Raw genomic sequence first — 263,570 nt, 5'->3', positions numbered from 1 at the left:
ACTTGGATAATTGAGTTATTTCAACAAGATCCAGGGCAGTTATTTTAACTTTACATTTTAAGTTATGATAACTGAAAGGCAAAATCATTTCGCTGCAAGACGACTCCTTTCACTGCTGCCTATGTTGCCAACTTGAGGAGCTATGTTCAATGAGCCCATTTTTATGGAGTTTTTTGGATTGAGTGAACTCTTCTAAAAAAAATTTAAACCACTCCGTGAACATTTGACATTGGCAAAAATGAGAGGGAAGCGATTCTTGAACATACACTGGCAGCCAAAAGTTTGGAATAATGTACAGATTTTGCTCTTATGGAAAGAAATTGGTACTTTTATTCACCAAAGTGGTATTCAACTGATCACAATGTATAGTCAGGACATTAATAATGTGAAAAATGTTCAGAACTTCTTAAACTACTACAAAGAGTTCTCATCAAATTATCCTCCACGTGCAGCAATGACAGCTTTGCAGATCCTTGGCATTCTAGCTGTCAGTTTGTCCAGATACTCAGGTGACATTTCACCCCACACTTCCTGTAGCACTCGCCACAGATGTGGCTGTCTTGTCGGGCACTTCTCACGCACCTTACAGTCTAGCTGATCCCACAAAAGCTCAATGGGTTTAAGATCCATAACACTCTTTTCCAATTATCTGTTGTCCAATGTCTGTTTCTTTGCCCACTCTAACGTTTTCTTTTTGTTTTTCTGTTTCAAAAGTGGCTTTTTCTTTGCAATTCTTCCCATAAGGCCTGCACCCCTGAGTCTTCTCTTTACTGTTGTACATGAAACTGGTGTTGAGCTGCTAGAATTCAATGAAGCTGTCAGCTGAGGATATGTGAGGTGTCTATTTCTCAAACTAGAGACTCTGATGTACTTATCCTCTTGTTTAGTTGTACATCTGGCGTTCCACATCTCTTTCTGTCCTTGTTAGAGTCGGTTGTCCTGTCTTTGAAGACTGTAGTGTACACCTTTGTATGAAATCTTCAGTTTTTTGGCAATTTCAAGCATTGTATAGCCTTCATTCCTCAAAGCAATGATTGACTGACGAGTTTCTAGAGAAAGCTGTTTCTTTTTTGCCATTTTGACCTAATATTGACCTTAAGACATGCCAGTCTATTGCATACAGTGACAAAGACAATGTAAAGCTTCATTTAATGAACCAAATAGCTTTCAACTGTGTTTGATATAATGGCAAGTGATTTTCTAGTACCAAATTAGCAATTTAGCATGATTACTCAAGGATAAGGTGTTGGAGTGATGGCTGCTGGAAATGGGTCCGGTCTAGATTTGATCAAAAATGACTTTTTTCAAATAGTGATGGTGCTGTTTTTTACATCAGTAATGTCCTGACTATACATTGTGATCAGTTGAATGCCACTTTGGTGAATTAAAGTTACCCATCCCCCCTGGAATCTACGCCCTTGGGTGAAAATAATATCTGCCACTATTTGGACTGGGCTGTAAATGGCATCTACCTTATTATTTAGGCTAAAAATACAGACATGTCATGCCCACAATTTGAAAGCAACTAGGTTAAAAAATCGTGTTTGTATGAAACGCATTTGCAGAAGTCGTATTTATGCTTAGAGCTATTGTGTTGCTTAAATAAAGTGTTTTCTGGTCATGTCTTACTTTCCCGATCACTGTAAAAAAATTACAGATTCTCAAAGCACCATTTAAGGTTGCTCAGATGTCACAATGGTGGAACCCTCTGGAGATCCTCCAGACAACCTTTAGAGGCCTATTTCTCAAGGAAATTATATTTTAAGTGCATTAAAGCTTTGTCCTTATGATGGGGTTACTGAAGGAACAGTTGATAGTTTTTAGAGTACATTAAAAGTTCTTGTAGGAACAAAGAGTAGGTTTCTCAGAAAATTAAATGGTGCATGAATGATCTTCAGAAGGTTTCAATGTGGCAGCTGAGGAACCCCAAATGGTGCCTTAAGTATCTTTTACTTTTTACAGTGTCAAGTGAGCCATGAGTGCCACTGGTGCCCCCTCAAAATAAATAAATAAGACTTTGACAAGGGCCAAATTGTGATGGCTAGACAACTGGGTCAGAGCATCTCCAAAACGGCAGGCCTTGTGGAGTGTTCCCGGTATGCAGTGGTTAGTACCTACCAAGGCAGGCTGGCAGAGGCAGTGTGATGCTCTGGGCAATGTTCTGCTGGGAAACCTTGGGTCCTGGCATTCATGTGGATATTACTTTGACACATACCACCTACCTAAAGATTGTTGCAGACCACATACACCCCTTCATGACAACGGTATTCCCTGACGGCAGTGACATCTTTCAGCAGGAGAATGCACCCTGCCACACAGCAAAAATGTTCAGGAATGGTTTGAGGAACATGACAAAGAGTTCAAGGTGTTGACTTGGCCTCCAAATTCCCCAGATCTCAATCCGATTGAGCATCTATGGGATGTGCTGGACCAACAAGTCCAATCCATGGAGGCCATCCCTTGCAACTTACAGGACTTAAAGGATCTGCTGCTAACGTCTTAGTGCCAGATACCACAGAACACCTTCAGAGGTCTTGTGGAGTCCATACCTCGATGGGTCAGAGCTGTTTTGGCACCACGAGGGGGACCTACACGATATTAGGCAGGTGGTTTTAATGTTGTGGCTGATCGGTGTATAACTAAATAATAAATAGTATATCTAAAAGTATACACTATCTGGTAACACTTTACAAAAAGGTTCCATTTGTTAACATTAGCTAACAACATTAGTGAACATGAACTAACAACTAACAAAGCATTTATTAATCTTAGTTAATGTTAATTTCAACATATAGTAATACATTTTTAAAATCAAAAGTTGTATTTGTTAATATTAGTTAATACACTATGAACTAACAATGAACAATTGTATTTTTATTAACAGATCAAATATGTTGTTTTTAAAATAATAATAAAATAGATTTCTGTGGCATGAGAGAGGTTATGTAAATACAATAGCAAGTGTAAAGAAAACAATGTATTTAGTGTATTTGTAAAATCTATTAATTAAAACAATAAGTGGAGAGCAGGATTAGAGGAACTCATGCACCGATGGCCGCCAAAACCCTGGCACAACAACATTTACGAAGTACCTCAGAACAACAGAGGCTACACATCTTTCAGAAGACAAGTGGACTGGCACCAGTGTTTCTCTTCTGGCATTGCTGGTGCTGTTGATGGTGTTTGTTGGTTTTCCTGTGAAGTAGCGTTCCACTTGGAATGAGTGAGCATGTGAATGTGAATTCTTCAGAAAGGATGAGCAGCAGAGGGTTTTCCTAAAAAACCTTCCCTCATTGTGTGTGTTTGCATGTGCAGTTGAATGTAAGGAGCTCTAATATCAAGATATTAAAAAGAGATGAAGACTAGATTTAAATGGAACACAAAACTGATTTTCAATCTTATCAAACATGGCTTCAATTCGTATTAAGATGCGAGAATCTGGAATAAACACACTTGTCCTGAGCCCGACCCGATCCCTTCATTCAAAGCAAATCAAAGAGAGCAACTAAATGAAACAACTCCTCAAGTCCTTTCATGCAGCATTCATTTTCATTATTTGCAGTAATCACACTTTTATTAGGTTTTGCACTGTATTTATATTATGTTGTAAGAATGTTTGATGCATATTTGTTACTGCATTTAAGATTATGCAGATTGCAGTAAAATGAAAGGGACTATACAGGGTTATGCAACAGGCCTTACAAGAAAAAGAGGAGGATAGAGGAGCGTAAATGTGTGTGCGTGGTGGAGTGGGGGGGTTCTTTGTTATGCTGTTGCATCTCCCAGCACAACATGAAGGGGTTCCATAGAGGTGAACTCCACTTTATGCCAGGACTACTTAAGAGGCTTGTGGGAATGTGCCCAATAGTGTACGCTGCCCAGTGTTCTGGTGAGATTTATTATTCATGTACTCTACAGTTCTTCCTTGCCCCAGGTGCCCCCACAAACTCTTTCAGTTATAACTGCCAAAAGTGAAAGACCTTGTTTGACATGGACTTAAAACACCTTTGACCTAATGCCAGTGAGCACCAGCATAAGACTTGGCCAAGGACAGATTATGGTCCTGTGAGGCCCAAACACACACGTACTTGAAAAGGATGGACATAAAATACACTTATAAACTTTTTGGGGGGGTGTCAGGCCCTTCCAGGCCTCTCAGCTTGAGACCCCTGGCAGTCAGGGACCCCAAGACACCAGCCATAATCGATTCTTAGACTTCGCATAGTAAAGTGTGCCTTAATACATTTGGCAAGTTTGCGTTCATTTGCTATTGAATGATATTACTCTCAAATGCAATTATACACGTTCATTGTGTAAATCCCTACATGCTAAATAGAACAACCAACAATCACAATAACCTGTCACACACATATATTAGATACATAATAATTATGTTGTATTGTTGTAATAGTTGTCAGATGGATAGACTTAGGCTAGATGGGGAACAATTCAATTTCCTCACAATTTAGAGCAACGTATGTACAGGTGTGAATTCATCATTGTACACTACACAGTGCTGTAATCTCCTTGTCTTTCAGTATTGACAAGTACAACCTGTATATGCAGAATATGTTACACAATGTGGGATATGTGTAACTGTATGATTTACAATATCTACTGTAAATTATTTCCTAAATTGCTTTACTATCTTTTATAGAGAGTGATGGAGCTGGAGGCTGATGAATCCCCACACATTTTTGTGTATTTTGATGAGGCAGGATTCAACTTGACCAAAGTCAGGAGACGTGACCGTAATATTATTGGTCACCGAGCCACCGTTGATGTGCCAGGCCAGCGTGGAGGGAACATTACAATGTGTGCTGCCATATGTGGGATTGGTGTACTCCGCCACATTCCCATCATTGGGCCCTATAACACACAATGTCTCCTCAGTTTCCTGGAAACTCTGTTTCCTGAGAATGAGAGGGGGTTGGTAAGAAATGACTTGCCACCATACTCCCCATTCCTAAATCCCATTGAGGAGTTCTTTTCTGCATGGAGATGGAAGGTCTCCCGCTCTCACGACCAGTTGTCCTTACTGGGTGCAGTGGATGCTGGTTGTGAGGATATCACGGCAGATTGTTGTAGGGGGTGGCTGCGTCATGGCAAAAGATTTTTCTCTCGCTGCATTGCAAGGGAGGATATCAGGTGTGATGTAAATGAAATGTTGTGGCCAGACAGAGAGGAGAGATTGGAAGACCAATGAGGTTGATGAACTTGCAGCATAGTTTATTTTTTCTTGCACATATTGTAGTTCCTGAATTTTGCTGTTGTATATACACTATATTGCCAAAAGTATTCGCTCACCCATCCAAATAATTGAATTCAGGTGTTCCAATCACTTCCATGGCCACAGGTGTATTAAATGAAGCATCTAGGCATGCAGACTGCTTCTACAAACATTTGTGAAAGAATGGGCCACTCTCAGGAGCTCAGTGAATTCCAGCGTGGTACTGTGATAGGATGCCACCTGTGCAACAAGTCCAGCTGTGAAATTTCCTTGCTACTAAATATTCCACAGTCAACTGTCAGTGGTATTATAACAAAGTGGAAGCGATTGGGAATGACAGCAACTCAGCCACGAAATGGTAGGCCACGTAAAATGACAGAGCGGGGTCAGCGGATGCTGAGGCGCATAGTGCGCAGAGGTCGCCAACTTTCTGCAGAGTCAATCGCTACAGACCTCCAAAGTTCATGTGGCCTTCAGATTACCTCAAGAACAGTGCATAGAGAGCTTCATGGAATGGGTTTCCATGGCCGAGCAGCTGCATCCAAGCCATACATCACCAAGTGCAATGCAAAGCGTTGGATGCAGTGGTGTAAAGCACGCCGCCACTGGACTCTAGAGCAGTGGAGACGCGTTGTCTGGAGTGACGAATCACGCTTCTCCATCTGGCAATCTGATGGATGAGTCTGGGTTTGGCAGTTGCCAGGAGAACGGTACTTGTCTGACTGCATTGTGCCAACTGTGAAGTTTGGTGGAGGGGGGATTATGGTGTGGGGTTGTTTTTCAGGAGCTGGGCTTGGCCCCTTAGTTCCAGTGAAAGGAACTCTGAATGCTTCAGCATACCAAGAGATTTTGGACAATTCCATGCTCCCAACTTTGTAGGAACAGTTTGGGGATGGCCCGTTCCTGTTCCAACATGACTGCGCACCAGTGCACAAAGCAAGGTCCATAAAGACATGGATGAGCGAGTTTGGTGTGGAAGAACTTGACTGGCCTGCACAGAGTCCTGACCTCAACCCGATAGAGCACCTTTGGGATGAATTAGAGCGAAGACTGCGAGCCAGGCCTTCTCGTCCAACATCAGTGTCTGACCTCACAAATGCGCTTCTGGAAGAATGGTCAAAAATTCCCATAAACACACTCCTAAACCTTGTGGAAAGCCTTCCCAGAAGAGTTGAAGCTGTTATAGCTGCAAAGGGTGGGCCGACGTCATATTAAACCCTATGGATTAAGAATGGGATGTCACTTAAGTTCATATGCGTCTAAAGGCAGATGAGCGAATACTTTTGGCAATATAGTGTATTTTCTCTGTTCAAGCTTTCATTACGGATTTTTGGTTGGCTGTAAAGTGTGTACATACAATGATGAGAAATGTTTGAATAAATGTTTTGTTGAAAGTATAGTGTGTGCCATGACTTTTGGACATCAGTACTATTCAGCTGCCTACATATACAGTCTTAGCAATTGGACAATATTACATAGTGGGTAACTATCACACTTTCAGAGTACACTGTCATTTGACGAGATGTCTTTGCATTTTGACTGTCTTGGTCTAAGCCATGATAAAGGAACCTTTTGTTCTGATGACAATGATTTATTCATTGATGGATTTATTTACATTTGAAACATGAGGTAATTCTTTTGATTGAGTAATCACCATTTGCAGGTCACAGAGCGGTGTGCTGAATGTACCACGTGATGTGAGGATTGTACTTGTAAGTTTGTTTCAGTAAATGTGCCAAATCGATTGAGGAAAAACTGTAAATGAGGACTACGAAGTCTTGCGGTTAAAGCGGGTGAATTCAAGAACTTCCAGACACAATCGAGGTAAACCAGCCAAGTGCGTGATATAATCCCCCAATTTCTTTTGCAACAAAAGAAAATCCCCACACTCAGTGTTTCATCCGACACGCCCACTCCCTCGTTGGGTGTGACTAAGGACCACTATTCATCCCAGTGCCAAATTCCAGTGTCCAATCCCCTTCCCTAATGCTGCACTTCTCCCGTGAATCGTTTAAAAGCCGCTGCGCTCCACACATCCAGCACGCATTCGCTTCTGTCTTCAAGCGGTGTCTCACCTCAGCTGCAGTAAACGCATAACTTTAGAGATGGCACTTCAGAGCACTGTTCTTCACCTGGGCCGCAAGAGTCTGCTCCAGAAGACTTGCAAGCAGTTTTTCCAGCAAGCCCAAGGGCTGCACAAGTCCGTGGCGAGCGGCTCTCTGGAGATCGCGGCGCACAGTCCGGCGGCTCTCAAGGAGGAGAACATGGAGGAGGCGCAGAAGGTGGAGAGAGTAAAGACCCTCCAGGAGATGCCCGGACCCAGCACTATCTCCAACCTCATGGAGTTCTTCTACCGGGATGGCTTCAGCCGCATCCATGAGATCCAGGTGAGTGGAGATCAAAGTCAAGAGACTTTTGTGCATTCACATTTGCATTGAACTTCTTTGGTGCATTTTAAGCGCACAGTTCACACGTTCAATACACATTGAAAAAAATGTTACCATAAAATGTGCTTTACGTGGTAACTAAATAAACTGGGTTTATTCAAGTCAAAATATTATTTCATATCAATGAATGTATTCATTTGGTTACACCAACAAAACTTACTGTAAGGGTTCAATCAGGTTAAAAATGCGGGGTAACGATAGCAGTTTACCGCTTTTTACAGTGCACGATCAGTGGAAAAGATATATAAAAAAATGCAAAATACATTAGCCAGTCAGACTCGTATGCTTTTGTCCTCCTCATTTGCTCTTTGCACTGGAACTTTACCTTCCAAGTAACTTTATTTTCTTTTTTCTCTGCTAGTAATCACTGTTACATGCAGCATTGTTGCGCGTTTGATTAATAAACTTTGATTTTAGTGGATTGGAATACAATAAAAATGTTGCCTGGTACTCTACAGTGCGGACACGTGAGGGGTGTTGAATTACTTTTGGAGTTGCATAAACTGGCGAGTCTCCACCCCATCCTGGGGGTGAGTTGCAAAACCTTATTTTGTCCTAGGCACAGTCTGGCGAGGGGGATCAAATTAAAATGATATAGCAGGCAATAAGGTGTCCCTGCCAAACATATTGAAACAGTTAACTAACAGTCATACAGTCTTTGTGGAGATGTAGATAATGTCAGTAAGGAAATGACTGATGTGATTTGGGGTAAAAGACACTTTAGTGCTGTATCAGCATTGTTTTAACATAAACTCTCTTATTTCAATAAAGCTTTCACCGTTTTAAGAAGGTTTGACGGTGTTGGCAAAAGTCAAGATTAGATAAACTTCGAGAGGATATCATGGAATGCTGGTCTAGACTGTATACACTACCAGTGAAAACATTAAACACGCCTATGTCTCATTCTTACATATCTGTGAAGTCTTCGGAAATATGAAATAACACAAATAGAAGTATGGGAAATATGAGTGACTGAAAATGTTAAACAAATCAAACCATCTTATATTTTAAAGGTTCCCCATTTAAAAAAAAAAAAAAAGATTAGCACTCACATAAGATGAAGACTCCTGTCATAAAAGTAACCTTATAAAAGCTGTTTTGTTGTACATGGAGAGGGTCCCCTCATGGGGGCTGCCATGTTGAGATCACATGATCAGCCGAATTACTACTGGCTTAAAGGAATATTCCAGGTTCAATACAAGTTAAGCTCAACCAGCAGCATTTGTGGCATAATGTTGATTACCACAAAAAAATATTTGGTCCCTCCTTTTCTTTAATGAAAAAAAGAAGCAAAAATCGAGTTACAGTGAGGCACTTACAATGGAAGTAAAAGTGGCCAATTTTTGGAGGGTTTAAAGGCAGAATTGTGACGCGTATAATTTCATAAAAGCACTTACATTAACTCTTCTGTTAAAACTCATGTATTATTTGAGCCATAAAGTTGTTTAAATTGTCATTTTATGGTTTGTTGACATTACATCGTCATGGCAATGAAGTTGTAAAATTGGCTATAACTTTACACATAAAAGGTTAGTAAGTGATTTTATCACACTAAAATCATGTTTACCTACATATTGTTTGTCTTGTGGCTATACATTTGAAACAGTGAATATTTTAATGTTCAAAATTGGCCCCCATTCACTTCCATTGTAAGTGCCTCACTGTTATCCAGATTTTTGCATTTTTTTAAAGAAAACAAGGGGCAAGTCAAAATGGATTTTTGTGGTAATGAATATTATGCCACAAATGCTGTCGATTGAGCTTAACTTGTCTTGAACCCGGAATATTCCTTTAATCTCAGTAACCTCAACAGAGCACAACTGTGCCCGTCCACTGTTTCGGCTGCCTGAGAAATATTTCTTCCATAGACTTTTCATAAAAGAGTTCTAAAGCATGAACCAAACCAACCAGCTCCGACTTGAATCACAACATTACAAGCTTTGTTTTGAATCAAAAAAGTATTCAAAAATCGGACAAAAAGACAAAGGTACAAGACTGTGTACTTACAGTCTTTCACAAAGGCATGAACTACAGTCCCATGAAGCACTGCGAATGACGTAATCGAATATAAAACGATGGAAATATATAAAACTGTTGATTTTAGGTAATTGATTATACGTATAGAAGCAATATAGTTTAAGTTTATTTGCGAAATATTCCGATCTATACAAATATATGAGTAGTTTGAGCGTGAAGGGAGACAGACTCTTGAGTCATTCGCAGTACTTCATGGGAGTGGTCGGTCTTTTCTAGGCTTGTTTGGTGGGCTTTCTTGGCCACAGTTCTCTGATTGGTGGATTTTTCTCTGCTGGACCATGGGTGGCGCATTAATGCACAGGCTTATAGAGGCTGAAGCCCAGGGGCCTACAACTCCCATGGGGACCAGCTCGTGGCCATGGGGCCCATTTTCCCCTATTCATGTTCGCGGGAGGAGCGCGAATAAACGCTTTCATCGGGAGACATGGTTGCTGACGTGGAGACAGTGCGCAACCGTTGACGGCTCTGTGTAGTGCTTGTTCAATGCACAGCAGTACCCCCCCCCCCACACACACACACGTGATAATGAAGTTGAAATAACGTGGACAGATAGCTTCAACAAAAAGCATATATCATCAATGAACAACCTCGGAGCTCACTGTAGCACTGTCTTTAAAGGTTTGCAAGTTATTGGTAAAAATCAATTAGTCTATGGAAAAAAATATAGGGCATTTTTACTTCCGGAACCCGACTGTTGCGCTCTCATACATACATTTCTGCAATGGCATCAGTCACTGAAAGCTATTGCGTTTAAGAATAATGCTGCACCCATGCCCCTAGGTGTCAGTGTAAGTCCAAGACGACAAAAATACTGAGTGCACCTTTAAATTCTTTATAGAAGCCACTTAGAATTTTAGATTTGTAAAGAAATTCATATATAGGCACAATTTAAATTTGTCTACAAAACTAATTTAAAGCATTTAAACGTATGCTTTTAGATCTAAAGGCTTTTATGATGATGAGAAACAAAACTCCAGTCAAGTGTATCCAAACGTTTGACTGGCAGTGTATACAGTATATTTGAGGTTTATACAGTATATATTCATATATATTCATAGTAATTAGTGATGATGACCCTAATGCAGATTAGCAGGAGCTCAGCTTCAGAAATCCAGACTTTGTTAAGCTTTAAATCCGAAGTATACTTGACTTATTATCAGTAATCCACTTAACAACACCGAGAGTGAATGAGTGGGCAATTTTTCCACCTGCAAGAAAAGCAATCTGTTTAAAGTAAAGTACAAGGAGGTTTAGGTGAGAGGTTTAAATGATTAGATTACATTCGCGAGACCCACGTAAATCAAGTCCCCGAAATAACGTATCATAACGTTCCCTGCTCTGCCCTCTCTGGTAGATGGAGCACTCTCAGAAGTATGGCAAGATCTTCAAGTCTCGATTTGGACCTCAGCTGGTGGTGTCTATCGCTGACAGAGACATGGTGGCTCAGGTTCTTAGGGCTGAAGGTGTGGCTCCTCAGAGAGGCAACATGGAGTCCTGGAAGGAGTACAGAGACTTGAGGGGGAGATCCACTGGACTCATTTCAGCGTAAGAACCTACTGATGTGCTTTCTGGATGAGTGGTGTTGTTGAGAGGTTAAAGAACTCGGCTGGTAACTGAAAGGTTGTAGGTTCAAACTTTACAAGGGGTTATTCATAAATGACAAATTAGAAACGCGCCTGCTGAAAAGACTAGCTTAGGCCAGCATGAATTTCCATGCTGGTCCAGGCTGATTTATGCTGGTTTGGTTGCTGTCCAGCAAACATTGCTTGTCAACCAGAATGATCTTTCTGGTGAAGCTGGTTGACCAAGGAAGTCTTGCTGGCTATGCTAGATTGAAACCTGGTGGAAACACCAGCATACCAGCATTCCATGCTGGAGACCAGCATTCAAAGCATAACATATACTGCATAGCAGCAATGCTGGTATTTTTAAGGGGTGTGAATATGTGTGCAAATATTCCATTGTTAGATGCCATTTTTATGCTGGTTTCTCAGTCTCTGCTAAAAAAGATGTACAATGTACGACGTTTTCTTTCTCCAGCGAGGGTGACGAGTGGTTGAAGATGCGCAGTGTTCTTCGTCAGCTCGTCATGCGCCCAAAAGACGTGGCCGTTTTCTCCCCTGATGTTAACGCTGTGGTGGCTGACCTGGTGGACAGAGTCATGACACTTCGAAGCCAACAGACAGATGGCCGTACTGTCCTCAACATCAATGACCTGTTCTTCAAATATGCCATGGAAGGTGAGGCAGATGGTTTTTTTTTTGGCTAAGTATATTTAGCTCTTGCTTTGATCACCGGACATGGTTTTTCCTTCATTGTGTTCTGATTTTCACTACCGTTATGCTAGAGAAGAAAATCAGGTAGCACTGTATAATGGTCTTTCTGAATTAATCTGGAAGGGAATTTTAGGGCTTTTTATAAATGAAATTAGATCCAGCTACCTGGGTAGTCTGAGTAATCCTCCTTGGCTATCATTCATAAAATTAAATAGAATTAATCAGGTGTTCCACAGACAGAAAAGCCCAAGTGACCAGATGGAATTTATTCACAATGCAGCATTGAATAGGATAATCTTCCAAAACCTAATAATTCTGAGTAAACCCTTTTTGTTTAGGGGGGATTTTTTTGGATTTGGCCTGCAAACGTTCTAGCAAACTCTTTGACTGTTGAAGAAGATTGCCTAATAAATCGATAAATAGAAGTCCAATTGAAAATATGATTTGTAATGATGTATTGAAAGCCTTCAAAGTAGGATATTTTGTGGAATCTCACAACACCCTAATTAGAAAAGCAAAACAGTATTACGAGATTCACATCAGATCTGTGGCGAAGTACATAAATGTAAAGAGACACACATTGTTTAAATGTTAACTATTTTCTAGGTGTCGCAACCATTTTGTACGAGACCCGCCTGGGCTGCTTGGAAGACAAAATTCCCAAGATGAGTCAGGAGTACATTGCTGCACTGCACCTCATGTTCAGCTCTTTTAAGACCACCATGTATGCCGGTGCCATTCCCAAATGGCTGCGTCCTATCATTCCCAAACCCTGGGAGGAATTCTGCAGCTCATGGGATGGCCTCTTTAAATTCAGTAAGAGCAGAGGGAACTGTGATGGGGTTTAGTGCCATTGTTAGTCTTCTATTTACTGTGTTGTTTTTTTTTGTGGTTCTGTTTAAAGTTTGTATATATCTGTTTTTTTTAGGCCAGATCCATGTGGACAAGAGGCTTTCAGAGATCAAAAAGAAGATGGAGAAAGGTGAAGCGATTAAGGGAGGGTTGTTGACTCACATGCTCGTCACCAGAGAGATGAATTTGGAGGAGATCTATGCAAACATGACAGAAATGCTCCTGGCTGGGGTGGACACGGTAAGCTCAAGGGCTTCTGGGAAGATTTTATTGCTTTAGGTTGCTATTTCATAGCTCACGAGACTTAATGGAGATCTCAGCTTCATTTTAGTATAAACTTTGTCTCAGATGTTTCTCCTAAAGTTACTGCGGAATTGAAGTAGACTCAAATGAGACAATTGTTGACATCAGACTGTTAACACTGTGAATTCGGCGACAGGAGGTCGAAAGTTCTGCTGCAGAAATTGGTCTGTTTACCGAAATACAAACCACTGCCCCCAGTGGACGAAGCTGAAAGTGTTATTAAAGGGATAGTTCACCCAAAAATGAAAATGTAAAAAAAGTGTACTCACCCTCATGCCATCTCAGGTGTGTTTGACTTTCTTTCTTCTGCAAAACACAAATTATGACTTTTAGAGGAATATTTCAGCTCTGTAGCAAGTGAATGGGTGCCAAAATTTTGACTCTCCAAAAAGCACATAAAGGCATCATAAAAGTAATCCATACGACTCCAGTGTTTTAATCCATATCTTCAGAAGTGATGACAGGTGTGGGTGAGAAACCTTTTTTGCTAGAAATTCTTCTCCCTGCCCAGTAGGGGGCTATATGCAGGAATGTGAGTCGCCATAAACACAAGAAGAAGAGTAGAGATTGACTGAACAGGGAGGAGAATTTGTAGTCAAAAAGGACTTAAATATTGATCTGTTTCTCACCCACACCTATCGTATCACTTCTGAAGATATGGATTACTTTTATTCTGACTTATGTGATTTTTGGAGCTTCAAAATTTTGGCACCAGTTCATTTGTATTGTATGGAACAAAAGGGCTGAGAAATTCTTCTAAAAATCTTCAATTGAGTTCAGCAAGTGATACACATCTGGGATGGCATGAGGGTGAGTCAATGATGAGGGAATTTTCATTTTTGGGTGAACTATTCCTTTAAGGTGAAATGTCCACCGGGTGGCGCCAAAAGCGACTTGTATTATAAATTGTTATACAGATTGTTAATTGTTATACAGATTAATTGTTATAAAATGTAGTACAGTAAAAAAGAATCCATATTTTATTAACCCTGCTCCCTAATCCAAACCTCAACCCTGAACCTAACCGTCAGTGAAGTAGAGTAAATATTCTTGTCTATGTCTCGAAGGTTGCTTGCACATCAGTAACACCACAGGAAAAATGGTTTGAAAGTTTGAATCGATAGAGCTATCAAATTAACATGGATAGCACAGAATAGATAATTTGGTCTTGTAAGGATTTGATGACAAATGTTTGATTTCATATAGAATCTCTGACTTTTGATTGCAGACTTTATGTTGGTAAATCTGAGCACAGTTTGAGGCATTTTTGAGATCTCTTCTGAAACACTAGAGGAGACAAATATGAGATTGTTTGCAGCCTTTTTCTTAGGAGAAACATCTTAGCAGCAGGAGATTTAAGCAAAGCTCTCCATTTAATCTCACCGCTGTCTAGGAGAAACCGTGAAGAATTACAGAGATGTAATTTGCGACTTTTATGTTACACAGTGTGAAATATGACCTGTTAGCAATGCCTGCACTGACTTGATGCATAGTTTTAATTATACAATGCATCCAAGCTGCGAGTGTGTGTGCGTGTTGATGCAAGAAGCCAAGACACACTTTGCTGGAGAAGCAGTTGCCTCTAATGTTGATGACAAACAAATCTTCCCATCAGGATGGTGTCACCGGGTGCCTTTTTCTCTTCCCATGAACTCTTTTCAAATGGTCCGATCGTGACGGGTGTCCGAGGTCTCCATGGAGAATTCTGTGTTCACCTGACCTCGCACTGACCTCTCCCATACGTCTCACCACCAGCCACCCACAAAAAACTAGATGTGCCTAGACTCTCTCGTTTTGTTGATGTGTCTGTTGGCGTCTCCTTCCCTTTGATCTGTCCCTCTCGTTTTGTTTCAACTGTAGGATCGCATTAGCAATCACGAGCCAAAGCTGGTCACGTCATCTTTGTCTTTCTTTCCATCTCGATTTCCCTTCATCTCTGGGAGCCAAGGTGCATGTTTTGGGTTATTGTTCCAAAAAGGAATTAGTCACCCAAAAATGAAAGAGGAGGGTATAAAAAGGCTTTGTTCACACTGCACACAAATCTCATTTGGTCTTAAATCCGATCTTTAGGACTAACCATTCGCACCATCATTTTGCAAATTGTGAAATCTAATCCATTTGTTCCAGTATATCTACATCATTTGCTATAGTAATGAAGTAAGAATCATCACGATGCCAAGAGACTTTCTCATACAACAGCTGCAAGTGAGGACAGAAAACTATAAATTATGTCTCTGCTACACATTCAGACATATTCTTTGTCCAAAATATTTGAACTTCAAACCACTTATGGATGAGTAACCTTAATGGGTTTGCAAACATTGGACTTCATGTGGAATTTTGCTGTTCAGATTACAAAAAAGCAAAACAGATTTGGGTCAAATATGGCCAGAAATGAGATTCTGCACAAAGCCAAAGAGTTAGCGAAGGGCTGTGTGATCACTGGAGCTGAACACACATGGTATATGCATTTTGGGTTTTGGTTGATGATGAATTGGTGTTAGCGTGGCAGGTGTTTGATTACAGGATAATGGGGCCAAAAAAGGAGAAAGACCCCAACAAGCGGTAGAGAGTGAATGATGTCAGCTGGGCGATCTTTGAAAGAAAACTGGAAAGAGCACCATGGGGGGGAGTGTTTTTCATCCACGGACCTATAGAAAATCAGTGGTTATGTAATGGACCATCTTATGTAACGCTGCATGACATAGTGGTTAAACATTCTTGAACAGGCTGAGGAATTAGATCATGTAAATATTGCTAATCTGCTTGAAATCTTCAACCTTCTCTTCACCTCCCCTCTACAGACCTCTTTCACACTGTCATGGAGCACATACCTTCTGGCAAGACATCCCATGGTACAGCAGGAGATCTTTGAGGAAGTGGACCGTGTGCTGGGTGGGCGGGTCCCAACTGGAGAGGATGTTGCTAATTTACCCCTGATTAGAGGGCTTGTCAAAGAGACCCTCAGGTAAGCTCCACCCAACAACAGTCAACAGGCATGTTCTTGTACAGAAGACATCTTAAATGATCAAACATCAGAACATCAGATACATCAGTAAAGTTAGTTAAGATGGATTGACAAAGCCTTGACAGAAAGTTCAGAGTAGTTTTAATAGCTTGAAAGTATAATGGTTATAATTTAAAGGTTAAACAGGCCTTAGGGTGGTTGCTAGGACATTGCTATGGGGTTGCTAGGGTGTTCTGGGTGGTTACTTGGGCATTGCAAGGTGGTTGCTAGATAGAGGAAACATTTTATTCACTTACATTCTGAGACGAAGGTCGGTCTATGGGACTTTCGGATTTTTTTTAGAGGCCAGTAAGTCTATGTCTAAATCTAAGTCTTTGGACCCGCTTTATATTAGGTGTCTTTAACTACTAGGTACTTAAAGGGATAGTTCACCCAAAAATGAAAATTCTCTCATCATTTACTCACCCCAATGCCATGAATCTTTTTCTTCTGCTGAACACACTATGATTTTTAGAAGAATATTTCAGCTCTGTAGGTCCATACAAAGCAAGTGAATGGGTGCCAAAATTTTGCCAAAAAACTCATAAGGGCATCATAAAAGTAATCCATATGAGGGTTTTAATCCATATCTTTAAAAGTGATATGATAGCTGTGGGTGAGAAACAGAGTCCTTTTTTGCTAGAAATTCTTCTCCCTCCCCAGTAGAGGGCGATATGTATGAAGAATGTAAATCACCAAAACACAAGAAGAAGAATGTGAAAGTTAAAGTGGAGATTGACTGAGCAGGGAGGAGAATTTATAATAAAAATGACTTAGATATTGATCTGTTTCGCACCCACACATCGTATCGCTTCTAAAGACATTGATTTAACCACTGGAGTTGTATGGATTACTTTAATGCTGACTTATGAGATTTTTGGAGCTTCAAAATGTTAGCACCCATTCATTTGCATTGTATGGACCAAAATAGCTGAGACATTCTTCTAAAAGTTCAGCAGATAAAAGAAAGTCATACACATCTGAGATGGCATGAGGGTGAGTAAATGAGAGAAATTTCATTTTTGGGTGAACTATCCCTTTAAGTATTTGATACAATGTACTTATTATGTACCTGCATGTCATTACATCTGTAGTTACACTGTTAAACTTATCCCTAAACCTAACTCTAACCTAGACCCTAACCCCTAATCCTACCTGTACCTCAACATCAAGAGCAGCAAATGCCCAATTCCCAGTGCGCTTTTTAAGTCCTCGTGGTCGCGTAGTGATTCGCCTCAAACTGGGTGGCGGAGGACGAATCCCAGTTCCCTCCGCGTCTGAGACCATCAGACCCACGCATCTTATCACGTGGCTTGTTGAGCGCGTTGCCACGGAGACAGCGCGTGTGGAGGCTTCACGCCATCCACCGCGGCATCCACACACAACTCATCACGCACCCCACCGAGAACGAACCACATTATAGCGACCACGAGGAGGTTACCCCATGTGACTCTACCCTCCCTAGCAACCGGGCCAATTTGGTTGCTTAGGAGACCTGGCTGGAGTCACTCAGCACGCCTTGGGATTCGAGCTAGTGAACTAGCAAACTCCAGGGGTGGTAGCCAGCGTATTTTACCACTGAGCTACCCAGGCCCCCGACCAAGTCGTTTTCTAAGTCTGTTAGAAATAATAAAGCCTTCTATGTCAGAGGCTGAAGTCTACAGAAACAGACTGAAGGACTGAGTTTGGTGGATATAGCTTTTCAAAGGATTACAGTGAGAAACGTTCATCGGAAGTCTTTGAGTTTTTTGAGCGTTTGCTGTGGAAAAACTGTTAGTCTGATCAGAACAGGCTGTAGGACTGTGCTGAGTTTGAAGGATATGTCTCGAAAGCTTTAGGAGGAATAACAGTCAGAAGTGTTCAGTGAAAGTGTATAGGATTTTTGATTGTTTGCTATGGGAAAACTGTTAAAAAGATATATACTGTGACGAGTTTGGTGGATGTAGAAAGCTCTAGGAAGAGTTAAGGTTCAGGTTAAGAGTTGAGGTTAAGGTTAAGAGTCGGTTAAGATTCTGTCAAGCCAACATATTATACAGAATTGCATCGTTTATTCAGTTGATGTGCTCTTTCAATAAACAAGCAGTATTGATTTACGATTTAGCTCCTTTCTAATGCCTGCAGGCTTTTCCCTGTTCTCCCTGGAAACGGCCGTGTTACACAGGATGATCTGATCATTGGAGGTTATTTCATTCCTAAAGGGGTAAGAGCAGATATTGTGTGATTGTGTGTGCATGCAAACTTATTAATATGCCTTTTGGTTTAATATGTATTAATAGAACTAATACATTCGTTTTGTATTAATAGTATTAAAATGCAATAATATGTAAATACCTTTGTCATACACATTTCGATGCTGACCTGTGTAGTCAGTGCATTAATCAAGTTAAAAAGTCCATTGTCCTGCAATTAGAGAACAGCCTAAATCAAACACTCGCCAATGAGTCTCGGTGAGAAAAACGAACAACCTCCTGTATTCGCAGACTCAGCTGGCTCTGTGTCATTACTCAACCTCCATGGATGAGGAGAACTTCCCCCGCGCTGATGAGTTCCGTCCGGACCGCTGGATCCGCAAGGATGCCTCTGACCGCGTCGATAACTTTGGCTCCATCCCGTTTGGCTATGGTATCCGCAGCTGCATCGGGAGAAGAATAGCCGAATTGGAGATGCATCTGGCTCTTACACAGGTGTGTGTGTGTGTGTGTGTGTGTGTGCATGTACATGTACAGCTCAATAAATGCAGCATATTTATACAATATAAGCACAGTGTTTGAATTCATTTGTTTAATGGTATGTTGGTGTTCTTCTCTTTCACAGCTCCTTCAGAAGTTCTGCATCGAGGTGTCTCCCCAGACCACTGATGTGCGTGCTAAAACTCATGGCCTCCTCTGTCCGGGAGCACACATCAACCTGAGATTTGTGGACCGAATGTAGACTGCCATTACACTGTGTAAATACAGTATAAACCTTAATCCACCTTGTGCTTTTAGAAGTCCAAAGATGGATAGTTTCATTATGTACAATAGTGCCTTTTGCTTTGTGTCTTTTTTAAATAGAGGTTTTTTTTTTTTTATTATTAATAATTATTGCTGCTTTGTAAGAATGTACATATCCAAACAGAAGACCAAATGTTTTGAAAATGTTTCGAACTGGCGCTCTTTTCTGATGTCCAATCAATACCGATTATTTTTAGAATTGTGTTTGAAAATGCTAATCTTTTAAAAAAAAAAAAAAAAAAATTCAATTACATTTCTTCTTAGCTTGAAATATGAATTGACATGAAATATGGTCAAGAAGACTTTGTATATAGAGGTTTTACTGTTGCATTAGCTTTAGTGATAAGCTCATTATTTATTTAACATGGCTACTTACACCTACTCGTACACATGCAAGTATGCTCATATGCGCTTAATGACTTCTAGCTTACAAGTAAGACTTTCTTAAGCAAACATCAGTAAGTAAATCCTACCACAGCTGCAAAGCTACTTCAGAGAATTAGGAGTTGTGTTCATATCCTGTCCTGTGGACACTAATGTCATAAAATATTGTGCACATGAAACACTTCTTATCAGAAAGATGTCCATCTTGATTTCAGAGTGACTGTGTTTTTCTTATGAATATTAAATATCATGTCATTGTCGTATAAGAGCAGTGATTTTGTAAGTGGTTCCTCTGAGGAAAACATTTAAATGCAAACTACAAATGTGTGCTTCTTTGTTAGTGCACTTGCCTTGTAAGCAAAAGATGGATATTGAGACAAGTTGAGAATGAACTACTTGAAGATAAAATTAAGGTAGTTTTTGGGGGTCAAATTTGAAAGGGTTTGATATGTTGACACTGTTGAATGAGTTACTGAATTTTGTAAGAGAACAAATAAATGAATGAATTGCATTTTATTGTGTCTGTTGTATTATTAATTAATAATAGGCTACCATTAATTATAAATATGTTCCCAATATCATAAATGTCTTTATTAGCAGGCTTACCTAAGCTAATTCAACTGAAATATGACTGAGAATTTTCTGAAATAGACAGTAATGTTACTAATGTTTGGAAGTGTAATGCTTTTTTTTCTACAATGCCAAAAAAGAGAAAGAAATGATATTTTGCGCAAAGAAAATTAAGCCTACATTTAGGACCATTAAGTTTTTTTGTTTTTTTAATCAATTCTCATAACCATAATTCATCAAGACATTTTACTTTTATTATTCTTATTTCATAATACAGTCATTTTTTATCATTTTACAATAAAAAAAAGATTTTTTTATTTTTTATTTAAATCGCATGCATTAAAGACACTAACACAAAAATGACATGATACTTAATTAGTAAGTAACTAGTACTTAAGTAGTACCCAAATTAAAATTCTCTCATTATTTACACACCCTCATGACACCTAGATGTGAATGTCTTCTTTAGCTAAACACAAATGAAGATTTTTTTTTTTTTAAATATCTCAGCTCTGTTTGTCCATACAATGCAAGTGAATGGTGGCCAGAAATGTAAAGGTCCAAAAAGGACATAAAGGTAGCATAAAGTAATCCAGACTCTAGGTAGTTAAATCCATGTCTTTAGAAGTGATATGATAGGCGTGGTTGAGAAACAGATACATTTTTATGTCCTTTTGTACCATAAATTCTCCTCCCTGCCCAGTAGGTGGCATTGTGCACATAGAATGCAAATCATCAAAAACAAAAGAAGAAAAATGTGAAGGTGAAAGTGTAGATTTATAGGTTAAAAAAAAAAAGACTTCTGTAATGATCTGTTTCTCATCCACACCTATCATATCACTTCTGAAGGCATGGATTTAACCACTGGAGTCATATGGATTACTTTTATGCTGCCTTCAAAGTTCTGGCCATGATTCACTTGCAATGTATGGACCTACGGAGCTGATATTTTCTTCAAAAAAATATTCATTTGTGTTCTGCAGAAGATAGAAAATCATAAACATCTTGGATGGCATTAGGTCGTGTAAATTAGAAAGTAAATGCATTTGTCCAATAGTCAATACATGCCATATCGATCTCTCTATGATGTAATCCTTATCTCTCTCCACCAGATGGCAGGATGGTATGATTAAGCAAAGGGAGGGGCAAATTATTAAATTATTCCAACTAACTCAAGTCACGTTTGCCGCTTAGTGGCATAGAGTGAATTATCTAAAACATCAATACCTATAACCAAATGAATAAATATTAAGAAATGCCAATACCAAGTGCGGTTCTATGTTCATTGCTTGTGAGACGTAGAAAATAGGATATGGAGCTAAATTCATGTCTAAAGTCTTTGAAACGTAAAAGCATGTTGAATTGCTCTAATTGAAAAAAAAATGCATTGTATTATTAGTGCTTGCATTTAAATGTTTTGCATTTACAGTGCTTGCATTTTGGGAGGCTGAAATTTAAAGGTGCAGTATGCAAGATTTAGAAACCATTGTTATTAATTTTTTTTTTTTTTTTTTTGGGGGGGGGGGGGGGGGATTTTTCCCCTTTTTCTCCCAATTTGGAATGCCCAATTCCCAATGCGCTCTAAGTCCTCGTGGTCGCATAGTGATTCGCCTCAGTCCGGGTGGCGGAGGACGAATCCCAGTTGCCTCCGTGTCTGAGAGTCAACCCGCGCATCTTATCTTGTGGCTTGTTGAGCGCGTTGCCACGGAGACATAGCGCATGTGGAGGCTTCACGCCATCCACCGCGGCAACCACGCTCAATTCACCATGCGCCCCACCGAGAACAAACCACATTATAGCGACCATGAGGAGGTTACCCCATGTGACTCTACCCTCCCTAGCAACCGGGCCAATTTGGTTGCTTAGGAGACCTGGCTGGAGTCACTCAGCACGCCCTGGGATTTGAACTAGCGAACTCCAGGGGTGGTAGCCAGCGTATTTTACCACTGAGCTACCCAGGCCCCCAACCATTGTTATTAATGACACCTGTGGCCGCTAAGTGAACTGCAGCCTGTTGCTTGTGATCTCGCACACACACTCCAGAGGGACGCGAGCGAGCATCGACCAAAACAAAGAGATGTTTGCGTCATGATGACAGATGAGGTAACATAATTAAAATTACACAGTTATGATTGTTTTACTACAAACTTTGAGACTGTATATTATATTTGAATCTCCAGTGCTGGAACAGGGCTAAAACAAAGTGAGGATATAGGTCTGACTATGCGAGACTGTAGTTTGAAATAATCACTTTTCTTTGCATGATACATTGACTGCATTTATACGATAGCCTATGTCGGCATTAGCTAGCTAGCCAGCTTTATCAATAGCTGTTAGCTAAATTTGGTGGATGATGACAGTATCTGTTTATAAAATAGACTGTACATTATATATATGTTGACACAATTCAGTATTGATGTGATTCCATCACAACTGTCATTTAGATATATTGATGCGCTATTGTTTTATAATAATAGAATGTATATATTTTCTGTATAACCAAGTTATGTTACACTAATGAATGGGTCATTTTGCATTATCTTGAACATTGTCTAGCATTCATTTCAAGTGTTATTGTAGTTTACCTTACTGAATAATTACAGATTATCATTATGTCAGTTACTGTGAATCAGCATACCTGACTTTTAGCATAAAGAGAAGATCGTTGAAATGATTTGAAAGTTACGAAGCAAGGTAGCTTCCAATTCATCAGCATTAGCAGGCAAGATCAAGTTAGCTAAAATTACACAGATCAATCCTTATGGCACTATATTTCACATGCTTTGCAGTTATGTAAGCTTACCTGTCCAATAAAAAGAACACCAATTTAGGGTCGGTTTTGATCCCCAAAACCAAACGAAGGACCATCCAGGAATCAAATGCCCTGCCGATGGTCACTTTAGTTTTCGCTCGACCACGATCACATTCCCGCTTAGCCAGATGGATTCAGTAGATAAATGTTTTTTTATTTTTTATTTTGGCTTATTCTGAGTTTGTGTAGGAGTCGGTGTTGTGCTGGGAGCCGGACATTTGCTGGATTCCATCTCTAAGATAACGTTACCTAGTGTTGCAGTTTGTTGTCGCTGAAAAGCGACCTGCTCCCCTCGCATGAAAATCAGTCTACAGGCTTTAATAGGCAACCTAGGAAGTCTGGGAAGGGCTCATTTTTTAAGTTGCGTTACAAGCCGTTCACACATTGGCAAAAAATGAAGGTGAATATTACATGAAAAATTTACATATTGCACCTTTAACATGGTTGTATTTTTAAGTATTGAATATTTCATTTGGAAACATTACACAACTCATTTCATTACTAAAAATTAAACAATAGATATTCACCTTCCAAAGTTTGTTTCCAAAATATTCAGTTCATTTGAAAATACTATCTAGATTTTTCGACAGGTAAAATTCAGCCCGTTTTATTTCGCTTAACAAGATTTGCTTCCTCAAATTCAGTGGTTCAGATTCAGTTGGAAATTTAACCTTCCACATCCGGGAGCTGCAGGAAAAGCAGCAGAGTACCGATGCACAATCTCGACCTGGTACTATTTGTTCTCACCAGTAGGTGGTGCAATGCGATCGGGTGTGGACTGCTGAAGACCAAAGCTACAGGTAGAGAGAATAGCCGTGTATGTTTTGACAGTTTGTTTTTCAAAATTGTTCATGGGTAGAAAATAGATAAATATTTGATTTGCACATATGGGTGAGCATAAAACGCACCTTTCCACTGATTGGTCAACCCGCGTCATCACCAGTTCCTCAGTGCCGTGCAACAGAATAATTATCCACCACTGCTCAACTTTTATTGCAGCTACATATTATTTATGTAGCTGCAATAAAATCACAATTCTAATTACATATTTAATGTAATTAAAATTCCCGAACTAGGACTACATGCTCCTTTGAAAATCTCATAAAGAGACACAGTTGAAGTCAGAAGTTTACATACACTTAGGTTGAGGTCATTAAAACTCATTTTTTAACCACTCCACAGATTTCATATTAGCAAACTATAGTTTTGGCAAGACGTTTAGGACATCTGCTTTGTTCATGACAAGTCATTTTTCCAACAGTTATTTACAGATGGATTGTTTCACTTTTTATTGACTATATCACAATTCCAGTGGGTCAGAAGTTTACATACACTAAGTTAACTGTGCTTTTAAGCAGATTGGAAAATGACAGAAAATGATGTCAAGCCTTTAGACAATTAGCTTCTGATAGGAGGTGTACTGAATTGGAGGTGTACCTGTGGATGTATTTTAAGGCCTACCTTCAAACTCAGTGCCTCTTTGCTTGACATCATGGGAAAATCAAAAGAAATCAGCCAAGAATTGTGGACCTCCACAAGTCTGGTTCATCCTTGGAAGCAATTTCTGAATGCCTGAATGTACCACGTTTATCTGTACAAACAATAGTACGCAAGTATAAACACCATGGGACCACGCAGCCATCATACTGCTCAGGAAGGAGACACATTCTGTCTCCTAGAGATGAATGTAGTTTGGTGGGAAAAGTGCAAATCAATCCCAGAACAACAGCAAAGGACCTTGTGAAGATGCTGGAGAAAACAGGTAGACAAGTATCTATATCCACAGTAAAATGAGTCCTATATTGAAATAACCTGAAAGGCTGCTCAGCAAGGAAATGCTCCAAAACCACCATAAAAAAGCCAGACTACAGATTGCAAGTGCACATGAGGACAAAGATCTTACTTTTTGGAGAAATGTTCTCTGGTCTGATGAAACTAAAATGTTACTGCTTGGCCATAATGACCATTGTTATGTTTGGAGGAAAAGGGGTGAGGCTTGCAAGCCGAAGAACACCATCCCAACCGTGAAGCATGGGGGTGGAAGCATCATGTTGTGGGGGTGCTTTGCTGCAGGAGGGACTGGTGCACTTCACAAAATAGATGGCATCATGAGGAAGGAAAGTGATGTGGATATATTGAAGCAACATCACAAGACATCAGCCAGGAAGTTAAAGCTTGGTCGCAAATGGGTCTTCCAAATGGACAATGACCCCAAGCATACCTCCAGAGCTGTGGCAAAATGGCTTAAGGACAACAAAGTCAAGGTATTGGAGGCCTACAAACCTGACTCAGTTACACCAGTTCTGTCTGGAGGAACGGGCCACAATTCCAGCAACTTATTGTGAGAAGCTTGTGGAAGGCTACACAAAATGTTTGACCCAAGTTAAACAATTTAAAGGCAATGCTACCAAATACAAACAAAGTGTATGTAAACTTCTGACCCACTAGGAATGTGATGAAAGACATAAAAGCTGAAATAAATAATTCTCTCTACTATTATTCTGACATTTCACATTCTTAAAATAAAGTATTTATCTTAACTGACCTAAGACATGGAATGTTTTCTAAGATTAAATGTCAGGAATTGTGAAAAACTGAGTTTAAATGCATTTGGCAAAGGTGTATGTAAACTCCTGACTCCAACTGTATTATTTGAAAGCCAGGGCTTGGGAGCATATGAGTGCACAAATAGATTTGCCAGGTTAAAATAAACTACAAAATGAAACCTAATTTTAAAATGAACTGATTACAGCGGGTGACATACCGTCAATGCTAATCATAAACCATACCCCAAAAATATTTCACTTAGGCTAATTCTAATGAAATTATAATAAATAAAAATAAATGCTGCACTAAATTTGCATCAGATTTTCTCGTAGGCAAATCAAAGACAGACAAATCAACAATAAACACAAGTGCTGTTTTTATTTTATCATTTGTTTATCTCATGTAACAACCGATTATGATTCAATTGATTTCTATTATTTAACTTACTATCTGCTGATTTTATTTAACAACTATATGAAGTGCAACAGTAAAAAAAAATAAAAAATGAGCCCAGTTTAAAATCTGTGGTCAACTGCATCTTAATTAAAGAGTGTTGACAGGGCACTTCTCCTTCAGGTAAGGTAAAACAGACCCAAAACGACTTTGGATAATGAAATTTGTGTTTAATTAAGTTGCTTTTAGTAAATACAAATATGTGTGTGTATGTACCTTTGCGCAATGGAGTTCTTGTTCATTGTAAATATGGCAAAGGCCGCCCCTGAAACCGTGACACGAGCACCGCCTACACTGCACAAAACGCATGTGTAATGAAGGAGCGAGAGCTTTATATCTCTTGATATTTCTCTTAATTTATGTACGTTGTTTTGCACTATTTTCTTTGCATGCCATTTCTTTCTAAGCTGCCATTGCTTATAAGCACTTAAAACTGAAATGGAGAGCGCTCCCAGCCAAGTGCATTGATCCTGAGAAAAAAGGCTGTGTGCTTTTCCGATAACTATGGGTCTTTTCCAATAACTATGGGTCTTAGCTCTTAAGAGCATTCTCTACATGCAGTTTTGTAATTATTTTTGTGCTGGAGGCTACAGTCTACTGTTTTTACACAATCACTGCTTTGTTCATCAAATGTGCATTTGCAATGTTTCATATATCATCTGTGGGTCGACCCTCGGGGTGCAAGCTTCTAGGGTCTGTGAAGACTATATAAAAAGTATAAAGAGGTAAATGTGTCAGCAGTCCTATTTCATGTGCACAATAGGGTGGTGAAAGCACTAACATAGGATAAATGTACAAACATTAACTGATTAAGCCCAAACTGATCATCAGTGCATAACAATGTGCGCGTGACAGTGCTCTTTGGTGTCAGAGAGGAAGATGAGAGTTTGTAAAGAGAAGGAATGTGGGAAGGCATGCCAAGATGGAAAATTTCCCCATAGATACAGTATAACATCAACATCATTCCTTCTCAATTTAATACTATGTCATGCAGCCACTTTGTACCAACTCATGCACAAAGGTAGGCCTATTGTTTATTGATTTAGGCATAATTAATTTTTCATTCATTCATATATTATATTTATTGTAATATTATTTTATTAAATTTTCTTGTTTCTGCTTATTTCTTTTCATATTGAAAAACAAACTATCAAAATGTACACGGCTGTTCTCTCTACCTGTAGCTTTGGTCTTCAGCAGTCCACACCCGATCGCATAGCACCACCTACTGGTGAGAACGAATAGCACCAGGTTGAGATTGTGCATCGGTACTCTGCTGCTTTTCCTGCAGCTCCTGGATGTGGAAGGTTGAATTTCCAACTGAATCTGAACCACTGAATTTGAGGAAGCAAATCTTGTTAAGTGAAATAGAACGGGCTGAATTTTACCTTTCGAAAAATCTAGATAGTATTTTCAAATGAACTGAATATTTTGGAAACAAACTTTGGAAGGTGAATGTTTATTGTTTAATTTTGAATAATTAAATGAGTTGTGAAATGTTTCCAAATGAAATATTCAATGCTTAAAAATACAACCATGTTAAATTTCAGCCTCCCAAAATGCAAGCACTGTAAATGCAACACATTTAAATGCAAGCACTGATAATACAATGCATTTATTTTTTCGATTAGAGCAATTCAACATGCTTTTACGCGTCAAAGACTTTAGTCATGAATTTAGCTCCATAATAGGAGAGCACTCAAGTACTCATTGGTTCAGACAAAGCACACCACGTTTTCTGATTGGCTAGAATTCGCTGTCGAGTGTCTGGCCATCCGATCCGAGAGATATTATTATTCTTTTAGAGCCGGTAGATGACGCTGTGGAGCTACTCGAGTTTTTGAGCGAATGGTCGCATCACTCACTCTGTTCACTAAACTGAAGTCTGTGTGTACAATGTTTTTCAAACAAGTGTACTTAATTCCCGACATTTTTCGCTCTGTGTGTAGTTATGCTCTCTTGGATTAATTTCCTGTCCGGACCACCTCTGTTTTCTCGCTGTTATCGTCCAAGTGCGGGGATTTTAATATTATTCTCTCAGTTGAAATTGACAGCAGTTGCGCGCGTTGAGCCTAATGTAAACATACCTCGATCGGCAGTCGCAGATTAAGTGTTTTTTTTTTTTTATTCCACTGATTCACCAGGAATCACCGTCAGCGGCTGCCAAAGGCTTGCAAAGTGTGTTAGAGTCCGTGGGAAATGTTTCGGTCTATTGTTTAGGTCCTGAACTGAAGTTAACCCGTTTATTTGAGTCTGCCAGAGTGTGTCTGGTTTGTCCCGAGGCCTCAGATCTGTGGATGAGGAAGTGAACGGACCGAGCTCGCCCAGGTCATTAAATGCTATTTATTTTGTGTCGGTTTTATCATATGCATGCTTGATAAAAACATCGTAACCGTTTAAGTCTGTCACGAATCGGTCTATTTGCTAGTAAAGCGGGAAGTGGCTCTTTAGCATGTTAGCACGACGCTCATTTTGGCCTAGAGTACCAGGCGGCTAAATGAAAATAGGATTTTAACCTGAAAACTGATACGAAAGATTGATTCAATGTGCCATAGAAAATGCATGCTTTTATGGTCTTAATTATGTGTTAACATCTAAACACAGTTGCTGAATTGAATTGGCAGTACTTTTGACAGGTATGTATGCTAACGAGCTAAATGATTAGCTTCATGAACCAAGAGTAAGAAAATTGTTATCGGTTTTTTTATTCAGCTCTTAGTTTCTTTAATTGATTACATGTTATGTATATTATACGTTTTGGAGTTGTTATTCTGTTGTACTCTTCAGACGGTCACACATAGACATAACAGTGTCTTTTATGATCCGATAAGCTATTTTATCTGTATTTTTATATTTACGTGTATTTGAGTTGTCATGTGATTTGGGCAATTTTAAGTAGATCTTTAAATGTTTGTATACACTTAACTGATGTCAAACTAGCTACTGTTGTTATCTAACCTCATTCACTTCGGATTTTGAAAGTTGAACTAACTAGCCTATTTCTTGTGATTGTGAAACTTTATTATTCTGATGTCATGAGATGATACTGTTTCTTTACAATTGTCTTCTTAACCCTTGTGCGTCAATAAAAAAAAAAAAGTTACTCAGAGGTCATTCGAGGGCAAAAATGTCCGCGTCAAAAAACTGCCATTAAAATATTATATATTAATATTATTTTCCACTTTCAATGAGTTAATTTTTTAACCAACATCAGTCCTGATCATAACTACTAAATATTCATTCATTTTCAGGATTTTAACCCTTTAAATGCCAGTTTGTTTATATAATGCCACTGTTTTTTTTATATACACACACACACACACACACACATTTCTCAATAGAAAACTCACTCACAAAACACACCCACACAAGTTTAGCTGCATTTATTCAATTGGCCTGCAGTGCTCTATAATACAACAAACAGAAAATTGGAAAAAAGTATGTATATGCTCCATAGGCTAAACATGAGAAAAAATTGTGCCATCTGGTGGAAAATATAAAAAATTTAAATTTTGAACCCAGGGCTCCGGAATGAAAGCATAATATAATAGAATTCATGATTTTATGTTTTAATGGCACTGGGATCATATATTGCAGATTTAATGGGTTTCAATGGGGACATTTTTGACCTTAAGGTCCTGAGTGTAACTGTTTTGTGTACACAGTGTATCATAGATGTATTTTAGGAACTGAGGTTGAAATATCAAAATTCCCCCAAAAATACACATCTTTGGCAAAATGTATGCCTTTGACATTAACAGCTAAAATGACCGAAAAAGTCTCGAAGGTCGCACAGGGGTTAAGATAAACATTTACTGTTCTAAAACAAGAAAGAATTAATTCCCAGTGTAATTGATCGTCTATAGTTTATGATCACATAGCAGAAATATTTGCACACATATGTTTATGGTTGGTTTATGCAGTAAAATGGTGGTATTCTTGTCTAGGAGAAAGGATCCCATTTCATGGGAGAGTCCTCTGTCCTTTGCTCCTGGGTGAATCGGTGATCTGTCAAAATGGGTATGTTGTCAATCAAAAGACCTTAGTAAAGAATTGTAAGATAAAATATACTGAATGTAACTTTTATCTGTATATTATAATAATTATGCAAATTGACACTGAAGAGGCAAATGCTGTCATGTTTAATTTAATTGGTCATAATGATTTTACCCTACAGATGAGCAGGAGGCCCTGAATTCCATTATGCAGGACCTGGTGGTATTGCACCGATCCAGCCGACCATCTGGTCTGTCTGACCTGGGCAAACCCAAGGCCTCCTCCCCCAAGAACCAGGTCTGACTCAGCACTCTTTTGTAATCCACTTCAGCACCCATCGCTCAAACATGCCTCTTCAAAAACATGCTTGACACCCTAAATATGGTGATCTAACCAGTATTGTGTAGCTGAGATCGAAGCTGCTATCTCACTGTAAAATATAGTTCTTATTTGACAGTGAAATAGCAGCTTCGATCTCAGCTACACATTATTTACAACTGTGGTTGAATAAGAATGATGACATCATTTAGCAGTTCGGGCTCTGGTTCGTACTGTTTTGATTACACACAACTGTGCTTTATTATATGTTTGTGAGTTTGTGTAAAAATGTGTGTGTTTGTCCACAGAATGATGTAAGGGTGAAGTTTGAGTACAGAGGAGAGAAGAGGTAATGACCACAAGTGCTGCTTCTGTTGTACAGCACTTCCTATATTTAGCACTTCCCTCTCGAGGTTTCTCTTAATTAAACCTGTCCAACTGAGCACTGTGCTCTCTTTGCAATGATGTTGTGCTGGTTTCTCTAAACCTGTGATTTTATTCCCAGTTCTTGAGGATGACTTCACACAAGATGTTTTGATCTGAGCCTAATGAATTAAGTAGCTTTATTTAAACTGAATTCTACTTGAAATGTGTGTATACAAAGGCTTGAGACTAAACACTGCCAGAGGAGATGTTAGGACTGGGAATATTAATGATATTCTTAATTTTTTCCTTGTCATTTTTATGTGATCACTTACTATAACAGAGAAAAGCTCACATGGAGCTATGTATCAAAGAATTAGTTTGGAGGAACTTTTTGGTTGATTCTGTTGAAGAACCAGATGATGGTGTGATTAATAATGCATTGTCTGTTGCTTTAGGATCCTACAGTTCCCACGACCTGTCAGTCTGGAAGATCTGAGCACCAAAGCTAAAGTAGCCTTTGGGCAAAGCATGGACCTGCATTACACCAATAATGAAGTAACAGATATGCCACCTCTATCACATTTATGATATATGTATTTGAAAATATTGAGAGGTTGGAGAATTTACTATGCAGTCACATCTCTGCCTCCCCTTACTCTTGTTTTTTTCTATTCATTTTTTTAATCTTCTCTTTCTTGTAGCTTGTGATTCCGTTGAGTACTCAGGATGATCTGGATAAAGCTGTGGAGCTACTAGATCGCTCCGTGCACATGAAAAGCCTGAAAATCCTACTGGTGCTCCCCTCCTGCACTCAGGTCAGTGAGCGATTGAGATGTTCTGCGTTATAAACCGTCCTCAGAGTGGGTGAGCTGATCTGAAAGCTGTTATTGTGACCAATATCAAAAAAAGTCTGAGATAACTCATGAAAACATTGCTAGATTACTAAACTCAGCAAAAAAAAAAAAAAAAAGAAACTTCCCTTTTTCAGGACACTGTATTTTAAAGATAATTTTGTAAAAATTAAAATAACTTTACAGATCTTTATTGTAAAGTGTTTAAACAATGTTTTCCATGCTTGTTCAATGAACCATAAACAATTAATGAACATGCACCTGTGGAACGGTCATTAAGACACTAACAGCTTACAGATGGTAGGCAATTAAGTTCACAGTTATAAAAACTTAGGACACTAAAGAGACCTTTCTACTGACTCTGAAAAACACCAAAAGAAAGATGCTCAGGGTCCCTGCTCATCTGCGTGAACGTGCCTTAGGCATGCTGCATGGAGGCATGAGGACTGCAGATGTGGCCAGGGTAATAAATTGCAATGTCCGTACTGTGAGACACCTAAGACAGCGCTACAGGGAGACAGGAAGGACAGCCGATCGTCCTCGCTGTGGCAGACCACGTGTAACAACACCTGCACAGGATCGGTACATCTGAATATCACACCTGTGGGATAGGTACAGGATGGCAACAGCAACTGCGCGAGTTACACCAGGAATGCACAATCCCTCCATCAGTGCTCAGACTGTCCGCAATAGGTTGAGAGAGGCTGGACTGAGGACTTGTAGGCCTGTTGTAAGGCAGGTCCTTACCAGACATCACTGGCAACAACATCGCCTATGGGCACAAACCCACCTTCGCTGGACCAGACAGGACTGACAAAAAGTGCTCTTCAATGATAAGTCGCGGTTTTATCTCACCAGGGGTGATGGTCGAAGGAATGAGTGTTACACTGAGGCCTGTACTCTGGAGCGGGATTGATTTGGAGGTGGAGGGTCCGTCATGGTCTGGGGGGGTGTGTCACAGCATCATCGGACTGAGCTTGTTGTCATTGCAGGCAATCTCAATGCTGTGCATTACAGGGAAGACATCCTCCTCCCTCATGTGGTACCCTTCCTGCAGGCTTATCCTGACATGATCCTCCAGCATGACAATGCCACCAGCCTTACTGCTAGTTCTGTGCATGATTTCCTGCAAGACAGGAATGTCAGTGTTCTGACATGGCCAGCGAAGAGCCCATATCTCAATCCCATTGAGCACGTCTGGGACCTGTTGGATCGGAGGGTGAGGGCTAGGGCCATTCCCCCCCAGAAATGTCCAGGAACTTGCAAGTGCCTTGGTGGAAGAGTGGGGTAACATCTTACAGCAAGAACTGGCAAATCTGGTGCAGTCCATGAGGAGGAGATGCACTGCAGTATTAATGCAGCTGGTGGCCACACCAGATACTGACTGTTACTTTTGATTTTGACCCCCCCCCCCCCCCCTTTGTGCAGGGACACATTATTCCATTTCTGTTGAATCTTTATGTTCATAGAAATATTTACACATGTTAAGTTTGCTGAAAATAAAAGCAGTTGAAAGTGAGAGGACGTTTCTTTTTTTGCTGAGTTTATATAAGTTGTGATATTAAATGGCTGTGGATTTTGGGACTGACTTTGAAGGCCTGATTCAGTTCGTATTAAAGGAATAGTTCACCCAAAAATGAACATTTGCTGATAATTTACTCACCCTCAGGCCATCCAAGATGTATCTGAGTTTCTTTCTCATCAAAACGGAATTTAAGACTTTTAGGATTTCATTTCAGGCCTCCTCCTCTAAACAATGCAAGTGAATGTACTCCATTTTTCTTCACTGTTTTAAAAGTATCAACATGCATGTTAACATGATTTTAGTGTGATAAAATCGCTTACTAACCTCTTCTGTGTCAAGTTTTATCCATTTGTACAACTTTGTTGCCATGATGACTTTATGCCACAAATCCTAAAACAACCAAAAACAAACGATTTAAACAACTTAACAACTCTAAATATACACAAGTTTTAACAGAATAATTAATCAATTAATTAATCATTAATTAATAATTAAATAACTAAGTGCTTTTATAAAATAAAAGCTTCCAATTTCTGCCTTTTTAAACCTTTCAGAATTGGGCCCATTCACTCCCATTGTAAGTGCCTCACTGTTTCAGCTTTTTATTTTTTAAAGAAAAGGATGGTTGTCAAAAAAAAACAAAAAAAACAACAAATATATATATATATATATATATATATATATATAGATAGATAGATTGAGCTTAACTAACCAGAATATTTCAGAATCCTTAACAGAATCTTGCCTTACAGTACAGAACTGAATTCCTCTCACATGGTGGCCTAACAGAAATAAAAATTTTTAATGCTGTATTGTAACTGCTGCACTTTATGTTGAATGTTTTTATTGTCTTGGTTTTCTCAATGTATTGTTTATTGTTTTTTTTACTATGTTCTGCCATTTGTCTGTGAAGCACTTTTGTAGCCCAACATTGGGATTAATAATGCTCTAAACTCTCAAATGCTAAAAGCCATAAATGTAAATGTAATTTAGACTGGGTTTTTGCTCTTTCAGAACTCCAGTAAGGACCTGTTGCCTACTCATGAGAACTTGGACAACACAGACTTCAGAGCTCCAGATAAAAAGAGCATGCTGGCACTCATAGGTGTGTTGCAGTGTCTTTAAAGTATTCTGCCACCTAATATGTGAACAATACTCATTTAAAAAAAAATGTTTTACACATTGGCATTTTTGCAATTTAGGATCAAGTGAAATGGATCGGAGAGACGTTTATCATTACAGCCACATGGCCATGTATACCTTTGACAGCTTAAACAATTTTATTCTTGTACTGTGTTAAGTTAAACAGTGATTTTAAACCGCTTTCTGGCCATGTCCCCTCTCTCTTCTGCTCTCTTTCTAGGTTCACAGTCAACAGATCGCAGTTCTCCTCCTCCAGGCTATATTCCTGACGTCCTACAGCAGGTGGCCAGAAATGGCTCATTCACCAGCATCAATAGTGAGGGCGAGTTCATACCAGAGAGCATGGACCAGGTACAGACAATGATAACACACACAGACATGTCCTGGCTGCAGCAATATTATCTGTATATTATCAAAAAGTTGGTGGAAAAAGCAGATGAATCGGACGATAGTTTTTAAAACTGATTTGTGGAATGTCAAAAAAAATTCTTATTCTTTTCTTACTATGGTGGGCACAGACAAAGAGTCCTAAATTAACAAAATCCCAGATGTAGTTTATTGTTCAACCAAAATCCCCAAAATAACCAGAAAAAATGAAGATTTGGTTCATAACATGGGACTTTAAGTATAAACAAGACACCGGGGACTCTTATTTTGAAATGATACTATTGCCATAGCTTTTTGCCGATAACGATAGTTTCAAAAAGCAACTATCGGCACTGATTAATCAGTAAAACTGATATATTGGTCTACCTTTAATTATCAGCCTGTGTCCTGATCGCTCAGTTATGTTTTCCTGTCTCTCTCTCTAGATGCTGGACCCTTTATCAATGAGCAGTCCTGAGAATTCCGCATCAGGCAGCTGTCCTTCCCTAGACAGTCCACTCGATAGGTGAACTAACACACAATTACTACCTCTTACTCATACACGCACAGATCTACACAAGTTCGCAGACTATATTGAAGGTGAAATGTGTAATGTCTGTGCTACTAGTGGCATTAAACAGAATTACAAAAATAAAGTATGTTTTTTTTTTTAAACAAGCTTTGGCAACACCCCTTAGACTCATCACGCCTTAGACTTTCGCACTTTTGGATTCCCTATGAACAAATAGGCCATAGTAAATAAAAGGTGATAAATGTGTAACGTCAGAATGAACAAGACTACTATAACATATACACACTGGTCAGAAAGCGTGGCTGAGGGATCGGGTCGTCCGATAATATCGCCGGATTGAATGGCAGCTGGGTGTGCAGGGATACAGCGCATGAGGTAGAATGGTTCTTCTGGTAACTAGTAAGCGTAATGTCAGCGGCATTTCTGACCATTTTGATGCCCTAGGTGAGATCGCTGTTGTTGATGGGGGGAGGGGGCGATGTATTATCAACTTGCATGGCAATCTCGTTATTGCCGCTTCCATTTGCCCATTTGTGTGTGTCCTCCACCTTGTAAATGCGACGGCAATGTTCACTCTGGTTTTACTCCGTTCTCTGTCTTTGTGTCTTTTAAGAAAATCTATGAAATTTTGCAAAGCTAAATTTATTTTCCCCTGTACAAGTCTGCCATGGTTCATATTCCCCCAGCTGAACAGCTAGTTGAAGTAGCCACGCCCCAAATGCTATTGGTTGAGCTAGAAAGGGATGGGTGGAGCTGAGCGGGCCGTTCAAAATATAAGCATCAATGTTTTGAAAGTGTCTGGGAGGCACAGAGTGTTACACTTTTAGGTGAGGTAAACCCACAAATTGCTTACTTATAGTTGCCAATGAACAAGGAATGTAGAATGTATTTTGACAAAAAAAAAAGTTACATACTTCACTTTAATTTCCCAGTATGAGGTTGGTGCTTTTGATTGCACAGTGTCCATCATAATATGTGGACTTCTATATTGTTAGATTGTGAGATTGACTTTGCATTGGTCTTTCGCCCTGCAGTGATACCTATCCCAAATCACGTATGCCACGAGCCCTGAGCTACCCGGATAACCATCAGGAGTTCCCTGGTAAGCCCTCGCTCACCTTGCTACTTTGATATAACATGAAACTCTGCATTAGTTAAACATTTCTCTATCTCATGATTTGTGGTTAATATGGATTTTTTTTTAATGGCTGATGTCATTACTAATACCTAGTGAGCAGGGTGATCAATGGCTGATAAAATGCTAATATATTTATATTACAATTTAATGATAGCAGAAGGTATGTACACAGAATTGCTAAATATAAACGAGAACTTATTTTTTTAACAATATTTGCTCAAAATTCAATTAAAAATATTTGAAAACAGAAAACATGAACTCTCCATTGACAAGGTTGTCGGTAGATTTTTAATCTGACACTGTGTAAAGACTAGAGATCGACCGATAGTGGATTTTATCGAACTAAGGTGGTGTAAAAGGCTGATATCTGATTAATCGGCCGAAAGTTTTAAAAAACGATTTATAGAATGTTAATACATTTTATTCGGCTATGATGGGCACAGACATAGAGGCTACAAGAGTTCAAAATTAATAAAATCTCAGATGAAGTTTATTGTTCAACCAAAATCCCAATAATAACAAGAAAGAAAATTTTACATTTGGTGCGTAATGTGGGACTTTTAACTAAAAAGAAGCTGGGTCCCCACGAGGTGTCAGTGACTGTTTTTATTTAACCTCCAGAGGCTGCTGTTATACTGTAGAACCAAGCTGCTCTAACTGTTGACTCCTCCAGCGCTCTGCACAGAGGAACTATCTTAAAAAAAAAAAAAAAAAAATATCTGCAACTATCAGCATAGATTTTGGCCGATAACAATAATTCCAACTATCGGCACCGATTAATTGGTAAAACCGATATATCTGTCTACCTCTAGTAATGACCACTCGATTAGCCAAGCAGGCAGTGTTATAGGGCTACATCGATTACATTTATTCATTTAGCAGACACCATTATCCGAAGCGACTTGAAGGATACAACATAAGCAATTCATCTTAAAGGGTTAGTTCACCCAAAAATGAAAATTCTCTCATCATTTTCTCACCCTCATGATATCCCAGGTGTATATGACTTTTTCTTCACCAGAACACATTTGAAGAAAAATATCTTAGCTCAGTAGGTCCTTAAAATGCAAGTGGATGGTGATCACACTTTTGAAGCTCTAAAAAGAACAGACAGTCAGCATAAACGTCATCCATACTGACTCTGGTGGTTAAATTAATGTCTTCTAAAGTGACACTATCTCTTTTGGTGCGAAAAAGATCAATATTTAAGTACTTTTGTAACTCTAAATCATCGCTTCCGATCAGCAGTGGTATGCGCGTGTGACATAATCACATTGGCACGTGAGAACTAACGCATGTGCGACACACCCGGAAGAGCAGCGCTGTTTACGATTGAGTAGGAGGAATGCTGTACAGGAACTTATTCGGTTTTGGTTTAGATCTGTATTTATCTGTTTCTTTACTCACAATTATGCATTTGTGTGCTTACCCTGGATGTCTCAACCGAGAGGAGAATGTCAAATTACGTCCATAACATAGCAACATGAATTCGTCACACGAGAGACCACGTGAACTCCACCCCCAAGAAGCTTACTGGAAGCGATGGTTTACTGTATAGTTAAAAAGTACTTAAATATTGATCTTTTTCGGACCAAAAGCGATCGGATCACTTTAGAAGACGTTAATCGCTGGATTCGTATCGTTGAAGTTTATGCTGACTGTCTGTGATTTTTGGAGCTTCAAAAGTCTGATCACCATCCACTTGCATTTTAAGGACCTACTAAGCTGAGATATTTTTCTATTTTTCTTTAAATGTGTTCTGGTGAAGAAAGTAAGTCACACACCTGGGATATCATGAGGGTGAGTAAATGATGAGAATTTTCAGTTTTGGGTGAACTATCCCTTTAAGGAGACCATAAGACAAAAAATGCTGCATTACGAAGTTTGAATTGTATTAGAAAAGTACATCATTAGTGTAGGGTCAAGTGCTTACGAAAGATGAGCCTTTAGTCGTTTTTTTGAAGACAGAGAGGGAGTCTGCTTCATGGATGGAGTTTGGAAGGTTGTTCCACCATCGAGGTAAAGTGAAGCTAAAAGTCCGGGAAAGTGATTTGGTGCCTCTGTGTTGGTACGACAAAGTGCCAGTCATTTGCAGACCACAGCCTTCTGGTGGGATTGTGCAGGAATGCTTGTAGGTAAGATGGCGCAAACCCAGTGACTTCTGTATGCCAGCATCAGAGCCTTGAACTTGATATGTGCAGCAACCGGCAGCCAGTGAAGAGAGACAAGCTCTTGGGTGTAACATGCGCTCTCTTGGGTTCGTTGAAAACCAGATGTGCTGATACATTCTGGATCATTTGCAGAGGTCTGATTGTGCATGCAGGAAGTCCGGCAAAAAGAGCATTACATTAATCCAGCCTAGATATGACCAGAGACTGAACAAGGAATTGTGTGGTGTGTTTAGAGTATTTTCCTAATGTTGTGCAAATTCACATGATCGGGCTGTTTTTTTATATGTGATTGACAAAGTTGAGTTGGTTGTCAATGGTTACCCTAAGGTTTCTGAACGATTATATCGATAATCTCAAAATGGAAAGATTTCGTATCATTATGCAGCCTGGTAGACTGTCATTACTCATGATTGTTCCCCCATTGCAAATGTTAAAGTGTTTCTGCTGTTTCTCAGAGTACGATATTCCAGTGTTTGAGAAAACCGGGAAGGGAGGCACTTACCCGAGGCGATATCACATCTCGTTTGGTCTGCAGGACTACAGCGATGGTGAGATTTGGACCGTGATCATGAACAGATGTTTTGCCCACATTTCCAACAGGCAGACTATTTTATGTCTGAAATAGTTTCTGCTGTTCCTACATTGGGTCTCCTCACTCTTGTGTTCTTACTCCTCTCAGGGCGGAAGACGTTTCCCAGGGCACGACGGACACAGGCTCATGGTTTTCGTTCTCCGGTGAGTTTTAGTCCGACAGAACAGCAGAGCCCCAGCACCAGCAGTGGAAGCAGTATCTTTACGCCTGAGCTAGAGGAACCTGGACGCAGACGACGCGGCAGCGATATAGAGCCCAGCCCCAACCCCACTCTATCAGTGATGGACATCAGCCCTCCCAGCCGCTGTAAGTGGATTTACAGTTGAGCAGAGGACATGCTCTGCTGTAATTGTATCTATAGTTCTTTGGGATCTCTGTTGTTAGGGTTCCCATGTTTTTGACAATTACTGTTGGTGACCTAACATTACCTTGGTATTGACATGCTTCTGGGCCTATGATCACTGATGGATGATTTCCCAGAAACTGATTGAGCTCAGTCTAGTCCTGAATTGCAGTGTCAAAGTTGACTGTACTAAATGTCCTTAGAGTTTAGAAAATCAACATATTATTATTTTACACTCAGAGCTTCAGCTGCAAAAATGTGTTGCTTTTTAGTAACCCAGTATTCAAAGACAATGCTATTTATTTTATTAGTCATGCTTGCTGAGGAAAAAATCGCTATTACTGTTGCTTATACTTGGGATTATTAGTGGTCCTTGCTCATTTTCGTGCTTTTCTTAACCTCTGAACTTACAGTGCTGTGAAAAAGTAATTGCCTTTTTTGATTTCTTCTGTTTGTGTGTATATCTCATAGTAAATTGTTTCAAAAATTCAAACAAAATCTAACATAAAACAAAGGCAATCTGAGTAAACACAAAAATGTGCCCGCTTAATGACTAAATCCCCAAATCTATGAAACTGCATTCATAATGGGGTTCAGCTGGACTAGACACACCCAGGCCTGATTACTGTCAGCCCTGTTCAATCAAATCTACACCAGAGTAGAACTTTTTCAGCAGCATGAAGTTGGCTAAAATGTCTCACCCAGTAGCACACTATGCCAAGGTCAAAAGAAATTCCAGAAATTATGAGGAAAAAGGTGATTGAAATACATCAGTCAGGGAAGGGTTACAAAGCTATTTCAAAGGCTCTGGGACTCCAAAGCACCACAGTGAGAGCCATTATCTCCAAATGGAAAAAAACTTGGCACAGTAGTGAACCTTCCTAGAAGTGGCCGACCTTCCAAAATTCCTCCAAGAGCACAGTGACGACTTATCCAGAAAGTCACAAAAAAAGACTAGGACAACATCCAAGGAACTGCAGGACTCTCTCGCATCAATAAAGGTCACTGTTCATGACTCCTCTATCAGAAAGACACTGGCCAAAACATGACATCCATGGAAGAGTGGCGAGTTGAAAACCACTGCTAACCAAGAAGAACATTAAGGATCATCTGAATTTTGCCAAAACACCTTGATGATCCTCAAACATTTGGGAGAATGTTCTGTGGACTGATTCAAAAGTGGAACTGTTTGGAAGACAGGGGTCCTGTTACATCTGGCATAAATCAAACACAAAATTCCACAAAAAGAACATCATAAGCATGGTGGTCGGAGTGTGATGGTGCGGGGATGCTTTGTTGCTTCAGGGCCAGGGTGACTTGCAATAATTAAGGGAAACATGAATTCTGCTCTCTACCAGAAAATCCTAAAGGAGAACGTCCGGTCATTAATCCTTGAGTTGAAGCTCAAGCACTACTGGATTATGCAGCAAGACAATGATCCAAAGCATAGGAGTAAGTCCATCTCTGAATGGCTTAAAGAAGCTAAATTAAAGTTTTGGAGTGGCCTAGTCAAAGCCCTGACTTGAACCCGATTGAGATGCTGTGGCAGGACCTTAAATGGGCAGTTCATGCTCGAAAACCCTCCAATTTGGCTGAACTAAAGCAGTTCTGCAAAGAAGAATGGGCCAAAATTCCACCGCAGCGTTGTGAAAGACTGATCTCCAGTTATTGGAAGCATTTGGTTGCAGTTGGTGCTGCTAAAGGTGGCATAACCAGCTATTAAGTTTAAGGGGGCAGTTCGTTTCTCATATGGGTGATATACGTTATGGATAACTTCTTTGCTTCAGTAAAAAATATATATACACTATCGGCCAAAAGTTTGGAATAATGTACAGATTTTGTTCTTATGGAAAGAAATTTTTACTTTTATTCACCTAAGTGCCATTAAGCTGATCACAATGTATAGTCAGGACATTAATAATGTGAAAAATTACTATTACAATTTGAAGAGTTCTCATCAAATTATCCTCCACGTGCAGCAATGACAGCTTTGCAGATCCTTGGCATTCTAGCTGTCAGTTTGTCCCGATACATTTCACCCCACACTTCCTGTAGTTTGTCGGGCACTTCTCACGCACCTTACAGTCTAGCTGATCCCACAAAAGCTCAATGGGGTTAAGATCCATAACACTCTTTTCCAATTATCTGCTGTCCAATGTCAGTGTTTCTTGCCCACTCTTCAAAAGTGGCTTTTTTGTTGTTGTAATTCTTCCCATAAGGCCTGCACCCCCGCATCAAGCATTGTATAGCCTTCATTCCTCAAAACAATTATTGACTGATGAGTTTCTAGAGAAAGCTGTTTCTTTTTTGCCATTTTTGACCTAATATTGACCTTAAGACATGCCAGTCTATTGCATACTGTGGCAACTCAAAAACAAACACAAAGACAATGTTAAGCTTCATTTAATGAACCAAATAGCTTTCAACTGTGTTTGATATAATGGCAAGTGATTTTCTAGTATCAAATTAGCAATTTAGCATGATTACTCAAGGATAAGGTGTTGGAGTGATGGCTGCTGGAAATGGGGCCTGTCTAGATTTGATCAAAAATGACTTTTTTCAAATAGTGATGGTGCTGTTTTTTACTTCAGTAATGTCCTGACTATACTTTGTGATCAGTTGAATGCCTTTTTGGTGAATTAATGTACCAATTTCCTTCCGAAACAGCAAAATTTGTACATTATTCCAAACTTTTGGCCACCAGTGTATATTTGAAAACTGTATTTTGTTTACTCAGTTTGCCTTTGTTTTATGTTAAATCTCGTTTGAAGATCTAAAATAATTTAGTATGAAAAATACACAAAAATAGAAGAAATCAGAAAAGGGGCAAATAATTTTTCACAGAATTGTAAGTATTAAACATTGCCGTCCCACCCTTATAACACCCTGACAACAAAGAACCTTAGCATTGTGGTAGCGAGTAATTGCTAGCATAATCTTCAAAAAATGACAAAATCAGTTTATAAATATCCCTGGTTTTATTGTGAGTGATACATTTTTAAGCCTCTAAAACAACTTTTCAAACTTACAGTACATGAATTGGGGAAATACAATTACTAATAATATTTTTGCCTACTTTGTCACCATCCAATTAAATCCGGATTGATAAAATCAAGTGCCGCTCTACCGGAGGTTGCATGAAATTGCAAATGCAATTTTATGTTAACTTTAAGTAAAAAAGACTTTTTGAAACACTTTTAACCTATAACTTTCCAGCCTCTCATCTTCATCTACAGCTCCTCGGGCTCCAACAAACTGGCGTTTGGGGAAACATTTGGGGCAAGGAGCATTTGGACGAGTGTTTCTCTGCTACGATGCAGACACTGGCCGAGAGCTCGCCGTTAAACAGGTCCAGTTTGACCCGGATAGCCCTGAGACAAGCAAGGTAAATCAGGTTTTTCAGTGTTCGGAAAACAGATTTACATGGCTTTACATGGTCGATGTCTAGAGAAGGAGTATGGTGAACCTTTGCAGTTATTGTGGTGTGTGTGTGTGTGTGTGTGTTTAGGAGGTGAGTGCCCTAGAGTGTGAGATCCAGCTACTGAAGAATCTCTTCCATGAACGCATCGTTCAGTACTACGGTTGCTTGCGGGACACACATGAAAGAACGCTCTCTATCTTCATGGAGTACATGCCTGGGGTGAGTATGTGTGAATGAACAGACTTGAGCACACATGTTCTCATGCACTGATTGTGGTTCAGTCAGCCTGCCTGTGCAATCATATAAAGAACTTAAGTATTTATCTCTATAGGGGTCCTGGGTAGCTCAGCGAGTATTGACGCTGACTACCACTCCTGGAGTCGCGAGTTCGAATCCAGGGTGTGCTGAGTGACTCCAGCCAGGTCTCCTAAGCAACCAAGTTGGCCCAGTTGCTAGGGAGGGTAGAGTCACATGGGGTAACCTCCTCGTGGTCGCGATTAGTGGTTCTCGCTCTCAATGGGGCGCGTGGTAAGTTGTGCGTGGATCGCTGAGAGTAGCATGAGTCTCCATATGCTGGGGTCTCCGTGGTGTCATGCACAACGAGCCACGTGATAAAATGCGTGGATTGACGGTCTCAGAAGTGGAGGCAACTGAGACTTGTCCTCCGCCACCCGGATTGAGGTAAGTAACCGCACCACCACGAGGACCTACTAAGTGGTGGGTGTTGGGCATTCCAATTTGGGAGAAAAAGGGATAAAAATAAAAAAAAAGTATTTATCTCTATAACTACTGAAAAATGCTGTCTAATCCAATTTATTTTAAGAGATTCAGTCAGGACACAAGTAAATGCTTTGTGCTTTATTTGCATTTTTAAATTTTATTTTCCACAGGGCTCCATTAAAGACCAGCTGAAGTCATACGGTGCTCTAACGGAGAACGTCACACGGAAATACACACGGCAGATATTGGAAGGCGTGTGCTACCTGCACAGTAACATGATCGTCCACAGAGACATCAAAGGTGAGATCCAGGTGCCTTTCCTGATGTTGTTTTTTTGTTACAATGTGAATTGTTTTTTGACTACATTGGCATGTAGTCTTCAACCCAGACTACTTCATTTGTGGCTGTCAGCCGCAACAGCAGCAGTCTACATTTCACTGTTGTCAATTGTGAGCATTCCCAAGATCAGTCAGACAGAACCCAGTTACACATATTAAGAATCCTTTTATTGTGAAGGCTTGACTCACAAGTATTGGTACTAGACACTTCAAGAACATTCATGAGCAAGCTAGGCCTTTGCCACTGTAGGATTTTAGATTTTGCTAACTTCCATCCAAATTGAATTGACACTCGTTACACAACCCTCTACGGACACGTTGGAGAAAGAATCGCCAATGGCTAGCAAATTGTTTTTTTTACTTGCCATACTTTTGACAACATGTAAGCATAATGCAACTGAAGACTTATATATATATACACACACACACAGTTGAAGACCGAAGTTTACATACACTTAAGTTGAAATCATTAAAACTAATTTAACCACTGCACAGATTTAATATTAGCAAACTATAATTTTGGCAAGTCGTTTAGGACATTTACTTTGTGCATGGAGAGAGTAATTTTTCCATCAGTTGTTTACAGACAGATTGTTTCACTTTTAATTTACTATATCACAATTACAGTGGGTCAGACGTTTACATACACTAAGTTAACTGTGCCTTTAAGCAGCATATAAATTGATGTGAAATTTGTACACAAGCTAAAATGTGATTTAAAAGGATCAAAAGTGAAATATGAAAATAAAACGTACAATCTCGTGTACTATATTGCACCAAATCATATACAGTATATAATACTGTATCACTATTTTTAATAATGAAAATAATGTTGTCATTTTGAAATTTCATACACATTTTTAACAAAATATTCACAAGGCTGGAACCTAATAATTACAATAGAATTAATAATTATATTCTAAAAATAAGTGATAAATTAAGTGATACTATATCAAAACTACTATGCAAAAAAAAAAAAAAAAAATCAAACCCTTGCATAGATGCGGCATAAGCCTATATTTTAAATTCTTTCATATTTACAGTGTTTTCTGAAGTTAGAATATTTCACAATGTATGAATGTTCCTTTTTAAATATATGTATTTACACATTTACTACACTTACTACATTTTGTAACATGTTTGTTTACATGCACTTGTGTGATTTACAGAGAGTTTACATTGATATGTATAACAAGCGCTGAATTGGTACTGCCTCTTTAAGAGAACCATGAACTCCGCAAGCGTTTACGGTTGAATGAGCACAGCGCAAATTGAAGAGAGAGAAGTTGCACGGTGGTTCTTCCCTCATTCGTGCAGTGTATGATTAGAAATAATGTTTCTTTTTATCTTTTTGATCACCAACTGACTGTAAATAACAGAAAGGAAATTAAAAGAGACATGAAATGAAAATGGGGTGCCTGGGTCTCGTCTTTGGATACAAAATACACGGAACAAAGCAAAAGGAAACTTAAACTCGTATAATGTGTATAACTTGCTTGTACAAATATTTATTGTACACGTTCTCAAATTCAAATCTGCAAGCTCTAGAGTTTTGAACCACTTTTACCTGCTAACTGAAGTCCAACAGGCACGTAACTGGTCTGTAGGCTTGCTTTAAAACAGAAAATGTTGAGAATGAACAGTCCGTGGAACAGTTTAACCAAAATCAGAGCAGCCAAATAAGGTAAATTTCCTTCAGGGCGCACGCTCACGAGACACAACACGCTGTAAAAGTTGAGGATGAATCTAGCTTCCTAATCGCCGCTTTCTTGTTCAGTAAAAGGATTGCGCCACTCAAGTTCTTCTTCACCACTACACAACTCAATCTCTGGTGAGTAAAATCTGAATATATACTTGCCAGTGGCTAATAAAATACTTATTTTAGTCGCATAGTGTGAAATATGTTTGCATATACCAATTATTTACTCGCAATGAAGAGGGCTGTTACCAAAGAAATTATATTACTGGACTTTCAACTTCCTAATGCAATTTATAATCCTGTATGGCTGTTGTAGATGTCTTCACATTTCAAGTTTCCGAAATTGTTTTCTCAGGTGATAAAACCCCACCTCCCCCCACCCTACTTTTTTTTTTTTTTTATCTGCGGTTTTTAATCTTGATGTCTGCAAACCTACAAATCCTCTTCTCTCCTTTCCTGTTCTCATTCATGTAGGTGCCAATATCCTCCGGGACTCTGCAGGTAATGTGAAGCTGGGTGACTTTGGAGCGAGTCGGCGGCTTCAGACCATTTGCCTATCCGGAACAGGCATCAAGTCTGTGACGGGAACACCCTACTGGATGAGCCCTGAGGTCATTAGTGGAGAGGGCTATGGAAGGAAAGCTGACATCTGGTAAGGCAGAGAGCCCTTAATCATACATACTTCTCTAGTTAACTTGCAAGTATGTGCCTCAAACAAAATTCTGAATAGCTTTCAAAGATTGTATTTCCAAAATAAGCTTGATTAGAAAGGATTGGTTTTGTGTGTCCCACGATAATAATCATAGTAATTTTGCCACGGTTCAAGGAGCATCGGCTGCACCGTGGTGGAGATGCTGAATCAGCAGCCACCCTGGGCAGAGTACGAAGCAATGGCAGCCATTTTTAAAATCGCCACACAGCCCACCAACCCCACTCTGCCACCTCATGTGTCGGACCACTGCCGTGATTTCCTTAAACGGATTTTTGTGGAGACAAAACAGCGACCTGCTGCTGAGGACCTATTACGGCACACTTTTGTCCACTAGACACTCCCCCTTCTATCTCTGACCAATCAGAGACTTCCTTAAGTGTCTGTAGGATCATCCCCTTTTGAGACTCTTCCCAGCAGGCTTCAGCGCCACCACTGGACAAGAGCGCATAGGGGTGACAAACAAGGCGGCAACGTCCTAAATCTCAGTGATTTGGAGAAGCTTGATTCTGTATGAAAACATTGCACCTTAATTTCACTCAGGGGTAAGTACCCCTAAAGACAAATGGATAATGGTACCGTGAAAGACTAAAGGTTTTCTTTTATGTGTTTGAAATATTCTGATATTCCCGTTGATTGTGGAGAGAGAGCCTGAGCTCTGGGGAGTCCAGTTGGGTTCTGGATGCACTGTGTTAATGCAGGAAGATCTTGGAATGTCAACGCCAGAACAAGGCAAGTACGCCAATACGCTGCTAACGGTTAAATGGAAAAAAAATGAAACGAAAAAGAAGAGATGACAGGATGCGTGGGACTCTCCAGCCCAGCTGTCATGGCACTTCTATAAGTTCTCGTTTTCTTGCACAGTCCTCGTAGAACATACACACTTGTACAGTGGAGTCCAACAGTCTGAGACCACATTAAAAAGTATGATTAAACAGGAATAAACCTGGATATAAACAATGTTTGGGGTTTTGTACATTTTAAAACAAAGCAAAGTAAAATGAAGAAGAAATATTTAAGATTCTGCACCATTTCTAGGTCACTAATCAAATGTAAGCAAATTTGTGACATTGACCTTCAAGTTCAGAAGTTCAGATTTCCTTGCTTCCATTTGAGGCACACAGGATTTGACAATTCTAATAACAGCTGTTATACAGATAATACAATTCATAATGAAAAAGACTGTATTAAATTAGAAGAGTGCAAAATAGAATCATTTTCACTAGTAGTCTCAGACATTTGGATCCTATTGTACAAACACTGATCAAAGGTCTTACTATAGAATATTTATTTACTATGCTGTACAAACATTACGTTTGCTGGACTTTTCCGTCACCTTCTGATTGCCGCCACATACCAGAGTGTACTCACTCTCTAGCTCTAGAATCGTCAGGGTCTGTCGTACCTCTGTTCTTTTCTACTGTCTGATTCATTTCTGTCTTTACTGTGTGCCTTTTAAAAAAAAAAAAAAGAAAAAGAAAAAAACGCCCTTCCTCGTTTTTCTATTCTGCTCTGTCATCAGTATCCACTCACTTTTCTAGAATTCAAGTCTTTCTGACTTTGGTCTGTACAGGATTTAGGAACACTCAGCTCTTCATACTGTTTCTAGAATAGCATAAGCAGCTCTGCTCTGCCTTCTTTCCACTCGGTCCCACTCATGGTAAACTGACCTCAGGTCAGATTCACCTGTGCATTCTTTCAACACAGTGCCGTACACTTCAATCTGATCAAATGCAGGTTGAATATAGACATACACTCACCAAAGCGAAAAACCCAGATCTCACAGACAAGGTTTAGTGCCTTGACAGAACTGCCATACAAAGTCAAAACGCAGTAACTACGCTAACAATGAGACTAAAAAAATGGCTTCAAAATATAAAATGGTTTCACTCCATTTTTTTCTGAAACGGAGCAAATTTGAGCCAAACCTGTCTGTTTCAGGACAGATAATAGTCTAAGAGACCAGATTTTGGCCGTAGCTCATAAGGTAACTTACAAATGGCCATAAGAGGGGGAACAGAATTGAAAAAGGACCATGAGCCGGGACACAAACTCAGGTAGCCCGTGTTGCTACCAAACCTTACGTCGAAGCACTGCACATGAACACGACTCTTAACATGGTCAAATTCAGTTTTAGCAAAATGTGTAGTTACTGCTTTTTGCCTTTGCAGGACAGAGTAGATCATCATATTAAAGTAAGAATCGCTCAATTCTAGAATAAATCAAGATCATAGAGCAATAGATTGGACTGGAGAAATTGACTGCTCTCTTTATGAGATCATGAAAAGTAAAATGTCACTGTAAGTGCACTTTTTGTGAAGACTACAAAATCTGGAGTTTGCCAGAAGTCTTGTAAGATTCCTACTGATGTTCCAATTCATCAGTTGAAGTTGCAGTGTTCTCGTCAGAGGTTCACACTCTAATGTATTTCAGTAGAATTAAGCATATGCAGAATTTCACAAAACATAACGGTACTCTGTACTTGACCGTACTTAACGGTTTACCTACAAATGAACCTCACTATCTCACGATGCCTTGGGACAGGACGTTTCACCAGTTCACACACTAGATTACACGCACTCTCTGCTGCAGTGTGCACACTCCGTGATATTTGAGTGAGCTGTCTTTCACATTGCTGTTTAAAATACATTCAGAGATCTCATTGACTGTCCTCCATGTAGTGCTGTTGTGCCTGCCTTGAGACGTAGGTGAATACGTATCTTTTGGCGTTACCTTTATTCATTCCCATAAGCCAGGGGTTAATTATTTATATTCTTGTTTTCTGTTTTGTTTTATTGCTAATTTTCTCATGCACTGCCATTCTTAATTAGAAAGTTATTCATTTTACCCCCTCCAATAAAGATGATGGTATGGTACTTGTAGTATACGTCCCCATAAGCATATGTTGTTATGTAGTCACAGACATTTAAATTTCAATCCAAGCAGGAAACTAATATGTTGCTTGCTTGTTGCCATAGTTACCTAACTGTATTAAAACAATAAAGCTCAATGTTGTAAGGGTGAATCTCATGAAAACCGTCCAGGTCAACACCATTTTTAGATTTTTTTGCCTTGTGATGTTATTTTCATTACAGTTAAACACATTAATTGTGCACATTAACCCCCCCACCCATTCTTGATAGCTTACTGTAATGTAATCCTATTTTTGTTAATGCAGTGCAAATAAATATGTAAAACTGCAATTGTAAAGTACAGTTGAAAGTATAGATCATAGTAGTATTTGATAAACTGCATTTAATTTATGCTGATTTAAAATGAAATAATGACGAAAACAAAAAACTAAGCCTGTCAATTTAACACGTTAATTCAGTACTTAAAAAAATAAATAATGCATTAACCAATTTACCCTTCGCTAAGCAGTTTAATCCATGACATTCTTCTTGAGGATTATTTCAAGATTTTAAAAAGAAAATATACTGCGTGTATCCTCTCTACGTACCTCGTGTCACTATTACAAGTGACCCAGCAACAACGTTTTTTACGTTTTTTTTTTTTTTTGGATAAAATTCTGCTTAAAACTGCTCAAACACACATTACTCCCGTAAATTTTCATCGTAAAAAAAGCAAACACTTGTCAGAGAAATGGTGGACAGCAACAGTTGCTAAGATACTATTGGTCAGAAACACTTAAGGCGTGGCTTAGCGAAGGGGCAATTGATCATTCCCCCTGACCGTATGTAAATTCAAATTCAAGCTTGAGGTACCACCTTTGTTTTTTTGAGTCACAGTCAGCAGGTGGCAGTTGGTGCAACTCCAGCTATACAGGCAACTAAACCGACAGCTGTTCAATGACAGCTGAACTAAGTACAGCAGAATGCAGGTGTCTCAAGACATGTTGTTTTAAAGTTTTATGTAATGTTAAATATAGTAAAATATTTTATATTTAACCTGAAATGTGCCATCTATGACTAAAGATACTGAAAACCAATGAAACGCGACGCAACTACTGTGAGATGCTCAAAGTGTCCGTCTGATTAAAGCGTACGGTTGCTTAAAGGTGCACTCGGTAACTTTTTGCTCGTGTCATCTTGAACTTACAGTGACACCTAGTGGTGTGGATGCAGCATCATTCAAAATCAGTAGTTTTCAGTTACAGATGTCATTGTAGAAATTCACTATTCACAATCAGCCATGATTAATCCAAGAGTGAAAGTGTCCAATAACAAGACGGTTACTGAGTTTAAGCGAGCAGTATTCAGCTGGTCATGTGATTCTAAAATGGCAGCCCCCATGAGGGCTCTCCTGCCCCATGTAGAATAAAACAGCTTTTCTAAGGTTACTGATATGACTAGAGACCTCATCTCATGTGAGTGCTCATGATTTTATATATATGTTTCAAAATTACAATTCATTTCTTTAAGAGTAAAACTTTTAATGGGGAAAAATTACTGAGTGCACCTTTAATTGTCATGAAAATGTCACGGTGCAAAAATTCTTTAATGGTCCTAAAAATACACGTACTTTTTTTTAATATATTTTAAATATGACCCAGACAATTTTTCATGAGATTTGCGTTACAACAATGTCACTATTGCAGCATAAACTACCCCAAGACAATAGAATGTGGTCACATGAGTAAAACTACTTTTGATGTTGGTAGGGGTAACTATAGCAACGTCGCGATTAAACTGCATCATCACATATGCTACTAACCTGTCAGATGGTATAATTGCACTCCAAGCAAACGTTTACAGTTTTGTTTACTGATGGTGACTAAAAAAAGTCTACCTCCATTGTGTTGTTAATTTGGAATAATTTCATGGGATATGGAAGACCCACTCACAAATAATAGACCTATTGTATTATCAGTTGTCTTTGCAAGTCACCTTTGAGTCGTGACGTCACTTTCTTGACTTGGCCTACAGTCATTTAAACATGGGCAGCCCCACTTTGTAAGCCCCTTCCAGCTCTTTCTTTAATGTCTTTATTTTATGTCGCTCTTGCCAACCCTGGGTTGCATTGGCAGTATTTGAAGGAGTTTCTCAGCACCCAGTGTAATGAGCTAAATTTCTGGTCCGTAGAGGTTTTAAAGTGCCAGTTCGTCGAATGAAAAGCATTACCCGTTCAGATGGTGAACAAACATATTTTGTGTGTTTGAAATGTATGTACTGTTTTGATTTTCTTTTGAGGCTGAAATGTTTGCACATTTTGAGACCATGATTTTTTCACTGATTTTAGTACTTGTCAGTCATTCTGTTTGTTTGTACGTGTCATGTTCTTGCGTTAGGATCTGAGATAAAATGGTTGCCCTGGATACCAGCTTTGTTGGCCAAGTTGGTCACGTGGGCACTCACTGATATAAATTCTGCTCTCGTTTGTCAGGTCTATTCATGGTAAATGTATTGCTGGTTGTAGGCAGTGTCATTGCCATGCCAGCTTTTACATTATCTTGGTAGGTGCACAGTCAAACAGACTAGTGAAATGAACATTTAAAAGATGGCAGGTTTTATCAGTTCTGATTACAATATTTAGACATTTTAGAGCCAGACATCCTATTGCTGGCTGGTGCCAAAGAATCTGACTTGATCAACATAACTGGTACCCCGGCTAGAGGATGTCATAACGTGTGAATTGGAAAACTTCCTATATGAATGTAATGCCAAATTAGAATTGTTTTTTTTTTGGCACCACTAAGTGTCATCATTCAACTGCTTGCCTGTATATACAGTACATTCTAGGACCTTTCCAGTGTAACAGAGCTCTGTAGCTGCAAAATTCACCATGTTTAATGTGTGAGTCACATCTTTTGATAAGTTCTCCCTAAGCTCAACAAACAGGTTGAATTTGTCAGTGAAGCCCAACACGCCACTGCTGCCACTCCAGGGTCATGAATGCACTTTGTATATGTGTGGGTGAGTATATTGTCTGATATAATTGAGTGTGTCTGTGTGTGTTTGTCTGTGTTTCAAGCAAAGAGACTTCTTTTCTGTGTGATGATTGAGTGAGTATTGCCGGCGCACTCTGGCCAAAATGCCTTGCGCCTCATACAACCGATGACAGAAAAGTAAGAGAAAAGAGAAAAACAAAAGAAGTTTAGGACTCTGAAATGAATTGTATGTTTGTTTGTTTTTTTTAGACAGTCCACTTATCTGGTACCGAACTTGTATCTGTTGTTTGTCCACTTTGTCTATTGTATAAGAAAAGCCATGTTTATAATTGAATTTGGTTTGTGACCAATAAGCCTGTTTATATCAAATCTGTATATCAGTGGTATGCATATTTTTTTTATATATATATATTTTTATTTTTTCTCTTTTTTTTTTTAAACTCCAAATTGTACGCATGATTGGCATCTGAAAGGCCCATTGAGGCGGTACTGATTGGACTATGTGCAGGAGGACATCATGAGTTTGCCTATGACGGCTGGCGCTTCGAAAGTGTTGCTAATGATAATGAAAAGAATAATAAAAGATATTTATTTCACATTTCATGGTGTTACGCTGAATGTTTTATCTTAAGTTTGTACTTCAGTGTTATGTAATGTACATTTAATAGTTACAGGGCTGGGGCCTGGGTAGCTCAGTGGTAAAATACGCTGGCTACCACCCCTGGAGTTCGCTAGTTCGAATCCCAGGGCGTGCTGAGTGACTCCAGCCAGGTCTCCTAAGCAACCAAATTGGCCCGGTTGCTAGGGAGGGTAGAGTCACATGGGGTAACCTCCTCGTGGTCGCTATAATGTGGTTCGTTCTCGGTGGGGCACGTGGTGAGTTGAGCGTGGTTGCCGCGGTGGATGGTGTGAAGCCTCTACACACGCTATGTCTCCGTGGCAACACGCTCAACAAGCCACGTGATAAGATGCGCGGGTTGACGGTCTCGGATGCAGAGGCAACTGGGATTCGTCCTCCGCCACCCGGACTGAGGCGAATCACTACGCGACCACAAGGACTTAGGGCGCATTGGGAATTGGGCATTCCAAATTGGGATGCAAAAAAATACAATAAAATAGTTACAGGACTACCACATTCATGGAAAACCTGGAAGTTTAGGAAATGTAAAAAGAGTGATTTCCTGGTTAGGAAAAGTCATGCAAATTTCTATAGTGTTAAATATAATTGGAGGAGAAATACATTTCTTGTAATGTACTGTTCTTAATTAAATTAGAAATAACTGTAAATAAATCAAATGAACAGTTTTTGTTCCCAGTAATGGTTTTGCTATACAGATTTGCTTTTTTCCATTTTAGCTGAGCACAACAATTATGTTTTTTTGTTTCATATTTGGAACATAAAATGATAGAAGAGACCTGAACTTACAAATAAAGAGCTGTCTAGATAACAGACAAAACTTCATGGATTAAGGAGCATTAAAGGAATGTTCTGGGTTCAATACAAGTTAAGCTCAATCAACAGCATTTGTGGTGTAATATTGACTACCACAAAATTTTATTTTGTCTCCCTCCTTTTCTTTAAAAAAAAAAAAAAAAGCTAAAATCTGGGATACAGTGATGCACTCACAATGGAAGTGAATGTGTGCAAAAACAATTTTTATTAAAATACTCGCTGTTTCAAAAGTATAACCCAAAGACAGGATATGTTGTGTGTACAAATGATTTTAGTGTGATAAAATCACTTACTAACCTTATCTGTGTAAAGTTAGCCAATTTTACAACTTCATTGCCATGACGATGTAGTGTCAACAAACCCTGAAACAACAGTAAAAATGTCAATTTAAACAATTTTACAGCTCAAATAATACACTAGTTTTAACAGAAGAATTAATGCAGGTGCTTTTATAAAATTCCAAGCTTCACATTTCTGCCTTTAACCGCTCTGACAATTGGCCCCCATTCACTTCCATTGTAAGTGCCTCACTGTAACTTCCATTTTTGCTTTTTTTAAAGAAAAGAAGAGACTTGATGAAATTAATTTTTGTGGTAATCAATATTATGCCAGAAATGCTGTCGATTGAGCTTAACTTGTGTTGAACCCGGAATATTTCTTTAAGAGTGGGAAATTACGATTTTTTGCAAAGACTTCAAGGTATGTGCCTATACAAAAAATGACAAATGCATAAGTATCACGGAACATGTTATTGCACTGCTTCTGAAATATTTGAATTTAGTGCAAAGAGTGCTAAACGGTAAAGCCTGTATACAGTGCCGCTCCTCCCTATATACGTAAGTTGCATAGGGCCCCCGATCCGCCAGAGGGCCCCATGCTGTCAAAGACATTAAAAGCAGTCTAGTACTGATAGGCTATGTTTTTGCAAACAGCAGAGCTCCATGATGCAAACATAACCATAACGGTAAAAATATATATTTAACATGCAAAAATAAATTGAATGTCAACTGTAGAGGAGGGGGTTTGGGGGATATTGTAATGATCACAATTACTATTTTGTTTCCATTTCGGACATGCGCAATCATAACGAGATGCGTATAGACAGACATGGCTATTGTTAGCTACTACACGTCAGGAGCTGAAAAATGAGAATGAGAAAATCACAGCATGTAAAATCAAAACGCCACATGTGTTTCAGAATGTAATAAAGTAATGTACATACCTATTTAATCATGCAAATTCTGCTGAATAGGCCACATGTCAGTGCTTCAATAAACAATATTCATTAGAACTTTTAGTCCAGAGTGTGCACATTTAGAGAAATATGCTCATATGTTTAGATTTCTTAAAAAAAAAAAAAAAAAAAATACTTTCATATTTCCAGGTACATTTTGCGACAAATAAAGCAATTAACGGTGATCATTTTTAAAGAACGCTACATGGCGCTAGAGCGTTATTTTTGGCCAGCATTTAGCAGTCAATCATTATTTGATTTCATTTATCTCATTCATTATTCGTTTACACTTGCTCATTGTTTTATTGTTTCTTTTTTGTAAAAACTTTGCCATTACTAGTCTGTAAACTTAGCTGATACCATTTACTTTGCACTATTACTGTGTTAGGCCATTTTGAATGAAGTATCACATTTATTTATTTATTTATTTTGTTTGCCTTCTGGGACAATTCTCAAGTTCATCAGTACAGTCCAGTTGTCACAATAAAAAGTAATAAGTCGTTTTGCGGTTTACGGACACACTGATCGGGGCCCCCCCACACAAAGCATTGCTAAGGGCCCCCAAAAGACTAGGACCGGCACTGCCTGCAAGTTTTTCCGTTTCGGCAGATAAACAAATATTGGGCATGTTCCGTCTAATCCCCCGATCCGAAGGCTGTGCCTCAAAACCTAGTGAGCTGCAGACCTAGACAGCATTTTTGGACATCACAGGCTCTGGAGCGCAGTAGCATTTTCGGGCGTTATGCCTAAGTAGGCAGCTCACCAGATTTTGAGACACATCCGAAGAATCCCGCCCAGTGTTTGACATAAAACAACTGTGATGTGACAGTGCGCAGAACGAAAGCAACAGATCCCGCTAATCATGTTCTCCTCCGCTCTTGTAAGAGCCGATCACGTCGCAGCTCGTGGCGCTAGAAATTTTGCGCCAATTCATGAAGTCGTCGCGCGAACCCTGAAGTCGCAAACTAGCGATTTAAACTGGCAGAGCACATCAGCAGTGACAGGTAAACGCAAAACCATAGATGACCTACCGGGACCCAGTCTGGCCGCCACAGCGTACTGGCTTTTCGTGAAAGGATATGCGGATAAAAGTCACGCAATGCAGGTAAAACGTCTTTTTATGCATTTATTTCCAACGTTTAAAACAGCTATGAAGTTGGTTCAATATCAACACATGTTTGAGAGGTCAAGTGCTTTTTATGCCACCTCAGGGTAGAGTTTGGTTGCACTTTATAACTGTTATTAATACGTCACTACCAAATCAATAGTTTGTACATGATGCATATTTTACATACATAATAATTAAGTAGCCTAATTATCATGAACAAACATATCACAAACATAAACCATTTCGATTTTTATTGTGTGAAAATGATTTCTATACATTTTTTAAAAATAATTTCTGATATCCTGCAGTTGTGGCATCATTTTCATCACACCATAAAAATTTCCCCATAATAAAGTTTATTTATTTTTTATTTTTTTTCCAGAATCAGAATAATGAGCTTTATTGCCAAGTACACAAAAAAATTATTTTGAGGTGAAGTGAATATAGCAGAAAAGTGAATGGATTTTCTACATTGACCAAGTTTAAGCGTGAACTTGAAAATATTAAGTCAGTTTTACATTTGTTTTTTATTCAAACGTCTATGCTTTAGCTTGGAAGTAAATATTATTTATGATTATTTGTTATTTTTACAATTCGTCAACTTGTATCATTCCTAAAGTAGAAAGCCTTGTCGTATTTATTCACTAATTTGAGTAAATGTTCCTTAACTTTTTGAAGCTGTTGTTCCCAGCATGCATTGGGCTTGAATAATGAAAGAGTTTCTAATTACATCATCATCATCATAAAAAATCAAATAAAATAAAAAATCTGTTAATTATTACCATCATTCTGTTTCGTGCACTAAGTGTTGAGGTCTGCATTCGAATTGTGATCCAATTGCCAGTTGTTTCCTGTGGAAATCTTCCATATATCATGTGGTACATTATTTAATAAGTAATGAGAGTTCAAAATGTGTAATGTTGTTGTAAAATGTCCATTTAAATGGTACTAAACTTATTTAAATACTATTTACGTCAGATTTGTTAGTATAAGATACTGAAGTGTTTAAGTTAAAGTGAGTCTCTCACATCAGTCTGTTCAATCTTCAAACCTTTATTACTCTGGAGGTGTACAATTCTCTCAGCAATCCGGACTGTCCTTTAGAATGCCCGATTTAGTAGCCGAACCAGACCAAACCAGAGCTGAGTAGAACAGTATCAGCAGCGACTGTGGCAGGTTGAAATTCTTCAGCAGCTGAAGCACAACCTCTGCTGGGTCTTTTTTATGTGAGTCTATGTGGGTCTCCCACTTCAGGTCCTGTGAGATGATAGAGCCCAAAAGAGCTCAAAACAAATTAGTGTGCTTGTTCACCATGTCTACAAAAGTGTCAAGGAAAAGCATTCTTGAGAGGAAATTTGAGGGAAAAAAATAAAAAAATCGACGTAAATATTACTTGTAAGCAAAATATGTTTATTGGTCGTCATTTCCAATCAAGCTGTAATTTTGCCAAATTATGCAAAAATTGTGAAAGTATTATTTAATAATGTTTATTTAGGATACATAAAAAGAGTGCTGTAACATAAGCCATAGCAAGACAAAGGAATCAGACTTTACTTTCTGGAATTAAACAGTGCTAAAATTGCCCAAAGTTTAAGAAACAACCATAAATGTTCTAATCTCAAAGATTTAGGAAATGCTGGTGCTGAGAGCTGATAACCCCTTGTGGAATGAAGATATAGAGCTTTTACTCCGGATCACGTTAGATCAGTGTGGTGGCGGGGGCGTGGTTGAGTGTTTGTCTGGAGAGAGAGAAAGCAGTAAGGGTACACACACCTGAGTGCTATAATGTCTAACACCTGTTTCTGATTGCAGTAAGCACTTGGGAGAGTGATAAAAAGGGACCACGCCAGAGACGAAAAGAGAGAGAGCTACCAGACAGAAAAAGACTGTTGAATTGTGACTGTGATCTGCTGAGTGTTGTGCTGAAAAGCCATTTTTAGTTTGTCTAATTGAAGTTCTACATTTGAGTTAAAATCCCAAGTTTTCCGTTTCCTCCTTTCCCACCCAACGAACCTCTCACACTGGTGCCAAAACCAGGTCTTGGAGGAAGTATGCCAGCATGGAGTCCTCACAGTTGAAGGAAGTCATCAAGTCCCTCGCCAGTATGCACCATGCGCAACATCGGGCCCTGCTTGAGCGACGCCAGGACCAGGATCGTCAATTCCAGGAGGTGCTCCAAGCTCAAGCAGAGGACCGGTACGCGATCCGGAGCCCGGGCGGTCTTCGTCAGCTCCACGTCAGGATGACGTAAGGGAGGGGGAGGCTTTGGCCCTTCCCGTCCTTAGAGGATTTTCCGAAGGGGATTTCCCTCTAGAGCAGTCAAGAGACGAAACACTTAGACATGTCCTTGAGCAAGTGAAAGTTATTGATGGTCAACAGCTCCGGCCAAACATCGCACTTTCATATCCATATTTCGCTATTATAAAAGAGCTGTTGTATCGAGTGACGCAGGACGCTTAGACAAAAGAGGATACAACCCAATTGTTAATACCGCGGAGCCGTCGGGAAATGTTATTCCAGACGGCTCATTATAATCCGATGGCGGTTCACTTAGGGCAGGAAAAGACACTGAACCGACTAATGGCCTGATTCTATTGGCCGGGCATTCACGGGGATATTTGCAGGTGGTGTGTGGCATGCTGTGAATGTCAGCTACACCAAGAGCGCCATTGTGCCCCCTTCCGTTAATCGAGGTCCCTTTTGAAAGAATTGGCATGGACCTCGTTGGGCCATTAGAGCGGACAGCATGCAGACATCGATTTGTATTAGTTCTGGTGGACAATGCAACGCGATATCCAGAAACAGTGCCTCTGCGCAACATCTCAGCACGTAGTGTTGCGGAGGCACTCTTCAGAATAATCTCCCGAGTGGGGATTCCAAAAGAAATCCTCACTGATCAAGGCACTACATTTATGTCACGAACACTATGCAAACTGTACGAATTATTGGGCATTAAATCGATTCGCACTAGTGTTTACCATCTACAAACAGAAGGGTTGGTGGAATGATTTAATAAAACTCTGAAAAATAAGTTTGTGCACGAGGATGCTAGAAATTGGTATAAATGGCTCGAACCTCTGTTATTTGCAGTTCAAGAGGTCCCACAAGCCTCCACAGGGTTTTCTCCATTTGAGCTGCTGTATGGGTGGTGGCCGCGCGGCATGCTCAAAGTCATATGGGCTTGGGAGTAGGGACCTTCAAACAGTAAAAATGAAATTCAATACGTTCTTGATCTTAGAGCAAAACTCCACAGTTTGGGTCAACTAACACAGGAGAATTTGCTCCAAGCTCAGGAACGTCAAAGCCGACTGTATAACGGGTACTTGGCTAAGGGAATTTGTACTGGGAGATAAAGTGCTCGGATTACTCCCCACATTGAGCTCCAGATTACTCACCAAGCGGCGTGGGCCCTTTGAGGTCACACGACGAGTGGGAGATCTCGATTATGAGGTAAAACGAACAGATAGAGGTGATGCACGTCAAATATACCATCTCAACCTCCTGAAATTATGGTGGGAGGTGGTCCCTGTGATGTTGGCAACGGTAGTTCTGGAGAGGGCGGGGCTCGGACCGGAGGTGAACAGAAAAGCCAATCATGTCGCCCCGGTCACATGTAGAGTCCACCTCTCACCGTATCAAGTCACAGAGGTTGCCAAGTTGCAGAAAGAATTTGCAGATGTGTTTTCTCCTCTGCTGGGTCGTACAAACCTCATCCAGCACCACATCGAGACTGCGCCCGTGTTAGTGGTACGTAGCTGTCCCTACCGACTGCCTGAGCACAAAAAGAAAATAGTTCGGGAAGAATTAGATGCAATGCTGGATATGGGAGTAATAGAGGAATCCCACAGCAATTGGTCCAGCCTGGTTGTTCTAGTTCCTAAGAGTGAAGAGTCTGTATGGTTCTGTGTGGATTATAGGAAAGTCAATGCAGTGTCTACATTTTATGCATACCCAATGCCTCGTATTGATGAGTTACTCAATCGGTTGGGCATAGCTCGCTTTTACTCGACACTGGATTTGACAAAAGGTTATTGGCAGATCCCCTTAACGCCAATGTCCTGCGAAAAAAGGTTTTCTCCACACCGTTTGGCTTACACCAATTTGTGACACTTCTTTTCGGTTTGTTTGGGGCCCCGGCTATGTTTCAGCGCCTTATGGACCGAGTCCCCAGACCACCCTCTGCTTATGCCACTGCCTATCTGGATGACATCATTATATACAGTAATGTATTGGCACCGGCACATGCAGCATCTGAGGGCTGTTCTGAGGTCGCTGCGACAGGCGGGACTCACGGCAAACCCCAAGAAGTGCGCAGTTGGATGGGTGGAGGTATGGTATCTGGTTTTCCACTTGGGCCACGGGCAGGTCTGTCCCCAAATTGATAAAACTGCGGCGATTGCGACCTGCCCTAGACCTAAGACCCCAGTTCCTGGGGCTGGCTGGCTATTATAAAAAGTTTGTGCCTAATTATTCGGATGTCACCAGCCCGCTGACTGATCTCACTAGAAAAGGAGCTCCAGACCCGGTCCGGTGGACAGAGCAGTGTCAACAGGCGTTTGTGGCAGACCGCTTCTACATTCACCCAGTTTCTCTCTCCCTTTCATTTTACAGGTAGACGTTTCAGACAGGGGGTTGGGGGCAGTGCTCTCGCAGGTGGTGGAGGGGGAGGAACGCCCGGTGCTGTACAATAGTCGCAAGCTTTCACTGAGGGAGACTAAGTACAGCATCATTGAAAAAGTGTGTCTTGCCATCAAGTGGGCCATCCTCACTCTCCGGTACTACCTGTTGGGGCGGGCCTTCAGCCTCTGTTCAGATCATGCCCCACTCCAATGGCTCCACCGCATGAAAGATACCAACGCGCGGATCACCCGTTGGTATCTGGCTCTTAAGCCATTTAGGTTCGAGGTGGTCCACAGACGGGGCCGCAGATGGCTGTCGCGGACTTCCTTTCCAGAAATGGGGAGTGGTGGGCAGACCGGATGACTCCCCGGCCTGAGTCGGGCGGTGGGGATATGTGGCAGCGGGGTGTGGTCGAGCGTTCGTCCGGAGTGAGATAAAGTGGTAAGGGTGCACACACCTGAGCGCTGTAATTTCTAACACCTGTTTCTGATTGCAGTAAGCACTGGGGAGAATGCCAGAGACGAAAGGAGAGAGAGCTACCAGACAGAAAAAGACTGTGTTGAGTTGTGACTGTGATCTGCTGAGTGTTGTGCTGAAAAGCCATTTTTAGTTTGTTTAATTGAAGTTCTACCTTTGAGTTGAAATCCCAAGTTTCCTGTTTCTCCTTTCCCACCCAACGAACCTCTCACAATCAGATCTCGGGGCACATTTAGAAGGGGGTGGTCTCAAGATGAGCTATAAAGCACCATTATGTCCCAGACCTAGAGCAAGGCACTTAAAGAAATGTTCCAGGTTCAATACAAGTAAAGCTCAATCAACAGCATTTGTGGCATAATATTGAAAACCACAAACATTTAGCTGTTGATTAAGCTTAGCTTGTACTGAACCTGGAACATTCCTTTAAAGGGGTTATATTATTACCTTTTCATTGATCTTTCAAGTCTATTGTTCTATTAATCCACATTTTAAATTTCAGAACTCAAAACTTCCTCCCCATTAAAAAAAAAAAAAAACATTTAGTGAAACTAGGGTACAACACAGCCCTAGACTCTGTAAACAGCAAAACAGTATCTGAGTGTGGCCTGTGCATGTTAGTTCCTCTGTTTGTTTGAACTTCTGGCTCAACTGAAATTTGGTGTTTGGCCAAATGTTATAAGTGTCCCTTTGAGTAAAGGTGTAAGCTAAATTACAAATTACCAATATACAGTGATTTTTTTTCTCCATTTTGTAGGTGGAGCACAAACGCCTGTATGGTCCAATCTGGCGCTCCCGGTTTGGGCCATTTGATTTGGTGAATGTAGCGACAGCAGAACTGATCGCACAGGTCATCAGACAGGAGGGCCGGTACCCGGTGCGGACGGACCTGTCACACTGGAGAGAGTACAGAGACATGAGGGGACAAGCGTATGGACTTAATGTGGAGTATGCATGTCTCTCTTACCCACACATTTACACAATGGACTATCACACTGCTTAGTGCCAAAGAGAATAAATGTGTCAACATGCTCAAAATCAAGACTTTTTGTTCATTTGATCAGCTTTTCTGCCCCAGCTTACTACAGTTTATGGATTACCTTCACTTTAAAGCAATAGTTCACCCAATAATAAAAAATGATGTCATTTTTTACCCACCCTCATGTCGTTCCAAACCCGGGCTTGCGGTCGTTTCAATCGTACTCTTTCGGTTGGCCGTTGCAGGCCCCCCTCTCTCCCCAGAGGCCCCATTGCGGATATATAGAAAAGAGTTTGGTTGTTTTCATTTTTGCGACTATTTTAACGACACATTTAATACCTTACACTACTATTCAGTGGCATTTTTTTTTCTCCCATTTGCTTAGAGTGTGTTATATTTTTTGATTTTGATGGTATTTTGTTATCATTTCTTTCAAGTGTTTTGCATTCCTTTGTAATTGACCCATCTGGAATCTTTCTATCTGCATCTCTCAGCACAGGCCCTGAGTGGTATCGCATGCGCAGTGCTCTGAACCCAAAGATGCTCATTCTGAAGGAAGTATCAGCGTATGCGCCCATCATTCACGAGGTGGTGTCTGATCTGTTAAAGCGCTTGGAGCTTCTGCGTCTGCGCAGTCAGGACCAGGTCACCATCAACGACCTGGCCGCTGAGCTCTACAAATTTGGCTTTGAGGGTGTGTATGGCCCTGTATACATCTGGTATTTCCATCCTTCTCAATATGATCCAATCATGCCTCCTGGTAAAAATGTCTGCATTCGTTTTGTGATGCACGTGTCTTTTTGCTGTGAAATCTTTCCTGATTTTGCTAAAGTGCTTTTATAAAATTATAAACTTCACATTTGTGTTTAAACCCTCCAAAAATTGGCCCCCATTCACTTCTAATGTAAGTGCCTCACCGTAACCTCGATATTTGCTTTTTTAAAGAAAAGGAGCGACGAGTTGAAATTAATTTTTGTGGTAATCGACATTATGCAACAAATGCTGTTGATTGAGCTTAACTTGCATTGAACCCAAAATATTCCTTTGATAGAAAGGGGGTCGGTTTGCGGTTTACGGACACATTAATGGGGGCCCCCCACACAAAGTATTGCTAAGGGCCCCCAAAAGGCTAGGACCGGCACTGCCTGCAGGTTTTTCCGTTTCGGCAGATAAACAAACACTGGGCGAGTTCTAATCAGAGGTGATCCTAGGGACTCTGGGGGCCCTAGGCAAAAAGAAAAAAAGTGGGCCCTTCTGAATGCCCAAATATGATACAACAGGCTTTTGAGATATATCTCTCATTTATTATTCCATTCCATTCCATTCATGCCCACCACAATAAAAAAACACAGCTTTGAAAAGACTGACATTTAATTTTTATAAGATATATTTCAAGTGGGAACTGATATGTATTTTTATATATATATATATATATATATATATACTGATACATTTTTGTTTCCAGTTAAGGAAAATGTTTTCAATAAGCTTTTTCTGTAGATTTTGTTGACGATACAATAGCACTGGATATAGAAGGGCTGCAATATCCCAGAGCTGTTTGCATTGATGTTGGAAACAAATCTAACTGAGCCTAATCTGCTTTTTACATCGACTCTCTTTGTTTCTCTGTTCAGGAATCTCCTCTGTCCTGTTTGAAACACGGTTAGGTTGTTTACAGGAGGATATTCCCACAGACACTCTTCGCTTCATATCTGCTGTTAACGACATGTTGACGCTCTCTGAGACTGTTCTATTCTTCCCGCGCTGGACACGTCGCATCCTCCCCTTCTGGAAACGGTTTGTCCAGGCGTGGGATGACTTGTATGACGTAGGTATGCTGAGGTGAAGAGCGACTGTGTATGTGAATGAATGAATCAAGTACATCTTAGGGATGAGCAAGACTACATGTTTTCATAATCGACTAGTCGTCGTTGTCTGAACGAGTCATTTAGGGAACCCCTGTATAATTAGGCAGGTTGGATGTCATGTTCTCCAATCTCCAGACACCAATCTGATGCATTTCTTATGGGGCGTTCACACAGGATGTGTTCCTGTGTTCAAAGACAGCGCGACGGAGTGCAACAGAACACAGGGGTATCGAGAGTCATTTTTAAAAGAGCTATTTTTTACTTGACATGTCTTTAAGGTGCACTCAGTAATGTTTCAAAAAAAAAATGTACTCAAGAAATTAATAGTAATTTTGAAACACATCTCACTCACATGAGATGAGGGCTAGTTCGAATCACAGGGTGTGCTGAGTGACTCCAGCCAGGTCTCCTAAGCAACCAAATTGGCCCAGTTGCTAGGGAGGGTAGAGTCACATGGGGTAACCTCCTCGTGGTTGCTATAATGTGGTTCGTTCTCGGTGGGGTGCATGGTGAGTTGAACGCGGATGCCCCGGTGGATGGCGTGAAGCCTCCACACGCACTATGTCTCCGTGGCAACGCGCTTAACAAGCCACGTGATAAGATGCGCGGGTTGATGGTCTTAGACGCGGAGGCAACTGGGATTCATCCTCCGCCACCCGGACTGAGGTGAATCTCTACGCGACCACGAGGACTTAAAAGCGCACTGGGAAATGGGCATTCCAAATTGGGTGAAAAAAACAAAAAAGGAAAAAAAAACAAAAGCTGTTTTATTCTACATGGGGCAGGGGCACCCTCATGGGGGCTGCCATTTTAGAATCACATGACCAGCTGAATACTACTAGCTTAAACTCAGTAATCGTCTTGTTATTGGACACTTTCTCACTTGGATTAAATTGATCATGGCTGATTGTGAACAGTGAATTTCTACAATGGCATCTGTGACTGAAAACTATTGATTTTAAATGATGCTGCATCCACACCACTAGGTGTCACTGTAAGTTCAAGATGACACGAGCAAAAAGTTACTGAGTGCACCTTTAAATTTTAACACTTATAGTGCAAGACAGTGTTATGAAATGCAATTTAAAAACCAAAGACATCTGCATATGTTCATCAATAATACAGACTGAATCCAAAAAACACACAGCCCTTCAATACGGTAATTGACTGATTTTCAGCACCTTTTACAACACACTGTCGACGTGTTGAATCATTGTCTTTGGTAATCGAACACATGTCGCAAGCGCTTACAAAAGAGCTTAAACTGTATTGAACCCAGAAGTTGGTTAGGATAATAAAAAATGTCACCTAAATGACTGCATGTGTGACACATCTGATATGGTGGAGTTGAAGGACAAATCAGATTGGGAAACAGCAGCATAACCCATTGCTGATTCTATCTGTCTGTGTGTTTGTGTGTGTGACTTCTACTGTTGTTCAGCCCGACATCTGATTGACAAGAAGGTGAAGCAGATACAAGCTCAGATTGATCGTGGAGAGCAGGTGGAGGGCATGTATCTCACATACCTGTTGTCCAGCAACAAACTCAGCTTAGCCGAGGTGTATATCAGCATCACAGAGCTTCTGCTGGGTGGTGTGGATACGGTAAGAACAAAGAAGTACAGTAGATCAAACAGTGTGTGTTTCTGTTACTCAGAAGTTAGTCATGTTACAGATGTAATTTAATTGATGTAATTAGTTGGTGTTTCCCAACTATACGTGCAGAAACCAAGAAAGAAATTAGCTACCTGTGATAGGGAAGCGCAAACACAAATAGGCCCTGTTCCAAAACCTAGAGCAAAGTGCATTGGAAAATCAACTTACCATTGATTTTGCTAGAATATGATGTTAAAGGGGTCTCGACAGGCCTTCTTTAAGTTATTTTAATATGTTCCTTGCGGTTCACTTATAATAGTAGTAAAGTTTTTTGCTTAAAACACAGTCATATATTTGTAAAACATGATCATTTTCCACCCATATTCTGACCCTCTGTCAGAAATGCTCAATTTTGGTGCTGCTTCTCCTTTAAGACTTGACAGTAAACGCCCACTATTATGATTGGCTCTCTGCTCTTGATTGACCTGCTCTCTCTACTTGCCATCTCACTGTTCACCGCTACTGGGCGGGGCTACGGAAGTGATAAGGTGAAGTAGGCGTTGATGTGGAGGAGGACAAATCCAACTGTCTACCACAGTGTGACATAATATTGTGGAGTAATTCGAGAACTAATTGCTTTGGTGGCTTGGTTTCAAAAAATGCTCTTTTTGCAGTGAGGAGGAAGTTTTGAGTTCTGCAACTTGCAGTATGTTTTTATAGTGCAATGACCTCTTATATGTTTAAAGATCAAGGAAAATGTTATTCTTCACATCATGACCCCCTTAGCCTGTTGCTGAACTAACAAAATGGTCCTGTAAGCATACAAATACATAGCACAAACAAATATTGAGTGAATTTTTTTTTATCTGTGTATTTTATAAAACGGCACGCTATTTCTCCCAGATGCAGCTGCAATTTAATCTAAGCACAAACGCAACATTTTGAGCAGATTTGTCCATTATTTTAGTGGATTACCTATATTAATCTGAGCTGCAGATGTCAGACACACTGAAGAAGATCCGTGAATTTCTCATGCTTGTGAATATATCCGCTTTTTTAATTTTTCCAATTGGACGGTTTTTCCTTTTAAAGCCGATTTGATCCGATCACAAAACATTTTAGACCCCGTTGAAATCACCAAAAATGCATCTTAATACCAGGTTTAAACGGGGTCTTAGGCCATATCCACACATTTTCAGTTTCTTAATGTCTTCGTTTTCCAAAGTATGCGGTTATGGAGAGCGTTTTCTAAATGCTCCGTTTTCCATGGAGGAAAATGCCATTCTAGTGTGGATGAGAGGGCGTAAACTTAATGAAATTAATGCGTTTCCAGGTGTAACCGTATCCAATGCTGGGCGGATTACTTGTGAATTGTAATCAGGTACCGATTACAAATTGCATGACAAAAAATTCAATCAGTAACGTAAGCTTGTAGATTACATTTTTGGAGTAATCTAATCTGATTACTTTTGGATTAATTTTGGATTACTTTCAACTGACGCATGGTTTAATCGTTCGAGGGGTGCTTATATCCTCAAATTCAGATAAATGATTGCAAATGCAAAAGTATGAATGTTATATTCATGTTTTCCCTCGTGATGCTAATTGAGGTCTAGGCCCTCTATCAACGACAGACTCAAATATGTTTGAGTTTAACAGGCGTTTCTTACTGGAGTTTATAAAATTATGGACAGGCACATTAACATAAATGTGGTCATGCAATTTCACCATTTCACAAACGCCATCCATGTGGAGTAAGATATCAGACCACTTATATTTGTGAGTCAGCGTCACAAAAAAGTCTCAAAGTTTTCATTACACATGAAGTGGATCATATACACTACCGGTCAAAAGTTTTGAAACACTTACTCATTCTTTATTATAATTTTTTTTTTACATTTTAGAATAATAGTAAAGTCATCAAAACTATGGAATAACATAAATGGAACTATGGGAATTATGTTGTGACTAAACAAAATCCAAAATAAATCAAAACTGTGTTATATTTCAGCATCTTCAAAGTAGATTTGCAGACATGTACTCTTGACATTTTCTCAACCAACTTCTTGAGGTATCACCCTGGGATGCTTTTTAAACAGTATTGAAGGAGTTCCCATCTATGTTGGGCACTTATTGGCTGCTTTTCTCTATTATTTGGTCCAAGTCATCAATTTCAAAAACTTTTTTTTTTTAAATTAAATTTTAGTTTTGTAATGAAACAAATTAATATGGTGGCACAATTATATTTTTGTCTACAAAACTAATTTCAAACATTTAAGCATACGCCTTCAGATCAAAAGATTTTTAAGATCATGTGAAACATTTCAGTCAAGTGTTTCAAAACTTTTGACCGGTAGTGGTACATTTTTCGAGCCAGCCCATTTGGCACCAACAATCATGCAACGGTCCAAATCACTGAGATCACATTTTTTCCGCATTCTGATGGTTGATGTGAACATTAACTGAAGCTCCTGACCCGTATCTGCATGATTTTATGCACTTCACTGCTGCCACACGATTGGCTGATTAGATAATCGCATGGATGATTGTTGATGTCAGATGGGCTGGTTTGAGTATTTCTGTAACTGCTGATCTCCTGGGATTTTCACACACAACAGTCTCTAGAATTTACTCCGAATGGTGCCAAAAACACCACAGTTCTGTGGACGGAAACGCCTTGTTGATGAGAGAGGTCAACAGAGAATGGCCAGACTGGTTCGAACTGACAAAGTCTACAGTTACTCAGATAACCGCTCTGTACAATTGTGGTGATGGACAAAAACCTTCCAAAGACATTGCGACATGGATATATCACACAGAGTGATAATTCAAGTAATAATTGAAAAAAATGTGTTTGAGTTGGTTAGAAAACATGCAAACATGCCTCCAAATGCTTTAGATTTGATGTAGAATCCTTCGCAGTTGACAGGATATTAACTTATGGAAGGCAGAGTTTGCATTGCACAGTGATGTTTTTGCCCCGTGTCTTCTTAAAAATGAAGTTATCTCTATAGATCCAGTGGTTAAATGCTGAGGTAGACCGCTCCTTCACTTGATTGGCTAGTAGCGAGTATCAGTTCTGAGTGCAATACCACAACCCTCCCCCTCTTTTCCGAAAACACTCGAAGACTTACTGAACTTTTATCAGAGGTATGCTGATGTAGAATATAAAATGTAAAAGATTAAAAAAAAGAGAATGATTAGGATGGTCAATAAATTATTAACATTTTACTGCTATTCCCTTGTTAATATATAATCATGTAATCTATAAAAAGTAACTGTAATCCAATTAGGAGTATTTTAAATTGTAATGTAATCCAATTACATGTACTTGATTTTTGTAATCTGATTACTTAATCCAGATTACATGTAATCTGTTACTGCCCAGCACCAACCGTATCATGGTAAAAAAATCCAGCTTCAGTTTTGTAAGATAAACTCAATTTTAAAAGTTGATAAAACTATCTAGAGAGTACTTAATCAATAGTCAACTTTTATGCCAAGTCAGAGAAACTTAAAATTTTAAACAGTGAGCATATACAATGTCACGTTTGGTGGTGAAGATAGAACCTACAGGCTTTTGAGCATGCAAAGTTTGATCACTGATGCCCCCACCCCCCAATGTATTTATGATATGTTAATATTTATAAGTAATCTTTTCATCTGGATGTTGGATTGTATATTGTTAAATAGTAACCTTACGCTACTAGTTGAAAAAACTGCATAGGATTGTCCTTGACCCTCTGTGAAACTGAAACTTCAGTATTACAGTTGTATGTCTATAAAGCCAGCGATACTGCAGTTTCGACTACTGGATAACATCTGTGGGAACCATATAAGGCTAAGCCCTATGAACTTCACATTGTTGCATCTGCTACTGAGCATCCCCACTGGAAAAGCACTGTGGCTGAAGGCAATACCCACAATCCCTTGCGCTTTAATTTATTTAATGGATAAAGTTATTATAAGTGCGTTGAGGACATGTAAATCATTTGTAAATAATGTGTTTTGAATTAATAGATGTTTTAGCTTTATGTGTGTTTTTAATGTTGTTTTGCTGTAAAAAGTTACATATTATCTTGGTATGGCTGACACGTGATCTTATAAAAAATGTGGATCTGCTTAATAAAGAATACCTTTCATTTTCAAGAATATAGAACATTATATAGAAAATGGACAGCCGTTCTTTAAAATGCAAGTATATGGAACTTCATAATAAAGTTGGCTAAACTTATTGTATTGAGTTTATGGAACTTACAATCCAACTTGAATGGTTAAGTTAGTATAACTAATTTGCCTGAAGCTGAGTAAACTTAAAATGTGTTGCAGCTGGTTGCTTTACTTTTTTTAAGGGTACTCAAATTTGTATTTATTTATTTTTTACAGTAGGGTGGATGTGGCCTTAGAATTTCATCCCCAAAAGTAGGTATCTTAGAAGCCAAAATAACCATCTCTACCTTTCAGAATAGTTTCGGGAGCATCCCTAAAATACCTTAAAATGCTACCTAGGCAGCTCACTAGTTTTTGGAACAGAGCCATACACACACACACACACACATCAAAGAAAGCCATTACTCTCAACCTTGATATTTGTGGATAAGTAATAAAACTTATACTGATGCTATAATGGATTGGTTGTTTATGACCTTGAGTCTGTCAATGTGAATTGCTTCAGTTTAATTGTGTCCCACATTCACCGATACAGACAGGTATGATAACCTGCTATGCAGCATTCCTTGTTGTCTTGACCTGTTTCTGTGCACGTTATGATAGCTTTGTGTTGATAATGAGAAAGAGAGTACAACGAACATTGCTGCCCCACCCCCTCACCACTTGGGCATAATTCACTTAACCAATCAAATGTCTGTATCGTTAAATCAGCCGAGTTTCACGCCTCCACCGGGCTCTCCCTTGCCCCAGTCACTCTCCCCGAGCTTCTAATCACCTGCACACAGTTTCACTAGCAGTCAACAACAGCTCAAGTACCCGTCACAGCCACACAATCACTGTCTAGTCTCCCTTAGGATCACACAGACCTCACTACTCTTCCACAGCAGTGTCATCTGTCTTCGTGCTCTCATCATCATTGTTATTTATCATCAGTGTCTGTCTACAGCGAACTGTATTATTCTAAAAATCATCATTCTTCTCACCTGTTCTCTTACCTGTGTGTCAAAGTTCCCGCATCTGGGTTCACCATCCATCTGCGTGTGTTGCCTTCCTAACACTGAGGTCTATAAAGAGATTATTTGATAATATGTTTTACAGTCTTTTCTTTGTGCTCGACAGACCTCGAACACACTATCATGGACCTTATACCACCTTGCGCGTGAATCAGAGGTACAAAAACGCCTCTATGACGAGATTGTGTCGGTGTGTCCTAATAAAGAGCCGCCCACCACAGAACACCTGACCAGGATGCTCTACATGAAGGCGATTATCAAAGAAACTCTCAGGTAGGGGTACATACACTTACTTATTTTGAAATGACAGAGACTTGGCTCTGTTACAATCCTCTAAATTTAAGTATTTTCCAAATTAAGCTTTTTATAGCCTACATTCACTAGATTAAAACTATTGGAAACTATGAGCAAAGATTTTTGCAGATAACCGATAATTCCAAAAAGCAACTATCGGCTCCGATTAATCAGTAAAACCGATATACCGGTCTATCTCTAGAGGGTTTTATGTGTGTATGAGAGTGACAGATTGTTAGGATACAGCTTGGGTGCAAGATTCTTTAATTTAACACCATCCAATAGAAGATGTTGTGGTATCTTAATGGTGTTTTAATGTTTGATCAATATTTTATGATTCATCACCCATGAATAATTAAGTCTAAGGTCAGTGAGCTAAATTGAGGGTAACATTTCTAAATCTGTGAGTATTGATTGCTAAATGAAAAGTACAGTTTCTAAATCAGTGATTACTGATTGATAAAAGGAGGATGTCGTTTTTTAAATATGTGAGTACTGATTGCTGAATGGAGGGTGCAGTGTACGAAGTACCGCTTGATTAATTGAGGGTAGAGTTTTAAGTCACTGGACATAAAAAATGTTTAAATGTTTTTTCGCATTTGTTTTTTTTGGGGGGGATTTTTCCCCTTTTTCTCCCAATTTGGAATGCCCAATTCCCAATGTGCTTTTAAGTCCTTGTGGTCGTGTAGTGATTCGCCTCAATCCGGGTGGCGGAGGATGAATCCCAGTTTCCTCCGCATCTGAGAACATCAAACCGCGCATCTTATCACGTGGCTTGTTGAGCGCTTTGCCATGGAGACATAACGCGTGTGGAGGCTTCACGCCATCCACCGCGGCAACCACACTCAACTCACCATGCGCCCCACTGAGAACGAACCACATTATAGCGACCACGAGGAGGTTACCCCATGTGACTCTACCCTCCCTAGCAACTGGGCCAATTTGGTTGCTTAGGAGACCTGGCTGGAGTCACTCAGCACGCCCTGGATTTGAACTAGCGAACTCCAGGGTTGGTAGCCAGTGTATTTTACCACTGAGCTACCCAGGCCCCGACTGGACATTAATTGTTAAACTGAGGGAATAGTTTACAAATCCACAAGTACAGTTTATAAAATGAGAGCATAGATTTCATAATTGTGGGCAGAGATTATTAGTTCTCAATTTATTTATTTATTTATTTATTTGTAATCGTACGGCGCCCTGGAGCTACATATTTATATGCACAATAATTCAGCAAGTACGAGTTATGGAATTAATTCAAGTGGTGAAGTTTTATGAAGCTGATTGTGCAAATGTGTGGATTAATTTTGGTTAGATGTTGAATTTCATTGGGTCCCCTGAGTCACAACATTGAAAATATCTCTGAAGCATTTGGAAAGCAGATGAGAGTTTCCCTTGGAAAGACCCCTTTAAGAGAGAAATTAACTCTGGAACGATTTTGGTTTGTAATTGCAATGGCATGTATAATCTTGTAACAGCTTGAATGTTTTGTTAAAAATAGTGAGTCAGTATGGTTTAAATAATTGTACTGTATAAAGAGGGTGATTTCCTTTTTCCTTGATTTCCACTAACAATATTTGTCAAAGTTTTTTTTTATATTTTATAATTAATTTTTTTTCATGACTATTTTCCACACTCTCTCTGATCCTTATAAGTAAACAGCCATTGATTTTGTGCTGTGCCTGGAAGACTTCTATGTAAATGCCCTTTTCACATGTGAAATGAGTAACAGTGCTTTGCTGTGGTCACATGCAAGCTGCAGGTTTGCTGTCAGTTTCAATTTAATAAAAATAATAATAATAATACATTTTATTTGTATAGCACCTTTCATGCATCAAGTGCAGCTCAAAGTACTTCACATATCAGAAATGGTCAGAAATTAAAAGTAAAGTAAAAAAAAAAAAATGACTATAAAAATAAATCAATTATTAAAAAATATATAATTATAAAAAAATATATTTTTTTTTTAAATTAAGGCAATAATAAGTAAAACATTAAAGTAAATAAAGAAAACTACTAAGTAAACATTCACACAAACACTCACTATGGTCCTAATAAAGTGCCCAACTAGGTCTTCTGCTGTTGTAGCCCATCCGTTGTGCATTCTGAGATGCTATTCTGCTCACTACAGTTGTACAGAGTGGTTATCTGAGTTACCGTAGCCTTTCATTTCGCTCGAACCAGTCTGGCCATTCTCCGTTGACCTCTCCCATCAACAAGACGTTTCTGTCCGCAGAACTGCCCTTCACTTGATGTTTTTGTTTTTAGCACCATTTGGAGTAAACGCTAGAGACTGTTGTGTGTGAAAATCCCAGGAGATCAGCAGTTACAGAAATACTCAAACCAGCCCATCTGGCACCAACAATCATGCCACTGTCGAAATCACTGAGATCACAATTTTCCCCATTCTGATGGTTGATGTGAACATTAACTGAAGCTCCTGACCCATATCTGCATGATTTTATGCATTGCACTGCTGCCACACGATAGGCTGATTAGATAATCGCATGAATAAGTAGGTGTACAGGTGTACATAATAAAGTGCTAATTAAATGCTTTTTAAAAATGTGGATAATATTTTTTCTGCCCCATTTTTCAATAACACACACTTTGCAAAGTGTCGCAAAACAATCTTCACTCAAATGAGCCCTATGCACTGCTAAGATCAGAGTAAAGAGATCAGAGACCCTGTTAAAAGTAAACTTCAGCTAATGTAGGGATCCTTCAGGATATACCTAGGAGGAGGACTTTTACACATGTATGGTTAGCTCTTCTGGTGTTTAGGAATAATAGCATCACTGTGACTGGGAGAGCTAAGTTAATGATTACCAAATAAGTGTTATTGCCATGTAAATTTAGGCACTTGTGTGTTAATGCATTTGATTTTTTGGACATCATAAATGCAATGATTTTGGAAAGAGATGTTTTCGCACCTTGGCTTCAATAGTACAATAGACAATTTGATTTCTCTTGATATGACCCCTTTAATCATAGGATGTATCCTGTTGTCCCTGGTAATGGACGCCTGACTGTGGACACGGAAGTAATTGTGGATAATTATTGGTTCCCTAAGAAGGTAACCACTTGTTGTGTCAGACATACATGTACAAAGAGTCTGAAATAGTATACCTAACTCTATATCTAATTTAATATTTCAAATCCTAACTCCAGTGTTTGTGTTCTCTCTTTCTCCCTATCGTTCATTCTCTCACAGACACAGTTCCATCTTTGCCACTACGCTGTGAGTCACGATGAAAGTGAGTTTCCGAATGCAGAGCGCTTTGTTCCAGAGCGCTGGCTGAGGGGGAGCCCGTGTCGCTCTCAGCATCACCCTTACAGTTCAGTCCCGTTTGGGGTTGGCGTACGGGCCTGCGTGGGAAAGAGGGTTGCAGAGCTGGAAATGTACTTTGCACTGAGTAGAGTGAGTATGATCCATTCGCAGATTATCTGTAGGTTCCATTTCTGTTCCAAAATACTCTGTGTTAGACCAAGAACAAAAGCAAAGAAAAGAAAAGAAATCTCTCGCTGGCTTTCATTGTGCTTTTTTAGTCTGCGTACTCATATCTGTGTCTTAATAACTAATTTGAAGTTGATGTTTAAACTTTAGGCATCTCGTTATCTCTCTCAGTGTCATGAATTTAACCCTTGGTCTTTTGATCCCGCAGCTGATTCAACATTATGAGGTTAAAGCCGAGAAAGGGGCCCCACTGATAGAGCCCAAGACCCGAACCCTGCTCATTCCCTCTAAACCCATTAACCTGCAGTTTATCCCTCGGGCCTGAAGAGAAACCACCAAGCTAATCAAATATGATTAAATAACTCCTGCGGGGTCTCAGCCACAAACCTGCTTTTGAGGTATTGCCTATCTAGGGTGGAAGATGGAAATGGGCCAGTCAAAAATATTAAAGTCTAATTTTGATGCTCATAAATATTGAGCTCAACTATTTTAATAAATAGTTACAGATGAGGACTTGGATTGTCTTCTGAGTATTTAAACAAGCTTTCGCCAAGCTTTTTCCCTCGCCAAGTTTGTTTCTATCCAGTGTTCCTTGCAATGCTATAAGTGCTCTTATAAGAGAGACGAAGACTGTCTTTGTGCTGCTGGCAGTGACTGAACAAAACTGAGCTGTTTAGCATCTGATCGAGCGAATTCGTTTTTTACTGAGGGTCATGTTTTTTTTGCTGCTTTCACTGTAATTTGTCATTTAATTCATGGTATTAATACAGATTATGAACTTATCATGATTTGACTGAAATGGACATATTCATAATTTGAAAACACGCTTTTCCCTTTGATATTTTTTCATTAAAAAGCATAAAGGGAGGAAACGTGAGAGTGGATCAATTAGTGCTGATGTTTTTGAGCACGGTTGAAAGCTAAGGACAGAAAATGTAATTCAGTATTTAATTACAAATTATATTACCAGTATAACAATTTAAGGGGAAAGTTTCATTGAAACAAATAACACTGCATTAATGACAACCTGCCCTCAAGCTGGCATGGACTCCACAAGTTTTCGGATCTACTGTATGTTATCTCAACATGAATTGAGAAAGTTCCAAGGGAATCTAAGCTTTTGTACAAAGGAGTTGACATGGTTAATGCAACAAGCTTTTTTACATTTGATCAGTGCCATAAATAGTGTAGAATCTTCAACATTTTCAGAATCTTTAAACTTTATGTCCATGTTTAAATGGAATCAATATGGACTTTTGAACCCCAGCTCTTGGTTAATTTATTTAAATAAATCTGTTGCCAAATTGCCTGCATGTTGGCTTACATCTTGATTTTTTTTTCTTTCAAATGTCATACTCATTTTATGTTGTGATAACCACTGTAATGTCATTGTAATAGATGAAATATTCTTATGTAGATCAAGAGCAGTTGATCAGTGAGTTTCAGTTGCAGTGTAGTAATATTGCAACAAGGATGTCCAGTAGAGTTATTCAATACACAATTGCATGCGGTTCTCAGTTGCTCAAGTGTTTAACTGAGGAAGCCACTTGGATGAGTGGCAGCGCATTGAGCAACTGAACTACAGTAGTATAGCTACTTGACAATTTTGATGGCTTGGATCACTGATATCTTTCATAGAAATATTACAACAAATAACAGCGAATAATACATTATGTTTGGAAAAATTTGTTTCAAATAATAATGACACTTTCTGTTATACCAAACACTGTGTACTCTTTAAGTGCAAAAGCATTTTAATAAATGGCTTTGGGTAAAATTGGCTAAACCTGACTCTAAAATGTTCTTGAGTAATCAGATGATACAGATTGAGCAAGCCTACCCCCTCGTGGCCTTTTATGTACTACTTGTGGACTCAAAAGTGAAGTGTGTAATTTCTGCCACACTAGGTATGGAGGACCAAGTCTGCCAATATAAAAATATATATATATATTTGAAAATAAATTTTTTAAAATGAAAAAGTGTACATAGAATATAAATTAATACATTTTCAAATGTGACAAATGACAAGGGTTGGAACGGTATGAGATTTTCACGGTACGACAACCGTCTCAGAAAATATTACGGTTTCACGGTATATGGCATTACACAATTATTATTATCAGTTACAATGACCCTTAAAGGAGTGAAAACAGAAGTTTTTTTTTTTTTTGGTTGAACAAACGCTTCGTTAGGGCCAGAGCACTGATGGTGCGAGGGCTCTATTGTTCTTCTAGGCGTTTATTATTTTTTTCTCAAATGAATCACATTTTTGAGGGCCTAAACATACTCGAAAACTCCTGAAACTTTGCACACATCTCAGAAATGGGGAAAATTTAATATTGGTTTTAGAATTAATTTTGGCAAAATGGCTCGATAACACCACCTAACATATTTCAACGAAGCAGCCCTCATGCCACGTTTCACCTACGTGTAAGAAAATCAGTAGGCATATGTAACATGTCAACACGTACAAAAAAGTCTCTTAGAACCATATCCTAAACCCAACAGGAAGTCAGCCATTGTGATTTTTCTCTTCAATTTTTGCTTAGTTTTTGACATTTCCAGGCCTCATACTTTAACGAACTCCTCCCAGAGATTAAATCAGATCAACATCATATTCGGTCAGTCTAATCTAAAGGCCTTGGCGATGCTAAATTGAGTTTTCTTTGAATGGCGTGTCCGTGGCGGCCTGATAAAGTTTGATGTTTTGCCATGAAACAGGAAGTTGTTATAACTCAAACATAAAATGTCCAATCTGCTCCAAACTTTACATGTTTTATAAGAGTCCCAGCCTGAACACTTCTATATGCCAATATTCAGTTATAGTCATAGCGCCACCTTCTGGCAACAAGAAATGACATGTTTTACACTGTGATACACTCTTAACATTTAAGTGCTAAAAAATGCTAAAACAATTTGGAGTGACATTCCCTTGGCACAGCAGCCCCAACGTGCACCAGGGTGCGAGGGCCCATTCATCGCTGCTTGCAGCTTTAATTATAATTGAAACTTGAAACCATTTTTTTTAATGGAAGTATGTGAAAAAAAGTCTCCCTTTTGAAAATAAATAGAATAAATAAGAATGCTAACAGAATTATAATAATAAATCGAATTATAAACATGATAAAAAAAAAATAGTATGTAACTATAACATGTTATATACAATTGTGCTCAAACGTTTGCATACCCTTGGAAAATTGGTAATATATGTACCATTTTTAAAGAAAACATGAGTGAGCAGGCAAAACACATTTCTTTTATTTCTTATGGGATTCATATTGAACTGTAGGTTATAACAGAATGGCACAATCATAAAACAAAACATGGCAACAAAGAAAAAAATGAAATGACTCCTGTTCAAAAGTCTGCATACCCTTAGTTCTTAATACTGTGTATTGCCCCCTTTAGCATCAATGACAGCGTGCAGTCTTTTGTAATAGTTGTCTATGAGGCCCCAAATTCTTGCAGGTGGTATAGCTGCCAATTCGTCTTGGCAAAATGCCTCCAGGTCATGCAAAGTCTTTGGTCGTCTTGCATGAACCGCACGTTTGAGATCTCCCCAGAGTGGCTCGATGATATTAAGGTCAGGAGACTGTGATGGCCACTTCACCTTTTTCTGCTGTAACCACTGGAGAGTCAACTTGGCCTTGTGCTTAGGGTCATTGTCGTGCTGGAAAGTCCAAGAGCGTCCCATGCGCAGCTTTTGTGCAGAAGAATGCAAATTGTCTGCCAGTATTTTCTGATAACATGCTGCATTCATCTTGCCATCAATTTTCACAAGATTCCCCGTGCCTTTAGAGCTCACACACCCCCAAAACATCAGTGAGCCACCACCATGCTTCACAGTGGGGATGGTATTCTTTTCACTATAGGCCTTGTTGACCCCTCTCCAAACATAGCGCTTATGGTTGTGATCATAAAGCTCTATTTTGGTCTCGTCACTCAGAATTACAGTGTGCCAGAAGCTGTGAGGCGTGTCAAGGTGTTGTCGGGCATATTGTTACCGGGCTTTTTTGTGGCATTGGCGCAGTAAAGGCTTCTTTCTGGCAACTCGACCATGCAGCTCATTTTTGTTCATGTATTGTCATATTGTGTTCCTTGAAACAACCACACCATCTTTTTCCAGAGCAGCCTGTATTTCTCCTGAGGTTACTTGTGGGTTTTTCTTTGTATCCTGAACCATTCTTCTGGCAGTTGTGGCTGAAATCTTTCTTGGTCTACCTGACCGTGGCTTGGTATCCAGAGATTCCTGAATTTTCCACTTCTTAATAAGTGACTGAACAGTGCTGACTGGCATTTTCAAGGCTTTGGATATCTTTTTACATCCTTTTCCATCTTTATAAAGTTCCATTACCTTGTTACGCAGGTCTTTTGACAGTTCTTTTCTGCTCCCCATGGCTCAGTATCTAGCCTGCTCCACGCATCCATGTGAGAGCAAACAAACTCATTGACTATTTATACACAGACACTAATTGCAATTTAAAAAGCCACAGGTGTGGGAAATTAACCTTTAATTGCCATTTAAACCTGTGTGTGTCACCTTGTGTCTCTGTAACAAGGCCAAACATTCAAGGGTATGTAAACTTTTGAGCTGGGCCATTTGGGTGATTTCTGTTATCATTATGATTTAAAAAGGAGCCAAACAACTATGTGATAATAAATGGCTTCATATGATCACTATCCTTATCAGTCATATTTTCCAAATCAATGCCAAAATTTCACAATTTCTGCCAGGGTATGCAAACTTTTGAGCACAACTGTAACTAAAGCATGTTAGTTTACATGTTAGCATAGCATGTTAAATTAAGTACTAAATGAAAAATAACATCAGCTGTGTGAGCTTTTAAAGTAATATCCTATGATTATTAACAATTAACATATAATGTAGGTGCATGACAGTGCAGCCAGACTGCTCCTGTCTGTACCTTTAACTCAGTGGTTCTCAACTGGTTTTGCTTCAGGACCAGAGTGGCGATCCACCATAGTAAAGTCTTAACCTGTATTTAATGTATCCTGGATCGCATTTCCTTTTATGTTGCATAGTTTTGTTCATGGTTTTCAAGTACAAGGACATGCATCAAGTGACATTATCTTTGTTGTTGACAACAAAAGCGACAGGAAGTTTTCTCAACCCCCTTTTAAAAATTGAAGAGCATATTTACTTTTATGAGTCCATTATTATCCTGTTTGTTTCCTAATTTCAAACATAATTCAAACAGAACATACATATTACACAGGAGGAAAGGCTCCTCATTACCATGGTTAGGTCAGTGTAGCTAGTCTTAAATAATAGTAATAATAATAACAAAATATAGTATTTATTTTATATAGTATTTATTAAACTTTAACTACAACTGCCACTGTTGATATAAAATGAGATCTAATAGATTCTACCTTTAGATTATTTCATATGAAACTATAACATTTTATCAAAATATAACAATTACTTTTACTCATGTAAAATCGTGAAACAATTTTGTAAAGGTGATGATGTGTAATGATTTTATTTTATTTTTTGGCGCATAGCACAGTGTTGCTCTTTTCCTCCTCAGTGCTGTTTGGCATGTCAGGGCTGTCTACTGTTTGAGAGGTTCGACTTGACTTCCTCCGTAACACTTCAAACTAGAAAAGTCTCACTAGAATTGAAACTGGTCACATCAGTTTTGAGATCTGCGCTCCGCAATATCGAGGGAAGCCCGGTTGTTGCACGCGCGCGCCAGAGAGAAGCGTAGTTCCATTACACTCGTGCGAAAGTGCAGATGAGAAGCCTTTAGCTGATTGCGAGATTATCATTTAATCTGCCTCGGCAGTCCTAAATAGGCTATCACTTGGGCAGCCGCCGAAATATCTTCAATGGGAGAACCATGGCATTGTTCTTTCCCTGCTGTCTGTGACCCCGTCTGAATAGACCTGCGACCCACCAGTTGAGAAACACTGCTTTGACTCTCTCTCACACACACACACACACATCTGCTGGCATAACATGGCTAATAAATAAATATTTTTTCATCCTTTCATTCTCAATGTATTTTCAATCACTTTCCACTCCTAATTAATCTACAAATAAATAGCAAAAAACAAAAAATTGATCCAATCAGAATTTGTTCCTCCACGCTTACAAGCAAAATGTGACAGCTGTTTCAAAAATCGAACGCCCAAAGCCATGCTCCTTACCAAAGGCAGCGCGTGAGTTTGAGCTCCACCCCGTCAGGCCTTCAGAATTTCCACAGAATCCCTCAACAGTGCAAATGAACAGGCATTTAAGGAAGACTGTCAGATTCATCAGCCAATCAGATTGATTGTTCTTGTAGGTGTGGCCTTCTAGCTGGCCTTGAGTGACGCAATCACGCTTTAAGTGATTTACCTAATTTGAAAGCGATCACTGCCGCTATCGCTATCGATAAAGAGATCCTTATGGATTTAAAAACCTGAGATGTTCTGCATGATCGTGCGATTGATTAATTAAACATGAAAGGAGGACTGATTTTCACTTCAAGCAAACTGGAAAGTGCTTTTTGCATTGTTATAACAACATCAGGAGTTTTCTAAGTGTAAATTAGGCTGCTGGAGAATTCAGTGTCAGATCAAGTTCTCAAAAGTAACCATGTGTCCTGACGAAACAAAATTTATTGCAAGCAAAATTTTAATTGCAAATATTATTAGAAAGCTTTTTCTTGGTATTAGACCTCCTTGGTTCTGGCTTTCGTGCGTGGACGTGTTTTTAAAATGTCAATTGGTGTTATTAGTTGACTGCCACGTAATGTATGATGGGCATACGGTGTCTTATTCATTGTGAAACTGTGTTTTCTTAATGGCATGAATCGCACTGAAGGCCTAGACTTAAAATGCATGGTCTGCGGCTGGTAGTAACGCGCTACATTTACTCCGTTACATTTACTTGAGTAACTTTTTAGAAAAAAAAAAAAGTACTTTTAGAGTAGGTTTAAAAGTGGGTACTTTTTACTCTCACTCAAGTAAATTTCTAATGAAAAAAATGTACTTTAACTTCGTTACAATGGGCAGCATTCCTGTCATGACATTACTGGGTTTAATTTGAGTTTGTCACACAGTCACAGACTGTCACTCAAGCCGAGTCTATCACTGTTTCAGCATCTTGCTCTTCTAACTAAATGAAACACTTTCTTCGATCTGCACAGTGAAAAAATGAAAGTTTCGTCATGCAACACCATTTTACACCAAGTCAAGTGGATATTTCAAGATTAAAATTGCAGCTCCAACTTAAGGCAGCACATTGAGGCAAGTTGTGGCTCTAATGCTAATGCGGGCTTTTCTGTTTAATGTGATGATCGTTTTCAGGGAGATTCTGTAACTGGGCTCTTATGACATCAGTTTTTAAGTGTACATTTTTAAATCTGCAGCAATATATCAGTGCACTTTGTCCCGCATGTCACAAGCAGTATTTACGCATTTACCCCGCGCAGCTATCGCAGCTATTTCGGGCTGATTAACTGTATAAATCCATGTAAACATCCAATTTATGTGTAAATGCCTTTTGCTCTGCCTTTCACGTGATTGACAGCTGGAGCGCGAACAGACAGCATTTCTGCAAGTGCACAGCGAGGTGCATGGTGATAATTTCAGCATTATACAGTATATATAATGTCCCTGTGGGATATTGTTTCACGTTTTCACCGTAATAATTACTAGACATGTTTCTAAACCTCACTTCTTATTGACAAATTCTTCCAGATCTGACAAGAGCCCTTAAAGGGATAGTTCACCCAAAAATTAAAATTCTCTAATCATTTACTCACACTTATGCCAGATGTGTATGACTTTCTTTAATCTGCTGAACTCAAATGGATTTAACTACTGGAGTCATATGGATTACTTTTATGATTCCATTATGTGCTTTTTGGAGCATCAACATTTTGGCACCCATTCACTTGCATTCACCTACGGAGCTGAAATATTCTTCTAAAAATCATAATTTGTGTTCTGCAGAAGGAAATCAAACACATCTGGGATGGCATTCTAAGAGAATTTTCATTTTTGGGTGAACTATTCCTTTAATTTGACTGCAATTTACTCTTACTGTATGTCAACAATGATCTAATTGAAGAGAGATACAGTACCAGGTTGTTCCACCAATGTCAGACATGGAGTGTAAAAATGCAGAGACAACTGTAAGTAAGCCATTAATAGATTGATTCCAATGAAAACTGTAACACTGGCTCTATGATTCTATCAAAACAAACAACTGTTTGTTTGAGCATCCAAACCAGCCTGACATACTGAGACTATCTATTGACGAGTAAATGATGAGAGAATTTTCATTTTTGGGTGAACTACACCTTTAAAGTGATAGCTCAGCCATAATTTAATATTCCGTCATCATTTCCCTACCCTCATGTTGTTCCAAACCCATGTGACCCTTTGTCTCTGTCACCATTCACTTTCAGTATATATATATATATATATATATATATAACACATTCACTGAAATTAAATGGTGACCAAGGCAAACATTCTGTCTAAAATCTTCTTATTGTGTTGCATGGAAGAAAGAAAGTCATATGGGTTTGGAACAACATGATGATGAATGATGACAGAATTTCCATTAATTATAATAATAAAAATAATAATTCTGTAATACATGTTAAATGTGTATTATGTAATTGAATATAGGGGAGTTAATGTCCATTATGTCATTTGTGAAAGTAGTTACTCACTACTTGAGTACTCTTAATCGGATACTTCCTTACTCTTACTCAAGTAATTATTTGTGTTAGTACATTTACTTCTACTTGAGTAATTATTTATTTAAAGTAATTGTACTTTTACTTGAGTACAGTTTTTGGCTACTCCACCTCTGCACACATGAAAATATCCCGTATTAATCACATTTATTGGAAACGCAACAGATGTTGGTGATGAGAGCTTGTGTTTATTCATGGTTGACCTGTATAAATAGCCAAACAAGGCAGTTGCCTCGGGTGGCAGCTCAGCGAGGGAATAAAGGGCAGAGAGAGAGAGAGAGAAGCGCAGCTATTTATTTTGAATTATCACTGCCAGATCAACACACCATTAACCTTTTTTTTTTTAACCAAACTACTCCCCTTCTTTCTACCCGCCCTCTCTCCCACTCGAATGGTAGTGTCCACTGGCACACAAGAAATCCACTCAATGCCGCTAACAATGCTAGAGAGCTGCCGCTTTAAGGCATTTATGATTACTTTCAGAACATGATAAAAAAACAAAACAAAAAACATCATATGTATGCATAATTACAGTTGGATTTTGGTCATATCACCAACGTCTAAGTCATTCATTTAACAGAGATAATTTATTTCCTATCTGACTTGCTCTGTTCACAGGTATATTTTACAATGTCTAAATGCACGCCCATCTGTGGCTATATTTTGAGTCTGTAGACTTGCATTAATTTTGTCAACCACAGTATGTCACTGTGGCCTCCAAACATCATTCTGGAGCAGCTCAAAAGCAGAAAACACGCCCCCTCACCACCATACAGAAAAAGAAATGTAGAAATACAGTAAATACATTTGGAAATATATTGATGTGGAAATAATAAATGTGGAAACATATACATGCATAAATAAATTTGGAAATAAATAAATGTATAAAGACATAAGGGAAAAAAAGTACAAATGCTAATTTTTGTAACATTTGAAAATGACTTTATAAGTGCACTTTTTCATTTTTTTTTTTTACATTTATTTGCAATTATATGTTTATTATTGTTAATATTGGCAGGCTTTGTCCTCCATATGGCGAGGCTAAAACTAGGGCCGTTTCTGAGCATATTGGGGCCGTAAGCGAAATCCTACTTGGAGCCGAATGATGATGAAAAACCCTTTGAGCGTGCGCGTTCATGTCACATTTAGCTACAACTCTGTCCTTGCAGTCGCATTCTCCCTTCCCTCTCAGGCCACAAGGGGCCCCCATATAACTGTCTAATTGAGCCATAACAGCTGCCTGAGTCTAAATCACAGTTTTGATATATTTAAAACGCTTTGCAGCGCCCCCTGGTGGCTCGGGGACCCTAAAAGGCCGCTTATAGCTAGAAATGGCTCCTGCTTGAGACCATCCAGAGAATTTCATAGGGAAAACTGACTTTTACAGTGCGCAAAGCCCTTCGTTGTCATCGCTTAGGGGAACACCGGAAATTCAACATTTGTTGTGAGTTCATTGTGTGTTTCAGGACGTTCTGGAGCTCTGGGAGAAACGAGTGAAGTCTCAAATCTCTCACAAACAGATTAATCTCTTCAGCTCGCTCTCGTTCAGTCAGTATGTGGATGTGGTTCAATCTTACTTCAGTGTACCTGAAGACCTCACAGATCCCAAATTCTCCAATAAGTGGAACCACAATGTCATGCTACAAATTTAACAAACATGTTAATTATTGAACTGAGCCTCCAAATCACTCGCACACTAAATGGAATAATTCACCCAAAAATGTTTCATATTGTACCAAATCTGTATGACTTTCTAACTTCAGTGCAACACAAAAGGAGATGATTTGAAAAGTGTTCACGCTGCTCTTTTCCATACAATGAAAATGTACCGTGACCAGGGGCTGTCAAGTTCCAAAATGGGACTAAAAAGCACCATTGAAATATTGTTGTATCATCAAGCATGCAAAATCTCATTTGTGCAAATTCGGAATTCAGTCAGGTCAATAATGACAAATGCTGTTGGTTCTTGTGTGTCTTGTTACCAGTCATGATGTGGCAAGTTTGAAATTGCAGAAGTGATTTGAGGACTGTGGCAGAAGGAACGTTTCTGAGCGAATAACGACTTTTTTGGTCTGTTCCTCATACAAAGCTATCACATGGCTTCAGGAGATTTGGAATATAGTGCACAAATCGTATGGACTACTTTTATAGTGCATTTATGGTTATTTTAGGAGCTTGATAGCCTATTGGCTTTTAAAGATCTTGGCTGCGTTTCCCAAAGGCATTGTAAGCCTAAGTAGACCTTAGAAACCATTGGTGCCAATGATCTCTACGGTCAACTTAAGCTTGTGAGACTTTTGGGAAACCCAGCCCTTGGCTTTTGTAGTTGACATCCTACAGCAGAGGGAAGGGGAAAGAGAGCAGGACATACTGTACAATTGATTACAGCAGGAACTTTTTGTACATTTTGTTGTACTTCAATATGGTTGCTCCACCATTCTGCTTTCAGAATGGCACGTCAGAAACACTATTAGGTTACAAATTGCATCATATTGTTACGGGAGAAATATGCAATTACATGCTGCACCACAAGATAAATGCACATTGACAATTACTGTAATACAGAGATGATTTGTATGATTGATGTTGATTAATTCTGATAATACTTTTGTTAAACATTTATAGATAAAAATGATTTTTGTATTAGACCTACAGTATAGTTCTGTAATATCTGCACTAATGTAGCTAATGACAGATTCACAGGCGTACAAATGATATATAACACGAAATGTCCAAGATGAAAAATTGTCAGCTTTATTATGAGCAACATTACCAGAGTTTAACAAGTGATATACCTGCTAGAATAATCTTTTTACGTTTATTTACACACATGTCTGAGATCTCGGAACGCTGACAGCAGAGACTACTTTTCAGAAATCAACAACATCCATTTTTAACTGACTAATTTTGAGTAAACATCTGGCCTGATATGATTCAGATGGTAACTTATTACATACTAAATCTGATGATGTCAGATGTAAAAATCGGAGGATCTGGTTTAGGAGGCAGTGCAGAGTTTTATTTAGCTTTCTTTTTTGAGCCTGACAGGAGTAGAGGGAGCATTTTCCTCTGCTGTGTATCTATTATGGCAATGTCAAAAATATTATCTACAAATTTAAAATGATACAGAATAATAAATTTAAATCTTTAGTTACAAGTACAGTTATGAGCATTATGACGATTGTGATATTGCACAACTTGCCGCCATTGCGATACTATTTGTTGGAAAATTGTAGAATACTTTGTACAGAACACTGAACTGGTTAAAAGAACTGAAGGAAATAATAGATGTGCCACACATAGTAGCCGTAAAAAATAAGACACTTAAAAGAAAAAAGTTTCCAAAAATAAAATCTCATTAAAACTAAATATACACATGTGCAAATGACTTGGCATAGACAGAGAGACAGGGAATTAGAGGGAGCCCCATTTAAAAACAGTCTGTTGCGCATAATGGAGCATGTTGATGAGAATCGGTGACATAAACATCCATACAAATCCACACGTAATTCACTGACAGATTCACCTCAGTTTTCTCTCTATACAACACAGTCTTTTTTTAAATTATTAGCAATATAATAGATTTTCTTGCACTTTCTTATTTTCCATTTTCTTTTGTCCATATTGACTATTGGAGGTGATGTTGCACCGTTTTTTCGCAGTGTGCATCTTTAGTCCTTATCAGTACGACAGCGGGGGAAAGAGGCGGGATTTCCTGTTCTGACTGACCAAAGGCAGCTTAGCAAGAGTTTAAATGGCATGTCTTCAACGCCTTCCCAGAGTAGACTGGTTCACTGTGGTGAAACTTAAGGGTGAATTTGACTGGTTGAGTTCTGGCTGTAGTGGTTTTATTCCAAGGCGTTGAGGGGGCGTGGCTTTACCGGGTCGAGGACAGTACATGACCCGGTACCCAGCCCTCTGCAGCAGGTGATTGGCTGTTTGCTGGTCGATAAACCAGGCACATGTTCTGCTGATTAGACGCCAGGATCTGCACCTTCTCACCAACCACCACACAGATCTCGTCCTCCTTTACAGCGTTGTAGTCCTGCGTCACGAGCACCGATGACAACCCGTTACACTCCCCCTCATCCAGCTCCTAGAGGACAAAAAAAAAGCCCCATACACGTATAAAACACTTGCAAATGATGCAGAACACAAGAATTAACAACATTATCATCAAGAATATGGTTAAAGTGACATGAAATGGAACAACATGATCACATGGGAAGTCGGCGAGTGTGATTCGGCGGTTGCATTTTGATCATACGTATGTCAAGCTGTTGATAACCCGCTCTTGAGTGCAGACCTGCATAGTGAACTTCATTGGTAAGTTTTAAAAGCGGATTTTATTCGAATATGTTGCTGATTGGATTAGTTAAAGCACACCACTCATCATTCAATGCATTGCATGCCATTGCTTTGAGGAGTTGTGTTGTTGATGCATTGATTTATATTAGATTACAATAACTGCTAAATATTGAGAGTCTGTTCATTTTGATTAGTTTTGTTACGTTGTTCATGCAAGGTAATATGCACAGCCTTTGACTATTTGCCCATTTATGGTTTTCTTTCACTGTCACTTGAGCTTTTTGACAAGGATGTGTATGTTTTAGTGGTGTTTTGTGCTGAGATCAAATTATTAGGGATGTTTGTGTGTGCCATCAGGTTGCGCTTTCCGTCACTCTCTGTAAAATTTCACGATCTATTTTTATTCGTCATACTTGTTTTCACTTTATAAGTACTAGAGCTACATTCAGGGGTGTATCATCAATTATAATGGCATATACATGTCAGTAGGCTTAAATTATAGATTTTTTTTACTCAACATGCTTAAGTGTCGTGAAACCAAGGAGTTCTAGGAAACGTTCTAGGGTGAACATTCTACCTGTCAATCAACCGCTGCGCTAAAACAAGCTTCTTAAACTTTGCCGGTTAAAGTGCAAACATGCAGTTTAAAGAACTTTTTCATTGTCCCTGATTTGAACATTAAGTGCCACATGAAAAGCACATCTCTAAAGCTCAGTTAATACTGCACTTAAATAACTGACAATTCTGCTCTGATGTGTGAAGAATTGGCTGAAATTATGTGCTGCTTTTTGTTATAATGCATTTTTGCACTTTATTATCATGCATTAACACACTGAAGTAATGATTGATGTACAGTATGCAGTCATGAAATCAGAGACCCTGTAGGCCTCTACTCAAAGTACAAACACAAAAGAGACAGACAATACCAGGTGTAAATGATGATGGTGCCTGTTAATACGTTTCTTAACGCATCTTAATACCAGGGAATAAACAGGGCACACACATACAGCAGGAATGTGAGAGACAGAGAGTAAAGTTAAAACTGATGCACTAGGTTAAAATGTTTTTCTTGATTCTTATCTGTCAAAATGAAGGACAGCATTTGGAATTATCCGTCAATGTTTCAAAAAATCGGTTAAGTGCTTGTTTGTGCCCCACCAGGAATAATCACACTGATTACAGCCTGTAGAGCTGAAAACAACTCACTACACAACTGACTTTTGGCACTTCTCTGTGAATAATACACCCAGAAAATGGAGCTCACACATGCCCATATGCCCAACAACACTTAACGCTTTGGCCACTGGGGGCAGTGTTTCACATTTCGGTAAGCACAGACCGATTTTAGCAAAAGAAAAGTCATCCTTCTGACTGTTTCCGAATTCACTATGAGATCAGTCTAAACGGAATGCACAACCTATTTTACTTCCGTAATCTGATGGATTTCAGAGTGAAAGTTGTTTCAGATGCGGAGCAAATCAATACACTTTGATTAAAGATTACTAGGGCAGTCAATTTAACATGTTAATTTAATGCAATTAATCATATAAAAAAATAACAAGGTAGAATCAACACATTCAATAATTTTGTAATTCACTGACAAATTCACCTTAGTTTACTCTCTATACAACACAATCAATGGAAATGGATCATGAAAAGTGGGCTTTCCATACCAGAATAAATGCAGGTAGTTAGAGGGGAGAGGTTGAAAAGTATGAGGGATTTGAAGTCATTCTAGAGGTGGAGCAAGGTATTACATTTTGATTAAAGATCACTAGGGCTGTCAATTTAATGTGCTTATTTAGTTCAATTATTAATATATATTAATTTTGGTTTAAATTTTTTTATTAGCTCACATTCCTCATTTCGTACTAAGAAATGATTGCTCCATCGAAGCAATTCAAGCTTGTATCATCTAAATTTAAAGCTTGTTTCTGAGTGTCTGTAGTTGTCCACCTACAGGACGCATACTGGTGTTCATCAACATCTTGACAGAGCACAATAAATACAGAATGGATACAGAATGCAAGATTACTAACTGCTTTTAACTTGCACAACAAGACCATGAAGGTTTTGAAATTATGTTCTTCTCTATATGGCTGTACAGTGTTGAAAGGTTAATCAGGACAAAGGTTCACATGGACACAAGTCTGTTCCTCACGCTCTCTGCCTGCGCCACTGTGCCAACCTTGACCTGGCACTGGCATGGGAAATAAATAGCTCAGAGTGAAAACCTAGCTTTGAGACATTTAAAAATAAAAAAGTAGCAAGCAGCTCCTCCAGTCTGGTATTCAGTGACAGTCTGATTTATTAGGACCACAGAAAGCAGGGTGTACCAAGGCCAAGATACAAAATCACCAGAGAAAGAGAGAGAGAGAATGCGGGGAAAAGAAATAGAACAAGAAAGACAGAATGCAAGGAAACAGAACAGAAGAAAGAGACCCTGCAGAGACAAGAAATAGGTACAGAACACAGGGAGAGCTGGGAAAACTAGGCCATTCCCCCCACTAAGGATAACTAGCAGGCACCTCTCCTCCCCTCAAAGACAATTAGAGTAGAACTTCACAGTCCTGCAGCACGGGAGAAATTCAGTTCAGCAAGGATACACATCCACAGACCGCAGCGACTGGCGTAGTGTGAACTAATTTGGTTTAATTACATTTATCTGGCCTAGATGAGACGCTAATTAAAACGGTCTGGGCAAATGATTGATTTGAGATCCCATTCTAACTACACAATGCTATTGATATAATTGGCCTTTTGCTTTTAGTCACAGGTTTTTAGGGAGCTTTCACAGTAGATATTTGGTACAATAAAACAATATTTCATGTCTAATAATTGATTTATTTTGTAAGTAGCCATATATTGAGGTAGATGAATCCTTTTAGGGTGATACAAGACCACTGCAGGTTCTGTATGAGTATGTGTGTATGTGACATCTGCACAATCATTTGATTGGAGTGGGTTGAATCTTGTTTGGCAAACATGCTCACCTCCTCTGCATGCTTGTTGGATTTGTGGGTGGGGCTGCCATTGGGGGCGGTGTTAGGTTTGAGGGGGGTGGAGGGGTGAGAAGACAAGGAACGGCTGCTATTGGAAAACTGTCTGGTCAGAGAACCTCCACTTTCCTTCTTCTGGTACTCCTGTGGGTTCTGGAGAGCTGATCAGGAACATACGAGAAGATTAAGAATACCAAGAATTCTTTACAATAAAAATCTGAGAAGAATTCAAAACAGCACAGAACTGTCTGTTTATCAGCCAACAGCTGAAAATACCAAATCTATAATCCCTCCATCCATATTACAAACTCATCCATCTGTCCATCCATCTATATATCTATTCATCCACATTACTTACAAACTCACCCACCCATCCTTCCATCCACATATCTTACAGGAACATTCATCCATCCATATTACTTACAAACTCATCAATCCATCTGCATTACTTACATAATCATCCATCCATCCATCCTCATCAGTCCATCTGCATTACTTACAGAATCATCCATCCATCCATATAAATTACAGAATCATCCATCCACATTATTTACAAACTCATCCATCCATCCATCATCCATCCACATAACTTATATAATAATCCATCCATCCATCCATCCATCCACCCATATTACTTACAAACTCATTCATAAATCTATATTACTTACATAACCATCCATCCATTCATCCATCCAGCCATCCACATAAATTACAGAATCATCCATCCATCCAAATTACTTACAAACTCATCCATCCATCCATCCATCCATCCATCCACATAATTTATAGAATCATCCATCCATCCAAATTACTTACAAACTCATCCATCCATCCATCTATCCATCCATCCATCCATCCATCCAACCATCCATGTAACTTACAGAATCATCCATCCATATTACTTACAAACTCATCCATCCATCCATCCATCCATCCAAATTACTTACAAACTCATCCATCCATCCATCTATCCATCCATCCATCCATCCAACCATCCATGTTATTTACAGAATCATCCATCCAAATTACTTACAAACCCATCCATCCATCCATCATCCATCCAAATTTTGAGCTTCTCACCCGTTAGGAAGTTCATCTGCATGTCCAGTAGTCCTCTGATGCTTTGCACCCACTCTTTCTTGATGTCGATGTTAGCAGCCTGTAGCGTTAACCGTTCAGATGAGCCGCGACATAATAACACAAACTTACAGGGGTCACTGTCCACATGCTCCTCCATGCTCAGGTAGCTCACCTGCACAGGTAAACACATTACAAACACAGCACCTTTACTATGCATAACATAAAAAAGACTCCTTTTAATGCTATGGAACAACTACACTATAAGTGTACCTTGATGCTCTTTTTAAACTGGTACCCCGGTGTTGAGGACCCTTTCCGCAGCAGCTCGCTGAAGATGACGATCTGTTCGAAGAGGAAGACTCTGCGCTCTTTACTGCGAGACAGAACCCCACTGTCCTGCTCTGTCACGAAGAACGTGTCCTGCTGCAATAACTTTCCCTGAGCTACAAGCTTCCCCTACACAGAGAAACATAATAGAGGGTTATGAATCTTGTGTTAACGCTCTGTTATGCAATGCTGATGCAATGTAGTAATCCTTGCACTGATACATACATTATTTGATTGTGTTTGTGCGTACACCCTGATATTTCTCCCTCATGTAGAACTGTATGGGGTGAATGTACTTAACAGTTTTAGCAAACCAAACAAAACAAATTAGTCTTATTCACTAATCACCCATACTGTAATCTAGTTTACTTTACTTTCTATGTAAACAAGGCTTATTATAAGTAAAAAAGGGAAAAAATAGGTGTGCTACAAAGGTATCAAAAAAGTATTGCCACTGGTGCTTACTGGAAAAAGGGGTAACAAAATTTTTTAAAAAACGAGAAAAATCCAAGGCATTCACGTGGCATGAATTAAAAAGCCTTTATTTAACCGGGCTACAACATCTAAAATGGCCAACGTGTTTCAGCTAAGAAAGCCTTCATCAGGGTACAATTTCCCAGTACAAAGATGCACAATATATAGTCTTGGCCATCAGTGAAAACATCAACAGCTGATCAACAAGTTGGAGTGGCTCACAAACTAGCTGTAAAGTTGCCAAGTATTCAGATGAAGTAAAACAGTAACCAACAGATAGTACACTTAAAACAACAGCAACAACAACCAAAACCACACACACACACACACCCATATATGTTAATTCATATAAATATTTATAAGAACCTACAAAAAGGTGTCAAATCTATTTCTTCATTAACACCAGGTAACGTAGCGGCACGGAGTGTATATATATCCAAAAAGTTTCTCATCGAAGTAGACGTTTTAATCTATTACCACCTCTTATTGAACATGGGATAGATTCTATTCCTGTCACTTGAAAGGAGCTGTCACTGCAATGGCCAGCTTCCTTATAATGTTTTGCCACTGGGTCTACCAAATTGGAAGTACGAATGGCATATTTGTGTTCGGCCACTCTCATTTTGAGCTTCCTTTTTGTTCGACCAATGTAAAAATGGCCACATTCACACTCCAATTTATAGACAACGTAGGAAGAATTACAATTGATAAAAGACTTAATTGGGTGTATTTTATTTGAGAAAACATCAGTAAATGTTTTGTTTTAACCATGTGATTGCAATCCCAACAACTATGATTGCCTGCTGAGGGCCTCAACCATGTTCACTTTTCAGGAGCAGGGAGATAGCTATAAACAACCTTATCCCTAATAGTAGGTGCACGACTGTAACTAACAGATGGCATTTCCTGAAAGACAGCACAAAGAGCACTATCACTGTTGACAACATTCTAATTAGATTTAATGATTTTAAGCTGTCACTAAGTGCACCCGTTTATTCGAGTGCTATTGTTTTGTTTTCTTCAGTGGTTGCTGCCTGTTAATAGATCTGAAACGATGTCAGCGAAAGGTATTTATCTATTTTTACCTCGTAGCCCTGCAATCGTCCCAGATTCATCATGTCGTTACATTGTTTGGGCACCAGGAACATCAGATCAACTGCTTTCTGCAGGAGTCAAGTCACAGACCAGCAGTGTCAATACATGACTGAACATTAAGAATAGAAGTATATTGTAAATACAGAATTGATACAAACTCATACAGAACTGCTTTAGGCCACTTACCTCTATCTCTTTACAGTCAAATCCTGCTTTAGAGCTGTACTTCAAAAAGTCCTTCAAGATACAATGCAAACATACAGGAATAGAGACCACATTAAAATAGCATAATAATCTGCCCATATTGTGATAAAAGCAATTATAAGTGTGTTAATAATTTACCATAGTAATCATAACTAGATTTTTACATTTTCTAAAGAAAATGTGAGTGGTGCTTGCCCATTCAAAACTTGCCGCCATGATGCTATGGTATTGTGGGTATACCAGGGCGTTGCTATGTGGTTGCTCGGGTGTTCTGGCTGGTTGCTAGGGCATGGCTAAGTGGTTTCTACTGTGTTCTGGGTGGTTCTTTACAACCCAAAGTCAAAAGAGCCCATCTCAAGTTTCAATGATATTCTCATCCCGGATGCATCATGGGTCCCTCTTTCATGATACATTATGGGGCATACTGTATATTTGCCCCCTTGATTTAAAATATTGGCATTTTTAACCTTAGAGAGTATATTTATTTCAGACCACTTTAAAAAACTGTCTCATCCGTTTATGTCAACAATGTTAATTTAATCAAATCATTAATGCAAATTCTCAAGATTGAGAATTTATTAGCTCATACCCAAAGAATTAAATCAACATCAATATATGCCATAATAGTATGTATAACTAAGACTAAAATAGAATATTAAGAACTATATTAGATGTTGCAAATAAAAAAAACAACAATTCATTTTGAGGGCATTTTTTGCCCCTACGTTTTGAATTTCAATGGCATTTTTGTCATATTTGGTGGCATTTTGCCCAGAGGCCCCCATCCATCCATTCATCCATCCATCAATAATAACAATAATTTCTGACCCCTATGCGTTGTTGACTTTAAATAATCCGTAACACTTTACAATAAGGTTCCATTCATAATGCATTAGGTATCATGAACAAACAATTAACAATATATTATTTATTAATCTTTGATAATGTTAGTTAATAAAAATATAATTTCTCATTGTTAATGTTAGTTCATAGTGCATTAATGTTAACATATACAGTACAACATTTGATTTTAAATATGGATTAGTATGGGCCTGGGTAGCTCAGTGGTAAAGACGCTGGCTATCACCCCTGGAGTTCGCTAGTTTGAATCCAAGGGTGTGCTGAGTGACTCCAGCCAGGTCTCCTAAGCAACCAAATTGGCCTGGTTGCTAGGGAGGGTAGAGTCACATGGGGTAACCTCCTCATGGTTGCTATAATGTGGTTTGTTCTCAGTGGGGCGTGTGGTGAGTTGAGCGGGTTGCCGCGGTGGATGGCGTGAAGCCTCCGTGGCAACGTGCTCAACAAGCCACGTGATAAGATGCGCGGGTTGACGATCTCAGACGCGGAGGCAACTGGGATTTGTCTTCCGCCACCCGGACTGAGGCAAATCACTACGTGACCACGAGGACTTAAAAGCACATTGGGAATTGGGCATTCCAAATTGGGAGAAAAAGGGAATTGGGAAAAATCCAAAAAATAAAAATAAAATAAAAATGGATTAGTATATGTTGAAATTAACATTAAGATTAATAAATGCTGTTAAAGTTTTGTTCATTGTTAGTTCATGTTAAATAATGTTGTTGACTATTGTTAACAAATGGAACCTTATGTAAAGTGTTACCAAATAATCACATGTGTTTGTGTAATTGAGTGTCTGTTACCTTGAGCAGAAGCTGGTATTTGGTAATCCTCTGGATGGGTTTGATGAGAAAATCACTGATAGACAGTCTGGAGTTTATCTCCTGCTGTACCTCCTGACAGAAACATCAACAACATCATCAAACTGAGCACTTGACCGGATCATCTCCTTTCCACCAAAAGGGTACTGGCCCATAAAATGATGTTACTTACAAACATTGTACGATAAGTGTTAATTGGTTGCTAAGAACTTTTGACGGCTGCATTGATAGCAGCTTGTGATATCATAGAGATGCTGAATTAAATTACTTTGGATGTTAAAATATGTTCTCAAAACTTGCAAGACACGTAAACAAAGTGGTTCTCAGTTCCCCCAGCCAAACACGGAGTACAGTATGAGAACCAGCACCATTTTGGTGGAAAAGGGAAATCAGAGGAAGCAAAACAGAGCTGTCCTGCAATAACACTCACCTCAAAGAATGTATCATATTCAGCTACCACAAACTCTGAGTGGGGCTTGTTCTGACAGTAGATCACATACATGTGTAACCTTCTCTCCTGGATAACAGGACAATAAAATGAGGTTTACCACACAAACACACACAAACACTCACGTTTTTTGTTTTTTTCATGTCGGGGACTTTTCTTCGACTATCATGCTTTTATACTTATGATTTTGTACATTCCCTAACCCTATCCCCAAACCTACCTTCACATGAACCGTTTTGCATTTTTCCATTTCATTATGACATTACATGTAATATAAAAGTTTGTTAATAATAAACCTCAGTCCTCGTGTGGACTGTTGTCTGGTCCCCATAATATACTGTAGGTGATTTCAGGTTTTACTGTTCTTTCAGTGGGGACATTTGGTCAATCAACAATATTTGCAAAACTTGACCCCCTCATCCCGCTATACCCCTCCACACATACAGAGTTTATTCTGTTGAACTCACATGCTTGATAAACAGCTCGGCCAGTCTATCGTGATCCTCCAGACACTTCTCCAGTTCACCGAGGAAGAACCTTTAAAGAGAGCCAAAAGAACATTTTGTTATGCTTATAAACACCGCTCACTCAAACCGCACAAGATTCCCACCTGAATTTAGCCCATTTCTGCCTTTAGTGTGAGTCCTAACAGGAAAGTTTTTGCATGTTCAAGTTTTGCATGCTGATTTTTATTTTATTTTTTGCACGAAAAAAAACAACAAACTAAAAACAGACACTGTTGTATTTATGCTAAACGTCTGCAAGACTGGGACAATGCTGTGCGGTGGATTTACGTCAAACTGTAACGTCAAAGGCCTAGTAAAAGGGCAGTTTTTGGACTTTGCTGTTCTTGCTTACAAGGCATCAGTGACGTCTTTGAAATATTTACATACTGAATTGCATTTAGTATTCTTGTATAGAAATGAAGTCTTTTCTATGTTGGAGTAATTTAACCATCTATAGCCGCATTTACACGGCAAAGATAGTATCGTGTTGGGTGTTGATTCTCGCCCACAGCCAACAGAAAACATGACAATGGAGACTCTGATACACTATTTCATTTACATAGAACCAAAGCTATTCTTTCACTGCTGTGTAAACACTGGTATTTCCTTCTGTAAATGCAAATCTAGTTTCTGTTAGTTGCTGTTATTAAAGCATCTAAAACACTTACTGAGCACTTAAGTGCCATTATTAAATTAAGCTGTTAGTGTTTGTCCATCTGTGAAAATTCTTTCATGTCAGATGAACAGCTCCATTCCAGCGGCTCTAATGTTGGTAGAGTAAGTGACAGCATGATAAAGATATAGCTTACTCTTTATGCCAGTCGTAGATTTGATGAATGTTCCCGAAAACTATTTTATCCTTCCCTGTCATGTCCTCCGGAACACCTTTCTCTCCGATCTTTCTCATGAAGCCCTGAGATGAGGAGTAAAACAGACATTTGTAGACCCTTAAAAATAAAGGTTATTCAGAAAAGGTTCTTTGCCGCACCTTCGGTTCAACAAAGAACTATTTTCTCATTTGGAAAAATGTTTCTGCTTTAAAGAGTTCTTGAGCTGCTCAATGGCTCTTGGAGATCGGAGCTTTAAATAGTTACACTTCAGCAGTATCACAAATCAAATAATAGAGACATTTTTATAAAGGGTCAGTATTTAGGCTATTTATCGGCCCCTGGACTTGATAGATTTTTTTTTCCTTTATGAGGGCACTTATATATATATATATATATATATAAAATCTAAACACGCAGTGTGTGAGTTCTTTTTTGTGAAATCGTTTAACTACAATTGAATCCATAAATTGACATAAGTTCTCAATTTTGACAACTATAGATTACCTATCAAATTAAACCAAACATTTCTGTAAATAATGCACAACATATCTTAACATAATAAGCAATGTGATCGAATATACTGTATGTTAGATTATACAGCTCTCTACTGTCTACTGTGAAAATACATTTTAATAAAATCGTTTTGTTAGTTTTTATTGAGTTTTCTTTTGGGATTGTTTTCAGAGCAGATTTTAGGTTTTCATTAATCAAAAAATAAAAATAAAATAAAAATAAAAATCATAATAGCTACACATTCAACAACACTTGCCTCTAGATAGGCCTAGAATAGCTTATAATGAATAAATCACTGATTCTTGAGGTTATGGACAAAACATGTTTAAGATTTTTAGAGTTTTTCTTTTTTTAATACTAAATGGATATATTTGTAGACAAAGATCTCAGCTAAAGAACCATGTAAGGGAGCATGTTTTTATAAAAGTTTTTTTTTTTTTTTTCATAACTCATAACTTACATATTGTTGTAATTTGTGTCAACTCCGTCAGACACACTAAAAACCTGCTATTTTAATTTGATTCATCCAACAAGAGTGTAAAGTCTTTAATTATCTAATAATAGTATTCTGAAAATTCTGATGGAGTTGACAAAATTAAATATTTTTCCATATTAACCATGTGTTGTGTACTGGAGCCATTTTTTTGTTTTCCTCAGTTAAAGCTGCCTCTATAACCTAAACTAAAATGCCAGAATTTATCCCACAATTCTAACAGAAATGATCATAATGGGAATGACGGAGTTGACATTTTGAAGCTGTGACCGCAGAGACTTAAACATTGTTTGTTTAAAATATGAAAAAAATATAAAACTTACCAGACCACGAGTCCTACTGTTGCATCCAACATGAGCAGGAAATGGGAAAGGGGTCTTCAGAGTTAAAGCTGACCATGACATTGTCTGATTTATTCAAGATTGTAAAAAAAATCTGACGGAGTTGACGCAGTGTGAGGACACAACTTTGATCGGCAGTTTTAAAAGGATAAATTTAAAACATAATTTTAAGTTTACTTTGTGTATTGTTTGATATCTTACAGATCTCTACCTTTCATTTGATATTTATATTTATTACAACTTTGTTTAGCAGTTTAACATTGTGACCTCTTGCTGAGGACAGGTTAAGTTACATGTGCTTCATTGTATAGAGCATGCACTTTAAAAAGTTCTAATTAAATGATTAAATTGCCCTGAGTATACACAATTCCTTTAAATGTATATTTTCTAGTATATTTATTATTATGAATTTCTTGATTTCTTTAAATAAATATGACTTTTGCATGTAAGACATGTTTTGTCCCTTATCTCAAGAATCAGTGAAATACAGAAAATCACTACATGGGTATTGTTTGCCCACACATTGGGGCATCATTTTTTAATTTCTGACCCCACATTATAGGTTCTTCAGGTCAGTGAAACTTCTGGGTTCATTAAAGCACCAGTACACATAGATACTTTTTTAAAGAACTACAGCAGTGTTTCTCAATCCTGATCCTGGAGAACCCCATTACTGCACATTTTTGATGTTTCCCATATCTGACACACCCATTTCAGATCTTGTAGTCTTTACTAAAAAACTAATCAGTAGGAGTCATCCAAAATATGCAGTGCTGTGGGTTCACCAGGACTAGGATAGAAAACACTGAACCACAGAATAAAAAGATCTTTATGGAATTTTAAAAGGTCCCCTAGGCTTTCAAAACCTTTTCAGAAAGTATGTGTAATTTGTAAAGGTTTGATGGAAAATCATAATACAAGGATTCACTCAGAGTGCTCTATTTTAGTGACTGCACCAGGCATATTTTCGTGAAAACGCAAGCGCAATTTTCGTGCCAGTACAAACAGCAAGTGGGCGTGGGTGGGAGTATTTGCACTATCTGTGGGTGTATGAGTGCAAACTGTGGGTGTATTGTATGTTAATGAAGTGCCGCACAGCGCAATGTGCTATTTTCCTGAGATATAAGTTGTTGCACTAAGACATCTGAGAACCCCGTCTATTCTCAACGCAAAGTCTAAACTCCTTTTTTAAACTACTTGTTTCTGCATTTACAGTTTGGAGATTCTACCAGTGGGTGGTAATAAAGTTCATGTTCAAACTCTGAAAAAACAGTGGAACATCAAATTATGTCTCTGACAATCACTGATAATACTAGTCATGATTTGTGTCAGTAGATCAAAATGAGTCACTATCCTTACATTTTCTAGTATTTAATGGAGCCAACATCCATTTATTCCTGACGAGCATCACATCAAAGATATGCTTGCCATTCAGCAAGGAAGCATTTAATGCGCAAAAGAATGCAAGTTCTGCTCTTCTAATGTAATTTATTGCATACAGTCCATTTACACTACCAACTTCTTATGATTATGCTGTCTCCGTTTATATCGCTGGTGCGTGACAGTGAATGTAATATCTACAGTAATGGGACGCAGACGGCGCAATAACCGGATAAGAACCTCCGAATTAAATTGCCCGGCCCATTAGCACTTTGGAAGTGCGTTTTCACCAACCCACTTGCGCCTGGACTTAACGCATGCTTGCCACGAAATACTAAAACTCAATGGCCATGCACACTGACTTTGCGCATATGACATACCGCGTAGCGCTGCGTTTTAGGCATAGCACTCTTAAAAGAGGGTCCTGCATGACATTCATGCAAATCAACTGCTTTGTTTGATAACAAAAGCATCACAGAAGTTCAACCAAATATTTAAATATGTTCATGTCATGACAACTAATACGCCATTAAATTTGTAACTTAATACAGATTACGTAGATGATGGACTTTTCTTTGTGATTTTGCTGATATATATTCCATTATATTTTGTGCCACATACCTCTACTATTATGCCCAGATTCTTCACGTAGTCTCTCTCTGTCTGTACCATTTCATTTAACACAAACCTTTGGATAAGAGAGATGTGAGATATCAGTATACACATGCATACACAGGTTTTCATTCAGGACTCACATACACATATCAGATGGGTGCTTACATTCGTCCTCTCATGGCTTTGTTCTTCTGTTCTGTCTCTGGGTCTCTGGGTGTCTGATCAGACAGGGTGACACTGCCTAACACTGGAAAAGAGCCAGGCTCTGGTGTCTGATAAGAGTGAAAGAAAAAAGAGAGAGAGAGAGACAGGACTCCAAACCCAAAAGAGAAAGAACAAACAAAGATGGACAAAAGTTAACAAACAGGACAAGTAAGCTGACATTTGGTGCATTGAATTACATAACTTCTTAGTATTTGGTATGTCTCCCTTTCCTTAAATGATAGCCTGCATGGAAGGAGGAGCAAAAGCTAAATAATAAAAGATTGAAGAAATCCTGCGGTTCACCTTCTCCTCCTGAGCAGAGGGGTCCTTAATGATCTCCATGGGAGGAGGGAGGGGGGTGTGGGGTTCGTCTTCGGCTTCCTCTTCTCCCCCACTGTTCACTCCTCGTCTTCCCCTCTTTAGAAAAACAGAGAAAGAACATTATACATTGTTAAACTGGAAAAAACGAAACAGCCGTCCATGAGCTGGCAGGAATCTATCATTCATGATCTCAAACAGTAGGAACAACATTCATAAAACATGCACCTTTGCAGGAAGCACTATTACATAAACATGGTTGACAAGACTAAAAAATGATCTCTGATATTAGGTGTGCTTTCAGGGGAAAGTGCATTTCTACGCATTTTGGCATGTGGTATCGCAACAATGCAGAAATGTTGAAATGTCTTAGACAAGCATGTTCCCTTCATTTGATAAAATATCATTAGTCTGAGAATTTTTCTTTGTAAATAGTCACCTCTTCGGTGCTGTCTTGGTGTGGTGGGCCCAATTCTACACTCTTGCGGCCGTCTCGTTTACGTTGCTTATTGTTAGGTTTTTTGGCATTAGTGTTGTCACCCTTGCCATGGCTGAGGCGCCGTACGGGACTGGTGAGCCATTTCTTTAATGTGTTTCCAGTAGTTCCAGAGCGTTTGGGTCCTGGAGAACCAGTCGGCAAAGAGGTCACCGATGTCTGCGGCTGCAGGGATGCAGCTGATTCAGATTTTACCTCTGAACTACCCACAGGATAGTTCTCTGTAAAACAAAAATAACAGAGAAATTATGTAGAGATAGTGAATACAGCAATCCTACAATGGAAAATAATATACATTTAATAAAAGTAAACACAATTCTGAATCCTTTCCAGATTCTTTGCAGAGAAACAGGAAAGGAAGACATGATTATATTCAAAATTAAATGTATTCAGGAATTTGGAAAGTGTTTTGAGTTCTTTAGAACATTAAGTACATAATATATATTCTCAGAACATCATATATAACCTCAAAAAAATAGAATACAAAACACAGAATATAATATATAACCTCAGAACATCATATATAACCTCAAAACACTTCAGCGCGTACTTTATAACATTCTACTCTGAATATTTAGATCATAATATATAACCTCAGAACATCATACATAAGCTCAAAACACTTCAGCGCATACTGTATAACCTTCTAATCGGAACATTTAGATCATAATATATAACCTCAGAACATCATATATAACCTCAAAACACTTAAGCGCATACTTTATAACATTCTACTCAGAACATTTAGAAGATAATACATAACCTCAGAACATCATATAGTCTAACCTCAACACACTTAAAATGATAATATATAACTTTATATTCAGAACATATAGAACGTAATATATAACCTCAAGACATTTAGAACATACTTTAATATGTATAATATCAGAACATCATATTATATGGAATAATATATTATAAACTTATATTTAGAACATTTGGAATATAATATATAACCTCAGAACATTTAGAATATAACATGCAAATGTATCTAACTTCAAAATGTGCATATAATATACAGCCTCAGAATTTTTAATCTCTTTTACCACCTCAGATCATCGAGTCTTAGAGATGATCCAGATGAAAAATCAAACCCACAGAACAAAATCCAATAGAAGAAAACTGATTAAGCCAAGAAACCCGAGAGCTCTGCTCCTTAACACGGTATGCTGTTGGAAAGCAGTCCTCTTTACTCAAGTGAAAAAAAAACTATTGTCTGGACTCTGTGCTAGCTGGTAAGTGAGAGGCGTAATTGCAGAGTGAAAAAACCAGCTCTGATCATAAAGGCATTTTGTAACTCAACAGAGCAAGACATCACACAACACAGCGCAACTGGATGACTCAGGGAAAAAAAAAAATCATTTTACAGCATGTGGAATTTAATAGAATATGTCTATTTATTGCATGCATTGCATGCTGTTCATAACCCCAGACACTCATTTTGACTCTTCCCTCAGTGAACACAAACAAACAACAAATGTGTTTACCGTGAACACACTAAGAAGAAAAAGGAATAGTTCATCCAAAAATGGAAATTCTGCCATTATACTCCAAACCCTTATGACTTTCTTTCGTGGACCCCAAAAGAAAATGCTTTTTCACCATAGTGAAAGTGAACAGTGACAGTCAAGTTCCAAAAAAGTACAATTTATCAATACAACTTGTGCACTATATTATAGAAAAGTGATCATATGGCTTCAAAAGACTTGGAATACAGTGCACAAGTAGTATCGACTACTTTTACTGTGGTTTTATGGTCCTTTTTAGAGCCTGACAGCCCAGAGTCACTATTCAATTTCATTATATGACAAAAAATATATATGTTACTTTTGTGTTCAATGGAAGAAATAAAATATTGAAAGAATAATTTAACGTGTGTAATTTAAATAAGGGAAAGTAACTGGGTTTAATTTTACAGATGGTCATGATATGAGTTGAAAGATTGGACAGCCTATGACTTTGCACAGGGCTGCAAAAAACAACTCTGTATCAAGTCGCATGCTTACTCGTGTAATGTTCAAGTGTAATGAGGTGTTCACACCGGCAGCGATCGTGTTGCTGTGCATTTGCATAAGGTTGAACTCTGCTCAACTTTGTCAGATCTCCATCGTCTCTGTCGGACATGTCGCCTCATATTGCATAATCTCACTGAAAATAAATGACACTGTTCACCTTGTCAAATCACTGTTGGTGTGAACGGCCCTTTATTGCTATACATTTGAAACACTGTAATAACTGCATATTTTAAATGCTTATTCAAGTTTCAGCCTGCTTTTCTGCCAGTCTTCCGTTATAAATGTATTAAATCACGTTTCCTGTTTATTTATGCACACAGATGGTAAAAGACCTAAAGTTACCCACAATATTCCTTAAAGCTACAGAGGATAGGATACCCAAAATAAAAAGCACTGTGCGTGTTGCGTAATCATGCCTGCTGCGGTATGATTTCGTGCATGCATAGCATTTACTAAATTCTGATTCTGATTCAGATCCAGGGATACTCCCTATGGGGTGGGAAAGTTACAAAGGTCACTTCCTTGTTACTAATTTTCTGAAAGAGCCATTTACCATTATCCTCCCCTGAAACTGCCAACACCCCACAGGTATTTGGACTTGCCCAGCTTGTCCTGATGGCCTGAGGGAGTATCCACACTGAGCATGTGCTGGAATAAAGCCCCTTTGTTAGAATAATGCTTTATTTCCTCAATGTTTCACTACTGTCACTGTAACAAGCGTCTGATGCCTCAACATTCCAACCATAGCAACAGACAAACAGGAGCTTCATACTGTTACTTTTTTTTATCTAAAACAGGGGAGCCCACCAGTTGAAAATAACAGTCACCCACACACATGCACAATTTGCTGATCCAACATTCTGTCCAGTGAACAAAAACAACTGGGTAGAGAATGTTCTCTACCTTTGCAATCACACAAAGACTGATGCGCTGTAGAAAATGCAGGTAAACATATTGTTATTTGGTATATCTAAAGCCTAATCACACACAGACACTAAGGGCGAGAATTTGCAAAAGCATCTTCAAAGAAAATGTGATTCTTCAAAAAAAGAAAGAAAAAAGGGGGATCAAACAGAGCAGCAAACTTGATTTGAGCTTCAAAGCGCAGTGAACAGCAGACACACCAGTTTGTTGATGGAGAAATTAGGTTACAGGGGGCAATAATGCACACACACGCACACACACACACATGTACATTACATACACACATGGAATAGTCAACAAACATCACATTTGCTCTTTCTTTCATTAGTAACAGTATGCTATATATATATATATATATATATATATATATATATATATATATATATATATATATATATACTGTATGTATATGATATATATATACACACATACATACAGTATATATATACTGTATGTGTATGTATATATATATATATATATATATATACATATACAGTATATATATACTATATGTATATACACACAGTATATATCTACTATATATATATATATATATATATATATATATATATATATATCATATACATACACACATACAGTAGATATATACTGTGTGTGTATATATATACATGTGTGTATATATATATATATATATATATATATATCACACACACATACAGTATATATATACTGTATGTATATGATATATATATATATATATATATATATATATATATATATATATATATATATATACATACACACATACAGTATATATATACTGTGTTTATATATATATATCATATACATACAGTATATATATATATACACACACACACACACACACACACAGTAAAATTAAATAAGTAACCTAAACAATATGCATCATGGAGTAACAACTAAACTAACTGGGTTTATTCCAAAAATAAGTCCAAAATATTATTCATAATGACTGAATCAACCTGACTACATTATGTTACACCAATGCAAGTCATTTTTAAGGTTCAGATCAGGTAGAAATAAAGAGTTCCATATACTGTAGGTTTAATTCCTAGGGATCGCATGGACTGATATAAATGTGCACCCCAAATGCATTGTAAGTCATTTTCGATAAATGCACATTTTCACTGTTTATACTGTAAATGTCAGAGACGAATGCTTTAAAATGACAACATTGCACGAACCAAAATGCTACTTCTTCATCAATGCTTTTGCATTTGACATGAAAACCCGTTATCTGTGAATAAACAGCAGCTGAGTTGAAGACAAAACACCTGCGAGCTCATCTCAGATCTCCAAGATTCAGATCAGTGAACCGTTACATTAAGTAACAGAGTTCAGATGAAAAGATTAATATGATTCCCTTACACAAAAAAACTCAATCCTGGTCATTAACCCAGACACAAAACACCCAGCTCCCACAGGGCAACATGAACATACTAACACAATGTTGTGTATTAAAAGCAATTCAACTGTACACATCTGCAGCAATCCTATGTGTTGAGTTACGCACCTGCTCCATCACAACAGCAAATCTTTCCCAAGATCCAATTGAGACAAACTCCACAAGAGCCACACAACCTCCCACTCCGCATGCTGCTCGCTCACTGTCTCACATGTGCGTCCATAGACAGGTGAGAGAGAGACAGAATGGGAGGTATGGAATTCTTAGACTCTATTTAAATACTGAAGCTCCACTAGAAGTTAAGAGCTACTCTTCACAATAAAGGGGAGGGGCAAGAGGTGGGGCTAGGGGCCACAGAGAGTGAGAGAGAGAACAGTAGAGAGATAAAGGGACAAAGAGATGGACAGAGAGAGAAAAAGGAGGTGAAAATGAATGAAAGAGTGGAATGATGGGCAGAAAAATTAGATGGAGAGAAGCTGGGACACTGTGTCATTTGATTATATCACCTGAGTTTCCTGTATAAGGTTCCATAGAATTCACACTGAGATCCAACTTCTCACAGTAATATGCAAAAACAACCATTTTTCCAAAAACAAGACACCACTGTTTTTCAAATGATTCACGGAAGAGCAATTGTGAGTGTATTTTGTTTGTGTGTGTGTGCATGCTGAAATCAGCGACATCTGCATGCTGCAGTGGCCCATTTTTGAGAGGGTGTGTCTATATCACTAGACAAACATCCCCACTTCTGCCAGGAGCAAAGACAGATGCAGTACACAAACACAGTTTCTATGCAATGTTCCCTCAAATTTTTGTTATATATATATATATATATATATATATATATATATATATATATATATATATATATAAATAAATAAAACTCAAGTAATCATGTCCCCGGACTGAAATAAGGTATATTCCTACACTCTGCAATTCAAGCTTGAAGTACCACCTGTTTTCTACAGGGGGCAGTAAGCAAAACTCCAGCTGTTTAGGCAACGTGCATCTTATCTTATCCGCCTTTTCCCTTTTCACTCGCTTCAGGGTATATTCTTAGCAGGTAATGTTATGTTTAAGGTTTTACATTTGTAAAAAAAAACAAAAAAAACATGTGACTGTATAGTGTGTGTAGATGACATGAAGCGATGGTCCGAGGTTAGTTATGTTGATATCATTAACTACTTTGAGTAGTGCACTAGTGCACAAGTTGAGCCTGAAATTCATTTTTACTCCAAAACTTAAATAGTTGTTGTTCTCCGTCTGGATCGCTAATTTTGGTAGGTTTTATATTGCGTCTTGAGACCAAAAACAAAAAACAGGCAATTAAAATGATCATGGCGCCACCCAGTTGCTCAGGAAAACTGTGGATACAGAGAACAAACCGCAATTAAGGTCACACTACACTTCGCGCTCCATTCACTCCCATTCAAACACATCCGAATGCACCACAGCGGAAACTCAAGCTCATGTGAAAAATGTTTGTACTACGCTGCATACCAAAGTTCAAGCTTGGTGAACTCTGAACCGTAAATTTGTATGACAAGAGGACGCACGACCAATAGGAGACCGAAACGTCACACGCTGACCTCTTGGCTCAATTCAAAGAATACATATTTCAAAGCTGCGAGATTTATTGTTGCAGGAAAGTGAGTAGAAAACATATTTTAACATTTTTAATAAAATATTATTTGTTATTTTTTGATTCATTATTTACATATACCAGAGGCCCTCCCGCGTGACATCATATCCTGGTTTGTAGCGTTGTCCAGAAAAAAATTGTGTTCTCAAAGCCTAGTGTGACCGCCCCTTTACCGACAGCAGACAGCACAAGATGAGGACACATTCTTGTGTTCAAACACAAGTCGCACAAATCTGAACGTAGGGATCTCAAGATGTGTTTTAAACTACGTTTAACTTGACAGAGAAACCTAAAATCGGTATGATTATGAAGCAACGCAACCAAAGTGAGACGCTCCAAAAGCATCCATCTGACACGTGCACATTGACGTGTCCTTAGAAAAGCCCTTATAATAAATCTAAGACGGACTGACAAATTCTTTTGCAAAATGGATTGCTGTGAACTGTAGGCCAATGATATAATATTGGATTTTAAAGCCAATTTTTTTATTGTATTATCAATGTTTTTCTTGTCTGCCACAATAATGTTTGTGTACATTTTTTATAATATATATTTTATTTATAATTATTTAATAATTACATATTGAATTATTGTTATTTGAGGGGCTTTCTTAGCAAATATTTATATTTGCGATTAATTGCGATTAATTTGATTAATTCATCGCCGTACCAAGTAATTAATTAGATTAAAAATTAATTGTCTGACAGCGCCATACAGTATATATATATATATATATATATACACAGTTGTGCTCAAAAGTTTGCATACCCTGGCAGAAATTTTGTGAAATTTTGGCATTGATTTTGAAAATATGACTGATCATGCAAAAAAAAAACTGTCTTTTATTTAAGGATAGTGATCATATGAAGCCATTTATCATCACATAGTTGTTTGGCTCCTTTTTAAATCATAATGATAACAGAAATCACCCAAATGGCCCTGATCAAAAGTTTACATACCCTTGAATGTTTGGCCTTGCTACAGAGACACAAGGTGACACACACAGGTTTAAATGACAATTAAAGGTTAATTTCCCACACCTGTGGCTTTTTAAATTGCAATTAGTGTCTGTGTATAAATAGTCAATGAGTTTGTTAGCTCTCACGTGGATGCACTGAGCAGGCTAGATACTGAGCCATGGGGAGCAGAAAATAACTGTCAAAAGACCTGCGTAACAAGGTAATGGAACTTTATAAAGATGGAAAAGGATGTAAAAAGATATCCAAAGCCTTGAAAATGCCAGTCAGTACTGTTCAATCACTTATTAAGAAGTGGAAAATTCGGAGATCTCTTGATACCAAGCCAAGGTCAGGTAGACCAAGAAAGATTTCAGCCACAACTGCCAGAAAAATTGTTCAGGATACAAAGAAAAACCCACAGGTAACCTCAGGAGAAATACAGGCTGCTCTGGAAAAAGATGGTGTGGTTGTTTCAAGGAGCACAATACGACGATACTTGAACAAAAATGAGCTGCATGGCCGAGTTGCCAGAAAGAAGCCTTTACTGCGCCAATGCCACAAAAAAGCCCAGTTACAATATGCCCGACAACACCTTGACACGCCTCACAGCTTCTGGCACACTGTAATTCGGAGTGACCAGACCAAAATAGAGCTTTGTTTGGAGAGGGGTCAACATGGCCTATAGTGAAAAGAATACCATCCCCACTGCAAAGCATGGTGGTGGCTCACTGATGTTTTGGGGGTGTGTGAGCTCTAAAGGCACGGGGAATCTTGTGAAAATTGATGGCAAGATGAATGCAGCATGTTATCAGAAAATACTGGCAAACAGTTTGCATTCTTCTGCACGAAAGCTGCGCATGGGACGCTCTTGGACTTTCCAGCACGACAATGACCTAAGCACAAGGCCAAGTTGACCCTCCAGTGGTTACAGCTGAAAAAGGTGAAGCTTCTGGAGTGGCCATCACAGTCTCCTGACCTTAATATCATCGAGCCACTCTGGGGAGATCTCAAATGTGCGGTTCATGCAAGACGACCAAAGACGTTGCATGACCTGGAGGCATTTTGCCAAGACGAATGGGCAGCTATACCACCTGCAAGAATTTGGGGCCTCATAGACAACTATTACAAAAGACTGCACGCTGTCATTGATGCTAAAGGGGGCAATAAACAGTATTAAGAACTAAGGGTATGAAGACTTTTGAACAGGGGTCATTTCATTTTTTTCTTTGTTGCCATGTTTTGTTTTATGATTGTGCCATTCTGTTTAACCTACAGTTCAATATGAATCCCATTAGAAATAAAAGAAATGTGTTTTGCCTGCTCACTCATGTTTTCTTTAAAAATGGTACATATATTACCAGTTCTCCAAGGGTATGCAAACTTTTGAGCACAACTGTATATATATATATATGCAGTATATATACAGTATATGTTGCGATGCATCTATACAGTATATAATAATAGTTCAGCATCAGACAACATACACAATCCTTAAATACAGTAGATGCAACACACACAAATGAAAAGCTCATTCTTGTGTGGAAAGCCTGTTCACAATGAGAACATATATTTGTAAAGATCAAACCTAGGAGACTCTGCTCACATAAGGTCAGAGGTCAACCTGCACTTTCTACCATCTTTTAATAGAGACCATAAAGTAAGTTTAGGATAACTGAACAACCCCCTTTACAACTGCACTTAGTGATAACTAATCACACATCTCACACAACTCTCTCTGTGATTTTCTGAGGTGAATTTCTCAGAATGTCATAGCTCAGAATAAAAAATGTCTATTTCTAGAGGACTCCACTGTTTGGAAAAGCACTTCAAAGCAAAGACTCGACTATGGGTGAAAATGTTTTTAATAAAGATTTTGAGAACTTTGTGCTGTGGCAAATCTTTTCAGCAAAACTCAAGGGAGGAGAAGGGTATAGAATATTTCAAAGGTTTTAAAATCCCATAGAGGACAACCAATATGTGAAATACCTATTCTATATAAAAATATCTTCCCTAAAAGAACAGAGAGTTCATCATTGTGTTCCAGGATGTAGAAATCTATTTCTACTAGGAATAGGTTAACTATTAGGCAATCACCCCTGTAGGGGTGGCATAAAACAGTACACACTAGAAATCAAGGTTGCAACATCAACATGACTCTCATTTAGTGACTCTCATTGTAGCAAAAGTCAAACAACAGGATTGAAAATGAGCCCACTCATCTTAATGAGCCATAGCATGCAGACAGAATCTTTCATGCCTTTCCATGTAATTATGGAACACTTTCTGTTTATTATTATCCTACTGCATCAGAAACAGGGTAATTAAATCAGAGTAACACAGACACACACACACACACACACACACACACACACACAAAATATTAAGTATATAGGTAGAAGTGTGGATAGGCGTAAATTCAATCAAATAATAAAGACAGAAAAAGTGGGAACAACAGTCAGGAGTAACTTTAAGAGTTATTTGTGTTAGTGTGATTCACGATGCTGCCAGCTTTGCATCTAAACTTCCATTAAATGTACATATTTTACATTTGTTTATACAGAATGGAAGATGAGTTGAAATTATTTTCTGTGCTAATGCACAGTAGGCCAGATATGTTGTCAAAAGAGCTTAAGTTGTATTAAACCTGGAATATTCCTTAATACACAAACAGGCAAAAATTTGGATACACCTGCTGTACTCATTCTTTATGTTTATTGTTTTACATGTTTTAGATTAACAGTAAACTACCTTATATTGTTGCTTCTACGAAGTAGCAAGTCTTTGCCAACAGTAGATTATAGCTCTGCACACTCCGGGCTAATGAAGAATCAACCTGAGATACTTTTTAAAAAGTACTGTTTTCCCATTGAGTTCCCATGTAACACTATCCAGTCCAACTCATCCAGTTCATTTATTTGTGTAAAGCAGGGTATGACGAGGAGGAGGGCGTGGCCGGGCCGTGAGAGTGCACGCCCGGCGCTGAATCATCCTAATCAGCCAGGAGGGGGATAAGGACGAGCCGGAGACGCCAGTTAGAAAGAGAGAGAGACACACAAATCTGTGTGTGAGCGTTTTTGTTTGTTTTGCAGTTTATGTTATGTTTAAGTTCAGTTTGTTATAAAAGTTTTACATTGTCTGTTCAGCTGGTTCCCGCCTCCTCCTTGCCCATCTTAAGAACCTCGTTACACTAGTGCCGAAACCTGGGAAGAAGGAGGGATGTGCTGTCATGGAGTCCTCGCTGCTGCCATCCGCCACGGGATGGAGGAGCCGTTGCCGTCCACCGGGAGCCGGAGGAACCGCTACCGTCCACCAGGAAGCGGAGGAGCCTTTGCCGTCCGCCAGGGGAGGAGTGGCTGTCATCCGCCAGGGGGCGGAGGGGTGGCTGAGGACCAGGCGACAGCATGTCCAGAACCAGCAAGCCACTTTTTCTCTCTCTCTCCTCTCTCTCTCTCTCTCTCTCTCTGTCTCTCCCCCTCGCTCTTTCCCTGTCCGCTCCCCTCATCTCTCCTAGGGTCCAAAGAGGCGGGGAAGACCTGCGGGCAGAAGGACGGCCAGAAGGGCAACACCTCCCCTCCAGGAAGGGGAGTACATCACCCCGGCCTGAATCGGGTGGTGGAGGAGTGTGACGAGGAGGAGGGCGTGGACAGGCCGTGAGGATGCATGCCCTGTGCTGAATCGTCCTAATCAGCCGGAAGGGGGATAAGGACGAGCCAGAGACCCCAGTTTGAGAGAGAGAGAGACACACGAATTTGTGTGTTTGCGTTTTTGTTTGTTTTGCAGTTTATGTTATGTTTGAGTTCAGTTTGTTATTAAAGTTTTACGTTGTCTGTTCAGCTGGTTCCCGACTCTCCTTGCCCATCTTAAGAACCTCATTACACAGGGGTTCCCATACTTTCTTGTCAGGTGAACCCATTTAACCTAAACGATTTACTTGAATACCTCCTGATATTTTAAGTAATGTAACCTTTCTAAATTTAATTCACTTGACATCTTTGAACTTTATTAATCTTATTATGGTTAATTTTAATGAACCTTTATTACATCTACAGTATTATCCTTTTCTTATAATATTTATACATTTTATTTCAATTAATTCACCATTGGCATTTCTATCCCAATCAAATATTGCACTACAGTAACAATAGTAATAAAAAAAATAAATAAAAAAAACAATATATATATATATATATATATTTGTAGACACAAATGATATTTGTCTACAAAACTAATTTCAAGCATTTAAGCATAAACCTTTCATTTAGATCAGGGGTGTCAAACTCATTTTAGGTCGAGGGCAAAATTGGACAACGTGTCACTGTATGAGGGGCGAACTGTTAATACATGTGTATGCATATAAATTATAGAATAAAAATCACACATATGTCATATATATATATATATATATATATATAGACATATGTGTGATTTTTATTCTATATATATATATATATATATATATATATATATATATATATATATATATATAGTAACAAAAGTAACAAAAAAAGCTTCTTCAAAAAGCTGACAACGTAAGAAACCCACAATTACATGAGACTTAATATTCTATGGTTTTGTTGTCGAAATGTAAACAGGTACGAGTACAACACATGCGCACATGTTACCAGCCGGTAATAATGCCGGTAAAGTTGACAAGCAACATGAAACCGGGGGAAGAGGCTTAAACATAAAAACACGTAAAAAACATTTGTGGGCGCTGTTTTTTTTAAAAACTAGAGCTCACAAGTGCCCATACTTTCAACAAAACTTCCAGCTTCGGCCACTGGGGGCAGTGATTCGAATTTCGGTAAGCACAGAAATTGTCTTGCATGGACATCTATGTTAAAGATGCAGTAAGCATTTTTTGGCATTACCACACATAAAATGTCTCTAATACCTGTCAGATATCACAGAAATAGGTGTCTTGAGAAAACAAAATTCTGCAGGTGCAGAAGTTACCTTTAAGTGCAGATCCACTGTGTTATCGTTCATCTCAGCAGGATGGTGAAACATATCATGAGCTTGTGAAGTTGGATAAGACTGAAGCTCCAGCCTCAGCTTGAGCCCACCAAACATATACATCAGTCCCCTGAGTCAGATCAAAGCAGGACGCAAGCTTTTGGTAGCATTACTAGTACCTTTTGAAACTTCAGCACCCCGTTAATTAATCATCAAACCCTAATTGTACTTTACCCACCGAGACCAAAACTGATACCCCTGGAATGAGCCTGAGTGCATGCTGTTCAGAGAACTGTGGACACGTGTGGAGCAGCGTGATGCTTTTATTGATGTGGGTCAACATATAGGAAAATTCATCTTTCATACAGAGAACCTTTATTTTGGTTCCATTCTTTTTGTTTAAAACAATACTGGGCAAATTTAGGACCCAGTAATATTTATCCATTCGTAACAACATCAACTAAATCTGCAATACTTCTCTGAGAACTTTAAGAAATGAAATATGGTTAATTTTCATTTTATGTTGTTTTTAAGCATTATGAAACGTGATAATGAAATAATGAATTATTCATGCAGCCTAATCTCACAGTGAATTTGGAAAGAGTAGGTCAATTTTTCTTTAGCAAAAATCGGTATATGCTTACCGAAATTTAAAACACTGCCCCCAGTGGCCAAAGCGGTAAGTGTTGTAGGGCGTATAGGCCCATGTGAGCTCCATTTATGTCCAGGAGAGGTCACCAAAAGCTAGTTGGGAAAAAGCTAGAGTTCCTTTCAGCTGTACAGAATGTAATACAGTAGAGTAATGAATGTCCATATTTATGGGCTCTAACCCCCACAACCTAAACCCAAACCTAAACCTAAACCTAACCATTAGTGGAGTAAAAATTAAATGTTATGGGGACAAGTCCAACATCTGAATCGTGCTCGTCACTTATTAAATGAACGCAATTACTTCATGGGTTCAATGTGGATACAAACCCGGGTCTCTCACGCTACTGACGCAACGAGCTACCGGTCGATCCACATGGGAAGGTAAACACACTGAAACCAATGCAAAAATGTCTGGTCGGAAACGTTGCATGTCAGTGAGTCGGCATACTCTCGCCGATCCTAGGGTATCGGAACTTTCGGAAACAGCATGCCGAATTCCTGTGTGATCATGCTGGATTCATGAAAGTCATGAAAGTTATTATAAAGCATTACTCAATGACATTATCTCCTCACATTCTTTGTTGGGAGTTTGGATGGGTGTTTTTGTGTATTCCTGTACTGTATGTACCTGTCTATCTGTAAACTCTTTACCTTTTTTACCTTTCACCCAGGTGTGTTGATCAGCTCTGTGTCATTGTGACACATGATCTTCACTCTGGGCTGTATATGTTTGTGTCACTCACCTTTCCCAGGTGGGAAAAAGCAGTCCATGTCAACACTACTGCGGGAATGAGACACAGAAAGGGTACTACTGGGAACCAGACCCTCCTGAGGGGGCGAGTTTTCGGTGGTCCGCACCAGACACCAGCCAGGTCGCTCTCCAGACCGCTCCAAGAGTTCGACTGTCTGACCCGACTGAATACTCAGCTCACCCACTGAGCCCGCAACGAAATCCTGCAGAACCACAGTCTGCTCACAGCCACCCGACAACTACAGAGAGAGAAAGACATGTTTGCAGTTTTAATTTTAAATTTTAGTGCTTGATTGCTGACAAGCTTTACTCATCAGTGATCATGGCTGACGATGAGTCTATAAACAACTACTGTATATTCAAATGTAAAAACAGTTGCTGCTGAATTTAATATAAAACAATTTCAGTTGACAAGTCCTAGGATATATGTTTTAGTCTAAGAGCCTTAAAAAGTCAGGACAAATTGCACTCTACATGATTCATTTTTGTTCTTGAATGTATGTTAAAATCTAAGGATAGTGAAATTTTTTGTTTGTGCATTAAAGTTACTTTTATGAGAAAACCACGTCCATTTATTTCATCATTCTAAGAAAACTGTTGACTTTTTAAGTGTGTCCTCCCTTGCTAGCCTCACATGACTTATTTTAGTTAAGTCTAAAACTAGCGCAGTCAGCAGGATAGATCATAAAGCGTTTACAACCCGGACTTAAACACCCCTCATTAAAAACTTCCCTTCTTACACACACTTACACACTCCATACTGAGAGACATGGTCAGATCAAGGCCATAAAGGGGAAGTTTGGCTACCAGGACTACTATTTTTTCATCATTTGCATATTGTTGAAGTTATTTTATTAGGATACAGCAATGTAAAAGTTTGTGTCTGTGTAACTGGTAAAATAATACTTGAAGATAAATCAAATAATATTCAGGCCTATGTAATTTCATAATAAATGTCGTTGGTCTTCGATTCATCGCTCCAAATTATTATTTTTGCCTATTTTTATGATTCATGTATTTCAACTTCACAACTAAATTCCATCAAATTAATGTATGTAATATTTAACAAAATTAAACTATACACTGTAACTTCTAAAAAGTAGCTAATACTTCATAAATGTATTAATTGTATGCTATAATTATGATTACAAGGGCACAGGTTTACAAAACAAGGACAGTTTTTACATGTTGTATATTTTCATAAATCTTTTATATGTTTGATATACTGTCTTTAAAAAAATACATTTGTTTCATTTGTTTCTAAATATTAAAATATTATTATATTATTTATAATATATGTTAATATATTATATAAAATGTAAGTTTTATTTATTTAATTTGAGCAAAATTTGACAAAACCTCCCTTTCATTATAATGCATTAGTAATATCTCATAATACACCTTATAATATGTCATAACTTCTCATAAATAATTGTAACCACAATTATAATACATTATAATACTTATACATTATATATATACCTTAGAGTATAATGCATTATAACACCAGCAAAATCCAATTTAAAATGTGTATTTATTTGGTTTCAGCAATTTTGTGTATGTAAAATGTCATTAATTATTTGTATCATGTATTTATCAGAATTACATCGGCAATCGGCCACAGTGCAATCTAGATACAAACATCTGCCATTTAAACCCCATATCGGTTGACCACTAACAATAATATGAATTTTATAGACCTTTATAAATCAATTTAGAAACCCTTTTCTTAATCAAACTCTGACAGCACTGAATCATTAATAATGTAGCATCATTTGTAAAAATTAACTTTTTACCTTTACTATTGTTTTTGTACCTATCCATGCCACACAAACTTCAGAGTGGGCAAATGAAATGGGTTGATATGGGACAGTTGTGTCAACCACAAATTTGGTTTCAATTAAAAGCGTGAATTTACATGTAACGCATTCCACGGGCCAAAACAGACTTCTCTGTTTGCCCTATACATCCATTGCCTTGGACACCCTTGACTTGAAGATCAGATCACATTTAAGCAGCCATTGATGGCAAATTTTATACAAAAAGTTCACAAACTTTTCCTAGAACTTGTACAAAACAGTCCCAGATGAAGCGAAAATCACTACATCGAACCTTTAAACTCTGCTCTTGAGCGTTGTTTCAGAATTTCTGTTTTGACTAAGCGTCCCATTCTAGACAGCACCAGTGTAGTTATGTCTGATCTCTGCCCTGCACACATTCAGCAGGATGATCAATTTAAACAAAACTCATCCTTTTCCCATCATAGAATTGTGTGTGTCCAGTTTTGCTATCTGGGACAGTTTACTGGAGATGGTAATACCTTGTTATTTTAGGACATATACCATGTCTTTCTCATTTTTTTTTTTTTTTTTTTGTAGTACTATATTTTTCAAGTGAAGCTGCAATGACTCTAATTCTAGATTTACAACTCTAGAGTCTCTGGAGAGCGAGAAAGAGAGCAAGAGAAGTGTGTGACTGGGTGGAGGAGTGAGATACGCCCTCCTCTGGGGAACGTTGGGTGTTTCCCCCGTCCTGAAGCTTTACAGCCAAGCAGGAATATGGAGCAGAGTATTCCACACTGACAGAATTCCCAGCCATGAGGAAAGCATAATGAGAGAGTGTGTTTAATATGAACCATATGAGAGAATTTAGCTCTCATACGCTTTTTCTTTATTCACAGTCAATCGCAGACATCATACAGACTTGAGTCAAGATCAGCTAGTAATATATACACATAAATGTATCTTTTAAAGGGACAACTAACCAACAAACTTATGCTTGTTTAATCTGTTTTTAGGTAGGTTAGTTAACATACATTCAATTGAAAGAACTGCCATAAAATCTGATTTATATATTTTCAATTGTATTCATATTTGAATGTTCATGAACTTCTGATCTATTAGCATTATATAATGTTTGCTAATGACTTATTGATCAAAGCTTTTATAAAGTGTTGACACATTTAATGGGAACTGGAGGCCAGTTATTATACCTAATATTGATTGCAAATCTGAAATGTGACTGGCCAAACAAACACGCAAACACATGGAGTAGAACTTCAACAGCCACTCCCTTCTGAGCAACCCAAATCCAAATCTGAGCTCATGCTTATTGGAATAGAAAACACACACAGATGCAGTTAAAAAAGCATAGAGAGTGCTAATGTCAGCAAAGACATTTGAAATGATTCGAGAATGATTATAGGGGAAAACACGGCATTCTCGTAAATAGTTTCTCGTTGAACTGAATTTTGGTAACTGCCAGAGATTGGTTAAACTGCTACTAATAAATCATACAATAAAGCATCAATCCAGTATTATAGCAGGGTAATGGATGTACTGTACACTTGATATTTGGGTAGTTGACTCACCTACGTGAACTTTTATTTTTTTTAAATCAACATCAAGATTTTAGGTTAAATGTATATGAAGGAAATTGTATAGTTATGTCCTGTGACTGGTCTCCATTTTTAGTTTTTCTATCTTGTTTAACAAATCCAAGTTTTTCCACTGACTTAAATCACCTTTCTGCCTTCACTGGTTCATTTTATTTGGTACTGCAGTGTGATAAATGCATGTTAAAAGTATTAATATTTCATGTAGTCTCTCAATTAATAATGCCATAAAAACTTCTTGCACAATAATTATACATGAATTAACTGATTAAAGTAGTCGTAGATAGAGAATAGCATGCCCACTGCAGGACATGCAGTCAATATCCAAAAAAGTGTAATGACAAATACAATGTGTGAGCATCTGTGTGTGTTTGTGTGGATACGTTTGTGGCCGACTAAGTTTGAGACACACTTACACACGTGAAGGAAATTTGTATTGCTCCCTTAACACACATCCTCAAAACACAAAGCATGCTTGTCTTTAATGCGAAATTCTCCAGTGTGTGTCAGTTCAGTAATTGAGTTAAAAGTTGCTTTCAATTTTGAAAACAAAAGAGGCAAGTGAAAATGTTCCCAGTCCTAGAGTTGATGTACCAATACATCACATTACAATAAAGCTATGGCTACAATAAAACTATTTTATTGTATAAACTTTGTGATTAAATCATTTAATCAAAGAGTTAAAACTCACATACCAACCAGCATCAAAACAGTAACTTCTTCTCAAGAACTAGCACTAATAAAAAAAACATAGCCAATATAGTCCTCCAAAACCCCATAAAATCCAGTTCGACACATGTTAACTTACAGGTCTGGTTCTCTTGGGTAGTCTGAAACTCCTCCACCTGGGCATGATCTGTACCTCCAATTCAACCAACCAGAAGTGAGTCTGCCAACCAGATATGCCCTCTGATTGGAAGACAGTCAGGTAGCTAACGGTTTAACCCAAACTCTTAGTCCCATAGAGACTATACTCATGCTAAACATGTTCTTTAGAGAGTATGGAGCACAATTACTGAGCTGTCAGTTACATTTGCACAGCTGTGGAGTGACGAGAGAGTTCAGCCCAAATTGGAGAGAAGGGAGAGAGAGAGTCAAAAGAAAAGAGAAAAGTGAGAGAGAAGGAAAAATCGAAGGCAGCAATGAAAAGATGGAACACCCTAAACTGGTGTCTTTTGACGGACAAGGAAATAGTGAGGTCAAAGATGTGTGTATGTGTGTGTGTGTGTGTGTGTGTGTGTGTGCGTGTGCGTGCGTGTGTGTGCGCACATATGTGCATGTGTGATAAAGACAGAAAGAGCTTCAAGACTACCATACACACGCGCATACACACACACACACACGTTTACATAGTTATCTACAGTAAATTTAAAAAAGCTAAGCTAAAAAAGTTTTTTTAAATACTACATCTTACCCTAATCCTAAAAGAAAACATAAAGTATTAACAATGAATCGATTTTCCAATTGAGAACGTCCACGAATGTGCCTAAATGGAGGTTTTGTCAGATTTTGCTCACATTTTTAGAGAATTTTGTCCTTAAACTATAACTAAGCAAACACACAAATAAGGGACTAAAAACGGTTCAGGGAACGAAAACCGAAAACGAACAAATGTTTTTGCAGACGTAACTGAAAACGGGAACAAAGTCATTTTCAATTGTTCTGGAGTGGAAACTTTATTTTTAAATGCTGGTAACCAGTTATAACCAGTTAATTTCCTTCCAATAATACTTTTTTTTTTTTTTTTTATCAAAGTACATTTCTGGAATTACCACTTCGTGTTGCCCGTGTGCTTCATGTTGTTTTTGTTTTTTTTTGCCTAATTGCCAGTTGTAGATGTAGACCTTTTTAACAACTATGTATAATTACTACATGTACATGCACGGCTAATCCAGATACAAGGAAAACATTATTGGAGGTAAAAAGTACATTTCTCAGTTGTTTCCAAGTCTTCACTAAATTATTGTTAGATATGATGCATTAATACAGATTTGATGCTGCTGGGTTTTGACTGAGAAGCAGATCTGTGATAAAAAATTATACTTGAATTAACTGTATGCTTGTTATGATTTCTATGCTGATAAATTCACCACACCAGACCAGATTTAATGGCTCATTTTCACTTATTTTGGTGAGGCAAGTGGCTTATTTGGGCTTGTTTTTCTCTTGCCAGATCTGGCAACCCTGCAACTTGTACTTCACCCACACTTAGCTCACAGTACTGTCATTTTAAAAAGAACATTATTAACGGATCTTTTTCATTTTTAATCCTTGACACAAACACACACACTACTGTAAATGGACACATACCATAAACTTCTTTTGTTTTCACTGAAAGCTAGTTATAATGACTATAGACTAACCCTAACACTTCATAAAAAAAATTACTTAGTTTATTTATGAATCATTTTTCAGGGGGCCTGGGTAGCTCAGCAAGTAAAGACGCTGACACCTCCTCGTGGTCGTTATAATGTGGTTCTTGCTTTCTGTGGGGCGCGTGGTCAGTTGTGCGTGGATGCCGCGGAGAATAGCGTGAAGCCTCCACATGCGCTAGGTCTCCGTGGTAACACGCTCAACAAGCCACGTGATAAGATGTGTGGATTGACAGTCTCAGATGCGGAGGCAACTGAGATTCGTCCTCCGCCACCCGGATTGAGGCGAGTCACTACACCACCACAAGGACTTAGAGTGCATTGGGAATTGGGCATTCTAAATTGGGGAGAGAAAAAAAAAACCTCCAATGAGAGGTTTAGCTTCTGGACAGCTATGCGAACACACAGTCACACACACCCTTTAGCTTTGCACCAAGTGCTGACAGCATGCCAACCCAAACTACCCAGAGACACAAACAAGTCAAGAAATGTCTAGTGTATACAAATAAGGAATATGACAAGTCTATATGTAGTTCATTATTTAAATGTCTATTGAGCCACACAGTCACACACACACACACATACTCGAAAAATCTCCAAACACAATGAACCAAGACACCGCTTGCTAGTACAATGACTCCAAAGAGACAGACCAGAGAGACAGAAACAGAGAGACAAAATGAAAATTAGATGTCTGTCATTATGTGACTATTATGGCTTTTTGCTTAATAAAGTTGTAAAAGCAGGGGCCTGGGTAGCTCAGTGGTAAAGACGCTCACTACCACCCCTGGAGTCACGAGTTCAAATCCAGGGTGTGCTGAGTGACTCCAGCCAGGTCTTCTAAGCAACCAAATTGGCCTGGTTGCTAGGGAGGGTAGAGTCACATGGGGTAACCTCCTCGTGGTCACTATAATGTGGCTCGCTCTCGGTGAGGCGTGTGGTGAGTTGTGCGTGGATGCCGCGGTGGATGGCGTGAAGCCTCCACACGTGCTATAACTCTGCGGTGACACGTTCAACAAGCCACGCGATAAGATGCGCGGGTTGACGATCTCAGACGTGGAGGCAGCTGAGATTCGTCCTCCGCCACCCAGATTGAGGCGAGTCACTACACCACCACGAGGACTTAGAGCACATTGGGAATTGGGCATTCCAAATAGGGAGAAAAAGCATCTTTCAAATGAATAAATGTCAACGAAATTTGAATATGTGAGAAAAAAATAACCTTGCAAGTGGACCAAACTTACGCCAAAAAAGGCTGTGATTTTAGCCAACTCTTGGCATTTTTTTGTGTGCAATATGTATCAGACAGTCAGAGAATGATAAAGGGGTGTGCTATTTGAGGTTGAGACCAGTACATCTCGAGTCAAACCACACTGAGCACCACCAAACAAATGATGTGTTTGTTGTTAGAACACACTAAGCTAAAACTTGAGTCAGAGCTTCTTTGTCTGTAATTTTTTGGTCATATTAAACAAGAGCAAGTAATCATAAAACTACAGAGAAATGACATAAAGAGATCACAGAGGGAATAGTGTTCCCATTTTGTCACACTGACACTGGATGAAAAACAGTGAATCGGAATCAAATTTAAGCGGGACAGAGTAGAAAATTATATAACAAAAACAAACACATTAAAGGCGGAGAAAGAATGAGGATAAAGGAATCATCCTGCAGACGAAAATAACTTGGGCAACACTGTAAGTCTCAGTACTAAACTTAATGTGTTAAAAACAAAGTTTACCAGTAAGTTTGACGATGCCTGAGGACATATCTGGGACATATCTAATGGTTCTGTGTTTTATATCAAATGTGTTAAAGTAAAAAAACACCATAAATCAAACTAGTATACTTTTAAGTGAGAAAAAGGAGTTGAATGCTTCTGAAATTTTGGACTGTATTTGAAGATAACCACACCCTGACATGTCCACACACTAGAGCCACACACACACAGCAAGGCAGTTGTTTACTGGCTAGACACACATACAGTATGTGTGTATGAGCAGAGTCAGATTTTCCATAGGTGAAGGAACTCCTACTGGATACAGATGAACACACACACACACACACACATACATACTGTACACTCACACACATCCAAAAAAGCAAGCAGATACATTTCAATTCTATTTTTTGCATATAGATCCTGTCTGACTGAAATTTCTGATCATATGACCCCTGGCCAAGCTAATTGGCAATACAGTGACCGCCAACAGGTTCCCGTAGACGCCCTAGTGTTATTGTGGTGTTGTTGTAGTTTACTGTAGTTCTACCTTGTCACTGTCCACAGTGTTCTGGGATGTGCGGGAAGCGATGGAGATTGTGTCGGGCTGACTGCTGGCATCACCCTGACTGTCCGCATCCTCAGTAGTGTCCCTGGAAGATGACATATATGTTACAAACCCATTCTCATTGTGATCACATACACAATGTACAGTGAGACATGAAGAGCAACTATTTGCGTTCTGAGAGATAGCAAGCTACTTTAATAGTTTGGAACCATTAAAATGTGGCATTACTTTTGTTTGGGGTCTCAGAGACCCTAGATATAGAACATGAATAAATGCAATGACTTTTCCCATGCTAAGATTCTCTGACTGGTGTACCCACTGAGATACACTGCTGTATCAAACTGAAACAGTGTTATTAGAAAGGATACCAGTCACATTTCTTCTTGGCTACTTTAAGGTAAAACAAAGGGACTTCAATAATATCTACAGTACTGGGTTTTGATTAGGTCAGAGGAACTTCAAAATTACTATTATTATTTTTTACAAAAGGGCTACATCATTGGGGTCTCTGGGACACCAAACATCAAAATAGTAGTCAGTGTCAACAGACTATGAGGGTTAGGTGAATATTAAAGATGAGAGAACAGGGTAAACAAGAAAAAGTGACAAAATCTGCTGTACATTTTGTAGCACTGAGAATTCTCTTTTTAGCAAATTGGTTCGAAAGTTTGTTTTAAAGAACCAGTTCACAAATTCAGTTGAGTTATCTCTCAACAGTGTTTGAGAGGCCCTGCACTGAATTTTACATCTTTTCTTATTGTGCAAAATGTAAAATTATAATACAATTAATTACTGGTGTTTATCACCAAATAGATGGTTTCAAATGTTCTCCATTACAGTCAATTGATTTTCAAGAGCTTTGTGAATTGGTTCAACCTTGAAACATTTGCGAATCAGACATCAGTAACATACAGGACAAGCAGTATACCTCTTGCTGATGCTGCGCTGTCTGGCTGGGGTTTTTGGAGGGTGTATGGGCTCCTTTAGCGCCCCCTTCAGGTGGACTGTTCTCTCCTGAATCACCTCCCTGATGTTCCTGATCCACTCCTGTTTTATTTCTATACTGGAGGCCTTCAGAGAAGAAATAACACATAGTAACCAATTATACTTAGTTCAATGCATCCAATATGTAAGCTTGTGTATGAAGCTGTGTGTGTTTTTGAGCCTTTTTGACACTTTCATTGAAATAGATTGTGAAAAAAACAGGAAATGCTGAGATGAACAGATTTGAACTTGCATCGTCCAAATGAGCACCAAAGTTCAAACTGTCAGAGCATGTGCACCATGGTCAGAAATTAGCCAGGGCTTAGGGCAAAAATGTGGGGTGGGGGAGAAATAGTATCTCTGATGGAGACAGAGATTGATGCTTAAATTCTTTTTTATTCTGATGTTATATTGGGCAGTTTAGCCCTCTTTTCAATACCTTTCTCTTTATTTTGCGTATTCTCTTTTACATCAGTGTTTTCCCCCTCTGTCATGTCAATCTGTGCTTGTCTAACACGGTAGCTCAGTGGTAAAATACACTGGCTACCACCCCTGGAGTTCGCTAGTTTGAATCCCAGGGCGTGCTGAGTGACTCCAGCCAGGTCTCCTAAGCAACCAAATTGGCCCAGTTGCTAGGGAGGGTAAAGTCACATGGGGTAACCTCCTCGTGGTCACCATAATATGGTCCGTTCTCGGTGGGGCGCGTGGTGAGTTGAGCGTTGAATGGCGTGAAGCCTCCACATGTGCTATGTCTCCGTGGTAACACGCTCAACAAGCTACGTGATAAGATGTGCGGGTTGGCGGTCTCAAACGCGGAGTGCAGCTGGGATTTGTCCTCCGCCACCCGGATTGAGGCAAATCACAACGTGACCACGAGGACTTAAAAAAGCGCATTGGGAATTGGGCATTCCAAATTAGGTGAAAAAAGGGGAAAAATCCCCACAAAAAAACAAAAAAAAAACATTCAAGTGTGTGATTGGTATTCTGTGTAAATTAAGGCCGTCTCTGTGCGGCATTAAAAGTTCTGTGTAATAGTGCACACTTGCCACTTTAAAGGAATATTTGACCCAAAAATGAAAATTGTCATATCATTTACTCACCTTTATAACATTCCAGATGTGTATGACTTTATTTCATGTACTGAACTCAGCTGAAGATTTTTAGAAAAAATTCTCAGCTCTTTTGGTCCTTACAATGCAAGTGAATGGGTGCCAAAATTTGAAGCTACAAAAATCACATAAGTCAGCATAAAAGTAATCCATATGACTCCAGTGGTTAAATCAATGTCTTTTAAAGTGATATGATAGGTCTGGGTGAGAAACAGATCAATATTTAAGTCCTTTTTACTATTCTCCTCCCTGCTCATTCAATCTCCACTTTAACTTTCACTTTCACATTCTTCTTCTTGTGTTTCTGGTGATTCACATTCATCATGCATACGAACCCTACTGGGCAGGGAGACAAATTTCTTGCAAAAAAGGACTTAAATATTGATCTGTTTCTCATCCACACCTATTATATCACTTCTGAAAATATGGATTACAACACTGGAGTCGTATGGATTACTTTTATGATGCCTTTATGTGCCTTTTGGAGCGTCAGAATTTTGCCACCTAATCACTTGCATTGTATGGACCTACAGAGCTGAAATTTTCTTCTAAAAAAAAAAAATCACAATTTATGGTCTGCAGAAGAAAGAAAGTCATACACATCTGGGATGGCATGAGGGTGAGTACAAGATGAGAACATTTAAATTTCTGGGTGAACTATCCCTTTAATGTGACTTCTATGCTGAGTAAAATTAATGACTGAAGTTCAGACATGAAACTCTACATGCCGCAAGCTGAAAGGTTTTTTTGAACTTGTTATCTGTTGGCCAGTCAGCTCGTATAGTGTACGGCGATAGGTCCTTAGACATGTATTTGTATCAACTTGTGTACTCTCTTTTGCCATTTAAATTACATTCAAATTGAATTTAAATTGCTTAGTTTTGCAGATATGCCGGTTTCACTGCAGCGCGGTGAGAGGTTTTCTCTGAAACCCACCTCCACCCCAGCTTCACTTGTCTAGATCTGCTACATTGGGGGTTGCATGTATGTCTAATTTTGTAGCAGCACGTCCAACATGCTTGATGCAGCATGTCTTGTGTTTTGTCTAATTGTGCAGCAGCAGCAGCATGTCTACATGCTAAACTCAGAATGTCTGTGTATGTTCTAGCAGTAGCAAGTTTTCATACTTGCTCTGCAGCAGCATAGCAGATTTAGTCTACAAAACCAAATCCTATCAATGAGTCATATACTGTACATATTAACATATAAAATCTTTCAGAGAGTTGTCATAACTGAAATCTATATAAGCAAATTTAACCACAAGTCTTATTGCGGATCTTGAGCGTGCGCTCATTTCGGCGGCCATATTAACAGGTTACAGCCTTCACACTGGGTGCGTGAACCGTGCTGTGCCGCACACGCTGGGCTAAACCGATTTATCATCATGACCTTTTGTAAGCTTTTTTGAAACAATATAAAATTCTGTAGTGAACTACTCACCCATTGCTTGAAAAAAGACATAGTGTGGAAGTTCCACATGCAGTGGCAGGGACACACACAGTTTCTAATCAGTAAATCTGACTGAATCCAGATGATTTAAGCTGTTCATATTGTGCAGTTTGGGGTTTGGGTTCGGTTCCGTGTGAATTTTGCTATAAATGTAAAACCTCATTTGTCACAGATACACAAAGACTTAAAAACATCTTACCTTGAGAACTGTTTTGTTGTCAGATGTAGGCGTCCGGCCGGCCCACAGTGCAAACTTGCACGGATCCCCTTCGATGTGTTCCGTGACTCCTAACTCTGATGTCTGTCAAAACACATTTGAATTCACACTCACACTAATTACTTACTAGTTAAGTGGGAAAAAAGCTTTTAAGGCTCTGCAGATCTCATTTATCTGATGGTGTTTACACATGTTAACAGTGTGTTATCCTGAAGCAACTTACCTGCAGCTTGTTCTTGTAAACATATTTGGTACGTCCCGATGAGTCTTTCATCTCTTTGCAAAAGACGAGGGAGATTTCGAAGAGGAAGAGGTGGCGGTCGCGGCCCTTGCGGATAAGTGATTTGGGGTCCCACACCTGGAAGGTGTCCTGTAGGATCAGCTCACCCTGTACATCCAGATTCTCATCAAAACCTGAAACCACAATCACAAAGATGTCCCTATAATGGTTACGATCAAACACAACGTTAGACCTGCAGAGTCACACTAGAAGCACTGCAATAAAATAAAATTGCTATTTGTTTTACCAAACCAAAACTCAACACCAAATGCAAGACAACATTTTTGTCAACTTCTGGGTGAAGTTCTCATACCTGAATTAAAGCAAAATGCAATCTGATCATTCATGTGCTTTAATGCTAAATTCACTGCTAAAATGTAAAAGATATGTTGTTGTTCCTCTGGAATATAATGTAACTTTTTATTTTATTACGAATACTGCTTCTGTATGCTAGTGGTTATATATCATGTGCAGGCACACATCTGTTTGCATTTTGCTTTGCAATTTCACTGGAAATGAGCGTGAGCAAACAGAGCACGCCTCTAGATCGCCTCCCGCTATCACTCAATGCCACTGATGTCGCAAAGAGCACTCAACATAAAAAATAACAAACTCTTACACTGGATCACCACTTATTATAACACACATAAATTAAATGGAAACTCCTGCTCATTTCAAAAGGTGGTGGGGACAAAACTATCAAAGGCAAAAAGTGGAAGGGACATGTCCTACCTGTCCCACCCGTAAATGACACCTACATTATTTTCCATCTTTTAACAAATGCTGTAGAATGAAATGTAAAATAAAACAGCTTTTATGTAGCTACTAATATGATTCTTGATACATGAGTGTACTTGCTTTTAAACATTCATTTCTTGCTGAATTCATGAGTAAAACATTTTTAATGACAGAAATTTTACTAAATGCACCTCTAAAATCTTCTAACACCAAAAATATGTAGTGAAAAATTGTGTTTGTTGTAAATAGGCCTTTTATAGGGATAGTTCTCCCAAAAATTTAAATTATCTCATCATTTACTCCCCCTCATGCCATCCCTGACGTGTATGACTTTCTATTTTCTGCAGAAAACAAATGAAGATTTTTAGAAGAATATCTCAGCTCTGCTGGTCCATACAATGCAAGCGAATGGTGATCAAAACTCTGACGGTCCAAAAAGCACATAAAGGCAGCATAAAAGTAATTCATACAACTCCAGTGGTTAAATCCATGTCTTCTGAAGCGATATGATAGGTGTGGGTGAACAGATCAATATTTAAGTCCTCTTTTACAATAAATACTTATACTTCCACATTCTTCTTCTTTTGTTTTTTGGCGATTCACATTCTTTGTGCATCTATTGGTTGGAGCTTGTCAAAGGTGGAGATTTGTGGTAAAAAAGGACTTTAATATTGATCTGTTGCTCACCCACACTTATCATATCGCTTCTGAGACACAGATTTTACCATTGTAGTCGAATGGATTATTTTTTTGCTGCCTTTGGGTGCTTTTTGGCCCTTCAGAGTTCTGATCATCATTCACTTGCATTGTATGGACCTACAGAGCTGGAATATTTTTCGTTTGTGTTCTGCAGAAGAAATATAGTCATGCATTTCTGGCATGGCATGAGGGTGAGTAAATGATGAGATAATTTTCATTTCTGGGTGAGCTATCCCTAATTTATACAAACTTTTCTAAACAAACTGTTTGAACTAATTTCATAAAAAAAAGTCTTTATGAACTTTAAACATTTCTTTAAAAACTTTAATTTTGCATTAATAATTAATTACTTATTAAGGCTTATATGAAGGATATGAAAAGCAAACATGTTGTTAACACTTAAAACTGTTTATAACAAAGCTGTTAATTAAAAAAAATAAACATGATGAAAAAGCCTCTGTGACTGATACAATGGTAAAATAAAAAAGCACAGTTCTTCTGTATACAGTTATGCTGATTTTTGTTTTTAGAGATGCTGTAATTATCACTTACCCTCCAGCATGCTGACATGCATGGCGTCATTAGCACGTTTGGGCACACTGAGCATCACCTCCAATCCCTCCTTTATTTCTCCTTTACCTTCCTCACAACACGTCAGCAACTCCTGTTCACAAAAATACACGTTCACACACATAACACACCCATCCAAATTGATTCAAAATCTATTTCAAATGTGATAATTATCCAGACACATCACAGCATCTCAAGGGATGTGCACCTTCAGCAGCAGCTGGTATTTGGTGATTCTTTGGACGGGTTTGATCAGGTATGATGAGATAGAATTGGCCAGTCCATGTCTCCTCTGGATCTCCTGCGAGAGACACACACATTCAAGAAAAAATAAAATCACAGCAAATTTTATGACTAGTTTCATTACATTGCGATGGGAAATTATGTTCAGAAAGTAAATGGTCAATTTTGATTTTTATGCCAACCTGAGCCATGATAGAGCTTTGCTAATTAATCTTCCTCTCTGATGACAATATTGTGTATCATTAGTGACTTTTATTGATTTGAATGGAACAGAGTTGTGAGGGTGGATGACAGCAGCTCTCTGGCGCCCTCTTTCTGGTCTCTAAACCATCTCTAGCATCTCACCCTCTTTGCCACAAAAACCTCCATTAAGAAATGCAAGTAGGTATAACTTCAAGCCGGAGATCTCTATATGGGTGTTTGAATCACCAAAAGGGGGTTGCTTCAAGTCCAAAAAGGGGCGTCACTTCCACACACAGTTAGGGGCAGGGAAAGGGTTAAGTTAGGGGCTCTATATATCTTTGCTGCCGATTTGGAGCTCCTGAACCTTTCTAGTGCTCTGTCTGCCATCATATCCTTCTAAAAAATTGAGGGGAAAAATGAAAGACCACTCACATCGAAGAACCTCCCGGCCTGGCCCTGGATGAGCTGACTGGAGTCGGGTTTGTTTTTGCAATAGGTGACGTACATGTGGAATTTATCAGCCTTTAGGACATGGACACAGACAAACATGTTCACTGTAATGTAATACTCTCACCAGAGTTTGGAAGTAGTGGAAACTCCTGCTTTAATATTAATACTTCAGAGCTGAATTGATATTTCAAAACTTTCAAGTTTTAAATAATGGTCAGAAAAATGCTGCATATGCAATTCCCAATCATTTCCAACCTCTCAGCACACATTGGTTTTAAAATATTTACATGTATCTGGAGTAAAATGATGATGACTAGTCCACACTGCAGTCACAATATGCTCCAAACAAAGCTGTATTTATTATTTATTTATGAGGAAAGAACACAATGATTCATCTGCGTCTCACCCATGTGACAAAACAATGGCCCACATCTTCTGGAAGCTGCTCATAGTTCTCCAGCTCTTTTAGAAATATACTGAAAAAACATAAAATGATGTCAAAATCATAATTCAACTGACAATTTCAGCAAATATGTACCCAATTAATTTTCTTCATAAGCATTTCAAAAATTCCTCAATAATGAGTTCTAAGCCATGTCACCAACCAGCACCAAGATGAATCACAACATTACCAACTAGATTTAAAGGGATAGTTCACCCAAAAATGAACATTATCTCATTATGTACTCGTCCGCATGTCATCCCAGATGTTTATGACTTTCTTTATTCTGCAGAAAATAAATTAAGATTTTTAGAAGAATATTTCAGCCCTGTAGGTGAATGCAAGTGAATGGGTGCCAAAATGTTGACGCTCCAAAAAGCACATAAAGGCATCATAAAAGTAATCCACACAACTCCAGTGGTTTAATCCATATCTTCAGAAGTGATACGATAGGTGTGGGTGAGAAACAGATCAATATTTAAATCCATTGTTGCCACAAATTCATCACCCTGCCCAATAGGGGGCAATATGCATGAAGAATGTGACTCACCAAAAACACAAGAAGAAGAATGTGAAAGTGAAAGTTGAAGTGGAGACTGAGTGACTGAGCAGGGAGGAGATTTTATAGTAAAAAAGTACTTTAATTTTGATCTGTTTCTCACCCACACCTATCTTATCACTTCTGAAGATATGGATTATACCACTGGAGTTGTGTGGATTACTTTTATGCTGATTTTGGAGTTTCCAAATGTTGGCACTCATTTACTTGTATTGTATTGACCAACGCTGAGGAATTCTTCTAAAAATCTTCATTTGAGTTCAGCAGATGAAAGTCATACACATCTGGGATGGCATGAGGGTGAGTAAATGATGAGAGCATGTTACATTTTGGATGAACTATCCCTTTAAAGGGAAAAGTATATTAAAATTAGGGCTAGGTAAAATTGTTTTCGATTAATCGTGTTCTGAATTTGAACGATCCTGATTTTGATTCTTAAAATCCCAAGATCGATCTTTGAAAATTTACAGATAACCAAACAAAATGTTTATTATAACAGAAATGTACCCAAATAAATCAGTCAAATTAAATTGTATCAGAAACAATCAGAATATGAATTGGAATCAAATCAAATGATAAAATCTGTACTGATACCCAACCCAAATGAAATTATTTTTTGAGTAAATGACTCAAAGAAATCACTGCGAATGATGTAACAGAATGAAAGATGCTACAATATAAAACAATTTTAGACAATGATTATATGTATAAAAACAATACATTTTATATAGTTTATAGCAAAATATTCCAGTATACACAAAATACATAAGTAGTTTGAAAGTGTAGAGAAACTTAAGTCATTTGAAATGCTTCATGAGTAGGCGGTAGCCATTTTCATGTTTTAGTGTTAACAGCAAACCCTCTGATTGGTGAATCTCTCTTTAGGATTATGGGTAATGTAGTTCTTCACCAGAAATTGGGTAATTAAATATATATATATATATATATATTTTAAATCACACTGACTTCCACTGGCTTCTACTGAAGCATACATTTGCTCATTAGTGCTGTCAAATTTAAATTTAAAATTCAAATATTATTCGAATTAGGGTGCCTGGGTAGCTCAGCAAGTATTGACGCTGACTACCACCCCTGGAGTCGTGAGTTGGAATCCAGGGTGTGCTGAGTGACTTCAGCCAGGTCTCCTAAGCAACCAAGTTGGCCCGGTTGCTTGGGAGGGTAGAGTCACATGGGGTAACCTCCTCGTAGTCACGATTAGTGGTTCTCGCTGGGCTCTCAATGGGCGTGTAAAACAAACATTCGAATGCTAAAAAGGTTATTGGAATTTTGAATGTGAGCCAAGCACTGACAATGACTTCAGAACGATCGCATTCTTGTGCTAAAAAAAGGCTAGACGCAGCACAACAAATACAGTTAACAGAAAGCAGGTGTCTCAAAACACGTTTTAAAGGCTTAAAGGTTTAAAGACACGGCATCTAAATCCACAGCGCTCCAATACGAGATGCTGAATAATCAACAATACACGGTGAAACAATCAAAGACGTTTGTCTAGCATGTGTTTACATAGAAAATTAACTGGTAAATTGGGTGGTTGCAAAAGCGTTTGGTGTGAACAGCCCAGAGGTCGCTGGCCATGGCGTCTTGCTCTCTTATCATGGTTTCTCAGATTAAGCAATGGGGTTTTTAAAACGTTTTGTCAGGAAAGGAGTTGACTTGGAAATGTGCGTCTCGAGATCCTTGCGTTCTGCTCCATCTCTCTGAGCAGCTACACCACTGAATAGCTATATTACTTCAGTAGTATTGGGAATATGTCTACCGTACATACAGCTGTACTGAATAAAAAACACTGTGGTATTGCTGTAATTATGAAGCTCGAGTCTGGGGTAATATCACTGACACCATGTTAACATAGAACTCTTGAAGCAGTCCCCCACCCCCATCCCCCTTTTTTTATTCTATGCACAGTTTAAAAAGGAATGTTTTTTAACAGCCAGGAATGTTCTTTGCAATAATTTAACAGGGTGCTATTTGATTTATATTTATTTATTTCACCCTCTTGTGGACTAAGGAAATAATGTCAAATTTAAAATCAGCTAACTTCAAAGGTGCACTCAGTATTTTTTTTCCCCATTAAAAAAGTTTTACTCCTAAAGAAATTAATTGTAATTATGAAACATACATGTATAAAATCATGACCACATACATGAGTTAAGGACTCTGGTCGTATCAGTAACCTTATAAAAGCTGTTTTATTCTACATGGCGCAGGGTCACCCTCATGGGGGCTGCCATTTTAGAATCACATGACCAGCTGAATACTGCTCGCGTAATCTCAGTAACCGTGCCCCTATAAAATTTGAATTTAATTCGAATTTTGTGAATATTTAAGGTAAAAATTCCAATTTAGTTTCTCAGCCTAGTTGACAGCCCTAGTGCTCATGGTAGGTCTGTATTGAAAGGTTTATATGTTATCGTCAAAAATCAATTTCTCTACGAAGAAAATAAACTGGATTTTTACACACTTCACATTTTTAAAAAGTCATCAAAGTGACAGTTTAGTGTTGAACTGCAGCACTTCAAATGCAAATCAAGCATATTTAACCTGGAAACCATGCCTGTATGAAAGACTCCAAACGTACTTGTTATGAAATTCATAAATCTCCTGAATATTCCCAAAGATCACATGTTCCTTGTTTGTGATTCCAGATGGGATCTCCGCACCGCTCGTCATTTCCCACATAAACGTCTGTGTATAAACAAACAATGAATGTTAACTTCATCTTAAAGGAATAGTTCCACCAAAAATGAAAATTCTGTCCTTTTTTACTCACCCTTGTGTTGTTCTAACCCGTATGACTTTCTTTCTTCCATGGAACATACAAGAAGAAATTTAGCAGAATGTTAAATGTATCTTCCGCAGTAGCTTCCAATCGTGGATATGCACATATTTAAATTGCACAAATGAGATTTGATAGCTATGGCGGAGGAGAAGATATTTTTTTGTGAAACACAACCTCTATTTCAGTCTTTTCCCCACACAAAGCTATTACACAGCTTCAGAAAACTTGGAATAAAGCACACAATTCATAGGAACTACAGCTATGGTACTTTTATGGCACTTTTTGTTGTCAATTTTGGAGCTTGACAGTCTCCTGTCCTTATTTACTTTTAATGTGTGGAAAAAACTGTGTGAACATTCTGCTAAACTTCTCCTTCAAAGTCAAAGCGTATAACAACGTAACCTTTTATGATTCTTGCTTTCAAGAATCATTACTAAAATGACTAAAACTGAAAGTTTATGTCGAACATTAAATCTGAATGCTCAGCTGCAAGTCTCGCCGTCTCTATGGCACATCAGAGCCACTCTCACCTCCAAACACTCCTGCAGGTCTCGTACGTAAGCCCTCTCCGTCTGCAGCAGCTCAGCCATAATATACCTACAGAGAGAGCAAAAAACCCTGCTGACATTCAACTCGATTACAGACATTCGAATGCAAAGTACGTCCAAGACAGCACTTCACATCAGAAAACTAATTCCTCCGAAAACCATTTAGATTAAAAAGGATTTTCTATGAAGAAGCTATTGACGCTGTGATTTAGTTTGGGACTATAGGCTTAACCTGTGCCCAGGAAACTGGCACACAGCACCAAGAGCAGGATAAAGACTCTGATTGGTCCTTAAAATCTCTCTGAGTGCTGAAGTTCATTTTATCACTCACTCTTTCTTTCTGGCAGATTTCTTTTTTTCTTCATTGATGTCGTGGTCGGGGTCATTGAGGTTGACCTCTGGGTCAGTGTGGGTCAGGCTGGCAGGGATGATGTCCAGCTCCAGGTCTTTATGGTCCTGTTAAAGAGAACAGAGGGAAGTACTGATATGATGCTTAAATCATGCGATAAATCCTAGATTTAATCCAGTCTTAATCACTAGACTGAGGTCATACAACCTTCAGCTTAAAGTTTTACGTGTTTATGAGACAATAAATAAATAACCAGTAACTTAATAGCAGCAAGATCTAAAAGTTTAACAACCACAATTTAAGATCCCATTCATTTTTGTGATTTTTTGCCTCTCACCTCAGAACACAGTCCCAGCGCTCGGTCTAAGCTGCAGCGGTACTGACCCATTCGCATGGAAAAGTCTCGGTACCGCCTGTCCACCGTTGACACCCACCTCTTCAGCTCCGTCACGTGGACGTGCCCTTTCTCTACCAGACTACCAGCCAGCTGGATCAAGAGCTTCACCTTCTCCTGAGTTTGCTGGAAAAGAAGAAGAGAGGAGCCTAGTTTATAGATGGATAAATACAATCACTGTCTTTGCTTAAACCTAGGCAAACTGATTTGGCTTGCTGTCCAAGACCCCGTTTCCACCTGGTATTAAGATGTGTTTTTGGTGATCCAATCACATATGGTCAGCGTTAAATACGGGTCTAAAAGGGGTCTAAAACGTTTTGTGATCGGATCACAAAAACCACATACAAATGTGGTCAAAAATGCATGTAACCACATCACATTTGAGGTGTAAACGCTAATCCATACTGTATGCGTCCTGGCAGCAGCAAAGCACCACCCCTCACCTGTCAATCAACTGCTGCGGTAAAAAAAGAGTACTTTGATGGTTACGACCGCTTGTTTTAGCACAGCAGTTCCTTTAAAAGGAAATAACTGTCTGATCAGAAAATATTAAAAAGTGGATACATTGGGGGGGCCTGGGTAGCTCAGTGGTAAAATATGCTGGCTACCACCCCTGGAGTTTGCTAGCTTGCTAGTTCAATTCCCAGGGCGTGCTGAGTGACTCCAGCCAGGTCTCCTAAGCAACCAAACTGGTCCGGTTGCTAGGGAGGCTAGAGTCACATGGGATAACCTCCTCATGGTCGCTATAATGTGGTTTGTTCTCGGTCACCGTGGCAATGCGCTCAACAACGCACATGATAAGATGCGCGGGTTGACTGTCTCGGACGCGGAGGCAATTGGGATTCGTCCTCCGCCACCCGGACTGAGGCGAATTACTACGTGACCACGAGGACTTAAAAGCACATTGGGAATTGGGCATTCCAAATTGGGAGAAAAAATAAATAAAAATAAAAATAAAAAAGCGGATACATTCACATACATTCACGAGAACTTCACGGATCGTCTTCAGTGTGTCTGATATTAACATGTATGGACACTTATGAGAAGCACAAACATCTGCAGCTCAGGTTAATACAGACACTAAAATAATGGACAATTCAGCACGAAATGTTGCGTTTGTGCTTATATTTAATATGAGCTGCATTATGCGCTTTCTTTGTCTTTTCTGTGACCAGGTGTAAATAGTGATGTGTCTCGTCTGAACACATGTGATCGGCTCACCCAAGACGCATCTTAATACCAGGTGTAAATGGGGTCCAAGATAGAGGGCTCGAGCTCGAGACTCGACTTATGCACTAAAGCCCCCCAGACTACTTAATAAATGAAGTTAGCAATGAATGGATAATAATAAGGCAAGAGATGGGGGGTGGAGGGATACTGGCAGATTAATCATGGTAGTTAGGTAAGCAGTACTCTTGAGTAATGATTGACAAGGTTAAAATCAAGACTACCTATTCAACAATAAATAGTTTCTTATTTTTGAGTAAAAATATCTAAACATCCTTCCAGTTGTATTAACCACTTTTATGATATTTTTATGTTTTTTTTTTGTTTGTTTGTTTTTTGTCATTTTGGAGCTTGACAGCCCAAAAAGAGCAGCCAGAATATTCTTAACAAATTTCCCTTTAGTGTACCACAGAAGAAGAAAAAAGAACAAAAAAAGAATTCTTGATTCAAAATAAATTCTATATAGAGATATCGTTTGTACCGATTAATCGGTGCTGATAGTTGCTTTTTGGAACTAACGTTATCGGCAAACATCTATGGCGATAGTTGCTGATAGCCCCGGTGTGTTTTGGGTTTAAATCAGTTTTAAAAACTATCGGCCGATTAATCGGCTTATCGAACTTTCCCACCACCTTAGTTATCATACCGGCAAAATCCACAATCGGTCGACCTCTAATTCTCTAAGTCATGGAAAACCTGGAAATATGGAAATCAATTAACCATATATAGCTTGACATATTGAATACAAAAAATACAATTATATTAAATAATAATAAAAAATATATTTTTTGGAAATTGACTTTTTTTTTAGCTATAAACAAACATCTAATAATAATAATAATAATACGTTTTTGAATAAGTGTATTTTTTTTTTTTTTTTTCATATTTTATACATCAGGCTTGAAAGGTCATTATCCTTCTGAGACCCAGCAATTCATTTTTGTGTAGTACTTTTGTTATTTTGTTAAGTTTCTCATAGCCCATACTTGCCACAGTAGTAAATCTTGGAGTATCTTAAAAGGACTCCCTGGGCTTTTAACAGATATCAAATGTGTTTTAAGGATATTTTTACTGGAGAAAAACAAAACAATTCTGATAAAGAAAATATTTTTAGTGTAAATAAAACTTTTATCTTGATTTACTGTGAGATTAAGGATCATTATCAGTGACATTATCAAAATAATCATCATTATCAGTAGCTTTTTACCTTAGCTGAGACACGGAAATCTTCATACTCTTTCAGCAGTTCCTGAGTTTTTTCATTGCTATCACCAGGAGATGTGTGTGTGGACAGAAAGTACTCTCCTGTCTCCTGTAACCAGTCTATGGCCTGTGGAAAGGGTAAAGTTTTCATGTGTTTATGCACAATCTCTCTGTCGTTGGACAAGCATATTTCCATTCTCTGCTGAACAACAGACTAAATTCAGAGAGCCCTGTTGCTTCGCTAAACTGCCAAGACAAAATAAAAACCACCACATTATCAAACGGCTAAAAAAAAAAAAAAGAAAGAAAAAAAAGTCACACCTGTTTGGCATGTCGTTCAAACAGAACGTACTGCTGGCACTGGTCTAAACGCCTCTTTTTCATAGTCCAGAAATGAAGGACGCGATTTTCTCGCTGTAGCAGCTCACTCAAAATAGCTAAACACAAGAAAAACACACAAGACAAGATTAATAACCAATTACAAAAACATGCAGACATAATCACATACAGGAAGACTGTAATGTATATTTTGAAAATACTGGTTTTAATAAGTCCTGAACTGACCTTTGACCTGGGTCTCAGTTGCGCGATTGTGTGTGGCGACCCCGGGCATGCTCACATTGTTTCGATGGATGTACTTGAGAAAAACCTCCGCGTTACGACGTGCTAATGTACAGGCCTAGAACCAGGGAATCAACACATTTCTTAGATACATGCAAAGCTCTTAAACACCCATAGAGTGACATCACTGAATTATTGTGTATTTACCATAATTAAAAAAGTGTCTGATGGATTGTTGCTATTAAATTGAGTTTTAAAGGAATAGTTCAGGAATAGCCTAGGAGACAGCAGACGTCAAGATTTATAGTGAAAAAGGAGTTACGTTTTGGTCTGTTCTCACGCAAATCCGATCGGATCGCTTCAGAAGACATGGATTAAACCACATGAGTCGTATGGATTACTTTTATGCTGCCTTTATGTCCTTTTTGGAGCTGAGAAGTGTTGGAACCCATTGACTCACATTGTATGGATTTATTCACATCATATGTCCGTCAAAATAACTTTATTTATGTTCCGCAGAAGCAAGAAAGTCATGTGAGTTTGAAACAGCATAACGGTGAGTAAATGAAAAGAGATTTATCATTTTTGGGTGAACTATTCCACTTATAATATTAGTCATGTATTTTTGGACCAAAAACTGTCAGAATCTAAGTTTACATGACATTGTTCCCCCCTTAGAATTGAACATGTTGTTTTTACTATTGTACCTTTGACACTTCTTTATGTAAATGACCTGTCTTATGATTGGCTAACCTCTTTGCATGTGAAATGAGTAACACCATGTAGCTTAATACTGATTAGGTGTTGACATATGGGTGGTCATATGATCATGGCTTTGACATCATTATTACATAACAATTTCTGAATGACCTGTATTTCTACCTTAGTTTACCTTTACGTTGGAAGCTTTGAATTGTTAATGTTATAGTATTTCTATACATAATGCATCATGTTTTTCAGTTTTGGCCCCCTTTAAAATGATAAACACGTGATCACATATAGTGAAAAATTCTAGATTTTGCTGTAGATTCAGATGTTTTTAAAGGTCAGATTTGTTAGAGGACTGGTGGACCTCTGTTGTCGCAGATGTTTGAGTCCCTGTGTGTAAGTGTACCTTGAGAAAGGCCTCTTTCTGCTCCAGGTGTTTGTTGATTAAAGGGCTAACGTGGTCAGTCTCTGCCATTGAGCCCAGTTTATCATGACCGCCGCACCAGTCCTCTTCTCTCCGGTACTCCAGTTCCAGACTCTCCAGTACATTACACACCTGAGACGGAGAAAACACACAGATACAATGCTGAGTGCCTTTAGAGTCCTTAACTGAAGTTTCAACCAGTTCTTTCGGTTTTTCAATGACCAATGCAGATATGTACAGAGCACCGATATAATGCAGATTAAAATATACAACAGCCATTGACAATTTTGTCAGTAGATTTTGAAACTGACACAAGAGGGTGCTAAAATTTCTGTGAATCTGGGAAGTGGGTATTGTTATTGGCTGATAATCTCAAAATAGCCGTATGTCGGACAATTATCTGGCATTGCAGATATAACAGTTTATAACTAGTGCACATCTTCAACTACAATCTTGGCCACTAACGATCCTTGCCGATGATATTAATCATCATACACTCTCCACTATAACTCACCTGCTCAGAGGTCTTGTAGAAGGCCACGGAGGCATTAACCAGCTTCAGTCTGTCTTCCATCTTCAGCATAAGGGTCTGCCAGTGCAGGGCTACGGTCTCAGCACACGCCCGTACGGCATCCGGATCATAGTGGCCCGCCTGCAAAAGCAGCTCCGCTCTCTGCTGTAGCTGCAGGGCACTCTGGTGGGTGCGCTGGAGGGAGTCGGCATGAAGCAGAGACTGTAGACAGGGCAGGAGAGAGGAGTATGTGGTTTATTTTAATTCTTGGGGTGTACTTAAATTAAGTTTGTTAACTGCCAGTACACAAGAACTGCAGGAGGGGCGAAGAAGGTCACGGAGGGGCTCTTTAGGAGATCAGTTAAGACGAGATCAGTGCGACGTACTGCCATTCAGGCCAACTCAATCACCAGTGAATCACAGCCTGATGTATTCATAAGAGCATATGCCTGATGAATTTAACTTACGGTCTGATTTACATAATGTTTCCCATGCAGAATTGTTTTGGTGGAGCAAAAACAAGGAGGAAATCTTGGTTGACTGCTCTTGGTTATGTAAAAAAAGCAGTAAGGTCTGCATTAATTAGACCCCTTTGCATTTTTGAGTAATGATCTTTAATAAATGAAGTTAATTTTTAAATTAATGTTTACCAAATTTACTATAGATCAGTGGTTCTCAAAATGTGGTATGCTACACCTCTGGAAATGTAATAACACAAAGATTATTATTATTATTATTATTATTATTATTATTGCTATTTTTAATGTCTTATTTCTAATTTCTGATCTATTTACAATGTTAATACAGCTTTGTGTATCTAAGACTGCATCATGGATAGCCTATATTCCACTTTAGCAATGCAAGATCATGCCTGGATCATGCAAATAGCAAAGACTAAGGAGACTGACAAAAAAGGTAAGAAATTATGTTATCTAAAGGCGAGATTTTCAAGTGTCCTTGTTTTGTTCAACATGATCACACAAGAAAATTAATATGTTGCTTCCAAATGTTCAAATACCCTGACATTGACCCAATTCTGCCGAACTACTGACAAGTGTCATCCCCCTTGTGATCACCTTTCTCTGTGGTCCTACTAATAGCACACTGACAGTGGTTTTGGTTTCATGGAAACCAGGAATTCATCATGTTGCATTTTCACTCTAAAATTAACATTTTTACCCCACTGATGGGTTGAGGTTCGGGTTAGGAAGTAGGGTTAATAAAATATGCATTACTCTTTACTGTATTAAATCATTTACAATTAAAACTCACTTTTGGCGCCACTCTGTGGACATTTGATGCACAAACTGGAGTTCACATGTGCCAATACTTTTAACAACACTTCCAGCTGCGACCACTGGGGGCAGCCGTTTGAATTTCGGTAAGTACAGACCGATTTCAGCAGCTGAACGTTTAACCTGCTGTCACTGAATTCAAAGTGCGATCAGTCTGGTTTTGACTAAGAAACACTGGCTTCAGCACTCGGATTTGAGCATTGCATCTATAATATAACCATTCTGACAGAGAAGTTAGAGGCACTTCTTGAATTCTGTAAGTTTTAAGATATTTCAGGATTAATGTGTTTGAATTGGATTGCAAAATTAAAGGAATATTCCAGGTTCAATACAAGCGAAGCTCAATCGACAGCATTTGTGGCATAATGTTGATTACCACAAAAAATTATTTCGACTTACCCCTCCTTTTCTTTAAAAAAAGCAAAAATCGAGTTGCAGTGAGGCACTTACAAAGGAAGTCAATGGGGCCAATTTATGGAGGGTTTAAAGGCAGAAATTTGAAGCTTAGAATTTTATAAAAGCACTTCTGTTTTTCTTCTGTTAAAACTCATGCATTATTTGAGCTGTAAAGTTGTTTAAATTGTAATTTTTACAGTCAATTTAGGGTTTTAGGTTTGGTTGACATTACAACGTCATGGCAACAAAGTTGTAAAATTGGCTACAACTACACAGAAAAGGTTAGTAAGTAATTTTATCACACTAAAATCATGTTTACATGCACATTGTTTACATCATGTGGCTATACTTTTGAAACAGTGAGTGATTTTAACATTAAAAAATTGGCCCCCATTCACTTCCATTGTAAGTGCCTCATTGGAACCCAGATTTGTGCTTTTTTTAAAGAAAAGGAGGGGCAAGTCAAAATTTATTTTTGTAGTAATCTATATTATGCCACAAATGCTGTCAATTGAGCAAACTTGTATTGAACATGGAATATTCCTTTAAAACATGCTATTGTAATCCTTTCTAAATGTTAATTTGTGGTGTACAGTTTGTTTTTATCAGTATCAGAATCAGAATGAGCTTTATTGCCAAGAATGCTTACACATACAAGGAATTTGTCTTGGTGACAGAAGCTTCCAGTGCACAAACAATACAGCAACAAGACAGAGATAATAAACAATAGAATAAAAGTAAAAAGCGAACAGAAAATATAAGTATATATAGAAATACACAATAAGACAAAAAATATATATATACTGTACATACTGTATGTACAAATACAAATCTGTTATATACAGATAGTGCAAGGGCATGTAGTGGCAGAAGAGATGTGGTATGTTGGATAAATATAAATAGACTAAACTGTGTATTGCACATAATTATTGCTCAATGGGGAAGTTTTAACCGTTTATGAGATTGATAGCCTGAGGGAAAAACTGTTCCTGTGCCTGACGGTTCTGGTGCTCAGAGCTCTGTAGCGTCGGCCAGAAGGCAACAGTTCAAAAAGGTAATGGGCAGAGTGAGTGGAGTCCAGAGTGATTTTACCAGCGTTTTTCCTCACTCTGGAAGTGTATAGTTCTTGAAGGGAGGTAAGTGGCAACCAATAATCCTCTCAGCAGTCCGAACTGTCCTTTGTAGTCTTCTGATGTCTGATTTCGTAGCTGAACCAAACCAGACAGTTATTGAAGCGCAGAGGACAGACTCAATGACTGCTGAGTAGAACTGTATCAGCAGCACCCATGGCAGGCTGAACTTCCTCAACTGGTGAAGGAAATACAACCTCTGCTGGGCCTTTTTCACAATAGACAATATGGGTCTCCCACTTCAGGTCCTGTGAGATGGTAGTGCCCAGAAACCTGAATGACTTTTTAGATGCTGCTCTGCCTTTTCGCAGATCTGCAAAGGGTCAGTCAAGGGACTGATGAGGGTCTTGCAGCACCATGATTTATTTTATCAACAGGAATATTGATATTATTGAAAATATGGGACCATGTGTATGTAGCTCACATTAAGCTAGCACTCAAAGAGATGCTGGAACATTTGTGGAAACACTGTTGTGACTAGGCGGTATTTGGATCCAATCAAAGGAGGTACATGGCCTAAAAAGTTTGAGAACCAGTGCTGTAGATAATTTAAACACGTTGGCTCGCTTATATTTGGCGGAAAGGATATTTTGGCCGATACTCAACGCTGACTTCCTTTGATTAAGGGAGGCTGTCGTTACATGCAGCAATTTACTGAATTAAAGCTCAGTCTTCATTTCGGGGTAATGCGCCTTTTACTGCTCATAAATTTGCTGAGTAATTGTTATGGAGAAAAAAATCAAGTGAGCTTTGTCATGCTATCCTTTAGATGAATATGACGGAGGGGGTAAGGGGATATAATTTATAGACCAGTTCATCCTCTTTGTACGATAGACTACAACTACGGGGGCATCAATTTTTGCAATCAGAAGCCACACTCCCACCCCTCAAAATGTGTTCATAACCTCCTACAGTGTTAAATAATTTGTTTGATATTAGCCTGACAAAGCAGAAATATGATTTCCTAATTGCAGGTGCTTGTGTACACAGGTTTTAATATTCAATATTAATGTTCACATTAAAGTATATGCAGCATTGTAAGCTGCCCCTTGCTGAAGGCATTAAGGAATATGTGTGTGTGTACCTCAATGGCAAGCTGGAACTGCTCGTGCTCTCTCTGAAGTTGCTCCGCCTCAGACAGGGAACCAGCATTTGTTGTGCTTGCTGTCAGCATAGACTCGCCGTTACGGATCCAACCCAACACCTGCACATAGCAGTACATGCATGTAAATGCACATACACATGTACACAAATAAAGACTCATACAGTGGGATCCAAAAGTCTGAGACCACTAGTGAAAATGCTTCTAGGAACTGGGAGGAAACTTAAATATTTCTTTATCAAATATTTCTTTATACCACTGTATGTGTCATGCAGTAGCATTATAAAACCGATAATGAGCCACATTTCAATGTATGACAGCAGGGTGCAGCAACATTAAAGCTGAGCTGGTGGGATTCCACCATCCCATGTTATGTAACACCCTGTGTCCATTAACATTCAACTTCTAACATAATCGATGTACAAGACAGTACATATAGAAGCAAGATATAATCAATATAAATAAAATACAAGGACAAGAAGTATTGAGAACACATCATTGCCAATAAGAATCCAGTGCTGTCTGTAAAATAGTGCAAGTGATTTGACTGATTCATTTTTCTGAAAAGCAGAGCTGCAATCTGCCCCCACGCACTGCAAGTCTGGATATGAGTGTGTGTGTGTGTGTGTGTGTGTGTGTGACTCAAAGTGTCAAAGATAAAGGCAATTAGCTGGCACTTGTACTCATGGCTAATAGCATCAGTCAGAATCTTGGACTGCAGTAAAGCACAGGCTTCATTTCTGAATATAGAAGTCATTGGAACAGACATGCCTCATAACATTACAATCAAGGTAGTTTCAAACAGGGATCCTATGATCATGAATTGAGATTAGCAGTTGCATCGATTAGTCTATTAGTTCTGCCACTTGTCGATGTGTCTGTGTCAACCAGTCAAGGATGAAATGACTTCAAATGTTCAGACAGCAGGAGGACAATCCCTCTGTTTGTCATAAGCTTAAGAACCTGTCAATATATTTGGAATTAGAGGTCGACCGATATATCGGTTTTACTGATTAATCAATACCGATAGCTGCTTTTTAAAACTATTGGTTATTGGCAAAAATCCAATGCCGATAGTTAATGATAGTTTTTTTTTACTCCTCATCAATAAACCTATAAATACTTACATATGGAGCATTGTAACAGAGCCAAGTCTCTGTCGTTTCAAAATAAAAAACCCCCAATGTATTTTGAGCTTTTTTATAGTTAAAAATCCCTTTTTATGCAGCATCTTAATTTTTATGGATATTAAAGGGATTTTGGTTGCAAAATAAACTGCTTTTGAGATTTTATTCATTTTGCATTTTGGACTCTTGTAGCCTCATGTGCTCTTCATAGTAAGGAAAGACTAATATTTTTTTTTTATTATTCTATAAATCGATTTTAAATAACTATTAGCCGATTAATCGATTATTGTCCTTTTCCACCACCTTAGTTATTGGTATCAAGTGTTACATAAAGGCTGAAAGAAAATATAAGCAAGTGGGACATGACTTTTATGACAATGCAAATGTTATGAATCTGCCAGTGGAGATATGATAAATGTCTAAGCACTGTGGAGATTCTCTCCATACACACACACTATGTGTTTATGGGTTTATGGACCCATTTCATATTTATGGGTTTGGGACATATAGTGGGATAAACCTCTATAGAAGTAAATGGGAGATTATAGCTAATGTTACTTTTGCATTCCAATTTTTTCCGATGGCAAAATAAATAAAAAATATATAAATCCACTATTAAGTTTCCACGGCTTTCCAAAAGAGAGAGAAAAAAATAGAGAGTGGTGGATTCAGCAATCAAAAGAGGGAAAGATGTCAAACGTACTTTTTTGATTTGAAACTCCATCTGAGCAATGTTAACCATTTTTTAAACCAATGCCAAGATAAAATAACTCAAAGTATAGTGATATAAATGTGCATTAAATAATAATAATAAAAACAACTATATATATATATATATATATATATATATATATATAAATACACACAAACACACACACACACACACATAACATTGGGATGTATTAACTAGTCAACTTGTAAAAATGAGTAATTGTGCAAGACATAATTGAGATATAGCATTTCAGTGCAAGTAAACACACCTGTTTGACCTCTGCCTGCAGGTGTCGTAGCTGCAGGCACTGCTCTAGACGTTTGTGTGTATGTTCGGAGCTCACTTCCAACTCATGCTGTTTTTCATTCAAAAACTCCAGAAGCTCTTGAACTCTAGCCGCCAAGTTGACGTCTTTCTCTCCAGTAAGCTCCATACCTAAACAATTCACACATATACGTAGGTACATAAACATACATGTTGCTCATCATGTCTTGTGACCAAACATCATGGCTTCATGTTGTACGTTTGGTAACAAGATGCGATGAGAACCAAGAGGTGTGATGTTATTGATGTAGACGCCATATTTGATTTAAGCACTTTTCTTCACTAGTATATTTTAATAACTAAGAGTAACATTATTTTTACAGCACCTTTTAGCGATTTAGCACAAAGTGCTTCACAAAACATACAATTAAAACACAACACATTCACATAATAATAAAAGCAGGTCTATACAAATGAGTTCTTCAATGAGACTTAAAAACAGATTCAGCAGATACTAAAATCGAGATGAAATAAAAGCATGTACGGTATAAGCTTCTCTGTCTCCCTTACACCTAAGACATGTCTCGCCTTGGAAATGTTCCTTAACTGATAAAAAACAAGATTGAACTAACTTCCAGACGTGATATTCAAAATGTAAACTTGTTTCAAAACAGACGCACACATTTTTCACCACCTGCTGCATATTTGGGACCACCTGATTAAGTGCTGAGTCAATCTGACTTTTTTTTAAAAATCACGACAGATTCTAACAACCTTTGTTTTATTAGTATTAAACTGAAGGAAATTAAATGCCATCCAATTTTTTATATCTGCTATACAAGCTTGAAGAACATTTAAATTAAGTGACAAATACAGCTGCAGGTCATCTGCATAGCAATTAATATTTATATTGTATTTTTGAATCACAAAACCAAACATATAAAACAATATTGGCCTTTACAGGGGTCCTTGCGGAACACCACATTTCATTTTTGAAGAGGAGGACATCTCATCTCCAACCGACACTACAAATTTCCTATTTGACAAGTAGGAAACAAACCAGTCTAAAGCTTCCCCAGATATTCTCTTCAATGTATCAGTTAAATGAATGATCAACTGTATCAAGCAACACTATAATGGAGCATGCTCTAGCGTCCTCCGCAATCAATAAGTCATTGGTCACCCTAAGTAAGGCAGTTTCTGTACTGAATTTGATTTGAGAGTGAGCAACGTCTTACATTTAGTTCTGTTTATACACAAAGTGACCATGTCACTTCAGAAGACTTGGAATATAGTGCATGAATCGTATTGATTACTTTTACTCTGGTTTTATGAAGGGTGTTTTTTTTTCATTGTTGAGCTTGACAGACTGGAGTACTTATTCTTTTAAATTATGGCAAATAAACCTGTTAAGGCTTCTTAAAAATTCACAATTGCAGTTTAAAAAAAAAAAAAAAAAAAAAACAGCTTTGGTTTCGTTACAGGTTTGGAGCGACATTAGGAATTTTCATTTTTGGGTGAACTATTCATTTAAGTGTGAGTGTATGGGTTATTTTCTAATGGGTCAAAATAACAAACAAAAAAAAACTCTCCTTTAGACAACCATAGATTACATCTTTTCTAGAGGAAATGTTTTTTCCTCAGTCCAGCTGTGCTTTGAACTATGCTTCAGGTCTCGGCCTTTGTAATCTCAGTGAGCAGTTATTATGGGATGTGAGGAGGGAATGTGTCAGAGAGGCGAGCGTGTGATGGAATGTCCCAGCTGCCCAGCCGATCATACGCGCATTTGCGTGTATACAACTGCAGGAGTGCGTGACAGAGACGACCGGCGTCTAAGCATGTGCACGAGAGACAGAGATATACACCTCATTCTACTAACCCTTACATCACCCCATTTATCCTCAGCTACCTGCCCGTGGGCAGTCTCCAAGGCAACACCACAGCGGTCCACTGGAGTCGGTTCCCATGGGAATGTGAAATGTGTGAGTGACAGGGCGGCACTCTGCAGTATCTGGAGCATCCTAACGGCAACCCTATCAAGAGCGGTGGAGTGTGTCCACGGCAATCCCAAAATGATGAGCGAGGCCTTGTCACTTGGTATAGGGGAAGTAAGGGGGGTTTCCATAGCAAGCTCACCCCGATAATGCTATAGAGATCCCAAGATCCCAGTATGGAGTTAAAATACAACCCTCCATCAACCTTCCACGCCTTCCAATCCATTCCACATCCCTTCATTTCTCTCCCTTCCTCTTTCATCACACACATCTAAGACAGCTCGTAATGTGTGTAGCTGGTTTCCACTGTTGTGTCCATAGTAACTGTCTATAAAGCATAACAGAGCACGGAGGCTGATTCACACTCTTTTATCTCCATCTCTCACCGGCCCCTACATCAGATATTAGCAAACACTTTTCCTGTTCTATTAGGCTATCTGTCCGAGTATCTGTATATTGACCAGTCTAAAAGGGCAGTTCAAACCGAATGCTTTTTGCATCCATCTACAATTTTTTTTCAGTAGTTCTTCTACAGTATGTAAACATGCATTTTGACCGTTGAGAGGCATCTCGCTGTTTTTAGCATCTCATGCCAGAGCACTGTGTTTTTTACACACTATGTCGGGTTAAAAAGAACGTCGGCTTTTAAGAAAGTGTCTCGAGACACCGGTGTACTGTTCCATTTGTTGCGCTGTCTATTTTTTTTTTAGCACAATAACATGTTTGGTCTGAACAGGCTCTAAAGACTAATAAAATGTTGTGTAATTGTATGTGTTCTTGTGCAAGTGATTATAAGGGAGAGACTTGTTAGTGTTTAATGTTTTCTTATGTTGTGTTGAAATGTTGATAATGTTTTGGAGGTTAACAACATTGTGAAGAGTGGAGCTTGAGCCTAGGTTGATGTCCAATGTGTTTTGAGTATTATATAGTGCTTTGTCCATTGAGCAATTGCTGTGCTAACCATAGTATAGTGACCAAGTTGCAGTCAGTATAGTGCTCCCACCTGCATGTGTTTAGCATGCCAACATTTCCTGTCCTAGCTAGCATATCACATAAATAGTTTCATTTAAGTTATTTTGACATATTTAATTATGGGTTGGGTTAACTTGATTCATTTAGAATCCCTCTACTTAATTTTTTTTTGTTGAAATTACATGGATTTTAATTAAGGAAAACTCATTTGAAACATGTGGAACCACTGTCTGAGTGCATGATGACTGAATCAAGTTTAGCCAAAAGCCGCCAGCGGCATCGCTCACGAAGTGACACAATCCAATTATTTTTCAATGAGAGCACATCGACTTCCAGCGACACGAGCTGTTGCAAAAGTTGGCGACAGAGATCGCCATGGGGAGCGACAAGACAAGTTGAGAACATTTCAACTTTATGCAAAAGACGAGCAACATTCGCGAGGGACTACCAATGACAGAGGAGCTCTGGTCATCCCTCTTTAGGCGGTGAATGTGATTTTGAAGTCGAGTGCAGGCAAGATGGGAAAGTAAAACGTTTCTGTAAGCGATTTCACTGTTCCATATCATTTATCTGTAACCACAAACATGGATATGGCCTAATAAAATGATGCGTGGAAAACTGTGTCGGCATTCGGAGTGAGTTTGATTCATATATTGATATAATGTTCATCTTGTTTAATGATATGATGCATTAAGCACTGCTGCAGGTTATATAAAACACTCTCCCCTGCAGAATGTACATTTTTAAAGGCAAAAGAACTGATTCCTTGTGAAATGATATCTTAGTTTTATCGGCAGTATCATCTGTAATCAGCATTTCAAACATACTACGGAAGTTGTACAGTCCACCAATAACGTAAGAGGGGCGGCAGCAGTAGGAACGCCCACCAGCGACACAGATCGCAAAGTCTAGCGATGCCAAGCGGCAATGCCACCCGTGGTGTGAACGGGTCTAAAGAGTTTTTTTGGGGATCTTTTTTTAGTGCAAGAGAAGAGACATTCAAATTTAGAAGTAAAGCTCTACTACTAATGCAAAAAGCTCTCTTCCCTATGAAGCCGAGAATTTGCCCTTACCCACCACAACTGCAACAAGCAACTGGACATTTGTCAGTCACTTGGTAACCCCGCCCAGAGTGAAATCTCAGTAGTCTAAAATCCTGCTCCACGTAGCTGTATATTGAACATCTTGCTTTAAAGGTATACTTTTTAAATAACTTTTCACTGGAAACTTACTATGGTGTTCACATTGAGGCAAACATTGCTTAGAGTCAGAGCATTTTTATCACACTCAAGATTTTACTTTGTTGATTTTGCAAGTCATTGTTTACTTCAAAGATGACTGAAGCCCTGGTTGACGTGCTGTGGGAGACAAGGAGCACACCTATTGCAGAAACAACTTTAACAGAATTTCAGAAGACACTTAACGTGACACTGCTGTACGCCACGGCTCAATCACAGCCAATAAGAACATATTTGATATTTAATGTACAGTACTGGGGGGGCCCGGGTAGCTCAGCGAGTACTGACACTGACTACCACCCCTGGAGTCACGAGTTCGAATCCAGGGTGTGTTGAGTGACTCCAGCCAGGTCTCCTAAGCAACCAAATTGGCCCGGTTGCTAGGGAGGGTAGAGACACATGGGGTAACCTCCTCGTCGTCGCGATTAGTGGTTCTCGCTCTCAATGGGGTGCATGGTTAGTTGTGCGTGGATGCTGCGGAGAATAGCGTGAAGCCTCCACACACGCTATGTCTCCGCGGTAACGTGCTTATAAGCCACGTGATAAGATGCGTGGATTGACGGTCTCAGATGCGGAGGCAACTGAGATTCGTCCTCCGCCACCCGTACTGAGGCAAGTCACTACGCCACCACGACGCGATTAGTGATTCTCGCTCTCAATGGAGCGCATGGTAAGTTGTGCGTGGATCGTGGAGAGTAGCATGAACCTCCACATGCTGTGAGTCTCCGTGGTGTCATACACAACGAGCCACGTGATAAGATGCGCGGATTGACTGTCTCAGAAGCGGAGGCAACTGAGACTTGTCCTCCGCCACCCGGATTGAGGTGAGTAACCGCACCACCACGAGGACCTACTAAGTAGTGGGAATTGGGCATTCCAAATTGAGAGAAAAGGGGATACAAATTTTTTTTACAAATTAACAATTTTACAGTAATGAGGAGTGGGACTTTGTACCAATGAGATTTTACAGTGGGTGGATCAACCAAGTGCAATACCTCAAAAATAGTAACCAAGTAATCAACAAAATGTTTTGAGTTTAAAATGTGGGTAGCAAGAAATGCCCCCGTCGAGAATTCCTCTGTTTTTTATTGATAACAGTTAATGTTGATTACATTTTATGGGTACGAGGTAATACATTCTCTAATATTTCAATTTTCAGATAGAGAACTATGTAATTCTTTTATTAAATTAAAGTATTTGAAATTAAAGGATGACACATGGTATATTTTACGTTTAGCAAAAAATATGCCCTCATAAAAGTACAAAATACCCCTGAAAATCAAATCCAGGGGGCGTACTTTTGACACTGGTTAGGACATGGTGTTATCATTTTGTTATTATGATATTATTTAGTTTTCTTTCCTTAAAAATTGAAAAGAGTGTGTTAACAGCTCTAATTAATTGTGATTATTTTTCCTATTTTATTAGTATTAGTGTTATTTTATTAAATATGTAGCCTTGTCCACTATGGTGGTCGCACTCGCACACGTTTGTCTCCGTAGAGATGGGATGGAAAATGACCTCATTTTCATGGCAACGGCTCGTGATCAAGTCAGATTACATCAGGGTTTGTTGAAATGACTGACAAACGCAGATTCAACATTTTCAGGTGGTGTAAACAAACACCAACAAATGGCAACAATTGCCAAACGGGTTAACACACTGATCCTAGCTTTTAGATGGAATGATGACTCTCTCTTTTTCTAGTCCTTATTGCTTGAATATCTCTGTGCAGTTCCTCACCTGAAGCCTGGACTTCCATGATGTACTGGTGGAGGTCTTGTCCCTGCTGTATGACCTCAAAGGTCATGTTGTTCATGGCAAGTTTGCGTTCAGTGTGTCTGTGGAGTCTCTGTTCAGCCAGTGTGAGTTCTTCTGTGTTAAAGTCAGATGCCTGTCGCATTAAATCCTGTTTCCAAGCGTCAAGCTCACCCATCACCTACAGACAGATGGCAGAGATTACCAGATTACACTTATGAAGTACACAGACAAAAAAGTAACACTTTATTTCAATGTGTCCTTGTTACACATATTACATGTATTTACTGTAGTAATAGCATTCAATTATGCATAATTACAAGCAGCTAACCCTAAACCAAACCCTTACCCTAACCCTATAGTAAGTACATGTTGTTAATTAGTAATAATCAGTAATTACTTGTGTAATTACACTGTAACAAGGACACATTAAAATAAAGTGTAACCAAACACACAAACACAAATGTAATCTACAAAGAAAACAGCAGAGAAATTAGAGTACAATTACTTAGATAAAGTCACTTTAAAGGTGCACTCAGTAAACGTTTGAAGTTTGTCGAAGTGGCTTACACTGACACCTTGTGGCCTGGATGCAGCATCCTTCAAAATCAATAGTTTTCAGATACCAATGCCATTGTAGTAATTCAATATGCACAGTAAACCAGGATTAATTTAATCCATGAATTAAAGCATCCAATAACAGGGCAGTTACTGAGATTAAGTGAGTAGTTTTCAACTGGTCATGTGATGCTAACATGGCTGCCCCCATGAGTGGACCCTCTCCATGTAGAATAAAAGAGCTTTTATAAGGTTACTGATATGACTGAATTCTTCATCTCACACGAGTGGTCATGATTTTATACATATGCTTAAAATTGACTATTCATTTCTTTAGAAGTTAAACTTTTTAAATGAGGAAAGAAATTACTGAGTGCACCTTTAAGACAAGTCAGTTCATTGGCAGCCATCTTACTTACACCCATCAATGTTCTATATAGGTAACAGGCATACAAGTAGAGTGAAAAAAACAGGCTCTTTTAACTGAATGTCACGACTTCTATTCTCACAGCCGCCATATTGAGTGTTACAACTTCTCACATTCATTTTTGTATGAGTGGCTTATTCTCGATTCCCCTTTGGGGCACACACAAGAGAGTAAATAGTCTGTCAGAATGCACTTATTATACACATGTCCATGTGTATATAGCAAAACAGCACCCACTAATCTGACAGAAGATTCAAACATTCAGTGTTACAAAATGACATACACAAACACATGCCATACTATACAAAGATAGGCACAGCTAGGGTTGCCACCCGTCCTGGATTTTCTGGCATCATCCCGTTTTTTGGCCGTCTGTTCTGGAAAACTGTTATTAAATTCCGAAAGGCAAAATGTCCGGGAATTTGAATATTTTCATGTGATGTGAGGAAGGTGCCCCAAGTTGTTCCTGTCAGGCTACTTTGTACAATGGGTATATTTTCACAACACATTCAGACAAATGAACCGTTGTTAATAAGCACACTATGCAAGGAGCCGAATCAAAGGCATTCATAAGAAAGTCTGATTAATTTTAATAAACTGGTTTGTTCGGATGATTACGAATTTTCACTTTTGTGTGAACAATCCTTTTAACTTTAGCCTACTTACGATAACGCTTTGATGTTCTGGAAAACATGCCCAAAAGAGGAATGCCCTTCCTTTTACTTTAAGATCTCTTAGGTTCATAATGACTATTTTTAAGATTTACACATTTCAATTTCATAACAAATTTCAAATTAAATTGTGTGATCTTTTTTTTCTTTTTTTTTCCAATTTTCTCCCCAATTTGGAATGCGCAATTCCCAATGCACTCTAAGTCCTCGTGGTGGCGTAGTGACTCGCCTCAATCCGGGTGGTGGAGGACGAATCTCAGTTGCCTCTGCGTCTGAGACCATCAATCCACTCATCTTATCACGTGGCTTGTTGAGCCCGTTACCGCGGAGACATAGCACGTGTGGAGGCTTCACGCTATTCTCCGCAGCATCCACGCACAACTCACCACACGCCCCACCGAGAGCGAACCACATTATAGCAACAATGTGGAGTTTACCCCATGTGACTCTATCCTCCCTAGCAACCGGGCCAATTTGGTTGATTAGGAGACCTGGATGGAGTAACTCAGCACGCCCTGGGATACGAACTTGCAACTCCAGGGGTGGTAGTCAGCGTCTTTACTCGCTGAGATACCCAGGTCCCCAAATTGTGTGATCTATAACAAAATGTAATTAGTGCAATATATACGTGTATATATATATATATATATATATATATATATATATATATATATATATATACGTATACTGTATATGCTATATACAGTATTTGCAATAATTTCCATATCAAACAAGGAGTAAACAATCATAAATATTATGGGTAACACTTAACAAAAAGGTTCCATTCGTTAACATTAGTTAATGCATTAGATATCATTAACAAACAATAAATTAACAAAATATTTTTAACAGCATTTATTTATGTTAGTTAATATTAGTTAATAAAAATGCAATTGTTCATTTTTAGTACATGTTGGTTCATAGTGCTTTAACTAATGTTAACAAATACAACTTGTGATTTTAAAAATGTATTAGTATATGTTGAAATTAACATTCACTAAGATTAATAAATGCTGTAAAATATTGTTCATTGTTAGTTCATGTTAACTAATGTTAATAAATGGAACCTTATTGTAAAGAGTTACAAAATTATGTTCTATTTCTTGTATGATGTCCAGCAATACTTTATTCAGTCGTTGATCAGGTGTCCAGGAATTTGCGTTGCATTGATCAGGTACACCAGATATGCATTTTGGGCTCAGGCAATCAAACAAACACACCTCCATTGCGTACTGCTCAAAGATCCGGAGCTGCAGGAAGATGTCCAGTTTGATCCTGCGCTCATGGTAAAGCTCCTCCATATGAGCCTGAGCTTCATCCAACTGCTGGAGAACCCCTTCAATATGAGATACTGAGCTGGCGTGAGGTAACTTATTACAGGCCAGTGCTGAGTCCCTGTTTGAACATGCACAAACACATCCAAGCACAAATCAATATCAATAGTGATCAACACAGTTAGGACTTCATGAAAAGTAATTCTGAAAAGAATATTATTAATATTGACCTGTAAATTGAAAATTGCTGGAGCTATGGATTATTAGTTAGCATGCTTTTTCAAGCACATTGAGCTGGGATGCTCATACGTGAGCCATGAGCTCAAATCAGGCCCGATCCTGTTCCCTCCTTTTCTCCCCATCATTTCCTGTCATCTCTTTACTTTTACTCACAATAAAAATGGTAGAAGCCCAACAAACAATTGTAGGCTTTTAACATTCTCTAATCTTTAATTCTAAAAGCTTAAAGGAATACTTAACCCAAAGAAATTTAAGCTCTGTCATTATTTACCCTTACGTCAAGCCATATGTTGTTATTTGCCAGAGAGTTTATTGCATAAGTTATGTTATTTTGCCATGGAACACAAAAGGAGAATTTTATAGACTCATCACGCTGCTTTTTTCCACATGACAACAATTCTGTTAAGCTAAAAAAAAAAAATAACATACAGTAACTGTCCTATGACTTACAGTATGCAACTATAATCCAAGTTTTCTGATGCCATAAGAAAGCTTTGTGTAAACAGACCAAAATCTATGTAATAATTCACTGATAATCCTCCCCTCCAGTGAGCAATAAGAAACTGTAGAATTTCTCCTTATCAGCATACAACTTAGGGATATGGCTGGGCAATATATTTTCATTTTGTTTGAACTATCCCTTTAAAAAGTTTTCGTTTACCCTCCATTGTGATGTTGACCATTTTTGGTAATTTGTTCTGAAATGCCAGAGAGGAAGTTATAAATGGAAGAGTCACTTTTTATAGAGAAACTGTAAGACATGAGCGCTGAATGCACTCATTGGCTGGTTATTAAACTCACCGCAGGTGCTGAATAAGCTCCTCCCCTTCTTTGATGACATTGAGCGTGGCGTCCAGCGTGCTGCTCTGCTGCTGCTGAAACTGTCTGATCAGCTCCTGAACAGCATCCACCGACTCAGAGTTCACCACCGGCTCCACCAGAGACTTCTGCAGATCCTCCATCCAAGACCACAACTACATACAGAAAGATAGATAGACAGTCAGACCATACATACATATAGACACGTGGGTAGATAGACAGATATATAGAAAGACAGACAGACAGACAGATAGATAGACAGATAGATAGATAGATAGATAGACAGACAGACAGACAGACAGACAGATGATGATAATAGATAGACAGAGAGACAGACAGACGATGATGATGATGATAGATAGATAGATAGATAGATAGATAGATAGATAGATAGATAGACAGACAGACAGACAGACAGACAGACAGATGATGATAATAGATAGACAGACAGACAGACAGATGATGATAATAGATTGACAGACAGACAGACAGACAATGATGATGGATGATGATGATGATAGATAGATAGACAGACAGACAGACAGACAGATGATGATAATAGATAGACAGACAGATGATGATAATAGATAGACAGACAGATGATGATAATAGATAGATAGACAGACAGACAGACAGATGATGATAATAGATAGACAGACAGACAGACAGACAGACAGACAGACAGACAGACAGACAGATGATGATAATAGATAGACAGACAGACAGACAGATGATGATAATAGATTGACAGACAGACAGACAGACAATGATGATGGATGATGATGATGATAGATAGATAGACAGACAGACAGACAGACAGATGATGATAATAGATAGACAGACAGATGATGATAATAGATAGACAGACAGATGATGATAATAGATAGATAGACAGACAGACAGACAGATGATGATAATAGATAGACAGACAGACAGACAGACAGACGATGATGATGATGATGATGACGATAGATAGATAGATAGATAGACAAACAGATGATGATAATAGATAGATAGACAGACAGACAGACAGATGATGATAATAGATTGACAGACAGACAGACAGACAATGATGATGGATGATGATGATGATAGATAGATAGACAGACAGACAGACAGACAGATGATGATAATAGATAGACAGACAGATGATGATAATAGATAGACAGACAGATGATGATAATAGATAGATAGACAGACAGACAGACAGATGATGATAATAGATAGACAGACAGACAGACAGACAGACGATGATGATGATGATGATGACGATAGATAGATAGACAGACAGACAGACAGACAGACAGACAGATGATGATAATAGATAGACAGACAGACAGACAGATGATGATAATAGATTGACAGACAGACAGACAGACAATGATGATGGATGATGATGATGATAGATAGATAGACAGACAGACAGACAGACAGATGATGATAATAGATAGACAGACAGATGATGATAATAGATAGACAGACAGATGATGATAATAGATAGATAGACAGACAGACAGACAGATGATGATAATAGATAGACAGACAGACAGACAGACAGACAGACGATGATGATGATGATGATGACGATAGATAGATAGATAGATAGATAGACAAACAGATGATGATAATAGATAGATAGACAGACAGACAGATGATGATAATAGATAGATAGACAGACAGACAGACAGACGATGATGATAATAGACAGACAGACAACGACAGATGGATGGAAGGACGGACAGAGAGATGATGATGATAGATAGATAGATAGATAGATAGATAGATAGATAGATAGATAGATAAATTGATCTACCTCTTTGGTGTGGGTGTGAAAAGACACAGAGATATCCAGCAGCAGTTTCCTCTGCTCCACCCTGCGGACAAACTCTTGAACTCTGACCTCTAGGTGATGAGCCGCAGTGTAAATCTCTTCAGGATCACACTCTCCCGTCTGAGCCAGCTGCTCCGCTGCTTCCAACAGCTTATCTGCATTAGTGTAAGTATTCTGGTAAGAGAGAGAGAGACACAGAGACAATATAATATAACAAGAGAGAAAAGTGCACATTAAAACCATCTTCCAAGAATATTAGCAGAATGTTAACAGGAACAGCTGGCATTAGTATCCATCTCTGATGATCCGATCATAAGTGGTCAGCCGAGACGCATTGCTGTGTTAACAGCTGGTAGTAGAGTTGGGGTACTCGAGTTTGGACTCGGACTCAAGTCCGAGTCACGAGTCCAATTTTAATGGACTTGGACTTGTCACGGACTCAGATGCATTTTTACTCGGACTTGACTCGGACTCGATTCTTTGGGACTCAGGATTTTTTTACGAGTCCAGCCGAGTCCATGACATTTGTGATGCAATGATTTAAATAAATAAATAAATAACAAAACAGAAATTAATGAACACATCTCTGTCAGCATGCAGCTGTATTAGCCCCCGAAGTCGTAGATGTAGCCAGAGTTGTTTCACTGTTTTTAAGCAAACACACGAACACACACATACGCACATGCACAGGCATACTCATCAGTCAACCAATACGCTTGAATGTTACTACAGAAACTACCGTATATAACATTGACTACCGAGGTGGCTGGCACAACGAAAACATAAAGATGGGTATGTATCCAATGTAACAGAAACCAAACAAGGCAGTTTCACACGACACGGGACCGACAACTGGTAAAATTGCATGTGGCGTTTGTGCAGCCAAGACGATGCTCACATTGCGGTTTCATCGTGGTTAAAAACTTAAAATCAAGATTTTCATTGAGTCAAGTCACCCACATCATGTCTCTCACAGTTTACTAAAAATAGCATATCGAAATAAAAATACATAAAAATAGTATTAATATTGGATATTAAGTCTTTTTAGGTGTAATGTATCTACACATGAAGGCTTCTGTGGTCTCCTGTGGTCCACACAGTGTTGTCAGCTTGAACTGTCCATATTAGCTTGATGAATGAACTGTGAAACTTTTTAAATAGTCAGGGAAAAAAGCGTTATTGCTAAAGCAGACAACAACTCTAAACAGATAAACAGCACCTATTTATTACTGATTGACTATTTTCGAAGCATTGACGAGCTGCTTAAAATTCATTCTTTTACAGCATTTGTCCACCATTCACAACATTCAACCATGCACAATAAATATTAGGATATTTTGGGCAGTGAAATATTTAGTTTATAATTGAATTATAGACTATAAAATAAATGTATTATTCAATGACAGTTTGTGCATGAAGCTAAACTTCATGTTACGAGATGAATTTAGTTGGTTATGACGTTTTTATTATAAATGTTTATTTTATTTTATTTTTATTGTAAACCACTGGGTAACTTATGCACGTCTTTTTTAGCCTACTCCTCTGACACTTTTGAAGGACAATTCTGTTAAATTGACTCAAAATTATTATTCTCCGTGTGTTTGCGGTTAAAGAAGAGCTCAATGAAATTTCCTTTGGTTGGTATTTAAAGATTTCAGACTGATTGCAGACCAACGCGGCTGCCACTCAAGCAAATATCATTTTTTTTTACATTTTTTTTTTTTAATCTTCTGTGGCAGCTGCAGCGAGACGCACATGGACGCATCAGGGATTTAGGTACACAAGCAGCACGCAAAACTGCCCTGCATTGTGCAGTTTCCCGCAAATTATCTAGAAAATCATGTCCGTGACGATATGGCCCAAATATTATCAGTGGGCTTTTCCAGTGTTTTTATATGTAACATTTGCAGTCAAATTGTGAGACGTAATTTCTCAGCGAGTGATAATTACTGCTGTGTTGACTCATTTGTATGTACTGTATTTTCCCAAATCAGTCGGCAGATAGAGAAAAAAGATTCAGAAAGAAATCTCAGTATAGACTATTATTTCTTTAGATAGGGATCATTTTGGGGGCCTGGGTAGCTCAGTGGTAAAAACGCTGGCTACCACCCCTGGAGTTCACTAGTTCGAATCTCAGGGTGTGCTGAGTGACCCCAGCTGGGTCTCCTAAGCAACCAAATTGGCCCGGTTGCTAGGGAGGGTAGAGTCACAGGGGGTAACCTCCTCGTGATCGCTATAATGTGGTTCCCGCTCTTGGTGGGGCGCATGGTGAGTTGTGCGTGGATGCCGCGGTGGATGGCGTGAAGCCTCCACATGCGCTATATCTCCGTGGTAACGCGCTCAACAAGCCACATGATAAGATGCGCGGGTTGACGGTCTCAGACGCAGAGGCAGCTGAGATTCGTCCTCCGCCACCCGGATTAAGGCGAGTCACTATGCCACCATGAGGACTTAGAGCACATTGGAAATTGGGCATTCCAAACTGGGAAAAAAAGGGGAAAAAATATTGAAAATAAAGAAGAAATAAAAACTAAATTAAAATTTGAAACATAATAACCTTGGTTGTAATGACTAATGCAGCTTTCACTTTCTTTGGTGTATGTTTGAGTGGAGGGGGAAAGCAACAAATAATTGAAATGTCAACAGAACGCAATAAGAAGTGTGTTAAAGGACAGTTTTTTCTTCATACACTTCATACACTTTCATTCTGAAATCACTTTGAAGTCTGTTCAGCAGGATACTAATCATAAAATGTATATATGAAATGCAACAGAGGTGTTTTTGTTACATTTATATTGACAAACTGTTTTTCTTAGTTCTTAGTGAAGTTTAAATTAGCTTAAAATATTGATGTTGTGTTTACGGTTACAATTTTAATTCAGATTCATGAACAGATTCATTCGGACTCGTACTCGACTTAGCTTGTTATGGACTCGATCTAGAGTCCGACTCGGCCCCTTTTGTACTTGGACTCCATTGTTTAAAGACTCGGACTCAACTCAACATTTTATGGACTCGATCTTGAGTCCGACTCGGCCACTTTTGGACTTGGACTCCATTGTTTAAGGACTCGGACTCGACTCAGCTTGTTATGGACTCGATCTTGAGTCCGACTCGGCCCCTTTTGGACTTGAACTCCATTGTTTAAAGACTCGGACTCGACTCAGCTTGTTATGGACTCGATCTTGAGTCCGACTCGGCCCCTTCTGGACTTGGACTCCATTGTTTAAAGACTCGGACTCCACTCAGCTTGTTATGGACTCGATCTTGAGTCCAACTCTGCCCCTTTTGGACTTGGACTCCATTGCTTAAAGACTCGGACTCGACTCAGCTTGTTATGGACTCGATCTTGAGTCCGACTCGGCCCCTTTTGGACTTGGACTCCATTATTTAAAGACTCGGACTCGACTCAGCTTGTTATGGACTCGATCTTGAGTCCGACTTGGCCCCTTTTGGACTTGGACTCCATTATTTAAAGACTTGCACTCCACTCAGCTTGTTATGGACTCGATCTTGAGTCCGACTCGGCCCCTTTTGGACTTGGACTCCATTGTTTAAAGACTCGGACTCCACTCAGCTTGTTATGGACTCGATCTTGAGTCCGACTCGGCCACTTTTGGACTTGGACTCCATTGTTTAAAGACTCGGACTCAACTCAGCTTGTTATGGCCTCGAGCTTGAGTCCGACTCGGCCCCTTTTGGACTTGGACTCCATTGTTTAAAACTCAGACTCGACTCAGCTTGTTATGGACTTGAACTTGTGACCGACTCGGCCCCTTTTGGACTTGGACTCCATTGTTTAAAGACTCGTACTCGACTCAGCTTGTTATGGCCTCGATCTTGAGTCCGACTTGGCCCCTTTGGGTATTGGACTCCATTGTTTGAAGACGTGGACTCGACTCAGCTTGTTATGAACTTGATCTTGAGTCCGACTCGACCCCTTTTGGACTTGGACTCCATTGTTTAAAACTCAGACTCGACTCAGCTTGTTATGGACTCGATCTTGAGACCGACTCGGCCCCTTTTGGACTTGGACTCCATTGTTTAAAACTCAGACTCGACTCAGCTTGTTATGGACTCGATCTTGAGACCGACTCGGCCCCTTTTGGACTTGGACTCCATTGTTTAAAGACTCGGACTCGACTAAGGTGGACTCAGACCCAACACTAGCTGGTAGTAACATGCTTCTGAAGTGTGTCTCCTGTGAAAACTTGCAGTCAGATTTAGAAAAAATCATCTATGAATTTGTAACTACATACATCACTCACTACAACAGTGTGTTATTGCATGTTGATAATAACAAAAATTAAAAAAAGATCACTGGTTTTCCCAAATATACTTGAATTTTAATCTAAGCAGCACAAGCATGATATTTCAAGCAGACTTCTCAGTTACTTTAGTGCAGGAGTGGGGAAAATTTTTCCTATTAAGGGCCATTCTAGTATTTATAAAATTATTCACGGGCCATATAATTGCTTAGAATTTCTTATTGTGGGTTGAAATTAATGTACACGTTACATGTGTCTTAATATTATAAAATATTTTGCTTTGTTATAATTTAATATATATATATATATATATATATATATATATATATATATATATTAATTGTTTTACTTTTATATATATATATATATATATATGTTTTGGACCCCATTTACACCTGTATTGAGCGCTGTCTACTTGTGATCAGATCGGCCGAAATGGATCTTACTATCACATGAATGACATTACTATTACAACTCATTTCCTCTGCTCTCAACATGCACACACACAACACTAAGCAGAGTTCGTTCTAACCTGTGCCACCTCCTGGAAGTCGTCATGTCGTTTTTGTAGCGCTCGTGCTCTGTGCACAGATTTTCCAACTCCTGTGTGTTTACTGAGGAATGCCTCTCCATGGTTTTCAATCCAGTCCAAGACCTGAGAACACAGACACATGTATTATTATGCATGTATTTGATTGTCTATTTCAAATTTAAAGGTGAAATGTGTAATTTCTGCGTCACTACCATCACAAAACATCTTACATTGGCTGGAAAAATAGATAGTCTCAGTATGTCAGGCTGGTTTGGATGCTCAAACAAACAGTTGTTTGTTTTGATAGAATCATAGAGCCAGTGTTACAGTTTTCATTGGAATCAATCTATGAATGGCTTACTTACAGTTGTCTCTGCCTTTTTACACTCCATGTCTGACATTGGTGGAACAACCCGGTACTGTATCTCTCTTCAAGTAGATCATTGCTGACATACAGTAAGAGTAAACTGCAGTCAAATTAAAGCAATAGTTCACCCAAAAATGAAAATTCTCTTAGAATTTACTCACCCTCATCCAAAAAGCACATAAAGGCAGCATAAAAGTATTCCATAAGACTCCAGTGTTTTAATCCTTATCTTCTGAAGTGATATGATAGGTGTGGGTGAGAAACAGATCAATATTTAAGTCAATTTTTGCTAGAAATTCTTCTCCCTGCCCAGTAGGATATGCATGAAGAATGTGAAAGTTAAAATGGAGATTGACTGAGCAGGGAGGAGAATTTATAGTAAAAAATTACTTAAATATTGATCTGTTTCTCACCCACACCTATCAAATCGCTTCTGGAGACTTATGGATTACTTTTATGCAGACATGCGATTTTTGGAGCTTCAAAATGTTGGCACACTTTCACCTGTATTATGTATGGACCAAAAGAGTGGAGAAATTCTTCTAAAAAAATCGTAATTTGTGTTCTGCTGAAGAAAGAAAGTCGCACACATCTGGAATGGCATGAGGGTGAGTAAATGATATGACAGTTTTCATTTTTGGGTGAACTATTCCTTTAATGTTGATGGCATAGCTCAGATTGTTTGGTCCAGGAAGAATATGATGAATTGATATTGAAATCTCTGATTTTGGATAGCAGACTTTGGTATCTTGTTAAATCTGAGCACAGTTTGAGACATTGTTGAGATCTCTTCTGAAAAGACACATGAAATTACTAAGATCTTTTTCTCAAGAGAAAAATCTGACAAGCAAGAGCTATCAAAAGTCTCCATTTGCTCCCCATTTAATTTTCTTGCTGTCTTAAACAAATAATTGAGATGTTTTGGAAAGGTTTACCAAGCTTCAACAGTCAGAAGTCAGAGCTCTTAAATTCAGTGCACAAACTCAAAGCCCAAGTAGGCCTGATTTCTATCTAAAGAGTCCCTGGATCCTGGCACATCAAAGAAACAACACAGCCCTGACAGAGAACCAGTGAAGGTACAACAAAAGGCCCTGAAGGCAACAGCCACAGGAAGTGGAATGTATTGTTGGAGGTTCTGACTGGAGGCCAAGCACAATACTGAGGTCCCTTGAGGATGGTGAGGCAATCTCAGCCAGTTCTATAAGTCACAGTCCGTGTCACTTCGTCAAATACTCTCCGCACTTGATATTTTGTTCTGTCGTGGGTGAAACATCGTTACACGCAAAGATTTACAAACAACTACTGAAAGGTTGAGAGTCTCAGGTCACATATTTCAGATGCCCTCAGTCATGACTGTTTGTTGTTAATGTATGAGTGTGTGTGTGCATGTCTGTATGAGTGCATGTGCATGCATGTCTGTGTGTTGTATGTGTGTGTGCATGCATGTGTGCAAAGCATACTGTATATGTGTACATGTGGATGCATGTGTGTGTAAGTCACCTGTTGCACATCTTGTTGAAATACACACAGCTGCATTCTCTGGTGCAGTCGAAGCTTGGAGTGTTGCAGGAGACCCTCTAGTCTGCGATACTGATGAACTACCTCATGGACCATCTCCAAAACCCCCCTAATGGCCTGACTATAGTCAGTCCCAGCTGTGAGAGACCCAGAGTCAGCTGGCGGCTGGGGCCTCTGCAACACATCCAGCAGGGTCTTCCCTTTCTGACTGACCTGAGATCAGAATCACCACAGAGCTTTAGTCATTCGGATAAAACAATTACTTCATTCAAATATTGAATTGGGACAGAGCAACCAATGTCATACACTATTTTATTTTTGAATAAAAGTAATCATAAATATGAAAAAAAAAAAAAAAAAAGTGGAACACTACGGTACATTAATGAATAAAGTAGCTCATGCTCACCTCTGTGTATGCTGTGGAGACCTGCTCATACAGATTCTGGTGGTTGTGAATGGCCATCTCAAGCTCCTGCGTTGCCGTCGGCAACCCGCTCTCACCGCATGACTTCACCCAGCCCTCCATGCTGGACAGAAACTAAGAGCACAGGGAGAGAACACAATCTTAAACTCAAAAACCGAAAACAGAAAGGACAAAGAGACAGTTGTACACACTGACTAAAAACAAGTGTAGACATAATTAAACAGAACTGCTGATGATCAAACAAACTGGAGTCATAAATCAAAGGCATGATTTTGCAACGTGTGCATATTTTGACAGAGGAGTTATTAGTAAAGACAGCAGACTAAAGCTGACTGGAACTGGAACCACAGTTGCACAGAAAGGAAACTGGAAATTGTACCAAATTATTCAAGGTGCCAAACAGGTGAAATACGAAATATAACATCAACTAAGCAGTGATAATCAACACATAGCATGGGATGCTTTGCATACAGCCCATTTACACTACCAAATTCTTATGAATGGGCTGTCTTTTATTATTATATATTTATATCGACACTGCTTGACAGGAAATGTGGAATATATAATAGGCCGCAGACGGCGCAATAACCGGAGAAGAACCTCAGAATTAAAATAATTAGTTCTTTGCACATGCAATTTCGCCAACCAACTTGTGCCTAGATGTAGCACATACTTGCATGAAAATATAAAAATGTCATGGCCATACCCACTGACTTTGTGCATATGACATATCGCATAGTGATTAGCTTAAGGCATATCGCTCTTAAAAATATGGCCCAAAATGTTAACTTAATAGGGGTGAAAAAATGCATTGATGCATTGTGATGCATTGATCCAAAAATTTAGAATTCAAGTTGAATTGTGATCAAATTTCAGAATTCATGATGGATTGCATCATTTAGTCTTGTAAAGAATAATAACTGAATCAAATCGTTGTCAGAGCAAATATTTACACGCCCACATTAATGATTCAAAGAAAATTAAATTATGTACTCACATAAAAATGTCCTTCTTAGACTAAAATCTTTTCTTGAAAGATCTAATGAAAAAGGACCAAAGAGTCCAAGGACATTTTTTAAAGATATTTACTTTTTTTTTTTTTATTAACTAAATAAATAGTTTGATATATAATATAGCCATACTCTAATGTTCACAATACAAAAGTACCTCCGCACTCCAAACAGACTATTCATGGAAACTTAGCTGCAAAAACTGATCATTCAGAAACCATCATGGTTAAGACATCATTACCCTGAGCACACTAAATCAAACATTATATGATGGAGCACATACACATTTCAACACTTATTTAATATTCATTATCAGGGGGTGAAAAATGGGAACATCGTCCCAAGCCCTCTGACAGTGGGGTCCAGTAAGGTCCACTATGATATCACCAACTCATTGTGCAAAAAAATGGATCTGTAAAACGACATTATGGTATTTTTGGAGCAAGAAACTTGGAGTAATATTATACACTCAAAGGATATTCCTGGCAAAAGTAATATTTAAGCAAATGGTTTAAACTGGAGTTATTTAAATATGCTAAACTTTTCTAAGTGTAAAATTTGTTTAATTAATGCCAAAGCACATGTAGTTTCTTTGACATTTACCAAACTGTATTGCTTAAAACTTATACAGTAAATTTGGTTTACTAAGTTTTTAAAAGGTCAAACTCATTTATTTTAATTAAATGCCTCTTATTAATTCTGAATTCATAATATGTACACTATTTAAAGATTACTTAATAAAATTTGATGTAAATTTGTTATACAATTGACAAATAAATCTTAAAAGACTGAAATAGTTTTTAAATGTAAGTGAATGTCTGGGGGGAAAAAATGATATAGTGTATATAAGTGTAGAATCAAAGCGAATTAAAGAGAAACGACCTAAGGTCACTAAAAACTTTAAGGAGTTCCCCCAAATTGAAAATTCTCTCATCATTTACTCACCTTCATGCTATCCCAGATGTGTATGACTTTCTTTCTTCTGCTGAACACAAACAAAGATTTTGATCCATTCAATGCAAGTGAACAGTGGCCAGAAAAGCACATAAAGGCAGCATAGAAGTAATCCATACAATTCCAGTGGTTTAATCCATGTCTTCTGCAGAGATATGATAAGTGTGGGTGAGAAACAGATCAATATTGAAATCCTTTTTTACTATAAATTCTCTTACCTGCCCAGTAGGTGGCGATATGCACTAAAGAATGTGACACACCAAAAACAAAAAAGAAGAACTCTTAGGAGGGCTAGTGAACGTGGAGATTTATAGTAAAAAAAAAAAAAGGACTTAAATCTTGATCTGTTTCTCACCCAAACCTATCATATCACTTCTGAAGACATGGATTGAACCACTGGAGTAGTATGGGCAGTTTTTATGCTGCCTTTATGTGCTTTTTGGAGCTTCAAAGTTCTAGCCACCATTCACTTGCATTGTATGGATCAACAGAGCTGAGAATTTTTTCTAAAAATCTTTGTTTATGATTAGCAGAAGAAAGAAAGTCATACACATCTGGGATGGCATGAAGGTGAGTAAATCATGAGAGCATTTTCATTTTTGGGTGAACTAATCCTTTAAAGGATTTACATTATAATGTAAATGTTTTAAGAAACAGTAGGAATCAGTTGCTAAGGAGTCCAGTTGTTACCTGTTCAGACTTCTGGTGAAACACAGAGGACATGGCCAGGATGGCACTACGCTCCTCCAGCGCTGAGGCAAAACTCTTCCAGTCCTGATCTAACTGACTGGAGATCTGCTGGATCTGACCCGCTGCGTAATGCCCTGCCTCACACAGACGCGTCGCCACAGAGACGATACGTGAAATGTTCACATATGCATTCTGAAAAAATGAAAGACAGATCAGAGGGAGAGAGAGAGAGTGAGACAGGGAGGGTGTCATTGGTGAAAAGACATGGAGACAGAAGAGAGAGATAGACAGAGGGAAAAAAGTCAGGGGGAGAGAAAGAGACAGAGTGCCAAACAGAATGATAACACTGTTAAATTCGTAAGAAGAAACTGCATTTATGCTGTTTCATTTTGTCCTGCAAGGCTGTATCAAGGCTGTCTCCTTTTAGCATTCCCTTAGAACAGCTGGATGTCCTACCATAGAGTTCATGGCAAAGTGGTCATGCTGGGTCTGCAAATCTTCTGCATGCTGGTAGCTTACGCCGATGTCTGTGTGTGACTGCAAGAACAGTTCTTTATTGTGTCCTATCCACTCAAACATCTACAGAGAACGAGAGAGAGAGAGAGAGAGAGAGATGGTGTTGGAGGGGTCAACATTCACAGACCGTTCAGTCCCAGAAACTTCCTGTTCTAAGTGCTCAGACACATACAGTACATAAAGTAGCAAACTATGATCATGGGCTGTAGATTACCATACTGGACCAATCCAGATGCTTGCTTATGCATAAATATTTAGAAAAGAGTGGAGAAATTTGCTCAACAGTTGTTGTAGGCCATTGGGTGATATAACTCTCTGTTAGTGTTGTAGTGATCTACATGTAAACCTTCAACCTTAATATAAACACACTATCTCTCTCTGGCAGCTTTACAAGCAATAGCCGTTAGTATTTTGGCTCTTGTGAAGCACAGATGGGCTCAGTCAGCAGGATTGGGGAGTGTGAGACTGCCTCTCGATTTGGGTTTAAACGGCGCACAAGGACTCCTGCAGATATTTAGCCACAGAAGGGAGAACAGTGAAGAAATCATAATGAAATCATTATTTATATTTTTTAATTACTTTCCTTTAGGGTCCAACATCAACTTTTTTCCACACCAGCCAATAATGGGCGAATTGAGAAAATTTACCGGCCATAAATATTCCTTACAGCTATGAAACTACTATATTTTGTGTAATTGTTAGGGATGACCACCGGTTAAAAATTTGAATCAAATTAATTACATGCTGATTAATTCATCAAATTACTTGCAGATATCAGTATTAGCTGAGAAAAGCCACCAAATAAAGCTAATTTAAAGGATTATGAACGCGTAAAAACATGATGGTGGTACTTAATGCTTGAATTGCTCCAATCATTGGAAAGTTACGTATTACAGAAATGAACATACAGGCCAGGGAACATGATTAATTATGTAAAAAAAATGTTTTGTTTTTTTTGGTGTGTGTTTTTAAAAAATTATTAGTCACACTAAATTAAATTGACCGCCCTAATATTTTTTTTATTAAAATGTATGTTTTTGAATCTATAACAATTCAATTATTTAGCTGAAATAATGAAAAAAATATTCTTGCATATATTACATTTACACTATGAGCCTGTCTCTCTCTCTGAAACATCATCTTTTAAAAACTTGATTTTGTTCCTAATATTTTCATTATTGATGGCTTAAATATTCCAGATACTGTATGTGTTCCACATATTTCACATACAGTCATATATATAAACTTATATAGATAAACATAAAGCTATCTGAGGACTCGTTATGCAAGGGATAATGTATAGTCAGCTGGTTGTAATCATAAAATAAACCCCGGCAGGGTGATCAGTACCCCGATGCAAAGCTTATTGCATGGCTACAAAATAAATAAATAAATAAATAAATGGACATAAAATATTGATTTGTGATGATATTATCTAATTATGTGAGAAGAAATGAATTGCTGAACAGCTAAATTCCACTGCCGATTTGCATCAGAGTTCTGTTGGTGTTTATTTTGTAATTGATGATTGTCTGACTGCTCATTATCCAGCTGTCACAAAGCGAGAGCAAGACAAAGAGACCCAAGAGCAGAGGAACAGTTCAAAGGATTTATTTACAATAAGTTAACTTAGGCCGTTGAAGTGTTGTGGGTGCAGAGGACAAGTACACAGCAGACTGGAAGGTAACCACTCTCCCAACACATGGGCAGAGATGAGGAATCCTTCGTTGAAGATTCGTGAGTGCAGAGAATAAGCGTACAGCAGACTGGAGTGTAACCACTCTCCCGACATGCGGGCAGAGACGAGGAATCCTCCGTTGAAGATTTTTGAGTGCAGGGAACAAGCGTACAACAAATTGGAAGGCAATCACACTCCCGACACGTGGGCAGAGAAGGGCAGCCAAATTGATACACGAGACAGGACCAACTAGGCAAAGAGAGTGAGGTAAGTTACTTCACACCAAACAGCTTTCTATAATGATAACACACAAACAATCACAACAGTCTACATCCTTTCAATAAACTACATTCAACAATCCAGCCATGAACAGGACACACAAAGGGATTTAAATAAGCAGGAACAAACAAGGGACAGGTGCCACTCGCCAGCTGAAAGTTGGCATGATCAGTGTTCCCATGGAAACAATCAGGGTTCCCATGGAAATGCTGATTCCGCATGCCAGCGGCACCTGAAACACATGAGGGAAAACGTCAACACAATTAGACCAAAACAAATAGAACATGGAGCATGAGTGTCCCGACACAGACCAAAACCAATCTAGACAGGAAGTCAGGAGGCCGTTCCCTTGCCGCTGCCAGCATCCACGGCCATGGAGTCCTACATGGCGGTTCCCCAATCAGCAGCCCTTCCAGTAAGGAGCATGATGACATATGCCACCTTCATTGTCTCTGACGGAAAGCAGAAGGCTGTAACGTGAAGAACAAGGAACAATGTGAAAGGAATGTGCTATAGGATGCTGCCTCACCTGAAAGCAGGGTTGAAGGAGGGATACGATCCTCTGAGCGCCCAGAAAAGTGGGGAACCGCCGGAGACAGTGAGGTTGGTTCCTGAGTGGGACCCGCATCGGGAGGATGGCGGAGTTGTTGAACGACAGAGGTGAGCTCAACGAGCTGTGACACCATCATTTCCAGAGCCCGGTTAGACGTGGAGATTTGATCCTGCTGACGTCCCAGTAAAGTTCCCTACAGAGAGAGGGTTGAGTCGAAGAATAGACTCCTCTGCTGGGTCCATACTTGGCTGGATTGTTCTGTCACAAAGCGAGAGTGAGACAAAGAGACCCAAGAGCAGAGGAACAGTTCAAAGGATTTATTTACAATAAGTTAACTTAGGTAGATCTGTGAGGAATTCTCCGTTGAAGCGTTGTGGGTGCAGAGAACAAGCACACAGCAGACTGGAAGGTAACAACTCCCCCGACAAACAGGGCAAAGATGAGGAATCCTCCATTGAAGATTCGTGAGTGCTGAGAAAAGCATACAGCAGACTGGAGGGTAACCACTCTCCCGACACGTGGGCAGAGACAAGGAACCCTCCACTGAAGATTTGTGAGCGCAGGGAACAAGCGTACAGCAAACTGGAAGGCAACCACACTCCTGACACGTGGGCAGAGACGGGCAGCCAAACAGATACACGAGACAGGACCAACTAGGCAAAGAGAGTGAGGTAAGCTACTTCACACCAAACAGCTTTCTATAATGATAACACACAAACAATCACTACAGACTACATTCATTCACTAAACTACATCCAATAATCCAGCCACGAACATGACACACAAAGGGATTTAATTAAGCAGGAACAAACAAGGGACAGGTGCCACTCGCCAGCTGAAAGTTGGCATGATCAGCGTTCCCATGGAAACAATCAAGTTTCCCATGGAAACGCTGATTCCGCATGTCAGCAGCAACTGAAACACATGAGGGAAAACATCAACACAATTAGACCAAAACAAACAGAACATGGAGCATGAGTGTCCGGATCCCAACACAGACCGAAACTGAACCAGACAGGAAGTCAGGATACAGACACCGTGCTTCGGACATGAACAAGACCGACCAAAGAGTGCACAGTGGTAACTCACGTACACATACACTTAACACAAGATTGAACATGGGGCGATGATGTCACAGTCCCGTCAGACAAAAACCCGACCTGACAAAGTGGCAGGACCATGTCACCAGCCTATTACAAGACTACTTACTAAATAAATAAATAAATGCACATGAAACATTGATTTGAGTTTAAATAACTTTATTAGGTTATTTGCAGAGATCGCACAGTGATTCGAGAAGTAGTGTTGGGCCTCATGTATTCAGATAGAGGACAAAGGCAGGCCTAACAGTCGTAAAAACCTAACTCAAGCCCCCACCTTCCAAATTGTAAATCTTACTGATAAAAATCGCGCCAAAATTAAACAAAGGGAGTCCAAAACAGACTACAAATCCATGAAGCCTTGCTCACTAAAGGATCAAACTCTCAACTCCTATTGGATGAGGCACACAACAGAACGTCCCTCAAACATGACATCATCAGGAGTTGAAATACCTCTGAAATGTTTCGTGAGTTGCTTCCAGCGACTTTGTTTGCAGTGTGAAGATGCAGCTCTTTGCTGCTCTCAGGTGCAACCTCGTGGCACAAGGAAGTAACATCCGACTTGAAACTGTGGCCATACAATCTCCATCTCGCTGGACGAGTTGAGATTACTCTGTGTTCAACCGAACACTCTAACGGATCCGAAGGAGACCGCCGAGCAATTCGCATCTTCATCCGTTTGCTTACAGAAGTGAAGAGATTAAAGATTTCTCTTCCATCTTCAATCAAATCGACATTTCTGAGTTCTCCGCCAGCCCGCCGAGAATCAACAGCCGTACTGCCCGCCGACAGAGCGAGGAAACGGCCTCCCGTCATCACCCAAGCCTCAAGGAACCGGGTCAGAGTTAAAGGACGGAGGAAAACACATTCTACCTGTGTCCTCATGCGATTCAAGTAAGAGGTTTACATCTGGGCAGAGATAGAATATTATAGTGTGTTATTCTTGTGTTTCAAGGTTTTTGCTTGTACAGTTTACGAACCGCCTTGTCCGCTCATTATTAATACTCAGGGTATTAATTATCACAAATTTGTTTTGCTGTATTGTGGTCCAACCAAATTGGATTGTTGTGCAATTTCGCCATCGCGGGTGAGACAGCAACTGAGTTCATCCATTAAAGAGTCAAATAACGTGGGACTTTTATGAGCCCCGCTCGTCAAACCACGTCTCTGAGTGATAAACTGAGAGCTGCTTTCTCTCCCACTATTGCGAAATCGGCTTTAGGGCTGTCACTTCTCTCTCTCTCTCTCTCTCTCTCTCTCTCTCTCATAATAACCACACTGACACACACACACACTGTCACACACACACCTTATGTGTTATAGGATTATTTTATTTCCATATCTAATCATATCACTGTTTAGTTTGTAGTTGTAAGTCGAAAGTTTATTGACTGCATTGTATTAACTATTAATTGATATTACTGCATAAATAAACTTTGTTTATATTACAAAGAGAAGTGTTTTGGTTTGTTTTGCATATGCCTGTGTCATGCTGACAGGATGTCAGTGCTTGGATTCAAACATTCATTGTTTTTTTTTCCGGAAAATCGATATTCTTCGGATGTCGATTTTCCTAAGAAAACAATCTAATATTGAGACTGTTTTACTATTTGGTTATTAGTCCCTGATTGCAGGGTGGTGCCCCGTCAATGTTAATCCTTATTAATATTCTATTCATTTTTGATAATTGATAATTATCTTTGATGATTGAATTTGAATGATCAATAAGCTGGTGTTAATTTTAATTAATGTTTCATCGATGTTAACAATTAATGATTATCTTTGATAATTGTTGATTTAATGGATTTTAAAAAGCTAACATTGATTCTCATCAATGTTCTATTGATTTTAATAATTAATAATTATCTTTGATAATTATTAATTATTGCTAATAACTAAACTTGCTCCTAAACGTAGCACACTACATTTACTGCAGCCCCATATGAGGTTTTAATGAGTTAGATCCAATTAATTAATTTAAATATTAATTAATAACTACAGAAATAATTATTAATTATTTTTGATAGTAACACTGATCTAAACAACCAGTAAAGCCCTACAGTAAGAAAGATGACTCGCAATACCCAGGTGACCGGTCTGATTTGACTTAATCCCTGTATGTGCGGTTGTTTTTCCAAAATATCAAACCGCTAGATGGTGCAACTGACCACTTAGAATCGAGTATTCCAGAGAGTCAGAGCACAGATCTGGAGTTTCGACAAATGTTTTCTTCAGTGGATGTTTTGCATGATTTTGATTTGAATTCCTTTTTAAATGGAAATTTAAATCATCCATTATGTTGCAGTTCCCAATAAAGTTACAGGCCAGCTGGTGAAAAAACTATTTTTATTTACGTTTGGTGCTTTGTGAGTTTTAATTTTGGACCCTGCCTTCATCCCTTACCATTATATCATTGAGATGATTTTCTCATTAAAAACAATTCAGAACATCGATTTTTGACATTTTCTAGAAAAAAACATAAGTGGTGTTTGCCCATGCAAAGCTTGTCAAGTGACTTCACTGTTCCGTGAACATTTCCTGCTTGTCAAAACAGAGACAATTTAGCAGAGACAGGCCACTTCTATTAAAATAACTGGAAGAAATATGAATGCCCAACGGCAGCCAAAGGTCAATGAAAAAAATACAGCCTCATCACCGCTGCCTTTAAACACCGAGCGCGTCTCTCCTCAGGAGACTGGTCTCTATCTGCTGGCGTCTTTGCGGGTCCAGGAATGGAGCATACCGGGGGTGCAGGTCTGGCGACACATCTAACTTGCACCGGACCCGCACCCCGGCGCGAGTTAGATGTGACGCCGGGGATTGGAGCACGCGTCGTGGCCAGGCCGCTCGAGTGAAGCCGACCACACAGTACAATTTTACTGCTTATTTTAAATATGTTCTTTTATCGTAATCTTGACCAACTGTTTTGGAGATTTCAGTGTTTCCCCATTCAAGTAGATAGAGGCAAGCTGCACTGTCATGACGCTTGTTTACATAGAAAAATAGCTGCCCAAACAGCCCAAGAGCGTTCCAAATACGGCCGCCGAGTGAACTGATTTGTTGAAAGGATCCGGAAATACGTTTGGACCGTTCTAATTCATTTGTTTTTGTTTACTTTCTTGAAAAGGTCTATAAATGGCTTGGGTCCCTCTTTAAATGTAAGTCTGAGGATTTGTCCGCCAAATGAAAATTGTAAAATATGATTGCTTAAACAAATTTGAGCACACCTCTCCTTAACAAGCCACACAATTTGAGGTAACATTTATGTCCATAGTACTCACAGTTCAGCTGCCTTTATGTCCTTTTTGGAGGTTGAAAGTGTTGGACCCCACTGATATGCATTGTATGAATATCTCAACCAAAAATCTTAAGTAGCTTTCTCTATCAGTACATTTCATCACATTATGTTTATACCCTTATGATTTTTGTTTGGTTATAATTGTTCCATTCCAACACTTTTGTGATATCCAATTCGTTTATGTTCTTTCTCTAATTTCTCCCCCATTTATAATCATCCCTAACTGGCTGTGCTGCCTTTGTATAGACATCTTTCCATCATGCTCTCCTCCTTTACTCTTACCTTTTCTGCATCCTGCTCATACAGACGTAACTGGAAGCACTGGTCCAGCTGTTGTTTACGGTTGTGCCAGGTCTGTAGCAGGTGCTGTCGCATAACTTGAAGTTTATCCAGCAAGGCAGAAATCTTAGGTACCAAACTCTGGAAGTCTGCACCACCCGAAAGCCTTCCATCCCCCCCATCCCTGATCTTCTGAAGCAGCCTCTGTCCTTCATGGTCTAACTCATCCACTGGCGCCTTCGTCATGGTCTTTCTTAGCCTAGCATGCTCCTCCAGGAGCTTCCGAGCTTCCTCTGCGTTAGCAGCCAGCTCCTGACGGGAGAGCACTTCCTGCAGTTCCTCCAGCCGGGAGAGGAGGTGCAGAGCACCTCCTGTGAACTCTTCAAGGGAAACGCGGAGCTCAGTCCATTCCACGTGGTCGTACTCCAGGGTGCCCTCCAGATCTGCCGTCAGCTGGGATGGGTCCACCAACTTTGTGAGACCCTCCACTGAAACCATACTGGTCTAAGAGAAACAAGTAACTTATGTAATTAAATCAAATAACCAAATATTTAGCCAAGAGTTAGTTTTGGTCCTCTACTCCAGTGGTTCTCAAACTTTTCAGACCATGTCTGATCACATCAGATCATTCAAATACCACCTATGTACCATCTTAACTATTTGCATAAAGCACTGTAGCTGTAAAAACATATGCTCACAGATGCACAAAACTATTGAAATTGTAAACAGATCATAAAAATAGAAATAAAGAAAATAGGTAAAACGAAACATGATCTTCTTGTAAAATTTAGATTTTTTATAAATTTTAGTTTTGTAAATTTCCAGATTTATGTTGTGTACTACCTAGAGGAAATCCGCATAACACTTGTAGTACACAAGTGCTTATATTTATCAGTATAACAGCACTGGTTCACTTCACAGTTTGCATCATTCCAATTGCAGGCTGTCATGGCATTCCAAACCAGAGTATGTGAGCAGTGCTGAGCGGTGAGTGGAGCTGCATATTTTAAAAGTAATTTCTCTTGCTCCAAGATCACTTAGGCCACATCCACACTAATATGTTTTCGTCTGAAAGTGCATCTTTTTCTCGACGTTTTGGCCTTCCGTCCACACTGAGACAGCGTTTTTGTCAGCGAAAACTGAGCTTTTTGAAAATGCTCTCCCAAATGGCTAAATTTGAAAACGTCGTCTTCACGCTGTAGTGTGGACTGGGAAAACAGATACACTGATCAGCCACAACATTAAAACCACCTGCCTAATATTGTGTAGATCCCCCTCGTGCCACCAAAACTGTGCCAACCCACATGTCAGAATAGCATTCTGAGATGCTATTCTTCTCACCACAATTTTACAGAGTGGTTATCTGATTTACCGTAGACTTTGTCGGTTCGAACCAGTCTGACCATTCTCTGTTGACCTCTCTCATCAACAAGGCGTTTCCATCCGCAGAACTGCCCCTCACTGGATGTTTTTTTTTTGTTTTTGGTATCATTCTGAGTAAATTCTAGAGATCGTTGTGTGTGAAAATCCCAGGAGATCAGCAGTTACTGAAATACTCAAAACAGCCCATCTGGCACCAACAATCATCCATGTGATTATCTAATCAGCCAATCGTGTGGCTGCAGTGCATACAATCATGCAGATACAGGTCAGGAGCTTCAGTTAATGTTCACATCAACCATCAGAATGGGGAAAAAATGTGATCTCAGCGATTTGGACCATGGCATGATTGTTGGTGCCAGACGGGCTGGTTTAAGAATTTCTGTAATTGTAACAAACTTGTATAAACTTTCTGGCCAAATTTTGTTTGAAACATAAGCTGATATTGTTGTATATTTCAACCAGCACGGCTGTCATTCGGCCTCAGGCACAACGCCTTGGGTAATGTGATACTCAGTACAACAGCACTCTTGCTTGTGATATTGTTAAATCGAAGGATGAAGGACAGGCCCAATGGGGGCTCTATTCTAAATAGAAGGTAACTAAAACTTCTTTTTTTTAGAGTTTTCTTTACGGTTTTTAGATTGGAACAAATGCAAATTGTTATGCTATAAAACAAACAAAAAAAAAATCTAACTTAAAATGCAAAAGTGCAAATGATGATTCTACATAAACTATGATACTTTTGATTTCTTTTAGTTTCCCAATAGACAAAATAACACTTTTAAACCTCAAAAGTAAACTTGGCACTGCCAAAGTTGGTCTTCTGCTTCTGCCAGAAGTTGTCTGGTTTGATAATCAGAGCGACGCAGATCTCAGCTGGAAATGACTCCTGCAGAGTCTTCAGCAATGGCTTTATTAGATCCCACTTAGAGCCACGCATGTCGACGATCACTGTAAACCCTCGTTTACTTACATCCTCACTGCGTAGAAACAGAGATGGAGAAATAATGTTAGAGAAAGGCAAACTTAAGGCCAGCCTAACAGATGCAACTTTGAAAAACTGCATATGTTATGGACAAATGCTTAAGCTATTTTGCTTAATCTCTGTGCATATGCTTAATGATTATGCAAGGTTATACATCGATGAAGCTACAGTATAGATTTTGCTTTGCATTGCATCAGAATGATCCAAAGATCAAATACATACTATCAAAGCCTTTGAAAAACATAAATATTTTATTCTTTATGTTACCTTGACTTTAGCAACTCTATCATGATAAAGCTTCAAATAATTCACAATCTTTTGTACACAGCAGACAAGTATGTCACTAATAGTTTACCCAAATACTGTCATTTTTTACTCAACCTCATGTCGTTCTAAAGCTGTATGCTTTTGTTTTTTCCATCGAACACAAAAGGAGAAATCTTCATGCAGATTGTTTTTATACAAGCCATGTGATCATGTCTGTCAAGCTCCAAAAAGGACAAAAAGCATGTTTGTTGTCCTTTTTTGAGCTTGACAACAGACATGGTCACTATGAACTGCTGTTGTATGGAACAAGACTCCTTATGCTTTACAGGAAAATAACAGCACAAGGGTTTGGGATTACATAAGGGTGAGTAAATAACGACAGAATTTTCATGTTTGGGTGAACTATTTCTTAAATTAAGTAATTTTAGGTAAAATTTTATAACCTGGGCACAGTGGAGAGGTAGGTCACCAGTTTGCGCAGGTCTTCCTGCTGTATTCTGTCATGGTTACTACGTGCTGGGAAGGTGAGGATGGGCCCCCCTCTCTTGTCTCTTCCTCCTGAAGAGAAGAGGATCATTTTATAACTAATTTTACCACACAACGTGCTACAATGATCGTTATTATGGAAATACCCATGAGTCTGTGTGGGTGCATGCTTAAGAGGGTGTTGAGACAGAGTTGTTCACTACTTAAGTGAAGCAGACAGGAAAATAATGGGCAAATTGAATGAATGTGTGTGTTTTTACAATGCAATTATGCATTTCCCACCTGAGACAAAAGCGACCTTCTCTCTTAAAACTGTCAGAACATCAGCCGCCTTTATTCCATCATTTCTAAGAGATCCTGACGAGAAAGAGGGAACTGAAAGAGAGAGAGGAAATATAGACAATCAGCTTAAATACCTTAAAAATATAAACTGCACCACCACATCCATCTTTTGTATTAGGAATATTTTACATTTAAAAAATGAAAATATTTAGTCATTCTAAATCTTGATGCTTATATTTTTTCCATAGAATACAAAATGAGAATTTTGAACAATCCATAAACAGCTCTTTTCCATACAACAATGACCAGGTCTGTCAAGCTAAATAAAAACATAAAAGTAGTCCATGTGACTCATGTGCTGTTTTACAAGTTGTTTAAAGCCATATGATAGCTTTGTGTGAGGACTAGACAGAGATTTAAGTAATTATTCAGTGAAAATCTCCCCCTCCACTGCAGCTCCAGATTTGCCAACTGTTCCGTATTAGCCCAGGCATCCTATATTTTTGACGAAATTAAGGTGCCTATCATCCCGTATTGAAGGCAAAACACTTTGTAGGGAACCCTGATGAAGAAAATTCCCTTATTTAAGTATCAAAATGGTCAAGCGTCCCGTATTCGCACGGAGAAAACTTGCCAACCTTATGTAGCTCTCAGATACGCTGCATTTTGACATCAGTGTTGTTTGATTATGGGATAAGCAAAATCCAATAATATCTGAGGGGTGAATTTGATGTGAATGACATCCAATCTGTACCATAGCCTTCATATTTGATTTTAACGATAAAGCAGAGGGAAAATTTTCAGAGAAAATCGGCTTAAAGGTGCACTCAGTGATTTTTTTTAAAATGTCATCTTGGACATATACTGACACCTAGGGGCTGGGAGGCATCATCATTCGAGATATAGAAATAGAAATTAATAGAAATTCACTATTCACAGTTAATCATGATTAATTTAATCCATGAGTGAAAGTGTCTGAAAAGAGGGTGGTTGCTGAGATTAACCAAGTAGTATTTAGCTGGTCATGTGATCCTAACATGGCTGCCCCCATGAAGAGACCCTCTCCATGTGGAATAAAACAGCTTTTATAAGGTTATTGATATGGCTGGATACTTCATCTCATGTGAGTGCTCATGACTTTATGCATATGTTTCGAAATTAAGATTAATTTCTTTAGAAGTAAAACCTTTTTAATGAGGAAAAAATGACTGAGTTCACCTTTAAGTTATACATTAGCTGTACCTCACACAAAGCTATCGTATAGCTTTAGAAGGCTTAGTCGTATAGACTATTTTTATGATTTTTAATGGTACTTTTATGTCTTTTTGGACCTTTTTGGACTTTCATTCTATGGAAAAGTGCTGTATTCTACAAAAATGCACATTATGTTTTTCACGGAGAAAAAAATAAGTTGTAGAACTCTAGAACAACCTGCGTTATCATAAATAAATGACAGAATTCTCATTTTTATCTCACTTTAATAACATTGGTCACTGGATGCACTAGATCCGAAAGTGTGCAATTATAACATAAATACAGTGCAACAACAGTGTTGCTCTTGGTAAATACACAAACATGATGGTGTGTGGGTGCGTTAATTGAGATAGCAGTTGCTGTAGCTTGAGACAGCAGCATTGCTGTTTTGTACGTCTCGTACATGGATCACTAGGGGACACGTGAATACTGTAAATGCTGAATGACAGACAACAGTAATAAGCAGAATAGTGAATGCTTTGAACATGGAAAATAGAGTAGTAGGCCACAGTGGGTCGAGCAAGGGGGACAGGGGTGGGGGGGTGGACCAGCTGTATGCTCATCTCCTTCTGTTTAGATTCATTAGTGGTGTAATCTGCCTGCTCTGTAATCCCACTGCCGACAGCTGGGCACCGGCGCTGAGTGGAGAAAAGTTCAATCACATTTAAGCACACATAGACAGAAGAAACCCACACACACACAAGCTGCATGCTCACAGATGTGGTGCAAGCACATACACTTGTCAACTGTACACACTCACATTCCTGTACAGTACATCTGTTGTGTCTATATGAGGCCTACAAAAAGGTCTTTACAAAGTGCATTTGTGCATTTAATCTCTTGTGCAGACTCGCTCTTCCACTTTACAACTATGTTATCTATCAACCACCCCAGGTCAAATACACTGCATAGCACTAAAGACTACATTTAATAAAAATGTAGCTTTTGAGGCGTTTATGTCATATTTGTTAGCTTCAGGGTTATCTATATGATAGTGTACTCTTAGAAGTTGAAGTTTTAGCTGATACCGTACATGCAAGGGTGTAGATTTGGCTTGAACATTGTGGTGGTTGCAGCGTGAAGCATTTATATGTTTCCAATGATCATGGTGTAAATATTGGGGGGTTTGTCATTTTTTAAATTTTTAATTTTTTGGGAGGGGAGGGTTTACCACAATAAATGCATGGAATCATCATTTGAAGTCTGTTTGAAGTCAGAAATATACATGATGAGTGATTAAAGCACTGAATCCAGCAGAAACTCTATCATTAAAGGCATATTTTAAACGCTTATGACAGACGTCAATGCTTTCAGCTCAAAGTGATTGGCTGGCGCCCGGAGTTTTTTATTCATCATTTGCATAAAGCAGAGAAATGTGAACTTTTTCAACACCCTTGGCCACTCCCCGCGCTTGCTCCACGCCGCTGTCAATCCCATGATGTACCTCGCGAGCATGGCACTCGACTTCCATAGGAAAGGAATGCATTGAAAACACTCGCTCACCTTCGCTCACCACGTGCCAGTGGAAATGTAAAGTTACAGTACGTTTTTGAACATTTTCAACCGATCATATCAGCAATATTGAATCAAATAATCATCAAATTATGGAGAAGAGCATATAACATGGCATATGATTCACGGTGTAGTCAAGTGCATGTTCTCCAGGTTTTTGGATCACATGCTGTACAGTCTCAACAGGGTGTGTCAAATACGGTGGTCTGCGGCATCCTCCGCTATATAGCACTCAGAAACGGGCATGTTTGCGCTGTTGCCTTATATGCATCATTTCATTGTGAATCGGGCGCTAAACTAGCACCGAGAGCGTTTGCAAAAAAAACTGCACTGAACTGAACTACAACTGAAATTAATTCTTAGTGAATCTTCTCCTAAAAGATTATTTATTATGAAACTATAAATTTTTTGTCAAAATATCACAGTTACTGTTACTACTGTAAAATCGTGATAAATTTTAGTTAGGGGGATGATGTGTAATTTGACAAACCTTAATTTTGGCGCATAGCATAGGCTCCGCTTTAAACAATTGTTTTTTACTATAATTCAAATGGGTCGCATCAGTTTTGTGGTCTGCGCCGCGATATTAATGGAAGCCGGTTGACGCGCTCTCCGGAGATACACTAGGTTAGAGCAGAGCAGATAATTGGCGCAAGTGTTTCTGTAATGGCTCGTGCCACCCTCGCATGAAAACCATGCTTCAATCGAACTGTTAAAATATCGCGTTGCAGATGAGAAGCACATTTAGCGCATATAAAGCGCAGAACGCGAGGGCCCAAAATTTGCTTGGATGGCGGCTGAAAAATTTTCAGTGGAGGGAGAACCATGTTCCTTCCCTGCTGTCCGTGACCCAATACGAACACACCTGCAACCCACTTTTGGGATGTGACCCACCAGTTGAGAAACTCTGGTTTAAGGGATACATAAACATGAAGTCATGCACAGATTACATTTACGCATTTAAGTATTTATAATTACACATCAGACATACAGTATGAATGTTATAGTTTATTTGCATCTGTATTATGTTTTCTGTTCAATAGCAAAAATGTACTTGTACTTAATACAAACCCATTGATTGCTGTGTCTGCATTTTGATCTATGTAAAGACATTAAGTTTGAAAATTCACAGTATTTTAGGTGCAGGCCAATAGGAGTAATACCTTTGTTAATCATTTGCTTAGTGAAAAACAACATGTGTAACACTGCATTCCAATTTGCACACTATACATCCTAAATAGTATGTAAGATTATGTCCTTGTCCCAATACCCCCACTTGCAGTTTTGGTCTTGCCTACTTACCCACTTGTCTTACATATTTCCGGTGTTTGGCCACTAGTGTGCAAGTAGACGTGAAGACTGCGAGAGTGTGTATGACTTTTGATTGCACGCACATTGGGACACCCGTAGACTTAACGATGTTGGTGCTGGTTGTGGCAGCTGTTTTTGTCTTTTAACTCAGCTGAAGACTGATTGTTTTTGGTAGTGGTAACTGTTATAGCCTACTTAAAATAATAAATAACTGAAAATGTTTTACCCATCTTTTCCTTTAATAATACACTACTGGTTGTTGGAAGTGTATTGTGCTGTAGAAAATATGCAATTTTTTATGATGTATTTATTGTGTGAAAATAATTGTAAAAGTTTATTATTTTTACTCATTTTGATTTTCAATACATTGCACATTAAAAAATGTTTAACTGTAAAATTGTGTCATCCATAATTGCTGTAAAATATGAAATATAAGCAATTTCCTTCTAATTTGTTTGTCAATACACTGCATAAAACAAAAAACAAACAAAAAAACTTTATTCTATAAACCTATGTGATCCATTAATAGCTACTCATACAAACCATTTAAATTATATGCTTTGGCTTGTATTTATTTAAGACAACCAAAGACTGCTTTACACAACTTATCAGTATGTGGTTTCATATAACACATAACCATTAAAACGTATATTTTAAATACTAAATACATAAAGATGAGAAAGAAACTGTGGTAGTGAACTCCTGAAAATGATGAACTCTGGGATACACTTAGCCTGAAAGACCATTCCAAAGCGGTATTCGTGCTAGTGTGGATTTGGTGTGGGTTAAGTGCACTGAGCTTTGGCATGTTTTAGACATGGGACAGTCTTGAACACTTCCTTCCTGTCACGTGCACGTGCACTCAAGTGGCCAAGACCGCAAGTGTGGGTATTGGGACAGGGCCTATTGTACATCCCAAATCACGTGCTAACGGAATTACCCTACTTCCCTCTTCTGAAGCGGTAATTACGAGTAAGTCGTGTTCACGTGCTTTGTTGTCAGAAAGAAAAGGAAACATGGACTACGGCAGGTTCATTCATGTATATTTCTTGAGGAACTTGTATTTTGACACTATAATACATATCACTCAGTTAGCTTGCTGACGATAATGGAATCTTGGTCAAATACAAGCGATTTTCATGGTGTAAAAATGTACAACATGCATAGAATGGCTGCTGATATACATAAATGTATATGACCAAAACGGCAAGCGCTAACAATTAGCTGTATTTAGAAAAATTAACAAAACCTGTCATTACACTGTATTTACGATAATTTTGATAGCACATGAAGGCAGCATAATTAAAGGTGCACTCAGTAACATTTTGCTCATGTCATCTTGGACTCAGAGTGACACCAAGTGTTGTCAAGTCAAGTCAAGTCATTTTTATTTGTATAGCGCCTTTCACAACACACATCGTTTCAAAGCAGCTTTACAGAAAATCATGTATTAACAGAAAATGATACTGTAATATCTATAAAGTCTTTGAGTCATCATTGTGTAGTTTGATCTGTTGTGGATGCAGCATCACTCAAAATCAATAGTTTTCAGTCACAGATGCCATTGTAGAAATTCACTATTCACAATCAGCCATGATTAATTTAATCCAAGAGTGAGAGTGTCCAATAACAAGCCTGTTAATGAGATTACGCGAGTAGTCTTCAGCTGATCATGTGATTCTAAAATGGCAGCCTCCATGAGGGCGCCTCTCTCCCATGCAGAGTAAAACAGTTTTATAAGGTTACTGATATGACTAGAGTCCTCATCTCATGTCTGTGGTCATGATTTTATACATATGTTTCAAAATTACAGTTCATTTCTTTAAGAGTAAAACTTTTTTAATGGGGCAAAAATTACTGAGTGCACCTTTAATATATAAGGTGCCCAGATGGTGTACTATTTCCGGTAGTTTTTTTTATATATCAGTGCATATTTTTGGGGCAAATGTTGCCCACAACCTCTTGTGTGCAACAAAAGAGGAAAGCTCTATTCCAAAGCTACCTCACTAACTGCCGACATATGCAGTGCACAGGCATGCTCTTAATGGCAGCATCCGAACCAAGCTTTCAGCATAGGAGACTCAACTCCTGTTTCCAACAGGGCGCAACTTTGAGCGTGTTTACATGCACGTTCTTCCACCGATTATGCTTAATAAGCCGACAATGTGTGTGGTCATTTATCCCGTTAAATAATTTTCCTTTATCAGGGTATGGTCATAAAAGGCTTAAGTATAAACCATTAAAACTATTGGTTTAAAATGTTTAATAATAAGTACAGGAAAAATATTGTTTTATTTTATTGCTAAATATTCAGATATTTATATAAAAAAATAAGTAGTTTGAGAGTGTAGGAAGACCCACTTGACATTCACAGTGCATCGGGCGAGTGGACAGTCGTTGCAGCACTTGTTTGGTGTGCTTTGTCGGCTGCTATTCTTTGATTGGTTTAGCGTTCTCATCAGGATCATGAAGTTTATTTCTTCACCAGGAATTCTGCTATTAAAAACAATTTCTAAAAAATTTACGAGGATTGATGGCTTCAACAGAAGCATATACCATTGATTAACAACATGCAAGCTCACGCTAGGTCTGTGTTCAAAGGTTTATAATTTATCGTAAAAAGAATTTTATTTGTCTATGGACAAATTAATGGGATTTTTACTTCGGAACCCGACTGTTGCGCTCCTTAGAGTTTGAAATTAGCATATTGTTAAGCTAACAACATGATATTCTAATAAGCATAAAAATACTTAGCAAACACAAATATTGGGTTCAATTATCAATTTTTGATTACAATGAAGTGTGGATAATTTTTTGCAATAATTGAAATATACGTATATTGTATTTATAATCAACATTTCTCTCACCTTATCTGCCATCTTTATTTGTTCACTTGTTCACAAGTTTGGAGCAGTGCACTCTAGGATTGCCATTACTGCAGAGAATTAGTCGGGAAAGCACTTATGATGCCTTAAAATGCTGCCTATGTAGGCAGCTCACTAGCTGAGGAGTTTCTGACAGATCTCTTTGAACTTATCTGTTGCAGAAAAAGTTAAATCTACAACAGTTTTCAAATGTCTGAATCTGAAAGTGATGTTGAATACTTAGGTAATAAATTTAGCTAGATGCTAACACTTGCATGCATTATGCAACAAGAGTGTCTGTGGTAACAAGGTGCAATTTTAAAACAAACATGCATTATGGATGTCTGCATGACACAGACAGTACCTTAATATGACACAACTCATAAAATTCATAAAAGATACTGTAAACAAACTGCTGTATTGCAGCTTTAGCCAGCAGTTATACAGGGACCGTTGCTGCTCTGTGGGTGCTGCAGATGGTTTCATAACATCTAAGATGTCAGATGAAAGGAAATTGGCATTACTGAGTTGTCATGAGACCATCCACTGCATACAAAGTGCTGTATCCATATTTCATAAGGATGCCATGCACTGTTTTCTGCATGTTTTATGAGATCTTCATCATGTATGCTTCATGTGAGTACAATGGGTACATGATGACCGCTTGGTCTAAGTAGAGGTGGACTTAGCTCTAGGCAAAGGTAGGCAACTGCCTAGGGCCCCCAAAAGCTAAGGGCCCCTTAAAAATACAAATGCTATTTTTTAATTATTATTATTAAGTAAGGGATAATGTACAATCAGACATTTTTTATCACAAAATAATGCCCAACTGTGTGATCAGGACTTGTATCACCTCGAAGAGATTTATTTTGTGATAGCAATCGGCTGACTGTACATTATCCCGCTTATTACACGCTTCTAACTGAATAAATAAATACATGGACATAAAATATTGAGTTGAGTTGAAAATATGTAATTATTTCAGAAGAAATAAATCGCTGAACAGCTAAAATCCACCTCCGGTTTGCGTCAGAGTTCTGTTGGTGTTTATTTTGTCATTAATGAACGTCTGACTGCTCATTATGCATCTTATTACAAGACTAATTGACAAATAAATAAATAAATAAATGCACATGAAATTTAATTTGAGTTTAAAATATTTTATTAGCTTACTTGTAGAGATTGCACAGTGATCCCGAGAAGCAGGAAAGATGGCTTTCCAGATGAGCGGTCTGATATGTGGATGTGCGGTTTTTACTGAGAAATATCAATATACTAGGTGGCGCCATTGACCAGTCAGAACGGAGTATTCCAGAGAGCTGTGTATTCATGCTAAATAACATATGCTGAAATTTTAAATATCGCTATCATAACACCGATATGAATTAATTGCTGTTATTTTCACCACCGTCAATGCAAGCAACCCCACTTCCCCCCTCAGATCAGGCTGTAATGGATTATTCCAAGGTTTTACGCAACTATGCAAGTTCATGGTGGTAAACAGGTAAACGGTTAGCAACACTGCTCAGACAGTTTCATACGATTTCACCTTATCCACTGTTGCAAGTTCAGTTCAGTTTGATTTGTGAAGAGAAAAAATAAACTGAATTATCCTAGTGGGGCAGAGAAAAAGGGAGGAATATAAAAAGTTTATCTCAACGTACACGAAGGGAAAAACGTCCATTAAACATTAAAGAACGAGGAAGAGTGAGACAGAAAACAATGTTTAGTATTATGTATACTGTAGTTATGTATAGTTTATGGAAGCCAGATTGTGTTTTTCATGTGACGTTGAATCACGGCATCATAACAGAGAAAGCAAGCTCAGGGAAAATCAAGGTAAATGTGCGCAAGTGAAGAGGGCCCCATTCTTGTGTTTTTCTTAGGGCCCCAAAATCACTAAATCCGCCCCCTGGGTCTAAGCCTGTATGTGATGCAGCACAGACTATCATTAATCTGTCATGTGGCATGAACGGTATAAAGCTGTATAAAGCTCCTAGATCACATCTGATTTTCCACAACTCATGTTATTTGGAGTTCTTTGTATACTGAATGTTAGTGTATTGGGGGTAAAAACTGTTTGGTTTGTATTGTGGATTTCTGGACATGGTTTAGTTTTGTAGTCGGTACTTGATATAACGGGTGCGCCGTACAAACAATTTGAAGCAATAACCGTTTAGATTTTATTTATTTTTTTACATGTTATAGCCTAATGCATAATACTCATAAAAGAATTAGCAAAATGCTGTTTAATATATATATTTTTAGATGGAGTATAGAATGTCACACCACAATGTCAAATACCCATATAAAGAAAACACATTTGAATAGTTCTGTTGTCATTGTCAGGGAGCATTGTGACTCACTGGCAACTAATAAACATCAGGATCACACACACCAGAAAAAAGAAGAAGAAGAAGAACAAGAAATACATATCCAATACTACCCCCAAAACTGCACCAGTAAGAAATCATTATTATCTCATTTGTTTATCTATATTTCTGGTAAGCTCTTGAACTATTGTACAAATGCATCCAGAACCATGGGTAGCGAACCATATGGAACTGTTTCACCCCTAGTGAGTATGCATGCATTTAGTTAGATCAGCATTCAGAATGAAGAGCACACTGTGGACCAATAAGATCGCCTTGTTCACTGAACATCAACAAAAGAGTCCTATGTTTGATACACTGTATTACACCAGGAAATGCTCCTCATGATCCAACCTGCCTATTGAGTCAGGATATGAGGCATTCTGTATTCCCCATGTTCCCCAGAATCAGGGTGTGTCCACACAAACAGAAACACAAAGCTCACAGCAGTAGCAGGAAAACAGTCACTCTCTGCAATTACTAAATGAAACCTGTTCTGCCAAAATGTTGCCAAATGACCCAACAAGACTGAATCCTGCCAAGGGCAGTAAGAACAGCGTCATGGCCAGTAAGCCGTAGGCACACCCACTTGGGAGTCTGAAAACAATGGTTGGCTGAGGTTTGGTGTTAGTATTAACCTTTGTGCAAGTGTATGCTGTGAGATCATGAACTGGTCCCAGTCCAACATCACCAGCCCGGAATCTTATGTAGCGTAATTTTATGAGGGATGTAGGCTTGAATGGGGCTTGGGGGGCTATTTTCAAAAGGGTTGTTTTGTGCTCAGAAATGTCCACCAATGGACCACTGGGCTAAAAGGGGATTTACTGAAATGTCTTAAAGGTGCACTCATCAATTTTGTAAACATTAAAAAGCTTTACCCCTACAAAAATGAATAGTACTTTTAAGAAATAAGTTTAAAATCATGAACACTCACATGAGATGAAATATCCAGTCATATCAGTGACCTAATAAAAGTTGTTTTCTTTTACATGGAGCTGGGCAACTGCATGGGGGCTGCCATGTTGAGATCACATGACCAGGTGTGCATCCCAGACAGCACACTTCTGCACTATTCTATGCCATTTTTAGTGTAAGTAGGGCGAGTAGTATGTTAACACTGTAAAAACAACTTAAAGAAGTGGACAGTGACTATGAGTACCCCGTAGCTGAAGTGGTGGAGTTACCTGGCTACGTTGTTAATCTTACTAAAAAAAATTAAATAATAGAGAATAAGGCAACTAACAACACTTCACTGAAGACAGCACCTTACAAATGTAATTTGAATGCTTTACTATCACCCCACGCTATGTAAATATGTACATTTTTTGAGTTATAAGTGTTGAACTGAGTTTGGCTAACATGCTAAAGCTAGCGGCAACACATCGCATGCGTTTGACATCACTTCTGTCAGCTGTAAAATGCTGTATGCTTTCATATTGTAAAAACACAATAAGTGTTTCATTTGAGACGATACTACACTTTGAAATTTCATACACTACATGGTTGAGTGCATAGTGTATAGTGTACATGCAAAGTGGATAGTGTGTCGTTTGGGACACAACTCAATTAAACACCAGGGTCGTGCAAAATGTAGAATTTAAGAATTAACTCCCTTTCATTAACTCATGAGTTAATGGGACAACAGGAATTTGAATTGGAATGACAGGAAGCTATTTACTGTTTCCTGTGGTACTGTGACAGACGATTGCATAATTACAATTTTATTTCTGATTATTTAAATTTTATAATTAAAGAAATTTATGAAGTCATTACTATTGTGCTGTGACAGAATATCTGGTTCAGCTGAGGCTTTATTCCTAACCAATTTAGCCACAGTACTGAATAAACACCTAGGATTGTTGTGGTTATTTTCTATGAGTTTGCTAAAATATGCTGACCTGGCAGCTTTTAGTGCCTGTCTGTAGCTACAGACACTATCCTTCCATGCACCACAAAATACCTCTAATTTTGTATTCTTCCACTTGCGTTCCATTTTTCGAGGTGCTCTCTTGACAGCATGAGTGTGATCATTGTACCAGGGCTTTTTTCTTTAATTTCTTTAATCGAAGGGGGGTGACACTATCAAGAGTGCTAGAGGAGGCTATTTATATTTCTGATATTACTTCAAGTTCTTCTAGACTTTTTGGTTTACTGAGTATATGAGATAAATCTGGAATATTATTAGTGAAGCTATCTTTAATGGTCGAAAGAATAGTTCTACCTGAACGACAGTGTGGTGTAGATTGAGTGACATTAGCTGATCGTAGCATACAAGAGACGAGGTAATGATCTGAGATGTCATCGCTCTGCGGCAGAATTTCTATAGTATCAATATCAACTACATATGACAGAATTAAATCTAGCGTATGATTATGGCGATGAGTTGGTCCTGACTCCAAGAGAGTTTAGAATATCGATAAATGCTAATCCCAATGTGTCATTTTCATTATCTATGTGAATGTTGAAGTCACCAACAATTAAAGCTCTATCCACAGTAACTACTAGATCTGATAGAAAATTTGCAAATTCACCAAGGAAATCAGAATGCGGTCCAGGTGATCTATATACTGTAACAAGCGCAAAAGACTCATGAGTTAATTGGACAACAGGAAGTTGAATTGGAATGACAGGAAGTGGAATTTACTAAATTGCAATTCAAAGAAATTCAACACAGTCACAATACTCAATTTTATTAGTCCAAGACACATTTTGAGACAAAAGAATTCCACTATTTATTTTTTTTGACCAAGTATGCCTATTTATTCCCTTATAGGTATAATTATATATATATATATATATATATATATATATATATATATATATATATATATATTTATTTATTTATTTATTTATTTATTTTTTACTTATAGACATAAAATTTTTCTCTCTCTCTCTCTCTCTCTCTCATAAACATACAAACAAACTAAAACATGGGAAATGAAGTGTTCACCCACCATGGTCCATAAAAAGAAAATGTATTAAGTATAGTGAAATAAATGAAATACAAATTTCTATAGATGGCATTTTAAACATTATTAATTTTTTTAATTTATTATTGATTATTAATATTGTAAAAAGTGATTTGTTTGTGGAACATAAAGAAATTACATTTGCATTGCTTTTTTAAGTTGAAATATTCTGCTTCATTTTAAGTAAATTATCTTAAAATGTCAACCTGCCATGACTTTTACATATTAGTTATACATGTTCCATATTAATTTAGTTTATTGTTGTTAATGCAGAGCAGTGGGCTTGCTGTCTTAAACTAATAATATAAAGTTTTTACTCATCATATGAAAACGTATGAAAAAATATACATATAAAGCTTTTTGAAATGGCACACACAGAACACAATACTTGTTACATACAACACAACAAGGGTAACAATCAACAAACGGATAATTTTATTAGAGAAACAAACTCATCCTCACATCACAAATCAACAAGTTACCTACCGTGACAATAAAATCACAACAATGTAAATGGCCAAACAATGCAACCATTTTAACATGCCCCAGTGCATGATGGGAAGAGTGTAAATGGGACTGAATCACACAAACATTTTGTGTTGGCCAGTTTGAACTCAAATAAATGTAGTAATCCAACTCCCTGCTGTGATTATTGGACTTAAAATGAATCTAAGCAGTTATAATATAGAAATTGCGTTAAGATACATTACTTGCATGGAAAAAACAACAATAATCAAGTAAATCTTTCAGTGTTTTTTCAGCATTGTTTACTTGGTCTAAGAATTTTTTTTTTACTGTGTAATGTTACTGAAAATTCCTTATTTGTCATGCATGTTTCATGTTATAATGTAAAAATCAGATGTATTATTAAAAAATAAACTGGAAACAGTCATATGAATTTCTTTGAATTTCATTCCATTTCAATTCAACTTCCTGAAATTCAGTTTCGAATTGCAATTCTACATCCTTTTTGATACCTCAATTCAAATTCAATCCAAATTCAGAAATTGAATTTCAATTGAATCGGCAGTCTTCATTTAATTCTGAATGGTGCGCAACACTGCTAAATACTATTCACTTTATCTTGGTAATCCTCCTGTTATCTGACACTTTAGCTCACGGAATAAATTAATCACGACTGACTACTAATAGTGCATTTCTACAATGGCAATTGTAACCGTAAACTACTACTTTTCCTTGACGCTGCATCCTTACCACTAATTGTCAGTATAATATTGGCTTGAGTTTGGGGCAGGACAACCGGCAACCAGTGTCATTTGAGAGTAAAACTATCCTAAGGAAAAAAAAACTGCCACTGAGTTACCCACTAATGGATAAAATCCAAGAATACTTCTGAAATTGATTTCACTGTCTCCTGGCCAACATAATCACTGAATGTACCTATTCTGCTCCAAGAACTCCAGTCCTGAGCAGGAATCTTGGCAACAGCTGCTACAGCAACCCCTCTGGCCTTCATTCAGGAGAGATGGCCTGTTGAGGATGAAGTAGTAGGCTTGCCTCTCTCAAGACCATGTTTCAAATTTTAAGCAGTCATCTACTGTGTGGTACGGCCTGTAAACTCATGCATCTTGTAAAATCCATATGTTCAGGGATTATGGTAAATCATTGTAGCACAGGTTTTGCTTTGTGGTCTAGTTGCTGAAGATAACACTTTTTGAAATTGGTGTTTGGTAAAATAAGTACAGTACACAGCTACTTAAAGGGATAGTTCACCCAAAATTGAAAGCTGATGTGTATGACTTTCTTTCTTCTGCAGAACACAAATTATGATTTTTGAAGTTCGATTATAAAGTAATTTTTATTTGAATAGCGCTTTTCACAACACACATCATTTCAAAGCAGCTTTACAGAAAATCTTGCATTAATAGAAAATGAAAACTGTAATATCTATAATGTCTTAGAAGTCATCATTATGTAGTTTGATTAAATATGATTGTAAATTGTGCATAAAAATAAATAATTAAATCATAATTGTATTTAGATCCCCAGTGAGCAAGCTGAAGGCGACTGTGGCAAGGAACACAAAACTCCATAAGATGTTGGTTAATGGAGAAAAATAACCTTGGGAGAAACCAGGCTCACTGTGGGGGCCAGTTCCCCTCTGGCTAACCAGAGTGAATATAATGCCAATATTAGTTATTTATGTGCAGTGCAGTCATGGTTTAAAATTAGTAAACTAAGTAAGTGTTAAGGGCCAGCGTTTATACAAAGATTTTGTAAGAACTGTAAGATTAATGACTAATGTCTTTGAAGTTCATCCTGGATTAACTACAGAAGTTCACATAGATGCATTGTCCTTTGTTAGTTGGTCGATGAAGGCTTTTTTTGGCAAATAATTGAAAGTCTATGTATTCCATTATAAGAATCCATCATTAGGCCGAGGTGATGCAGGTAGAGATCAGTGAGGTGCATCGCAGTTCAACCAGCAGGTCATTTCGGTGAGGTCTATCCTAAATCCAAGGTTCAGGCAGTGGTATATGATGTATCCCATGTCTTATGGTTGGAGTTGGCATCAGTTCATCCCCTGAAGTTAATCGTAATAGACTGAAGTGATGTCTGGCTGGCACCGGCTGCATTTAGTCATCATCACTCAGAGACACATAGCAGTGGAGTCCGACACCAAACAGGAACGGAGGAGAAACGGCTCTGAGACAGGGAAACAAATAGAATAATATTAGCTATATAGAGCTATATAGTTATAGAGCAACATAAATGTTTCTGGTTCTGACAGACCTAATTAAAGCCGCCTAATTGTGAGTTGAAGGATAAATTAGGTGTATGCCTGGCTAAATAGATGAGTCTTTAGTCTAGACTTAAACTGAGTGAGTGTGTCTGCATCTCGAACAGTGTTAGGGAGACTATTCCATAGTTTAGGAGCCAAATAGGAAAATGATCTACCTCCTTTTGTGGATTTTGATGTTCTAGGAGCTATTAACAGGCCAGAATTTTGTGATCGTAATAAATGTGATGGAATATAGTGTGGTAGAAGGTCACTTAAGTACTGCGGAGCTAGGCCATTCAAAGCTTTGTACGTTGTTAACAAAACTGTTTTATTAATATGAAATTTAACATGTAGCCAATGTAACGATGATAAAATGATCAATAATTAAATAATTTTTGGTCCAATAATTAGTTCCTCTGTTTTGTCGGAAGTGAGTAAAGGGACATTTCTGGCCATCAAATCTTTGATTTCATTGATACACTCTGCTAATTTGGAGAATTGTGAAATTTCGTCTGGTTTCGAAGAAATATAAAGTTGGGTATCGTCGGCATAACAGTGGAAACTTATTCCACAATTCCTGATAATATCTCCCAGGGGAAGCATATATAAGGAGAAAAGCAGAGGCCCTAAACTGATCCCTGTGGCACTCCATACTTTACTTTTGTTTGATTTGACAATTCCTCATTTACACAGACAAAGCTGTCTGCTAAATAGGACCTAAACCATGCTAATGCAAGTCGACAAATGCCAACATAATTTTCAAGCCTATTCAGGAAAATGTTGTGATCTATGGTGTTGAAGGCAGCACTAAGATCTACAAGCACTAGAAGAGAAATGCAGCCACGATCAGATGATAATAGCAAGTCATTTGTAACTCTGATAAGTGCAGTCTCTGTACTGTGATGGGGCATAAATCCTGACTGAAATTGTTCATATATACTATTTCTCTGTAGAAATGAACATAGTTGGGAGGACACTACCTTTTCTAGTATTTTCAACATAAATGGGAGATTTGAAATCGGTCTATAATTAGCCAATTTTCCAGGGTCAAGTTGTGGCTTTTTAATAAGCAGTTTGATAGCTGCCATTTTAAAGTTTCTTAGGACATGTCCTAAGGATAGCGAGGCATTAATACTTTTAAGAAGAGGTTCTGAGATTACAGGGAATATCTCTTTTAAGAGCATAGTTGGTATTGGATCTAACATACATTTTTTGGCTTTTGATGTTCCGATAAGTTTTGTTAGCTCTTCATGAACTATGACAGCGAAGGATTGAAGTTGCTCATAATGAAAATTATGAGATACTGTTTCCTTTGGTACTGTGACAGACGATTGCATAATTACAATTTTATTTCTGATTATTTAAATTTTATCAGTAAAGAAATTCCTGAAGTCATTATTATTGTGCTGTGACAGAATATCTGGTTCAGCTGAGGCTTTATTCCTAACCAATTTAGCCACAGTACTGAATAAACACCTAGGATTGTTGTGGTTATTTTCTATGAGTTTGCTAAAATATGCTGACCTGGCAGCTTTTAGTGCCTGTCTGTAGCTACAGACACTATCCTTCCATGCACCACGAAATACCTCTAATTTTGTATTCTTCCACTTGCGTTCCATTTTTCGAGGTGCTCTCTTGACAGCATGAGTGTGATCATTGTACCAGGGCTTTTTTCTTTAATTTCTTTAATCGAAGGGGGATGACACTATCAAGAGTGCTAGAGGAGGCTATTTATATTTCTGATATTACTTCAAGTTCTTCTAGACTTTTTGGTTTACTGAGTATATGAGATAAATCTGGAAGATTATTAGTGAAGCTATCTTTAATGGTCGAAAGAATAGTTCTACCTGAACGACAGTGTGGTGTAGATTGAGTGACATTAGCTGATCGTAGCATACAAGAGACGAGGTAATGATCTGAGATGTCATCGCTCTGCGGCAGAATTTCTATAGTATCAATATCAACTACATATGACAGAATTAAATCTAGCATATGATTATGGCGATGAGTTGGTCCTGACTCCAAGAGAGTTTAGAATATCGATAAATGCTAATCCCAATGTGTCATTTTCATTATCTATGTGAATGTTGAAGTCACCAACAATTAAAGCTCTATCCACAGTAACTACTAGATCTGATAGAAAATTTGCAAATTCACCAAGGAAATCAGAATGCGGCCCAGGTGATCTATATACTGTAACAAGCACAAAAGACAACAGAGATTTTTTAACTGTATCTGACGGTGTCACATTAAGCATTATTAGTTCAAAAGACTTAAACATATCATGTCCTCTGAGTAACATCAAAAACGTCACTGTAAATTGCAGCAACACCTCCTCCTCGACCCTTCAGGTGAGGCTCATGTTTGTAACAATAACCTGGGGGAGTAGATTCATTTAAACTAATATATTCATCCAGTTTAAGCCAGGTTTCGGTCAAACAGAGCACATCCAAACTATGACCTGTAATTTCATTTACAATTAGTGCTTTGGTAGAAAGAGATCTAATGTTTAGTAGCCCTACCTTCATATGATGTTTATCTTTAATTTTTTTGTTTTGTTCAAGTTTGACCTTAATAAAAAAATTTCTAAATGATTTAGGGAGGGGTTTGTGTTTGGTAGTTCGGGGAACAGATACAGTCTCTATATGATATCTAGGTGATACAGTCTTTATGTGTTGTTGTTTATGTGACCTGTGTGACGTCTCAAGGCAGCTAGAAGACATTCAGATTAGCCAGTTTGTCTGCTTCCTGACCTGGGCCCAGGTTAGTCAAATACTATCACTATTAAGACTATGAGCCAAATTACTAGAGAAGAGAGCAGCACCTTCCCTGGAGGGATGGAGTCCGTCTCTCTTTAGCATGTCAGGTCTACCCCAAAAACTCTTCCAATTGTCTATAAATCCTATTCTATTCTCTGGACACCACTCAAACATCCATCCATTCAGTGACACTAATCTACTATAAACCTCATCACTGCGATGAGCAAGGAGGGGGCCACAGCATATTACAGTGTCTGACATCATTTTTGCAAGTTCACACACCTCTTTAACATTATCTTTAGTGATCTCCAACTAGCGAAGCTGGACATTGTTAGTACATGAATAACAATTTGAGAAAATATACATTTAGCATTAGCCAGCACTTGTAAATTTGATCTGATGTCAGATACTCTGGCACCAGAAATGCATTTAACAATAGTGGCTGGAGTCTCTATTTCCACGTTCCTTACAATAGAATCTCCTAGAACCAGGACACTTTCAACATGATTCTCAGTGGGTGCATCACTGAGTGGGAGAATCATTTGGGAACCCTAAGAGGAACGGGAGAGTGGTGTCACTTTGCTGAGCGAGTATGTTGCCAAGACGTCACCCAGATGCCCTGCCGCGGGGGCTCTACAGCCAGAAAGTGTTTGTGTTGCTCGCTGCACTACCCACATCTGAAACAGTATCTACCGGCTTTTCGAAACAGTATCTACCGGCTTTTCTTTCTCATTGACCTCCATTAGCGTTCAGATGAATGTCTCTAACTCATTAAACTTCTCCGTCAGCCTGACTAATTCCTTACATTTATCACATGTAAACTCCTCACTGCTGACGGAAGAAGCTATAGTAAACATGTGGCATGCAATGCAGGAAGCACTAATATGAGCGGATGCCATGACTTACCGCAAATGTTTGTTGTTGTTGTTGTTGTTGTTATGGTTGTTCTTGAGCTGCGAGGGTTTGAGATCGATGTGATTCCCTCACGCAGTTGTTTGCGGTTGTTGTGTTGGTTCCTGATCAGCAGATGTTTGAGATTGATGCAATAATCCGTGCAAAACACAGAAGAGAAAACGAATGCACGCAGTCGAAATGCGAGATGTAGACAAGCGGAAAAAGAAAAACAAAGAAAACGGGTGCGCACGGTAACATACACGCAGTTGAAACAGTAGAAAAGAGAGAAAAAAATTAAGCACGTGGTAAAATGGCAAAAGATAAAAGATGAGCATAGAGGAATAAGCAATGCTAAGTAGACTAGCAAGCTACAAACAAACAGACTCGTGCAGCGTGCCGGTAGCAACCAGAATAAGAAACAGGAAGTCACCTTGTGCCCACATAAAAGCACTTAAAGTCAGGGGCGGTCTGGGAAGAGAAATCGGCCCTGGATTTTACATAGAAATCGGCCCAAAAGTTGTGTGTGTTGGTGGGGGGGGGGGGGGGCTGCTGCTGTCCTTTTCTGCATATCGTGGCCCCCTTCGGCATAACCTGCCGCCATTTTGTGGCACTCTTCAGCCAGTCGCGGCCCATTCAGCATAACGCTGCGGCCCGTTTCAGCTTATCGCCCACAGGGAAAAGTCCCGGTTCTCCCTATGGCCAGTCTGCCCCTGCATAAAGGCATCATAAAAGTAATCAAGACAACTCCAGTGTTTTAATCCATATCTTCAGAAATGATATGATAGGTGTGGGTGAGAAACGGATCAATATATAAGTCCTTTTTTCTTAGTGGCCAATATGCATGAAGAATGTGAACCACCAAAAACACAAGAAAAGGACTTAAATATTGATCTGTTTTTCACCCACACCTATCATATGACTTCTGAAGACATTGATTTAACCACTGGTGTTTTATGGATTACTTTTATGCTGACTTGTGATTTTTGGAACTGTATGGATCAAAAGAACTGAGAAATTCTTCTAAAAATCTTCATTTGAGCTCAGCAGATGAAAGTAAGTCATATAAATCTGGGATGGCATAAAGGTGAGTAAATAATGAGAGAATTTTAATTTTGGGGTGAACTATCCCTTTAATAATTTATTTGGGGATTTATGAACCATCTATTTCTAAGAGGTAACTCCATTCAAAAATGCTGTGATCATTTACTTACCCTTGTGTCGTTCCAACCCATATGACTTCTTTTCTTCCATGGAACACAAAAGGAGATGTTAGGGAATGACAGCCTTAGTCACCATTCACTTTCATTGTATGGAAAAAGAGGCAATGAAAATAGTGACTGAGGCTGACTAATATTCTTTCTAACATCTCCTTTTGTGTTCCACGGAATAAAAAAAGTCAAACGGGGTTGAAACAATGTTGGGGGGAAGGAAAATTATGAACGTATTTTCATTTTATCCCTTGAACATTACAATACTTTGTCTTTTCAATTCCTGTCTTGTTCGCAAAATGAACTTTACAAATAACAACAATGCAGTTTGACCTCTAAGTTGCAAAGGTCATGCCATTATCTGAAGACGAAACCTTATCTCCAGTAATTTTCATACTTTTGTGTACTATTGCACTCTGGGAAGTAGAGGCACTTTCTAGTTCAGTGTGTGATGACACATGCATGGAAAGCTGCATAACAAGTTCCCATCCAAAGTTTTTTTTTTTTTTTTTTTGCTGTTCTCTGCTTGACTGTCCACAATTACAACAATGTGTCTCCCTATAGTAAACAATTACAAGCAAAACATCTGGACTTGAAAACTTGCTCAATTACTCACTAAAGTCAAAAGCATGCAAATCAATGTTGCATTCAGCGGGCGCAATTCATTCTTAGTGATTCCCCCTCATATGTTTTCACAGTTTAATGCGTTTCATATATAAATTGAGGGATTTCAAATTAAATGGCATCCAACTGGAAAACAGTATCTCCCTGATCTATGAACTTAGGATGTATGAAGATATTTTATAAGCAAATGTAAGTTCAACTGTTGAGCGGTTCACAACAGTGCAAGATGTGTTCTTTAAAGTCAGACTGAAAGCCACAAGGGGGTTGGAGCGAATAAGTCATGTAACAATGATCTGTGAACATACTTTCTCTGGCAAATCTCATCCTTTAAATGCCAAAATATTTAGCCAAGAAACTCTAATCAGTTTGTAGTTGCTTTTTTAATCCAATAGATGCATTGTAACCATTCATACATATCTAGGCTTGTATTTATTATGACATCATATGCATTTTTTATATAGCATTTGCACATGACTTCATTGGCTCAGGCCTATAACATCAGAAAGTACACACAGCAGTTTTACCACATGACAGATTAATGTAATACTGTAAAATTCTGGGCATAGCAAATAGCAGTCAAAGCAAGAGGAACCCACAAGCTAAGCAGCTTAAAAGTTTCCATTTATATAACACAGGGGACCTTCTTGGTTTTTAGGCCAAATATCAGGCAACCCCAGTTGTTGTGGGCGTAGTCCAAATTAAATTACTTTGAAATAAATCAACTTATTTGCCGAGTTGCATAATTCCAAATAGCTGCAAATGTTTTTTGTTTTTTTTTGCTTTATGTTTAAATGGTTTATATATGCAATGGCCCCAAATGTAACAATACAACATATGAATGTCATTGCATTGGTTTGATATTTTGTCCAAATGTCCAAATACTTTTTGGGGCCATTGTACTGTATGCACTCACGTAAAAGGTAGGTAAGTGATGAATGTTCATATAGGCATGAAAACAACAAATGCCAGAAAACCCTCTCTTAAAGGAATATTGTGGCTTATATACAAATTAACAAAAATGTTTAATGGGTCGATGGGGCAACACAGATGCTGTTGATAGAGCTTAACTTGTAGTCATCCCAGAACATTTCTTTAAACCAACATCCAATCTCTGTTTCTTTCTTTCTATTGCCTTCTTACACCTTAAACAAGTGTCTGAAGGGATGCTGTGCTTGAATGAGACATCCGTCCCCACAAAGTGACTGTGATCTCTCACACTGGCACAGAACTGTCCATCTCTGCCTGATTCCATGTCTGATATATGGGACAGCCTGATTCCCAGACGTCCAAAACGGTGCGCATGATTATCCCATCCAGTATGAACATACTAATCCGATGAAGAGACAGGGAGAAATACAGGCACTATTAGACAGTGAATATGTTGGATAAGAGGGCAGGGGGTGTGAGAGACACGTGCCAGACAATCTCCATCATGGGAGGGATCACAGCTCACAGGGAGAAGACACTCTGAAATCTGCCCTAATACACACCTCCTGCTATTACTGTTAACTGGGATATGAGGGAAAGAAAGAGTGTGTGTATTCTGAGCATGCACACACACACACATACATGCTCACCCACTATTCTGAGCATGTTCAGCAATCTCTGTGCATATACTGATAATCCTGTACTGTAAATCAGCGGTTCTCAACTGGTGGGTCGTGACCAAGGTCTGTACTGATAGGGGACAGCAAGAGAAAAACAATGCTAAATAAAATGTAACTAACCATTTAATCTTGCATGATTAGGATTGCAAAATAAATCATCTTTTCAACTTTCAACCCAAAAAGGGAGAAGAAAAAGCTTCCCATATCTTTTAGTTGTTGATGTCATAGTTTGTGTGTCCAATCAAACTCTTCTGTAATTTGGCACAAACTCCTAAAAATTAGGCAGATGCCAACATGAACATGCTGTCATCCTTGGAATCCATAAACAAAATTATGCAAGATAAAAGAAAATACAGCCCAGACTACACTAAATATGGGGTCATTGTAAATGATAATAATAACATGATTTGTGCCAAACACAATGTGTTTTGTGCTTTGAACTATTGGCTGCAGAGAGCATGAAACCATCAAAATTGTTTTGGTACTATTTGGGTCGCAACTTAATGTCCTTTGTAAAAATCTGAGTCTTTAAAGGGATAGTTCACCCAAAATTACAATTCTCAGGCCACTGATGACTTTCTGTTTTCTGCAGAACACAAACAAAGATTTTTTGAGGAATTTCTCAGTTCTGTAGGTCCGTACAATGCAAGTGAATGGTGTCCAAAACTTTGAATCTCCATAAAATCACATAAAGGCAGCATAAAAGTAATCCATACGACTCCAGTGGTTAAATCCATGTCTTCAGAAGTAATTTAATAGGTTTGGGTGAGAAACAGATCAATATTTAAGTCGATTTTTAACATACATTTTTACTATAAATCTCCACTTTAACTTCCACATTCTTCTTTTGTTATTTTGGCGATTCTCATTCTACGTGCATATTGCTACATACTGGTCGGGGCTGGTCAAAGGTGGAGATTTATAGTAAAAAAGGATTTAAAGGTGCACTCGGTAAATGCTTTGTTTATGACATCTGGACTTACACTGACACCTAGGGGTGTGGGTGAAGCATTGTTTAAACTCAATAGTTTTCAGTTACAGATGCCACTGTAGAAATTTGCTTTTCACAGTCAGCCATGATTAATTTAATCCACCAGTGGAAGTGTCCAATAACAGGTCGGTTACTGAGATTAATGCTGCATTCACGTCGTGTCAGAATTACTGTAATTACGAGATGGCAACTCTGAGGTTCTACTCTGAGCCATTCACGTCCTGAGAACTTGGAAGTTATTAGTTTCTATGACAACACACATGATGCCAAAATGGCTTTTTTGTTGATAACAGCAAAATTTGTATCACTACATTAATTCATTTATTCACTTCAATATGTTGTTGGAAAATGTTTAAGAACAAAGAAAACATTCCAGGTAACGGTGGCATGATAAGATGCAGTGGTGATTTCTCAGGGCCAGCAAAGCCATCTCTACTGGCCTGACATGCCAAATAAATAAATATTTTTCATCCTTTCATTCTCAGTCACCTTTTTGCCTATGTATTTTTAATCGCTTTCCACTCCTAATTAATCTACAAACAAACAGAGAAAAACGTAAAGTTTATCCAGTCAGAATTTATTCCTTGATGCTTACGAGCAAAGTGTGACAACTGTTTCACAAATCGCATGCCTGAAGCCGAGCTCGTTAGCAGAAGCAGCGCGTGAGTCTGAGCTCCACCCCGTCAGGCCTTCAGAATTTCCACAGAATCCCTCAACAGTGCAAATGAATGCGCAACTAAAGTCAGATTGTCAGATTCATCAGCCAATCAGATTGATTTATTTGTTCTTGGTGGGCGTGGTCTTTAGGATATGTCCCGGTCGAGGCCTTCCAGCTGGCCTTGAGTGACGCAATCACACTTTAAGTGATGTACGTAATTTGAAAGCGAAGAGTGCAAGATCTTGCTGACAGTCGGCTGTCACTGCCACATCACCATTGAGAAAGATATGGCAAGCGCAATTAGCTTTTAATACACCCAGCGTTACTCGTCGTAATTGCATTTTTACTAGTACGAAATAAATTAGAGAGCTCTACAATTGCATTTTTACTAGTAAGAAGTACAATTAGAGAGCTCTCTAATTCAATTGTTACTAGTAAGAATTTGAATTACAGAGCTCTACAATTAAATTCTTACTAGTAATAATTAGGATTAGAGAGCTCTGTAATTGTACTTCTTACTAGTAAAAATGCAATTACGACGAGTAACGCTGGGAACATTAAAAGATCATTTGGCTTTCCATAGAAAGAGATCCTTATGGATTTACAAACCTGAGTGGTTCTGCATGACCGTGTGATTGCATAATTTATTAAACAGGAAAGGAGGACTGATTTTTACTTCAAGTAAATTAGTAAGTGTTTTTGCATTGTTATAGCAACATCAGGAGTTTTCTAAGAGTAAATTATGCTGCTTGAGCATTCAGTGTCGGATCAAGTTTTGAAAAGTAGTGCTGCGTTCCATTCAACTCGGAAAGTCAGAGTTTACAACTTCCTACTAGGAAAAGTACAATGGAATGCATCTTGAAGTCAGAATTACAACTTGTAGGCTTGTGCAGAAATTCTCAACTCTGATTTTGCCGAGATGCAGGGGCATGATGTCACACAAACATGTCGACACTCAGGGAGATATACAAAGTAAGTGATAAACATTCACTTTATTAAGTAATATCGATAAATGAGTTCGTTTCCACATTACATGATATTAAAGCTTGTTTAACAAACGCCTGCAGAAACGGGTGTATAAAACATTATAATCTCTTTTGGTAATCGTACACCTGAAGCACAAATGAGAGCGCTGCAGCATTGTTTATCAGTTGGGTTGCTAGGAGACATCTCTAATGAGAGTCAAACCCCTGCTAAGCTAACAGGAGCATTGCAGTTCCGAATATCGTGGAATGGAATGCATTTATTGTCTGAGATATCAAGTAGGAATATCCCTCATCCAACTTAAATGGAACGCAGCATAACCGTGTACCCTGACGAAACGAAATTTATTGCAAGCAATATTTAAATCACAAATATAATTAGCTAGATTTTTCCAGGTATTATAGACCTCCTTGGTAGATTCATATGAAAATTATGATTTTTGAATATTTGTTCGGGAGCTGTTCATTTCACAAAACAGTCATGCTGCAGTTAAAATTAGGCTTGTTTGAGCATTAAGTGTCGTTTCAAGTTCTGGCTTTTGTGCGTGGACGTGTTTTTAAAATGTCCTTTGGTATTACTAGATAGCTGCGACATAATGTATGATGCTCAAAGGCATAGCGTGTCTTATTCATTGAGAAACTGTGTTTTCTTAATGGCATGAATTACACTGAAGGCCTAGACTTTAAATGCACAGCCCACCACAGATAAGATGGCATATCAAACAGAAAAACAATTTCTCTGCCTTTAACTGTTGAGGACGCTGCCATAATGGTTCTTTTCACATGATGTCACGACTGTCAAGTAGGAGCTTATTACGAGTTCTACGAAAACGTGAACGCTTTTTACAAGTCGGAATCTCGGTATTACGGTAATTCCAACATGACGTGAACGCACCATAAGCAAGTGGTGCTAGACTGGTCATGTGATCTCAACATGGCAGCCCCCATGAGGGGACCCTCCCCATGTAGATTTAAACAGCTTTAAAGTTCACTAATAATGTTACTGATATGACTGGAGTCTTCACTTTATGTTAGTGTTCATGATTTATTCTTTAAAAGTGAAACTTGTTTTTAAGGGGAAAAAAATGACTGAGTGCACCTTTAAATACTCATCTGTTTCTCACCCACACCTATCCTATCATTTCTGAAGACATGGATTTAACCACTGGATATGCTTATTGGAGCTTCAAAGTTCTGGCCACCATTCACTTGCATTGTACAGACCTATAGAGCCTAAATATTCTTCTAAAAATCTTTGTTTGTGATCTGCAGAAGAAAAAAGTTATACACATATGGGATGGCATGAGGGTGGGCAAATGGTGAGAGAATTTTCATTTTGGGGTGAACTACTCCTTTAAGGAAAACCAGTTGAGAACCACTGATATAAATTATTAAATCATACACACATTGCCAAATTTGAAAGTTGATACAATACAGTGTACTGTAAAGTGTCCACATGTAAACACATGCGTCCATGGTAAATGGATTGCTGCAAATGACACATGCATGTATTCACAAAACACAGAGTGCAGATCTATGCATTAACTCACACTTAATATACAGTGATACTTGCTCACATTCCAACACACAGTGCCACACAGTGCCTGAAGTTGCCAAGCAAACTAGAACTAGGTCAGTGTTAAGGGTCATAGTTCAAGTGCTGGTGAGTCTTTACAGTACATAAAATCAATCAAGCACAGCTGGTGGAGGTATCAGGGTGGACAAATAAGCAAGGGCTAGATGGAGACCGGAGGATATTAAAAAGACCGGTTTAGACCAGTATGAATGTCCGTGCTGGTAAGTCTGGTGGTTAGTGCTGGTTTGGTGCTGGGGACAAGCCTCCAAAACACAGCATCCCAGCCATGCTGGACTTTTAAACGGGTAATTCTTATATTAAGGCTCTTTGCTGTTCCTCGTGGAGGAGGTTCAGTAGTTTGACTCTGCTGTTTGTGGGAATCAACAGGCTTCTGCTTCAGAAACACGAATCAATGTCACGACCGACAAAAGGCCGAGAGCCACTCCCGTGCCCGCCGCGCGATCTCCGGCGCGTCCAGAAGTGATAGTAATGTAATTAAAGAATGTGTTGAAGGTGCGGGAAAAAGTGACAGGTGAAGTAGTGCCCTATTTACAGGGGGACTCCTTCCTCTTGTGCACAACAACCCAGACACACCAATGCAAGGGCGTTGAACGTGCCAAAGCACTGCTGTCTGCATAGTGCACACTATGAACATTAGACTGGCTTTTGAGGAACATGGCAGTCCAATCACACATGTATTGCAGGCTATATAGCCTACAGGTACAATGTGATAGATAATGGGTGTTCTGTGTATTCAGATACTCAATTATGACATTCAAATATAACCGGACACATTATTAACACATAGGTGTGGGCTTATTTCTCATTAGTGAAACTACACCTCTAGGTGCACGAATGGATGGATGCACCTGAGTAAAACACGGCCAATTCCTCAGAACCAGAATTAAACTCATTGACATTCACTGGAACAAAAGCTCATACTGTACTATATGCTATTCACCTGTTTTGAAAAACGGGTCCGTATCTGGATCATTCGGTCCTTCCTCAGCCGCCTCGGCAGAATTCATCATTGCAGAATAGCCTGTGTGTTCCCACGGATGGACGACGATGATGGTGGTGGATTGAACGGATTTCACACCTACGGATCTTTCAAATCTATGTGTGAAGAATACAAGAGCGCGTGGCCATCTCCATTTGTGAACGCTCGTAGTAGCGGATGATGATGTTGCGCGAGGTTCTGCGCTCAGCGATACTGTCACCAGCGCGCTACCGGGCGCTATTGTTCAAAGCTGACCCACCTCTGCAAGACAACCGCTGGGGAACCCCGATAGAGAGATCCGTAAATAAAAACCGCTTACGCGATGTTAATGCCGTTCTCGCAAAATCCCTTATTAGCCTAATTCGTAGTAGGTACAGTATATTCCTCCATCCGTTGGATGTTTCGCACAGCCCAGTGAATATAATGGCAGAGCTCCCCTACACGCTTGTTAGAGGTACCGCAAATTGCCTTCCACAACGGGCTCCCACTATTACAGATGAAACTATGCAAGTACAAATAATGGAACCGTTATTTTTGAAACAGATAGCCTATAGTAGATCTGGCGCGCGAGACAGGCTCATCTTTATTGTGATGCAGCGTGCAGAACTGGACCGATCTGTTCTCCTGATGCGCTCAAGCGCTTCTTAATAATGGGGTGTGTGTGTATTTTCAAGAGGCCCGAGAACCCCTACCGTCACCATTCGGTACGGTCCTATTTCAGTTCATAGAATCAATGAACCGGTCTGTCAGGATAGGCATTTATTATATAGGTACCAATAAAGACAGTAATAGTCTATATATTCTGTGAAGAAATTCAAGTTCTGGAAATAGACTCTCATAACGTAAGTAAAGCAAAAGTAACGTTGCCAATACAGAAATCTGATATCTATCTATCTATCTATCTACCTATCTATCTATATATATATATACACATATATACATATATACATATACATACACACACACACACACACACACACACACACACACATATATATATATATATATATATATATATATATAGTTAATGTAAATATGTAGCCTATAGACATGCTCAAAAAAGCTATATGGACTCTCTCTCTCTCTCTCTAGTTCATATAGCCTATTTAAGCATATATGTCCATATTTAAATTCCACTAGTATTATACAGTATATTAGTACAGTATATAAATAACGGTAAATTCATTTGGTTCTATATTGTTTTATTTGGTGGGAGTCTACCAATCAGCGCCCTTGTCAATCACCACGCCCCCTTAAGAATGAACATGAGGGTGTTTATTTTGAAATCAAATGCGTGAACTGGAGCACAATTGTGTTGTTTCTGGAAGTGCAATATTCCTGTTCGGCTCTAACCAGGAAATTTGGTCTTCCTGTAATTCAGATTTGGCCCTGGCAGAATTTAATACTATATCCATGAAAAACAAACCCAAACGTACTGAATGACGCTGTATTACCATTATCTTGACTTGCAGGTTAATCATTGTTCTTGAGCATAACATAACTTTAACGACTAAGAAAAGCATTCTTAGAGATATTACAGATTTAGACTATTGTACATGAAGAGAGAATGTGCTCGCAGATAGTTTACTACCGCCCTCGTGAGGAATTGTGGCGTCATAGTAGAGGCGTCTCAGTGGTTCTATTTGGAATCTTAAAAAGTACATGTAAGGTATTTAATATTATTTGATGTCTTGACATCTTATCTGAAACAGCCTCCTCACTGAATTCGACAAAATACACAGTGTTTAAGTAATCAGCCAATATTTGTCTAATTTTGCTATTCTTTACGTTAACCTACCTGATGCATTGATTTCTATGGTTATTCTCTGTATAGGCCTCAGTTTAGACTCCTGTAATGGCTCACACGCCAAGGCAAGCGGTCATCCCTCCGGAACTGCCAGTTATTCTGATGCGGTTTACAGAGGATGCCATCAGAACCCAGCCGGAGGATATTACTGAATGGGCAGCTCTGTAAGGATCACTTTGTAGACTCATTGAATCTGCTGAGAAAGCAGAATGCAACTCTTTAATTCAAACCATCAAACATTCATGAGGATAAATCCATATTCTGAAGAGTACGTAAGGAAAAGTTTGTGAGTGCAAGATGTTCTTTTCCAGGTACTTCAGAGCGGTGGTCCAGGGAAACCCTCTTCCTGTGAGAGAGGTGCTTCCCATGCCTGACTCTGTGGACCTCAAACCGGAAATTCTCACTGCCATGCATGCACAGGTGAGGCACTTCATAGATCATGCAGCACGGCAGGCAGAAACATACAAAAACATCTCAAGACCACTATCCACAGACTCATAATCAGTGTTAGGTGTAATCTGATTGCAAAGTAATTAGTAACTGTAATCAAATCACTTTTTAGTCAAAAGTAGCGTAAAACATTACAGTTTAAGTTCATGTAATCATATTACAGTTACCAAGGGCGTAGGTTTGGTTTGAAAGTTGGTAGGGACATATTGCAAGGATAATATTCAAAATGTTAGTATTAAGAAAATGCAAGAAAGTCAGTCTGGTAATATAGGCAAAATAACATTATTACCTCATATAACAAGTCTCATGTTGTATCTCTTTGCATCACCATATTAAATATTAGCTTTTTTTTTTTTTTAAAGAATTTCTAAAAAATAAACAAATTAAGAACTGACCACTAGGGCTGCACGGTAAGGAGGAAAAATGTGATATGCATTAAACTTGGATAACGTGACAGCGATATGCGATGCGATAACCCTAAGATTAATTGGTCAAAATCAAATGCAAGCTTTTTCAAGAAGATTTAACTCAAGAAAATGAAATCCAAGGGACATGAAGTGACATTCTGTAAAATCCAGCATTAATAAATGGAAATCTAAACAAAGGGAAGGGGTAAATTAACAATTTACATGTGCAAAATGACATCACAAGATAAACAAATGTGAGGCGAATGGAGCATTGACATTTTCCCACACTTTCTGCTTTTCAACTCCCCTAACTGCCACATAATCTTTTCTCATATTGCTTATTTACATTTTTATCTGAAAAGGCCTCCCTGAACAAAGTAGGCTTTAGGCTTAGCTTTTTTGATCACAAATGCCTTATTTTATTGACTGTGTATAGATAAGGTTTTGATCCCGATGTGCAAAAATAAAACATTTATTGGTAGTTATATTAGCATCTTAATATCCTGAACCTTGTGTCTTCCTCAAGAGAGCACTCTTGAAAAAGTAGAATCCTGCATTGGGCAGCATGCAAAACTCTTAAACTTTTAGACAAGAAACATTTGTACACGAAAAGTATGCTTGTTAAAATCTATTCATTTCAAGGACTGGACGTAAGATACCAATGGAAATCCACCCGTGTAATCTCCAGAAAATGATTTGTAAAAAAATCGTACAAATGACTGTGATTCTGAACAGCGCTGAGAAAAGTAACAGGTGCCACATGACAACACCGTTTATGCACTGCTTCAGAAGAGGTAGGACAATGATTTACATCTAAATAATTATACTAAGGACCTTTAATGGTTGTTAAAATGAAAATAAATACATAGTATTAAGTTATAATATTTTCTGTGTGGTAAATTTACCCAAATGTTGGTCGGGACACTTCTGATTTTCTGAAAGTTGATAGGGACATGTCCCTATCATCCCTACTTAAATCTATGCCTATGACAGCCTATGACAGTTACTGAGTTTTAGTTAAGGTAATTACTTTTAAGTACATTAATTGAGTGGCATGTTTCTAAATTAATATTATTTGTGCAGAAAACATGTAAAATATTAATTAATGTGTTCATATGTACGTCTGTTTGTTTCTGTGACAGCTGAAGGGTGTGCGACAATAAAGCAGGAAATAAAGACAATTTGAATTCATTGAGCAGAAAACCAAAACTTTTCTTTAGGATGTAATTTAAAAGTAAAGTAATTACTAATGTGAAGGAAGTAATCAGTCAAATATTCTGATTGCAATTTTTAGAGAAGTAAATAGTAATTTGTAGTTGATTACTTTTTTGAGTAACTTACCCAACACTGCTCAAAATAATATAGAAGTATAATATCTTCAACCACCTACACTGATTTAACCAGAGGTATTCAATGGGGGGTTGGCCAATTATTGTTTGATCTCAAACTAAATTTGGTGAGAATAAAATTAGAATTTGTAAAAATACAATAGTAGAATAACTTTGACTCAAGTTAAGAAGCTAAAGTTTAGCTTAATTTACATTAAAATGTATTTAGTTTTAATTAAAATGTAATGTGCAACTATATGATTCTAAACATCAATAATGATTAACCCTCCTATTCTGATCAAGAAGGGCTGCTTACTTTGCTGTTCACGGTAATTTTAGACTAGACACAGTACAGGTCCTTTTTTTTTTTTAAAGAAATGATAACATTTATTTTTCCCTGAAGTAAAAACAATTAAATTATGCACTTCTTTTGGTGTGTGTGTGTGTGTGTGTGCGCGCGCGTGCACGTGTGCATGTGCTGCATAGTGGCTGATTTGTAGATTTTATTTAACAAAATAAATAAAAAATGCTCTCTGTTATTGCTCTTTGTTATTTTTGTGTGTGTAAGTGTGTGTGTGTGGTTGTGCACTGTTTTTTTAGTCTTTCCCATTCATTTCCTATGGTCGTCAGTTTTGACCACGAGCAGCAATGGGGTTTTTTTTACGACCACTTAGACTTATCGAATCAAGTCTACATTTTCTGGTGTGTGTTCAGATGGCAAGTGGAGGAAAAGTCACTGTCTTGTACCGCTCAGATAAAGGAAACCATTTTTATTTCACTGGAAAAAATGTATTTCGGTCAAAAATGACCGAACAGAATGCATGATACTGCAATATAAGCATCATAACAAATGATGTAAATACATTAATATGGTAGTACACACATGTCAAAGGTCAGGCACATTTCTAATTGTCCAAACACTGTATTCAAAAGAGAAACATAGTATAAGCCATCTTTTCTTTTGTTAGCTGGGCATGATGGACATAGTAAATAAGCTGGAGGTGGAGAAGGTGTGGCGGAGCTTTGGTCTGGCTGAGGAACTCCTTGCACACATCTTCTCTATCGGCTCTTTTGGTGAAAAGCTTGAATGGATGAGATTCTTCGCTCTAAACTGCAGCTACCTAGGAGGGGTAAATAAAAATGTAGAATATACAGTATACAAGGATACGTGATTTACACTTAATTATATCTGATTCATTAAATGTATTGTCAGATGGAGAGGATGGGATGATGTCTTCAAAAGATGGCTATTGCTGTTAAGTTTGTTTTGCTCTTGTATTCAAAGACATTTAGGAAGTCTATGGCTCATGCATGCTTTATACTGGGCAGTGACCCCACCTGCATGCACTCTGATGCATGTTTACCATTTGAGATGTTCCATGACCTTTACACCTATCTGGTAGAGATGGACCGAGAGGTTTCCCAGGCCCAGGTTGACATAGCACTTGCTTACCTGGAGGCACAAGCGTGAGTGAAATTCCTCCTGCATCATTTCATATACTTGTTACTTATTGTCTCAAATTGTTTGGAAAAGTACACCTATAACTGAAAATTCTATTGTTATTTACCCACCCTCATGTTGTTCCAAACCTGTATGCTGTTATTTCTTCAGTGGAATGCAACAAATAATTGATTTTCAGTGAATAACAGCTTCACACAAATTGTTCCTCACACAAATAATTTTTTCGTAATATTTTCAGATGACTAAGAATATACAGGAAGCACGAGTCATTTGTCTAGGCCTATTTTAATGGTGATTTTTGGAGTTTTTTGTTTTGTTTTGTCTACTTTAGAGCTTGACAGCGGTGGTCACTTTGGAACGACATGAGGATAAGCAAATAATTACAAAGTTTTAATTTTTGGACATACTATTCCTTTAATTATAGGAAAAGTATTCATGTGGTGTTGTCACAGAAGTAGTTGTTTTAATAATAATGATAAAAACAGATTATAAGAAATCATGCTAAATATGTAAAAAATGGATCTGCAACAAGCTGCAATGTCTTCTATAGCTGAACCCTGACTTATTATTTTTGTGTAATATTTTGATTTATGAGTGGCTTGTCATCTTTCCCTCTATAAAGCCTGCTATTTCTCTAAGACTTCTCTCATTACAGGAAGGCAAATAATGGCATGGTGAAGGTGTCTGATTTCATCAACTGTCGTAAAGTGTGTTTGGGATGAGCATCTAATGCGATAACGAGAGGATGAGCGCAGAATGAAACCTCATCCACCATTTTCCTTAGAGGCAATAAACACCCGAGTCAAAAAATAGCATTCAGAGTTCTCAGATTTCTTCCTCTTATAAGACTGGACAAAAAGCAGGGCACTCTGCACTCACATGTGGTCAGCAGTGCCAACTACACCTGTAACAAATACAATTTAGACCACCACTTAAGGTGAAGGACATTCAGATAATCTAATTGTACCAGAATTAAATGCAATACTACATAAGTCTACTTACTTGTGCTGACATATTGACTCGTATCAAAGATACTGTGACTGTTTGTTTAACATGGTGTCTTAGGCTGCAAGCACATTGGTCAAAAAAAGAAATGTTACATTGCTGGATACCTATAATGAAAGTTGAATGGCTTTGACTACAACATTTCTCTTAACTTACTGTAGGAATATATGTAAACAAAAATGTGTTAGTAGCCTTTATTGTATCAATCAAGGATTTATTGAGAGGTCCAATTAAACACTTATTATTTGATAAAATAAATTTAAAGGAATATTTTGGATTCAATACAAGTTAGGCTCAGTCGACAGTGTTTGTGAAATAATCTTTACTACCACAAAAAATCATTTTGACTGGTCCCTCCTTTTCTTAAAATAAATAAATAAATAATAATATCTGGGTTCCAGTAAGGCACTTACAATGGAAGTGAATGGGGGCCATTCTGTAATTGTTCAAATACTTACTGTTTCAAAAGTACAGCCACAAGACATTAAAGTTATACGTGTAAACATAATTTTAGTGTGATAAAATTGCTCACTAACCTTTTCTGTGAAACATATCCTATTTTACAACTTTGTTACCATGACGATGTAGTGTCAATTAACCCTCAAAACCTAAAACGACTGTTAAATCAATGATTTAAACAACTTTACAGCTTAAATAATACAAAAAGTTTTAACAAAAGAATTAATGTAAGTGCTTTTATGAAATTACAAGCTTCACATTTCTGCCTTTGAACCCTCCAAAAATTGGCCCCATTCACTTCCATTGTAAGTGACTCACTGTTACCCAGATTTTTGTTGTTGTTGCTGTTTTTATAGAAAAGGAGGGACGAGTCGAAATTATTTATTGTGGTAATCAACATTATGCCACATATGCTGCCTTATTTTGTATTGAACCCGGAATATTCCTTTTAATTATTTTCATACTATAATAATTTTATATCATGTTATCATCTATGAATTATATAATATTACATGATAAATATTTTACTATATGAAATATATTATAATATATTATTATATTATTAATTACATAAATATGTAAAATTGGGAAATAAAGAAGCAATAAAGTGTTTTAAACGGCAACTTCAAAAAAAAAAAATATATATATATATATATATATATATATATATATATATATATATATATATATATATATATATATATATATATATATATGTTGATTTGACACATTTACCTCTAGAACTGAGACGCGGGAATTTCATGTTACAAAACCGCGTAAATGGTTGATTATTTGGCTGCTCCATCTCCATAGAAACACCTCTTTGGGCGTCTGAAGCCTTCATGGGCATTTGTTCAGTCTGGGAAAGCGATTGGCTATCGTTTATATGATTGACATAGACTACGACCAATAAAGAGACGCTTTATAAAGGGCTTTACCAAATCGCACCAATGAAATGCAGAGGTAAAAATTGGCTGGAATTCTATTGGTCGAAGCACTCGTCTTCCGTTTTTGAACGGCAAACAGCGCTTGCATGGTGGTGGCTGTGAGGCGGATTCGCTTTGTTTTCCTTTTAACTCATTAGTTGTTTTTTTTCATTATTACAGATTGATTTAACGTTTGCGCTTTCCGACTTAAGAGGTATCACCCCGAAGTATATCAAAGCGATGGTAAAACTTTATTAGACACGTATTATTATGAAATATTATTGTATTTGCTGCTGGGTTGGTTATCTTGGTGAATTTTGCAGATTTAGTCTAAGTGAGATAGAACATGGCAAGACAAGGTGTATCAAGACCAAAGGTAGTAGTTGTAGTCGACTATTATATATGAATATTTTACGAATACCTTTGTTTTACCATGTTTTGTTTTGTACTTAAAGCAAAGTGTCTCTCGCAGGTGGTCTCATCAGGCAGGCTTACAGGCTCTGGAAGGGGACAAATTCACAAGAGAAAGTAAATTACACTAGATAAAAGAAATCCGGTCTACACTGCATCACTTTTAGACACGTTAAGATATTTGAAACAAACAAACTGAATCTGCTGCCTGATTTAGGGTCACTGGGAGATCTGTGCCACCTCTTGAACCAGCATATTCCCTTTATTCAACAGACTCAGAAGATCAGGTAAAGGAATCGCACATCTTTTGAGTCTTAGGAAAAATTTCAGTAAGCGTATTAATGAATTGAATAGAATGGAGGAATTATATGACATTCAAGCTCTTGTTTCATTCTTTCCCACTGAACATTTTATCCAGGTGATGACAATACACGAGGGACTGGACCGGTGTGCTGCTTTACTCAATGGGATACTTCAAGCTGAACAGGCAGGTGTGATATTTTTGCTACTAAAATCAATCTTCATTTTTCATGATTAGCAAATGTGTTGTGGTAAGACTGCAAATATTCACTCAACAGAATCAAAGCCCAAACCACAGGGAACAAAGACCATCTTTAAACCCAAACCCAAGAATTTATCAAGAAAGATTGAGACAGACAAGAAAAAACACGGGAAGAAGGCAAACACGGCTATGCATTTGAACAAAATTAAAATGAAGCCAGGTAATTTTAAGGAACAAAGTTAGAACACCACTCAAGTTGATTGCTGCTAGTATACCGATTATATTGTAAGTTTATGTAAGTGTTGTTTAATAATCTGTACATCCCTTTTTACTTTATATAGGTCCGGTGCAAAAGACTATTTTATCTACTAGTTCTCACACCGGTTTAGCAGGGCAGCCATGTTGCCGAAGTGATCAGAATCCTGGGATCAGATGGGCACAGGGGTCACATGATCAGCCTGCAGGACTGACCCCTGTAACACAAGCTCCGCAACACTCAGTTCCACAGGCCTGCCCTCAACCTGCTGCCAGCTGTAATCTGCCATCTTCAGGTAAACAGACACGTGCTCACATAAATACTCATTTACTGTAGCTGGTTTATGAGGCATGAATGACAAAACTACATTTCCCATCATTCTCTGTGGCAGTTTTAGAATGACATAATGCATAGATTAAGCATCAATTACACCCTAAATATGCATCCATAGCACTTTATTTTGTCGCATTAGTGGTAAAAGGCTTTTAGTATTTGTTTGGAAGTAAAAAAAAAAAAACAGAGAGAGAAAGTAATATAAAATTGCCCAAAATGTAATTAAATTTTTTTGAAACAAAAAAACATTTGAATGCACCACATCGTATTTATGTCCTCCGAACTAGTAATTACAGTATGCACATTCCAGTGAGCATTAGCTTATTAATGAAGGTCTTCCTTTAAACAGTGTTACTCCTAATGCTGGCCCTGATATGATTTCTATATGATCTCAATTCCTATCTCTGTTTTCAGGTCAGGTTCAAACATCTACTGTGTTTAACTGTCGGCTGACCACATCAACTCCTGCACTGAGCCCTCAAAGACCTGGACCATCAAACAGTGAACCTGTATGTCTGCTGAGCAAACTTAAAGGGATAGTTCACCCAAGAATGAAAATTCTCTCATTGTTTACTCACCCACATGCCATCCCAGATGTATCTGACTTTCGTTCTTCTGCCGAACACAAACAAAGGTTTTTAGAAGATTATCTCAGCTCTGTAGGTGCATTCAATGCAAGCGAATGGTGGACAGAGCTTTGAAGGTCCAAAAAGCATATAAAGACAGCATAAAAGTAATCCATATGACCCCAGTGGATAAATCCATGTCTTCAAAAGCCACATGATATGTGTTGGTGAGAAACCAATACATTTTTATATCCATTTTTACTATAAAGCTCCACTTTCACTTTCTTTTGTTTTTTGGCGATTCGCATTTTTCATGCATATCGCCACCTACTGGGCAGGGAGGAGAATTCATGGTAAAAAAAAAAAAAAAGGACTTCAATATTGATTTGTTTCTCATCCACACCTGTCATCGCTTCAGAAGACATGGATTAAACCATTGGGTGGTATGGATTACTTTTATGCTGCCTCAAAGTGCGTTTTGGAGCTTAAAAGTTCTGGCCACCATTCACTTGCATTCTATGGACCTACAGAGCTGAAATATTCTTCAAAAAATCTTGTTCAGAAGAAAGAAGGAAAGTCAAACATCTTGGATGGCATGAGGGAGAGTAAATGATAAGGGAATTTTCATTTTTGGTTGAACTATCCCTTTAAATTGAACAGTGTTATAATGATAGTCATGATTTTCTAGAGATGGATGATACGACTTATATTCTTTTCAATCCAATACCAAGTACTATCAAGATCAGTATCACTCTTCCCATATGAAATAGGACATTTTTGCGATTTCTGAGGATTAAATGGGTCATTACAGCCATCATATTTAAAGGGGTCATGAAATGGAAAATCAAGTTTTCCTTGATATTTCGACATATAAGAGGTAACTGTTGTATAAAAACATACTGTAAATTTCAGAACTCAAAACTTCCTCCCGTCTAAAAAGAGCATTTATAGTTCCCACCCTTTTGAAACGTCAAGTTTTATCAGAGGAGAGGACGGATCTGTTAGCGTTGACAATGTCCCCTGCTGGACAATTACAGCGCGTGCTTGTTTATATATAGCAGCCACTACAGAACTTCTGAAATGCAATCTTGTAGGAACTTTATAACGTGGCTCAAGCACGTTAAGCAGATGCTTAAACCCTGTGTTCTCGATGAGTGAGTATAGTCGCATATCTGCAGCAATAAATACTCCTATGGCATTCATTATTGCTTTAGCTCTGTCTGAGCTTGCAGCGAAAAGCTGCTTGAACGCCTTGGCGAGACTTACTTCAACAGGCTGTTTATGCTTTGCTCCCGTAAGTTCAATAGACACATGTGGATAATGTCTCCGCAAATGAATCATCATTTTAGATGTGCTTCCTGAGCAGGGCCACTGATAAGGGGGGGACAACCGAACCTTTTGTATATCGCATCTAAGCGCGTTCAGCAGGAGACGCGGATATAGACATGGAGACAGCACGCGAAAGCGAAAGCTGCCGGGGCAGCGTGCAAGTTGATGAAAGAACTGTTTGCATAAACGTCACACGCATTTATCTGATCCGCAGTTTCTAGTGTATCGTGTAGCGCTCTGTTCTGTTAAATTTTGATTCCGTGTGGTCCAGTGTTGCTCCGCAATCTTTTTTTCTTTTTAGTTCTATGCGATTTGTGTTGTTCGATATATGCTGTTTTAATATTGGTTTCATGCGTGCCAAGATATGTAATCATTCGTGTGACTGCGTGTACCGTATCGAAGGCCCTGTATCCGTTCGGTTCGGCTCGGATACATGTACCATTGCAGCCCTAATTTACATGCCCACAACATGCGTCATTGCACCCTTGGCTTCGCCCCCTGCCGCTCGGTTCAGATCGTAAACAGAGAGGGAGAGAGACAGGCCTAGTGTGACCAACTATTCTTGAACACCAAAGGGGACCCATCTGGACTATTTTTTTTGTTGTTGCATATAACATGCATTAGACAGACGTCTTTGACTGTTGTCATGTTTATCGAGCTGCTTTTAAAAGACGAGGTGTCAAGTTACAACTCGGAAAAGGAGATGCCATTCAAGTTTCACTCAGCTGCTCTGCGTCTTGGTGTTCTTATGCCCATTTGCGCTATTTTTAATTGGTTGTGTATGTAAACAAGCACTAGCTGGACGTCTTTGACTGTTTGGATGTGTTTCTGGTGATCTGCACCTCAGTGCAGCTATGTGTGTGTGTCATGTTTCACCATGCTATGGACTGTATATGTGCGGCTATCAGCATGGACTGCTTGTGGACCAGTCATAATACAATTCGAGCTTTGCAAAGAAACTGTTATTGAAGAATGGGGCAGTTAACAACATTTGGACTGTAAGTAAACGGTTTCATTCATGAATATTTCATATGTCATAACTGTTATGTTAGGTTATGTTGCTGCTTGAGTGAACATTTTAATATATTCGGATGTGTTGTGCATTATGTGTAAACCCTGAAATGTAGTTTTATGATGTTGTGGAGTGCTGGTGTATTCTCTTCTGATTAAGTTTCAAATATGGCAGTATTCGAGGGCTGCACGATGTTAGCCAATCAGAACAGTGGGCATTTACATTGATGTTTAAAGGAGCCGCTTAGGCCAAAACCAAGTGTTTGAGACAGAGGGCCAGAGACAGGGTTTTGGTGCAAAAAAAAAAAACTTTATTGATATTATCAGTGTACCTCAGGGAAGATAATAAAATTATATAAAAAAAAAAAAAAATAGCATTTCATGACCCCTTTAACATTCTGTACAATTTAAAAATGAGCATTAGAAGAAATGGCTCCTTTCCTACATAAATGTTTGCTAACACAGTTCAGTTTCTTCACTTCAGATCTTATGCATTAATTTCCATGGTAAATAAATAATAAAAAAAAATATTACAAAGTTCTACTTTAAAAATGTAGAATCAGTATTTTTGTTTATCTCAGTACAACATCAGCATCAAAAGTACTGATGCTTCTGTATAGGGATGTCCCGATACCATTTTTTGTAGTACGAGTACCGATACTTCCTTTTCAGTACTCACCGGTACCGATACTGAGAGTTTTTTTTCTAATGTTAGTTTAAAAAAAATAAAATGAAAACTGCATAAAATAATAATAAAAAAAAATCGATATAATATAATAACTGTAAAGAAAACCAAGTTTATTGGTTTCAGCTATTGTAACTCAAATAAGATGGTAATGGCTGTCTAAGAATTATTTTGCATATTTAAAGGGAAGATTATTTTTCTCATGACAAGAAGCATCTCTGTATGTTAACATGTATGGCCCTATGAAATTTTTTTTTTAATTTTTAATTTTTTTTGTCTTTCACAAATTCCATATTTAACAGTTTAATTCAATATTATCATTAAAGGGTGTGTAAACAAATTCAATAAAACTTTCATTAAATAAAAATAGAACAATTATCAGTCATTTTCAACATACCATTGCATTATTTTATTATACGAAGTGTTTTGTTTTTTTACAGATAATACAACAAAAATCCAACTGTCAAATAAAGAGCTGCACAACAGAGCATCACAGATGTGAGGTATTGCTTAATATAATACAATTATTATTTTATCATTACAGTAAATTATACATAACTATAGAGTAGTGACATATTTCTGTGATATTTTTGTCTATTTAAATGGAACTCTTATTTTGACGATTTACCCAGCAATGCCGCTTCATGATCTCATGATTCACAGCTGAGGAAGCCCATATCGCTGGTGACTCAGAGTAAATTTAAACTGCTAAAGGAAGCAATTTAATCAACTAACTGCATGTGCACATGCAGATTTTATATTTATTTCATTAAATTGCAGCCTTTGCTGTTTAATAATAACACTAGGACATATCGTGGATTTAATGTGTGCACTGTAAGCTTACGTAATGACATTCGTACGTCAGATGGTATCGGTTTTAGGCATCTGAGCCTTTTTACGATTACGTGCCCAGTATCGGACCCGATTCAGATACTGGTATCAGGATATCCTTACGTCTATATTTATACGGCCATCTCTAGATTTTCTTCTCTCGTCTTGGTTTCCATGTTTTACACACTGACACAAACACACTTTTACCCCTTAGATATTTTTGCCTGCTTGTCTCAGTCTCTCTGCTTATGCCTTTCTCTGTCATTCAGTGTACTTCAGAGTGTTTGCAGAGCAATGGTTCCTCATCAGGAGAGTTTCATTGCATAACTCAGTCGTGGCCCATGAACGCTGCCACCCCTTTTCTCCCTCAGGGGTCTGTCGCCAAAACAGTCACACAGACTCCAGTTACTGCATCTCCCGTCCAAAATGGACCAAGCGCTCGAGTAGAACAAGGGGTGCCTTTGATCACCAGTCCAATCTGTGGTGTTCCTCAGTGGGGATCTGTAGGGCCGAACATTTCTTTGGCATCATCAAGTGGGTTCTTGAGCTGCCCTTCAACAGCAGGGTTAGCAACACAAGTCCCCATCCAGGCCCACATTAGCCATCCTCAACCTGATCCAAATGGACCTGTACCGAATCATTACAATGCCCACGAGCAGGAGATCAGTTTGGAGGAGAGTGGAGGCAGTACCAGCGCAGAGGAAAAAGATGAAGAACAGGATGGAGTGGACACTACACCTGTCAGAGACATAAGTTGTCAGACCAGCAAGGAGAAATTAACAGATGTGAGTCTCGAAGGCAAACCCACTAGCCCAGAGAAAACCGCCCGGAAAGTGATGACTCTCAAATTTATGCTGGGAGAGCTGAAGACTCTGGTTGCTAATCAGGGTGAGATTTGATTTGAATTTTTCTCCAACTAAAAATAATACTCAATATGTATTGGTGTTATTAATTAGGTTATGTGCAGATTATATCAAATAATCTTCTACTGTTTAAACAGTCACTCTTGATGACCATTTAAAGTGCTCCAAAAACATTTGACATAATTAATTTGATAACTTGATCTGTATATCTAAAGATCTTTGCACACCAAAGGCTATTTTTTTTATTATTATTATTATTATTATTACTTTTTATTTTTTTTGCTATTAACATTTTGAATCGAAACAATGGGGACCACCTGTTACAGTGGTGCCGAAACCCGGGAGGAGGAGGGATGCGCTGTCGCGGAGTCCTCGCCGCTGCCATCTGCCAAGAGAGCAGCCGCGGCCGTCTGTCTGGGGACGGAGGGGTCACCACTATATCAGGTAAAGGTTGGGCAGGGACGAGGTGGGAACCGGCTGAACAGTCAACAAAGTTTAATGGACAACATAAACCAACATAAAACATAAGGACACATACACAACGTGGCCGTGTGCGTCACTCTCTCGAACTGGCGCTTCCGGCTATTCTTTATCCCCCTCCTGGCTGATTAGCCCGATTCAGGGACGGCCGTGTGTGCTCATGGGCCGGCCCCACCCTCCTCCTCATCACACTCCTCCATTGCCCGTTTCAGGGCATGACGCACTCCCCTTCCTGGAGGAGGGGGGGGCTGTGCCTGGGCTGGGTCTTCCCCACCTTTTGAAGGCCTGGGAGAGATGAGGGAAGGGGGGGGGGAGAGAGAGAGAGAGAGAGAGAGAGACGCATGTGTTGCATGCGTTGTGTGTGTCTCCTTATGTTTTATGTTTAAGTTTATGTTGTCCATTAAACTTTGGCTTTTCAGCCGGTTCCCACCTCCTCCCTGCCCAAACTTTACCTGTTACAAATGGATTACTAACGAGCGAACATTAGCGGTGAATCGCGCACCGACAAAGCGCACTTTTTTTTTTTTTATGGTGTCAGTATTTTTTTATTTACTGGGCGATGAAATGCCCTGCACAATTAAATAGAAAGAAAGAAAGCTGTTTTGACCACCGACATTAAACGCTGAAGGAACTCGAGGAGCAAATCCTGGACCAGCAGTGAGGATGTGTAGTTCCTTTGCATCAAATGCTTTAAAAACTGAAACATGATTTTCTCAAATCGGTTCTCTTAACATGTAAATTATATTGCTGCTTCACTGCCTTGCATCCCCTTTAAAAAAACTCTCTGATCTTACATGGATTGTCTTCATAATGTATTCCATATTGCTGTATTTTTTTGCCTTTGCATTTAATCGAACGTGACTTCTCTCTCTTATCTCTAATATAACCTATATCCTATGTATATCATAGAACAAACCCCTTTAGGCGCGCAGTTGGCCTATATAAGCAGTTGTGAAATCACCATTTCTTCAGAATTTTCTTCCGTCAAGACAGCGACTTCATCTCTCCTCTTGACAAGCCCTCTTATCTCTGCTTCACCGTCGAGAGATACTTCTCCAGCGGATGGGTTCTTTGCCTGCAGAAGCAAGCAAGATGACTCGTTGCCTTGACAACTCAGCGCCTGCAGCAAGACGACTGACCCGCTCCCCTGCAGTGTTCTGGTGAAGACATTTCTCTGCCTTGCTGTCGAAGATGCTTCACCAGCAGATGGGCTCTTCGCTACAGACTCATTGCCTTAATGCGTCGTGACTGACCTGCTCCCTGCTGTGTTTGGTGGAGATTCTTGAATCCTTTTGTCATTATATGATATATATATATATATAAGGATATATTTCATAAAAGAGCCACTTGTGTGTAACGTGTCTTTTTCAAGATGTATTGTATTATTCCGCAAGTATTCCATATTCGAGCGGCAAATCCCACTGTCAGATGAACACGAGAGCTGCATTTGCTGCCTGGGCCGTGCCCACGCCGAAGCAGCTCTCATGGAGACAGACTGCCCTCATTGTGAGGGCATGAGTCTCCGGACGCTCGGATCACCCTCGTTCTGAGGGACGATCCCGCCTCCCTCGCCCTCCCACCCACCTCCTCTGTGTTAGATCCCGAGGTACCACATGAGGAGGTTGAGATGGATGGATTCGAGGAGGATCTCGTGCTGGCGCAAGCCATATGAGCCCCCCAACCTTCCGATGTAGCACCCTTGCAGTGCAGTATGCGCGTGATGAGCTCCGGTCCTCTGAAGCGCAAGGCCTTATCACGTTTGGCTGATCTGATGATGAGGATTATGCCATGTCCTCGCAGCATCAGAAATTTGCGAGTGGCCGGAGGATGTTGCCGTCCCTTCCCCCAGTAAGGGTGAGGAGTGGGCACATGCCACTGATAAAGAGCTGCTTTGCATCCTCTCATGGGCGGTTGAGGAGCTCTGTTTACAGCAATCCCCAGTCGAGCTGGAGATCCGGCTTGAGTGTTAGCTCACCTCATAGAGCATTGACTCAAGCTGGCACGCGACACAACAGTGTTAAGGGAGTGACATGAAAATTTGTGGTTGCTTCAGAATGGCACTGCAGGTCACAGAAAGTCAATTGTGACGCAATCTAATGACTCGCCACCGACATAGAACTCCGTCCCACTGCTAGGGCTCCACCAAAGACGGCCTGAGACATCGTTGAAGCCACGCATTCCGTGGCCCGAGCGGGTTCTGCATGTTCAAATAAAGTATGATCTCACAAGAAGAGAGAAGCGCTTGTTGGATGCTGACTCAAACATCATGTACCACGGCACACCTGGCGCTACAGGTGCGTGCGCATTAGTATAACTCAACGCTGTCTAGCTGCTCTAGCACCATGGACATCTCCAACATTTTACCAGCAGGGCATCATGCTGGGTCAGGCCTTCAGGCGAAACGTGGTTACCACGGATGCATCCAGTGCAGGCTGGGGTGCACTGTGCGGCGGACGCCTAGTCTTCGGCACCCGGACAGGCATGAAGCAGGCATGGCACTTAAATCGCCTGGAACTGCTAGGTGTCTCTTAGCCTTGAAGGCTGTTCATTCCGAGGGAGTGAATCACCATGTTCTGATTCGATCGGACAACATGACAGTGGCCCGGAATTCGATCGATCAGCCTGACACAGCATCTCCTCCTTTGGAGCGAGCACCATCCCCTCACGCGCGACATGTCCCAGACCCACTGAACTGTGGCGTAGAGCGATGACCAGGGAATGGAGACGTCACCCTCAGGCGGTCCTGAGGATTTGGGGCATATTCAGCAGAATGGAAGTGGAACTGTTTGCCTCCGCGGAGGTCACCCACTTTCCCCTCTGGTACTCCACATCCAATGCCCTGCTAGGGGTGGATGCCATTCTGCTAACTAGAGTGCCGTCCACGAAACACCTCTATGCGCTAAGTGGCATGTGTTTACAAATTGGTGCTCTTCACGTGGTGGAAACTCAGTGAATTGCAACATAGCTGAGACCCTCACATTCCTCCAAGAGCTGCTGGATGCAGATCTCACCCCGTTGATGCTTAGGGTCTATGTAGCGACAATTTCGGCATACCACATCCTGGAGGCTGGCTCCTCCATAGGCAGACGTGATCTAATTTTTCAGTTCCTCAAGGGAGCGAGGGGCCTAAACCCCCCCACACCCTGCTACAGTCCCAACTTGGGATTTTAACTTGGTGCTGAAGGTGCTCACGAGCACCCCGTTCGAATCATTGGAATCTGTTGTGTTGCGTGTGCTTTCTCTAAAGACAGCACTCCTGCTGGATTTGGCCACAGTTAAATGGGCGGGTGATATGCAGGCGCTGTCCGTCGACAGCTCATGCCTGGAATTTGGGCCAGGTCTTTCAAAAGCCACCATCAAACCCAGAAAAGGCTATGTGCCTAAGGTTCTATCGATGCTCAGTTGCTCTGCCTACAAGCCTTCTTTCCCCCACCATTTAATTTAGATGAGGAGCAGTTTAAGCATTTGTTATGCCCTGTGTGTGCATTACACATGTATGTAGAGTGGATCAGCTCTTTGTTTGTTATGGAGGATGTACAAAAGGCATGTCCGTCTTCAAGCAAAGGCTCTCTCGCTGGATCACTGATGTGATTGCCCTCGCTTATGAATCGTAGTGCGTGAAATGCCCTATTGGTGTGAAAGCACATTCAACTAGAGCCACGGTTTTCAAACTGGGAGGCGCACCTCAAGTGAAATCAAAACATACATGAATACTATAAAAATGTATTGTGAAGATAAATAAAAATCATTGGCTTAATAAACCATAGTCCAGCTTAATAGACCGTAGCTCTATGGCATTACAACACTGTTATTGTCGTGAACGCCTGCATATCATGCGATAGCGCATCAATGTACCAGTTGCGCGAGTGTGAATCTTTCCACACACGGACGTCCTTGGCTCTCACTCAAAACTAAACGCATGCTCTCAAATATACGCTGCTCTATGAAATCTCCCTGCTCTCGCTCAGAGTGCCAGTCATATGAACTCGCAAATCTATTTTAAAGCCACACAGCTCTGACTCATTGAAACAAATATTCTGCCTATTGTTATATCAAGGGAGAAAAGTTACCGGAGTAATCATCTCGCCATTTGGCCGGTAACTTTTTTTGTTTTGTTTTGTTTTTTGGGGAAGCGCAGGATAATACATGAACCTTCACTAAGCTCTGCCCCCCTTGGCTACCGTTGCGCTATAGGAATGCTCTACATTGGCTATACATGCTCATTTGGTAATGAGGAATGACACACTTTAATCCAAAGCATGCTCTTCTCAATATTTATTTAAAGATAAAAATAAAAAAATACTGCATGTATCCTCTCTAGGTACCTCGTATCACTATTACAAGTGACCCAGCAACAATGTTTTTGAAATTTTTTTTGGATCATTTCAATGAAAATCCGCTTAAAATTACTCAAACAAACATTACTCCTGTTGGCTATCATTGTAAAAAGGCAAACGCTTGTCAGAGTAATGGCGGCGGGGCAACAGTTGCTAAGACAGGGTTGGTCAGAAACACTTAGGGCGGGGCTTAGCGAAGGATCAATTCTGATGCTCACTGACGATGTAAGTTGACAATGTAAGTGTCTAGGACTAGGGGTGTTCGATTTTTAGTTTTTTGGACTCGACTCCTGACTCTAGCCATTTGAGTTGATGGAATCGACTCCTCGACGACTCGACTTATTTTTAATCAGGATTGTGTCAAAATTCAGGGCCGTCACCAGGGGTGGCCATTAGTGGGTAGTGCCTTCCAAAGTGACATATTTTCACCCACCAAAATTGCTTGTCAGGCATGAGCGGAAAATCAATGGGATTATAAAAATCAGCATTAATTTTCACTCAAATATAGCTCGCTCAATCCACTGCTTACTGCGTCCGATTGCTGCTCCGTTATTTGAAGTTTTTCTGTAACTCCTGGTCAGTTTCTCCTACTTAAATCATAACCCTAACTGTTAGTGGGATGGGAAAGCTGAATACTATTTTTATAGTAAAATGCGAATACAGAAGATAATGATAAAAGTGATATTATTATTTCAAAAATAAGTGAAATGTCCAATAGTATTGCATATTTTGTCCCACTGAAATGCTCATTCAACAGTACGTCATCGATTTAGAGTTGGATGCAGATGTACATTTTCTGGTATTAACAACAGTGAGGTTATCTAAAAAAGTAATCTATAAAAGTAAAAAGTAAACTGAATTTATGTGGCTAAATAATTCCAAGTATGACTGAGTTGGGACTTCTTTCATCAAGTTCTTATTGATTCAAATCTCTCGGAATTTCTGAAGGCAAACAAAACCAGTTATATTTACTTACAGTCCAAAAAATATTGTAGCCTACTTATTTTTTTTTTTTTTTTTTTTTTGGATTTATGTATTTCTTTTTCATCTTAAAATGTTTTGTTTCATGTATTTTGTATTTGCCCTGATGAAAGTTTACCATAGTTTTGTTTTAACTGTTATTTGTAACAAGATCAAAGCACATGGAATATGGATTTTCACTACCATGGTTAGATGTAACTTGATTCTATGAAACAAACTATAGCCTTTTTTGTAATCATAAACCATTGGCCTAAACATTTTTAAATTAGCAATTGCAAAATATAAACCTTTACAAGTTGTAACAAAAATTAATGATATTCCCTCACTATCCTATATTGCCTATTACAAGTAATGAAGCTAAAGTAATGATATAATAATATTTATTATGAATCTATTTCTACCTAAAGTACAGTTAGTGTTACTAAAGTATTTTCAAGGGTGGTGATGTAGAATTCTGTGCCGAATTCAAATGGTTTCCGCCAGGGGCGAACTGGCCATTGGGAGAACTGGGACTTTTCCTAGTGGGCCGGCTACGAAACGGAAAATTGGAAGAATCTACTCCAACCACTGTCCCATGTATTGATGTAATACTGACAAATACTCTCTCTCTTTTGCACGCACATTGTCTCACTCAGTCACACATGATGAATGAGTGTCCCACTAACCAACAGGTATTTGTAGAGGATGTGTTTGTTTTTTAAGAATGGTTCAAATCAATGAATTAGCAATCACAATGTCCTGTTCAAAAAAGTTACAGAGTCTAACAAAAGAATCAATTCCTGTATTAGAGTCAACTCCGATTCTAGTCAGAAGCTCTAGTTCCTCAGAGTTGAGGAATCGACTCTTTTGGATTCGACTCCCCATCACTATCTAGGATGCAGATAATCTGAAACAAATAACGATGTGTCCATTATAATGCGTTCAACATAATATCGGGTCGACGTGTCGTGTTTGAGACAAGTGCAGTTTCATATTTGGACTAAGATTGGCTCATGTGATGCAAGTTTATCACAGATATAGGCTAAAAGCGTTAAGTAACTGTAAACTCTATTTTTAATAAAAAATTATGCAAAATACGGTTTCATATTATTAATAGAAATATTTATAGCCGTTTATCACGCATCAGTGTATAAAGCATTGCAAATGAGTCAGACTGAATTAAAGGTTATTGATCACCATGTAACAAATTATTATTATTTTTTTTTTTTGGGGTTCCTGGGTAGTAAGTGTTATTTCCTAATAATTGGCATCAAGAGGCTGCAAGCATCCGACAGACGCATTTTGCTATGTCTGCGGCTAATTTATCAAGACGAGCGAAAAAGTACTCCGTGGAAGCATCTGCTAAGATGTGTGAGGGCCTACAAGGCATATTTCGGCATGCCTGTCGGAGATCAAGACAAACCCTGGGCACCTCATTTCACCTGGGAGCACTGCAAAAAAACTCTGGAAGGTAAGATGGACACTTGTTGCTCAGAATTTTGTGTTTTACAATTTTAAAAATTAAAATTTTTTATACGTTTTTACTTTTAAAATGTTTTACAATTTTCAGTGTTATTGAATAATATATATCATGTATGAAAAATGTTGTGAGAATCTCTTACACATTAGGCATGGGTGAAATAAATTTATTTTTGTAGGATGGTACAGAGGGGAAAAGAGAGCTATGAAGTTTGCTATCCCAAAAATTTTGCAGGAACCCGCTGACCACTCAAGCAACTGCTACTTCTGCATGGTGGACCCTTCCAAACATCGGACTGGCAAGAATGCATCTGCTATCACATATCCGGACCTTCCCTCATCCATCGCTCCGGTGCCACACTGCCATGAGCTCCCCGTACTCACTCCTCCGGAGAGAGAGCAGCCGTCTTTAGAAGAGAGCAGCAAATCAGAGAGTGAGGAAGACGTTGTAGATCCAGATGACAATTTCAGAGGTGGAGCTGAGGAGAGAAACCCATACTACCCCAACCAAAAAGACCTCAACAACTTCATTAGAGATCTTGGTCTCACCAAGTCCAGTGCCGAGCTTTTGACATCTAGGCTCAAGCAGTGGAACTTGTTGGATGAAAGTGTGCAAGTCGTAGATCAGAGGAAGCGTCACCAACCTATTTCCAGTTTCTTCACCTGTCAAGATGGGCTCTGCTTCTGCCACAATGTGACCAGTCTGTTCGAGGCAATCGGAATCGCCTGTATCCAGAATGAGTGTGCTGCTCCATAATGGTAACAAGTACCGGTCTCTTCCCCTGGCTCACTCGGTGCACCTCAAAGAGGATTACAACAGCATCAAGACCTTGCTGGACGCCTTGAAGTATGATGAGTACATTTGGGGGCTGATTCGTGATTGTGATTTACAGTATAATTGTAAATCTCGAAAAACTACTCCCTTCTAAATATTTTGTAGTCGTTTTTGTATTACTTTAGTATAAATACATGTAAATTTGGATTCATATGTTGTTTTTTCTGACTTTGTGAACGAACAGACACATTTGCCCATTTTCTCATTGGAAATAGGTCAGTTTCAAAATATCGCTGTCCTGGTCACAGAAGCAAAGTTAGTGGGGAATAATAGCCGTTTTCTATACTTTTGAGGCATAAGCAATTAGGAAATAACACTTACTATACTACCCAGGAACCAAAATTGTGTTACATAGTGTCATTGGTGAATTGCTCCAACACCTGAAATATGATACATTTTAATAATACACTAGAGGACAGCACCCTTCAAATAAGTGGCCAGAATGTATCTGCTGTTTTATATTTAGTTGTTTTTTTTGTTGTTTTTTTTACATTTAGCATAGGCTATGTTATTTATTATTTACTTTACTATTGTAAAGGCCTATATGACATTATTCTATGCTTGTAAATATGAAGAAAAAGAAAATTAACAAAAAATGGGGGGAGGGGGTCTAAGGGGGGGACAGCCTTGTAAATTTTCTCAGAGGGGGGCTTACTGTCCAGGACTCTGAAAACCCCTGAACTAGAAGTATGGCCACTTCATGGGCATGGGCAAATGGTGTGCCCTTGCAGGACATATATTATGCAGCAGATTGGTCTCCAAAAACATGTTCGCAAGGTTTTACAACCGAGACATGGTGTCCATCTCTTCACAGGTCCTCTCTGTCTAGAGTGCTTGTTGTTCCAACACTCAGCGGGTGAGCCCAAGCTTCCTTATTACGGGAGGGCTGCCTGATATATTTTGATACAGCCACCTGTATGTAGGCTGTTTTAGAAATTACCCCACCCTTAGAACTCACAAGCACTTCCACTCGAAATAAAACCTATTTTCCCAGCCTCTGATTGTGAAGGGGTTACATTTATACTGTGTGTATTTATATGGTTCATATAGATTCCCAGGCTAGATTAACTTCTCATCTGGTTTTCACCATATGGAGTTATTAATTATTCTATACACTTTTTTTTTTTTTTTTATAAGTCTGTGACTTCCTATACATATTCCTTTTCAAGTGGCTATACCTCTGGGGGTATTATGTCACGTAGTGCGGAGTGATGGGACTTAATCGATAGGGAACGTCTCCGCTTGCACATGTAACTTCGGTTCCCTGAGATGAAGTGAATGAGACATTGCGTAAGCTGGCTGCACTACTACTTCAGAGTTTCGAGGTATGAGCGATGCGCTCTTGTCCCTCAGTCAGAAAATTCTGAAGAAATGGCAGTGGCATGTAATCAGCATCGTTCCAAGTGATAGCATGTTTTAACCGTTGATATTTGTTTTTACACAATTCTTTCTAATCACCCCTCAAACTGTGTACACATGATAATGCTGCCAGTCAACTCGTCCAGCAGGTGAACTGAAATAGTGTCTCGAATGTTTCCTTTCTCATAATCGCATAGCCTTTGGTGTGCAAAGACCTTAACACTGTCGGTACTGGGATTTTCTTTGTCAGTGGATAGATAACGTGTCACATGGATCAATTCATTTTAATCAGGATGACTGACTGGTCTCATGGTAAAGTTTTCACCTCTAATCAAGGAGTTCTAATCCGCCCTTATATAGCTTTTTAACTTAAAGATTGGATCAGCACATATCATGAGTGGGGACACATCTGTTTGCATTTTGCTTCGTAATAAAGCTGGAACGAGCAGTGGAACGAGCAGAGCGCGTATCTGGATGCACGAAAGAACATCGCCGCCCGCTGTCTCTCAACACCACAGCTGAAACAAGCAATCATTCTTAAGTTAAAAATAACAAACACCAGTACTGGATTGCCACTTATTATAACACACAAACAAAATGGGAACTCCTTCTCAAGATCTGGTGATGTTTTTCTGCATTAGACATGACAGATATTTCAAAAAGTGGTGGGGACACGTTCCACCCATCCCACCCATAAATGACGCCAATGGACCTAAGCCATATTTAGGGACCAGAATATCATAGAGACTTGGGGATGGGTCCTTTTGAATTGTACTAGTAAGAAACCAAATAGTTATGTACTGTACTAAAATAAAAACTCAATACCTAAAGTACCACTTACCGTAACAATGGACTGGCAACCATCCAGAACACCTTAGCAACTGCATAGCAACAACTTATCACAACACCCTAGCATTGTGGTGGAGAATTTTGCACAGGCAAGCACTACTCCTCAGTTTCTTCAGGAAATGTAAAGATCTTGTTATCCATACAGCAATGGTGTCATGCTCTTATTACAGTGCCACCTTTTAGTTGTCCCCTAGCCATGATTTATGAAAGCTGAAATCATATTTCAAACCTAATATGGGTATCAACTTCACTTTCAGTAACAATCATAAATGGACCCTTGAAATATTCCTGAGTCCAGGAACTCTGGGATGGAGTTGCTGGATTTGCAGGAGTTTGAGCAGATTTTCCTTTCTCCCTCCTGTGCAGACAGTGAGGCTGTACGTCTGATCTCAGAGGTGGAGCAGAACATCTCCCTACTACCTGTCATGGTGGGCAGCACCAACATCCAGGCGGAGATCGCACTCGCCCTGCAGCCTCTCAGGAGCGAGAATGTACAGTTGCGTAGGTCAGTGAAGGATCTTAGGATCTGAGTCTCTGGCATCTGAGTGTCTGACCTATGCTAGGAGTGCAATGACAGAGTTTACTCATCCAGTCTGGCTTCAAATATGTTATTTCTTTATTTCCTTGCTTTTCAATCAGTTGCAAATTAGAAAATTAGTGTTCATGTGCATGTCTCCCAGACGATTGCGAATACTCAATCAGCAGTTATTGGAAAGGGAGAGAGCAGAACGGCGGGCCAGGCCTGTGGACTGCAACATGGAGGGTGAGCAGATCCATTCCTAATGAATGCTGTCAGAGACAAGTCAGCTCTCTCTGCTTTGTCTATCAAAGAATATGTCATGTGAGAGAAAAATCACACAATAAATCAGGCCTTTGAATGTAGTCTTTAATTTTCTGTCTAGCCAAGTGGATGTATGAAAACAACCTGTGTGTGTTTTAGTGGTTGCATTGCAGTCACTGAACCTCACTCTCCAGACCCAGTTAAATGAGAGCCGTGGAGAGCTTGAGACTCTGCAGCAGGAGAACATGAGACTACAGAAAGCTGTGGAGGACATAGAAAGTTACCTGCAGCAGCACAAGGAGCTGTGCAAGTTAGAAAACCATCGCCTAAGGCTGGGTAAGAGTACTTTCTCAGTCTTGGGGTTAGATAATTTTTCATTTGAACTTTAAATTTTTGCATTTACATTTTCATATACTTTTATATAGGATTGTTTTAATTAATTTTACAAGGTAAAATAGTTCACCTAAAAATAAAATTGTCACCATTTATTCACTCTCATGTCATTCCAAATCCACATGACTCTCGGTCTTCTGCGAAACACAAAAGGAAATAATTTAATAAATGTCTCGTCTGAATTCAGTAAAATAGCATAGAGACTCACTTAAATGCTTAACAAAGCATCCAAAAGTGTCATAAAAATAGTGCATTTGACTATTGCATCATATTCCAAGTCTTCTGAAGGCATACAATCACGTTGTATGATGAACAGACCATTTCAATTATTCGCTATCAAATCACATCCTTGTAAACAGCACAAATCCAATATGTCAACAACACAAACCTTATTTTAACCTCACTGTAATAAACGTATAAGTGAGTCTCTATGTATGGCCATTTTATTGAATGCATCCAATGAGACATTCATTAGATTACTTAAATTAAAGTAATAATACAAAAAAAGTAATAATGGGTTCGGAATGATATGAGGGTGAGTAAATGATGACAGAATTTTCATTTCCTCATGCCATCCAAGATGTGACTTTCTTCTGCAGAACACAAAGATTTTTAAAAGAATATCTCAGCTCTGTAGGTCCACACAATGCAATTGAATGGTGACCAAAATTTTGAAGCTCCAAAAAGCAAGTAAAGGCAGCATAAAAGTAATCCATACGACTCACGTGGTTTAATCAATGTCTTCTGAAGCTGTCTATTTAATTTTGGGTGAAAACAGACCAAAATGTAACTCCTTTTTCACAATAAGTCTTGATCATGATTTAAGGCTCGATTACACTTCCTAGCACCATTTAGTGCTCTGCTCATGCGTCAAGCACTAGGAAGTGTAATCAAACTTGAAATCATGATCGTGCCTAGAGACTGTAATGGCAAGATGTACAGTGAAACAGGAGTTAAATTTTGGTCTGTTTTCACCCAAAACTGATTAGATCGCTTCAAAAGACGGATTCAACCAGTGGAGTCGTATGGATTACTTTTATGCTGCCTTTATTGTGCTTTTTGGAGCTTCAAAGTTGTGGTCACCATTTACTTGCATTGTACGAACCTACAAAGCTGAGATATTTTTCTAAAAATCTTTGTTTGTGTCCAGCAGAAGAAAGTCATAAACATCTGGGATGGCATGAGGGTGAGTAAATGATGAGAGAATTTTCATTTTGGGGTGAACTATTCCTTAAGATAGATGTGGTATAATATGTGGTATAATAGTATATTATAGCATTTGTCACCGTTACAAGATAAGATGTCTTTTTTCAAAAATATAACAAAACATGACAGATTTAGGTCTCTTTCTTAATGCTGCATGTGATTGTCACATTACATAACCTTGCAGAGGTGAATGATGCATTAACTGAAATGCAGAGCTGCAAAAATAAACTCCAAGAGTGTGAGATTGAGAAGTCTTCATTGACACTGAGTCTCCAGCAGAGGGAGGCAGAGATCAGCAGACTGCAGGAGGTCATCAGGTTAGAGTCAACTCAATCACACACACAAAAAATACATCCTGAAATGTAATTCAAAGAATAAATCGTGTAACAGAAGATGTGGGTCAGATGCAGGTGGGTTTAAAATCTGCTGTTTCTTTCATGCACAGAAATCTACAGAGAAACCAGAGAAAATACATAACTGAACATTCTCCACAATTAGATTTGTGTCAACCAAACTCTCACTCTCAGCTTACAAAGAGTGTTCTGGAATTGCATGAAAATGCACAGAGAGAGACTGCTGTATTAGACCAACTTTCAGACTCTGTAAAGACCTATCTTCAAACTCTAGAGGGGACTGGACAGGCCTCTCCTCCCCAAAGAGTTCATGTGAGGTCCCAGACATTACAACCAGCTTCCCCTGTCCAGTCTGATGTTGGAAAAGAAAGCATTATATTATCAAATACTAAAGTCTGTTCACCAAAAGTCAGGGGTATACATGAGCCAACCCTGGAAGCCATAGGTGAGAATGTGCACCAATTACAGCAGAAGAGAACAATTTTTGCCCCTTTAAGAGAGGCGCCAATGGTGCAGCTTGCCACTGGGGTTGCTCAAAGTAAACCTCACACTCAGTGTGATGAGCTGATAACAGCCAAGAGTCAAAGGGAAAATTTGGATGGGCCTGTAGGGCTGAAATATCTGGGACATGCTTTTACTGAAAAGCTGGGCATCTCTGATGTGCTCCATACTCAGAGCCGAGATTTCCTTTCAGATCCTGATGGTGCAGCCTTGCAATTAAATCAGAAAAACAAGAGCCTGGATGATCACACGATGCAATCCCAGCATGCCCGTCAGTGCCTAAGGATGGGTATTGAGTCGGCATACACTGGGCGGCCCTCAGTGATGGAGAAGACCTACTCCTCTTGTGATATTAAGTCTTTGGCTTCTGATTGGAGCTTAAACTCCTGGTCGACGTTTAACACACGAGATGAGCAGAATTTCAGAGACGGGCTAGCAGCACTAGATGCCAGCATAGCAAGTCTGCAGAGGACTCTAAAGGCTGATTTAAACAAATGAAAATGTTGTACTTAAAAGTGCATTGAATTGATTTTATTTTTAATTTGATTGTGTGTAATTTATGGATATTTTACCTGTCTTTTTTATTTTCTATTAAATTATTGCTTGGAAAATTGTAATTATCATTGTATTTCATTGTTTTGGGTGGTTTCATGACTGCACTTGAATAGACTATGAATGTATGGCAAAGAGACGTAAAGCCAATTGTTTCTGGAAAATGAAATGATCTCCACGTAATCAAAGTCTCTTTCGAGACAAGTCAGTCCACTCTTTGGCCATCTTTGGAATGCTCCTGGGCAGCCATGTTGAATGTTGATTAACACAAATAATTTAAACTTTAAAAATGTATGTAATTTTATCACACTAAAATCATGTTAACATGTATAACGTTTACATCTTTTGGCCATACTTTTTAAACAGTGTATTTTAATGTTTTTGGACAGGCCCCATTCACTTCCGTTAAGTGCCTTGGCAGACTGACGGACGAATCGAACTTATTCAGTCGTAATCGGTATTATGCTACAAATGCTGTCGATTGAGCTGAACTTGAATTGAACCCAGACATTTTATATAATATATATTCACATGAGTCTCTTCAGACCTGGTTGATATTAGTTGAGAGCTGCAGTGGTTCTGTAGGAGTCTTTGCATAGTGCTTGTGTTAGCCGCGGTGTACAGCACTATTTTCTTACAGTGCTTACATACTGGCTATGTCTCGTTTGGAAGGCTGCGTCCTCCAGAGGTCGCATTTGTCGGCCGCATGCATCATTGAAAAAAATAAACGAGAATGTCTCTGACGTATGCGGCCTATAAATGCGACCTCCAGAGGACGCAGCCTTCCAAACGAGAGACAGCCTTTGTTCGTGTCTTGTCTGTCACTCTGTCGCCGTTTATTGTTTCCACCGGGTACCTAAAATGCTGCCACACAAACGATTTAAAATTGGCGGGGGCATCTTCTATGCGAATTTCACCCTCACACTCTGTCATGCTGATATCGTGAGACAACTTTTCACCTCAACAAGAAATATCGTCACGTTTTAATATCGCGAGATCTCGTCACACCCCTAGTAACAATTTTAAGGTGTTTACTTAAAGGGGTCATGACAAGAGGAATCACATTATCCTTTGTTTTTTGACATAAAAGAAGTCATTGTACTATAAAAACATACTGTAAGTTTCAGAACTCAAAACTTCCTCACTGCAAAAAGAGCATTTGTTGAAACCAAGCTGTTAAATGACTTGGTCTCTACTTCCTCCACATTGTGATGTCACACTGTGGTAGACATTTGTATCTGAACACCTCCACAACAACACATCAACACCTACTTATCACTTCTGTAGCCCCACCCAGTAGTGGTCAGTCAAGAGAAGAGAACCAAACATGACGGCGGTTTCACATATTGTCTGTGAGCGGGGCGTGAGCAAGACGTGAGCAGCGTGTTTTCGTTTCGGCACCCATATTAACAGATTACATCCTTCACATTTCAAGCGTGAGTCGCGAGGTGACGCATGCCAGAAGTGTCCCAGACATGGCAGCGAATGGAAAGTTTCGGCGTTGAGCCTATTTTTGCTGCGTGGATCACGCTGGACTCAGCAGCTCTGGGTATAGAAAATCAAAAATAATCAGGAGATTATAGAAAATAACCAAAAGCAAATGAAAAATATTTAAACCAAGCCTACAATGCACTACAGTCTGCATAAAAAACACAAATTAACTAAATAAAAGAACGAATATATATGTATTAGAGTTAGATCATAAACCAAATTTAGTATGCATACAAGTACCATGGTTGAAATGTATTTTGCCAGGAAATAACTCTGTACGAAAGGATAGATTGGGAGCACAAGGTGGAGTAGTTACATTTATACAAGAAGGAATAGTATATAGGGCAATTCCTGAAATTAAAGAAGCAGAATGTGTTATGGTATAAATTTATTATCAAAGGGATCACTTATTGTTTATAATTTTTTATAATGCATGTTCAAAAATTACACAATGTTTGCTTGAGAAAGTTGGAGGAAATAGGGGGAAAGGGGAGTTATGGTGCGGAGATTTGAATGCACACAACTGGTAATGGGGTAGTACGAAAATAAATTCCAGTGGGGAAATAGTTGAACAGTTCATTGAAGATAAAGGTTAATGATATATTTGCAAACTTAGGTCAAGCTATATGGTGTGCTTTATATGCAGATGACGGTGCTATATGGAAGAGAGGTCGAAACATTTCTCATGTGAATTTAAGTATGCAGACAGCCATTAAAAAGGTGGAACAGTGGTCAATAGATTGGAGATTTAAAATGTCAACAAGCAAATCATGGTGTATGTACTATACTCGGAAAAAATAATTTCCCAATAAATTCGAATTATTACTATATGGAAAATCAGTAGAACGTGTGAATGTATTTAAGTATCTAGGTATGTGGTTTGATAGCCGTTATACATGGAAGAAACATAGATGAAATGGATAAGAAATGTTGGAGAATTTTAAATGTGATGCGAGCAATAGCGTGGAAAGAAAGAACATCATTATTGATGATATATCAAGCCATGATTAGGTCTGTGCTTGATTATGGATGCATGATTTATGGTGCTGCTTCAGTAATGTTGTTAAATCAATTAGATAAAATACAGTATAGAGCTCTCAGAATATGTCTATAGGAGCAGTTAAGTCGACACCGGTTAATGCTTTGTAAGTTGAGGCAAATGAAAGGCCAATGAATTTACGCAGAATAAAATTGTTGTTGGTATATTGGGCAACCTTGAAGAGTCATGCTGGAAGCCATTTTGCTGATGGGAGTATACAAATAAGAAAGGAAGGGGTTTTGGGTGGATTATAAATGATGTGGCAGAAAAGTATCAAACTCTAGACAGAATATTTAATGTGTCACCTGTATGGAGTGAAGTTCCGTCATGAATATTCCCTGACGTAGAAATAGATTTGGAAGATACTAGATAAAAGAAGAGAATGGGAAGAAATAGCACAAATTCAATATAATGTAAATAAGCACATCAAAGAAAGATTTTATACAAGAACTCAAATATATACAGATGGTTAAAGAGACCCAAATCTAGGAATTATAGGAGTGGGAGTATATATATTCCAGGTCTTAATATAACTATATCAAAGTGACTGACATCAGAGTTGTCAATATATGCTGTAGAAATGGTTGCTATTATTATAGGATTAATGTGGGTAGAGGAGATAAGACCAGACAGAGTGGTGGTGTGTTCTGATTCTGCATCTGTTTTAAAAACACTTTCTACATGGCAGTCATCAAGGAAAGATCTGATGACTGAAATATTTACGTTGCTGTGGCAAATACATTGGAAAGGAGTGGAAGTAGGATTCTGTTGGGTACCAGCGCATGTAGGATAACTGGTAACGAAGTGGCAGATGAGCTAGCTAAAAATGCTTTAAAAAGGAAAGAAGTGGATGTTAGTGTTCCTTTGGGTAAAAGTGATATCAAATCCATTATGAGGAAAATATTGTTAAAGAATGGCAAGAGGTTTGGAATAATGATTGTAAGGGTAGACATTTATATAAGATATATATATATATATAAATGGTAGATAGTAAAAGGAATATTTGTGGAAGAAATAGGAAAGAAGAGGTTATAATAGGTTAAGACTTGGGGATTCAGGTTTGAATTCATCACTGTATATAATTGGAGTACATGAAAATGGTTAATGTGAGTATTGTGGAGGAAAAGAAACAGTTGAGCATGTAATATTTGAATGTAGTTGGTATGAAGAGGAGAGAAGAGAGTTAATATTACAGGTGCATCTCAAAAAATTAGAATATCGTGGAAAGGTGGAACTTTCATATATTCTAGATTCATTACACACAAAGTGAAATATTACAAGCCTTTTTTGGTTTTAATCTTGATGATTACGTCTTACAGCTCATGGAAATCAAAAATCCAGTCACTCAAAATATTAGAATAAAACATTTATAATACCGAAATGTCGACCTTCTGAAAAGTATGTTAATTTATGCACTCAATACTTGGTTGAGGCTCCTTTTGCACAAATTACTGCATCAGTGCGGCGTGGCATGGAGGCAATCAGCCTGTGGCACTGCTGAGGTGTTATGGAAGCCCAGGTTGCTTTGATAGCCTGCCTTTAGCTCATCTGTATTGTTGGGTCTGGTGTCTCTCATTTTCCTCTTGACAATACCCCATAGATTCTCTATGGGGTTCAGGTCAGGCGAGTTAGCTGGCCAATCAAGCTCAGTAATACCATGGTCAGCAAACCAGTTACTAGTAGTTTTGGCACTGTGGGCAGGTGCCAAGTCTTGCTGGAAAAGGAAATCAGCATCTCCATAAAGCTTGTCAGCAGATGGAAGCATGAAGTGCTCTAAAATCTCCTGGTAGACGGCTGCATTGACTCTCACTTGAGAAAACACAGTGGACCAACACCAGCAGATGACATGGCACCCCAAATCATCACCGACTGTGGAAACTTCACACTGGACTTCAAGCAACTTGGATTTTGTGCCTCTCCACTCTTCCTCCAGACTCTGGGACCTTGATTTCCAAATGAAATGCATAATTTACTTTCATCTGAAAAGAAGACTTTGGACCACTGAGCAATGGTCCAGTTCTTTTTTTTTTTCCTTAGCCCAGGTAAGACGCTTCTGACGTTGTCTCTGGTTCAGGGGTGGCTTGACACTAGGAATGCGACACTGCCACTGTAATTCGTGCAAAATTCAACTTTTCCACAATATTCTAATTTTTTTAGATGCACCTGTATATTTAAATAAAAAAAGGTCGAAAAGATAAGGATTTGGAATTTGTATTGGGTTGGGAGTATAATGGGGATCAAGTAGGGTACAGGATTTTGATGGAGTATCAGTACAGGTTTGAATAAAATAATTTAATATACATTAGATTAATGATGCTATTCCACACTTATAGGATCATGAGGGGTTCTGTGTGCTGAACACGCAGCGCCATCTGAATCATGGGGTCTTGATTGAACTAGAGTGGGGACAAAACACATTTTTTTTTTTTTTAAAGGGAGTTGTGTACGACAGCAGGGAGAGAAGGAAAATGGAAGGGTAAAGGAAAAGATGAACCAAATAACTCATGATTGCATACAGTTCAATAGGTGGCGATATACACATAGACTGCGAATCGCCAAAAAACAAAAGAAGAAGAAGAAGTCGCAGGTTGATGGCGTAGATGTTGCTGTGGAAACCCGACTCATGCTCCTGTCTGTTTTGTCGCTTTTCCTGTGCAGAGAATGAATACTTCAGCTTCACCAAACATATCAACCAGGAAAAGGAAAATAAACTGCTAATATCAGCATACATTTTAATCGTCGTTGGTTTTGTGACTTCAAACGTTTTTCCCAACCTCTGAGCGCGATGGGGCCATCAGGGGACGAAATTAACCCAGAATATAAAGAGCTGGTCGCAGTCACGCGAGAAGAATCGGAACAAAAGATCCACGACGTGCTGTCAAAATTAAAAGGTGGAGATAAATGAAATGGGAGTCCTGTCTTTTGTTCGTCGTTGAGTTTGGGGTTTTATCACTTTACACACCATGCTTTTATAACTCTTAGATTGTTGGTTGTTGACAAATAACATTGATGTGGACTTTTTAAATCAAGATTTTAGGTTAAAGTTTGTACACATTTTAATTGCTTTAGGTGCTAAAACGGCTGTCAATGCTTGAAACAATACCATGCATCTGCCACATTCAAAAAACACCTTTCACACAGATCTTCTAGGCAGAAAGTCGTTGGGAGATCAGAGGGAACTGGAGGCGTGTAAACAGAGTCTTTACTCATATGGTGTGCTGCAGTACTGCTCATCTACCCTGAGACTGAGTCCAGCCAGGATTGAACAGGGCTATGCAGTCCAGACACAGATGGCAGACATTCTCAGGTATTCCAATTTTAAATGAATTACAAATAGATGCATTTTCATTTGCAGTCTTATGGAGTTTTAATGTGTGATCCCATGTCCTTCTAGCATGTGCTGTGTGGGTCTTGGCACTTTCAGAGGCATGGACGTGTTCACTCAAGAATTTTTGCCATCCATGGTTGAAAATCTTCTTTTTCTTGCAGACCGTCTAATGAACAGAGCTCTGAGGGTAAGACAGGACAGTGTAATCAGATAAGGAACATAATGAAGCAGGGGTTGGGTTAGTTATTGGGGGCTAACCCAAGGGTAAACTATTTGATTCTGATTGGTCAATCGTGGCATTCTGGGAGACTTATATCTCTGCAGAACAAAAATGGGCTTTTCCCAATCAGTGGGCATTTTCAAACCATTGAGATTCCCTACTTTCATTGGATAGTTTAGAAACGCCCACTGATTTCTAAACTGAGATTCCCTGCTTTCATTGGATAGTTTAGAAACGCCCATCCCGGTTTGGAAACGCCCACTGATTTCTACACTGAGATTCCCTACTTTCATTGGCTAGTTTAGAAACGCCCATCCCGGTTTGGAAACGCCCACTGATTTCTACACTGAGGTTCCCTGCTTTCATTGGATAGTTTAGAAACGCCCATCCCGGTTTGGAAACGGCCACTGATTTCTACGCTGAGGTTCCCTGCTTTCATTGGATAGTTTAGAAACGCCCATCCCGGTTTGGAAACGCCCACTGATTTCTACACTGAGATTCCCTACTTTCATTGGCTAGTTTAGAAACGCCCATCCCGGTTTGGAAACGCCCACTGATTTCTACACTGAGGTTCCCTGCTTTCATTGGATAGTTTAGAAACGCCCATCCCGGTTTGGAAACGCCCACTGATTTCTACGCTGAGATTCCCTACTTTCATTGGCTAGTTTAGAAATGCCCATCCCGGTTTGGAAACGCCCACTGATTTCCACGCTGAGGTTCCCTGCTTTCATTGGATAGTTTAGAAACGCCCATCCCGGTTTGGAAATGCCCACTGATTTGAAAACACCCATTACTGTTCTGCAGAGACCTACAGATGCATCTCAATAAATTAGAATGTCGTGGAAAAGTTCATTTATTTCAGTAATTCAACTCAAATTGTGAAACTCGTGTATTAAATAAATTCAGTGCACACAGACTGAAGTAGTTTAAGTCTTTGGTTCTTTTAATTGTGATGATTTTGGCTCACATTTAACAAAAACCCACCAATTCACTCTCTCAAAAAATTAGAATACATCATAAGACCAATTAAAAAAACATTTTTAGTGAATTGTTGGCCTTCTGGAAAGTATGTTCATTTACTGTATATGTACTCAATACTTGGTAGGGGCTCATTTTGCTTTAATTACTGCCTCAATTCGGCATGGCATGGAGGTGATCAGTTTGTGGCACTGCTGAGGTGGTATGGAAGCCCAGGTTTCTTTGACAGTGGCCTTCAGCTCATCTGCATTTTTTGGTCTCTTGTTTCTCATTTTCCTCTTGACAATACCCCATAGATTCTCTATGGGGTTCAGGTCTGGTGAGTTTGCTGGCCAGTCAAGCACACTAACACCATGGTCATTTAACCAACTTTTGGTGCTTTTGGCAGTGTGGGCAGGTGCCAAATCCTGCTGGAAAATGAAATCAGCATCTTTAAAAAGCTGGTCAGCAGAAGGAAGCATGAAGTGCTCCAAAATTTCTTGGTAAACGGGTGCAGTGACTTTGGTTTTCAAAAAACACAATGGACCAACACAAGCATTGCACCAACACATTGCACCCCAAATCATCACAGACTGTGGAAACTTAACACTGGACTTCAAGCAACTTGGGCTATGAGCTTCTCCACCCTTCCTCCAGACTCTAGGACCTTGGTTTCCAAATGAAATACAAAACTTGCTCTCATCCGAAAAGAGGACTTTGGAACACTGGGAAACAGTCCAGTTCTTCTTCTCCTTAGCCCAGGTAAGATGCCTCTGACGTTGTCTGTGGTTCAGGAGTGGCTTAACAAGAGGAATACGACAACTGTAGCCAAATTCCTTGACACGTCTGTGTGTGGTGGCTCTTGATGCCTTGACCCCAGCCTCAGTCCATTCCTTGTGAAGTTCACCCAAATTCTTGAATCGATTTTGCTTGACAATCCTCATAAGGCTGCGGTTCTCTCGGTTGGTTGTGCATCTTTTTCTTCCACACTTTTTCCTTCCACTCAACTTTCTGTTAACATGCTTGGATACAGCACTCTGTGAACAGCCAGCTTCTTTGGCAATGAATGTTTGTGGCTTACCCTCCTTGTGAAGGGTGTCAATGATTGTCTTCTGGACAACTGTCAGATCAGCAGTCTTCCCCATGATTGTGTACCCTAGTGAACCAAACTGAGAGACCATTTTGAAGGCTCAGGAAACCTTTGCAGGTGTTTTGAGTTGATTAGCTGATTGGCATGTCACCATATTCTAATTTTTTGAGATAGTGAATTGGTGGGTTTTTGTTAAATGTGAGCCAAAATCATCACAATTAAAAGAACCAAAGACTTAAACTACTTCAGTCTGTGTGCATTGAATTTATTTAATACACGAGTTTCACAATTTGAGTTGAATTACTGAAATAAATGAACTTTTCCACGACATTCTAATTTATTGAGATGCACCTGTATACTTCCATTCCGGGCTAATTTTTTTTGTATAGTACTGTTTGATTGATCGTTGTCCCAGGAAAATGATTTATTTCATAGCTGTGATCTTGCATAATAAAATAATGTCAGCTCTAATCAAAATTGTATTTATTTACTTATTTGGTAAATAGCCATGCACAAAGTGGCGGCGTAATTTACAGTCATAATCGCAAAATAAACCCCTTCAGAGTGATACAAGACGCTTCATTTTGGGGTCCCTGTCAGGGCTTATTTTGCCATAACAACCAGGCCCAGTTGCAAGAAACTGCTTAAGTCAGGAAAACCCTTAGTGATAATGTCTTTACAATTATAACTGAGAGTTTTCTTAATTGAAGGGGTTTCTTGCTACTGGGCCCATTTGATTGCACAGTTTTACCATGAAAACAGGCTTGTCCAAAGCCACTTTTATATGTCAACCCTTCCGTGCAGTTGACAATCAGTTAACACAGTAGCACTCAGGGACTAAAAACAGTTCAATGAACGAAAACTGAAAACAAACTAATTTTTTTTTTATGCAGAATGTAACCGAAAATGCCATTTTCAGTTGTTCCGGAGTGAAAGTCATTTTTAAACGCTGGTAACCAATTATAACCGGTTAAGTAAATTTAAGTAAAACAACACCATTTCATGTTGCCTGAAAAAATGAAACGTGCTTTGATCCTGAAGGAAACTGCTGCATCACACATTTCTTTGTGGATGTCTCATTCTGTGAATGTAGACCCTTTTAACAACTATGTATAATTACTACATATACTGTACATGCACGGCTAATCTAGATACAAGGAAAATATTATTAAAAGTAAAAAGTATATTCTCAGTTCTTTCCAAGTCTTCACTAAGTTATTGTTAGATATGATGCATTAATACATTAATTTGGTGCTGCCGGGTTTTGACTCGAAAATTGAAAATTATACTTAAAGGGATAGTTCACCCAAAAATGAAAATTCTCTCATCATTTACTCACCCTCATGCCATCCCAGATGTGTATAACTTTCTTTCTTCTGCAAAAAAAAAACGAAGAATATTTCAGCTCTGTTGGTCCTCACAATGCAAGTGAATGGTGACCAGAATTTTGAAGGCCTAAAAGGCAGCAAAAAATGAATCTGTAAAACTCCAGTGGTTAAATCTATATCTTCTGAAGCGATATGATAGGTGTGGGTGAGAAACAGATTCCTATTTAACTAATTTTCCTTTTTAACTGTAAATCTAAATTTTCACTTGCTTCAGAAGATATGGATTTAACCACTGCAGTCTTATGGATTACTTTTATGCTGCCTTTGTCATTTTTGGACCTTCTAAGTTCACTTGCATTGTATGGACCTACAGAGCTGAGATATTCTTCTAAAAATCTTCATTTGGGTTCAGCAGATGAAAGAAAGTCATACACATATGGGAGTAACTGATGAAATAATTTTCATTTTTGGGTGAACTATCCCTTTAACAACAGATTTTGATTTCTCTCCACAACAGGACAAGGCACAAAATGAGATGATTCGTTTGTTTAGAAAAGTCTTTGATTCCATTGGCTGGCTCCTCAGGGCTCATAGACATCTTATTCATCATGGTAAGTGATGAGAAAGCGACGTTTTATCATCAGATTGAGAGCATTTATAAGCTGTATTTAAAGATGTTTTTTAACTGCAAGAGAAACTAAACTTAATTAAACGTTCTCTTCTCAGTATTGAGGTCTAAACATTTTGAGAGTGTCCAAATGTGTGAAGACGATGACGTTGCCTTTGTTACTATAAAAATGTGGAACGATATTTTCAGGGCAAACAGGTACAACAGCAAGCCACCAGTTCCATACCACAAGCTTTGGCCATGCAACTGCTGCAGTTTGGAAAATATCCTTTGGTCTTTGTCTCTCACCCTCTTTTTTTCTGCAGTGCTGTTTTAGCTGATATGGGCAACAGAGCTCTTACTGGCATTGCAGATGATATTGTATATAAAATGTCCAGTAGCTCAAATCCTGTAATTGGCAGAGCAGCTGTGAAGACCCTCATACTGATTATGGACAACAGCAACTCAACCCATCAGCTCATTTACAAACGATACAGAGGTAGAGTCACATTATACAGATCTCAGTATGTCCTGATGAGGGTCCAAAATGAACCTTTTGCCACACCTGCCAATGGCAATTTAATTTTTACCAGCCATAAATATTTCTTACTGTGTATAAAAACAGCTTTTTGATTATTTTATATATATGTAGCTCTGGAAAAAAATTGAGACCACTGCAAGATTTTCAGTTTCTCTGGATTTACTATTTATAGGTATGTGTTTGAGTAAAATGAACATTTTTGTTTTATTCTATAAACTACTGACAACATTTCTCCCAAATTCCAAATAAAAATATTGTCATTTAGAGCATTTATTTGCAGAAAATGACAACTGGTCAAAATAACAAAAAAGATGCAGTGTTTTCAGACCTCGAATAATGCAAAGAAAACAAGTTTATATTCATTTTTAAACAACACAATACTAATGTTTTAACTTAGGAAGAGTTCAGACATCATTATTTGGTGGAATAACCTTGATTTTCAATCACAGCTTTCATGCGTCTTGGCATGCTCTCTACCAGTCTTTCACATTGCTGTTGGGTGACTTTATGCCACTCCTGGTGCAAAAATTCAAGCAGCTTGGCTTTGTTTGATGGCTTGTGGCCATCCATCTTCCTCTTGAACACATTCCAGAGGTTTTCAATGGGGTTCAGGTCAGGAGATTGGGCTGGCTATGACAGGGTCTTGATCCGGTGGTCCTCCATCCACACCTTGATTGACCCGTCTGTGTGGCACGGAGCATTGTCCTGCTGGAAAAAACAATCCTCAGAGTTGGGGAACATTGTCAGAGCAGAAGGAAGCAAGTTTTCTTCCAGAATAACCTTGTACGTAGCTTGATTCATGCGTCCTTCACAAAGACGAATCTGCCCGATTCCAACCTTGCTGAAGCACCCTCAGATCATCACCGATCCTCCACCAAACTGTCACTCAGAGTGTGAGACACTGTGGCTTGAAGGCCTCTCCAGGTCTCCGTCTAACTGATAGACGACCAGGTGGAGGATCGGTGATGTTCTGGGGGTGCTTCAGCAAGGCTGGAATCGAGCAGATTCTTTTTTGTGAAGGACGCATGAATCAAGCTACGTACATTCTGGAAAAAAACGGGCTTCCTTCTGCTCTGACAATGTTCCCCAAATCTGAGGATTGGTTTTTCCAGCAGGACAATGCTCCATGCCACACAGATGGGTCAATCAAGGTGTGGATGGAGGACCACCGGATCAAGACCCTGGACCACCTATAAATAGTAAATCCAGAGAAACTGATAATTTTGCAGTGGTCTCTTTAATTTTTTCCAGAGCTGTAGATACATGCATACATATACAGTTGTGCTCAAAATTTGCATACCTTTGGAGAATTGGTAATATATGTACCATTTTTAAAGAAAACATGAGTGAGCAGGCAAAACACATTTCTTTTATTTCTTATGGGATTCATATTCAACTGTAGGTTATAACAGAATGGCCCAATCATAAAACAAAACATGGCAACAAAGAAAAAAATGAAATGACCCCTGTTCAAAAGTCTGCATACCCTTAGTTCTTAATACTGTGTATTGCCCCCTTTAGCATCAATGACAGCGTGCAGTCTTTTGTAATAGTTGTCTATGAGGCCCCAAATTCTTGCAGGTGGTATGCAAAATCTTTGGTCGTCTTGCATGAACTGCACATTTGAGATCTCCCCAGAGTGGCTCGATGATATTAAGGTCAGGAGACTGTGATGGCCACTTCAGAACCTTCACCTTTTTCTGCTGTAACCACTGGAGGGTCAACTTGTGCTTAAGGTCATTGTCGTGCTGGAAAGTCCAAGAGGGTCCCATGCGCAGCTTTCGTGCAGAAGAATGCAAATTGTCTGCCAGTATTTTCTGATAACATGCTGCATTTGTCTTGCAATCAATTTTCACAAGATTCCCTTTAGAGGAAACTTTAGAGCTCACACACCCCCAAAACATCAGTGAGCCACCGCCATGCTTCACAGTGGGGATGGTATTCTTTTCACTATAGGCCTTGTTGACCCTTCTCCAAACATAGCGCTTATGGTTGTGAGCATAAAGCTCTATTTTGGTCTCGTCACTCCGAATTACAGTGTGCCAGAAGCTGTGAGGCGTGTCAAGGTGTTGTCGGGCATATTGTAACCAGGCTTTTTTGTAGCATTGGCACAGTAAAGGCTTCTTTCTGGCAACTCGACCATGCAGCTCATTTTTGTTCACGTATTGTCATATTGTGTTCCTTGAAACAACCACACCGTCTTTTTCAGAGCAGCCTGTATTTCTCCTGAGGTTACATGTGGGTTTTTCTTTGTATCCCGAACAATTCTTCTGGCAGTTGTGGCTGAAATCTTTCTTGGTCTACCTGACCTTGGCTTGGTATCAAGAGATCCCAGAATTTTCCACTTCTTAATAAGTGACTGAACAGCACTGACTGGCATCTTTTTATATCCTTTTCCATCTTTATAAAGTTCCATTACCTTGTTACAGAGGTCTTTTGACAGTTCTTTTCTGCTCCCCATGACTCAGTATATAGCCTGCTCAGTGCATCCACGTGAGAGCTAACAAACTCATTGACTATTTATACACAGACACTAATTGCAATTTAGCCAGAAAAAAAGCCACAAGTGTGGGAAATTAACCTTTAATTGACATTTAAACCTGTGTGTGTCACCTTGTGTGTCTGTAACAAGGCCAAACATTCAAGGGTGTAAACTTTTGATCAGGGCCATTTGGGTGATTTCTGTTATCATTATGATTTAAAAAGGAGCCAAACAACTGTGTGACAATAAATGGCTTCATATGATCACTATCCTTAAATAAAAGACTATTTCTGCCAGGGTATGCAAAATTTTGAGCACAACTGCATATATATATATATATATATATATATATATATATATATATATATATATATATATATATATACACACATACAGATAGACGCAACAGATATTTTCTTTTGTTGATGATTTGATTTGAATTGCTCACGACACTAACATTAGAGTCCAGCTGTCGTTCTTACAGTTTGACATGTATTATGTTGCAGTTCTTATAAAGTAGGCAGTCACTGGCATGTAAATCCATTTTATTTACTCGCCAAAGCAAATAATTACTCTCGATTGGCGCTTGACGAGCGTTCATTTTGTTTCCTGGTCCTAGACCTTTAGCTTTCTTTAATTGGCTATTTCACCACACTAATGCTGACCTAACAGTGGTCTGTGTTTGTGCTGCAGGTTTGGATGATTTGGCTTTGAAAGATTGGCGTGGTAAAGGCTTTGATGCTGCACTGGATCAATTTATTGACCGACTGCGGTCAGATGTCCCATGGAGAGACACTGAGGTCAGCTGCCACCAACTGTAATTTGGCATCACTGTACCAAATCCACTTCCTGCAAGCACTGTGTTCCATTCATGAGGAGTAGTTCAGTTATCGGCTGTCCATGTTAAACTGTTATTAAATTGGATTGATTTGTATTACACAGTGATTTATAGAGATTTTGGGGTTATAGTTATAATGAATTTCACACTGGATATGTCTTATCTTAAATTTAGTTGTTTGCTTGTATTTACATTCTTACATTACATTATTTATGTACTCAGCATGATGTTAAGGAGTCCTCTGAGGAGCAAGTGAGAGCAGCATGTGTAATCCAGGCCACCTGGAGAGCCCATCAGACCAGAAAAAGACTTAAGAAACTGCCCAGAGCTGTCAGCACATTACAACGCAGCTTCAGGTTAGGAAATAATGATCCTCCCCATGCCCAAATATGTCTACGTCCCTACTACTGTATATAGTATGCCAAAATCTGTATGTCAGATGAGTACGATGTCTGAATCCTCAGTATTAATAAAACTGTAATTGCAATTGTAGTACAACTATTTGCATATTGAATTGTGATTCATCTTTTCTTGCTTGCATCTGTTTAACCATGTAACTGCCTTTACAGAGGCAGTGTCACATTGTGTGTTGATTCTCATGCAGTGACAGAAAGCAAGACATGCTCCGAGTGTCATAACAACAGCAACGCTGTTTCGTTACACAGAACCAGAACTTAAAACCTAAGCTTGCCTAAAGTGTTAACGCTGTTTTGCTGCTTAGCAAGCACTGGTATTTACTGAAGAAATTGCTAATCTAGTTTTTGATTGTTGCGGCAATTTGCCGGTGGCTTTTAGGGAAAAGCGGAGGCGTCAACAGGAACATGCTGAGCGACAACATGCAGAAGAGGAGTTACGTCATCAAGTGTGTCTGCGAAGACAGAGAGCCATGAGACAGTTCCGCCAGCGCCAGCTTCATCTGATGGAAATACTACCAGCTGGTAACACATGCATAATTTCACACAGAACCCTTAAAGGAATAGTTCACCAAAAATGAAAATTCTCTCTTCATTTACTAACCCTTATGCCATCCCAGTTACTTCTGCAGAACACAAATGAAGATTTTTAGAAGAATATCTCAGCTCTGTAAGTGCATGCAATGCAAGTGAATGGTGGCCACAACTTTGAATCTTCAAAAAGCACATAAAGGCAGCATAAAAGTAATCCATACAACTCCAGTGGTTAAATCCATGTCTTCAGAAGCGAAATGATAGGTGCAGGTGAGAAAAAGATCAATATTTAAGTCCTTTTTTACTATAAATCTCTACTTTTAACCAGCCCCGACCAGTAGGTGGCGATATGCAGTCTTCATGCATAAAGAACAAAATAAGTAGAATGTAGAAGTGAAAGTGGAGATTTATAGTAAAAAAGGACTTAAATATTGATCTGTTTCTCACCCACACCTATCATATCGCTTCTTAAAACATAGATTAAACCACTGGAGTCTGGATTACTTTTATGCTGCCTTTATGTGCCTTTTGGAGCTTCAATGTTCTGGTCACCATTCACTTGTATTGTATGGACCTACAGAGCTGAGATATTGTTCAAAAATCTTTGTTTGTGCTTTGCAGAAGAAAAAAGTCATATATATCTGGGATGGCCTGAGGGTGAGTAAATGGTGAGAGAATTGTTATTTTTGGGTGAACTATCACTTTAAGTAAAAGGTTGCTGTAATATAAGGAGTGGTTAATGCTGTAAATGTCCACCTCTCCCAGCCCACGTGGAGAGATACATGGGGGAGCTGGAGAAGAAGGCAGCCGTGCTGATTCAGAGAGTGTGGAGAGGACACAGTGAGAGACGAAACTTCCAGCAACGCAAATACATTCTAAAACAACACAAAGCTGCTGTCACTCTGCAGAGAGCTGTGAGTGTAGAACTAAAGGCCCTGTTGCCTAATGCACTGAATTCTATGGAGTAAAGCATCAGCAATGCCTCTGTCACATTGCGTCGCATTGCACGCAGGTCAAGCTATGTAAAGTGTTGCATCTCAAGTTCAAATTTCACTTCTGACCCCTTTGCCGCTGAACTTTTGAAGCCAACGATTACCGGGCAATTTGCAAAGTCTGATTGTCACGATTCCTTGTAATTCATTTCTGTTTTCCGTTTTGTTTCCAAACATTCCAAGACCTCACTTCTTGAATGTAAAGTCACCAAGGGCATCCTCCTTATCACTTTCTGCAATAAATGTTTCTAAACAATCGCAGAGACTTTTCTCTGTTCTAAGCTCAAATACACGTTTTCAATGTTGAGTGTGCACACCTCCCACATCTTGCAATCAAACTCATAAAATCACCCTACCATTGGCACTATCGGCAACGCTTTTAATGTTAAGGTCAAAGTGGCACATATTACAGTATAATATGTTCAGTTTGTGTTAAACACAGACTTTTTATATGACACTAATGATCTTTGTTGTCATTTAGCAGATATACACTCAGTGACCTCTTTATGAGGTACACCTGTGTACCTACATATTCATGTGATTATCTAATCAGCCGATCGTGTGACAGCAGTGCAATGCATAATATCATGCAGATATGGGACAGGAGCTTCAGTTAATATTCAGAACAACCATCAGAATGGGGAAAAAATTTGATCTCAGTGATTTGGAGCGTGGCATGATTGTTGGTGCCAGATGGGCTGGTTTGAGTATTTCTGTAACTGCTGATCTCCTGGGATTTTCACACATAACAGTCTCTAGAATTTACTCCGAATGGTGCGAAAAACAAAAAACTGCAGTTCTGCAGACAGAAATGCCTTGTTGATGAGAGAGGTCAATGGAGAATGGCCAGACTGGTTCGAGCTGACAGAAAGACTACAGTAACTCGGATAACCACTCTGTACAATTGTAGTGAGCAGAATAGCTTCTCATGCACAATATGGCGTTACATAGAACTGCTGCTTTCTGGATGTTTTTTTTGTTTTTGGTACCTTTCGGAGTAAATTCTAGAGACTGTTGTGCGTGAAAATCCCAGGAGATCAGCAGTTACAGAAATACTCAAACCAGCCCATCTGGCACCAACAATCATGCCACTGTCGAAATCACTGAGGTCACATTTTTTCCCCATTGTGATGGTTGATGTGAATATTAACTGAAGCTCCTGACCTGTATCTGCATGATATTATGCATTGCACTGCTGTCACAAGATTGGCTGATTAGATAATCGCATGAATTAGTAGGTGTACAGGTGTACCTAATAAAGTGATCACTGAGTGTACACTACCTGTTTGGGCACACCTACTCATTCGTCATTATTACTATTTTTCACATTATAGAATAAAAGTCTTCAAAACTATGAAATAACACAAAAGAAAGTATGATGAATATATAGTGACTATATATATATATATCTATCTTATATTTTAGCTTCTTTAAAGTAGCCACCCTTTGTCTAGATTACAGCTCTACACGTTCTCTGGGCATTCTCTCAGCAAACTTCAACTTCTACCTGGGATGCTTTTTAAACAGTATTGAAGGAGTTCTCATGTATGCTGGGCACTTGTTGGCTGCTTTTCCTTCACTATCCAGTCTAAATCATCCATTTTGTTTTTGTTTTTTTTTGCCTGGTAGTGTATATAAAGTTTGTGAATGAATTTGCTTATAATTGTGAATATCTGACAGATTCTGCGGTTTCTAAAACGTCGTAAAGCGCAAAGGGTTATTCTGACACCATTCAAGGGACCCAAAGGACTGACTGACAGTAGGAGGACGGAGCTCAGGAGACAGATAGAGGAGCACATCTCTCTACATCCTGTGAGTTACTACTGGCACCTACTATAAATGAAACCTTTGGGAACTAAAACATCCATTTAAAACACCCTATACTTTTATCCAGATGTTTATCCAGTGTCAAAATTACCATTTATCTCAACTTGAGCTGTGATGATGGATTTTGTGTTGTGCAGTCATCTGTGATGTCAGCAGAGGGCAGTATGGAGCTCCATCAGAGAGCTCAGAGTCTCCTACACCAGCACCTGGTCAACAGAGCATCTGATCGAGCACAGGAGCAGCACAGACAGGCTCTTCTCGCACAGATCAACACAGACATCGAGCTTTTACTAAGTATGTACCAAAATCTGAAGCTATAGTCATGAAATGCAAAGTGTAAGAACTGAAACATACATGTTTAATGAAAGGATTGTGAATTGGTACTTAAAGGGATAGTTCTCCCAAAAATTATAATTCTCTTATCATTTACACATCCTCATGCCATCCCAGATGTGTGACTTTCTTTCTTCTGATCAACTTCACCTAAGATTTTTAGAAGAATATTTCGGCTCTGTAGGTTCATACAATATAAGTCAGGGGTGTCAAACTCCGTTCCTGGAGGGCCGCAGCCCTGCAGAGTTTAGTTCCAGCCCTGCTCCAAAATGCCTCCTTGTAATCTTCAAGCACGCCTGAAGACCTTGATTAGCTGCTTCAGGTGTGTTTAATTAGGGTTGGAGCTAAATTCTGCTGGACTGTGGCCCTCCAGGAACCGAGTTTGACACCCCTGATATAAGTCAACATGGTCCAAAACTTTGAAGCTCAAAAAGCACATCAAGGCAGCATAAATGTAATCCATAAGACTCCAGTGGTTTAATCCACGTCTTATGAAGTAATATGATAGGTGTGGCGATGTGTTTTTGGCAATTCACTTTCTTTGTGCATATCGCCACCTACTTGACAGCCAGGAGAATTTAGAGTAAAAAAGGACTTAAATATTGATCTGTTTCTCACCCACACCTATCATATCGCTTCTGTAGACATATATTTAACCACTGGAGTCATATGGGTTACTTTTATGCTTCCTTTATGTGCTTTTTTGAGCTTCAAAGTTTTGGACCCTGTTTCCTTGCATTGAATGAAACTACAGAGCTGAAATATTCTTTTAAAAATCTTCATTTGTGTTCTGCAGAAAAAAGTAAGTCCTACACATCTGGATTTGCATGATGGTGAGTAAATGATGAGAGAATTTCCATTTTTGTGTGAACTATTCTTTAATACACGTATACAATTTGATTTTCATCAAAACATGCAGTAAGTAATCCAAAAGTAATCATATTTGATTACTTTAAAGTGTAATCTAAAAGTTTACGTTACTGATTACAGTTTTATCTGTGCAGTTTGTAATCAGTACAAAATTACACTGAAATACATCATCTCATACTGCACATATCTTCTGTATTATTTCAGATGCCCCATCCCTGAAGGATGCCAGAGCGGAAGATGTTTTCCTGTTCCTGAGCCGTTCTGTCCCTGTGGCTACACGCGCCCGCCAGTCACACACTGCTTTGATCCAGAGCATGCGTCTCCCGTGGTGGAGGATGCTGGGAGAGGAGTTCTCCAGCCCAGAGGACACTCCCAGGAAAGACTATGATATGGACATTGAGTCACTGTATCTGGGCGGTAGCTAAATGATGTTGAAAAATTAACAGATGTTTACAACATATTTTTATGACACTAGTGGTCAAACTTTATTGGTAATATAGCTCTAATATTATATCGGTATACTTGACAATGGTACATTTGAACTGTTGCGAGTTTTTAAAGGGATAGTTCACCCAAAACTGAAAATTCTCTCATGATTTACTCACCCTCCTGGCATTGCAGATGTGTATGACTTTCTTCTGCAGAACACAAATTAAGATTTTTAAAAGAATATTTCAGCTCTGTAGGTCCTCACAATGCAAGTGAATGGGTACCAAAAGTTTGAAGCTCCAAAATCCACATAAAGGGAACATAAAAGTAATCCATATGACACCAGTGGTTAAATCCAAGTGTTCAGACACGATATTATAGGTGTGGGTGAGAAACAGATCAATATTTAAGTCAGTTTTATCATAAATTCTCCTCTCTGCCCAGTAGGGGGAGACATGCACTAAGAATGTGAATCACCATAAACAGAATAAGAAGAATGTGAAAGTGAAGATTGACTGAGCAGGGAGGAGAATTTATAGTAAAAAAAGGACTCTTGATTTAATCACTGCAATCTTATGGATTCATTTTATGTTGCCTTTATGTGGATTTTGGAGCTTCAAAGATTTGGCACCCATTCACTTGCATTATATGGACCTACAGAGCTGAAATATTCTTCTAAAAATCTTCATTTGTGTTCTGCAGAAGAAAGAAAGTCATACACATCTGGGATGGCATGAGTGTGAGTAAATGATGAGAGAATTTTCATTTTTGGGTGAACTATCCCTTTAAGGCTTCCAAGATGATGTGCTTGGTAAATCTAAGAGTAAATGTGATTGCCTGTATTTTATAAATACAATGCAATAGAACAAATACAGTTCAGAAATGATTTAGCTACATATTTACTAAAACGTTAATCTATGTAATCTAAAAGAATGTTTATTCTTTACATTAAATTGAAGGAACAACGCGACAAGACTCTGTCTTTTAATGATTTTGAGTGTTTAATTTAATTTAGATTTTTTAATTTTATTATTATTATTATTAATGTTCAGTACCAACACAGAACCATCTCAGGTAAACTAGCAATCTATTTTAGTCACTTGCTCTTATATTATTAAGTGCTAGCCGTTTTTGTTGTTTTTAGCCATTGGATTTGCTTGTGCACTTTTTTGTCCAAGGACGCCATTAGGAGTCATTTGAAATATTTCGCATAGTTTTAAGTTCTTTACAAGAGTAAATCTGATGAAAACAATTTAACATTTCTTAATCGATACATTATGTTCTTGTTTTATATTAGCAGGAAGTTCAATAATAGAAAGAAATATGAAATAGAGTTCTGAATATGAAACTTCACTAAAACTTTCTATTTCCTAAGGTTGATGTTAATAGGAAACTGTGTATGTTTGTGATATAGAGAGAGGATGCATGCGTGTGTGTGTGTGTGTGAAAGAGAGAGATGGTGTGTGTGTCCCATTCAGTGGACAGCCGTCATTATTTCATTACACCTATGTGAAAAGAACAGAACGGTCCACCAGCACAATTTAAAAAAAAAAAAACATTTTCAAGAGTGGAGAAATATGATGGGAGAATAATTGCCCATCTCTTTATGCACCGTTTTAAAACAGCAGGTAAAAGAGGCCTGCTTTTGGAGGAAGAGAGTTATGTGTGATCATGTGTATTTGTGATTGAGAAAAAAATGATCGGGAGAGAAAGAGAGATTGTAAATGAAATGGACGTGGTTGTAGTAGTTGTGTGCACACTACAAGGAAAAGGGCCAGGTAAACATGAAAGCACTACTGTGCCTGCCAAAACTCTGCCGTGCTACAAATGCCAAAGTGAGGTTTAATTAATTAACTAGAGTAATCTATTATGCTGGCGCTTGATTGTTGAGTTTTACAACAGTTGTGTTAGGCTCTTTCTGTCACTCCAGTCAGATACTGTTCAATGTTCGGATAACATTTGCTGTTGCAGTCTTTTGATTAGACTTCAAGTCGAAATGTACAAATGGACCGCAAAGAAAAATAAGAGATGAGGATAAGAAATCTTTTTTTTCTGAAATCTACATTAATGCATTTGGCATATGCTTTTATCCAAATCAACTATGTGTGATTTCTGGAAATCAAACGCATGACATTTGCATTACTAGTGTCATGCTTTACCAGTTGAGCTACAGGAATGGAATTTTAGACATTTCAAAAAAAAAAAAACTTTCATTGTTAAACATTTACACATTTACGTTCCAAGATTCATGGTCACTGACGATAAAAACAACATTCACATATATGTAATAACTGTGCTCTGATCAAATGTAATGACTCACTTGTAACACGTTAATCATGAAAACCAAATGATGATATTACAACAAGAGGTTCACAGTACACTGAAAGCACAAACACTTTCTATTTTATATAACATTATATAAATAATGTTATTTTAGAAATATGAGTGACCCAAGTAATGCTCTTAAAATTAATTAACTTAATTGAAAGTCAGTAACCATTATCTGATTACAAGAATTGTACATGTTACTGTATGTACACTACTTTTTGCTTAATTTCATTAAAGTCATTAATTACTTGGTAAATGTATTACACCCAACACTGCTTGTGGTCTTGAAGGCCATTTGTCCACGAAAACGTAGGGTGTCCCATTTGGCATTTGTTGATTCGTAAGAGTGCTCATCGGCAGCTCCTTTGCAGTCACGATGGGCCCTCAAGGTGCCCTTTAGCCAAGCCCATAGACTTTATTCTCAGAAGCACCATCTTTGATTTTTTGACGGGAATGACAACAAGGCTGTAAGGGACAGACGCACAGTCTCTTCAATAGTTTGCACTGTTGTTTTAAAGGAATAGTTCACCCAAAAATGAAAATTCTCTTATCGTTTACTCGCCCTCATACCATCCCAGATGTGTTGACTTTCTTCAGCAGAACACAAAGAAATATTTTTAGAAAAATATCTCAGCTCTGTAGGTCCTTGCAATGCAAGTTAATAGTGATCAGACATTTGTAGCTCCAAAAATCACATAAAGGAAACAAAGAAGTAATCTATAAGGCTAAATATAAAAGGTGTGGGTGAGAAACAGAACAATATTTAAGTCCTTTTTTACTCTAAATCTCCATTTTAACTTTCACTTTCAGATGTAAAAGTGAAAGTGGAGATTTAGAGTAAAAAAAGGACTTCAATTTTGATATTTATGGCTGTCAGCTAAATAAAATAATCATGATTCATCTCATGATTTCCAACCAGTCTTTAGAAAGCAAAATTAAACAAATGAAACAAATAATGTCAAACTATTTTCTACATTTTTACACTTTTTTTTAATTTTTTATTTTCCCCGTACCCCCTAGAACCCCCTTGCGGACCACATTCTTCTTTGATTAATCTCACAATATCTGCCAGGAATACATTTCATCCTATAATCAAAATTGTTATTGTAAGTGTTTGTTGTTTATCCTGTATTTATGAATTAAATATTTTCCTTGTCTTTTATAAATTTTGATTTAAGAATAAGTTTGACAGTAGGCGTTTGTTGTTTTCTAGAGGTCTTCTATCTATTTGACTGTTATTGGTTATAGGTTACGTCACGGTCATCAGATGTGTTGATTGGTTAGGACGTATTTTTAATTTGCAATAAAAGTTCTGTGAAATGCTTTGCAAGCCAAGAGAGTATGTGCAGGATTTTTTTCTTTTTTGTCTATCCTATAATCGAAAGAAATGAATAAAAAATAATATTGAAAAATGATGCCTAATTAGGCTATTCCTTTGCCTCTCGTATTTCTAAAAACACACTTTCTGAATGTCATTTAAGTAGTTCTTCACAGGTGAGGTTTACCTCTGCTTGAGTTGAATTATTCAGTGCTCATTCCACTAACATTGTTGTGTAATATCTCACACATACTTCACTGTAGCTGCTTAAAATCTCTCACATCACACTGCCTCTCCAACAAGCTCCTTTACTCACACACTCACTCCATTCAAAGCATAAACGCTTAATAATTGCTTGCTAAATACGGCTGATATCGCACAGTCATGCTAGCTTGACTACCGCTAATGCCCACTATGATATCATTATTGTTGAAATATGCATTGTTTAACTGGTGAGAAAACTTTTGTTAACACTGACAATGTTTGTTGTTTTATGTAATTCAGATTAATTCCAGTGTGGTTTCAGATTTGTGGTCCTCAGTGTATCTTCCAAAAGCCCAGGGCCTCATTAGGCATCTTACTTATAGTCATTTAGTCACTGAATTTCACATTCAGAAAAAACACATGTCGTTTTTTAAGCATGTTAATGCTAATAATGTAAAGAAGTTGCTCTAACCTCTTCATTCTGATAGGATGTTACAGCGATGAACTGAGTGTCTGTGAATGAGATGTTGGTCACCATCCTTGTGGCTGCCTCCTACACAAACAATGTGAATTTGTGACTTGTACTTATGAAGAGAATTCAGCTTGATCTAGATCAAGCAATCAGAATGGAGTACAAAAAGATCAGTCTTCTTCTGGACAATTCACTAAAATTACACAGTGTAAATTTAGATTACATACTGACTTTAGTTTAGTTTCTTATAATGGTCCATATTGTACCAATAGAGCATGACAGCTGGGTTCCAGAAGTAAAAATCCCACTCATTTTCTGCATAGGCGAACAGCTTTTTAACTACAACTTATAAACCTTTAAAGATAGATTTACCGTGAGCTCCGAGGTTGTTAATCAATGGTCAATGCCTCTTTTGAAGCCATCAGCAGGTGTTACAAATACATTGTTTAAAAATCTTGCTTAATAGCTGAATTCCTGGTGAATATTGACACTACCCATGATCCAGCAGAGAAAGATCCGCCAATCAGAGAATTGCAGCCAACAAAGGGTACCAAACACACTCTGCAGCGACCACCCACTCCCATGACACCTTCACCTTGTAAATGACACAATTAAGTCAGCCCTCCTCAAACTACTTGTATACAAATATCTGAATATTTTGCAATAAAACAAATATATTTAAGCAATATCACACAAGCAAGAGTGCAATATGGCCCTACATCAGCACAGACCAAGTGCCGTAGGTAATCACAGAAGTGCTGATGTAGGACCATATAGAACGATTGCGAGTGTGATATTGCTTTTATATAACAGTTCAATGAACAAGTACATTTGTAAAAAATCAGGAAAAACTGAGTATAGTCAAAAAAAAAACAAAAAAACATTTGTGCATGGAACTACCTTCTTACGCGAAGAATCAGAATCTGCCGTTGCTAGTTCAAACCAAATGATGCGTCCAAGCCTCTCAAAAACATCACTTTAGAGCTAGTATCATGGAGTTCGCTGTTTCTAACAAGTTATCGGAGAAACAAGGATGTATGTGTGTGTGTGTGTGTGAGAGAGAGAGAGACAGAGAGACTCTCAAATAGAGATGCTGTGGAGTGTTAGTCAGCTTTCTGAAGATAATGTCATTTTGGTCAAACTCATCCTATTTTCTCTCCACCATCCTCTGCAATTTGGAAACTCTGGTAAGAGGTAAACGCCTTGAGTTTGTGTAATTAATCAGTCTGTTGTGTCTCTCAGCTGTGATGAGCCTTAATGCTGAAGTTGTTAGTTTAAAGCTGTTTTTTTTCTCCCCAATTTGGAATGCCCAATTCCCAATGCGCTCTAAGTCCTCGTGGTGGTGTAGTGACTCGCCTCAATCCTGGTGGCGGAGGAAAAATCTCAGTTGCCTCTGCGTCCGCCAACCCTCACATCTTATCACGTGGCTTGTTGAGCACGTTACCGTGGAGACATAGCGTGTGTGGAGGCTTCATGCTATTCTCCGTGGCATCCACGCACAACTCACCATGTGCCCCACATTATAGCGACCATGAGGATGTTACCCCATGTGACTCTATCCTCCCTAGCACCCGGGCCAATTTGGTTGCTTAGGAGACCTGGCTGGAGTCACTCAGCACACCCTGGATTTGAACTCGTCACTCCAGGTGTGGTAGTTAGCGTCTTTACTCGCTGAGCTACCCAGGCCCCAGTTTAAAGCTGTTTTTAAACCAGCTTTAGTAGTGTAGTAGTAATCTGTGCAATCAAGGAGTGCCGATGAATGAAAATACAGACTGACAGCGCTGATTAAATGCACGTTACCTCAACTGGCTCATTTACACACAAAAATGGTCTTTTGTTTCCACCTGCTGGCTAAAATCTGTAATGTCACAAAAATAAATGGAAAGAGACACATCTAGCTCTTTACATATCTGCACTGCTCTTACACTTTAGAACGATACGAACACAAGTGGAGTGATACAAACAGTGTAGCATCCGAGTGCTGATGTTCTGAGACATCAGTACTCATGAAACATCTCTCGTCCAATCAGATTTCAAGGACCGGAAATAACTGTTGTATATTGTATGGCCATATCGCACTCTTGCTCGTGTGATATTCCTTAAATAATCAACAACATTAAATCAATAGTTTTATATTTTTCAGTAGTTTTTAATTCGATTTTTGTCATTCGCAGTGCTTCATGGGATTGTAGCCCTGCACCCTCGTTAAAGATGTTAAGTACACAGTCTTGTACCTTTGACTTTTTGTCAGATTTTCAAATTATTTTTGCTTCGAATCAAAGTTTTTAATCTTGTGATTTACATTGGAGCTGGTTTGTTTGGTTCATGGCTCGCAACTCTTTTATGTAAAATATAATGAAATCTCTATGGAACAAATGAATGGGAAAAATGCTTCCGGAACCAAGATGGCTGATCTGTAGCCATCTGCAATCTGTAGTACACGGAGTTCTTTTATTTGATTATTATTATATTTTAGGCCACACTGGTAATGACCATCGAAAGTCATTTAGAGTGGATTGTGTTCCATTCAAAAAAATAAAATAATTGTTTTCCTTATGCAGCAGCCTACACACAACTTACTTTTTTGTTCATCTTCAGTGTCTTACCTACACCTACTACTACCTCATACTTTTTGAGCAATTTATTGGTACAGCACCGCATTGTCTATATTGTTTGTGTGAAAAAAAAAAATTCAGATGACTGCAGTGACCGTCAACCATGTATAAATGTAACATCAACAAAATTCTGAGACAGAGATGAGCAGAAGAGATTTTTTCTCCTTTAATTGGTAGATTACAATGACTGATGAGGGGAAGGAACTCATCTGCATGGCTACAGGGGACATAAAGGGCTTTGTGTACTTTTCTCTCCTTGCTGCCTTTTTTAATATGTTGCCTTTTTGAACATCTAAGGACTGATGGCTAAATTAATTTTGCATAATTTTGCTCTGTGTTTAAAAAAACCTGGTAAATAGGCAACAGAGAGGAACAGAGGAGGAGAGGAGGGTGGATGGGTCATGTAAATACCAATAATAATTTGGTAGCTGAGCCATACTCGAATAGAGCGGGTTTGAGCACCTCGCACTGCTCACAGCAGCCCTGCTGAAAGCCAGGATGGCTAACTGGAGTAGACCACTCTCTGTCTGAATGGCAGGAAGTGCATTAAACGAGAAAAGTGGCAATTAAGAGCAGTTTATTCCTGTTTACATGCCTTCCCTGCAGAACAAAGGGGCTCCATTGGTGAAGTGGATGCAGAGGAGAGCACTAATTGTATAAATGCGCACTTGAAATTTCCTCGTGGCAGCGCACACCTATGCCAATTATTCAGAAGAGAATCCCAGGAATGGATGTATATAAGCAAACAGAGAGAGAAAAACGTGGATAAAGGAAAGCATCATCGACAACAAAGTTCAAAACGTTTTTACAGTTAATGTGATGAACTGCACATATGGTTACTCTGCAGGGACTTAAGACCACTTGTTTGGACTTGAGGGGAACTGACCTCATACATCCACTAAAATCAAATTGATAACAGATTAATAAAAGTAATAGCAAAAATGAAAAGAATAGTGAAGTTAGTTCTAGTTTTTGCTATCTAATGCAATGATATTCAGACATTTTAATGGGTGTGACTTAAGCATCCAAAAGTGTCCAAATATTCTTTGTTATCTAATGCAATGATTTTCAGACATTTGTATTATTGTATTTTTTTTTATCCCCTTTTCTCCCAATTTGGAATGCCCAGTTCCCACTACTTAGTAGGTCCTCGTGGTGGTGCGGTTACTCACCTCAATCCAGGTGGCGGAAGACAAGTCTCAGTTGCCTCCGCTTCTGAGACAGTCAATCCGCACATCTTATCACGTGGCTCGTTGAGCATGACACCGCGGAGACTCGCAGCATGTGGAGGCTCATGCTACTCTCCGTGATCCACGCACAACTTACCACACACCCCATTGAGAGCCTAATAGTGACCACGAGGAGGTTACTCCATGTGACTCTACCCTCCCTAGCAACCGGGCCAATTTGGCTGCTTAGGAGACCCGGCTGGAGTCACTCAGCACATCCTGGATTCAAACTCACGACTCCAGGGGTGTTAGTCAGCGTCAGTACTCGCTGAGCTACCCAGGGTGAACTAATCCTTTAAATCTTAGCAAAGCTGTCCAAGAGCTGTCACACACACTCACATACACACAAACGTGATTTAAAAAGTTTTCCCTCCAACACTGATTCACACTGGCCGCCAGCAAAACTTCCAAGCACAAACTTCATGAGAGGTTGGATGCTATTCATTTTCCACCCCTCCCCATCAAATTATTTTTTATGGATGAGAACAAGTTTGAGAGCGGCTGCCAATGGAAGGACACCCACCTGCAGGCAATTTTGGCCAGATTCAAATAACAAGGAATTTTGGCAGAAATACAGCAGAAAACTGAAAATGCTTTAAGACAAAGAAGACATATTTTGATAATAATTTAACTTTGAAAAATGTCATCAAAAACTCTAAAACTGACAAATTCAAAACCTCTTTTCAAAGGGTTAAAAGCATAATTTTTCAGTAAAAATAAAATAATCATTCCGTTTTATTTAATTTCTGCAATGTTTGTAAAGGCTCAGCAGAACATTTTTATTCTTTAGTTAAACTCTCTATTATGAATTTTACCCTATACTATATACAATATTAAAGTAGATTTGATATTTGTTAAAATGCAATTAAAATATAATAGTCTTCTTCCAGCACATTTCATTATATTAAATTTATTACTACACTGCGTGCACAATTATTAGGCAAATTGTATTCCTCAGGATTCATTTTATTGTTCAACAAACACAATGCTCTCAGTCAATCTAAAATGTTATTGAACCTCAAACCTGAATGTTTAACAAAGAAAAAGTGAGTTTTGTCTTTCTCAGGGGAATATATAAGTGTCCACAATTATTAGGCGACTAAATTACAAAAATAATTTCTCCCAACTCAATTGTTTATTCTCAATTTTTAGAGTAGGCGCAACAAATAAGTAACACAAAAAGACAATTAAATAAAGTTTTTGGCCTTTCAAAAATATTCAGTGACCAATATAGCCACCCTTCTTTTCAGTAACTGGCATGAGCCTTCCATCCATGGAGTCTGTCAGTTTCTTGATCTGTTCATGATCAACTTTTGCTGAAGCAGCAACCACAGCCTCCCAAATGCTGTTCAAAGAGGTGTATTGTCTTCCCTCACTGTAAATCTCACGTTTGAGAAGAGCCCACAAGTTCTCAGGAGGATTTAAGTAAGGTGAGGAAGGGGGCCAAGTCATTATTTGGGCATCTTTGAGGCCCTTGCTGGCTAGCCAAGCAGTGGAGTACTTGGATGCATGTGATGGAATATTGTCCTGCATAAAGATCATGGCCTTCTTGAATGCTGAGGACTTCTTTCTGTACCACTGCTTGAAGAAAGTACTTTCCAGAAACTGGCAGTAGGTTTGAGAGTTGAGTTTCAGTCCATCTTCAAATCGAAAAGGTCTGACTACCTCATCCTTAATGATAGCAGCCAATACCAGTACCCCTTCTCCACCTTGCTGGCACCTGACTCGAAGTGGTGCCCTGTGTCCATTAGTGATCCAGCCATGGGCCCATCCATCTGGTCCATCAAGAGTCACTCTCATTTCATCTGTCCACAAAACCTTTGAAAAATTTGTCTTCATGTATTTCTTTGTCGAATCTTGACGCTTCAACTTGTGAGTATATTCAGTGGTGGTCGTGTTTCAGCCTTCTTGACCTTGTCCATGTCTCCAAGCACTTGACACCTTGTACTTCTGGACACTCCAGGTAGGTTGCAGTTCTGGAATATGGTAGCATTGGAGGATAATGGGTTCCTGGTAGCTTCACGTTTAATTCTTCTCAAGTCTTTTGCAGTTAATTTGCACTTTTTCTTCTCCATG

At 38.8% G+C, this 263,570-nt stretch overlaps 7 protein-coding genes across 12 annotated transcripts; 6 read left to right on the top strand and 1 right to left on the bottom strand.

The window, feature by feature from the left end:
- Positions 1–6,174: 6,174 nt before the first annotated feature.
- On the top strand, positions 6,175–20,043 carry LOC127448771 (cytochrome P450 27C1-like). The gene is made up of 9 exons (XM_051711623.1): positions 6,175–7,617; positions 11,069–11,259; positions 11,755–11,954; positions 12,597–12,806; positions 12,919–13,082; positions 15,950–16,113; positions 18,274–18,352; positions 18,633–18,836; positions 18,967–20,043. Exons 1-9 carry the CDS (start codon positions 7,336–7,338, stop codon positions 19,081–19,083), a joined length of 1,611 nt encoding a protein of 536 aa, XP_051567583.1. The 5' UTR covers positions 6,175–7,335; the 3' UTR covers positions 19,084–20,043.
- Positions 20,044–27,729: 7,686 nt separating this feature from the next.
- Positions 27,730–52,399, top strand: LOC127448770 (mitogen-activated protein kinase kinase kinase 2-like). 3 transcript variants are annotated; one of them, XM_051711621.1, is made up of 18 exons: positions 27,730–28,239; positions 29,859–29,931; positions 30,089–30,204; positions 30,534–30,574; positions 31,047–31,146; positions 31,293–31,406; positions 33,982–34,072; positions 34,331–34,461; positions 34,923–35,002; positions 36,043–36,110; positions 38,773–38,865; positions 38,997–39,215; positions 42,489–42,637; positions 42,761–42,892; positions 43,564–43,693; positions 45,509–45,562; positions 45,905–46,082; positions 46,257–52,399. In XM_051711621.1, the coding sequence occupies exons 2-18, from the start codon at positions 29,928–29,930 to the stop codon at positions 46,474–46,476; spliced, it is 1,920 nt and encodes a 639-aa protein (XP_051567581.1). In that variant the 5' UTR covers positions 27,730–28,239; positions 29,859–29,927; the 3' UTR covers positions 46,477–52,399. The 3 variants fall into 3 exon arrangements, with proteins under 3 accessions (XP_051567581.1, XP_051567580.1, XP_051567582.1); XM_051711620.1 differs by having other exon boundaries at positions 27,730–28,547; XM_051711622.1 differs by lacking the exon at positions 27,730–28,239 and having other exon boundaries at positions 28,568–29,931.
- Positions 52,400–55,423: 3,024 nt separating this feature from the next.
- Positions 55,424–76,039, top strand: LOC127448847 (sterol 26-hydroxylase, mitochondrial-like). The gene is made up of 9 exons (XM_051711694.1): positions 55,424–55,779; positions 61,634–61,824; positions 62,350–62,549; positions 63,490–63,687; positions 65,165–65,328; positions 70,609–70,775; positions 73,791–73,872; positions 74,011–74,217; positions 74,462–76,039. The coding sequence occupies exons 1-9, from the start codon at positions 55,537–55,539 to the stop codon at positions 74,576–74,578; spliced, it is 1,569 nt and encodes a 522-aa protein (XP_051567654.1). The 5' UTR covers positions 55,424–55,536; the 3' UTR covers positions 74,579–76,039.
- A 6,778-nt stretch (positions 76,040–82,817) lies between these two features.
- Positions 82,818–205,466, bottom strand: LOC127449144 (kalirin-like). Its single transcript, XM_051712374.1, has 48 exons — positions 205,255–205,466; positions 177,969–178,061; positions 177,644–177,758; positions 176,736–176,928; positions 174,569–175,069; positions 167,319–167,441; positions 166,863–167,054; positions 164,191–164,322; positions 163,767–163,997; positions 161,900–162,022; positions 157,082–157,273; positions 155,251–155,423; positions 154,156–154,330; positions 151,265–151,460; positions 145,322–145,488; positions 143,197–143,316; positions 139,295–139,513; positions 138,763–138,912; positions 137,652–137,766; positions 137,409–137,524; positions 137,092–137,214; positions 134,601–134,783; positions 134,246–134,370; positions 133,897–133,963; positions 133,166–133,272; positions 129,972–130,041; positions 129,548–129,637; positions 128,898–128,990; positions 128,672–128,783; positions 126,626–126,816; positions 126,385–126,486; positions 123,572–123,714; positions 122,626–122,728; positions 114,582–114,828; positions 101,227–101,504; positions 100,773–100,886; positions 100,431–100,537; positions 100,272–100,338; positions 96,903–97,006; positions 96,055–96,124; positions 95,570–95,656; positions 95,122–95,214; positions 93,443–93,493; positions 93,247–93,324; positions 91,631–91,816; positions 91,361–91,532; positions 90,275–90,441; positions 82,818–87,069 (listed from the first exon to the last, which is right to left on the bottom strand). Exons 1-48 carry the CDS (start codon positions 205,322–205,324, stop codon positions 86,851–86,853), a joined length of 6,945 nt encoding a protein of 2,314 aa, XP_051568334.1. The 5' UTR covers positions 205,325–205,466; the 3' UTR covers positions 82,818–86,850.
- Positions 205,467–205,622: 156 nt separating this feature from the next.
- LOC127449168 (ropporin-1-like protein) lies at positions 205,623–211,527 on the top strand. The gene is made up of 6 exons (XM_051712408.1): positions 205,623–205,747; positions 207,128–207,264; positions 207,412–207,520; positions 210,254–210,415; positions 210,571–210,752; positions 211,403–211,527. Exons 2-6 carry the CDS (start codon positions 207,149–207,151, stop codon positions 211,467–211,469), a joined length of 636 nt encoding a protein of 211 aa, XP_051568368.1. The 5' UTR covers positions 205,623–205,747; positions 207,128–207,148; the 3' UTR covers positions 211,470–211,527.
- Positions 211,528–213,131: 1,604 nt separating this feature from the next.
- Positions 213,132–234,042, top strand: LOC127449146 (coiled-coil domain-containing protein 14-like). Of its 4 annotated transcripts, XM_051712377.1 has the most exons (15): positions 213,132–213,380; positions 213,461–213,513; positions 213,610–213,665; positions 213,766–213,835; positions 213,967–214,039; positions 214,127–214,270; positions 214,392–214,601; positions 215,054–215,148; positions 218,671–218,733; positions 219,331–219,949; positions 230,590–230,728; positions 230,904–230,986; positions 231,164–231,340; positions 232,788–232,920; positions 233,049–234,042. In XM_051712377.1, the coding sequence occupies exons 2-15, from the start codon at positions 213,484–213,486 to the stop codon at positions 233,953–233,955; spliced, it is 2,799 nt and encodes a 932-aa protein (XP_051568337.1). In that variant the 5' UTR covers positions 213,132–213,380; positions 213,461–213,483; the 3' UTR covers positions 233,956–234,042. The 4 variants fall into 4 exon arrangements, with proteins under 4 accessions (XP_051568337.1, XP_051568336.1, XP_051568335.1 ...); XM_051712376.1 differs by having other exon boundaries at positions 213,132–213,513; XM_051712375.1 differs by having other exon boundaries at positions 213,132–213,665.
- Positions 234,043–239,134: 5,092 nt separating this feature from the next.
- Positions 239,135–253,535, top strand: iqcb1 (IQ motif containing B1). Its single transcript, XM_051712384.1, has 13 exons — positions 239,135–239,430; positions 239,681–239,846; positions 239,934–240,054; positions 243,980–244,073; positions 244,189–244,288; positions 244,396–244,568; positions 247,786–247,892; positions 248,153–248,286; positions 248,726–248,868; positions 249,643–249,791; positions 251,550–251,681; positions 251,834–251,990; positions 253,104–253,535. Exons 1-13 carry the CDS (start codon positions 239,325–239,327, stop codon positions 253,322–253,324), a joined length of 1,803 nt encoding a protein of 600 aa, XP_051568344.1. The 5' UTR covers positions 239,135–239,324; the 3' UTR covers positions 253,325–253,535.
- Positions 253,536–263,570: the final 10,035 nt, after the last annotated feature.

Source organism: Myxocyprinus asiaticus, chromosome 12 (assembly GCF_019703515.2).
Source record: "Myxocyprinus asiaticus isolate MX2 ecotype Aquarium Trade chromosome 12, UBuf_Myxa_2, whole genome shotgun sequence".
NCBI classification, from domain to species: domain Eukaryota; kingdom Metazoa; phylum Chordata; class Actinopteri; order Cypriniformes; family Catostomidae; genus Myxocyprinus; species Myxocyprinus asiaticus.
This window is presented reverse-complemented; position numbering and strand designations above follow the sequence as displayed.

Bases quoted from the DNA above. Each gene is read 5' to 3' on its own strand.
- LOC127448771 (XM_051711623.1), top strand. From the start codon at position 7,336: ATGGCACTTCAGAGCACTGTTCTTCACCTGGGCCGCAAGAGTCTGCTC. The intron at 13,083-15,949 runs GTAAGCTCAAGG...TCCCCTCTACAG, and splicing joins TCCTGGCTGGGGTGGACACG to ACCTCTTTCACACTGTCATG. The intron at 18,353-18,632 runs GTAAGAGCAGAT...CTGTATTCGCAG, and splicing joins GTTATTTCATTCCTAAAGGG to ACTCAGCTGGCTCTGTGTCA.
- LOC127448770 (XM_051711621.1), top strand. The intron at 42,638-42,760 runs GTAAATCAGGTT...GTGTGTGTTTAG, and splicing joins ATAGCCCTGAGACAAGCAAG to GAGGTGAGTGCCCTAGAGTG. The intron at 42,893-43,563 runs GTGAGTATGTGT...TATTTTCCACAG, and splicing joins TCATGGAGTACATGCCTGGG to GGCTCCATTAAAGACCAGCT.
- LOC127448847 (XM_051711694.1), top strand. From the start codon at position 55,537: ATGTTCTCCTCCGCTCTTGTAAGAGCCGATCACGTCGCAGCTCGTGGC. The intron at 62,550-63,489 runs GTGTGTATGGCC...TTCTCTGTTCAG, and splicing joins CTACAAATTTGGCTTTGAGG to GAATCTCCTCTGTCCTGTTT. The intron at 74,218-74,461 runs GTGAGTATGATC...TTGATCCCGCAG, and splicing joins TGTACTTTGCACTGAGTAGA to CTGATTCAACATTATGAGGT.
- LOC127449144 (XM_051712374.1), bottom strand. From the start codon at position 205,324: ATGATGAATTCTGCCGAGGCGGCTGAGGAAGGACCGAATGATCCAGAT. The intron at 151,461-154,155 runs GTGTGTTTGTTT...ATCTGTCTGTAG, and splicing joins TTGAGCAGTACGCAATGGAG to GTGATGGGTGAGCTTGACGC. The intron at 138,913-139,294 runs GTGAGTTATAGT...TCTCCGTCTCAG, and splicing joins TCTACAAGACCTCTGAGCAG to GTGTGTAATGTACTGGAGAG.
- LOC127449168 (XM_051712408.1), top strand. From the start codon at position 207,149: ATGGCTCACACGCCAAGGCAAGCGGTCATCCCTCCGGAACTGCCAGTT. The intron at 207,265-207,411 runs GTAAGGATCACT...GTTCTTTTCCAG, and splicing joins ATTACTGAATGGGCAGCTCT to GTACTTCAGAGCGGTGGTCC. The intron at 207,521-210,253 runs GTGAGGCACTTC...TTCTTTTGTTAG, and splicing joins TCACTGCCATGCATGCACAG to CTGGGCATGATGGACATAGT.
- LOC127449146 (XM_051712375.1), top strand. From the start codon at position 213,571: ATGTTTTGTTTTGTACTTAAAGCAAAGTGTCTCTCGCAGGTGGTCTCA. The intron at 214,602-215,053 runs GTAAACAGACAC...CTCTGTTTTCAG, and splicing joins CTGTAATCTGCCATCTTCAG to GTCAGGTTCAAACATCTACT. The intron at 219,950-230,589 runs GTGAGATTTGAT...CCTCCTGTGCAG, and splicing joins GACTCTGGTTGCTAATCAGG to ACAGTGAGGCTGTACGTCTG.
- iqcb1 (XM_051712384.1), top strand. From the start codon at position 239,325: ATGGGGCCATCAGGGGACGAAATTAACCCAGAATATAAAGAGCTGGTC. The intron at 248,869-249,642 runs GTAACACATGCA...CACCTCTCCCAG, and splicing joins GATGGAAATACTACCAGCTG to CCCACGTGGAGAGATACATG. The intron at 251,682-251,833 runs GTGAGTTACTAC...TGTGTTGTGCAG, and splicing joins AGCACATCTCTCTACATCCT to TCATCTGTGATGTCAGCAGA.